Source organism: Schistocerca gregaria, chromosome 1 (assembly GCF_023897955.1).
Source record: "Schistocerca gregaria isolate iqSchGreg1 chromosome 1, iqSchGreg1.2, whole genome shotgun sequence".
Classification (NCBI taxonomy): Eukaryota; Metazoa; Arthropoda; class Insecta; order Orthoptera; family Acrididae; genus Schistocerca; species Schistocerca gregaria.
The window spans coordinates 790,399,444-790,687,801 of NC_064920.1; the positions used below are offsets into that span (position 1 = coordinate 790,399,444).

Consider the following 288,358-nt stretch of genomic DNA (forward strand, 5'->3'; position numbering starts at 1 on the left):
TAGTACATCGTCCACGCGAATAGTTCTTTCTTCTGCGTGAGCAGTGACCAGATTTCACGAAGAGTTTCTTCTCCTTCCTCTTCTTCGTTTCACAACAGTCTAATATATCGTGCCAGCCATCGTTATAGATAATATTCAAATACGTCTCAGCACTTTCACAACAGCTGTAGGACAAAGTAAGGCTATCTTTTAGTTGACATTAATTCCAGAATAGGAGTAACTCATACAGGTGTTGATACAGGGGTTGGACAAAAATATGGAAACCCGTGTGAAACGCTCACTTGAAAAAATGCAGATGCTAGCCAAGCCCTTCAATGATGGTTTTGTATTTGATGATTGCGGCACCTCTTCAATGACCTCAGTACATTATATGTGTCAGTTGTGGTGAGAAAATAAGAAAATACACTCCTGGAAATGGAAAAAAGAACACATTGACACCGGTGTGTCAGACCCACCATACTTGCTCCGGACACTGCGAGAGGGCTGTACAAGCAATGATCACACGCACGGCACAGCGGACACACCAGAAACCGCGGTGTTGGCCGTCGAATGGCGCTAGCTGCGCAGCATTTGTGCACCGCCGCCGTCAGTGTCAGCCAGTTTGCCGTGGCATACGGAGCTCCATCGCAGTCTTTAACACTGGTAGCATGCCGCGACAGCGTGGACGTGAACCGTATGTGCAGTTGACGAACTTTGAGCGAGGGCGTATAGTGGGCATGCGGGAGGCCGGGTGGACGTACCGCCGAATTGCTCAACACGTGGGGGGTGAGGTCTCCACAGTACATTGATTTTTTCGCCAGTGGTCGGCGGAAGGTGCACGTGCCCGTCGACCTGGGACCGGACCGCAGCGACGCACGGATGCACGCCAAGACCGTAGGATCCTACGCAGTGCCGTAGGGGACCGCACCGCCACTTCCCAGCAAATTAGGGACACTGTTGATCCTGGAGTATCGGCGAGGACCATTCTCCATGAAGCTGGGCTACGGTCCCGCACACCGTTGGGCCGTCTTCCGCTCACGCCCCAACATCGTGCAGCCCGCCTCCAGTGGTGTTGCGACAGGCGTGAATGGAAGGACGAATGGAGACGTGTCGTATTCAGCGATGAGCGTCGCTTCTGCCTTGGTGCCAATGATGGTCGTATGCGTGTTTGGCGCCGTGCAGGTGCTCAATAATGCATTGTCGCATCTGCACCACAATCACGAGATCTAAGTATTGTTGAGCCCCTGCAGTGTACTTTGAAGAGAAAGGTGCGTCATCGCTATCCAGTCCGTCAATCGTTACCTAATCTTGCTACTGTTTGCGGGACTAATGGGGTAAGATTCCCTTGAAAACCACGCAGTACCGTATTTATCTGTACCGAGACGGCTGAAAGCTGTTTGGAGTATCAACAGTCGTCTCAGACCATATTGGTTCAAAAAATGGCTCTGAGCACTATGCGACTTAACTTATGAGGTCATCAGTCGCCTAGAACTTAGAACTAATTAAACCTAACTAACCTAATGACATCACACACATCCATGCTCGAGGCAGGATTCGAACCTGCGACCGGAACGGTCGCTCGGTTCCAGACTGTAGCGCCTAGAACCGCACGTCCACTCCGACCGGCTAGACCATATTGGGCATGTAGTTTGTTGTTGTTGGTGTTTCCACATGTTTGGCCAACCACCATACCTGTCCCACAGATCTCCATCAATATGCTTTGCTTATTACAACTAATTACAGATTTTCTTTTCTCAGAACCTCTCAGTGACTCTAAACGGTTGCCTGCTCTTTATCTGAACCGCAGAGTACAAGTTATGGCCGAGCTGAGTGGCCGCGCGGTTATAGGCACCATGTGTGGCCGCTCCCGGCCATGGGTGTGTATGGTGTTCTTAGCATAAGTTAGTTTAAGTAGTGTGTGAGTCTAGGAACCGATGAACTCAGCAGTTTGGTCCCTTAGCAATTCACAGACATTTACAAGCTATGTCGAGAGGAAAGTTCTGTTAATTGGCTGTCATATTTTGTTAGGTGAACGGTATTAATGATACTCAGTTCTCTTGTGTAAATAAATGGCCTTGCTCTGAAATCTACCCAAGAAGCATATTTACATGAGTAGAACCTGCGGTACGGAAAGTGAACGTTAAAAGAAGTCAATTTGGCATTCAGATCGGTGAGTTTTTTTTGGTAGGACATATGCAACAAATAAGTGACTATCGTCTTGTTACTACACTACTGGTCATTAAAATTGCTACACCACGAAGATGACGTGCTACAGACGCGACATTTAACTGACAGGAAGAAGATGCTGTGATATCCAAATGATTAGCTTTTCAGAGCATTCACACAAGGTTGGCGCCGGTGGCGACACCTACAACGTTCTGACACGAGGAAAATTTCCAGTCGATTTCTCGTATACAAACAGCAGTTGACAGGCGTTGCCTGGTGAAACGTTGTTGTGATGCCTGGCGTAAGCAGGAGAAATGCGTACCATCACGTTTTCGGCTTTGATAAAGGCCGGATTGTAGCGTATCGTGATTGCGGTTTATTATATCGCGACATTGCTGCTCGCGTTGGTCGAGATCCGATGACTGTTAGCAGATTATGGAATCGGTGGGTTCAGGAGGGTAATACGGAACACCGTGCTGCATCCCAACGACCTCTTATCACTAGCAGTGGAGATGACAGGCATCTTATCCACATGGCTGTAGCGGATCGTGCAGCCACGTCTCGATCCCTGAGTCAAAAGATGGGGACGTTTGCAAGACAACAACCATCTGCACGAACAGTTCGACGACGTTTGCAGCAGCATGGACTATCAGCTCGGAGACCATGCCTACGGTTATCCTTGACGCTGCATCACAGACAGGAGCGCCTGCGATGGTGTACTCAACGACAAACCCGGGTGCACGAATGGCTAAACATCATTTTTTTCTGATGAATCCAGGTTCTGTTTACCGCATCATGATGGTCGCATCCGTGTTTGTCGACATCGCGTGTATTCGTCATTGCCATACTGGCTTATCAACCGGCGTGGTGGTGTGGGGTGCGATTGGTTACACGTCTCGGTCACCTCTTGTTTGCATTGACGGCACTTTGAACAGTGGAAGCTACATTTCAGATGTGTTACGACCCGTGGCTTTACCCTTCATTTGATCCCTCCGAAACCCTATATTTCAGCAGGATAATGCACGACCGCATGTTGCAAGCCCTGTACGGGCCTTTCTGGATACAGAAAATGTTCGACTCCTGCCCTGGCCAGCACATTCTCCAGATCTCTCACCAATCGAAAACGTCTGGTCAATGGTGTCCGAGCTCCTGGCTCGTCACAATACGCCAGTCATTAACTTGATGAACTGTGGTGTAGTGTTGAAGCTGCATGGGCAGCTGTACCTGTACACGCCATATAAGCTCTGTTTGACTCAATGCCCAGGCGTATCAAGGCCGTTATTACGGCCAGAGATGGTTGTTCTGGGTACTAATTTCTCAGGATCTATGCACCCAAATAGCGTGAAAATGTAATCACATGTCAGTTCTAGTATAATATATTTCTCCAATAAATACCCGTTTATCATCTGCATTTCTTCTTGTTGTATCAGTTTTAATGGCCAGTGTTGTAACTCCTTACCGTCAAATTTGCATGACTATACTTTGTTCCGAGCCTGAATTTGATGCTAATATGTTATGCCTGATGATAGACGAACCGCCTTTTGTTTTTCTTACTAGTTTTAGTTTTTATTTGTATCTTGTGTATCCCTATAGTATATTCCGTGCAAAGTTCCATTGAAGTTCTACTTTTCTTGAACCAGCCCTGAATTTAACTGACAGCTGCGAACCTTGTAATTAGCATTCTATCTGTTCTATCCGTAATTTTAATATGTTAAATTTGATCAATTATTTTGTTCTTAAACAGTGTTTTATAGACGTTGTGAATTTCAGCGTTAGTAATTCTTGGAAAATAAACTTACCTCCCTAATCCTTCTCGGAAACTGGAAGCATTATTAACAAAAGGTATTGTGGCAGATATGGAATTTTATTTACCACAGTTAAACAGTGGTGATGATAAATTGCTGTCAGGTCTTGCCCCCTTTAACATTTGCTTCCATGTAGCTTCGCTATTTTTGCCCACACTTCTTTTCGTGTATACTATGCTCCTCGGGGTGCCACCGAGCGAGGTGGCGCAGTGGTTAGACACTGGACTCGCATTCGGGAGGACGACTGTTCAATCCCGAGTCCGGCCATCCTGATTTAGGTTTTCCGTGATTTCCTTAAATCGCTCCAGGTAAAGGCCGGGATTGTTCCTTTGAAAGGGCACAGCCGACTTCCTTCCCCGTCCTTCCCTAATCCGATGAGACCGATGACCTCGCTGTCTGGTCTCCTTGCCCAAACAAACCCCCTCGGGGTGCCAACATAATTCGTTGATTGTACAGAATAATTTTATTACGGCCATTTATTTTTAAAATTATTTCCACTAGTAAACTAGCGTCATAATTAACATCTGTCAAGAAGTACTGTTTATTAAGTACGCAGTATTTAACGTCGTTAATCCTGTTTAACGTTAACTCTGAAACATTAAAAAAAGCCGGTAAATCGTGAGCACTCAGTTTCCTCGTACTCACTGGTGTTTCTAAGATTATAGTATAGTGTAGAAGTCAACGATACGTCTCGCTAAGGCTACTCCTGCGAAAAACTGTCCTGTGGTAACTTTGAGAATTTGCGAGCTGAGGTGTGAAAACAAATTTCAACAGTCCAGTCGATCAGCTGGCAATTTGCCAAAGACGACGTCGAAAATAATTTGTAATGCAGTGGAAAGATATAACTGTTATCAAGCTCTGTCCATGGAATGCTGTCAGGAATGCAACTATAATGATACCGCCCTCTTATACTTACCGCAGTTTACAGAACTTGAACCTGTGGCAAGGTGTTTTAGTAGCCGCACGTTACGAATCTGTTTAATGTAGTGGAGGATTTGTTACACTACCTAGTCACTGCAGCTAATTTTTAGTTGGTTGTTGTAAGTGACGTATTCAAACGCAACGTTTTCAAGCTATAAAATGAAAGCTGCAGAAATGTAATTAAGTTCTACAATTATTAGTTATTTTAGAGCTGACGTTAGTTTATGAGAGTTACGTTTCACAATATTACTTGATACTGTCAAAAGTTTACACCACCGGAACAAACATATTTCAACCACGTACGTGAGTTAAGCATCATAATATATCGCTTCAATAAATATCAATTCAGTGTATTACTTTAAGAGAAACGTAACATTGTTAAACAGTCTTTACTCTTAACAATATGTGGCCGATTAATTGGTGCTGGTTGACACTCTACTTTCACAATATGTGTATGACGGCAGTATTTGGTGGATTCTTGTGTTATTTGCACGTGACTACAGCCTGAATGGGTAGACAAGACCTTTAACAGCAAAACCTTATGCACTTCATATTTATACACGTGACGTAAGTCTTGACAAATGCCCGGTACAGGTTTAAGTGTGGGTAGAAACAACACAGGCCACAGTACCAGTACGTCGAAATATCTTCTTTTACCTGGCGATCTGCAAAAGTTCGCCCTGAGCGAATGCTCATTTTCGATTGGCCAGATCAGATTATTCGTCTCACAAGTGTAATCACTTGTTGGCCACTTTTGTTGCTCTTGAGTAACGTCCTCTTCTCAAGCTAAAAATACATACTGGCAAAATATTTTTCCGTCTAAAAGCATTCAATGGTGACACAAAATTTTCTTTCCAGACTATAAGTTCCAATGCGTCAAACTGATTCATTGTCCGAAATCAAAGCCTCTGCAAACCAAATGGAAGAACCTTTAAACTACAAAAGCATTATGGTATGCCTGCCTTAGACGCTGTTTTCTGGCGAAATACTTTCCAGTGTTTCGTTTTTCTCATATACTGAATAATTACATTTTCCTCAGGCCATAAATATTCTTACTGGTCTGGTGCAGCATGTCACGATTTCCTCTCCTGTGTCGAGCTCTTCGGCTCAGAGTAACACATCGTATGTCGTGAATTATATGCTGTGTTCATTTCACTCTGTTTGCCTGCACAATTTTTGCCCTATGTAGCTCCCTCTACCACCATGAAAGTTAGTCCCTGACATCTTTCACAAAAGCCATTTCACTTTAGTTTTCTTGTACTTCTTATTATTTCATTTCCAACTGACATGTTGCTGCATTCCTTGATTTCTCTGGATTTTTTCTGTTTGATGCTTCCTGAATGAAATTCTGTTGCCTTCAGTTTCTTGAAAGTTATCTCTCTTGTGCCTCTGTATTTCTGTTCAGTTTCTGTGACTAACCTTTTTACACATGTCCACTGTACTCAAGTGAACAACAGTAGGTAACTCAGAAGCAGTGCCCATTAAATTTCGGTCGTGCAGCTGCATAAATTCTATTTCTTATTATATTTTGGATTTTCACCTTTCGGCCATCTTCAGCGTGAGCCGATAAAAAGTAAGTTACCAGTAGGCTTACGGGCTCATACCAATTTTGGGATCTATTTTGAAGACCATGATGTAACTCCATAGTCGTCAAATGAAAGAAAATTCGAGCGAAATCCCTATCAGCCAATAGGGCCAACTAGGATCAGCCATCTCCTGCACTCCAACCTGAGTGTGGAGGTTTCACTCTGCAGCTGAGCAGCGCAAGGACAGGGTCAGCTTGCGTCTACTTGTTGATAACAAATTACGTTACGACACGTCGCTTCAGTTGTACTCGTTACTAACAATTGAATGACATATTCGAGGCACCAAAACAGACCACGCCCTGGCATATATATATATACGTACTCTGATGCTTCCACGTATTACCTTTTAGTATTTTCATATTTTTCATATTTTCCCAATATTAAGTACGTTTCAGCCATTTTCGTATTTTTACAGATTTTTCACACATTTACGAATTTTGTCACATTTCTCGTATTTTAGGCAATTACGCAGTTTCGGACATCGGGCTAACGTCATGATGATTTCAGGCAACCACGATGCAGTATGTGCTTGAATTAGTTGTCACTGCTATTGAACCACCCTTCCCCAACTCCATCTCTTACAACTGGGGCACACTGAAGCTGGGCAGCACGAGGAGAGCGTTTAGGCTGTGTCTATTGTTAATTACAAATTGCGCTAAGTCATGTCACTCGAGGTCTATTTGTAGTACTCTCATTCTTTTCATATTTTCCATGGTTTTATGCATTTTACCCAATTACTTGTGTGCTGCCTCGACATCGCTTCAACATTGTATAGCGTCAACGTCATGACGACGTATCGCATCATCATGTCGCGTCACGACATTACGATGACGTCGCATGCTTAAATTACAACGTCACATCATATAAATGATGCCATAGCAAATTCTATAAGCACTATCAATTTCTAACCAAAGATGCTTTGTGTATAGGAAATACCACACTGTGATAGATCAAACGCTGCTAAACTACACTTACGTTAATAGATTTCGTGACATAGTAAAATTCTGGTGCTTCTAAACAAAGATACAGTATTTGTAGCACAGTGCTACAAATTACACTACAGCATTTGGAGCACAGTGCTACAAATTACACTCCTAGAGAGGTGACTAGTAACTACAAATCGTCCCCCTCCCCCCCCCCCCCTCCCCTCCCCCCAACTGAAAAGTATGTCGCCCGTAGGATAGCCTTCCCGTCGAACTCAGACGTGTAGTGTACAGTCACGAACATTGCCCCAGCAAGAGCCGAGAGAAGACGAGTAATTGTGGGTGTAGTCATCTCTGGCCTAGTGGCTGATGCAAACAGCACGGCTCTTATCAGTCCGGGCCGAGGGAGGCCCCTCCTCCTCCTCCTCCCCCTCCCGCCCCCCTCATCTCCCCTCCCCTCCCCTCCTGGCGGTAATAACGGTAATATTGGTGGAAATATCAAAGACTGCAACGTATACACACCTAGATTAGCGCGAGAGCTCTACATGTCAGCCCAGTGCTAAGTCACACCATCTCCCCACACGTCATAGAGAAATTTGCATTATTTAAACAATATGTAACTGTCTCCTATGCGACAGACCTGATGGCTGCCACAGGTGGCAGTCAGTAATTTAAGGTGGGAGTTTCCCACCACAGAAAAACTGCCTTGACTTGCCGACGCCTCTGCAAAAAAGCGTTTGCTAAAGTTAAAGGGCCAGGTATTCCCCTCGGCTTCCACCTATCTCCCTCGACCAAAACAAACTTCCCTCCTCCCCCAACCGTCATGCTTTTAAAATTAGCGCTCATGTATTGGAGAATGAATTTTCAGCCAGGCAGCATTCCCAGGTGGAAACAAACGTAATTTTAATTATCATATCTAATCAAAATAAACCCTGCTATATTGTAGGGGTATTTGACATTACTGTAAGTCCCATACATTGAGAAAATCAGAGAATGGCCATCGCTATTAATGTAATCTTTACTGATTCATAGCATTACAAAGGCACAAGGTGGACAGATAGCAAACTACTATACTAAAAAAATTATTACCACAAATACTTATCTGTACATTAATAACGAGTGGCATTGCACATACATGTACGATGTATGCTCTAATACTGGAAGGCCAAAGCATTACTACTAACCTACTACAACACGATATTTATACAAATAAACCATGCAATATTATTGAGTCGTGACGACGCTGTAAGAGTCATAAGTAGAAGCCAGCAAGAACACTGATTGTGGACGAGATCCGCCAGAGCTCTGAGGCAGAATATGAAGCCCTCTACCTCCTGTAATATTAGTGATGCAATGACACTAAAAGACTCATAAATAGATGTGAAATAATCTACAGTATGTACGTCCCTGCTGCGCACAGAGACTGAGCCATGGGCACTGACTTACACAACTCACAGCGCCTCTCACGCTATCTATTAAAAATCCAACCTTAGATAACTGTAGAGTTACTGTATTGTCTGCCGATAAACACACACACACACACACACACACACACACACACACACACACACACGATGAGTGCTGGAGAAGAACAGGCGCCACATATATTTGATAAACAGTACGAACACCACAATTTATGACGAGATGCTGCGCATCTCAGTTGAAGCTGCTGAGTCAAGAGCTGCGGCGCCAATGACCTCACTGCGAAACCGCAGCTAGCCCTGGAAATACTGACCGGAACGCAACCGTCACTCTGTTATCCGTGCATGCAGCATCCAGACCTAAGGCAGAGCCATCTCATTGGCTCCAAATAACCGTGGGAAAAACGGCCTATGCAGGCTGATAAATGGAGGCGGCATCCATGACCTGTGCGTGTCTAGCTGTAACAGCCAATACATTCCTTCCCCCCTGACCACGATCAGACCGTCCAGAAGACGGACCGCCACTGAGGCTGTTAAAAATGAAACAGTAGCCGAGCAGTGTCCAGACACAGCCAAAGGCGTCTAACAGCAAAACGTCTGTGCTGTATAAACTTTTTGTGAGCCAGTTATTGAAACAGCTCTGCAGCCAGCGTGAGCTGTATGAATGAAAACACCAAAATTATTTTTGTTACACGTCTGTGAGCTGTTGGATTTACCCATACGGACTTTAGAAAAATGACTTACGTAACACCCCTACATGTGGTCATTACAATAATATCAGATGTAAGATGTTGGGCGTAAATATTTTATCACGAATACATCTCTCTCCCTGCTCTCTCATACCGTTAGAGCTCCAAAAATGACCCTTCTATGACAGTTACTGATGACGAGGTGCAAATCAGGTAATATCGGAGTCAATTTCAAATACAGATGCTGCCGAGAGAAGCCTGTACGTAGGTTATTACTACATTTTTCATCGTTCTCTTCGAAGATGGTAACACGTGTCATGTTGGAAAAACTGTCCATAGTTCTTGTATGTGATATTTACCTAAGACAACACTCTGCAGTATAATTTGATTAAGGATCGTACGTTTAAGATAGGATGCGCGATAAAGAAGTACCTTTATGTTTGTGTGGGGTGTGTGTGTGTGTGTGTGTGTGTGTGTGTGTGTGTGTGTGTGTGTGTGGCTTTTTCAAACCATGTGGTGGTAGGTTAATTGTAACTTCGTCTATGGGGGGTGGGGGGGTGGGAGGGGGGGCGCCTGACAGAGACAGAGACAGAGACATCTTGACTGCGTGATCCTCTCATAGGCAATAAGCGACCTAGAGATCAGACAAGCATTTAAAAAAACACATTGAATCTGTATGTAATATTTGTTCAGAGACAAACGTATGGAAGCATTGGATTGTCAGTAAAACATGCTTCTTTGAAGTAGTTCATGTGATAATTACAACCCAAATCCATTAAACCAACCTGTTAAGTGTGAGACTGTTGATCAAATCTCAGATTTTCTTGTAATACTTTACAAAAACTCTAAACATGTCAAATATGTGATAAATAGAGATTGGAAATTCAATCTTAGATATTTATTTACAACACCGTGCTAACATAACTGTGTGGTGGAAGCGTATCACATCTGGAGAAACTGTTTCTGCCAGTCATAGCTGCGAGAGCATAATAAAGCAAGTTCCCCAATCTTGGGTCTTTGGAAAGTAACATGGGCAGACGTCACTTAAGAAATAATTGAAATTAATTGTAACTATATCGACAGAGCATAGCATTATATCCAGTAACTGGACCTGATTATATGGAGTACATGTGCATCCACGAAAGATAGTATTTACTTTGATTTTCCAAAAGATTCTGGTTTAGAGGACATGTCATTCTGATGTCCGGCGAAGTAACTTTGGATTCCACCATTAGATAGGCTACAAAAGAGCTGCTATTATCGATGTTCTTGAGTAATCTAGTCCCACAGTAAAATTATAGGCATAAAGCACGTACTTTATTAACTATTATAGGTCGTGATTGTTTTTTTTTTTTTTTTAAAAAAAATAGATCGCGGCATTGCATCCTACCGTTACCAAACAACCCACTAAAGCTACAGTCTTCCACAACAAGTACACGTGCAGCTAAAAACGTAATACTTATATTACCTTCTAATGTTAGAGTCAAACAGGAAAGAGGTCATGATGAAAGCAGTAAATTGCTCTCAACTGATACCACCAGAGAGAAATATCGAAATGAATTATAAACGCACGATAAATAGATTTGAAAATTAGACGAACGGCGGGTGAGATAAACAAAAAGAGTGGGTAGTGGTGGAATGACAATTTTGTCTTGTCTGTCTGTAGACTACAGCGTTGTACCATTAAGGCATATGTGGTTTCGCTCCTCTTCAGTTGCTACAGCTCTTCTCGACCGATTACCCCGTCTGTAAAATGATTTTGTTTTTCTGAGTGTATCTGTGCCGTCATATCGGTTCCTCCTTTTCTATAGAATCCTTTTTTATTCCGAAGGATCTACGGCGAAATCTCTCAACTTTCAACGTAGGTCTCCGTCAGTTTCTAGGCAGATGGTACTGCGATTCTAATAGAACACTCAACCTCGTACTTTTCTAGGAAATTACCCAAGAGATCTCTGAACACACTGATCTAGTGCTTATGTCACGTTTCGACTACACTTAGTATAAATGCGGGCACACAATGTGAGCATATCGTATAAGGATTTTTTACCAAATTTTTGACGTCATCCCACACTTTTCGAAATTTATGTACATTACATATGAAATTGGCAAGTGTGTATATTCAGGATGATTTTTATTGATGTTTAAAAAACCCAAAATAAATTAGATGACGCTGAGACAAGTAATTTGACATAGCACTGCTTATGTCGGGAAATATCCAAGAGGTGGATGACAAATATTGAACGTTTGACATCACCAGATAATGTACTTCGCTGCACATACGACAGTTGGGTTTGTCGATTCTAGCCTCGCTGGTAGGGGGCAGTACTGCACATCGCTCCACTAGGCTACTCTGTGTTCATACAAGTAAACCGATTAATCTTAGTATTGGATTACAACTTCGATGAGCACAACAGCATCACATCGGATAATTTAAGAACGAATACAGAGTACCTGGTGATAGTATGGACAGACGAAAAATTTGACAAATATTCCCCACTTATCAGTATGCTGGAGAGAAGGCAGCGCTGGAGCTTCATCAAGTCAGTTTCAGTTACAACGTTGGCTTAATTCTACACACAAATGTTTTTGAAACAGTGAGCACCATTCCACCCTAGATGTACTTGACTCAGTGCGGCATCTCTGTCACGTACATTCTTCTCACTTTAAGATCGTACATTTTCTGGTGGACATCACAGTACCTATAACCTCAGAACTTCAAATCATACCACCACCACTCTTTCAGTACTTGAGTACCTTGTTTCTTTGAATGTTAATTGTTTCTGACAGGACTCAAACTTCACCCTACATTAAACACTGAATTATCATCTGACTATGCATTTCCTCCTAGATACGCTTTACAGTCCAATATCAGATTACGCAATATGAATCACTGGCATGTTATTCAGCTGCTATCTTCATGGGCCCCTCGACTTTACCAAAGTCATGAGTGAGAGGTGGTAAATTTCGACCGTGTGTATTTGGTTAAGATCCAAAATTTATTTTAACTTAAGGAGCCTTTCTCTCTCACCCCTCTAGTTCTGTATCCACATTGTCCTGTAAATTTGCGTTGCCCCACTCAGATTTGTGACATTCCAAATTTACTTTCATAATGCTATACTTTCACTTTTTCTTGGATCGTTTCCTGACAGTCACCTATCATTTGGCTGCATTTTCCAGGATAAAAATATGGATACTTTCCTGAGATGTATGAACCATGTGAAGAAGCCTCAACTGTCTAGTCCAGTATCATCGAAAGAAATTGTAATTAAATGGTCATGTGTCCAATCGCAAGTTGTACATTGCACACATACTCCACAAGCCAACATGCGGTACACAGAGGGGTTTACCTTGTACCACCACCACCACCTTCCTTTCCTGTCCCAATCGCAAATACCCAGAGAGAGGAAAAAAACTATCTTTATGCCTCTTTACGAGCCCTAATTTCTCTTATGTTACACAAAACGTACGTTGACGGCAGGAGAACCGTTCTGCCGTCAGCTTCAAATGACGGTTCTCTAAATCTCAGTAGTGGTCCTCGAAAAGAACGCCGTCTTCAGTTCAGTGTTTCCAGTTTGAGTTCACGATGTATCGCCATAATGCTCGCGTGTTGATCGAACCCACCGATAACGAATCTAGTGACACTTCTCTGAATTGTTTTGATGTCTTCCTTTAATATGACTTTGTAGGGATCCGCATCATTTTAGCATCACTGAAGAATATATAGCGCTCGTGATATATGCAGTCTGCTTTACAGATGATCTACACTTTCCTCAAATTATCTCTATGAAACCTAATTGACCGCCGCCCCCCCCCCCCCCCCCCCACGTGCACTTTGCACTTTCTATTTCAAATGCTTTTGCAGCATTACGCCTAGACATTTAATAGACATGCTGTGTCAATTAGCACAGCACTAATACTGTATTCGAAGAGTACAGGATTGTCTTTTCTGCTGACCTGCATTAACTTCTATTTTTCTCGATTCATGCTTAATCACGATCAACGATAGCAATCACAGGCATAGTGCTTTATTACAAAGGCATTCATTAATTTATACATTAAAATGAATTTTCCTCAGCCATCGACAACTGCCGACGGCTTGCCTCGGTATAGGACCATCGACTGCTGGGAGTGGATTAATTATGTTCAGGTGGCTAAAATCAGTAGCAGTCTGCGGCCGTTGGATCGATATTTAGACACCAAACACGCCACTGCGTAGGAACACAAGTTCCTCCCCCGTCTGAGGTGTCAGGACAGGTCGCTCATCGCCAGGAGGGCAGGCCAACTCCCCGGCCAGAGCAGGAGGAACAAGGCTTCACACACTGTCCCAATGTTAGCTATAGGAATATTTTTCTCTCAGAGGAAGCACATCACGGTACTGCGTCAGAGTTCACAAAACTACGCAGGGAGACACTCCTATGCCCATTCCGTTGCAATTCTTAGTCTATATCACATCGTTACCAACAGTACTTCGTGAGTTACCGCCATCTTATCGTACATGTTTTGGCTTCCATCACTTAGAAGCAGCTATGTGCGGAGTCAGGTTTAGTTAGTGTGCTTTACTTTAAAATGCTTTTGGCTTCTGTCATTTTTATTCCACTGCGAAAATTTATAAAATAAAAAATTGCTTGCGTTCCCAGTAATTTTTCGTAATTTATTCCACGACTGGTTTTAGAAGCTCCAGGGTCGTGCTGTGCAGGCGTGCGCTATGGTTACTGATCCTAAGCTCCGATGCGTTTGAAGTGGGTGTGATCTCCAATGTGACAGGCCTGACCGCCACACATCTACATTCTCAAATGTATTTCGTGGCACCTGAAGATGAACCTTCAAAACCGGTGACGGAACAAATTAAGAAAACGGCAACTGTGTTTTGTAAACATGTTCTTTAGTTGCGGACGTTCCCCTGATCAAATATCTTCCACAGCAAACAGCCAGCACAGATTTCATCACTGTCTTTGTGCTCCTACCTAGCTTCTCATGGCTAACCACTGTTACGTGATATTCAACTCCGAGAGTTCGTCTGAATTCTCCAAATACCACTCTAGAGACCCCACGAGGTTTTTTTTTGTTTAAGGGTTTTCTGTGTATTTGTCCTATAGTATGACGGCTTCATGCCTAGAATTACTAAATCTTGGTTTGATTTCGTTCTGTTTATGTAACAAAACTACCCTGCGTTTACTTTTAAGTTATCTGTATAAATGTATTTTAAATTTGCTGTCTTGTTAGTTTGCAGCTCCTGCCATCTCCCGTTCATTCAGTACGAATTTTTTCCTGGCAACTGAAACACCAGCAGTATAAAATTTAGTCTGATGTCTCTACAGTCAGCGGACAAGACTGGCAAGTAATGTTACTTTATCTGCTAATAGAGAAACAGTGACAGGTAATAAGCCAGATTTCTTTAAGTTGGACTTCATGAAACCACAACCACAGCCAGCATCTATAACGGAGCTAATATAGAAACGTTTACCAGTGAGACAGTAACCTTTAAGATGAAGCAACATTTCCTGTGAGTACGCTTCCTCATCTAAAATTCAGTAGTTTCTTCAGCTGTTTTCTGCTTCTCCATCCCATCAGTCACTGCTGAGTCTTGTCTTAAGGACAGGAGGCCACTGGCAACTTACAGCTTTACTACTTTTACCAGGCATCAGTCACAAAATGATTTCGTTGGAATGTACTCTTCAAAAAATGCTTACAAATACAGGATGTACATTAAGTCAAAGCACACTATGAATTCTTTATTGCATAGGAACCAAATACTGTACATATGTCATTTTGAAGAGAAACCTTGCAAGTTTTTTCATGTGTACCGCCACAGCGTAGTTTGGTAATTTGCCGATAGTAGGCGCTAGTTGCGAACATGGTGAGTTCAGGTGCAGAGCGGGTTCGATTCCCGGCGGGGTAGGAATTTTCTCTGCCTGGTGATGGCTGTGTGTTGTCCTTAGGTTAGTTAGGTTTAAGTAGTTCTAAGTTCCAGGGGACTGATGACTGTAGATGTTAAGTCCCATAGTACTCAGAGCCATTTGAACCATCAGGTGCGGAGCGAGCTTTCTGTGTGTTGAAATTCGACAAAAACAAGTTTGCTACAGCTGTTCAACAGATGTTTAGAACCGAGTACGATGATAAGCCACCAAGAAGGAAGGTCATTTACCACTGGAACAACAAATTTGTTACGACGGGTCGCTCGTGCCCGGCAAAGAAGTGGACGTACCAGTGTGAGTGAAGTGAATGTGGAGCGCATAGCAGATCCATTCGATTCCCATATTGACGTCTGGGTCACTCATGGTTCGCATATCAAATGTGTGTGAAAATTTCAGAGTTTCTCTTGAAAATGCAGTATGTTTGACGTCTGTACCATGTTTAGTTCTTGCGCAATAAATAAAAGTGTTCCCAGACTGTGTACACCCAGTAATTTAATGCAGGCGAACATACCATTAGGCAAGTGACTTAGTCGTTAGGCTACACTCCTGTTTGTACTATTAAACTGTAATAATACGCATCAGAATTTTGCAATAATTTTATTCTTCCAAGCAGATACAGTTTCTATAAATATGTAAGAAAATCTACATAAAGCGATATATCTATTACAAGTTGAATGGAATCATGCTGAAGCAGTTTGGTTCCCTCGTTGCAGTACTAGCTAGCCAGAGCTGGCAGCCATCGCAGCGGCCACTGTCCCGCCGCCTTATTGTCGTGTTCTTGTGGTGGCGCCCTCCCGGCCAGATGGAGGGTCGAGTGTCTAGACGCTGTCGTAGTCGAGTGTGCCGTCCACGTAGGCGCTGCTGAAGCGCGCGTGCCGCTCCGTGTCCACGGCCTGCGCCTTCACCGCTGCCTCTTCCTTCATGGCGTCGCGCCACGCCAGCTGAAACCGTACCAAGTAATTAACTGGAGGTACTTGCAGAATCGACTACTACGAGTTATCGGCAACTGTTGCTGCAAATGAGATTCTAAAAGCTAAGCATTATGGACGATGAAATATTGTGTTGTGTGTTACGTAATTCTAATCGTTGAAGATAATCCTGAGAGAAGATACAGAATTTAACCTAGTGAATCAAATGCTATTTTAGTTCATTTTTTAAAATCTGCTAGGCATTCTCAAAATCACTAACTAATGCAAAATATACGAGCTGTGTTGGGTAAGTACCGCAACAAATTTTTTCTCTGCCAATTTCGTTTGAAAAACTTCGGTATTTGCTGTGGGACATTACTTGCTTCAGCCCTTATAGTTTTATGAAGTTCCGATAGCTGGCGGCGCTATATGTAACCTTCAAAATGGCGTCTATTACGGTGGTGCGTTCGAAGCAGAAGACTATCATTGTGTTCCTTTTGGTGGAAAACCAGAGCTTCACAGATATTCAGTGGCAGTTGCTAAATGTTTCCGGAGATCAGACAATGAGTCGTTGAACAAGGCGTCTCTTCATCGCAAAACAAGGTCGCACAAACTTGTCCCATGTCCTGTGTGCCGGCCGGCCGCACACAGGTGTGACTCCTGCAGAGATGGAACGAGCGGACCCCCTCATTTGAGGTGATAGGCCGATCATTAACGCCTCTCTCCTCGACTGGAGGTCTGTTGGTAGTGCTAACACGTCCACTTGTTAGGGTACTCAGAGGTGTGTGCCTTCTGGGTTTGGTTCAAATGGCTCTGAGCACAATGGGGCTCAACTTCTGATGTCATTTGTCCCCTAGGACTTTGATCTTAGGTTAGTTAGGTTTAACTAGTTCTCACACATCCATGCCTGAGGCCTTCTGGGTTTCTCGCCGCCTAACGAAAGAGCGTAAAGAGCAACGTGGGATCATTTGTGCGGAATAATTGAAACATGGGTTCACCACTTCGATTCGGAAAGGATGGCAACCCATGGAGCGGCGCAACACCGTCTCTCCTCTGAAGAAAAAAATTAAAAGCCACAGTCCCAGCCGCTAAAGTCATGGCGACGATCTTCTGATTCTCTGAAGGGATTGTTCTGTTTGATGCCCCCCTCATACTGCAACGATCAATTAGCCCAGTGTACTAACCTCGGGAAACTGGAGGAACGACTTCAGTTCGCCATAACAACACACACGAACGTGTCTCTCTCCATTAGTACGCAAGGCCTCACAGAAGTCTGCATACCCGAGAGCAGCCCACGAAACCTCATTGGACTCTTGTTCCTCATCCACTCTGCAGCCCGGATCTCGCACCTTCAGACTTCCACCTGCTTGGCACATTGAAGGATGCTCTCCATGGGAAGCAATACGTGGATGATGTGGAGGTTATTGATGCAGCCAGGCGTTGGTTCCGCCGTCGAGTAGTGGAGTGGTAAGACGCGGCGATGAAGGCCCTCCAGTAACATGTGGTGAAACTGTCACATTTACCGGAGATTGCATTGAAAAATAGAATTTCGTAGTGAAAAGAGGGGAAGGGCAAATTGTATATTGGAGTCCTGAATAAAACCTGCTTTCGGAAAAAATTTTTGCATTACTTGTGGAACACCCTTTTTAGTTACAGACAAAGTACGTGTACTAGGCAGTGAGGCAGTATTGCATGCATGCAGTCAGTGGCTGATAACGTAGTCAAGTGCTACGGGAGAGGTGGTGTCATATGCCATAGAATCAGGCTTTGAACTTATCGCATAGATAAGTCATTCCACACAACTAAAAAATGGCTCCAAGCACTATGGGACTTAACTTCTGAGGTCATCAGTCCCCTAGAACTTAGAACTACTTGAACCTAACTAAGGACATCACACGCATCCATGCCCGAGGCAAGATTCGAACCTGCGACCGTAGCAGCAGCGCGGTTCCAGACTCAAGCGCCTACAGCCGCTCGGTCACAGTGGCCGGCCACACAACTATTTGGGAGACAAATGTTTGGGGCTTCTTTGCGTTTGTTAAATGTTAGTGCACAGCACGTAAGGCTGCGATAGACCGCCCGGTTAGCCCGGCATTCTAACGCGCTGCTTTCTGGGAGGTAAGGCGTGCCGGTCCTCGGCACGAATCCGCCCGGCAGATTAGCGTCGAGGGCCGGTGTGCCGGCAAGTCTGTGGATGGTTTTTAAGGCGGTTTTCCATCTGCCTCGGCGAATGCGGGCTAGTTCCGCTTATTCCGCCTCAGTAACACTAAGTCGGCGATTACTGCGGAAACACATTCTCCACGTACGCGTACGCCATAATTACTCTACCAGGCAAACGCTGGGGCTACACTCGTTTGCTGTGAAACGTTCCCAAGGGGTCCACTGGGGGCCACGCCGCGCAATAACCCTGGGTTCGGTGTTGGGCGGCGGTGGGGTGAGTGGACTGTTATAGCCTGTTGTGGAGTTGTGGACCGCTGAGGGCTACGGCGGGGGCGTAGCCTCTCAGTTTCTGGGTCCCCAGTTCCATTCCATACAATGCAGTACAAGGCTGTGATGATTCGCGTTGGCCTGTTTTTCATTCGATCCATATTGCCAGCACGTACGACCTGAGATGGACTCTGTACCAGAGCAGTATTCTATCACATATCGTACAAGCGCAATAGCTTTCCAAGGAACCTCGTTCGCAAACAAAGTACAGCAAACCAGTGTCATACAAACAACCTGAAGTCTTGCATTTGTGTTGTATTCGAACTCTACCTAATCCTTATCACTTAAAATTTCCGAATTAATAGACTATGAAGATGTCTCCAGCAGTCGGAGAGGAAGCGTCGGGAGAATGTTTTGAACATCGGCCTGGAGGTCTTAAGTGACGTCAGTACCAGCCGTGATAGATTACGTTGTACGATCTATCTAATCTACACTAAACTTTCTATAACTGTTGTTTTCATAACGTGTCCATCTCTAGTTGCGTTTCAATCATGCCTTTTAAGTCACCGACATATCTGTGTCTCACGGGAAGTTTTACTTCATACTTCTGCAACAGACACAAAAGTACTTGCTAATGTACAGGAGATCTGTCGGTATCCGACTCGATATTATTGAAATACTCCACAGATAACTCACACACATGCGAGAGTTATGAAATTACAACTAACAGTATCTGTTAAGCCACGAACAAATCAGCAGCAGAAAGTCTTATCACAGCTAACTGGGGGTATACTTTCATTTTTTTCTTATGAATGTGCCTTCGCCCATGGAAACGTTCGGTGATCCGCCTATTAAACCCCTCAAACAAGTTGGAAACCTGGCTATATATCACGTAAATCCCTTCATTAATGAGCCTCCACGCAAACACTGTATTGCCCTGTTAGAATATCATATTAGAAAAGGTAACTATACACTGCCCTAATTAGTCGATAATAAACTTTCTTCCACATCTACACACTCACAATGAGAGCGGGGATCCACCTCATTCTCCCCCTCCCTCATTTTGTTGCTACGATTATCGCCTGCCACACTGTTCATGCACATCTCAGGTACTAGGTAGAAATGCATAATGAAAAACAGCTAAGTTAGGATGTTCAAATGACGACGGCAAGGATTCTCAAGAGAATTTACTACAAGGTAGCATCACTATACAAACTCAGTTCTTATATTATCTAAAAAATTCCATTTTGGCAGAGTATCATCTTCTCTCAGAAGTTTTAACTAGTCTGTAGCTAACGTAGAATTTTAAAAATTTTTAGGTGTGTCCATTGATGAGAGGTTAAACTAAAAGCAACACATTGATGGTCTGCTGAAACGTCAGAGTTCAGCTACGTATGCTATTAGGATTATTGCAAATTTTGGTGACAATCTCAGTAAATTAGCTTACTATGCCTACTTTCATTCACTGCTTTCATATGGCATCATATTCTGGGGTAATTCATCGTTGAGTAGAAAAGTATTCATTGCTCAAAAACGTGTAATCAGAATAATTGATGGAGCCCACCCACGGTCATCCTGCAGACATCTATTTAAGGATCTAGGGATCCTCACAGTAACCTAACAGTATATATATTCACTTATGAAATTTGTTGTTAATAATCCTACCCAGTTCAAAAGTAATAACAGTGTGCATAGCCTTAACTCCAGGAGAAAGGATGATCTTCACTACGCAGCGTTAAATCTGACTTTGGCACAGAAAGGGGTAAATTATGCTGCCACAAAAGTCTTTGGTCACCTACCAAACAGCATCAAAAGCCTGACAGTCAACCAACATTTAAAAATAAATTAAAAGAATTTCTAGATGACAACTCCTACACACTGACTGAATTTTTAGATATAAATTAAGAGAGGAAAGGAAAAAACTAGCTTAAACAGTTGTGTCATGCAATATTCACGAATGGATTGAATGGTGCAGAAGCACGACTATTGCGGAAATTAGTACTGAAGTTAATTAAAATTGGTGAGTATTCGTGAAACTCCTATCCCGTTTGTCTGCTTAAACGGATGAGATGTCAGTAGCTTTCTTACGCAGTAACATACGTTATTAGAATCTGACGAAGTATGTAAGGGACTAGAGAATATACTATGTCACAAAAGTCATGTAATACATGCTGGTTACTCATCTTTCGAGAGTCGTAGAATCGATCACAGCTGGAAAGATTGCAAAGTTACGTTATTTACAATAGTTCGAGGAAGTGGACAAACGGCAACAGAGCATGCCATGAGTAAGTGAAAAGAAAATATGTAATATTTCAAGTATTCATCTGCTGGTTTAACATGTTGTACCACTTACCCGATTTACAGCTTGCAGAAAACACTAACAGCTTTCTAGATGAGAGCTGCTTGCAGATAACGACTAAGGCGCAGTGGCCACTGGTTTGCTGCATGATTTACAGAGGAGGCTCGAGGTTTCTGCATACAGGATAAACTGATTGAAGCAGTGTCATTGCGCAAGCTGTGCAGACCTTCAGTTCAATGAGAATTTTGTGTTAGTGTTTAACAGGGAGCGAGGGTACGGCAAGTTGAGGCCAACAAAGTTTATTAGATTCAGCCGCTTTACGTGCTGATAGGGTAGGGCAGGGCAGGGCAGATGGGGCCCTGGCCCTCTTCTCCCCCTAACCCGTCTGTCACTTAGGGTCGCGCGTCTGTTCACGAAACAGTTTCGTGTTTCAGCGCGGCGCTGCAATATCCTCTTTAATTCTGCTTCCCTCATTTTCTAACATACAGTCTATGTATATAGCGACGATGTTTTGGTCCAACGTTACCAATAGTTGAAACCTTTCATAAAATTAACTGTAGTCCAATGACTTGTTGCTTCCGTAAACTGCAATTGCAAAAGCGTTTCCTCGAGTCTGCCGAATGGCATACCGAAGCTTCCATCTGCTGACATTTCGGTCATACTTCGCGGAGCTATGAAATGGTTATGAAACCTGCTCTCTATGGAGCACATTAAGCCTCTCGAGACTTAACAGAAGCGTACCATTTTACTTTAAATATGTAACACACAAGTTGCTCTTATTAAGTATAATACTCATGTCAGAATTACCTTTTATTACTAAGAAAAAATATGAGCATTTGTTACAGGCCGTTACTGGGTTCTCCAGTATTGTCACGCCGCTGTTTTAAATACTTTTACATCAACGTACATACTGGTTAGAAGGTACCAAGACTTACAGAAACTGGTAAACGGTAGAAGATAACACTACAGCAACATAAAGTGGGATTTCAGTGCGAAAGAGGAGCGAAAATTAAAGAAATATTCTGTCGTGGAAGACTTTGTATATAGTGAAAATGTCATAAAGTAGTGAAGTTTGCCGTGAATAACGACTTATCTGTGCCATATTCTTTCAGAAGAGTATATACAGAAAATGACTGGCTTAAATGTAGATAAACGACGAACGAAAGAACTAAACGGAGGAAGCTTGAAAGTCTATTGAATATCATTCTAATCAGACTATGTTCCATGAATACACAGAATAGAAAATAGTAGAAATTAGCAGTGAAGTCATGAAAACAGCTGAATGAAATGGTGATACAAGAAATAATATCCGCTACAAACTTTCAGGTTGCCTACATAATACAGATTATATATATGAGTAAAATTGAGTTTCTGTATTTACAGTAATTCAGAAGAAACAATAAACTAAAAAGTTTAAATATCTATTGACAATATTTCTGAAAAGAAACTTTCCGAAGGGTCTGATGGTTTACTATCACTTTGTTACTGGTCAAGGCTTATGAAATTCAGAAGCCAACCTCAACATCTGAGGGCTCACCTGACAGTACGAGAGCAGAAGGTGATGACGGAAAATACCTTCCTCTAGGGCCGCGACAGTAACTTTTCCTACAAGGGGTTGGATAAAACTATGGAACCACCATGAACACCACACATTAGCATGCCTAATACGATTAAGGAACAATATTCAAATCAATTTCAAGTAGTATTGGAATGGATAAATACAGTACCTATACTATTTTCTACAGTATTTCATACCATTCTTCCTCCAAATTAGGTCAAGTTCAGGTAACGATGAAAGTGGATATCTATCACTCACTCTTGCCTCTGGCGTAAATCGTAAAGTCACAATAGTACTGAGATATGTTGACTACTGTGACCAGGGCAGATTTGACGATTCATTCTCTTGCCCACAAAACAAGACCTGGGCGATACGAAATGTATCAGGGGCTGTCGTCTTCGAATACAACCTCATAATTTGAGAGCAAATGATGTTCATAGGATGGCCCTGATCAGCCAAAACTGACAGTAATACAGCCTTATAAAGTAGCCATGGGTTCCGTGGTATATCATAATATGACTGCCCAAATCACAAACACGAGCCATCTTGTACTCTGAACGTAAACTCTGCCATAAGGTGTAATCAGTGTAAAACAGGACACATCCAACTGCAACACGTCCCTCCATTACTCCTTAGACCTGGTTTTCTGGCTTCAGGACCACTTCCTTCGTATTTTGGTGTTGACAGGGTTTTGCGAGTGCGACATTCAGTTTGTAGTGACTTCTGCAGCTATTGTCATTTTTTGTCACAGTTCTCTTTAGTGTATGGCAATCACTAAACAAGAAACACTTGGACTATCTTTGTTCCAAAATTACGTAAATGAGCACGAATTTTTGCCACGATCGATTTCAGTTGGCTCCGACATAGGGCGCTCACGACCACGCGGAACACTGCTTTGACCATGACTGACACTTGCGACGTATTGAGAACATCGCAAACGTGCCGTTCGTGGTCAAATACAACAGTCTGACATGGAGGTTTCGCTAGCATCTGTTTCGTTGGTTGAGTGGGGGAGGAGGTCCAAACACTGAGGTCAGCGGTCCTACGAACTAAGGTAGCAGAAACCAAGCGAGGAACACCACTCAGTCCAGTCAAGGTGTAGGATAAACAGGCAAACAAAATTGTAAAAGGAACATTGGGGCAGCAGGAAGAGGAAAGGAGAGAATGGGTGGTTAATAAGGAGAGCAGGGACATTCCAAAAACGCTGCAGATGTCGTGCCACCAGCACCGATCCTTCCTGATAACACGCACTACACGCCTGTGGAGACAACACCAGGGGAAGACAAGAAAAGGGAAAACAAATAGACACAAAAGACTCAACAAAACGTAATGGAAAAAGGGAGAAGGAAGAACCCAGCTGGTGTGGAGGCAAGACCAAGGCCTCCGCCAGGAGAGGCGCAGAGAAGGGCACCATGTGGTAGGAGTCTCCCTGATTATCTTACATGAGGCTATCCTCCCCACAGGCGGCTCACAATTGAGCAAAGGGGGTTTTACATAGAGTCGAACATCCACATGTGGAGGGGTCACAGAACATTGGGGTAGGTGTCGGCCCACCACCAAGATAATCATTAACTGGGATACTTTCGTGGCTGAGAACCCAAAGGAAATGAAACAAGTACCATTGACAAGATCATAAAGAAGCTCGTAGATGGCACAGACCAAGAGGTAGGACAGACAGTGTTAGCCTGAGGGCCACCTATTAAGTCCATATGTAATACAACTTGGGCGAGGGAGGCCTATTTAATAAGCAGAGGCCTCTGCTGCGCGCCCCTCGCTGTTGTGCGTCGTCGAAGGAGAGAAGGAAGCGAAACCAAGGGGAAAAAAAAGAAAAGAGAACAAGCAAAAGATGGCAGACCAGGCGGCTACGAACGAGACTGCCGCGGCACCCGCCGCCACCGGCACTACGAAGAAGGCCAAGTCTGCGTCGTCTGCGAAGAAGCCGCGCGCCAAGCCTGCGCACCCGCGCACCTCTGAGATGGTGACGGCCGCCATCAAGAGTCTGAAGGAGCGCGGCGGGTCGTCGCTGCAGGCGATCAAGAAGTACATTGCCGCGCACTACAAGCTGGACGCGGAGAAGCTGGCGCCCTTTATCAAGAAGTACCTCAAGTCGGCCGTCGTGGCTGGCGAGCTGGTGCAGACGAAGGGGAAGGGCGCGTCGGGCTCTTTCAAGCTTGCCGGCGCCGGCGGCGGGGCGGCCGAGGGCGGCAAGGCTCGTGGTGGCGGCGGTGGTGCGAAGAAGAAGCGCGCCGCTCCGGCCAGCAAGGAGAAGAAGGGGGCCCGTGCGGCCGGCGCAAAGAAGGCTGGCGGCGTGAAGGCGGCGACCAGTCGGAAGGCGGGCGCCGCCAAGAAGGCGTCTGCGGCGTCGGCCGCTCCCGCGGGTGCGAAGAAGGCGGCTGCGGCCAAGCCGGCCAAGGCCAAGTCGCCGTCGAAGGCGAAGAAGGCCGCCAAGGTTCCGACGAAGAAGCCGAAGGCGCCGCGCCCGAAGAAGGCGACGGCGACGCCGTCTAAGGCGAAGGCTTCGCCCAAGAAGAAGAAGTAAAAAGGGCAGGGAAGGGTTGGCGGTTGACACCGTCGCCTGGTGGCCGGCGCGCAACCAGAGGCTGTCGCGCGGTCCCGGACAAAAACAAAAAGCAGAGGCAGCAGAGGCACATGTGGAGGGGTCACAGAACATTGGGGTAGGTGTCGGCCCACCACCAAGATAATCATTAACTGGGATACTTTCGTGGCTGAGAACCCAAAGGAAATGAAACAAGTACCATTGACAAGATCATAAAGAAGCTCGTAGATGGCACAGACCAAGAGGTAGGACAGACAGTGTTAGCCTGAGGGCCACCTATTAAGTCCATATGTAATACAACTTGGGCGAGGGAGGCCTATTTAATAAGCAGAGGCCCAATAGATGACCAATTCTTTAGTAAACACCCACACATGGCAGGCAACAGACAGTGTTTTGTGCCAACAGAAGTGACAGTGTGAGTGTGAGTGTGAGTGTGTGTGTGTGTGTGTGTATGCGCGCGCGCGCGCCCCAAGGAAGGTTAGGGATGGTTAGGTTAGCCTTAGCACTACCTCCTGCTTTATCATTTTGCTCGACACAAGAACGCCTAATTAGGCTGTCGACCGGTTTTAGTATGTAATATTACAACTTGCTTCTGTGCTGGGAGAACGCCTGTTCCTGACCCACATGTTTACTTTTAGTTATACTCTGCTGGAGTGTTTCGGAAACTAATCCCAGTTTTATTATTCTGTTTCCATTTGGTTATATCACGGTCACAACTTTCAAAAATTCCTTGCAGATGTAAAACGTTAGCAACGATTGCCATTTAAGATGGTCGGTGGTAGCGTTACACACTCACATGCACTACAACTAATTAGGAGGGAAGAGAGGTAATGAAATTAAAACACGGAAAACAAGACACACAAGAACTAAAACAAAAGCACAGGGAAATGTGACTTGCTGATCACTTATAAAAATCTAGGGTGAGCCAACCACGCTTTCACGCATTAAGAATATTACCCTAAAATCTGGTTGAAAACGTTGGACAATTCACAAAACTTTAAAACCCTAACCACATTCGTTTGATCATTACATAAATTAGATTGCAAATACAACGCATTCTGCTGCTCGGCAAATAAAATGCAGCCCAATAAAATGAGGCGCACCGTGATCTCCACGCCACAAGCACCATGCATCAAATGCCTCTCGCCGGCGTAAGAATTCATTTGCGGTAGGGCTGTGGCTATGCGAAGAAGAGTAAGAAGGACGTCGTCCCACCAACGTGGCTGGAAGTAAGAGCTCCACTGCCGAGTTGTGGGCTTAATGACACAGCTTGTTATTGGTCACTGCCAGCCACTCGTCTTCCAATCGACACATGACTGTACCTCAAGAGCGAGGTGACCGCATGCAGGCGGACAGCACACAGAAATACCAGAGGATCACGACACGCCTCCTTGGCTGCTCGATCCGCCCTTTCATTCCCCGCTATTCCAATGTGCCCAGGTACCCAGCAGAAAGACACCACCTTCCCCATTCGTTTTGGTTGGAGGGCATCCTGGATATTCTGGGTTACTTTATCTGCTGGGTACAAACGGTGGAGACAGTAAAGGGTGCTCAGAGAATCTGAGCAGACGAGAAATCTGGCACCGGGACAAAGTCATCTGCTCCAGTGCTCGCAAGATCACATGTAATTCTGCGTCAAACGTGGTAAACTCTGAAGACAGTTTTACCTTGAGGACAATCCAGGAAAACGATAGAGCAACCAACAGAGTCCACCTGCTTGGACCCAATCGTAAAAACAGCTACGTGATTGTGGTACTAATAAAATGTCAGAACATCGCATTAAAAATGGAAGCAGGAGTGCTACCTTTCCTCCACTACACCAAATCACTCTGGGCTTCTCCAGCAACCAGGGCGGCAGGCAGTTAAAACCCTGGATTTGGGGTCGTATTGGCTCCACACCGAGTGACTCCAGCACACACTGCACGTGAATCCCAAATGGCAGCGCGGGTCGTGGACAATTGGAAAAAAAAGACTTTCCAGACGTGGACGAGCAACAGTATGGTTTGCGGGTGAAGATGCAGCTGTGATGAACTTACATGCCTGACGCACCAAGAGGAGCTGGCACCGGATGGTAAGAGGCGGTTCCCCACCTCAGCACAGATGCTAGGTGAGAGATTTGCCCGATAAGCAACGGTGGCCACCCGAATCCTCACGATGGACACCGCCAATGATACGCTAGTAAGACGGCTTCGCTGACCCATACACTGTGCAACTACCAGGTGCATTCAAGTTCTAAAGCCTCCCATTTTTTCTAATTAACTACTCACCCGAAATTGTTGAAACTGGTGTTAATTCTCGACGTAATCGCCCTGCAGACTTACACATTTTTCACTACGCTGACACCATGATTCCATGGCAGCGGGGAAGGCTTCTTTAGTAGTCTGTTTTGACTACTGGAAAATCGCTGGGGCAATAGCAGCACGGCTGGTGAATGTGCGGTCACGGAGAGTGTCGTCGTTGGAAAAAGCCGAAAGTCACTAGGAGCCAGGTCAGGTGAGTAGCGAGCATGAGGAATCACTTCAAAGTTGTTATCACGAAGAAACTGTTGCAAGACGTTAGCTCGATGTGCGGGTGCATTGTCTTTGTGAAACAGCACACGCGCAGCCCTTCCCGCACGTTTTTGTTGCAGTGCAGGAAGAAATTTGTTCTTCAAAATATTTTCGTAGGATGCACCTGTTACCGTAGTGCCCTTTGGAACGCAATGGGTAAGGATTACGCCCTCGCTGTCCCAGAACGTGGACACCATTTTTTCAGCACTGGCGGTTACCCGAAATTTTTTTGGTGGCGGTGAATGTGTGCTTCCATTGAGCTGACTGGCCCTTTGTTTCTGGATTGAAAAATGGCATCCACGTCTCATCCATTGTCACAACCGACGAAAAGAAAGTCCCATTCATGCTGTCATTGCGTGTCAACATTGCTTGGCAACATGCTACACGGGCAGCCATGTGGTCGTCCGTCAGCATTCATGGCACCCACCTGGATGACACTTTTCGCATTTTCAGGTCGCCATGCATGATTGTGTGCACAGAACCCACTGAAGTGACAATTCTGGAGGCGATCTGTACTACAGTCACTGGGCGATCTCCCAAAACAATTCTCTCTACTTTCTCGATCATGTCGTCAGACCGGCTTGTGAGAGCCCGAGGTTGTTTCGGTTTGTTGTCACAGGATGTTCTGCCTTCATTAAACTGTCGCGCCCACGACCGCACTTTCGACACATCCATAACTCCATCACCACATGTCTCCAACTGTCGAATTTCAATTGGTTTCACACCAAGCAAATTCAGAAAACGAATGATTGCACGCTGTTCAAATAAGGAAAACGTCGCCATTTTAAGTATTTAAAACAGTTATCATTCTCGCCGCTGGCGCTAAAATTCCATCTACCGTACGGTGCTGCCATCTCAGGGACGTATTGACAATGAACGTGGCCTTATTTTAAAACAATGAGCATGTTTAATATCCGTCTCTAGGAGGGTCAGATTGTCGGCAACGGGCCGAAATCTTCGGAATCCACACTTACAACGATTAAGGATTTACCTGTTCTAACGACCAGGCCAGACCAGGGTTAAACATCCGCTCCAGGGTCTTTCCTACACTGTTCGTTAAGGCAATACTCGTAACTGCTGGTACATGCTGTCCTTTCCTGGTCTAAAGAGAGGAATCAGAATTGCCTCCCTCCACGAGTTGGGGTAGTTACCTGTCTGCCATATTAGATTAAAACATTCGAAGAGAATTGTCTTTGATGACACTGTCAAATGTCTGCAGTACCGGTTTTGGTCGTGACTGGTTGCAATGTCACGAATCTCAATCAGTGTCGATTCGAGCTCCCAAATGGAGCACTGTTGGACCTTAAGTCCAAATTTTCCCTCTCTACAGTCGCATGATGGCGACGAAATGCTAGCTTCTGTGCAATGTCTGTGGGTTGTTTGCAGGCACCCCTGTTTCAGCACTGCTGCTATCGATAAACGGCTGTGTTTACTGGAAATCCTCCAGATCGCTTTTCGTACTTTTATAGAAGTGGAAAGATTGATGGGGTCGAGGAGCGCTCTTTTCTTACTCTCCCTACTGACACGTCAAGACTTGGCCCTCACGACTAAGCCCTAGGATTGTCTGCTGTCGGTCGGCATTTAAAATGTCTAAGAGGTGCACGCCTCTCCCAGATTGCAGAATGGCACTCATCTGTCCACCAAGGTACTGGTCACCTCCTAGGATGACCTGGGGACTGTGGGATGGAGAAGTCAGCGGCATGATGTAGTTCACCCATCCTTGGACGCTGTTGCAGTGTTCGAACAGAGCCAGCTGGCTGAAACACATCCAGTTAGCCCTGCTGAACATCCATTTTGGGGGCTTAACTCCAGGTGCTGAGCCATATACTAGGTGAAGGAGTATTGGGAAATGGACACTGGAATGAATAATCTTGCACAGAACAGAGTTGGCGAGGGTGGGAGAACAGAAAGAGGTTGATGGCTGAGAATGACCTAGTGGCAGTAGAGAAATGAGTACCCATGTTGAGGATGCACCCCTCGTGAGACGTCACAGTGCCCTCCAAAACACGACCCTGAGGGCAAGTATTGATCAAGCCCCACAGGACATGATGGGCATTGAAGTCTCCCAAGAGGAGGAATGATCATAGGAGTTGAGAGCCTCGTAGTACATCTTGGAGAAGTAGATACAGTGAGCAAACATATCCTTCGACACACATGAATTTGAACTGCAAATGCTCTGAAGATAGTAGCCAATGGGAGAAAATGGAGTAGTGCTTAGTAGTGCATAGTAATGTGAAACGCTGTGACACCTCCCTTGGTCCATTCCTCGGTAGGTCATCCTTGTATAGGGTATATCCCTGTAGCGCAGGGACATCTGTGTCTTTAAAACACGTTTTTTGTAAAGAATATAGCAAGAGACATGCCTGTGCTAGGAGTTTCAGTTCCTCCACTTGAGTCCTGAACCTACTCATCTTCCACTGTAGTACTGGAGCCATGTCACCGGTGCAGTTTTAATTTACCTGTATCTTTGCACTGGGGACATGAAGCACTTTGAGAGCAAGGGGGAGTGGAGGGGCTACCTGGATCTAAGGCATCTAACTCCATGATATCATCAGACAGGAAGGAATGACGCCTGACAGCGCTCAGGACAGCTTTTGACCTGAATGTTTTAAGCCTTTCCCTGCACCCTGTCCTTTAGAGGATGAGGGGCGAGAGGGTGCTGAGAAGCACTCCGCTGTTCTTATACCTTCTGGATGCTCGCTGTGGAACTGTTGTTGGTCTTTCCTGGTGCAGCTGCTTTGATTGCTCTGTCCTTACTATTTTTCCCTTGACATGTACATGTGCAAATACAGGTGCCTGTGGTGAATACAGTCACACTAGGCTTCGTCTGTGTTTAAGTGTCCGCCTTGGGAATAGGTTTATGCACCATGGAAGAATATGAGGTGGCGAAAACAGGGTATTTCGTCGCCTTATATTCTTTTTGGCTTCAGCATAGGGGATCCTCCTGGTAGCTTTTATCTCTTGTATTTTGCATTTGTCAGCAAAAACAAGGCAGTCTTGGCTCCAGACTGGGTGGTTCCAGAGCAGTTGATGCAGGTCAACTGAGATGGGGAATGAATCCCAGCGTCTTGAGCAGCTTTTACGCAGTTCCCGCATATTGTTTCTCCTACACAATGCATGGTTGTATGGCCGAAACGCTTGCATTTATATCACCACATAGGGTTTGGAATGTAAGGCCGAAAATTAAATCGAAGGAGCCCGATCTTAAGATACTCTAGGAGAATTGAATGTGACAATGGAAGGTGCAGTCTTTTCAGTTGCTCCATTATTCCTGCACGTTTGTTGCTTCACATCGACTATTCCCTGGGATGCTCATTCTTGCTTCATTTCTGGTATGTCCATGTCCATGATATCTCGGCATGTGACAATGCCCTTAGCGGAGTTGAGGTGTGCATCTCAACAATGATACCATAGTCACTCAATTTCTGGGATTTCTGAAGGTGTACCTGCTTTGACATGTTAGTTTCTACCAACAATGAGCCTTTATACAATCGCTTTATAGATTTTAATGTTCCAACAGGACATTCCAAACCCTTATGGATATACGAAGGATACTTTTTCAAATGTCCCCTCCTTCCTCTTTATTATCAGAAATACATTATTGTTCTTCGTGACTCCTTGACCCCTGTTACTGCAGTATTATGAGGAGGACTAGCCCCTCTCTCTTTGGATGAATGTGTGTGAGGTGGTCACTGGCAATGAAATCCGCGACCCCTGTGTTAATAGCCAAGGACGCTAACAACTACAACACTTGGTCAGTTGACAAATCTTATTGCAATAGTAGCTCTTACTACTGTGACATTAGGTCCGTCCTCTTTTAGAATACTGCTGCGCGGTGTGGGATCCTTACCAGACAGGACTGACGGAGTACATCAAAAAAGTTCAAAGAAGGGCAGCACGTTTTGTATTATCGCGAAATATTAGAGAAAGAAGCGCTGAAATAATACTGGATTTGAGCTGGCTATCATTAAAAGAAAGGCATTTTTCGTTGCGATTGAATCTTCTCACAAAATTCCAGTCACCAACTTTCTCCTCCGAATGCGAAAATATTTTGTTTACACCTACCTACATATGGGAAAACGATCACCACTATAAAGTAAGGGAAATCAAAGCTCGTACGGAAAGATATAGGAGTCCGTTCTTTCTGCGTGCTATACAAGATTGGAATAATAGAGAATTGTAATGGTGGTTCGATGAACCCTGTGCCAGGCACTTTAGTATTATTTGCAGAGTAGATGTAGAAGAGACCAGAAGTGCCGTATGTCACACCAAAACATACGTGAAGACTACTGGAGGAGAGATACTTTGACAACGAGTAAACTGTAAATACAACAAAGTCAATCAACGTAGCTTTCAATAAAGACACTATCATCATGGCAAATGGGTGCTACCAGTGAATCGTCTTTAATAGCCGATGTGAGTTTTACCATACTTTTTTTTGTCGTAAATGGACATCCGCTCACGTATGAAAACTAAGATAGCTGAACAGATGTCGCTTTTGTCAGGATTCTCTAAATGTCATACAGCTTAAAAGCTGTTATTCTCAATGCCACCAGACATATGCCCAACTTTATGGGTTCTTAATGGTTTGTCAGATATTGAAATGTAATATCAAGGACAGTGTACCGTATCTATCCAAATCTTACATATCTTCCATGAGAAGGTAACTGTCGGTCGAGCGGTTCTAGGCGCTTCAATCGGGACTGATGACCTCAGATGTTGAGTCCCATACTGCTTAGAGCCATTCGAATTTGACAAGGTTACTGGCTGGTGGTTTGCTGCAGCAGGCATTTGATGTTAGATACTCACGAGTTTTGGGAACTTGTCCTTGGGGAAGTTCATCTCGTGCTTGTTTATGATGCTGGGCACCTTGGCACGCTCAGCCCACGGCCAGATCATGTAATCCAACATACCAGGCCGGGTACCTGCAATGAAAATCATTGTTTCTCTTTCATCACCATACGATGTCTAACACAAAGTAACTTCAGACTCATGCTACTTACACAAGGAAAACAGGAACAAGCTATAAAATCCGAACAGAGACTACATCGAGGCAAGCTGTTTAAAAAATATCAATAAATCCAATTTTTATGTCCACCAATTGTAACTGCATTACAGATACACAAAACAAAATCCATAGCTTACGCACATGACAAAGAAACGAAGAAATACAGATGGCCCTTCTGCAACAATTAGAGGGGATGAAGGAAGTCTTCACCATCCTATCTATTCGGTTGCGTTAATCATTTCAAAAATCCTTTCACTAAGTGATGAAGAGAGCGTGTACTGACCTCCGAAGAAGGTGTTACCGCCAGCAACCAGCTCGTCTTCGAAGGGCTGCAGAGCAGCCACGATCTCCTCCAGGTATTCACCCAGCGGCCGCTTCTCCTTGCCATAAACTGCCTCGTAGAAGATCTTCGTTACCTGCAAATAGAAGTCTACATTATAACAAGCAGAGGATCCAACAGAAAATGTCTAGAGCACTGGCACCTATATGTAATTACAGATTTTGCACGAATCATCATACAAGCGCTTTTTCAGGTTTGGAAAATAGCTTTTGTCGTGCACTTCACAGTGGTTTACAGAGAACAGGTATAGATGTCACGAGAAATTTTGATTTATAAGATCTGTTTTTAATATATGTGGTGCAAATAAACGAGGCATTAAAGAAAGTTTCTATTGGTTGGTGGGTTAAGAGACTTAACAGCGAGATAGTCAGTCCCTTCAGCCAAGGGTTCATCTGAAGACGTCTGATCGAATTATGAAAGCACGTGGTGATAGGATCGAGGCACTGAAAGCAATAGCAGTACCAGAGCTGAGGATTGGATTGCTGCAGTTATGGGGACTAAACTATGAAGTCATCAGTCCATTCTAGATGTGTCAACCCCTGGAGAGTCATCAGAGTAAGGACACAGGAGACAAATTCTGACGAACCCTGTTGTAACAATCAAAATCAAGAGAGAGAGAACCAAGTAGAAGTGAGAGAGGGATAATAGGGTGAAGGTGGGCGAGTTGTTTTGCTCAGAGAGCAGCTGGAGGCTCTGGGGGGACACGTGACGGAAGATGCACGCACTCCATCCGACCAATGTTCCCTCACACTAGTATTAGATGAACTAGTAATGTACGAAACTTTGTAAAATCTCAGCAAACAAACCAACGACGATGTGAGTGTAGGCTAACAGACATAAAAGAGTAATTATAGTTAAAGAAGATGGGAAGGATGCGTGCCAAGCCAGACCACCGAACAAGAGCAGCCTTGGCCTCCTGAGTTGGATCAGGTGAGAGTGCACCCCTCTAGTCCCTCAAGTGGCTGATGAGGCCAATGTGCCCTACCTCGTGAGTAAAACGTAAAACCAGATCAGCTGTTCTGCCACCTTCCACTATCAGCAGGGCAGCGAAGCGAGTCGGCCAGTTCTAGTTTTTGCTACAGGATGGCCGAAATAGGGCACTCCAGTGGGATGTGGGCCTGTCAGACTGGTACCAAACCAACACTGGAATGGATCCTCACATAATAGAATGTGGCCATAGGTTAGACTTAAGTGGCCATTGTGGAGTCAGCAGAGAACGGTAGCTTCCCTTTGAGAAGCAGGGAGGGCAGAGTGGTACATGGGTGATGCGGCCTTTATTGCTCACATTTTCTTTGAAGAAACCAGGGCACACCAATATGTGTTCCAAGCCTCCAACAAGCAATGGCATAAAGCTGTCAAACATCTGGTTCTGGTACCCCCACCTCCAAAGTCACAATCCGGGTAGCCACTTTGCTAACCAGGCAGTTGGGATCTCAATGTGACCTTGTGTCGAGACGAAGACAGGCAATCCTCCAGATACATGGAAGTCAGAATGGAGCACTTGGACAGTCATGACCAAGGATCTCAAGGGTAGTACTGGTCGATGGACTAAAGACTACTATTGATTAACAGCGTCTTTCTGCTGCAATGATGAACATGATTGAGGGCTCTACTGATGGCCACCAGTTCTGCAGTGATTTTATTGTATACATTCGGTAGTGAACATTGTTCGTTGCATTCTGCATATGTGTAGACATAACTGGTTCGTCCATTGACTGAAGAGTCATAAGTGTGTATCACTTCCAAACCCAGAAATGCATCAGTGATGGTCAGAAACAAGCGGCGAAAAACAGTTACATGAAAAGAATCTTAGTCCAAAGGACACATTGAGACAGATCTGAGGAAGGGGTATATAGCATAGAAGCATACACGAGTGATTCCTGACTCGGTAAGTTTTAGTTCAGAGCAAATACACTGCATCTGAGCTGTGATTGTGACTCACAATTCTGGGCTGCTGTTCCAGGAAAAAATTGCCCAGAAGGGGAGCGATGGGGTGGGAGTGGCAGCAACTGTGTATCACCGAATTCAGCACCATTTGCTGGCATCCTATCAGTAATGATTGGAACTCAGCCTCTGAGTTGTTCACAGGGTTGGCGTGAGAGCTATCTGTTGCAAGCCAGACCCCAGAAGTATGGAGTCCATTGATGAACTATGTGCCAGAGTATCATCATCAAAACTGGACAGAATCAAAGCTTTTTATAGCTTCAGATATGTAGAGTGGTCTGCACACCAGCTGCTGTTACTGAGGCAGTGGAGAGTATTAAGATGTAACCAGCACATTCATGTAAGCTGGCCATAAAGGGAAAGCCTGGTGAACTAGGCATAGATGACTGATTCCAGAAAGCGATAAGGCGCCACCACATTGAGGAACTGGTCATCAAGATGGAGTTATGGCTGTTGACAGTACAAAAGCAACAGAAATACATTATGCATGTCTTGGTGGCTGGAAACAGTAAGTCATGGGTGAGAGCCTAAGACTGCACATTTCATATAGCGCCTTGCCGTCAGTATTCAGTAACATCCACGCTGGCAGAGCAATAGCAAATGCAAAAATCACCAGCATACAGGTAAGGTGACACTGTAGACCTGCAGTTGCAGCTATACCACTGACAGCCATTAGAGAAAGGGGCACAATCAATAGAGCCCTGGAGGACCCCATTCTCTTGTATGCAGATGAGTATTGTTGAAAGTACTAAATCTGAAAGTATGGTGTAAGTTCCACACAATTGGGAGTGGGATCCAGAGACCCTAATCTCATAGGGTAACGAGAATCTTATGATGCCACAAGGTGTCGTAAGCCTTTTGCCGGTCAAAGCTGACTGGGTAGTAGATTCCAGGCACACCAAGTTGTCAGTAGTGGAACGATCCTGGGACAGACAATGACAATGTTGGTAATACACTTTTAGGTGTTTGAGAATTTGTCTGTGGATGCAATCTGGCGCTGGGGTAACATCAGTGCAAAGGGTTAGAACCACTGAGGAATTCCCACTCACTAAATGGTTGACCATATGGCTCTAAGTGATGTGTAGTGAAAGGTAAGTGAATTCACTCCACTCTCTTTTTGAGGACATGAAATGTAGGCTGACAGTTCTCAGACACACAGTCTAGAGCAAAATGCAGAGAAAAGCATTTGGTGAGAACATCTGGGTCAATGTAGACAATTCCATTCAGGGAAACACCAGTAAGACCTCTGGGGGACTTGTGCCCTTAGAGGCATCGAACCTTTGCCCAAACCAAGAAAATAGGGGGTACAAAATGAAATGGTAGCAGCACACTGTTCATAATGTTATTGTTTTTGTCATTTTATTAGGGTGCAAACCTTGGCACACAGTCATTAAAAGGAAATAAGGTGATCCATTGATGGATGTGATTTACAGCAATGGTGAGCCCATCTCTAATGCCCACAGTGATTTCTGATCAAGTTGATGTTTTCCAATGGAGGTTTCCCAAGGAATACAGAATCGCTAAGTCTGCTGCAATTGTACTCTGTGGAGCTACAATGTTACTTGCTCACGGCAGAAGGCTAACGGCGATGGCAGAGGCAAAGGCTTCCTTGTCAGCAATGTTGAGAGGCCATCCAGGTTGACACCCAGGTGACTGATGCTGAGGAAGGGCAGGAATATAGGAAAATTAATGCCAGACAGGTCGTCACGGACTCTCCAGATGGTATAGGAATACGACCAGGACTGCAAATGTGAAGACCAATGGTCAAGTAATACTAATACGCACATTCAACTGTGTGGGCCCCAGTATTCAACAGAAAAGATCAAGCTCTCTTAGCACATTTTCAATAGCGTTACTATGGCCAGTGGTCGTAGTACCACCCCAGAAAGGATTGTGGGCATTTACATCACCCTAACTGGGGAAGGTTGGGCGAGCTGAGAGATCCATGCAGAAAATGCTGAGTGAAACTTCACTGTCAGGAGGGACACACACATTACAAACCGTAAAATCCAGAAACATTTTCACACAGACGGACTCAGTCTCCAAAGTCATACAAAGTGGCGTGTGTTCACTGTAAACAGAGTCCAAAATGTATGTATAAATTCTGCCTAACGCTTTGTCAGTGTCAACACGATTATTAAAATAGTCTGAATAGCTGTGGATGAGGGTAAGAGGTTCGCAATGCTGGGAACCAGGTTTTCTTTAGAGCAATGTAGGAGTCAGGGGAAACTTAAGAGGATGTAGCTCAGCCAGACGATGGAAAAAACCTACAGTTCCACTGGAAGATCATGCTATCACTATCCTGTGGGAATATGAAGGGACCAAGAAGGTGGGTCATAAAGTAGGGTCTTCCAGTTTCAAGGGTATAACATCAATACACATCAGTCCTGCATAACGTCGTGTGGGTCGATCTGGTGCCACAGGGGCCACTGACAGCTCTACCTGAGGTAGTGAGGCAGAATGTGTGGGGGTACAGTATCACTGGGATCACCAGCACCGTCTGAAGTATCTGTTCCTTGGATATTTTGATGTTTGTGATTGTCTACCCTAGTTTGAGGGACAGGAGGAGGAAAATGAAGCTCTATGAACAGCAACCTGTGGCTTCTTCAGTCAGTATCTAGTATCTGATTTCAGGTCAACCAAATCCTGGTAGGTGAGCTTCCTGAATTAACCCTCTGTCGTGACAGATGCTGGAAGAGGGGTTGCATCGCTGGTGGCGAGTTGGGCTAGACATCCTTAGCCGTCAGCAGGTGGGAAGTTAATGCTCCCAAAGTGGGTGTCAGGGAAACAGTAGAAGGGGCTCCCCAAGCAACAGTTGAGTGGATGTAGTCAACTGGTCCCAAGAGAACAATGTGGAAGGCATGAAGGGCGAGGGTAGCACTACTGGTGAGGGTGACATATCCATAGTGAATGTCATTGTCATATATAAATGATCATTTTTCTTCTTAGCCTCCTGAAACACGAGTTACTCAAGGGACTTGTATAGAGGGACTGAAGGTGTGTTGGTGTGCGACTGACATACTTAACCCCTACAGATGGGGCTTGTGTTACAATATGAATACATGTTCTCAGACCTCGTGCGTTTGAAGCATCTCATGGGAGGGGGTAACATAAGGTTTCAGAACGTATTGATGCGCCATCACCTTGATCTTTTCAAGCAACAAGTCGCCTTCGAAGACCAGAATGAAGACACCGGTTTCAACCCTTTTGTCATCTGGTCTACACTGGACACAGAGTGCACATCCCTATGCTTCAGACTGACACTATAAGAAGAGGTTTTACTGGAATATGGTACCCTGTACAATGCTGAGACTTATGGGGGAGGGGGTGATAGTTCCAGAGTCGTCCCACAGCTTGTTACAGGCGAGTAACAGCAGCTGAGCATATGGTGCCGTTCTAATCAGAACTGCACCACTTTATTTCAAAAATAGCTGCTCACACTGCTCCAAACCCGTCCCCAAGGTGCTCAACAAAGAATGACTTTGGTGAAAGAGGAGCATCCGTGAGTCCTAGAGCAAACTAAGTATTGTGGGAAGTATTTTACTCCTTGCCTCCTAGCTCAACATTCCTTCCAAGGCATTGTCGCGGAAGGAAATTTTATGGGGTCATATCCCTCCATATTACAGTTTTGCTTTACTTAAGAAGAGACTGCTCAGCTTCATTTGCCTTTCATCTGCCTTGCTGCCACCTACTCCAATTAGCTGTTCTCCCCACAGGTGCCACCCACCCACAGCAAACACGATCTGCCTGGTCATATGTTGACTGTGTCCATATGCCCAAGCCACGATGGGCATATGCTCCTTGGCATATGTGAAGAGTTTCCAGCTCAGGAACCAATAATGCGATCCCTGCGTGGTCATGGGGTTACAACCCTGCAGGTACTTTACGACACGCACACTCAAACCGAGAGTGCAAAGATAGAAAGACACTACATGAACGAACACGGTGTTAGGCGATCTTCCTTGCACGATCTGTACTTCTGTGAAACTTGTAAATTAGGTCAGACAACAATGGGGATCATATCGCTGATTTCTTCGGCAGTGCAGCCTGCAGGCATTCTCCGTACAGTTCCAATCTCCATGCTATTTCCGTATTTTTGGAGCTCTGGACATTCGTGGCCATCCATTTGCTTCCAACGAAAAGGCTCACGCCTGGTTATCATCATGGTTACGTTAGCCAAGTGCAAACGTTTTTTCCAAAAGCATATCTTGCCTCAAAGTGGGATCGCATGTTAACCGTTATGGCGATTACTTCTGAAATAAACAGTTTACTTTTCTTTACGTGTGTCGTTTGCATTTAACGGTCCCTTATACAGTGTAATTTATGTTATAGCAGTTGGAAGAACGACACTGCACACTTACTGGAAACGCCTCTACAAACAGTATGCCACCATGACAGACTTTGATAATTTAGGATGAAAAGGAGAAATTAGAGTTTAGAGTCCCGTCGGGAACTTATTAAATGGAGACTGCGCAAACTCCTGAGACAAGCGTAGAGAAGGGTAGCAGCCCTGTGTCTCTCACAGGAACCACCCTCGATTTTGTCTGCAGCTATTGAGGGAACCTACAGAAAATCCAGAATCTGCATGGACAGAACCGGCCCTCACTCTTCTCCTCATACTCCTCCTCCTCCTTATGTACCTTAGTCTAGTATTTTAGCCTTTTCACCAACGCGGCCGATCGTGTCAAAGGATGCCCTTGCTATTTCGTCTCCAGCGTAGAGGAATACATTTTGCAACAGCGCTACCACAATTTTCGATGGCAATAGCTTGCAAAAGCTGGGAATATGAACATGTTTGTTATTTAAGATTCGACGGCTCAAAATATGGCTAACTCTACGAAGGCTCAGCAGCGACAGCATTCTGAGTTGAGTGAAATATAGCTACATTTACTGTTTACAGTGTATATTTCGCCACCAGCGACGCGTTAAGGTGAATGCAAACTAATTTCGCTCGCAGTATTGCGTGATATGAAGTTCCACCACCAAGCGAAAACTTCAAATGAGTAAACTTTGCTTGTCATACGCGCAGTTCTTAACTGAAACAAGCTCGTTAAATAGCTTCGAAGTTTTTAGCTTCTTATGGAAAAGCTATACTATCTCATGAAAACTTCTCCAGCGAAGTATTACCGTTAATCAACACTTACATCGTCACGCATTGGCACCAAGCACCTAGAGTAAAGAGAAGTATCTACGTGCTGCACACTTTAGGAACATGCTGCATCCTTAACGCATTCTACGACGCCTAAACGAAACGTGGAACCTCCAATGACGTGAAATCATAAAATCGTTTCATTAACACGTGTGTTTTCCGATATTCAAAGTACGAATGTGTATTTGAATTACCACAGAAGTCTGAAAAGCATTTACTCTGCCTTAAGGTTTGTTTCTGGATTATATACACTACTGGCCGTTAAAATTGCTACACCACCAAGATGTGTTACAGACGTGAAATTTAACCGACAGGAAGTTGCTGTGATGTGTAAATGATTAGCTTTTCAGAACATTCACACAAGGTTGGCGCCGGTGGCGACACCTACAACGTGCTGACATCAGGGAAGTTTCCAACCGATTTCTCATACACAAACAGCATTTGACCGGCGTTGCCTGGTGAAACGTTGATGTGATACCTCGTGTAAGGAGGAGAAATGCGTACCATCACGTTTCCGACTTTGATAAAGGTCAGATTGCTGTTTATCATATCGCGACATTGCTGTTCGTGTTGGTCGAGATTCAATGACGTAACAGAATATGAAATCTGAGTTCAGGAGGGTAATACGGAACGCCGTGCTGGATCCCAACGGCCTCATCACTAGCAGTCGAGATGACAGGCATCTTATCCGCATGGCTGTAACGGGTGGTGCAGCCACGTCTCGATCCCTGAGTCAACAAATGGGGCCGTTTGCAAGACGACAACCATCCGCACGAACAGTTCGACGACGTTTGCAGCAGCATGGACTATCAGCTCGGAGACCATGGCTGCGGTTACACTTTACGCTGCATCACAGATAGGAGCGCCTGCGATGGTGTACTCAACGACGAAGCTCCGTGCACGAATGGCAAAACATTTTTTCGTGTGTATACTGGTTCTGTTTATAGAATCATGATGGCCGCATCCGTGTTGGCGACATCGCGGTGACCGCACATTGGAAGTGTATATTCGTCACCGCCATACTGGCGTATCACCCGGCGCGATGGTATGGGGTGCCATTGGTTACACGCCTGTCACCTCTTGTTCGCATTGACGGCACTTTGAACAGTGGACGTTACATTTCAGATGTGTTACGACCCGCGGCTCTACCCTTCATTCGATCCCCGCGAAACCCTACATTTCAGCAGGATAATGCAGGACCGCATGTTGCAGGTCCTGCACGGGCCTTTCTGGATATAGGAAATGTTCGATTGCTGTCCTGGCCAGCATATTCTCCAGATCTCTCACCAATTGAAAACGTCTGGTCAATGGTGGCCGAGCAACTGGCTCGTTACAATACGGCAATCTCTACTCTTGATGAACTGCGGTATCGTGTTGAAGCTGCATGGGCAGCTGTACCCGTACACGTCATCCCAGCTCTGTTGGACTATGCCCAGGCGTATCAATGCCGTTATTACGGCAAGAGGTGGTGGTTCTAGGTACTGATTTCTCAGGATTAATGCACCCAAACTGCGTGAAAATGTAATCACGTCTCAGTTCTAGTATAATATATTAGTCCAATGAATATCCGTTTATTACCTGCATTTCTTCTTGGTGTAGCAATTTTAATGGCCAGTAGTGTATATCATGTAAAGATGAACACCGGTTTGTTAGAACAAGCCAGTGAATTTTTATTCTGGCTCAGAGCGAACAGAGTGAAAATGACCGAATAACAGACGGTAACATTATGTATCTCTAAGCTATTCTGCATTGCGCAAGGCGCTGGGGTAACAGGTGCCGTTTCAATTGTCAGAAAGATTTGGTAGCTACATGGTGAAATACTTTTCCCGCAGATATCATTAAGGTTACTGCATTCTACTACTTTCGGCTAGTAGCGTTACAGAAGCCCATAAGATAAAAGTGAGAAGACTAAACCATTATCGTTCCCCAGAACTCCCTGTCCTCCGAATTTAAATCTGCCCGACGCGCCTTTCCTGAGTTCATAAAACACAATGATTGCACCAATTGAGTGATAGGACGAAAACTCATTGCTATTACTCTTAACATTAAAAGTGCTATATTTTCACTTGTGTCTTAGTATTATTGAGAAAGCTAAGGTCTGGCGCTCAACCCGTGAACGGGTTCTTGGCCTGACTGCAGGCTTCCATACAATCTTTCGTTGGCGGTGGCACTGGGAGGGGGAAATTAGCGAGCCCATTGCCCTGACCATGATTTAGCCTGCGAAACATCCGAGTTACTCAGTTTTATAGTACGTCGAGTGGACATGAGGCTGTCTTGGAGACACTGACGAGAAGTGGTAAAACATGAGCAGGAGTGCGCTGATTCGTTTGTTTCTGCATTCCTTCAAGGGATTTTAGCTGGCAGGATACAACAGCGTACTGCCTATTCTTCCGCGCGACCGAATACACGCAGGCGAGGGAGAATGGGGGAACACTTGCTTTCAGTAGTGCCAGATCGATGCAGTGCGGTTAATTAGAGCAAAGCCACCCAAGACGTCACTCTGTTCGATACCTCGATTGTCCGGAACGTTAGTTACGCGGCTAGAAATGCCAGCGTCAGAATAATGGAGAAGATTTGTGCATTACAAAGTCTGGACTAACGCAAGGCAAATCAGAAATAGCCTACCACAGTTCGACAACAGATGTTATGACAAATTTCGGTGGTGAGTTGGTAAATAAAGAAAAACGTCTCTGCTCAATAGCCATCTGACGACTATGCAACACTAATGTTGCCATGGCGAACACATTTGTCTCCGAAAAAGCTTTACAGGCCAACATTTTTGATATTGTATTTCACTAGGCCGCAGCAGTAGTAAAACAGTTTATTCCAGAGTATACCCTATGACGGTGGCCAACTTAGATTATTTGAGAAAGAATGGTTTTATGAACATGTAGATGCAATCCATCACTCTCCACCAAATCAGCAGGTCCGAAATTTATGGAGCATGTGTCACAAGTAACACAGTTAAAGATGAATTTTTTTCAGCTTCCTAATAGGGTATGCTCTCGAAATGGACATTTTTTTCTCTGTACTGTGACCGTGACATGGTTCAGTTCTTTATAAAAGTTATCGAAATTTAAAGCTACAGTCAGCATTCTTATTTAACAGCACCTGATTGTACAAAAAACTGTATAAAAGCTGGAAAATTTAGTGAATTTAGTTTACAATTACTGCATAAGGATGCTGATTATGTGTATGAGAAGAAGTACGGTAGGAGTCCATCAGATAGCTCCTATTAGTGACGTAACGTTTGTTTATTCAAAAACTGGTACGGTGGAAGTTAGGGAACTTCCTTATTCAAGTGAGCGAGGAGCTGTTCTCGCAAAACCTGTCATTTTGATCGTTCGCTTCTCACGAGGGACAATAGGACGAACAACACACGCAATTACCTTCCTCTGTATTCTACAGGAGCATGAAGAGTCAGTTCCAGACAATACACGCGGAGGTGACAAAATCCAAGGCATAGCGACATGCACATATACGGATGGAGGTAATATGGTGTACGTAAGGGGTAAAAGGACAATTCTTTGTATGAGGTGTAGTTTGTACTCAGGTGGTTCATGCGGAAAGGTGTCTGACGTGGTTATGGCTGCACGACGGGAATTAGCAGACTTTGAACGCGGAATAGTGGTTGGAGCTAGACGCATGGGACACTTTGGAAATCGTTAGGGAATTCAATATTGTGCGAGCCACAATGTCAATAGTATGCTACGAATACTACATATCAAGCATTATCTCTCACCACGGACAACGCAGTGGTCAAAAGCTTTCACTTGAACACCGAGAGCAGCGGCGTTTTCCTGTTGTCAGTACTACAAACACGCGAAACTGCGTGAAATAACCGCAGAAATCAATGTGGGACGTACGACGTACGTATCCGTTAGGGAATTTATAATTTAATACATATATATATATATATAGTTAAGAGGCAAAATAATTTATTTCCAACGACTGGTCGCCAATTGTTTCGCTTCAGTTTTCCTGGAAATCTTGCAACTTGTTCTTCCCAGTTTGAGTTTATGCCAAATTCAGAGTACATGTGGTTTTGTTTGATGGTAATATCAAAAATTATCTGTGGCATCTTTCAGTGTGCCACAGCCCCTTACGTAGTCGGTATTTGTAACATTTCCCAGATATATTTTTATTTCGAATACAGGCAAATCGTTTCCGGGCTTAAGAGCAAACATTCAGAAGATGTGAAATAGCCATTAATTTTTTAAATTAAAGTTTTATGGGGGAGTCCCCCTTTAAAATGGAAAGTAGCTGTTTTTTAAGGGATGAAAAGTAGCATGATGGTTGGGTTAGGAACTTCAAAGCGCTCAGACACATGAACATGAACGTTTCAGTGCGATGGTGTCTCGATACGCTTGGTGTTCTATTAATGTGCTTCAAAACCTTTACCACAAAGAAAAGACTGTCACCAACATTACAATAGATTCCATGTAAAAGAAAATGGACACAGTTACACTTTGCAGGAAGGTGTAAAGCCGATGTAAAAGTAATCATATGAGAGCAGAGGAATAATGTCTATAATTTTCGAAACATTTTCAATATAAAAATTAATTTTTGTTTCCAGGAGGAAAACTCTAGCTTGTCTTCGAATTAGAATACTTGGAAAGTGGCGCCAGACATTCATTATTTAGTGAAAAAGAGAATGTTCATTCACATTCATTCTTTGTTTTTATGTTTAATGACTGAATAAAAGGGTCTTTCCAGCACCAAAATATTAAGAGATGATTAATTTCATTGTCAGTTCTCACACACACACACACATATACACACACACACACACACACACACACACACACACATATATATATATATATATATATATATATATATATATATATATATATATATATATATATATATATATATATATATATATATATATATATATATATATATATATGGCAGGGGCACTATGAGTCTAGTGCGGGACAATAAAGTTGTCAATGTGGGTCTCACGGGAGACGTGCTAGAGGCAAGTTCCTGCAGTCGCACTATGCTGTATGTCCTCGGTAGATCTGATTGATAGAGCGTCTGCCATGGAAGCAGGAGATCCCGTGTTGGAGTCCCGGTCAGGGCACACATTTTCCACTGTCCCGTTTGACATATCAACGCCTGTATGCAGCTAGGGGTATTCATTTCATTAGTTGTCATTACATAGAATTTTTTAGTCGGTTGTCACTAATAGAACAGTCCTAAGAATAAATTTGCCACAAAACGTATTAAAGAGCCACACTGAAGCGATACGTGCTTGCTCAAAGCTGTGGGATGGGCACGAGCCATCTCTGAAGAGCAGCTGTGCCGAACTGCTCGACTACTTAGTTTCCCTGAAGCTGGCAAGCCCGGTTATTCCGGCAAGAGCCTCAGGACACGTGCAAATGCCACTCCATGCAAGTTTCCCAACCCCATCAACGTGGCACTGTTGAAGCTGGTGGTGATAATTGACTATTTATATGGAATCGACTGAGTCCACTTGTCCATGTGAACCGACATGGACTGGAAATAGTTATTTTAGGCTAGTTAGAGCATTTGCAGCCACAAACGAACTTCATGCTCCCAAACGACGATGCCATGAAACAGGCCACAGTTGTTTGTGATTGGTTTGAAGGACATTATGGATGGTTCGAGCGAATGTTTTGGTCACCCAGATTGCCCGACATGAATCGCATCGAACGGTTAAGGACGTAATCTAGACATTTGTTCGGGCATAAAATCTTGCTCGGGCAACACTTTCGCAATTAAAGTGTGACTTAATATTTCTGCAGGGGATTTTCAACGACTTGTTGAGTCCACGCCACGTCGAGCTGCTGCACACCGCTGGGCAAAAGAAGGTCCCACAGCATTTTAAGTAATATCCCGTGACTTAACCTCAGTGTAATTCTACTGCTAAGGAATAAACTACAGCTGTCTACTTTATCGCAAATGAAATTAAAATTGTGAGTGTGTGGAACTACTATGAAAGTTACGAAAGGTATGCATCAATTTATTGTTCCGTGCTTGGACTGTCAATCCAGGTTAGCTGCGTCAAACGGTAACTACACGAGTCGCGTTGTAGCTTTTCGAATTTTAAAGACTTTTGCTCGTGCACGTATCCGTAAGAAAGATTGTTAGAAGTATTGGAATATGGTCCTTGCGCGCAATATCTGTACAGCAGGATATCTTTGAGCATGTGAATGGAAAGAGCTTACCTTGCCAAAGTCATCGATGAGCTTCTTGTGGCGCGCCTTGGTGTCTGCGTCGGCCGGCCAGAGTGGTGGCTCGGGGAACTTTCCGTCCAGGAAGTCGGCGATGTCCAGCGACTCGATGACGATCTGGCCGCCGCCGGCGTCGAGCGCGGGCACCTTGCCCTGCGGCTGCACCGAGGTGAGCCAGTCCGGCTTGTCCAGCAGGTTGATGTTGACGATGTCGAAGGGCACGCCCTTGGCCGCAAGCGCCAGCCTCGCGCGGTGGGAGTACGGGCAGAACGCCATCGAGTACAGCCGCAGCTTCCCGCCTTCCGGGGGCGCCGGCTGCGCGTCACCTGTCGACGAGTCTCACGTCACATACAGGTCTGCCACTGAAGCCTTTTACTACATCTAGTAGCGTTTCTGTTAATCTTTTTTACCTATCACAGTTCAGGATACAACTGCTCCACGTTTCTTTTTACAGACTTTCGTAAAACCCGAACAAAAGCGTAACTCCATTTCTCACTCTCCACTATGAACTACCATTCTGCTGGGCCGGCCGAAGTGGTCGAGCGGCTCTAGGCGCTACGGTCTGGAACCGCGCGACCACTACGGTCGAAGGTTCGAATCCTGCCTCGGGCATGGATGTGTGTGATGTCCTTAGGTTAGTTAGGTTTAATTAGTTCTAAGTTCTATGGGACTGATGACATGAGCAGGTAAGTCCCATAGTGCTCAGAGCCATTTGAACCATTTTTGAACCATTCTGCTCGTCGACCCTTAAAATCTTAGATCATACTTTTACTCCTTGTGGGAAATACCAAATGACAATGCACAATTTCTGACGTTATACAAATTGTGATTACAGAAACATTTCCACGAACAACAATTCTATATAACGAAAATGAATTCTTAAGGAATTCACATCTGTCCGAAAACAAATATCCCTACAAATACGAAAAGTTACCAGAATTAGATTTTCACTCTGCAGCGGAGTGTGCGCTGATGTGAAACTTCCTGGCAGATTAAAACTGTGCGCCCCACCGAGACTCGATCTCGGGAGCTTTGCCTTTCGCGGGCAAATGCTCTACCATCTGAGCTACCGAAGCACGACTCACACCCGGTCCCCACAGCTTTACTTCTGCCAGTATCTCGTATCCTACCTTCCAAAGGTAGTTTCTGCAACGTTCGCAGGAGAGCTTCTGTAGAGTTTGGAAGGTAGGAGACGAGGTACTGGCAGAAGTACAGCTGTGAGTACCAGGCGTGAGTCGTGCTTCGGTAGCTCAGTTGGTAGAGCACTTGCCCACGAAAGGCAAAGGTCCCAAGTTCGAGTCTCGGTCGGGCACACAGTTTTAATCTGCCAGGAAGTTTCACGTAAAGTTACACTCGAAATAAAGAACGGTTGGTGAATCACAATGACGTCTAGCGAGTAGATAATTACGTATTACCTGCTCCTGGTAAGGTACAACTGGCCAGATCTCTCAACTTTTGACAAGGTCGTGTAGCACACCTGTTGCCATTATACCATTAAGTGACCACGACCTGAACGTCGATTCAGGTCTCGAAGTAACAAATATCCAATTGTTAGAAAACTGATGCCTTTCGGGCATCTCCTGTCGTGAGACTACCAGTGAAACTACATTATAAATATAAAAAGACCGCTGCTTCAATTTCTTCACTTTAATCAGTCTGTTCCGGCTTTAATTGTTATTATCAAGGTCTAATTGTTTTTGACTTATTTCAAACAGGTGGATACTGTCGCTTACCGTACCGTTTACTATCATTTTAGGGTGTATCTCGATTATTGAATTAGTTTCTGTGACTGACTATTTTAGAGAATTTGTGTCACTTTGTTGGTCCTCCTCACATCACTGGATGATGTCTAACGTGCTGTCAGAAATTCGTTGCCATACGAGTATAAACCCAAATATGTTGGACAGCATCAGCTGATGTGAGAAAGGACCAACAAGATATCGCAAGCTCGCTAAAATACAAACAGACAGCAATTTAATAAGCGACAGTAGCCACCGAAGAGACATGGACGCAAAGTAGAAGACTCACAACGACAATTATAGACGAAATAGGCTTTTTGCGATAAAGAAATTCAATTGAAGCACCGGACATTGTTTCATATTTATATCATTTCAAGACATCACGATGCGGGTCCAGAAAAACTTAAATTCACAGAAGTTATACTTTTGTATTCAGGTAGTTTCTGTTATTCTGACGAAGAGCCTTGCCCGAAATGCATTAATGAAGTTTTACAACAAGTGGGTCTTTGCTGTCTAGTGTCCTGAAGCGTGCTCCGTTAACTTTTGCTCTTAATTGCAAGTACGTTCAGTTCCAGCTTCCACAGTCTGAATTTGAGAGAAACTGCCTATTCTACTGTTTGAAAGCAATGATTTCCAGCATATTTATTTTCATTTCCTTAACTTTTCTAATGGTGTTATTCTCGCTAAATCAGTTACTCAGATTTATTGATTACTTGTTTAATACACATTCCTGTATAGCGAGTAAGTTAATATTTTTTTCTAGTCTTCAACCCGATCATACAATCTTTTAGACAGTATCTCAGCGGTCCATCTTACTACCATTTTCAGGTGAAAACGCTGTGCAATAATATCGCCGGAACTGATTCGCACCGCGGATGACCAATAGCGCGTGCCCCGTAACTATTCGTAGGTAACTAAGACGACATTATTACAATGGAGTCCTCACATCTGCTTTCAGGAAGGAGCCTTTATTTCATTAGCATACTGCCATTGCATTTGCAACACGTTTTCACTTTTCTTGTTACATTTGAAGCTTTTCGAAACAAATTCTGTTTTTTCCATTTCACGTGAACATCAGATCTGTGCTGTCAGTTAATAGACAATCATATCCAGGTACGCAGCTGATACTATTTGATAATTTCCTTCGGAACACCTACCAGCTCCAGCTTCCTCCGTTAGACTACTCTTACAGTCAAGCTGTTGCCTGCCATTGTAAATACGACACTTTTCGATTAAAACGGATATATGTGCTGTTATAGGCGCTGTTTCTCACTTAAATATCCCTTTACTACTCCCAGTGAAAGGTAGTTAATTGTTCACAGTATCTTTCAGCCCTTTCGACACATGTTAAACTTGTGTGTTGATAAAGCAACTACTATGCCGCCGCCACCTACTCTCACTACGTATCTCTCGCTACCTGAAGACTTGTGAAGATGGACAATGAAGGCTACCTGCTGTCACTCAGCTACGTTAATACTAAAGTATCATGGGAGTAGAGTGGTGGGGGGTGGCAGGAGCAGTTCTTAATGTAAAGTATATCTTCTGTCACAGATGTGCCGAGTAATCATTTAATCTCTTACTTCACTGAAAATACGTATAATATGGCGTTATTAGATCATTTCCAATGAGCCTATTTGCCTTCATGTACTCTATTCTTAATTTTATAAATTAGAGCGTTGATTTTTTATCTTTTGCTTACCAGAAATAATTAAGAATGGCCGATAGTAGAGGTCGGCAACGTAATTACCACCCAAAAGGGGCAGCGAAAAAAAAAAGCAAACAATTACGGTACTTAGATCACTTTGGGGTATAATCACATGTCTCAACTGGCAATTTTTGAGAACATTTTTCTTTGAGAGCAGTGGGTTTTTCCATTACTTGAAAATGAACATGAACAGCCACAACCGCAAGTAACTTGTTTATGAGGTTATCGGTTTCGGTCTGATTTAGATTATCTCCAGACCTCACACTATGTTCGTAGACGGTGGCGGTGAAAGGAGCATTCGCTAACTACTCAATTAGTGTTCGTGGAGTCGTAGCGCCTGCTCCGTCCACTGCCACCATCTACCAACATGTTGTGAGGTCTGAAGATGGTCACAATCAGACCGAATCCGGTGACCTAAAAAAGGTTTCTTCCATTTGTGACTGCATGTTCAACTGGCAATGTCATAATATAGTTATTAGTTAATATTTCGCTTCCAGCAAAATTCATTGTTTTTCGCCTGTCTCTGCTATTCAAGTTACACACGGTAATATGATTGCGAAGATACATACTACTTCACCTACGCAATACTCGTTTTATAGGGCGCACAGTAAATTTTACGAAATTATGTTTCTCGAAACCAAACGCGTCCACGCTGAAGACTCAAATATACCTCCATTCTGCTGTGGGACGAAGTAGAGTTGGTCCCATCAGTTCCTACAGAGTATTTTTAAAAATAACGCTGCACCTCCGCCACGAGATCAGACATCTGTCTCTTTCACGGAACGCCGGAAATTAAGTGCCACGGCCGCGACAAACGTCAAGTCGATACGGCTGCTGGGATACCACTGCGAGCGAAACTACAGCACGCTGCAAGAAAGGTGTTCGTGGCACGAGAATTTACACTGACGCAAATGGATACCCTTACAACACCGACAACTAACAGAAGTCTAGGCGATGGAGTATGTTGATTAAATTTTCTTTGTTGTGTGAGCTTATATTCAGTACAGAATGAAGTCATTTCTACGGATGAGTGGTGTGAGTACGTGATGACTAGTCTAAACTTACTGGAACTTTTCAGCTACAGATAGGAACGTAGCATGTTCAGAAGATTTGCACCAGTTCCGAAGGATAGGAGATGCTGTCAAACGTCAGGTCTATTTTAGGGTACGATTTCTTTTCAATCAATCACCTGGCGAGCTGGTAGAGTGGTTTAAACATTTCGGTAGTAGACTCGCGACTATGTGTTACGAAATTAGACATTTTCCCCCCCACGCTGTCTGTTGGCAGGAATCTCGTTTCGGTATCTGGAAAGTATTATGAAACACCGGGATATCTACGTTAAATTGGACGTCTTACACGCAAAACTCATTCACCCCTAAAAAACATCTGTATGTCTCTAGTACTAGCACCAACGTGACAATAGAGATGCCGTGCGCTTGACATCTAGTTCCCAGACACTCCTACGTTCTCCTGTGGCTAATCTTTGTTTAGATTACATGCACAGCCACTAACCAATTCGCAGTGCATGTCCGAGGATACTTTCTGTACCATGTATCACGGTTTCTATGGGTTCCAGATTGTCGCGTCCCAAGCGTGGGTTTTGCGAGGGATTGAGCGACACGGTTCGTAAACGGGAATTAGCCGGTTGACCTAATTGAGAGGGAGACTTTTGATCTGGCTAAGATGTTAAATTCCCTGGTGTGAAGGTACAAGGCTAGGATGTTGGTAGAAGTAAACTCTTATGGACGTTATAAAAGTTCTAATTTATTCATAAAAAATACAGATCACCCTAACTGCGTAGTGATTGTACCTACAGAATAGCCAAGCCCATTACAGAGACGGTGACTGACTTCCACCGTTCTGGCTGCCTGATAGAACTTTCCAGCACTTTGCTGCCCACACTAGCACCCTACGTCAGAGTCCCGCGGTAGCTGCCTAAACGCTCATCGGCGACTATCTCCAACTGTCTGCCTGCAGCCCGCCCTCAGCCCAAGTCGGCTGCTACTCACGCTGACTACCGTCGCTGCCTAAACCCGAGAGAGAGAGAGAGAGAGAGAGAGAGAGAGAGAGAGAGAGAGAGAGAGATATCCCCGGAGCGGCGTGCCTCCGAGTTTTGTTAGCTCTTCCCCTTCGACCCCGCCAGCGCTTGGCATGACGTAGCGTCGAGTGCAACTTTTCCTTATTGGGGATTGTTTTAGTATTAACTTCAGTACTTTTCTTCAGAAGCTGGGTGGAGGGGTAGAGGGGCCTCTCCCTATATGGTCACGCACTGCGTCCTGAGCCCTTCATTGGCTCCTCATGACGTAGTGCGGTCCCCACCTAGGGCCTTCTTTCTTTCTCTCTCCGCTCCCAGACTTCTCCCTCTAGCCAAGAGTGTTGATACTGTAAGTTATTGCTTATTAAGGGACCTGCCCAGAGCGCCCTTTTTATCTTAATAGCTGAGTCTGCTTCCTTGCTTATCACGCGCAGCTGCCTGGCCGCTTTGACCGCCGCCTCGGCTATCTGGCTGCGACGTTATCTTTTGTGACCCCTCTGACACGCCTGGCGTCCCCTGTTAACTATCTCCCCGTATGATTTCTGGTGTATCGTCGGAGAACAACTGCATTTAGACTTGGCTTTTCTGCGGTTACAACAAGATGCGGACGAACGTCAGCTGAAACACTAGTGTGTGCACTGTAATTAGCAAAATCTTGTCTTTGCGGGCCCTACGGGAGCGATACGTGGCTGGTTTTTCTCATGACTGATTTGATCTACTCATCTACCTCGCAAATATTTAAGTTATAAAAGTTTTATCATATTTTCAAACAATTTACAACCAACAAAACTTTAGAAACTTTTCCCTGTAAAGAATGACAAAACAAAATGATACAGGAAAACCTAGAACATATCTTTGAATTTTTCAGACCTTGACAAAGATCCAATCACTTGTACGAGGAACGTAAGAGCATTGTACCAACAGATCAGAAGGACAGTCGGGCGCCGTGCAAATGGTTATAGTCTTGACGAGAAGGACTCAAAGCCAAACTATACCAAGAACAGTAGGTATGGGTCCTTCCTGAACCACACGATGGGAACAGCGTAGGATTTTAGACGAGATCTCCCAAAAGACGGATGATAGCTGAAAGCGGAATGTCAACACGTATCTTTGGGAACACAACTAGATTCTTACCTGAACTCTCAAGTTTCCATGCTTCTAATCGCTGACACGATACCATACACAATAGAACTGCATGGTGTTGGGAGAATTAACTGTGATATCTGGAATGGGAACTATTGGATATAACAACTAGAGTGACTGTTCAAGGAAGGGTGAATGCGCCACGGTATGTGGAAAGAATGGTAAACTGTCATACTATAGGTCAAGCATACCCCAAAGCATATTCCATAACAAAAACGCTAGACCCGATACTGCATTTTACATCACATACGCCTTTAAGATCCTTGACTGACCACCTCAGTCCCCTGATTTGGTTGGTTGATTGATGGGGGAGGTGGCGGGGAGGAGAAGGATCACCCAACGTGGTCATCAGTTACAGCCAAGAGAGCCAACTATTCAACAGAGTGCGACACCCAAAATAGAAAATTAGGAGTGGCAGAAAGGAGGCAAGTGATTAAAACAGAGTACAGAAAGAAGAAAAATTAGCGTGGTCAAGGAGGTAGGGTAGGGAATTCCCAGACTTAGCGTATGGTGGGAGATTCTGCAACTTCAAACAGTATGCCCATGGTATGTAGGTATATTAGAAATTTGTGGCTGAGAATAAAAACCACTTCACAGAGGAAGCTGAGAACCAGTTCAATCACCCAAGAATCGACACCGAGCGAGGTGGCGCAATGGTTAGCACACTGGACTCGCATTCGGGAGGACGACGTTTCAATCCAGTCTCCAGCCATCCTGATTTAGGTTTTCCGTGATTTCCCTAAATCGTTTCAGGCAAATGCCGGGATGGTTCCTTTGAAAGGGCATGGTCGATTTCCTTCCGCATCCTTCCCTAAACCGAACTTGTGCTCCGTCTCTAACGACCTCGTTGTCGACGGGACGTTGAAAAAAACACTAACCTAACCTAACCAAGAATCATCCAGCAATATTAAAGGCAATGAGACTGGAAGTCTATACTTAGCATTAAGGGCCAAAAGGAGGGAGCATTCCACCAAGGTACGAGCAACTGTAACATATGACAACCCCAATGTGGAGGTGGCTCGTTACACAAAAGTAAACTGTGGGTTAATCTAGTATGAATGATGCACATACGACAGTGTGGATTCCCTCCACAAGAACAAGGAAGAGAAGCACCATGCCGCAGTAGTCTTCTTGATTGCGCAGAGTTTATTAGGTGGGGCAGTAACTCATCAGATGTCATTCCATTTCCGAGCGAGCACTGATCTCACACAAGCTCGGAAATCTGCACATTCAGTCAACAAAGTTAACAGGGAGTGAATAAGTGCTGCTGTAGCCAAATGGCTAGCCAGTTCATTTCTGGGATACTCACACGTCTTGGGACCCAGATAAAGACAATGAAGCAGGGAATACATCGAAGGCTAGCAAGAAGATCGTGAGAAATCACAGAGTGTCAAGAATAGCATTGGTTGTTAACCTGGAGCCTGCTCGCTGACTCGCTACATACTACAACACGGTCAATGGAGGCCCACTTAATAAAGTGGACGATTCTGCAAACAGCTCTGAACCCTGCTGTAAACACGCTATATGTACCCAGCAGCGAGTAGCGTTCCGTCTCAGCAGGAAATGTGAAAGTATGTCTTGTCTGATCCACAGTTTTAGAGCCATTACTGTAGAGTATGGTAGCATTCTGTAACTAATTGGACATACCAGACGCCAAAAGGTCAATGGGAGAAATATACTTTAGGACCTTGAGGAGTCTGGGACCATGGAAATGAGTGGTCCCTGGCCTAGGCACCATCTAAGGGAGAGTGCATGAGAAAACATAGGAGCATGGTCCGCAGAGAGATGGTGATCTTGGCAGAGGAAAGCAAGGCACATGCCAACTGGTAATCCAATCTGGTATCAGGAAGACAATACCTTTCATAGGCAAAGAGAATGGAATATCAGGAACGACCAGGGAACTGTCCAATGGCGATTGCATAGGAGACCAAGAGTTGATATTAAATATGAAGAGGGAAGCTCCCTAGTTGGGCAAGGAGGCTGTCTACAGGACTATTCCAGGAAACACCAGTGGCTAGATGCACACCACGATGGAGGACTGGATCTAACAATTTAGAGCTTAAGGAGCCACCAAGCCATAAACCTGGAAACTAGTGCAATTGGGACAAAACCAGGATTCACTGAATCATTACGCTTGTGCATGCAGATGATTGCTCCATATTTGCCAGTTAAGACAGCTTTTATCAAAAAGGGGTCAAAAGGAAGGGGCTGTGCTACAACATCCTGGTGCTGGATACCTAAGAGTTCCAGATCAAAATGAACTACGGTAAAATGCATGCCCCACGTTTTTTATATGAGAGAGTCAAACCATGGGGAACAGGCCAAGCAGAGGCACAACACATGGCACATTAGAGCTAGTGTTCTGCAGAGGCTACCAAGTGGCAGTTGTACCAAATGCAAAAATCGACAACATACCATGCAGGGGTGATCAGTGCCTCAGCAGTCACTAGACCATTGATGGTGATTGAGAGTGTGACATTCAACCTAGAGCACAGTGAGACACTGTTTACTAGGCCCTATTGGGAGGTGAGAATTGCCAACTGACCCAGAACAACCAGCAGTATACAAACTGATGAATAGTAAATAGTAGAGGTCCTCTATAACCACAGTCATAGAGGGTGAGTAAAATGTGATGACACTAAGTTGTGTCATATGCCTTATGGAGGTTAAGAAGATAGACAAGAAGTCATCCCTTTGAAATAGCCAATCAGATGCTGTTTCCGGCCTAAATAATCGGTTGTGCACTGTCCCTCCCTGCTGGGGAATCATGATGCACAGGTGTGGCATGAAACCCCACGTCCCACCGCCTATGATGCACTTCAGATGTTCACACTTCACGAATATGTCATCATGTTATGTTGCAGACCCAAGATGCAGCAACTGTCGATCACTCTGCGAAGGTAGTCTGTGTGAACATTCAGCTTTTTGTTTATAACTGCATGAATCAGCACCTCCATGGTTTTCAAGAAAGAACAGAAGATCCAGTAATACAAATCTATTGACTATGTTGTATACTGAGGCATGGATAAAAAATGAACACATGTCCTGTGTATATGATTGACAATTACACTAACATCTCGACCATTGCCCCTTCTACCTTAATCCTACCTTCCTCCCCCATGGTTCCTGTGATATGTTCTGTAGGATCTACTTCCCACACCCAGAGAGAAAAATGTTCAGTGTCCACCAGTGACAGGGCTATCCCAAAATTACTCCACCAGCAACCCCCCCCCCCTTCCCTAATAGCCCCACACTCAACCGGATGCCTGACACTAGTCTCTGAAGGAGTGACAGCCTTTGGATCCCAGTACTCAGTGCAGATTGCTCTTGATTGAATGAATCTTGCCTGCCAAAGGTTGAGGTGGGAAGAACAGGGAAGAGGTGGGAGGAGGCAGGAGGTGGACAGGATGATAATCAAGAATTGGGTTACAGCTCCTCTGGTGCCCCTAAAGGAGCCAGATCTCCGCATGCAGTCAGATTCTGAGCCAATATTTGTGGTTCTGTCCCCACTTGTGACATGCAGTGATCTTGTGGCCTGACCAACACTTATGGCCCGTTTACAGACAACCAAACCACACATCACATGAGCATTCATCCTCAACTACAATACCTTCTTTCCTCTTTCACACTTTGCATTGCTCTCCAAAAACCACGCTTCACTAATGACCTTTCTCCAATACTCTGGTTATTTCGCGTTCTGTCAATCATGCTGGTTCTGAAGGAGCATCTGGTGGGATCCATACAATGGTTCATAAAGACATCTTTAGGGAATGGATTTCCCTTCATACATCATTGAAGGCAATAGCAGTGCTAGTTTTCCCATCTGCGAATACTGTTTGCAGCATTTACCTACCTGCTATTTGACATGCTTCTCACAGACCATTATCTGTCTTCTCAATTATGGTTCTCCTACCCATTTAATTTCCTCCTAAGGCACCTTTCCAGTTAGTCAAGTAATTCTTTCTTCCCCCATTCTTTTGGCTTTGCTACATTGATCACCACATTAAAATCTTCGCATTAGTGACCACATTCTGGAGATCCTGTCGTTTTCTTCCCGCCACCAAACAGACAGCCAACTGGCCTTTATTGCCTCTGCTGTTTCATTCCCCACTGGAAATACGATTCCCTTTCTACCATTCCCTCTGTGGCTGGTGCTTTGGTGGACCAAAGACAACACAACAGCTATTTGCGATTGCCAGTGAGCGCTGCAACAATTGCATCGACATCCTTCACAGATCAACCTTATCACTTAAGCGAATTGATACTAAGTCGCTCTTTTTAATCAAGCGTATTAGGAAGGGAAACTGGGAGCGCCATGTCCCTTTCTCTGGTGATTTATGCCTCAAAACCAAACTGCTGAGGTCATCGGTACCTAGACTTACACACTACTTAAACTAAATTAACACTAAGGTCAACGCTCACACCCATACCCAAGGGAGGACTAACCTCCTGAGGGAGGGGCCGCATGATTAGTGACATGGCACCTCAAACTGTGTAGCGATGTCTGCCTCTTCATATCAATTGTAGACCAAGCTCAGTGGTCTAATGGGCTGCCAATGGTCAACAGCTAGCGTAGGTCTTGTCCTGCAGGGTAGTCTTAGTATAGATTGTTGAAGACATGTTGTGATTCACTTGTAAGTAGGCTGTTTAGGTTTTCTTATTGGTAACGCCGCTTAGCTGTTGTTGTTGTTGTTGTTGTTGTTGGGATGTTTAAGGGGGACTAAACAGCTAAGGTCATCAGTCCCCCATTCCAAAAAACCGGCGAAACAAAATTTACGGAACAGGTAAAACCCCAAGGGGGGAGGAGACGCCCCTCCCCCCAGTCACTGAAAGAACACCAATGCGGCAGCGAACACTAGAGACAAGAAGAGTACAGACGAACACTTGACAGAAAGAAACGGAAGAAAATAAGAGGGTCGGAGACTGGTTGACTGACCATGGTAACAAAAATTGGGAAAGAGTCAACCACCCGAATACACACATTAAAATCTGCGACCAATGAGACACTCGAGGACAAGATACACAGAAAGGGAAAGGGACAGGTCCCCCCAAATGGAACCATAAAAAGGACTACCACGGATAAAATTTAAAACGTCGTCAGCCATGGAGGCATCGTCGCATAAAACCAAAGGCAACGTGCCCGGGAGATTAAAAGTCTGCCGAAGGATGCGCAGGCGGGGACACTCCAACAAAATATGGGCGACCGTCAACCGGGACCCACACTGACACAGGGGGGATCCTCCTAATGCAAAAGATGTCCGTGCGTCAGGTAGGTATGGCCGATGCGGAGCCGACACAGGATGACAGAGTCCCTGCGAGAAGCCCGCAGGGAGGACTGCCACACATCGGTCGTGTCCTTAACAGCCCGCAGTTTATTCGGAGAAGTCAGGCTACGCCACTCGTCACGCCACATCTGAAGCACCTTACGGCGCAACGCCAGCTGCAAATCACGAGCTTGGAGGCCGATCGCCAAAGTGGGGGCGTCGACCGCCCCTTTGGCCAGCCTGTCGACACGTTCATTCCCCGGGATGCCAACGTGACCTGGCGTCCAAACAAAGACCACCGAACGACCAGAGCGGGTAATGGCAAAAACAGACTCCTGAATAAAGGATACCAGAGGAGAAGAGGTATAGCAGCGGTCGATAGCCTGGAGGCTGCTCAGGGAGTCACTGCAGATGACGATGGACGTACCTGAGCAGGAACGCATATGCTCAAGAGCGCGCAATATGGCCACCAGCTCTGCAGTAAAAATACTGCAGCCAGCCGGCAAGGAGCGCTGTTCAACATGGGCAGCGTGAGCAAAAGCGTAGGCAGGACGACCATCCACCAGGGAACCATCAGTGTAGACAGGCTCACAGCCTGAAAATGAGGCGACGAGCGCAAGAAAACGGTGACGGGGGGCCACATGCGGAACCGAATCCTTGGGTTCCCGTGCCAAGTCCAGGCGGACGGACGGACGGGTCATACACCAGGGAGGCGTGGGTGCACAGGCCCGGAAGGGCGGCAGAAGAGGGAACGACCCCAGTTCAGACAGCAGGGACTGGACGCGGACAGCAATGGAAAGCCCAGACCTAGGTCGCCGGTCGGGCAGAGGGAGAACCCTGGCAGGGAAAGCAGGCGACGATTGGGATGGCCCAGTGAGCAATGCACGTGGACAGCATAGTCGGCGAGCAGTCGGTGGCGGCGAATCCGCAACGGGGGAACCCCGGCCTCCACCAGCAGACTATCCACGGGGCTCGTACGGAAAGCGCCAGTTGCAAGCCAAACCCCACAGTGGTGTATGGGGTTCAACAACGTCAACACTGAGGGCGATGCAGACCCATAGGCCAGGCTCCCATAATCAAGCCTGGACTGCACAAGGGCTCTGTACAATCTCAACAGCATGCTGCGATCTGCACCCCAAGACGCATGGCTCAGGCAGCGGAGGGCGTTGAGGTGCTGCCAGCACTTTTGCTTCAGCTGAGTAATATGAGGAACCCACGTGAGCCGGGCATCAAAGACGAGTCCTAAGAAGCGGCTAGTGTCCACCACTTCAAGTAGGTGACCGTCGAGGTAAAGTTCCGGATGAGGGTGGACCGTCCGACGCCTGCAGAAGTGCATAACTCGAGTCTTGGCCGCAGAGAACTGAAATCCATGAGTCAGAGCCCATGATGCTGCCTTGCGAACGGCTGCTTGCAGCCTGCGTTCGGCGACTCCCGTAGTCGTTGAGCTAAATGAGATGCAGAAGTCGTCGGCATACAAAGGAGACACCGACGACCCCACGGCTGCAGCCAGACCATTAATGGCCACTAGAAATAAGGAAACGCTCAACACCGAGCCCTGCGGGACCCCATTTTCCTGTATATAAGATGAACTAGAGGCGGCACCGACTTGCACCCGGAAAGAGCGGCGCAATAAAAAGTTTTGAAGAAAAGCTGGGAGCTGACCATGAAGACCCCACTCGTGGAACGTAGCAAGGATGTGATGCCTCCATGTTGTGTCATATGCCTTCCGCAGATCAGAAAATACAGCAACGAGATGCTGACGGCGGGAAAAGGCCGTACGGATAGCAGATTCCAGCCGCACCAAATTGTCCGCAGCAGACCGGCCCTGACGGAAGCCACCCTGGGATGGAGCGAGGAGACCGCGCGACTCAAGGACCCAACACAAACGCCGCCCCACCATACGTTCGAGCAATTTGCACAAAACGTTGGTTAGTGTAATGGGACGATAGCCGTCCACCGCCAGAGGGTCCGCACCGGGCTTCAAGATGGGAACGATAACACCCTCTCGCCATTGCGACGGGAACACGCCCTCGCTCCAAATGCGGTTAAAGATGGTGAGGATGTGTCTCTGGCAGTCCCTGGAGAGATGCTTCAGCATCTGCGCGTGGATGCAGTCCGGTCCTGGCGCTGTATCAGGGCAATTGGCGAGGGCAGCGAGGAATTCCCTCTCGCTGAAAGGAGCATTGTATGTTTCAGAACGACGTGTGTGGAACGGTAACGGCGTCCGCTCGGCGCGCTCCTTTAGAGAGCGAAAGGCAGGAGGGTAAGTTGCAGTCGCAGAGCTCGTAGCAAAGTGCGTGGCAAGGTGGTCAGCAATGGTGGCGGCGTCCGTGCAGACAGCGCCGTCCAGGGAGATTCCAGGGACACCCATAGGGGCCTGGTATCCATAAATCCGCCGGATGCGGGACCACACGAGCGACGGGGAGACGCGGGAGCCCAAGGATGAAATGTACCTCTCCCAGCATTCCTGCTTACGCCGTGCAATAAGACGACGGGTCAAGGCACGGAGCTTCTTAAAGGCGATGAGGGTCTCCAGAGACGGGTGCCGCTTATGACGCTGGAGAGCCCGCCTACGGTCGCGAATAGCCTCAGCAATCTCCGGCGACCACCAGGGGACAGACTTCCTCCGAGGGAGTCCAGAAGAGCGAGGGATCGCAGTCTCGGCCGCAGAAATAATTGACGAGGTCAAGACACGGAGAGAAGCAATGGTGGCAGCGGAAGTAAAAGCCGGCCAGTCAGCCCTGTTGAGAGCCCAGCGGGGCAGGCGCCCAGAAGAATGACACTGGGGCAGTGACAAATAGATGGGAAAATGGTCACTACCACACAGATCAGGATGCACTCTCCAGTGAAGGGATGGGACAAGTCCGGGGCTGCAAAGAGAGAGATCGATGGCCGAGAACGAGCCATGGGCCACACTGAAATGCGTGGGAGCACCAGTGTTCAAGAGGCTAAGGTCGAGCTGAGCCAACACATGCTCCACAGCGCGACCGCGGTCATCGGAGACAGTCCCACCCCATAGAGGGTTGTGGGCATTGAAATCGCCCAGAAGCAGCAATGGCGGCGGGAGTTGAGCCAGCAGCGCAGCCAAGACATGTCGGGGGAGTTGCCCATACGGAGGAACGTAAACACACCAAACAGTAATAGCCGGCGAGAGCTCAATCCTGACAGCGACTGCCTCTAAAGGCGTCAGAAGGGGTACTGGTGAGCTACAGACAGAGTGGTGAACAAAGAGGCAAACTCCACCTGAAGCTCGTTGACAGTCAGCGCGGTTCTTATAGTATCCCCGATAACCGCGAAGGGCAGGGGTCCGCATTGCTGGAAACCAAGTTTCCTGAAGAGCAATGCACAGAACAGGGGAAACACTCAGAAGCATCCGGAGCTCAGGCAGGTGGCGGAAATCACCGCCGCAATTCCACTGGAGAATGGAAGCAGGAAGGGACTGGGAGGGCGTGAAGGCGACTAAGAGGCAGACGGCGCCGCAGAGTCAACGGCCGCCACTGAGCGAGAGTCAGCTGTGTCCATAGGAGAGGTCCCCGAGGGTTCCGTGAGGGCGAGATCCGCGGCAGAGGCGAGGATCTCCACCGCATCCCCAGAGCCAGAGCAATTAACAGCAGGCGGTACTGAAACTGCCGGAGCGTCCTTCTTCTTGGACACGTTCCGGTCCTTCTTCTCGCGTCTGTCCTTTGGCTTAGAGGGCTGGGAGAGTTTCTCTGAAGGAGCGTCGGAGGCTGACGACGACGCAGAAGCCCTACGACCAGCAGGTGGATGAACCTTCAGCCACTGGCTGACATCCGGCGGGGTAGCAGAAGAAACGGAAGAAGGCGGAGACGACGACGACGCCGGCGGAGAAGGGGGAGGGATCGAGCCCCCTGGTTTTGGAGCGGGGGGAGTGACAGAAGGGGGTTTGCCAGGCGGCACAGAGGAGGCGGCACAGAGGAGGCGGCACAGAGGAGGCGGCACAGAGGAGGCGGCACAGAGGAGGCGGCACAGAGGAGGCGGCACAGAGGAGGCGGCACAGAGGAGGCGGCACAGAGGAGGCGGCACAGAGGAGGCGGCACAGAGGAGGCGGCACAGAGGAGGCGGCACAGAGGAGGCGGCACAGAGGAGGCGGCACAGAGGAGGCGGCACAGAGGAGGCGGCACAGAGGAGGCGGCACAGAGGAGGCGGCACAGAGGAGGCGGCACAGAGGAGGCGGCACAGAGGAGGCGGCACAGAGGAGGCGGCACAGAGGAGGCGGCACAGAGGAGGCGGCACAGAGGAGGCGGCACAGAGGAGGCGGCACAGAGGAGGCGGCACAGAGGAGGCGGCACAGAGGAGGCGGCACAGAGGAGGCGGCACAGAGGAGGCGGCACAGAGGAGGCGGCACAGAGGAGGCGGCACAGAGGAGGCGGCACAGAGGAGGCGGCACAGAGGAGGCGGCACAGAGGAGGCGGCACAGAGGAGGCGGCACAGAGGAGGCGGCACAGAGGAGGCGGCACAGAGGAGGCGGCACAGAGGAGGCGGCACAGAGGAGGCGGCACAGAGGAGGCGGCACAGAGGAGGCGGCACAGAGGAGGCGGCACAGAGGAGGCGGCACAGAGGAGGCGGCACAGAGGAGGCGGCACAGAGGAGGCGGCACAGAGGAGGCGGCACAGAGGAGGCGGCACAGAGGAGGCGGCACAGAGGAGGCGGCACAGAGGAGGCGGCACAGAGGAGGCGGCACAGAGGAGGCGGCACAGAGGAGGCGGCACAGAGGAGGCGGCACAGAGGAGGCGGCACAGAGGAGGCGGCACAGAGGAGGCGGCACAGAGGAGGCGGCACAGAGGAGGCGGCACAGAGGAGGCGGCACAGAGGAGGCGGCACAGAGGAGGCGGCACAGAGGAGGCGGCACAGAGGAGGCGGCACAGAGGAGGCGGCACAGAGGAGGCGGCACAGAGGAGGCGGCACAGAGGAGGCGGCACAGAGGAGGCGGCACAGAGGAGGCGGCACAGAGGAGGCGGCACAGAGGAGGCGGCACAGAGGAGGCGGCACAGAGGAGGCGGCACAGAGGAGGCGGCACAGAGGAGGCGGCACAGAGGAGGCGGCACAGAGGAGGCGGCACAGAGGAGGCGGCACAGAGGAGGCGGCACAGAGGAGGCGGCACAGAGGAGGCGGCACAGAGGAGGCGGCACAGAGGAGGCGGCACAGAGGAGGCGGCACAGAGGAGGCGGCACAGAGGAGGCGGCACAGAGGAGGCGGCACAGAGGAGGCGGCACAGAGGAGGCGGCACAGAGGAGGCGGCACAGAGGAGGCGGCACAGAGGAGGCGGCACAGAGGAGGCGGCACAGAGGAGGCGGCACAGAGGAGGCGGCACAGAGGAGGCGGCACAGAGGAGGCGGCACAGAGGAGGCGGCACAGAGGAGGCGGCACAGAGGAGGCGGCACAGAGGAGGCGGCACAGAGGAGGCGGCACAGAGGAGGCGGCACAGAGGAGGCGGCACAGAGGAGGCGGCACAGAGGAGGCGGCACAGAGGAGGCGGCACAGAGGAGGCGGCACAGAGGAGGCGGCACAGAGGAGGCGGCACAGAGGAGGCGGCACAGAGGAGGCGGCACAGAGGAGGCGGCACAGAGGAGGCGGCACAGAGGAGGCGGCACAGAGGAGGCGGCACAGAGGAGGCGGCACAGAGGAGGCGGCACAGAGGAGGCGGCACAGAGGAGGCGGCACAGAGGAGGCGGCACAGAGGAGGCGGCACAGAGGAGGCGGCACAGAGGAGGCGGCACAGAGGAGGCGGCACAGAGGAGGCGGCACAGAGGAGGCGGCACAGAGGAGGCGGCACAGAGGAGGCGGCACAGAGGAGGCGGCACAGAGGAGGCGGCACAGAGGAGGCGGCACAGAGGAGGCGGCACAGAGGAGGCGGCACAGAGGAGGCGGCACAGAGGAGGCGGCACAGAGGAGGCGGCACAGAGGAGGCGGCACAGAGGAGGCGGCACAGAGGAGGCGGCACAGAGGAGGCGGCACAGAGGAGGCGGCACAGAGGAGGCGTCAACTGCCGCCCGCGAGGGCGACGATAACGTAGCTGCAGCATAAGAAGTTTGAAGAGGGACAGGATGCAACCTTTCAAATTTCAGTTTTGCCTCGCGATAAGTAAGCCGGTCCAGGGTCTTAAATTCCATAATCTTCCGCTCCTTATGAAGAACAGGGCAGTCCGGCGAGCATGGAGATTGGTGTTCCCCACAGTTGACACAGACAGGCGGAGGCGCACACGGAGAATCGGGATGAGAGGGGCGTCCGCAATCTCGACATGTGGCGCTGGATGGGCAACGGGAGGACATATGCCCAAACTTCCAGCACTGGAAGCACCGCATCAGTGGAGGGACGTATGGCTTGACGTCACAACGGTAAACCATTACCTTGACCTTCTCAGGCAATACAGCACCCTCAAAGGCCAAGATAAAGGCACCGGTGGCCACCCTGTTGGTCTTGGGTCCTCTGTGCACACGACGGACAAAATGCACACCACGTCGTTCCAAGTCCGCTCTCAGCTCGTCATCGGACTGTAACAAGAGGTCGCGACGGTAAATAATCCCCTGGACCATATTTAAGCTACTGTGGGGAGTGACGGTAACAGGGATGTCTCCCAGCTTATCACACAAGAGCAACACCCGTGACTGGGCTGGGGAGGACGTCTTGAGGATGGACCCATTCCTCATTTTAGACAAACCCGCCACTTCCCCAAACTTATCCTCCAGGTGTTCCACAAAAAACATAGGCTTTGTTGAAAGAAAGGAGTCACCATCAGTCCTGCTGCAGACAAGGTATGATGGTACATAAGGCTCCTGCTTGGCACTAGATCTGCGTCCCTCCCATGGCGCAGCCAACGAGGGGAACGACTGAGGATCATATTGTGCAGCATCGAATTCAATTTTGCCTCGCTTAGAGACGCTGGTGGCAGTGCGACCACCAGCTTGGTGAGATTTATTGCGCTTCATTGCGCCACATCCGCCCAGATGCCACCTACTCCGAACGAGGGCTCTCCCCAAGGGCGCCACCCAGCCAAAGCAACGGGTACCTGGCCGATATCCCATTGCCCGGAGTCCCCGTGCCCCAGACAAGATGGGCACATACTCCTTGGCATGCATGGGGAGGAAACAGCTCTGGCATCTGTAGTACGATCCCTGCGTGGTCAGGGGGCTACCAGCAAGAGGGTACATGACGACCCCACCACAACGGACTGGCTACCGTGCTGGATTTTAGGTGTTGAAAGGGTCCACAGTTGCCGTGGGCGCTAAGAAGGGGATTGCACACAAGACGAGGAGGCAACCCAGGAGACATGGGGTGTAAATCCCTCCACACGACAATAGATAGCATGCAAGATGGAGGTGCACGATGGACCAATAGAAAAACACCACGTAAGGCGTCCTTCCCCAAATGGCACGCACTAACAACGGAAATTTTGAAAATGGCAGGTCAAACCCAAGTGGGGACCATCACATAAGGCCGAAACTTTGAAGACTCCTTTTAGTCGCCTCTTACGACAGGCAGGAATACCGCGGGCCTATTCGTACCCCCGAACCCGCTTAGCGCTCAGTATGAAAAATCACTGGCTGTGCTGTGTGCAAGGTGTGTTTAGTTTGCATTGTTGTCTGCCATTGTAGTGTTGAGCAGAGGCAGCTGGATGCTAACAGCGCGTAGCGTTGCACAGTTGGAGGTGAGCCGCCAGCAGTGGTGGACGCGGGGGGGGAGAGATGGCCGAGCTTTGAAATTTGTAAGAATTGGTGTCATGAACTGATATATATAATATGACTATAAAGGTAAATACATTGTTTGTTCTCTATTAAAATCTTTCATTTGCTAACTGTGCCTATCAGTAGTTAGTGACTTCCATAGTTTGAATCTTTTAGTTAGCTGGCAGTAGTGGCGCTCGCTGTATTGCAGCAGTTCGAGTAACGAAGATTTTTGATGAGGTAAGTGATTTGTGAAAGGTATAGGTTACACACACACACACACACACACACACACACACAAAGAGACACACACACACACAAAGAGACACACACACACACAAAGAGACACACACACACACAAAGAGACACACACACACACACAAAGAGACACACACACACACACAAAGAGACACACACACACACACAAAGAGACACACACACACACAAAGAGACACACACACACACACACAAAGAGACACACACACACACAAAGAGACACACACACACACACACAAAGAGACACACACACACACAAAGAGACACACACACACACACACAAAGAGACACACACACACACAAAGAGACACACACACACACAAAGAGACACACACACACACACACAAAGAGACACACACACACACAAAGAGACACACACACACACAAAGAGACACACACACACACAAAGAGACACACACACACACAAAGAGACACACACACACACAAAGAGACACACACACACACAAAGAGACACACACACACACAAAGAGACACACACACACAAAGACACACACACACAAAGACACACACACACAAAGACACACACACACAAAGACACACACACACAAAGACACACACACACAAAGAGACACACACACACACACACAAAGACACACACACACAAACACACACACACACAAAGAGACACACACACACACACAAAGAGACACACACACACACACAAAGAGACACACACACACACACAAAGAGACACACACACACACACACAAAGAGACACACACACACACACACACAAAGAGACACACACACACACACACACAAAGAGACACACACACACACACACAAAGAGACACACACACACACACAAAGAGACACACACACACACACACACACAAAGAGACACACACACACACACACACACAAAGAGACACACACACACACACACACACAAAGAGACACACACACACACAAAGAGACACACACACACACAAAGAGACACACACACACACAAAGAGACACACACACACACAAAGAGACACACACACACAAAGAGACACACACACACAAAGAGACACACACACACAAAGAGACACACACACACACAAAGAGACACACACACACACAAAGAGACACACACACACACAAAGAGACACACACACACACAAAGAGACACACACACACACAAAGAGACACACACACACACAAAGAGACACACACACACACAAAGAGACACACACACACACAAAGAGACACACACACACACACACACAAAGAGACACACACACACACACACACAAAGAGACACACACACACACACACACAAAGAGACACACACACACACACACACAAAGAGACACACACACACACACACACAAAGAGACACACACACACACACACACACAAAGAGACACACACACACACACACACACAAAGAGACACACACACACACACACACAAAGAGACACACACACACACACAAAGAGACACACACACACACACACAAAGAGACACACACACACACACACACAAAGAGACACACACACACACACACACAAAGAGACACACACACACACACACAAAGAGACACACACACACACACACACAAAGAGACACACACACACACACACACAAAGAGACACACACACACACACACACAAAGAGACACACACACACACACACACAAAGAGACACACACACACACACACACAAAGAGACACACACACACACACACACAAAGAGACACACACACACACACACACACAAAGAGACACACACAAAGAGACACACACACACACACAAAGAGACACACACACACACACAAAGAGACACACACACACACACAAAGAGAGACACACACACACACACACACAAAGAGAGACACACACACACACACACACAAAGAGAGACACACACACACACACACACAAAGAGAGACACACACACACACACACAAAGAGAGACACACACACACACACACAAAGAGAGACACACACACACACACACAAAGAGAGACACACACACACACACACAAAGAGAGACACACACACACACACACAAAGAGAGACACACACACACACACACAAAGAGACACACACACACACACACACACAAAGAGACACACACACACACACACACACAAAGAGACACACACACACACACACACACACAAAGAGACACACACACACACACACACACAAAGAGACACACACACACACACACACACAAAGAGACACACACACACACACACACACAAAGAGACACACACACACACACACACACAAAGAGACACACACACACACACACACACAAAGAGACACACACACACACACACACACAAAGAGACACACACACACACACACACACAAAGAGACACACACACACACACACAAAGAGACACACACACACACACACAAAGAGACACACACACAAAGAGACACACACACAAAGAGACACACACACAAAGAGACACACACACAAAGAGACACACACACACAAAGAGACACACACACACAAAGAGACACACACACACAAAGAGACACACACACACAAAGAGACACACACACACAAAGAGACACACACACACAAAGAGACACACACACACAAAGAGACACACACACACAAAGAGACACACACACACAAAGAGACACACACACACAAAGAGACACACACACACAAAGAGACACACACACACAAAGAGACACACACACACAAAGAGACACACACACACAAAGAGACACACACACACAAAGAGACACACACACACAAAGAGACACACACACAAAGAGACACACACACAAAGAGACACACACACACAAAGAGACACACACACACAAAGAGACACACACACACAAAGAGACACACACAAAGAGACACACACAAAGAGACACACACAAAGAGACACACACAAAGAGACACACACAAAGAGACACACACACACACACAAAGAGACACACACACACACACAAAGAGACACACACACACACACAAAGAGACACACACACACACACAAAGAGACACACACAGCAAGAAACGAAGGGTGCAAAGAGAGGAAAGCACAAGAGATGGAATATACGCAACCTTCTCTGCAAAGCAGGAAGCTGAAAGCTGACTTATCTGATACGCTGCTGGAAGAACATACGCCGGCCGGTGGGATCGAGCGGTTCTAGACGCTTGTCTGGAACCGCGCAACCGCTACGATCGCAGGTTTGAATCCTGCCTCGGGCATGGATGTGTGTAATGTCCTTAGGTTAGTTAGTGTTAACTAGTTCTAAGTTCTAGGGGACTGATGACCTTCGATGTCAAGTCCCATAGTGCTCAGAGCCATTTGAACCATTTGAAGAACATATGGTACTTAAAGCGAAGTTGCTGAGATACTTTTTTGGAAAACGTTTTACTTTAGGCATAAAAATAAAACAACACATGCTTTAGATTGGGATCTTTTTCGCTAGGCAGTTATTCTGGAACTATATGAATCAGTTGTCACTTAGGTGACCTGCATGTCCCTAACCAGTTACTAAAACGGTAAAAAGGGGGCTGCTGTCTGACGTTGAAATAAAGCCACGCTTCATTTCTGGTGAATCTGATCACCTGAGAGGTGAATGCTAGGTTAAAAGGCAGACTGAAAAAAGAGACTTGTGCGTGATACGATCCTGGAGCTTTTCGGTTCCAAGGCAAATGCCCTACTAGTTGACCACAAATCACGTAGTATGTTAACGTTTTCTGATTAGGCACTGTTGTTCGGTAGGTGGCAATGGGATCGTTTCCACAACTTTGATTCATCGCAATACAGACAATTTGTACGAAACTGTTTCTAAATTATATACAAAAACCTTCCTCGCGGATCATTGACTCCATTAGTGACAACCGGATCGAAATGCTTACAGTAATTCCTAAGATTTGCCTGCACTTACCGACGGACGTTAGGTGGTAAAAAGAACCCTCTGCCAAATGCTTAAATGTTGATTGTGGAGTAGTGATGTAGACGTATAATTGAGAAAACTAAGTTTTACATCACATGAAGTATTATCGGCACGATCTTTGTGTGTCTCAAGTCAGTTACTTCCTTTAGGTTCTTCGCATACTCAATTCTTATTGTGATAGATGCTAACACAATAGGGTCGTTTTAATTACAATGGCAAGTTGCAAGTTTCTCGGCGCGATAAGGAGTATCAGTGTTAATAAACTTTGGTTTTTCATTGTATTGGTCCAAGTTGGAGTATAACCTAAGTGTAAATTTAATCTTGCGTCTTACAGTTACGTGAAGTAGTAGTGTTGTGCGTGTCATTCGAATGGATAAGCAGAATGTCGTGCCGTGATAAAATCATTTATTCTGGACCGTCTGTCACGAACGAAAACTCAAAACCGAGAATTGTTTATGGAGGGCCCATTTTGAATAGTTAAGTTGCCTGCTGAATTCAAACGTCACTGCATTTATCTTTATATGAGTCTACGTGATAGCATCTCAAACCTGCATCTGCATGTAGCATCGACGAAGTCTAGATTACAGTTCTGTACAATTAAGATGTATAAAATAACTGAAGTCTAGGCCATCAGATAAAACAAAATGGTTCACTTTTCGTGAAGAATTGGCTATGGGAAGGCTTTCTGCAAGACAATTACTGGCCAAAAACAAGTACAGTTAAGAATTTGGAAAGTGTATTATGATCTGTTAACTTTTCACTGCCTGGCACTTTAAGCGAAACAGACAAAACTCAATGAAAATTCCCACGAGGACTATTTTCAACGATAAAGCAAATAGATTGAAGCAGAATTGCCGGAATATCAATATCATTTGCTAGATTTGGGGCCCTACTTTCGCCTGTTCCTTCATATCAAGGAATGTTGAGACTGCCACAGCTGGGTATTTTGCATATCATCCGTATCCACACTTCCGAATTGGAAATTACTCACTGAAACTTAGGTACATATATTTTTGACCGACATAGGAGTACGTGATGGTAAGTTATGCGTTCATCGAAGTTGCTATTCGGAAAGATTCCTGAAAATCAAACAAAAACTCAGAGCGAAGAAATTGCACAGCTTTAAGGACTATAGTTCATATTTGGACAAACACTAATATATAACAACTTCAAAACCAGACGTATGCTTTGATTACACTGTAAGAAATACTGCACCAGCCACACGTTCTTCTGTAATGGTATTATTGTACGATTTAAGGTTTCAGGCTTGAGTCCATCGTCAGACATTAGCATTGACTTATCTATAAGTTTCGCATTTGTGTCCTATCTTGTGATTACATAGTTCTACACTCATATATGCTCTGTTGTTGTGGTCTTCAGTCCTGCGACTGGTTTGGTGCAGCTCGCCATGCTACTCTATCCTGTGCAAGCTTCTTCATCTCCCAGTACTCACTGCAGCCTACATCCTTCTGAATCTGCTTAGTGTATTCAGCTCTGTCTCCCTCTACGATTTTTACCCTCCAAGCTGCCCTCCAATACTAAATTGGTGATCCCTCGATGTCTCTTAACATGTCCTACCAACCGATCCCTTCCTCTAGTCAAGTTGTGCCACTAGCTTCTCTTCTCTATGCATTTTATTCAAAAGCCCTCTTTTACATATTTTAAGACAGGGGATTAAATTTCTTTTACGATTCATACTGATCAATGAACTGAACGAAATACAAGATGGCGGATGAATTTGTTTACGTCGACTGCAGCTGCTGATTCAGTGTGCCAAAGAACGTGATGTATGCATATATACGACGCTTCTTAGTTCAGATAATTTGCTACAGTTAGACATTTAATTATTTAGGTCTGAAAGATGCTATTTCTATCGTTTCAAATTATAGAAGTTCTATGAAATTTTGCAGGTGCATTTTTTTTTTTAAATTCCATTTGATCATTCACTATGCAGTCAAGTTTTTGTGAATGTGGCTATATATTTGTAATTCCTCTGACAAATTTATCTGCACTAGTTTTGCGGAAAAATCTAGTACCTTTAAGTTTCCTCCGATGTTTACTTCTTTGTCAAAAAATGTTCAAATATGTGTGAAATCTTATGGGACTTAACTGCTAAGGTCATCAGTCCCTAAGCTTACACACTACTTAACCTAAATTATCCTAAGGACAAAGACACACACCCATGCCCGAGGGATGACTAACCTCCGCCGGGACCTTACTTCTTTGTGTGTGTCTACTCAATTAAGAAACGAAAGTTGCCTTATTTAGATTGTTGAGCCAAAGAGTATCAAGGTGTCCACAGTATCTACCAGTTTGACCAGTGTAAAATTTGGTGCGCACACAAAAATTAAGTTTATAAAAGCCCGATCTGTGGTCCACTTCAGTTTTAAATGTAAGTGGTGAACAATTTTGTTTTTCATTTCATTGTTACTAGAAAAACCACCTGATATTTTTGGCATGGCATAAGTTTCATTCTGATATGACATTTTACTAATATGATTGCACACGTATTTCCGAGTTTTGAGGAAGTATTTGTTCTGAAGTGCAGTTTGATTTGTATTTGGAGCGTCCTTTGTTACTGTATTTGTTTTTAACTCTATTCGGAGGTTTAGTGATGGTGTCAGGTGTAACCATTACTGTGGGCTATTCGTCTGTCTTTAGTTCTTTTAGTTTATTTTCACTGTCGAAAGGGATTTTTTTCATTCTGTTGACTAATGCCATACGATATGCTATGGTGACGGAGCTGTTAATTGTGATGTCCACTGTAGTGAGTTTTCTATATACTTTAAATTCATTTTTACCATTGCATTTGCTAATTTTCGGATCGAAGAAATTCACGCCATTATCAGTTTCATGCTCAACAGTAAATTTTATGTTTTAGTGGAGTCTTAAGTTTCTTTTGCGAACTGAAATTTCTCCTACTGTTCGATGAAACAAGGTAAGTCGTATCCACATAGCATTTGCAACATATGATTATTTTCTTTATCATATTGGTATTGAGAAAAGATGTTTCTAAATAATTGATCTAAATGTTGGCTAGCAGGCTAGCTGCTCAGCTGTCCATTGCAAGATCATCTTCCTGTTCATAAAATTTGTTATTACTCTTAGTACTGTAGTTATGTGATACCACTAAGACGAAGTTCAATGAGCTCAGATTTCTAGTAGACATTTTTATATTTAAGTTATTTTTAATTGCGGAGACCTTCACTGGTATATTTGTGCCCAGGATGTTAATCTGGCTGTGGTTGGTACAGGGATAACTGATGTCTTCTAAAAGGTCATAGGTTTCGTTTACACAAAAGCTATCTTCAAATGTGAAGGATTCAGTTATGATCTGTAAGTTTTTTTACTTATTTTGCAGAAAGGGTTTTCCTGCGAGTTCACTTTCGGACATGGCAATGTTCTTTGCAAGTCTCTGAATGTGATGAAAGTTCTTTGATTGAAAGGTTGATTATTGTGCACGCATATTTGACAGTTGATGTTACGAAGAAGTCGCACTCAGAACTTTTTGAGCTTAGCCTGTAATTTTATGGTCTGATCGAAATTCATTTCGTTTCTATTGTTATTTCTGAAAAAATGAGTGACATTTACATAACCATTTTAATACATTACTACTGCAACGCTTATTTTGTCTGCTGTAACTAGAAGTGCTTTATTCTCCTTGAGTAATATTTTTCTGGGATCATTTGACTCTTGTGAAAATTTGCATTGTGTCTGGTTTGTGTGTTTCTCGATTAGTCTATTTTATTACCTATCACTTTTATTGCAATTATTTATCCATGCCATGTCCAATTTTAGTTTTAACAATTCCTTATTTACTGTTATTTTCTTTAGGTGCAATGTCACGTTTTAGGCCCTTGTTTAGAAGGTTTTGCTCAGTATCATTGAAAATTATATAGATGCTGAATTGGTAACTATCAAAGAAACCATCTTTACGAGATGGAGTTTAAAAAACCAAATGCATCTCCAAAATTTCATAGTAATAATTAAAAGAGAAAATTTGCCATTAACAACATATTTAGACCTGAATAATTAAATATCTAACAGTATAAAATTATTTGTCCTGTGAAGTATCTTTGTACAGTAACTCCAGAAGTTTGTTAATCTGTATACACATCGACTCAGCAACCAATGTAAACAAATGTATCCATCATCTTTTAGTTAGTTCAGTCCAGAATAGAGTATCGATTGTAGAAGAAGCTCAAACATTTATCTCATGTGGCGAAGGGCTTCTTATTAAGTAAGCACAATGTATAGAGAACATGTAAGTATGAAAATATATTACAAGAATTTTGTTATATTTTAGGACACAAATGCGAAACTCGCAGAAAAGTCAACGCTACCATCTGATGATGGTATCAAGCCTGAAACTTTAAATGGTACACTATATCAAAAGAACTTATGGCCTCTGCATCATTTATCGTCGTATTCTCTAACCAAAATGTGTGGAATATGTACCTTTGATTCATTTGTACTGTTTTCGCAGAGAAATGATTTTGGCTGACAGTTACCCCATATAAACCATGCAGTACCTCTAAAGGTTCCTTTTCTGTTTCCTCATCTACTGAAGCCAGTAATGGAATAATAAAAGAAACATACACACGATCTTAAACTAGTCATTTTGTATCTTTGAAAAATTATGACAAAACTTTTTAGGAATTGTTTAGTATCATCCCTGACATCTCCTGGGTGAAATAAACTTTTTTCACTGAAGCCACAACGAGGGAGAGGGAGAGGGAGAGGGAGAGGGAGAGGGAGAGGGAGAGGGAGAGGGAGAGGGAGAGGGAGAGGGAGAGGGAGAGGGAGAGGGAGAGGGAGAGGGAGAGGGAGAGGGAGAGGGAGAGGGAGAGGGAGAGGGAGAGGGAGAGGGAGAGGGAGAGGGAGAGGGAGAGGGAGAGGGAGAGGGAGAGGGAGAGGGAGAGGGAGAGGGAGAGGGAGAGGGAGAGGGAGAGGGAGAGGGAGAGGGAGAGGGAGAGGGAGAGGGAGAGGGAGAGGGAGAGGGAGAGGGAGAGGGAGAGGGAGAGGGAGAGGGAGAGGGAGAGGGAGAGGGAGAGGGAGAGGGAGAGGGAGAGGGAGAGGGAGAGGGAGAGGGAGAGGGAGAGGGAGAGGGAGAGGGAGAGGGAGAGGGAGAGGGAGAGGGAGAGGGAGAGGGAGAGGGAGAGGGAGAGGGAGAGGGAGAGGGAGAGGGAGAGGGAGAGGGAGAGGGAGAGGGAGAGGGAGAGGGAGAGGGAGAGGGAGAGGGAGAGGGAGAGGGAGAGGGAGAGGGAGAGGGAGAGGGAGAGGGAGAGGGAGAGGGAGAGGGAGAGGGAGAGGGAGAGGGAGAGGGAGAGGGAGAGGGAGAGGGAGAGGGAGAGGGAGAGGGAGAGGGAGAGGGAGAGGGAGAGGGAGAGGGAGAGGGAGAGGGAGAGGGAGAGGGAGAGGGAGAGGGAGAGGGAGAGGGAGAGGGAGAGGGAGAGGGAGAGGGAGAGGGAGAGGGAGAGGGAGAGGGAGAGGGAGAGGGAGAGGGAGAGGGAGAGGGAGAGGGAGAGGGAGAGGGAGAGGGAGAGGGAGAGGGAGAGGGAGAGGGAGAGGGAGAGGGGGGGGTGAAGGGGAGGTGAAGGGGAGGGGGGGGTGAAGGGGAGGTGAAGGGGAGGGGGGAACATGGCAGGACTGACACCCGCTAGTGCGACAACTCTTATTCTTTAACAAATGTTTCCTTGGACTGGCTGCCTGAGATTCACTTTAGAAGAAGGAGACGCATTATTTCTCCAAGCCGCAAATTAATTTTAATGTTTATCTGATCAAAAAGCGAGGACTAAACAGTAAGTTAACCGTCATCAAAAACACTGACTTTCTCTCCTACGTGGAAGAGCTTTCCCCTGGAGGTAAGCACTGGAGGCAACTAATATACGTTCGCCTGTTATTCCTCAATTACTTCCTGCCTTATATTGTGCCTCCGTGCCCTCTTAGAAAATGTAATACAAATAAATTTGCCTCTATGTTAGCATACGCAACGATGGAAGTCAGTCGCTTTGTTACTTAAGCAGTTTAAAGCAGAGTAACTGAAGTTATTAAGATCGCTTGAAATATTTTAGGGATTTAGTTTCTCAATTTCACCCAAGTTTGGCATCGTTACCAGTTTCCCATACTGATCGGTTCGCCAGCTTGATCTGCAGTTTTCCAATGGTATCCCACGTTCTAGCGTTCTTCCTTGAAAGCAGGCAAGAGAAGGTCGCTTGGCTCCATAGGATGCTCTTTCCCCTCCTCAGAACTTACACGCTTCTCAGAGTACGAGATGAGAGTCAGTGCAGCTCGCAACGACGTGAATTACTTTTAAAGCAGAGAACAACATTCTGACCTCTTACAAGACCTTTACAATTCAGAAGCGCACAAGGTAATTCCTGTAATATGTTCATTGTGGTTTTGACGTTTTAACTGCTTTATTTCCACTGATGGACGTTTTAAATTAACAACTACTTACAATATTATTAACTTCTTTATGTTTCTAATGGTAGTTGCTATATTCTGCTTCTAATACCTTGCTAGAGTTTTATCAGAAGTTTCTACGATCGGCTGCCGCGGCTGTGATTGAAAGCAGGTCGCACGTGCCGTCCTTTATCAACAGGTGGTGTCGCGGAGTACTTCATTCCAAGCTCCGATGGAAAGCCCCAAAGCGATGCTTGTACGCATTAACTATAGAAGGTTTATTAACTGTTCCTGATACTCCGTGCTTCCACACGAGCTTTTGATCAGCATCTGTACGAAATTTTATGGGGGGGGGGGGGGGGGGGGGGCGGGGCGGCGATTTATTTAGAATCATAACTGCACCAAGAAGTCGTTTCTATTATTTGCACCAATCGCTTTCTCCCCATCAAGAAGTGGTTCTCTTAAAAATGTATCTCCAAGTAACTTTTAAGTGAATGAACCGTCCTTGCCGCCGTGTATGGTCGATAGTATTTCTTTCTCTAAACTCCGTCAACATTGCAGCATTTTACAATTTCCACTGTATTTCCTCTATATTTCTGCACAAAAAATTCTGCAATTTTCCCCTGGTCCAGATTTGACGAACATATACTGATCAGCCAAAATATTGTTACCACTGCCCGTTGCGAAATTGAATGCCACCTAATGCACATGGCCAGAAATGCGTTGCAAAAGACGTACATTAACTTTAAAATGGAAATAAAAGATCTCTAATGCAAGTTTCACTTATTGGAAGCACCTATAATAACATCAGGCACTATTTTATTGCACAGGTATGTCTAATTACTCGTAAATATCCTGTCCATAACGGACAGCGGAGCAAGGGCCGCCGTGAGTGCTCTGGAGCACAGCACATAAGGGGTTCCCTCCAACCCCACAGGTGATCAATGAGGACAAAGTGTCCCACCTCACAGGAATAAGAAGTACCCACCTTTGGCGTCATCCACTAGAACCAGAGGTAGCATATCAGGAAGTTTAAGATAACGCCACAAAGCAGCCAAATTTGGGCAGTCTAGTAGGGTGTGAGCCACCTTTAGGCAGGCACCACATTGGCATTAAGGTGGATTCTCATGTCAGAATGCGGTCGTGGGTCAGCCAGTTATGTCGAGTGGATAGACAACAAAGAACAGTGAACTCCCTGCAACAAGCGCAAAGGGATTTTTGCCACACGGTTGAGGTGGTCTTTATTGCCTTCAGAGTTAGTTTGGGAAATTCACGGTGGGCCCGCCCAAGTTCCAGATCTCCAGAAAATTGATGGCGTAGACTCAACTGAAGATATAATTTTGGGACCCCCATGTAAAACTAGCATCCTTGTAACCAATTGCACCAACAGATTTGCACCTTAATTCCCTGAGATCCCTACATGTTCAGTGGTCTAAACAAGGATGACCAGCTTTCCAGCTTGATGGCTGTCAGAAAAATTCCTGGAGAGTCGTGAGTAATGCGTGACGAGAGTAGCATGGTCTATAACTGAAGGCTGTTCAGGGAGTCACTGCATGGCTAAGGCCTTGTTTGATGGTCAATTCTACAGTGAAGATACCACCCATTCAGCAACGAGAGTTTAGTTTACTGTACCGCGTGCGCGTGTGCGTGTGGTGGGCATATCTGATTGCTCCTTGAGCAAGAGATGACAGTGGTGAAGTGTGAGTTCAGAGTAGACACTTTAGTAAACCTGGAATTGTGATCCCTGTTCTTTGTCTCTGATGTGGAAAGTGTCTCAATGTAAGGAGAAAAGGCACAGTAGTCATGATGTAAAAATGCCTTTAACCATGTTTGGACTATGGTGAGGAGTTAGTCACCGGAATACTGCCAGATTTACACAAGCAAGCAATGCCCATGAATGGTCCAGGGATGCTCTTTTAATCAAAATTGATCCACTCTTAGTTTTGGAGATGGCTGCAGCTTCCCTAAACTTGTCTTCTGTATACTCTACAAAGAATAAAGTGTGTGACCAAAAAGGCATACCCATCTGTCCATGTATTCCTCCCACTTCATAGCCATGGAAGGGAACATGTTCGAGTAGTATTTCCTTCTGAAGGGACAGCTGAGGCCGTATGACTAGCTAGAGGAAGCATCCGCCATGGTGCCACTCATTCTGAACAGGAGCTCTCCCCATGGGCGCCACCCAGTCTCAGGAAAAGTTATCTGGCAAATAGTACATTGCTCAGATTTAGCGTGCCCCAGTCACAAGGGGTATGTACTCCTCAGCATACATGAGGCGGTTTCATCTGAGTCACCAACAGTGCGATCCCTGTGTGGTTAGGTAACTACCACAATGCTGGAACTTAAAGTAGGGAAGTAGTGTTGCGAAGGGTGGGGCCCCGTGGTAGCAAGAAAATACAGCAGAGTGGTTAGCCTTCTGGGCGCTATGAAAGTCCTGAAAGGAATAACTGCTCTAAGATCTAGCACAGGTTCAGAAACGTGTTGAAGTGTTTTTTATGTATGCTATCGTATATGCAAAGAGTAGGGCAAGTCAATGGATTCGTTCATCCTTATTTATTGAAAGACTCACTGTAACATACTCTGTACTGATGATCACAATAATTTCGAACACATTCAGAAATAGTTTTTTTACAGATACGACCCTGCAAGTTGTCCTTGGCGGCGAATTTCCAACAAAAACCTAGCAACATCTACGATTGTGACAGTACCAATAATGTTTTCAGCATTCATGAAAATTATCTAAAAATAAAATGACAGTTTATTGAATATGTCAATGGCGTGGAAAGAAAGACTATTTTGTGAACATTCAAAGCACGTCGACAGTGAGACGTTTAACTTACAAGAAGGCTGCCGCAAGGCACGCACGCCATAAAGCGCCCTTCCTGCCATCTTCTGCAGGAGGCGATGCCACCTGTCCGGAAGCCTTCGCCGTGCGTCTCATAAATCATACAACGTAAATCGTTTTGTGGCCCGGTCATGACCATCTCCGACTTCTTATTTCTACAACTCAAGCAGTAGTGTTACATACAAAGATCTATAGTGTTAGATGCATATACAACCCCAGTGTGTTAGGTTTTAAGATCTGTCGACGAGCAGCTGAAAGCTCTCGTCTGGACCAAACACTGCAATTTCCATTTTTTCAGCGGCAATAGCGTCATCTTCACGTAAGTCAAATATATTCCACCATGTCGCCATTAAATATTGGTCTTTCGTCGTATATATGTCTTAGACCTGGACATGGGAAACCTCCAACGGGGTCAAATCCTCGGGCAACTTTGGCCTTACAAATCATTCAGGAGGGAAATCTGTCTAGGCGTGTTTCCAGTTTTCCTCTGATAGTGCCAGCATTTTCTTTGTTATGAACGCGACTTCACATCGCTGTAGAAGCCTTTTTCTTCTTCTCCCAGCACTCCGCCAGATTTCAGGGAAGCGGGACAACTGCATTCCAAATTATGTGTGACGCACATTCCACTGAAACATAAAACTAGCTGTCAGCAGGGTAAGATTAAGATTCCAATGTTCCGAGATATATATATATATATATATTCCCCACTTTTATGGGGGTGATTGTGTTTCAATGGAAGTTAATACACAGTTACAGCACCTCTGACAAACTGAGCAAGGATAGGTCACACGAGGTTTTGTTTTGCTTTTTAACCTGGTGTTTGAGCTATGCTCGTAAGACTTAGTAAAATACTGAGAATTTACAACAATATTACAAAAATTACTGTTAAAATAATTTTAGTGTCAATGAGAAGAAAGATAGAGTTTAACATCCCCTAGAAAGCGCAGTCGCTGGAGACTGAGCACAAGCTCGTATTTCGAAAGGATACGAAAGGAATCCGGCCGTGCTCTTTCCGAAGAGAACTGCTCTGCACTGCCTTCACGGAAAGTATTGAGCTGGTGCACAATTTAATGGCTTTTTCGTAAGTTTAATAAACAAGTGATACGCATAACAGAGCCTATAGTCATCAATAATATATTTTCCTTCACTATTTACAACATTCTGACAATGATGGATAACTTAGATATCACGAGTATAGGTGAACTCTTCGAATCATGTACGGAGAGCATTTTCATCCAGAAGGTAAGGTGCTTGAAGGTTATTCAATAGAGAGCGAAGAAGGTGAAAATCTGAGGGCACTAAATCAGGCGAGTAAGGTGGGTGCGGGATGACTTCACAAACTAACTCCTATATAGTGCTTTTTGTCTGTCTAGCAGAATGCGCGCGGGCGTTATCGTGGAGTAACATTTCATGCAGTGTTCCTGGTCGTTGACCTTTGACTGCGTCTGCAAGACGTCTCACTCATTGAGAACAAACGTCAACCAACAGTGGTGGTTATATCCGGGAGAAAATTCTTAGTACATCACACCGTCGCTATTCCACCAGATGCGCAACATTACTTCTAGTTAATATGTGCAGGTCTTTGTATTGGAAACTGCTGCTTTGTTTACGCTCAGCCATTTCTCTTCATTATATTACTGTAAAGCCACCATTTCTTGTTATCAGAAAGGATACAAGAGACGAAAGGTCGGTGTTGTTCACGAGCCAGTTGATGACGAGCAAGCAGAGATGCGCGTATGGACACCAGCTGATTTTTGTAACTTTGGCTTAGAGCTTGCGACACCCAAACAGCAGATTCTTGAACCCGTCCCATTGCATGCTAATTCCGTACGATGGTGGAATGGTCCCAGTTCATTACAGCTGCCAGTTCTCGAGTACACTGACTTTGATCATTGTGGTGTAATGCGTTTAAACGCATCAATCAAACCCCGAAGACCTTCCTGAAGGTGGAGAGTAATTAATATCTATCAAAACCACCGTCCTCAAAACAAGGATGTTTTGATTGTGGGGCGCTCAACTGCGTTATCAGGGCCCGTACAAATTCCCAACCTTTTCTCAGTCCAATCTTGCCACTTGCATGAATGATGGTTAAATGATGAGGGCAACACAAACACCTCGTCGCCTTGAGGCAGGTGAAAATCTGACCTGGCCGGGAATCGAACCCGGCCAAAACGAGGAAACCATTTCCTTATTTCCTTGACGTGCCCTGTCCAATGGTACATGTTTCTGCTTGCCTCCGCTGCTCTCACCTCTTTATTGGACTTAAACGCAAGACTACGTCGGTAATGTTCCATTTTTTTGTTTGGCACACCGTTTCTAGCGTCCAAAGCTCTACTGACTATCTCCATGTGGCAAAATGACAGTACGTACACTCACATAGCAACAGTGAAAACAAGCAAAAAATGACAATCGATAAATAAATCCATAGCAACTGGAATACCAACATGCAAAACAAAAACGCAACGAAATTAGGTAGCAACCTAATATAAGATTTGAATAATCTGTCCTGGGTCTCGTTACATGCTTGATATGTTCGCAGCGATGACCGTCCAACCTTACCTAGCAAATTGGTAAAATTCATATCGTGAAAGGCTCATCTATTCAATCCGCTATAGTCTGGTGTTAACTGGACTGTTGTACACGGCAATCGTTGACATGGTCTCAAGGAAAATGTAGGGGTATTAATTCAGGCGAAAGCGCTCACAGCACGAAGTCCTGTTTCACTTATCCAATGTTCCTGAAAGTCGACAGCTGTGTCACGCTTCCTTCTCCTTCACCCCTCTTGCTACAGCGATGATAACTCTTTGGTGAGCACGTGATTAACAACGTACACTTCCTCGACTTCTGTGTCGCTAGTCCTGTGTGTATGACACGTGGACCACCTCAGGGTCGCAGCCATTACAGAGTTCCGCTCTTCGTACTGGCCAGCGCCGTCAGTCTTATTACTGCAACCTCTGGGCACGCTTGGGTGACCACTGTTGAGGGCCACTGGAACGTTGCTTAACGGAGGGAACGGAAATTTTAGCGTAACCGCCAGAGGTGCGAGAAAGTACAAATATCAACGTTTAAAGACTTGAAACAAGAGTAAAAATCTCAATATTACGAGCCGACGGAGAAAGACGCCTATTAAGAAAGTCACTAGCGGTCATCTCTAGCGAACCTGCCGCATCTCGGGTGTATAAAGCTTACCAGCAAGTGGGGGCACTGTCTAGGTAGACCTTTAAATGTCTAGCAGTTCTTAGTATCAACGCGGTCCCAGATCTGAAAATACTTCCATCCGAATAGATGTACAGATAAGCGGGAAAAATAACTGTCACGGAGTTTGAATATTTATTTTACTTTGTTAGGAATTCCTCTGATGTAACAGAACACTACCTGAAACGTACAACGGTTCACGAATCGTAAATTTTTTCATTAATTATTCTATTTAAACAAAGGTACATAATCTTTCACAAGTGAAACCCGTTAAGCGACTAAGAAATGGCAATGAAACTTAATGTAAAGCATAAAGCTGTAAGTGTTGACCTTCAGAATTGAGCTGCACTTAATACGTAATTCAAGTGAGGGCATGACGACGTGAAAATTCATACAATAAAGGCACAGCCTCAACAGAACTGCTGAAAGAATGAGAACGAGAAGGAATTACCTTGGTGTGTGATAAAGAGCTTGCTAGAATGAACTGGCGAATGTGTGTTGCCTTTAAATATGCCATTGTTACCAAAGTATCTGAAGACAGGTTTCGTTCGACGTAAAGTAGTGCTTCTTATACCAAACTGTCCAAGGTTCTTTAAATTCCAGAGGCTTGGCCCTACTACCTTGCCATATAAAGGGGGTGAAAAGCAGATGAAAAACCTCTGATGAGTCAGAAATTATATGATTGCTACCATCACGGTGCCTTAAGCGCACAGGTAAGCATCCAGTCTGTAGCTTGAATTGCCGTAAGTCCACTGAAGAAAAGAAATCCCTTAAAATTATATAATTATATAATTATATAATTATATAATTATATAATTATATAATTATATATATTATATATATTATATATATTATATATATTATATACCTTTAAAACCTCATGCGTCCGCACTTATGAACCAGCTACAGTGCAAAATCTAGTGCTGGCACCATCGGCTGTAAGCAAAAGTGCATGGCAAGGTTACATCTGTAGAGTTCCGCACTTAACGCCAATTCGATTAAGGCGACTAAAGGTACCCCAACATTCGCTCACTGCTGGAAAATAAGCGAGAGAAAATAGCGTCACTCAAGTTGCAACTATACCGCTCACCACTGCAGTCTGGAGTTAACGAAGGTTTACGAAAGAACGACAGCTACGTAAGTATGAAACTCAAACAGATTCCGAAATCTGTCGTAGATGTGCCAGTAACAGAACCCTCCATTCCTCCTACTGATTCCTTGCCAGACGTAGCAAGAAAACCTCTTTGAAAGATGGCATTTATTTCATTGCAGTTTGGGTACATGACTTACGGAGGAGCTACACAACGAACAAAACTTGTTTGTATGTATACAAGAGACCCACTTCAAGCTCTCAGATTCCAACATGTTACGAGTTTTATAGGAAGGATGACCTTATTGGTCAAACGGTCAAGGATGCAATTGCTGTTTCTTAGTGACTCATGCCAGTTCTCGCTTGTCTCCCATAGCACCCCATCTACAAGCTCCGACCATCAACAGGTTCCGCGTGTAATCAGCGTGCTGTATCTGTTCCCCCTCACAGAAACGTTCTTGCAACCTATGTTCAAAAAATCCCCCTGACTCATCTTGTTGACGCCAAATTACTCCATTAGCTTTCGGGCTCGTCCGGCACCTGGGCTAGAGGTGCAGTTTCAGATAATTTACTTCTATCTGAACACGCTGACAAAATATATCAGCATCACTTTGGGGTCTTTGTCAGACCTATCCTTCTTAGCAGTGTCTTAACGATGGCAGCCAAAAAGCTTGCTTCGTAAGGTGAACTGGACTATGTAAAGCCAACCGACTGGCACAGATTTCAGAAGTGGGTGGTCCACATGCCAGAGGTCATTCACAAAACCGTTGTTTCATCCATTCCGAAAGCAGCTGCGGTGTGAATAATCTGAAGCAGTATCTGGAAAAAAACCTAGGAGGGCTTCAGATAGAGCTAAAGCCAGGGATTTTTCAAGTGCAGCAAAAATGGATTATGGCACGAGTTCCTGTGCTGTACAAACCGTTTCACATCTACAAAAGCAGAGGAATAATTTGCAGGAATTCAGAGACGTCTAATTGCGGCACCATTCCCCCTTTCAATTATCGAACAAACGCAAGGAAGGCTGACAGTGTTTAGTGTATCTGGGATTGTAAAACAGTTGAGATCCTTAGATACCAGGAAAGTATCTGCCCAAGACGGTATCCCTGTAAGAATATATGTTGACTACGTTACAAATATAGTACCTTTCTTATCCATCATGTATCAGATCATTGGAACAGCGGGTAGTTCCACGGGATTAAAAAGGGTAGAAAATCGGGTGACATCGATTTAATGTGGAATCATGGAACATTTTGTGTTTTCAGACATGACATTTCTAGACTCAGAAGCTCTCCTGAGAAACCAGCACAGTCTTAGGAAACAGCGGTCATACGAGACACAGCTGGCCCTCTTCCTGCATGATATAGAAAAGACACTAGATACCGGCTCCCAGGTTGATGCCATATTTCTCGACTTTCGAAAAGCGTTGGACTCAGTTCCGCACTGTCGCTTGCTCCAAGAAGTGCGCGCTTACAGTCTATCCGTAACATATGCGATTTGATAGAACATTTTCTAACAGACAGCAGTATGTCGTGGCGAATTGGGGTAACCAACAGAAACAAGCTTAACTTCAGGTGTGCCCAGGGCAGCGTAATAGGTCCGCTGCTTTTAACGATTTACATAAACGATCTGGTTAATGGTATTGACAGCAGCATTAGACTGTTTGCCGATGATGCTTTAGTCTACAGGATAGTAGTATCACACTGAAGTTGTTAACAAATCAATGAGGTTTTGTAGAAAAATGCGTAATATTAATACTTGCAACCTACAGCATACAACAAGGCGAAAATACCATTAATGGACAAGTTCAAAATATATGACCAGTCTGTGGAAGCGGTAGCATTCGTCAAGTATCTGGGGTGTGACTATTCGAAATGATATCAAATGGAATGATCAGATTACACAAGTAACGTGTAAGGGGAATTCCAGATTGCGGTTTATTGGTAAACTCCTGAAGCGATACAGTCCTTCAAAAAAGGAAATTGCTTACAATACGTTAGTTCGTCCAGTCAGAGTATTTTTCGTCTGTATGGGACGCTTACCAGTAGGGTCTGACTCAACAGATTGAGAAGGGCCAAAGAAGAGCAGCACGTTTCGTGACTGGTACATTTAGCCATCGCGAGAGCGTTGCAGATCTCATAGAAAGTTTGAAGTGGGAAACACTTGCAGATGACGCGCTAAACGGAAGGGGCTGCTCACTTAATTCCAAAATCCGATCTTCGCCGAGGATGTAGAGCATATATTATTACCACCAACTTTCAAATCGCGCAATAATGATCATTGAAAGATTGAAAGATAAGGGAAATTAGAGTCGTTCAGACAGTCTTTACCCTGGTGTGATCCGCGAGTGGAACGGAGGAGGGGAGGGGGGGGGGGGGATGTGACTGGCGCGAATTGTGCCCCTCCACTACACACAGGTTGGGGGCTAGCGGAGTATATATGTAGATGTAATATTGCTGTAGCTAATAATGGTATTTATTCCAGAGCGCGCAGCCCAGAAAAATCGCAGTAAATTCTTCCACGTAATCTCAGCCAGCCAACATTTCATTTTCTGACTACATTGTGAAGCCGCAAAGATGATGCTCTATTTTATTCCAACCAGAAATGTTTACAGATGTTTATTAAAATTGTACGGCTGGAAGTAAGTCTGCTCATCTGGGACACTATAGCATGCTACATCCCAGTTCGTGACCAGAAGAAAATCGCCTGAGGTTGTCAACGGGATTTCGACTTAGAGTTGCTACGCCTACACGCGGGAGGAAACCATGTAAGTACCATATTTAAAATGCATTACGCTTCCCAGATGGGAAGAGTAACGAACCGTTAACCGTCGTCTTGTCTGGGTTCTGGAGTCAAGTTGAGTAGGCGATCCAGTCCACCTACATGCTCTTATTTCACCGACCGAAAGAAACGTTATGAAAATGGGAAGAACCAGTAGTTAAACAGGAAGCAGCGATCACTAAAGGCCAGCATTCGACCCTGGGGTACGTTCTCCCAAAGAGAGAGAGAGAGAGAAGAATCTTACACTAGGTCACTGACTTATGAGTCACACCCAATTTCTTAGAGGACTCAGTACTTGCCATGTAACTGTCCATACACCATAGTTATTAAGTGCGTTTATTTCTTAACAATACTGTAACCACTATACAGGGTGTTACAAAAAGGTACGGCCAGACTTTCAGGAGACATTCCTCACACACAACTAAAGAAAAGATGTTATGTGGACATGTGTCCGGAAGCGTTTAATTTCCATGTTAGAGCTCATCTTAGTTTCGTCAGTATGTACGGTACTTCCTCGATTCACCGCCAGTTGGCCCAATGGAATGAAGGTAATGTTGACTTCGGTGCTTGTGTTGACATGCGAATCATTGCTCTACAGTACTACCATCAAGCACATCAGTACGTAGCATCAACAGGTTAGTGTTCATCACGAATGTGGTTTTGCAGACACTGCAATGTTTATAAATGCGGAGTTGGCAGATGCCCATTTGATGTATGGATTAGCACGGGGCAATAGCAGTGGCGCTCTATGTTTGTATCGAGACAAATTTCCAGAACGAAGGTGTCCCGACAGGAAGATGTTAGAAGCAATTGATCGACGTCTTAGGGAGCACGGAACATTCCAATCTATGACTCGCGACTGGGAAAGACCTAGAACGACGAGTACACCTGCAATGGACAAGGCAATTCTTCGTGCAGTTGACGATAACCCTAATGGCAGCGTCAGAAGTAGTTGCTGTACAAGGTAACGTTGACCCTGTCACTGTATGTAGAGTGCTACGGGAGAACCAGTTGTTTGCGTACCATGTAGAGCGTGTGCAGGCACTATCAGCAGCTGATTGGCCTCAACGGGTACACTTTTGCGAATGGTTCATCCAACATTGTGTCAATCATTTCAGTGCAAATGTTCTCTTTACGGATGAGGCTTCATTCCAACGTGATCAAATTGTAAATTTTCACAGTCAACGTGTGTGGCCTGACGAGAATCCGCACGCAATTGTGCAATCACGTCATCAACAGATTTTCTGTGAACGTTTGGGCAGGCATTGTTGGTGATATCTTGATTGGGCCCCATGTTCTTCCGCCTACGCTCAATGGAGCACGTTATCATGATTTCATACGGGATACTCTGCCTGTGCTGCTATAACATGTGCCTTTATAAGTACGACACAACATGGGGTTCATGCACGATGGAGCTCCTGCACATTTTAGTCTAAGTGTTCGTACGCTCCTCAACAACAGATTCGGTGACCGATGGATTGGTAGAGGCGGACCAATTCCATGGCCTCCACGCTCTCCTGACCTCAACCCTACTGACTCATTCATGGGGGCATTTGAAAGGTCGTGTCTACGCAACCCCGGTACCAAATGTAGAGACTCTTCGTGCTCGTATTGTGGACGGCTGTGACAATACGCCATTCTCCAGGGCTGCATCAGCGCATCAAGAATTCCATGCGACGGAGGGTGAAAGCATGTATCTTCCCCAACGGAGGACATTTTGAACATTTCCTGTAACAAAGTGTTTGAAGTCACGCTGGTACGTTCTGTTGCTCCGTGTTTCCATTCCATGATTAATGTGATTTGAAGAGAAGTAATAAAGTGAGCTCTAACATGGGAAGTAAGCGTTTCCTAACACTTGTCCACATAACATTTTCTTTCTTTGTGTGTGAGGAATATTTCCTGAAAGTTTGGCCGTACCTTTTTGTAACACCCTGCAGTTGCCTAGTATGCATCTCAAATACTCGTATTTACCTGGAAGATCTAGAATTGCCGGAGTTTAAAAATGTTTAGCAGAGCCTCTTAATTTGTTAAGGGGGCTATTTTTGAGTGGAACAGTTGCTGATTCATCTATTTCTTATCAGGCGATCAGATAATATGCACCCTGTACGTGACCCGTAACTAGACATTCAGGTTTCGGAGTACTCATTACATATATTGTGTGTGAGTGATCGTGGTAAGCAGGAGATAGCTTTTACAGTGTCCAGCATGTAAACCGATATTTTGATTTTTCGGCCCAAATACGGTGTTTCCCAACGCTCAATACGAGAGGAACCATCATTCGATGCAAACAATCAAGTAAACATGGGCTCTAAAATGCATACTTTCAGAACTGTGAATACTTTTTTCGGTAGAATTTGGGTTTCACGGTAGTGAAAAACAAGTATTCATAGTTCTAAGGTATGCATTTTAGTGCTTGTGTTTACTAGACTTCGTATGATCGTTCTTGTAGTATCCCTGTTCTGTTAATGCCTTTACCATTCAATGCACATAGTAGATCAAGGAGCAACGGTGAAAAGTAGAGATCTGTGGAATAAAATAGAATGCTGCTCTTTTGCAGTCCTCCGTTATTATTCCTGAGACATTAACACTTCCTCTGAGGGATAGAAAGTTAAGGAGAGTCGGAAAGGACTTTACAAATACAATAAGAATCTTGGTAGCGGCTGAGTTTAGTGTAGCCGTTGACCTATGAAAGCGCGAGGGGTGCCCCATTTTCACACGATGGGTCAATATTCTTTGGATGGAGTGGTAGTGTTCCCAGGAACTAAGGCTGTCTAACACATGCCAGACAGTCCCTCACTGGGATGAACTTTGTCCTCATCAACGGTACGATCTGCCAGAGCTTTAAAAAATTTATTTCCTAAAATGAACACGTTTTGAAACCAGTATTCATCTTCAGGTACACAAAACTTGAGCACTTAAAAATCGGAACAGAGGTTAAAATAGTTCCTCCTCGAACCGTAACTAGAAGGTGCTCTTCGGTGAGCCCATGGATTGACAATTCACACGCTGTTTAAAGCTGTGAAGACACGCGAGGTACTGCTACTGATTGCCTGATAAATTGCAAACGTAATCTGTTTGTAGTATTCTAGATATTCCTTCTTAGAAATTAAAATAGGTTACGGATAATCTCTTCAACATGTGACCATTTGGAACTACATCAGCCGTAGAAAAAACAAAAAAGAATTTCATATGCGCCTTTGTAAAGAGCATATATATATATATATTTATGATGATTCAGGATACCCTAAGGAAACAAATATAATCTCTTCCTCAAGAACGGAAGTACGATGTCTTATCTATGTCGCCATATCCCTTTCCCGAGCATATTTATTCTAGGTGGGTATCTCGTAAAACTGTGACTATTTCAGACATCGCATCTAAGTATACCACATGAATAGATTCTCCTGTCAGAGAAAGCAAGCTAGTGCCATTTTCAACTGGAGCTGGACCTTTTATTCTCAGATGGCTAATAGCTCTCATTAAGACACACAAAATCTGCACATCAACTGGCCCTCCGAAGTCGCCGACATACTGCGGAATATGACAAACGTTCGAGATGAAAGGTTTGCCTTAGTAATAGGTGATGGACGACGTGACGGTGCTACACTTCATCTCTTTGCCATTTATGGACGAGTTCCTCAGTGAAACAGACTGATGGGTAGTAGAAAGTGACTGGGCGTGGCACATTCATTATCTTAACGGGTCCATATTGATTACGTTAGACAGGTTTGACGTACGTCGTAAAATGCTGAAATGGGAAATGGAAGCCGTAGTGAATTAATTTAACAGGGAGGCAGTACACACAGACGCAGTGCTATTTAAGTATAAAATCACTGAATTTAACATCTGAAACATTTTTGGGGAGATACGTCATATTTCGTTAGTCAGTGAATATAAAAGACTGAAGAAAGGAACTTCAACCTGCCGTGGCGTGAAGGCTGTTATGTTTTAAAACATAACGTGAACTCCGTGTGCTAGAACGCTATTAATTCTGACGACCCTTGTGTGTGATCGTCATTAGTCTCGCTGAGCTGCGTGGTAGCGTGCTGAGATCTTAAGACTAGAGCTTTCATATTTACACAGATTTGGCGCAATAGAGACAGAATTTGGCCTGACGATACATCTGTTTCTATTTGAAGGAAAAATTGTTATTGTTCCAGTTTTCATTCATAGGAATGGTTTGATAGAGCACTTCTTGCTATTGTATTCCGTGGGAGTATCTTCATATCTTCATAACTACTACAACCTACAAGCGTTTCAACTTTCTTATCGTATTCATGCCTTTTTCTGCAATTTTTACCCCCACGCTTCCTTTCATTGCCAAATGCGTCAGGAAAGTTAAGGCCTCAGGAGGCTCTTTGGCACGTAACACCATTCGTAGCCCAAAGTCTTTGACAAGAAAACCGCAAGAACCTTAAAAACCATCGAGTTGCAATAATTCGCATTAGGACCTAAGGCATTCATTACCTATCAGCAGCGACATTCCTTTCTGCCCTTAAGACGCTGCAATATATAATTAGCGTTCCACGCGGTAATATTTGAAAATGTTTCGTAACATTTTTCGTAATGCCATGACAGTTACCGATGTATTCTGGTTTGCTGTCTATAAAACAGCGAAAATAGTTTACAGTGAAAAATCATTAAGCCACGTCCAGGACGGTTTACGTATTGCAGATGTGACAAAACATATTACAGTATGAAACTGTGCAATTCAAAGTGTTGTATAATGATGGATTTTGGCAAAGAAACTGGCTTGCACGATTCCGTACCGAAATAGCACAGCCATCTTTTTTCGGAAAATTTGGGTTAACCAAGAATAATTTAAGTATTTGAAGAATACTTGCGAGCTGTGGAATCCTCACCAGACAGGACTCACGGAGTACATCGAGAAAGTTCAAAGAAAGGCAGCACGTTTTGTATTATCGCGAAATATGGGAGAGAGTGTCACAGAAATGCAGGATTTGGGCTGGACATCATTAAAAGAAAGTCTTTTTTCGTTGCGACGGAATCTTCTCAGGAAATTCCAATCACCAACTTTCTCCTCCAAATGCGAAAATATTTTGTTGATACCGACCTACATAGGGAGGAACCATCACCACTATGAAATAAGAGCTCGTACGGAAAGATAAGTGTGCCTTCTTTCCGCACGCTATAAGAGATTGGAACAATACAGTATGGTGAAGACGGTTCGATGAGCCCTCTGCCAGGCACTTACATGTGACTTTCAGAGTATCCATGTAGATTTAGATACGAGTGTAATCGGATGCAACTAGAGGACACTAACCCAGATAAATGTAAGGGATCATTTTTCAGGTAACTAAAATTTTGTCTTTAGGACCACCTTAGAAATGACTTATTTAGAAATAGCAGCGCTAATTTTAAGCGTTATATGGAGCTGGATTATTTATTGCTGCCAGTTTTAAGTTATGCGCACGTAAACGTCTAATACATCTTTTTCCTCCTTTTTCTGAGAGACCGAGGAGCCATTCACTAAAGGCACTGCAGTTCTCACGCACGAAGGGCGACTACATGTCCGGGTGTAGTCGCTGGCAGTTGGCGTTAACTCCAACGCCATGGGCGTGCACAGCAGCGCGGCGCGGCACGGCTCTAGTATAAGCTCAATCGCCGCTGACGTCACACAGTGGTCGGGCAACAAGTGTCGTCCAGCACAACGAGAGGCAAAAAAATAAAAAGCTGTGCGAACTGGGTCGTCGGCGCCGGCGCCCGCAAAGGCTCCGCTCTAGTCCCACGGCCTGCCTCAGGCGCCTTCAGCACAAACACCAGCTCGCGACCAGCTGCCACTGGCGGACTCTCATTTCTTTCTCCGACTTCGTGCTCTGAGCTCACCGAGACCTACACCAGGGGGCTAGTTATACATTGTTGTGTATACTCCGCAAGTCACTTTATACTGACAGGCGAAGCATACGTCGTACTAATAAGCAGACGCTTTTAGTCATTTAATTTCAATACGGAGCGAAGGAATTTGCACTGTTTAGATGAGCATTTATCTGTTACTTTTTTAATCCTTCAACGATATCGATGAGATCAGTGGATGTATGGCGTGTCTAGCACTTGCTGTTTACGCATGAAATTTTCATAGCTCTGCTTCCTTCAAGACAATGCCGGTACCGACAAAGTTCGTTAAACATCTCAATTTCTCAAGGGCTAGCGCGACCTATCACGATCCTATAACCGCGGCTCTGGTTTCGTTCGATGTCTGCTTTGTCACTGTTCGATAAGGCCCCCAGACAATGGAGCATTACTCACGAACACCTGATGCTGGCGTCTTGTCTATGGTTTCCTCCTCTTCCATAATCCTCCAAAAAACCGTTGTTCCATTCTCGTATCTACTACTGATTAGGCCTACATCTGTTCATTTTATTTCATATCTACTCTTAATACTACCCTATATACTTAAGCGATGAGATGAACTCCATAAGTGCACAACTGAAATATTAAGCTGATTTTATTGGCGCTTTTAACAATATTGTTTTAATTTATCAACATTTAGAGAGATGAAATGCCTAACACGGTTAAAATGGTTTGTCCTTCTGCATGTCATGAGAATCAACTACCGTCAATACTTTCTTGCATACAATATGGTACTGTCACTGTTGGTCAGTACTGTTGACTGTAAGCCAACTCTACAGATGGCGTAACCACTTAAACATGTTTCCAGCTAAACGATTCTTAAGTTGTGCGTGTAGTCGAAAGGTACCGAATCTTTATGGGCAAATTTCTAAATCCAATTCTCCTATAAGCAAAGCAACTTTGGGGGAAGAACACTTCTGGTTTAGGACTAGTTTCCATGTAGTTCAGAATACTAGCGTGCTATTGTTCAGTTACTACTAGTAATTTTAGGGAAATCAATAATATTTTCAAGATAACTCTGATCGTAACATTTACAGCAGATTAACCGACTTTGCTGACAGTCCTAAATAAGGAAAGTACGCTCAGATACTGAGATTCCGGTTTTGCTACTGGCGTGCAAAAGTTAAATCATACTTTCACACTTTAATACGCTCGTCCAAAACGATTGTCTGCTGTTTTTGGAGGTTTTCATCTTTGGTTGTGGATCAGACCTATTTCACATGAATCGCATTCAGTTAAAGTCCGAACACATTTGAGTTTACGTGCCTATTTGTTAACAGCTGAAAACTATAGCTGTCTTATGAAGCTTCCCCAACAGTGGATGAATTTCCTACTTTACACAGCCGTGTAAATGTAAGACTATAAATGTGAACAATATTATTCGCAAAAACAAAAATTTTGTTGATATGAAAACCATATCCTTCGTCTGAGATTGTTTCAGGGGTTTTACGACCACAAGATAAAACAAACAAATAGATGCTCATTTACAATTTCATGAAAGGAATTGATTAGGAATCGGCACTCAGCCACAACGTTAACTTTTTATTACATTAGAATAATACCTTTTCCCGTTTTCAATTCCAGAAGTTATTCCTTCACATAGTGTCCTTGAAAATAGATGCTCAGCATGACCCAATTTTAATGTCAGTTGGGGACAGTGGAACTATTTTTCGTTTGCTTATCGTTCCATGCAGTGGGTATTAGAAGTAGTTTGAAGAAAATACTGCGAACCAATCGCTCCAACTTTGGCAAGTACGTGTATTGCATTATTTTATGTACGCCACAGTGGACACAACCAGCGAACAGTTAATGCAACTAACCGCTCCAAAACTACAGCTATGTGTTGTACTAACGTACAACGCGAAGGTATCCATACACAGGACAACCAGGTGATTGAAAGATACACCGAGACTGCGCAATAGGCAAAAATACATATAGCAGAACTGCACTGCTGGCCATTCGAACTTCAAAGAGTCACGTATAAACGTTACCTTGGCATGAAAGCTGTTACAAGGGCCGTTCAATGATGAACCATTTTTTTCGGCCAGTTTCGGTTGAGAAAATGCGGAATTTGCTCTGGAACATCAAGTATTACGATTTCAGGCCCTATTGTTTCATGAAGTTCCGGTAGGTGGCGACGCTATACGTAGCCTTCAAAAGGGATGTACGTTCCAAGCAGAGAGCTGTCTAGTTTATTTTGGCGCAAAAATCAGATCGCAGATATTCGTAGGCGCTTGCAGAATGCCTACGGAGACTTGGCACTGAACAAAACCACTTAGTCGATAGGCGAAGCAACAAGGTCGCGCAAACCTGTCCGATCTCCTGTGTGCCACCCGGCTGCACACAGCTGCGATTCCTGCCGTGTTGGAACGTGAAGACACCCATTCGCATTGATCGACGTATCACACACACCTCGCTGCTCAATTTGACGACTCGTGATAGTACTGACTCTTCCACCAGCTGGAGTACTCCAATGTGTGTCCGGTGAGTACCTTGCCGCCTAATGAGACCATGAAGAGCAACGAATGGCCATCTGTGCAGAGTTTCTTCCGGGTTACGAGGCTTATCGGGGCAATTTTTTGTATAACATCGTCACAGGTGATGTGGGTTCATCACTTCGAACCGGAAACGAAACGGCAATCCATGGCGTGGCGCCACACCACCTCTCCTCCGAAGAGAAAGCTGAAAGCAGCAAGCAGCAGTTTCAGCCGGTAAAGTCACGGCGACCGTCTTCTGGGACTCTGAACGGGTTGTTGTGTTTGAAGTAGTCTTTCATGGATCAACGATGAACTCCGAAGTGTATTGTGATACGCTTCGGAAATTGCAGAAACGGTTTCTCCATATAAATGAAAACGAACTTCATGACAACGCAACGCGTCACAAGCCTGGACACCCCAGAAGAGTCCATAAAACTATTGGACTGTTGTTCGCCATCCATCCTACAGCTCTCGCATCTTCCAACTTCCATCCGTTTGGCCAAAGGAAGAATGCACTCCACTGGAGGCAATATGTGCATGATGGGGAGGTTATTGCTGCAGTAAGACGATGGCTCAGACGTCTAACAGTCTGAAATGCGCATACAGGCCCTCCCAGTGAGGTTACTTAAGGCCGTCACATTGAATCGAGATTATCTTTAATAAAACGAACCAGCTCGGAGAAAATAAAACCTGTTGCATTAATTGCCAAACGCCCCCTCATACATGCTTGCATATGTACATGATTAGCTTTTCAGTGCAACACGAATTAGGTACGAGTAATGCCATATGCATTCTGTATGTAAGTAAATATTACACAGTAAGCTTCTGATTCAGAAATCGTGTTATGAATCGTGTGAGAAGCAACTTCGACCAACATGTTCCAGGATTCGTCAGTGACTGATCCTATCAAGACCGGTTAACTAGTGGGCGACGTTCCTGCTCCCATTGGTCGGGATCCCACGACTGACTTGCGAATATGGAGGAATAGATTAAGGGGGGGGGGGGGGGGGGTAGCATGGAGATTCTGAACGGCCCCCAACGCCTAGTGCCCGAGAGGACTGTCTGCTAGACAGAGCAGTGTAACACAGCCACGTGACATACCTTGGGTCATGAAATGAGCTTGTTTGCAGCAAGATATACACAAGGACAGTGCGACGTCGTCTGGAGCATCAGAGACTCAACATCGAAATTCGTTGCGGCTTACCTCAACGTGACAGCAGAGATATGCGTTGATGACAGACATAAGAGGGTCGCTACGTTCTCTTTTCAGGCGAGCTCCCGTTCTGTGTAGAGCATCACGATGGATGCATCCCTGTGGAGACTTCGAGGAGAATGTACTTTGCCAGACTGCATTCGTCAGCATCAATATATCCAGTACCTGGCGTGATGAAATGGCGTGTCATTAGGTATACAGATCAGTGGTTGGCACAGCAGGCGCAACATTTCTGACGTATTTCTATCTTCAAGACCTCCGTGTAATTTCACAACAAGATACCACAAGAGCGCATATTGCCCACAGCAAAGATGTTCGACTGTTACAGTGGACAGAACGTTCTCCAGATATCTCGCCTATAGAAGACCTCTGGCCATATGTTGCCGAGAGTCTGGCACGCCACCACTCACCAGCCAGTACGAGTGAACTATGCGAGACAGCTGAAGCAGCATTAAATAACATACCTGCATCTCTCATACAGGCTCAGATCGATTCCGTGCTTAGACGGGTTAGAGTCAACTGTTGCTGCCTGAGGTAGCAGCTCTATGTTCTAAATGTCGTGGCCTGTATTTCCTTAGATCACCTACAAATTTTAATCATTTACTCTTTCTATTCAATTACATACGCATAATGAGATATTTCGATATTTACTGTCTTTCCTGGTTCTCTGCTTTTAATGTACAGCAGTCCGCTACGTTTAAACTATTTCCATATACATCTATATCTTCATTATAGTCTGCAGGCCACCTTAAAGTGTGCTAACACTATGTAGGTACGTCTCTAATTATACATAGTTCTGTTACAGTTAATTTTAATTTAAATACTCCGCCGTGCGGTACATAAGTCAACACAAAAGAGACCATATTTAACAATGCAACCACTGTTCAGTATTTAAACTGATTCAAAATGCACTTCCCAGGAGAACCCATTGTCTTTTCTTTGTGTCATTCACAACCTACATCGCCAAGGCGAAAAGCATTCTTTCGTTTCACCCTACTTTGGGGTACGTGAAAATTCAATTTTTGATGTTCTTTGCCATTCTATTGACCTAGTAACGTTCTATTCTTTCTGATATTCCTTTCCTTCCTTCTTCAGAGATTTGGATTGTTCGTTGAGTTTTCATTTTGACTTGGAACCTCTTTATTTTTAAGTCTATGAGCATATTTTCTGTGATTTGGGGCTCTTAAGTCCTTTTGTAAACTGGATTATTCTGAGGCATGTTCATAAAATCAATTCTTTTCCTCAATGGTTCAGAGTTTTTTTTTATAGTTTGGTAAAGGATTGCATTTTTTATGTGAATTAGTGTATTTTGGAATCTGCGACAAAGGATTTTTCTTAGGATCTTCCTTTCTTTGACCTCCAGCCTTTTAATCTGGCTGAGATTGGCGATGGAGAATGTTTCGGCTGCATGCAGGGCTTCTCGTGTGATTACTCTATTGCAACTTATTTTTTGTACTCCATGACAGTAACTTCTTGCTATGTATGTATTTGTTGAGTTAGAATGCCACTTCCAGTTCATTTCTTCTAGTCTATTACCTTTTTCTCCAGAGTATTCCAGCTGATCCAGTCTCCAAGATATTTGAATTCTCTGGCGATCAATTTTTTTCCTCTCGCAATTTTTGAAACGAATTTTGAGACCTATTTTTTCAGCTTATTTTTGTAGTTCGAGGGTCTATTCTTTGGCTTCTCCACAGGTGTGAGTTCGGAGGCCCATATCAACTGAAAAGGCCAGACAATTGGCTTTGATGACTGTTTCTAGTCTGATCCCACAACGGACCTTTGTGTTCCACTGTCAGGTGGAGTTAAATAGTTTGAGGGATTATGTTCTTGCCGTACACCAGTTTTTATCTCAAAAGGGTCAGAGCTCTCCCATGAGACATTGGAGCATGTATCCGTAAGGTCTTCTCTGATTTAGTTGGTGGTTATGTTGTCTATATTTAATTCGTTTAGTATAGAGATAGATATACCTAGTCTATTTAATCATATGCTTTCAAATCAGTGAAAGCGATAACATACGATTTTGCTCTTGATTTTTGTTGTGACATAAGCTTTTTGAGGTTTAGGATATGTTCTGGACATGATCTTCCTTTCCTATAACCGACTTGGTCTTCTCCAAGTTGGTGGTCTAACTGAGGTTTACTAGAAGTTTAGAGAATAATCTTATGTTATTTCTCACAGTGAGATCTCTCTGTAGTGGTTGGGGATCTGTTTTGGACCATTTATTATGGAGTCTGTGGATGAGAGCCGTTTTCCGTTCAACTGGAAATCTTCAATTTGTCCAGGTTTGTTCCAAGAGGTTTTGGAGAGAGTCATTGGTATTTATGTTGACATTTTTCTAAAGTTCTGCTGTGAGTAGGTTATCTCCCAAGGTTTTATAGGTTTTGAGATTTGAAATGACCGACTAGTTCCGCAGCGTACGATGGGTCAGAGTTAATGTGGGCTATTGTTCAGTTCTTAAAGTCAATTTTTCCATAGTTGAGAAAGTTCCTGAAATATTCTGCTGATTTTTGCAATTATCCCTGTTTTGCTAGTATTTCTGTTTTTATCTTGGAGCTGTAGTCTGTGGTCCGTATTTGGTTCCTTTGTGTTTTTGATGTTTTCACTGATCTGCAAGATGAATTGGCCTTGTCGGGCTTTTTATTCTTTCATTAATTTTCTTATGGTTAAGAAGTTGTCATGTTCATTTGAGTGCCCAGACTGGGAAGCAGAGGAAATATAAAAAAAGTTGGGAACTAACCTGCACTTAACCGAACTAACTAAAATGACAGATTGATAGAATTATATTAAGTACACAACATGGACCTTAATTCGAAACCCTTTAAGAAGCTATCTCTAACATGGAAAACATGGGTCTCACTAAAGCCGGCTCTAAATGAAATCCAACTTTATCACTTGGCAATCGAACTTAAGTTCCACAAAGAAATACAAAATATCAACGTTCTCAGAGGAGACAACCTAGATTCTGATCACTAGCTTTCTAAAATAAAAATCCCAAAAAGGGAAAACGGGACCAACAACCCCAAAAGAAGAAACCAGGAATGTTTTTTGGCTTTGGTTATCGGAGATAATTGTTCGTATTTCCTTATTAGGCTCTCTTGTTTAAACTAGTTTTGGTTTTGCATGGCATCAGTTGCAATGTGAAACCCTGGATTAGGAAAGATAACCTCGAAGGAGTTTCCCATCACAACTGAGGCCATGCAAAACCAAAACTAGGGTAAATAAGAGAAAGCCCAATAAGTAAATCCGAACAATTAGCTCAGATATCAAAAGCTAAAAACATGCCTGGTAGACAAAGAATGTGAGACTAAACTAAGGAAAGTACGGCAGCAGTTGCAGTTACAGAAAAATGAAATTTGCAGAAACAGCGTCTCCTACGTGAACTCTCTCAGCGCCGCCTGGTTCCACAAGAGGAATGACTAGTTACTTGCCAACAGTTCGTAATAGCCCAGATAACCCCTCTTCGTGCCCAGTAGAAGTGCGTGGTGAAGCACTTGAGAAACGTCTCTCCCGTACGACCCCTGCCACTTAACACTGCTGGCAGAAACGGGGCGTGCCGCCGCCACCTGCAGTACGCAGCGTCTAACGTCTGGCTACCGCTCTGCTGAATGCTAATGGCAGGCCACGAAGGCGGCAGGCACCTGGCCGCCGTTGTCGCCGCCGCCGCCACCGCCACCGCCACCACCACCACGGGAAGCCATACGGCTTGTCTTATGACGGCTGTCTTCGCACAAATCGCGTTCCTTGCGACTGACTGGCAGAACGCATCGGCGACGACCACAAGGAATCGCTAAGCAGTTGCGAAAATACTTTGTATTAATTTTGAAGTTTTGCAGAGCATCCAGGAGCAAGTTGATATGTTGAGTGTCAATGAGTCCCACTCAGGATGCACCAGAACACACACACACACACACACACACACACACACACACACACACACACACACACACACACACACACAGTCAATAGCTCAAAAACGCTACTATCTTTTCTGTAGCTGGACTCCACAAATCACTTTATGGTGTGCGGTATAATGTACTTTGTGTACCAATGTCACTTCATTTTCCCTTTCCAATCGCGAATGGTGCTTGGAAAAATGACTGCCAGTAATCTCTCTAATTTTCCCTTTGTCTTTGCGTGAAATATACTTGCAAGGAAGAAATATTAGTTGACACTTTTAGGTACATACGCTCTCTGAACTTTAATTAAGGCACTTAGTAATGCTCTATGCTCTATGCTCCTCTGCCACTGGAGTTATGTGACGCTTTCTCGCTCATTGAACGAAACTGACGAAACATGCTGCTCCTCTGAAGATTCTTCGTGTGTCGGTCCTATTTGCTAAAATACCCAGACTAACGAGTAACACTTCATTACCCGTCTGACGAAGGTTCTCTAAGTTACCTCCTTCGTGGATTGACTACATATTTCAATGAATCTAGTCTCTGCGGAAGTTTCGCAATGTGAACAGAAATGTTCGATTCCGTGTAGATTAAGGCAGAGTCTGGTTCATTTTCTTGCTTAAACTATATATTTCCTCATCCTTAGATATTTCTTAACATTTTTGACTACCAAAAAGCCATTTCTCTGTCAATTTTTTTGTTTATTCATATAAACATAGTTTATAGTATCAATGTTGTACCATGAAACAAATGATCTGAAAACCAATTTTCGTTGAGTATTATATTGTTGAGCTTTAGTTTTTAAATGTACAAATTTTCTGTCTGCATTAATAATTTCTCTAATTCTACTATCGATAATGAAACCGATTTTATAAAAGAACAAGCTTCTATTCTTCGTATTGTCGAAATTTGCACCTCTTTATTAATCATTAAGCTTATAAATGCTCTATTTTCAGAAAATGACATACATATTAAATCTGAAAAACAGTTTCACTTGAGCCATGTTAGCATTAATTTGGACTTGCTGTGTTCTAGAAGGTCCTCGACACTGGAATCTTAATATGTATTGTATTTTTGGCGTCAAGCGCATCGGAGTTGCGCAAGAGTTGGATGAGACTGTCAGGTAGCGTTAGAGCATTTGTAGAGTGTTATAAATGTTAGACTGACCGATCATTTTCTTTGTATGGCGCAAGCACGTTCGACAGTGTACTTTTGAATAACAGTTTATTATGTAATTATAAAATGTGTTTCAATAACATTGAAATATTAGAAGAAATGAAACTTCCTGGCAGACAAAGTGTGTGCCGGGCCGATACTCGGAATCGGGATCTTTGCCTTTCGCGGGAAAGTACTCTACCATCTGAGCTACACAAGCACGACTCACGCCCCGTCCTCACAGCTTTACTTCCGCCAGTACCTCGTCTCCTACCTCCTATTAGAATAAATGGTTAACAGCAACAATGTTCCAGCGACTTGTCACTTAAGTGGACCCTGGACGAACTCTTTTCAGTAGGTTCTACATGAACAAAGGAAGCAGCCCTGAGAGGCCCACTTTCGAAAATAGAACTATTTATCTACAAATATAATGCACTTTCTCTTACAAGTAATGTAAACGTTGTCTGAACTGTGAAATAGTTCCACAACGTAAGAATAAAGATTCTAAATGTTCGTAATAGTTACCGCGTAATGCCGTGTAACACCGCAATTAGCATTGATTACGTCTTCAGCTCAGCGAGTAATAAATTCCACAAATTTCTTCAGGTACTCCATTTTCACCTGTAACTAAATACTGAAGGTTACATGCCGTACAACTATCAAATTTCGGGGATGCTGACTGCTAGATTTCACTCGTTTTTTTCAGACAGTTCAGACACTAACAGATAGTCAAGCGCTTTACCTCTCCACTGCAAGTGCCTGAATGTTCATCAGATCAGGAAGGTCTTCGGGCAGCTCCATGAACATATTTTGAAAGAGTAGTGTCCGCAGCCTACTACTCATGAATCTGCAGAAGAAAGGTCAACACTTCGTCGCAGAGAAAGTTTAAATATTGTTATTTGACATGGTCAAAATGGATATAAGTAGTTTGTGTTTACTGGACGCCCTGACGCACGGCATCGGTTGGCCTTGTGCCTTCTACGTTCGCAGATACCGTGTGTCGTGAGCAATCTATGTCGTTTACGTTTACATGTGGAACTTAATAAGTAATTGACTTACATAGTGAATTCGAAAGTCTCTTAAAGCTGGGTCAACATTATACATTGTTCTGGTGGTACATCTGTAGAACAATAGTGTCAGTTGTCTTCTCCCAATGTGATTCTGTTATACATGGCGGCAACTGTCTCGTGACATTTGGTAAGGACTGTACTCTCAACCTATACTTTCTAGTTCTGTATTCATGCACTAGCTGATTACCGCTTCGTTGCCCGGTTATTTATTTATAGCTGTACCCGAAACTTCGTACGAATACAATTTTTTTTTAAATTACGAGGGTTCTTTGTATACAACATTTGAAGTAGTACGATTGGGAACATGAACGAAGAGCTTGTTTGCATCACTGACATTGGAGGCTCTAAGCACTATGGTACTTAGCTTCTAAGCTCATCAGTCCCCTAGAACTTAGGACTACTTAAACCTAACTAACCTAAGGACATCACACACATCCATGCCCGATGCAGGATTCGGACCTGCGATAGTAGGAGCAACGCGGTTGCGGATTGGAGCGCCTAAAACCGCTCGGCCACAGTGGCCGCCCTAACATGGGAGGGAGCCACATAATGCTGACCATGCGAAAAGCAACTGACACCAGGGTTTACGCCTGCAACACAAGGTATGTGGACTTGTGCTTTATGGCCATGCCATAACGTAAGCCCACCGGAAATTTCAGACCTTTAAAGAGAAATGGTAAATTGTTAGAAATAACTGGGATCTGGGGGGTACAAAATCTGGCTCATCTACACCACTTCCCGTCAAAATTTCCGATTCTATGAGACGTTAAAGAAAAGTCACTTCAAGACACTACGAGTGAAGGGTTCTGAGGAACGATATACTGCATGATGCTGTCCATCAGACTTCCGTTGCGCCTCGCTTTCGGAAGGAGTTTCTACAGAACGAGTTAAGGCCTGCTGTTCTCTAGCCACATCAAGTCACCTTATAATTTTCATTGGACTTTAAACCACATAGACCTGATTACTTCACCTCAGCAATGAGAAATTCTACAGCTTTATAACGACTTTTATTTGTAAGCAAATCGAAATCGTAATGTAAAACACTGGAACCACCTCTGGCCTGCCCTGCACGCTCCACACAGTAGGTTGACCGCATAGTCGGGTCGTCCGTGCGCTACCCGTTGCAGCATTCGAAAAGAGGCAAAACTGGGATTAATCGGGCCATGCTACACGCATCCGTTCAGTTACTGCCCAGACGTGGTTCCTGGAACAGCGTGAAATGCATCCTACATTTCCATCCTCTGTTTTTACCGATGAAGCAACGTTCGGGCGTGATGGAGTCCAACATGCACAATTCCCAAGTTTGGAGTGAGGCCAACACACATGCCACAGTTACGAGCGCTCATCAAGTGCGGTTCTTCATTGATGTGTGGGTCGGTGTTGTTGGGGCCTTTAATTGGGCCGTATGTGCTACCGAGGCTATTAAATGGCAGGCTATTACAATTTTCTCGCCACACCATAGCCAGTATTGCTGGAAGACGTCCCGCTCCCTACGAGACAACACGTGTGGTTTCAACATGACGGGGCGCCGGCACATTTCAGTCGTCGTGTGTGTCGATTCCTGGACCGACGGTTCCCAGAAAAGTGGATTGGCAGAGGTGGTCCTGTACCACGGCCTGCTCGATTGCCAGATATGTCCCCTCTGGACTTTTTTGTGTGGGGAGAGATGCATAACATTGTGTACGCAACTCCTGTTGCATCGGAAGAGGATCTGGTTGCCCAGATGATAGCAGCAGCAGCACCAGGAACAATTCAGGATAGTCCTGGGGTTTTTGCCCGTGTCAGACAGAACATGATCCGACCGTGTAGCCTTGTTTACATGTCAGTGGAGGCATTTTTGAAAATCTACTGTAATTGAAATTGGGTTGTGTTAATGTGTTGTGTCTTGGTCATAAAAAATGGAAAAGTGTTTGTTGGTTTAATTTGCCACCAGAGAAATCTTCCTGTACGGGTTTAAATACTCCTCATAGGAGAAAATGACATTGGGGGAAAATATTTGTTTTGATGTCCCCCTACAACGTCCCAGAGTTTGTCGGTTTAAATACTTTTCACCCTGTATAATTCAACAAGACAGCTATGATGCTGACAGTTCCTTCTGTCGACTAATCAAGCACTTACTTCCACACAGTCAGGCATTTACTTGCATGTACCTGTGCAGTTCGAGGAGACTGTGTGTACTACAATTTTGTCAGCTCTTGTGCTGTACTGAATATAAGGAAAAGTGATTTAAGTCACCACCCCCCTCCCCCCTGATATTGGCATCTGGTCACTTCGCTGATACTCCTGTGGCTGGAAAAGCTGTCTTTTTGAACGCGCGTCCTTATGATAGATGTTTTCCGTACAACGCATTTAGTTTCAATTAACAATTCAAGCCTCACTGGGAGAGAACCTTTTACATGCCAGTTCTCTGGATTGATCTTGGCTTGGCAATTTTAAAATATTTGCAACTCTTCATACTCAACAAATTTTGATATTTTTTCCATTAAAGCAGTTTCTCAGATTGGCTACGGACATCGAAGGATTCACAACACATTTCAGAGCACTCTACGGTGACAATTTCAATGCTATCAACTTAATACATCAATAATAAAGTTTCGACTTTAGGAGGACACTCCTATGCATATGCTGGAGTGACCCCCTCCCCGCCCTCTCACGCCCCGAAACGATAGATTTTGGTCAAGAAGCTAGTTACTTAAAGTGGAACTACCACAAAACTGATCGCATGTGAGGCGGATGTCAAACAGATCCGGAGGAAGAATCTTCGGCGAATGTAGACCACCCATGAAGGAAGTAGCATACAAAACCCTCGTTCTACTACTACTTTAATACTGCTTGGCGGTATGGGGTCCGGTATTGATAGAGGACATATAGGAGATCCAAAGAAGAGCAGCGCGTTTCTTTACATTTTCATTCAGTAAGCGCGAATTGTCACAGGGACACTAGTCATCTCCAGTGGCAGACGGTGCGAGACGTTCTGCATCATATCGGTATTTACTATCAAAGTCTCGAGGGCATACTTTCCTAAAAGAATCAACTGATGTATTGCTTCCTCCTACATATATCTCGCGGAAAGACCATGAAGATAATATTAGAGGGACTTACACGAAGGCTTACCGGCAATCTTTCGGCCAGCGAACCAAACGTGACTGGTACAGGAACAGGGGCTGTGGCACACAAAGTACCTTCCGCCGAACACTGTAGATGTGACATTCCTAATATGGCTCAGCGACCGACCACAACTGCAGAAGGCAAACAGCAACGCTATTTCCTTCAGTCAACTTTTTGATTCTGATTTGGTAAGTAGGCCCATGTCGATTGTGACAGTCATCTGTGATTACTTAGTAAAGCATGTATTGCCATTTTGATGTCTATTAAGATCAGGTACTTTCAGTGCAGCCTCAATAGGTCATGCTTGAGAATGAACCAGTTGGTTCGAAACGAGTCTCAACAAGTACTGCAACTATGATAGATTCGTTAATAAATGCATCATGAAATAGAAAAAATTGCTGGTCCTGCATGAATACAACTTAGAAACTAAAAAAGGAATATAAAGAACACCTCGGTTAATAGTGCAAAGAGTTTTCAGTCACTAACATGGTATGATCTACAGTAAAACATTTGCTTATCTCGTGATACAGCAACTCTTCTGAGTAAGCATTCATCATGCGATTGTCGAACAGCAAAGCTTCATCCCCAGTTAGGAAATGAAGTAACATCACAGCTGCACACAGCAAACACTTTGGTGCGGGACTTAAACTACTTTACTACTACTTTCTTCCCCATGCCCCATTTTTGAAAACTCCCGTTGTCAGATTATTTTCCGTAGGCGCCAACATCAATTCCTGAATTTACAATCTATATCCACAATAGACAAAAATTGAAAATCTTTAAAACTAACGAAATAGCGATCCACCCCCCTTTGGTGCTCTTATGCGAACGTGTTTCCCATAGCTTCGTGGCTGGTATATTCCAATACATCTGAAATCTGATTCAGTAGATGATGGTTTCAATACAGAAAACCATCTTACTGTTAAGATCTTCAGTATGTTTCACAATTGATACGTAAGATGGTGATATAGGATAATCAAACTTCTTTACCGGCAGCTTCACCAGTGTACACCCATGACATTCCGCATATATTTAACATATTCCACACATATTCGTATGCATATTTCGCTTGTTTGTCTAGCGGCCTTCGCAGCATACATATATATATATATATATATATATATATATATATATATATATATACATATATATATATATATATATATATATATATATAAATTAATCTTTGTTCCACAGATCATGAATACGACATTTCGTAATGATGTGGAACGTGTCACAAACAAGATTTTTTTTACAGAAAATAAATATTTTTTCTTTATTACGGTTAGTAGTTCATATTTCTTCATAGCTCAATGTGTGTCTTCTCCTGAAGTGTGTCGTACAATGATGTGAGTTTGTAGGTACATTCAGCGACATGTGGTTGTTGGCCGCAATACATGTCTTCAATAGTTAGCAGTAGAGAACTAATAAATTAGGACGACATGTCTGATGCGGCAGTTTTAGTGCATGAACAGCGGAATGTTACTGAGTGGTAAACTACTTTCACCATTTTCTGAGGAGTGTCACAGGTAGAAAATTCCAGACCTTTACAAAACTATCAAAGTGTTTTAGGTGCCTGCTCTCATTCTCAAATTTTGGATGAATAAGGTTTTTAGTATTTGCTTGTTGTTGGCTACACTACTTTTTCCCCTTCATCCCCATCCCTTTTGCAGTTAGCCGGTTCTTACTGCCACAGCGCTTCTTTCGGACAGAAAGTGATAAGGAAGGTGTGACAAAGTCAAGTACGGGACCCAGCGACCATTTTAGTAAATATGCGTAGATCTGTAGTTAAGCTGGCTAGGTCGCATAAAACGTCGTGCAACTGGTGAAGAATGACTATCCATCACAAAGTATGAATGACGCGTTTCGAAATTATTTCAATCTTCAGAAATACAAGTGCAAAAGTAGCACAAGGACAAGAGCGTTACTAGTTTACGTAATATTAAATTACGCTACTCGTGATTTGTATACCAAGTTTACTTCAGACTGATCGTCGAGTTTAGGAAGAGATGTGGAATTTACATTTTAGAACATATATAGATAGAAGTATTCCCAGCTTTTGTCTTATTTGTATATAACAATAAAACAACTTCCTCTTCTCGTAACGACATAATCCCGGTAGAGCTACCGGACATAGGTCGCGTAGTTCTTACAAGCGAATGCATTGCTAATGTGTCGCTGCGTACATCAGTGCATCGACAGCGTTGCCGCCTGTCTTCTGGATTTGTGATCGGTCGCTGTCGCCGTGTTCGAAATCGCACCGCACCTTGCATATGTCTTGCACAGTACAGATGGAGATGGCCGCGGCCCTACACGGTGGGCAGGGCTGCCCAGCTGCCCTGTGGCTGACAGCTCGGTGCGAGTCGTCAATTAATGCCCGACCTCCGCAACCGCTGGCGGCGCTAACGCGACAGCCACAGAGGACGTCTCAACCGCTTCGCCCAGCTAAATGCCGCTCAAGGACGGGGACAGACGGATCACCAAAAATTCCTCGACGAATGAATCATAAGCTTCGGTGAGATCCACTCGTTTACTCGTTTGTCACTTAGTAATGATTGTTAATATAAATTTTGGAAAGTTAAGTAACGAACAGATTTGTCTAAAGTGATGAGTGACCGAACTGCCAGGTACTGTCCCTCCACTGACCTGACAATACTAATTTAACAGCGGACTGCATTGTATTAAGTTAATTCACACCTAATGCTTCGCTAAAAAACTTCGATCCTCTTCTGAACGCAATTTGCTCTTATCCTAGCAAAATTGCTCACACTATGGCGTCAGACTGAAGATATTTTTCAAACACTGCGTATGGTCGCACGATTCTCCCAATATTTCTACTGTAAATGTTTCGATAAAAATCAAACTTCATAAACCTTGAGACAGCATCATAGTGGCAGGAAAAATCCAGTTATCAATTTCTATGTTCGTCCATCCATCATACGTATACTGATGTGCATAAATAAGACTTCAGCCTGCAAATTAGAGATCTGGCTAGAGTCCGACTCTAGCACATTACGTATATTTCAAGTGCAAATGAAACGTACGAACTTTTTCGCTGGTATGCTACATAAATACTACGGTATTAGTTTTTTCGTCATATTTGTTTCTTTTGTAACATCCAGTAATCAGCGAGGCTAGTCAAAATAAATATATTAATGTTTGCGTTGCTTTTTATTTAACGTATTGGACTGTAACTCCATTCTAAGAATTGTGTCGAAATTCATTCAGCAAACTTCAATGAGTATACTTCATTTCATCAGCACATATTGGTAAAATTTTGATAGTTTAGTACTCTTGTGTACGCTCTGGAACAAGAATCAGTCTAAAAGTAGGAACAGCACTGAAGATTAAATGAAATTTCAAATAAAGTCAAGTGACGCTAAGCACTCAAAGACTTCGTATAAATTAAAGAAATTATAAGCCTCGATAGCCATTCACAATTGCAAAACTGTTGCCTGTTTAGCATTCTTTGCGTGAACTGGCCTATTATGCACTACGGCGAATACAACTCTTCAATGTTTGCTTTGCTCCTGTGGAAAACTCAAAGCTAGCTGAGGAAGGAGAACTTTCTAATGCAAGACTGGTCATTCGCAAAATTCCAAATTTCAATAGCTAAATAACTATTTTCACACCAGGCTAAGTCGAAAGTTATCATCGAATTTTAGCTATGCACTTACGGTCTTATTCGTTAGTAAATTAGAGCAATCCAGTCGAAAACAACCTAGTTTCCGCCCTTGTCAGGTTTCCTCCAAGTGCACGAAACTCGCATCTCGCGCAATCCTACCTGCTGCTGCGGTAAATACCCAGCTTCCAGACAACAGCTGCACAACCTACAGCCGATGGCCACCTGACTTTCAGGACTCTTACTTCATTACCTCAAGAGCTGTCCACGAGAAACTAGCGTCGGCGTTGATGCTTCCACCTTGTGCGTATTGCGCGCGATACTTAAAAGGTGTCAAAGAATGAACTATCCGCAAGTTTCCCGAACTGAAAAATTTCTAGAAGTTTGGATTATCTGAGCGAGTCAAGCTAAATCTACATGTTTCATGATGACTATGTCAGTTTACAACATTTCGTTCTCTATATCTAGGAAAAAGAACACAGACAACGAAAATAAATTGGAAAATAAGCAGTTACGTTCCTGCCAGAAACCAGCTTCACCCTAGTAACTACATAAATAAGTCTATGGTATTATTGTAAGAAATCGCACAACTTATTTCTGCCGAAAGCGTACTGTGAATTCACGCCACCTTAGAAACACTGACAGGTGAAAGGAAAAAAAATTTGTTTTGCGATGTAGTTCCCATCAGAAGCCACGTAATCAGACGGAAAACTTCGGCGGCCAGAGTACTCACCCTTCTTCAGGTGCTTGGTGCTCATGCTCGGTGCGTCCGCGTCGGCCAGGTGCGTCGGACGATCTGCAGTGGGGTCCGCTCGCAGCTGCCACTAGGTCCGCGCCACGCCGCCGCCTTCCGTTGTTATCGACCTTGGGCCGACCGGAGCGCCACTAGCGGCAAACTGGCGACGCACGGCAAGCGGGCCGGCGGAGGCCTGCCACGAGAAAATCCGCCGTGTTCCGGCGGTACCGATTTCCGTTCGCATTCAGCGACTACGCGCCGCTGCTGCCAGTGTTGCTTCACGTCACACTTTCTAGCGGCTCAACAGTACGACGACCTAACAGAGACGTGCAATACGCCTGCAGCGAGAGGCTACACCATGGAGAGGAAACTGGTCTTTCTTTTTTTTTTTTCCTTTTTCACCTTGCTCTCTTTGTATTCGCAGCCTCCGAACACAGAATCACACTGTCTTGCGTGTACGTGCGTATTACATACTCATGCAGCCTCACAGCAGTGATTTTCTGTTGTCGGTGAACACGTATCTGTTCTTCGGCATTTGCATTTCTCATGTAGCTTTTCATATACGTTACGAATACGAAAAATATCTTTATTTTTTTCAGGGCAGCAATGTTTTCATTAGCCATTTGATGATGTGAACATTATCAGACATACCTGAGGTACTCTGCTGTGGCAGTTAAGAAAAATAAAAGCTTATAGCATTGTTAGCTGGGATACCCGGAGAGGTAGATTCACCCGCCCAATAGGATAGGGTTTTCTTCTTCCACGCAGAGTCGCCCTTCCTACGCGGTATTGAGAGTCTTTTTTTTTTTAGTGTATCTATTAAGTGTAGATAATGGGTGTCAGTGTAAGAGCGTACCGAAGATCTGAGATGGGAAGGACGGGCGTAAGGCAACAATATATCGCGGTGATTAAGACGGCGGAAGCATTCGATTGCGTTGCTCTTAGTTTTACCACTATCGAACTTTTAAAATGTACATAGGAGTAATATCTGGACAAACGTCCAGATCATATTCTTTAGCTGAAAAATCAAATGCCACTTGAACCCCATTTTTGAATTCTTCAAGATGTGTGGGCGTGTTGTGCCCAGCTGCTTGTCAAGAATGTTGAAGCTTAGGCTTATACGATGGTTATGAATAACACAACTCATTTTCAATGTGAAAATTCTATTTCTTAATTTAATGTCGAAGTCACTGCGAAGACTCCATATCATCTCTTATTCCTCATGCACATATATTTTATATTGCCAGAAGAAATATACATCCAAAGGCTATATACATTTGGTGTTTTTGGTGGAATGATCATGCATTCAGTGTCTTTACCAGCAAATGCATCATTTACTATTGTTGTATCCTTGTGAGCACTCCATGAATAACAAAGTATTTTATACCCCTGGTTATTTGCGACATTGTCATTAACTACTTTCACGAAAATGAATTTTAAATGGCTTTTTGACATTTTTCCGCTTTTTCTAGCCTTCAAATTTACCTATGGTGGAAGATTGTCTTCAATCGCCTATTTAACCTTCAGGCCTAAAGTTTTTCCCTGAAGACAGTTCCTTTGTTAGGTGTCCATTCACTGAAAGTCACATGTATTGTGTACAGACTGGACCAAGGCAATTGTTTATTTTTAACTTTTTTTTTTTTTTTTAGACAGTATCGCACCAGAAGTTAGTTGATAATCAAATCCACTCTGATCAGTGTTTCAAATGCAATGTGGCTGTGTCTGGAAACTTATAGATTTCTGATTTAGTTCTTTGTCAATACTGGCCTCAGACTGGTGAATATCTTGGACTTTCCACATCTTTGGCTCTGATGAAAGCAGTGATGTGTCTACGCCACATTCTGTTTTCTTTCTTGAAACGTGCTATCGGAGCTGCAGGGCATTAAACGGTGTGTGCCCAATTTCTATTGCTTTCTACAATGCCTATAATCTCAGGTGCCAGTAATGGATAAATTTTCTTTCATTCTTTGCTATGTGAAACTGGGAGGAATGTGTTGTTTTATCTCGTGTTGTTTGATTGCTTTCTTCCTTTGAAATGGATAATCATTACGCCTTTTTCTTCACATAATCAAATGTTACTTTGATGTTCAATGTGCTTTTTGTAGTTAAATGTCTCTCTACTTACGAGATGCACGTTCTAATTTTGCTTAGAGATGGACGACAATCATTATAAATACGTTTCAAGACGTTCTCCCGAAAATTTTGTTAAAATACTAATATTACTGGATTTATTTTCTGCTGAAGGTTTACAATCAGCAAAACTCTTAGCTTCTCTTTCAGGAGTACCATTTCCGCTACTGCTATTGGCTCTAGAATATTCAACACTTTTAATCGGGTTATTGTCTATAGAGTCGTTTTCTTCATCCGCTATCCTACCTAAAACAGCTTCAGTTAATCATTCAAATGAATATTAGTGTTCTGAATAATAAGCTCCAACAAAATCATTGCGAAAGTGTCATTATCCTGTCCTATACCGTCTTCCGTTAGATAACGCCTTAACTTGGATGTCACAATATTTAAGGCGTTACAAACGTTAATGGTTTCATGTAAACGTAGGCTTCCGCGGACATTGTCACTGTAAATAAAAAATTTTCTGGGATTGTGACCGCATTGTCAAACGTAAACTACCGACTCTTCGGTCACTGTTGCAAGTGACCTCCTTCAGCGTGTTTTGCAGTGACCGAAATGTCGGCACTTTTACATATTGACAATGCGCTCACAAACCCAGAAAAATTTTATTGACTGCTAACAGTTTCATTCGTTTTTTGGTGTATGAATGACAGTACTGGCACACGTATACTAAACACGTCACCTAGATTCTGAAGTAACTGAAAGACTGGCGAGTTAAACCCCCCCACTTCCCCCCTCTCCAAGAGTCCAAGTGCTGTTGTGTACAAACCAAGAGCAACACTGTCACGCGATGTCGCAGGCGTGGCTAGAAATTTGAGATCGTTCTGTGTACAAATATTTAACTACAAATTCCTATTCGAGCCAGGAGACGTCCCTTGTTAGTAGAGGATACATAGAAACACTTTCACACTATTCCTTGACCGTTGCAATGTTTAGTGGCACTTGAGAAGCAAGAGCACCTAAATTTTTCCGTACGTGTTCTGATTTGTCGTGTACTATTACGATTTCGCATCGAAGGAGCAACTTGCTGAATGAAATTTCGTAAAATGATCTCGCCGCAAAGAAAAACACCCTTGTTTCAATTACTGCTACCCCGACTCGCTTAATAGTCCAGTCAACCAAGGAAAATTAGAGGAAAAAATTCGTATACTCGCAGACATTTGTACAGTGGTGGGAGGGAAGAGGGAGGGAAGTGTCATGAACAACATACTAAAAATCACCAATTGCAGGTTGTGAGCGCTGGGGTGAGGGGCTTCACTTATGTTGAAATATCTGAAGTTCCATAACTTTTGGGTGACCCTACTGCACAGGGAGACAACTTAGGCCTCTTCAGATGCTGTGAAAGCCGAGTCTGGTTTAACGCATTTGATATCCCTCATGCTGCGAAAAATACTCCACCTAGTGATAGCGGAGACAATGACGTCGCTATTTCCGCATAAATATTGGCAGCATGTTACACTTGGGGCTGTCTCTTCAGAGTGGTAAATAATTGACAGCTTTAGTTGTTGAACGTTTGTAAGCAATAGCTAACTCAACAAAGGCAAACACGTACTCATTTAACTAATTCAAAATAACTCTACCGTACAAACACCTGCTCAGTGAAACAATTTTTTCTGCTGACATAAGAGAACTAGAAAGAAAAAGAAAGGTGATATAGTCTGTCCGTAACCTAAAAAGTGAACAATGCTCGTTGTGAGATAGGCAGCCTTTCTGAGAATAACACTACATTCCCTGTACAGGATGACTAATAATCAGTTTTCTTCCAGCAGGATGCAAAGATTTACATAGGTTCTGTTCATATGCATTTCTTACGTTAGTATTGTTAGTAACTTACATCTATACTCCATGCAGTATTAAGACATTTTGTGGAAAATAAACATCCCCCATAGCACGTCTGCGCACTGCGTCGCCAGTAATTCATAGGCTGGTCAGCAGAGGATTGGTCTAACTTTGTGAAACACCCTGTAGTTGCTTCTCGTGACGTAGTGGAGTACATAGCGGCGAATTATCTGTTCCCTCGGTAGTTGCAGACCTATGAAGGAGGGAATTGCATGACCACATTCCTTCGATCTACCTTCCTTCGCTCTTCTATCCGCCATCCTAGCACCCCTTCATCCAGTTATACCCCCAGAACACAAATTATTCCTTAATATGGCATTACTACACTCATTTCAACTAAAAAATAAACACGAATTCTACACAATTAAGACAGTATTTCAAAAATCTGCGATAATCCCATCCTTTGCAACTAGGAAACTATTAGTTCTAGAGAAAAAGGGCCTTTTTTATTGGAAATTTAGTGTTGTTTTACTGGGAAACATTTTACTAGAAGCCGCAGTTTTCGAATTCTTCAAGAAAAACGTAAGAAAGTGACCTTTAAGTAGCCCCCCTCCCCTCATTGCTCCGCCACGACAACGATCAGACCGCATAGGAGGGTATTTTTAGTATGTCGTTCATGGTACTCCCCCCTACCACTATACAAAAATTTGTGAATAAACGAATACAACCCCCGCCGTTCGCCTTTTTTTGGTTTTCTTTGTATGGGCTATATTATATCCATCACATTCTGTCCCTACTTTCGCTACAATACAAAACGAATTTGCTCTTCCTTTAACATTTTCGATGTCTTTCGTCAATCCTATCAGACGAGGATCTCACACAACAATACTGCAGAAACTTTTACGGTGGCAGGGAGATGGGGAGAGGGGGGGAAGAATCTAAAAATTCCCATGCTTTATGTAAATAAGTTGGTGAGAACAGTGACGGGTCAAGCTATAAGAACGAAATTTTATAAGGGCCACGGATGGTTATTCGCTCAAAATAATGAATAAGAGCTCAGTACTCCAGATTGTAAGACGTGGAGGGGGGGGGGGGAGAGGCAGGGCAGGGGGCGGTGAAAGTGCCCCCTCTCGTCCTACTTAGGGACGCCAGTGCGGTAAGCAGAATGCGGATAGGAGTAGTGTAGGTAGCCTCGTAGTAGATTTGTTGCACCTTCTAAGTGCTCAGCCGACAAAACGCAAGCTTTCGTTCGCCTTCTCCAGTTTCAGTTGCTAATAAATGTAATGACTACGTATTTAGTATAATGGATAACCTTTAAATTCGTATGACTGATCGTGCAACCAAAATTTAACGGAATTTTTTTTGGTGTTCGTGTGGAGGACCTCACATTTTTTATTGTTCAGGGTAAATTGCCACTCCTCGGTGTAACTGTATGCTTTTCAAAATTTCTGAGTTTTTTGTATTTTTTGTCGACCCACTTTACAGTTGATGATGGCGGAAGTTAAATAGCATGCTAGAAAGGTCCCACCCTTTCTTTCTCCATTTGCAGATCATAGGTGAAGGGGAATGGGAGGAGGAGGAGGGAGGAGATTAACGTTTAACGTCCCGTCTATAACGATTCGGGAAAGATGAGAAAGGGAACCGGCCGTGCCCTTTCAAAGGAACCATCCTGGCAGTTTCCTGAAGCGATTTAAGAAAATAATGGAAAACCTAAGCCAGGATGGCCGGACACGGGTTTGAACCGTCGTGCTCCCGAATTCGAGTCAAGTGCGGAAAGGGAAGAGACAGAGAGAGAGAGAGAGAGAGAGAGAGAGAGAGAGAACGATTATTGCTGTCAATACGCGTAAGACGTTACTTCTCGTATCTTACCGTCATGGTTGTTACGCTCAAAGAACAAGCGAGAAAATTATACGTTTCTTGGTTTACATCTCAAGGTTGTCCGCCTATTTTAAGTAGTATTACTCCCCAGAAGTGTTTGTTGATTTGTGACTCTCTCGGTAACAAATCGAACCACTAATGAATGACGAAGCTCTGCTGGTATCTTCTCCATCCAATGTGTTAATCCGACTTGGTGACAGTACCGTATCAAAGAACAATACTCAACAATAGATCGGTCAATTGCTCTTTTTTACTTTTATTCCAGTGAGGCATAGTCCGACGTCTGCTTTCCTCACGTCTAAATTTGTGGAGCCGTCACAAATGAAACTGCTCCTGATGGACACTCACAGATATAGTACCGTTATGGCTTGTTGTGTGATTAATCGACAGTTTAGTGAAAGTTCCTCGATTTTTTTCGTCTGTTTACTACCTTGACGTGTTCGTTATGTACCCTGAAGGTAAGCTGCTAACCTTCGCATGAGCTGCTCATCATTTGTCAGTGCCTCTGCTTTTCGTGGCAACTCCCTAACTTCGTCGCCTTACTGTATACAACTACGTCAATTCCGTAGAAAGCAAGAGAACCAGTCATTATACGTCAGCTTATTTTTACTGAGAAATAAGTTGCTAAAATTTGTTCCGAAGATCCGCAAAAATATTCTGTGAACGTATTTCTATCTGAATATCTAACTCTGACGCCGGCCGCGGTGGACGTGCGGTTCTAGGCGCTCCAGTCCGGAGCCGCGCTGCTGCTACGGTCGCAGGTTCGAATCCTGCCTCGGGCATGGGTGTGTGTGATGTACTTAGGTTAGTTAGGTTTAAGTAGTTCTAAGTTCTAGGGGACTGATGACCACAGCAGTTGAGTCCCATAGTGCTCAGAGCCATTTGAACCATTTGAATCTAACTCTGACGCATTTGTGTTCCATAGCATAAAAATGTTGCTGAAACTCAGTTGGTGTTGCGCTACATTAGCAATTTTTTTTAACAAACTCACCACTCAAATTCTTAGAATGTGTCCTTTTACCTGCTGTTTCCTTCTGTGATATTAATGACTGTTAATGAAAAAAAGTCTCATAGTGATCAACCTACCGTCCATATACAAATGAAACGAGATCAGTCATATTGAAACCAAATGCTAGCCTTTTCTTTTTTCTCATACGACGTGAAGGAGCTACTTCATGCTTAGAAGTTCCGCAGCGAAAGTTGCCGAGTCACATTGAGGCCGTTATCGGGTTTATTCCTGTCCCGGAATGCCACAAGGGGTGCAATGAAAAACAAGCCGACGCAACAAAAATACACCAGTCGAGAAATTACGTTTCTTTCAGTTTGTCGCTTCACTGCTCCTTGCAGCAGGCTGTGAAGTTGTCGTTCCAGGCGTTTCTCGCTTCCGTAGAATGCTAAATAACTGGCTTGTGTGTTTTACTTCATCTTGTACAGTAAGCACGCTTGATTTTTCCACTTGCTCTGCTCCACCTTTGAGGTTCTCTAAAAGGTCTTCTATGTCTTAAATTTCCTTTAGAATACCGTGTTCCTTGTCCAGTGCACTTCTATCGACGAAATTCAACGTTTTCAGTTGCTTACTGCTACGTCAAAACAAATTACGAAGAGAACATTCATCAGCCCTCACGCTCACCTCCATAAATGGGTGGTCAGAGGGGTAGAATGCTATGCGGGAGACCTGGGTTCGATTCCCGGCGGGGTCGGATATTTTCTCCGCTCGGGGAATGGGTGTTGTGTTCATCATCATTGGCATGCAAATCGCAGAAACGGCGTCAACTATAAAGACCTGCACCAGGCGAGCGATCTATCTGTAAGGAGGACCGAGCCACACGCTCATTTCGTCAGACTCACATATGACATACAAAGTCTCCCAAGAGTACGTGTATCGTTTTTCCTTGGGTATTGTGCATTTCTTATCCTAATGGATTGGGTATCTGAGAACTGCTTGGACATATAGCGAAATTTAGCATGCATGGCACTCTGAACTTTGATACTTACCCCACTACTGCAGTGAGGCTGAGAACGAATCGCCAGTTACGGTTACGAAACTCCTTACGTGTCTGCTACAATGGGATGGAGAATGAGGCAACAGTTGCGGTTATTGAACATCTTTGGCTTTTCCAATAAATCAAGTACGCTGCACTGATCAGAAGAGGAGGTGAGCTTCTGAGTGACACAAATGTTGCACTGCATCCTTTATGCCTAGTACGATTTTCTGAAGATAATATGAATCATAAAGGACGTTCAGAGCGAAGATACACTCGTAAATTATTAGAACTAGTGCCAGACAAAGTTGGCTCATTAGCTATATTAAACTATAGTGTATGGAATTCTACCGAAGAACCGCTAGACTGATCAGAAATGTTTGTTGAGACGTTTGATGTGAAAACCTCATGCTACAATCGCCCAATATCAAATAACTTAGCACTGGTGTGCTAGACCTAGGCAACAACGACTGGCCGGATTTTGATATGAGGGTAATTTCACGTGCATAGCAATGTGTAGCCTGGAGATAATATAATGTAACAACCTTCAGGCAAATGGTATACATTTTTATCACAGTGTTGGTCTGTATTTAATCTGATACTACAAAGAAGGTTTCTTAAAGACGATAAAGTCAATTGCCATGATAACAGAGTATAGCAACACTTCTGTAGTTGGGATTCAGATACAAGCGACTGCCAACCAGGATCTCGAAAAACTAGCTTCTTCATATGATACAATATGAACTTCCTAACCTGCATCATATCTGGCGATTGAGCTGCTCATTTACATAATCAGCAAAATCGATCTAACGTTACTCAAACATTACGTCATCAGATGCAAAGTTTACAGACGCCACTTAACTTTTAGATGGTGAGTTCAGACAGCGAGTTCAGACGGTGAGTTCAGACGGTGAGTTCAGACGGCGAGTTCAGACGGCGAGTTCAGACGGCGAGTTCAGACGGCGAGTTCAGACGGCGAGTTCAGACGGCGAGTTCAGACGGCGAGTTCAGACGGCGAGTTCAGACGGCGAGTTCAGACGGCGAGTTCAGACGGCGAGTTCAGACGGCGAGTTCCGACGGCGAGGTCTACCGTCGGCTTTTGCGGCCGAGCGGTTCTAGGCACTTCAGTCTGGAACTGCGCAACCGCTACAGTCACAGGTTCGAATCCTGCCTCGGGCATGGATGTGTGTGATGCCCTTAGGTTACTTAGTTTTAAGTAGTTCTAAGTTCGATGGGACTGATGACCTCAGAAGTTAAGTCCCATAGTGCTCAGAGCCATTTGAACCATTTAAAGTCTACCATCTATTGGCGAAAACTCTTCCAAAATGTGTTGGAGGCCATGTGTAAGAATAGTTTTATGGTTGTCTTCCACCATTCTGTCAAAAATTACTACATGCATTGTGTTCTGTACATCAAACTTGGGTAACATAAACATCGAAGATGAAGTGTAGTGTATCACTTCCATCTAACAAGTGTTGTATGAGGAGTCACTGTGCCTATTCAACTTTAAAGCGCCCTGTGACATAATATTAAGGAACTTGAACGGATATAGCTGTATTATGTTGAAATTGAAGCTCTTGCAGTGCACATTGTTACTACAGCGATGTTTTTGTGAAAGATAAGGGCCTTGGAAGAACCGCAAAAATTGTAAAGGTGGCAAGGAATTAGGAGATGTAACTGTGTGTAGCGACAAAAGACCTTCCGCACCGTTTGGAGACACACTGCAGAAAGTGGTAAGACTGAGCATTCCTTCGTATATTACAATAGTTGAGTGGTTGAATGAGTTACTTTGTGCAGTATATTTCTCTCTCTAGAGAGGCTGGCTTCACTAATGGGTTCCTTAGTACTTACAGTCGCTTGCCGATCAGCAAAAAATTGAAAAATTTGATTAATCTCGTTTTCATTTATTCTACAGTGATGACTGAACAGTTGTGAGGCACTCTTAAGGCGTGAAAAAACGCCATTCTAAATTTCCCAGTGACATATTCAGATAAAGCACCTGATGTGATGCACTGGAACATCACTGCATGTTGTGAATATTTTAGTTAATGCAAATTAAGAGGAACCACTAGATCGTAAATTATGTGCTGTTGTTATTTTTATTTTGTAGTGATGTGCTGTATTTCAAAACAATATCACACATGGTAAGAAATGCTTGCTACTCCTTGGTACACATATGCCGATGCTCCACTTGGCACATGCTCCACTGATGAAGCCTGTGAGTTCTCTATCGTGACGCTCCTACTGTAACCAGTGCAAACGAACATTGAACTTGACAGAATTTGTCTGATATGCATTTCTCAGAGACAATTTTCGACGTGGTTGGTTTGATTGATGAGATGCATAGAGGCTTTATTGATACCATACAATTTAATACATCACTCTTTTTATACATGACATATTGTATTACCGCCCCATAAAGCGAGTTGGACTAAGTTACAATATTATTATTCTATCATTCCGCCATTATGTAACTTTCATGGAAGTTCTATATTTCTGTGAGAGTGAATATTTGACAGAATTACAAATCTAAAGGGATGAGACTCAATAATTGTTAATTATTATTATTCACTATCCGTTGGGAAGTTCCCAGGAGTGGGACCAAATTGTCGACCTTCTGTGAAGACATTTGAAAAGGAATGTGATAAGTCTCAATCACTCAGAAGATTTTATCTTCAGTTATTAACTTACTTAAGGAACATATATTATATTGGATGGATAACTCCTTATGGGAAAAAATGCAGGGCAGTTAGTGTACCTCTTTGGAAGATGTGGTGAAATGACATCCAATCCCATACACTTCCTAATTGATCCCTTATGGCTTCAAGAAATGAATTATTTGAAATGAATTGAAATTGGTTATTGAGCGATGCCACAAAAGCCGATATTGGGCAGTGTTTTTGTGCTAATAGTAAATACATTTTTGCTCAAACACTGGTTTTAAATATTTGAGTAGTAAATCAATGACAGTTTTGGTGAACCTTCAAAAATCGGTTAAAATATTGAATTTTAACAGTTAATTTTTAGGTTCTTAACACTTTCCAGAAATCGGTTAAAATATTAAATTAAAACAGTTATATTTTAGGTTCTTGACAAAAGATTGTTTAAAAGTTCATTCTGAAAATGTAGTAAAAATTTTAAATTTAATAGCTTCCTGATATAGTCTACTGGCTATTTTAACAGTCATTTGGATCAAAGATTTATACTAATGAAACAAATATGTTGTAGAATTTCCATTTCAAGTTTAATAAATTTATTCAGAAGTTTTTAATTATTTTATTTTACAATCACCATGTGTAAACTACTTAATACATCTTGTAATATACATCTTTTATTATCATCAGTACTTTAAACAGTCTTCTTACATTCAGTAGTATATAATTCATATTTGAAAGATCTAATAAAATTCATTTTTCTATATTATTTTATTTTGTCATTTCAACAATTTTTATGACTCTTGATAGTAATTTCATTCTATATTACAGATTTCATAGTTACTTTACATTTTTTATTTTCCTTACTGTCGACTCTGTAAGCATACACTGTTGAGCATAAACTAACATTTTATAACATAATTTTTCCACTATATTCATGTTTCATTTTCCTTAAAAAATTTTAGTGTATTTGTGGAATTTCATAAATACTGTTTTTTGTATATCACTTGTCTCAAATTGGTTTATTAACGATTTCATGACTTCATCAAAATTTTCAGTTCTTATATCATAAACAAAAGAATCTGTTCCCATCTCACATAAAACAATATTTCCCACCTATTTTGGTTTCACAGTATTATAATGATAATTCTACACTTTCGAAATATCTAAAATATTCACTTCAATATAAACTGGTTTATTGGATTGTGTTGCTGTTGTTTTCAAATGAATGTCCAGAAAACGTCATTTTATATTCATAATTTGGTGTATTATTCTGAATCTGTTATTGTTTTACTATTCTATTTCTAATATTTTCAATGGTTTTACCGAAAACGGAATTGTTTTTTTAGAATTGTCAATATCTTCAGCTACATTTTTCTTGCTTCTGTATTAAAATCAGTGTATTTTTTACCCAATCTGATTTGTAAATGCTAAAATTCTACAGACTTTTTTTAAATTTAATCCTAGATTTAGAAACCGTTTAAGATTCCTATAATCTAAAACATACTTTTCTTTGTTATAAAACCACCTTTGTGTGGTTGGATAAATCCTTGTGTAAATTGTGCAGTTCAGTTGGGTATTTTAAATCAACCTCTAAAATAAATACATATTTATAATCATCTGTTGTTTTGAGAATTTTTCACTATTGTAGTTTTCCAGATCTAGCCATTTGAAACATTTATTCAATAAAAATTGAGAAATATGCCAATTATATAAATATTCTCATTTAAATTTGTTACATGTTGTGGTTCATTTTCTGAAAGAATATTTATCATATATTCATTATTAGTTTCAGTGTACCTTTTGATACTTTGAGATTTCCCTTGAATTCATTTTTCAATAAATAAAATCATGTCATGATCGTTTAATCAACCTTATTCAGTTTTAGTTATTTTGAACATGGTAAACCAAGAAAAACCTGGGACAGAAAAATTCCAAGGTGGATCAAGTTTGTAAGATTTAATGCAACTATCTCTAAAATTTTCGAAAAGATGAAGAAATATTAAAAACAGATACATTATACAGTTTTGATTATTCTTCTAAATTTTCCCAAAACTAATTTTGCACAGTTATAATCTTCATCAGAAATATTCGATTTGTTAAGTCTCAGATAAAAATACTCTTTTTTTAGGTAATTTTGTTCCTTTTAATATTTCTTTAGAATCCATAAATTTATAAGCATTAACACGTTTTTTTAATTATTAAATCTAATGGCTTACTTTAGAAACAATTTGATGTTTCCTTAATTTTTTTATTATTAGTTGAAAATGTATCAAAACTTGAAGCCATAAATTTGAAAGTATCTAAAAATGATATAGTTCATCTATCTTGAACTGTTTTACTAGAGAAAATATATATTTGCTCTCTGTTTAGAATAAAATTAACTTCTTTATAATCTATTGCAAACACTTTGATAAACAAATGACCGATATAATTTGTTAAATTATGAATACAAACTGGACTAAAAAGGATTTATGTAATGAAGATTACAATCTTCATGAACTCTGTGTCAGTGTTTTGCTGTAAAGTGATAGTGATCGATTACTATTTCTTTGACAATGGTAAATTTTTCTTCAGAAACAAAACAGGTTTCTGAATTTTTATTATTTATTTCATTTTCTTTAGTAATTATTACAGGTACATTTTGTTCATATCATGATTTATTTCACTCAAGTCTCTTTTTAACGTTACAACAAATTTTTACAGCAAAATCTTTGTCAACAAACACAACACATAGTTCATAATTATCATTAGAACATTTTATATAATAACTGAAAAAATGGTAAATGCTTTTGATGTTTATTTATGTCTTTTCACGATTTTGTTGACAAGTACTAGCTTAAAATACATAAGGTACATATAATGACTGATTATAATTTTTAAATTTCACTTTTTACCCTTTTTTAAGCATGTTGATATTAACTTCATATGTTGTACAATCATATTCTAATTTGTGCGAATAAAAAAATCTTATACCTCTTGTTTATAAACTAATTAAACTAAATACATTTTTCTTCCAACCATAATGTGAAGGTTAATATTTTTCCTTTTTTGTTTTGTGTGATAAAGATAATATGGAATAAATTTTTCACCATAACCATACAAAATAATGGAAACATTTGCTTTTTTTGGAATATCTATTAATAGAACAAGAAAATTAATTGTTTCCCTTTCAGAAATTTCATCTAGATCTCAGAATAACTTTTCATTTAAACTTTGTGAATCACATTTTACTGGATATTAAGCTAATTTTACTAAATATAGAAAACGTTTTTGATTGGTATTTCTAATATTAGTTAAAACATTTTGTCCTTAATTTCTTTTAGTAAACTGATATAAGAAGAACCAGAAATTGGATATTGTCTATTAACACTTAATTCTAAATTATTGTTAAAAGGTAAAGATCAACCAGATTTTTTCCTTTCTATTTCTTCTATTTCAGTTAATAGTTTATTTGTTGATCATTGACAATAATCTTCTCAGCCTGTTGGTCTTAATAAAACTTTGTGTGTTATTTCAATTGCAAATTCTTGAAATTTATTTTGTCTTTTAAAACTACAATGAAATTTAAACGATCTTCTTCATATTAAAATAATCTTAATTTAGTGATTACTTCTTCTTTAATGTGATTACAAATTCCTGTGAGTCAAAAAATATTGCCTGTATTATTAAGTTTATATATTATTATTCTTCACTGAATAATGGTTAATTTGTTTAGTTGTTTCAAATTCGTCATCATCAAAATTTAGAAAGTCATGACCTGAATTTTTTTGTTAAATCATCTGATATTATCCACTATAAGTTTGGTGTCATTTTATTTTTCAGTCCATTATCATTGTTATTAGTATTATCTTCAGCATTTACCATTAATCAATCCCCAGTTTTTTCAATGCAGTCCATTAACCCTGGTTTACTGAGGTTAGAAAACTTCTTTAAATTTCTCATTTTAAAAATGTTTCAAACTTCTTTTACAGTTTTAGTTTTCAATCCATTTTCTTACCCTCTAACTCTGGGTCTGAAATCACTATTTTCTGTTTTATGTGTATAACTCAATTAGTTTTAAAAAAATTAAAACATTAACAGTTGAAATGTACATTTGAATTTTTTCCTATGATTTATACATAAAAAAATTGATTTCAAAAAATTAAAACATTTATGTTGAAATGTAACTTTGAGTTCATATTTAAAAATGAATAAATGTAACGTAATTAAATGTTCACACTGAATATTCTGCATTCTGAATTGTAAGTTAAACTGTTTTTAACATACATAATTATATATGCAAGTGCACCATTCGGTATGTTTTCAATAAGAGTGGCACATAATTTCATCATTGCCTTTTATGTAGTTAAAACGTTCATTCATCCAGTCATATTTGTTACATAGGCAGGAAAATTTTCAATAAGACTGAAAGAGATTACATTAGCATCCTTATTTAATTGTCTTATTGTTTTAAAATTTCTCAAAGCATCAGTAGCTTTTAAAAAGTTATTTTGTGGAGCAAGAATCCACAGTTGATGAGGAAAAACTGAGTTTCTTCCATTTTTAATTGAGATTTATTATAATTTAATATGATCGAATAAAGAAGAACCAAGTAACCATTTTTTCAAATACTTATAATTAATAATTGTAATAATGAAGCATATACTTGTGAAAATTTTAAGAAAGTACCTTACAAACATTCAAAATATACTCACAACTATTCTAAAAAAAGGACAAAAATGTGTCAATCAATTAAACACAAAATACAATTGAAAAAGTTGAATGTTTTTGTGGAAAACTTGTTTGTAAAACATATTTGAAAACACATCAAAAATTAGGTTACCATGAAAAAAATACTAAAATATACTGAATACATTGTAACCCATTTTCAAAAACAGTCTCTTGAGTCAAATGCCAATTAAACCAGTCTTTAGATTGTGTAAAGAACCGTTAAAATTTAATATTTTATTTAATTTAATATTTTATATTTAATATATTTAATATTTTATATTTAATATATTTAATATTTTAAATAATATTTTTAATATTTTAAATTTTAATATTTTATTTTTAATATTCTATTTTAATATTTTAACCGATTTTTGGAACGAACTGTAAGACAATCTTTTGTCTAGAATCTAAAATTTAACTTTAAACAGTTAATATTTTAAACAATTTTTGAAAACTCTCAAGAGCCTAATAACGGTTGAAATTTAATATTTGAACCGACTTTTAAATGTCTTCCAGAACTATTATTCGCTTTATTTGTGAGGCTGCTAGTATGAAAATATAGTTTCCACCATTCTCTTGCTTGTTGAAAATTTGCTAGTAAGAAGTTCAGTGTTTCTAGGGAAGTATCGGCAACAACTGACTGCACAGTGGGGTGAAATAAGCAGAAGATAAACTAGTGGCTTTGAGAGATGCAATAGTGAGGAAAGCAGATGATCAGATAGGCAAAAGGAAGCTCCTATTGGTAATCTTTGAATATCAGTGGAGATATTGAATTTAATTGACAGAAACAGAAAACATAAAATTGCAGCCAATGAGGCAATCGAAGGGTAATACTAATGTCCGAGAATAGAGACTGAGTGAAAGTACAAAATATTCAAACAGAAATTGTTAGAGTACAAATATCTTAGGTAAGGGTAGATACTGAAAATTTCAAAATTTTACCAGCGAATTGACTGTTCAAACATAATTTGGGCTTGCAGTTTGTCGTTGTTCAATACCTCACACGGTATTTCAACTGGGCACCTGCCAGTCATCTTCAAGTGAGCCATCGCAGACTGGCGAAAACGCCCTCTGTTCTGCAATATATAGCACACTGTAATTATGCTGCGCATGCGTCACAAACTTGATAGATGGACCACACTGCCCAATGGCAGCGCCCTCCCTGGTGGAATAGCAGAACTCAGTTGCCCTCTGCTTTGCTGTTTTCCGTGGCCGTCGGTGCACTCTGTCGTCTTCGATTTGAGCAAATCATGAAGATGATTAGATTCCTTGCATTTTTCAGCTGGTAGCCGCTGTCACGGGATCAACAGATTTTCCGCCAGGCGTATTTCTGTGCATTCTTTAATGATGAAGTCCCAGGAAGATGTTGCTGTGGACAAAATCATTGTTTTTTCATACTCCTTTGAATGTCCAGTGGAAATACAATGATCAGCAACAGCGGACTTGATTGGCTGCAAAAGACGGATGTAACGTTGATGTTCAGTGCAGCATTCTTTAACGGTGTGTGTGGTTTGACCTATATAAGCCATACCGCATTGGCATGGTATCTTGTAAATTCTGGCCTTTCGTAGTAACGGATTGTACTTTAATGAGCCCACAAGGTCCTTAATCTTCGATGGCGGGTAGAAAACCACTTTTACCTTAAATTTTCTTGCTACTTTAAACAAAGTGTTGCCAACGAAAGTAAGGAAACCTAAAGATTGTCCCGGCATGTTCTTCTCTTTATCCATTTCCTGCTTCTTAGTTTTAACTGTTAGTGCCCTGTTAATCTGCCGCATATAATACCCATTTTCGCTGTATACTATCTTTATATGGGCGAGTTCTTGAGGTAAACTATCTAGATCTGAGGCAGTATGAGCTCTATGAACAAGTGTCTTAAGCACTCTCATGGATTGCGACAGGTGATGGCCATGCGATGCTTGAAGGTACAAATCAGTATGAGTGGGCTTCCAATACACTGAATGCACTAGAGAACCATCATTCTTCCTTCGAACCAGGACATCTGTGACAAACTCTCAGAAATTCATAGAAAACCTAAATGCATTATTGAGCTATGCCACACTTGAGAAAATTGTTAGTAGTTTGTCGAGATTTAAATGTAAATCTCTTAAAAGATATGGACAGGAACAATGAACTAAACTCTTTATTTGGACACATCAGACTAAGTGCAATAGTCAGTTTTCCACATACCATGAGCAGTAAGATAGTAGGTCGCTGATTGGCAACATTTTTATATACAGTGCTCAGGCTGAACAACCTTCTCTATTTCCATTGTGAACCGGATGTTGCTATGAATGGAGTTGACGTGATGTAGAAACTCCATTAAATTTATCTTCTCTATGAGGCTACACATGTATCATCCACATACCTCAGGGCAGCTGAGTCAAGTGCTCTCTCCTCAAAATCCTCCATAAAAAGGTTGGCCACCAAGGGAGACAGGGGGTACTCATGGTGACACCGTCAGTCTGTTCGAAATATTCTTGATTAAACATAAAATAAGTCGAGGAAAGAGCGTGCCTAAACAAAGTAGTGACATCAACAGGAAAGATGTCACTAATCAGTGTCGAAGAATCCGCAAGAGGAAGGTTTGTAAAAAGTGAGACCACAGCAAAAATTTACTAGGTCTACACTGGTAAGACGAAGAGCCCCCAGTCTATTGATAAAATCAGCTGAGTTTCGTATGTGATGTGAGCACTTGCCGACGAAAAGTCTCAGCAAAGAAGCGAGATGTTTTGCTAAATCATATGTAGGATCTCCATTGTTGCTCACTATTGGATGCAGAGGAAGACCCTCTTTATGAACCTTTGGAAGACCATACGGTCTTGGAGGTACACAACCATTGGGTCTTAACCTCTTGATGGTCTCTTGCGGTAAGGATGAGGAATCTGATAGTGCTGAAGTTTCCCATTGTACACTTCCTGTAGCATCGTAATCAATCCTCCTATAGGTAGAGTCACTTAGCTGACCACACATCTTTATACATGACATGAAGTAACAAAAAAATTATATTACCTTTGTCAGTTTTCACATTTCATTTTTCGGTTAGCAATCATTTTGACTTCATACCTGAAAATAGAGAATAGCCTCAACCATTTTTTAACAAAGCAGAGTGCAGAAGATTCGTAGGTACGACTGTAAGACTAGGTCGATAGAAAAGTCGACTAGAAAGAAAAGAATTCTGCTTCTAGTGATAGATGTCAGAAGAGGGGTGTAGACCAAATGCTTCAGGAAGAGCTAGGGGTAGAATACCAGGTTATAAGCATTACGAAACCTAGCGCCAAGCTTAGCCAACTGATAGAGAACATAGGGGCTTCATGCAGAGATTTTGATGGACCAGATCAGGTACTTCCAGTAGGAGGAGCGAGAAACAGCCGGGCTTACAGCTTTAAATGTAGCATTAAAGGTGACCTGGAGGAAATAGGAGCAGCAGCAGCACACACGCATGTGGGTATGTCAAGGTTTTACAGTGCTATGACCAGCTCTGGGTCAACACAGCTTGTTTGTCCTGTTAACAAAGAGCTGAGAGGATTATTTTTGACCAAAACAAAGTACCATGCGTGCTACTGAAATTTGGATGTCGGATACACCAATCAAGGTCTGTACCTGAATATGAGGAGGAAGGGAAGATTAGCTCTGCATCTTACAGGAAGTGTAACGGGAACCAAAAGCACACAAGACAAAATCCCTGCATTCAATACAGTCGAAGGGGCATATTTTTTAAGTTGGAGTCAGGTTACAGACAATACCGAAAGAAATTAAAGCAGAACAGGACCGTAAGATAAGTGACAGTTTTCAGAAACATTAAATTAGTTTGCTTCATGAGAGCATTAGGGGATTGAAAAACAAGATAGTTAGATTCTAGTATGCCTTGAATATGTAATTAGTTTGCTTCATCAGTATGCCTAGTATGCCTCGAATATGTGGAAAATTCTTAATTGATAGACACTATGTGCCTCTCTCAACACCCTGTAACCACAGGGGTGGAGGAGATAAATATCAGACCAGCATCATTTTCGTGTAAAGATGTAGAAAGAAGTAGTTGCAAAACATATGTGAAATTTGGACAAGAAGTCAAAAATATTGAAACATATATTTTTTGTTGATCAGAGCCTAGCAGCATGTTTGTGAGTTGCTGCAGAATATTTCTGTTCTGTGGCAAACTTTCAGAAATTCATAGAAAACCTAAATGCATTATTGAGCTATGTCATATTTGAGAAAATGTTTAATAGTTTATGGAGATTTAAATGTAAATCTCTTAAAAGATATGGACAGGAATAATGAACTAAAATCTTTATTTGGACACATCAGTCTAAGTGCAATAGTCAGTTTTCTTCATACCATGTGCGGTAAGATAGTAGGATGCTGATTGACATTTTTATATACAGTGCTCAGGCCGAAATAATTTGCACTCAACTTTTAATACACTACTCGATCATAATACACACTTAATGGAAATGAACTATATAGCACCTTACAGCTCCAAGGCAGGTTCACACAAACTAGTATAGGTTACTAACGAGAACAAGATATAATGTTCTAAGAGTAAGGTAAAAGAGGTGGTAGCATGTGGGAGAAATATAGAAAGAGACATTATCGTCAAATTAAATTTATTTTACAGTAAATTTATGTCAAAATTCGAAAGTGAGCCATTACAACAAAAAAACAACATTTAAGCTGTGCTTAACTAAAGGAATTAAAATAACATGTAAGGAAAGAAGAGAAATTTTGGTGAAGGCCATAATAAGTCACGATCTGACATTACTTGCAAACTACAGAAAATATTGTTATGTTAAGGAAGATCTTTAAAATATCAACAATCCTGACAATAATTAAACTGTGGATAGTAAATTTAAAACTATATAGAATATTATCAGAGGGGACATGTGGCAGCCAGTCAGTATTCAATAGGCCATAACAGTTCAAGTAAATGACAATGTTGTGACTGATAATTCACGAGTTATGATTAGTTGTGACAATTACTTTCTAAAAGCAGCAGCAACAATAGGATTAAGTGGTTCAATTAAAGATACAAGAGAATATATTTAAAACCTCATTCCTCAAAACTTCAAGTAACTAGAACAGCCTTGCCACAGTGGAAAGACCATTTCCTGTCAGATCACCTAAGTTAAGCACTGTCGGGCTTGGCTAGCACTTGGATGGGTTACCGTCTGGGCATGCCGAGTGCTGTTGACAGGTGGGGTGGGCTCAGCCTGCTGAGGCAAAATTGAGGACCTACTTGATCGAGAAGTAGTGGCACCACTCAATAGTGGTGTGCCACCCAGTGATACCTAAGGGTTGAGGATGACATGGTGGCCAGTCAGTACTGTAGGGCCTTCAAGACCTGTTGGGACAGTGGAAAGGAGAAGTAGCATCAACATCTTTCACTGAAATTAACACAGTTACAAAAATTGTAAAAAACAAAAGCTCATGTGGGGTTGGCCGAATTTCAAACAGAATTCTGGAAAGTTGTTCCAACTTAATAAGTAATGCCTTCAGTGATAGTCCATCACTGGCACAGAGTATATTTCCATGTAATTAAATATATACAACTCTTAAGTCTCTTTATAAGAAAGGTGACAAGAAAGACTTAAACAATTATCGTCACGTTTTCTTACTGCCACCTTTCTCCAAAACGTTGGAAAAAGCAGTGTACTCAGGAGTAGTCACACTTAAGAAGAAACGATTTACTTAGCATATTAGAGTTTGTATTTCTGAAATTTTGGTAATCTAAGAACGCTATTTATACATTCACTCATCAAACAGTAAAAGCTCTATGTAATATATCACCAGCTGATATTTTTTTGCGATCTTTCCAACGCAATTATTGGATAGGTCACTTTATGATCTAAGAAAAGCTCACATTTTATGAAACTGATGGCTTTATGCACAGCTATTTTGAATCATACTTGGCAAACAGAATGCAAAACGTTTTGTTGAACAATTCAAACAATGTTGGGGAGGGGGGTGGGGGTAAAAAACTTTAAAGACTGTGGAGAAACTACAAAAGGACTCCTATCGGCTTCCATTTTGGGTCTACTCCTATTTATTATAAATATGAATGACTTTCGACATTCGACAAGGAGAGTTGATATTATGTGATAGAAGTGTTATAATAATGAATAAATGAATGAATAATTGTAGTATTATAATAAATCCCATTAGAGAGAAAGCGACAGAAAATTTGTAAATGATGTTTTACAATAAATTATTAATCGGTATCATAAAATGGACTATCCCCAAATTTAAAAAAAAAGCAGAAAATCACTATACTCAAGTATAAAGGCTAAAGCAGATAGAGAAAATTAGTACAAAGGCTGGGAATGGAACCCAAGTTTCCTACTTTTTGAGCAGTTGCTTTAACCAATAAGCCACTTGGGCACAGCTGTTTATGCTACTGTACAGATTATTGTACCATGCATTTCTCCATGATCCTGATTCCCCTTTACACACAAACAGAAATGCAGAGGCTCTTCAAGTCCTTGAATATCACCTTAGCATCGAAAGTAAATGGAGGACCCTGCCTGAAACCCAGGTGCTGGAAGATACACAAATTGTGTCCTTTTATTTGTGTAAGTACGCATACCTGGGTTCCAGGCTGGATCCCCCATTTATGTTTAACACCGAGGTGCTATTCCAGAACAGGGAGAGCCACGGCAATTCTGTTAATGTGTAAGTCGGAACTTAAAGTAGACTGGGGCGGCAGTGAGAATTTGGATCGAAGAGGGAGGTGGGAGGCGTGCTAGGGTAGTCCGTGCAGTTGTGTGAATCGCTGTAACACGGCGGCTCAGTGGCTAACACACCTGACTAGAAGCGGGAGTCCCAGGTTCGGTTCCTGGCTTTGGCACAAATTTTCGCTTGCAGCTTCAATCTATACATACATAAATAAAATCATATGAGACAAGTCTCTGAAATTGTGTCATTTCATTTGTACAAGTACCTGCACCAGGATTTCAGACTGGATCTCCCATTTACGTTCCTTGCTCAGGTGCTATTCCACAACCGCTGTGCCAAAGTGGCTTAGTGCCTAAAGCACCTGCATTGTAAGCAGGAGATCCAAGTTCGATTCCCGGTCTTGGTACAAGTTTTCACTTGTCCCTTCAGGCTGTATACATAAAATCATATCTGTATGAGACCAGTAAAGTCTCTGAAACCGTGCCATTTCACGTTATATTCAGTTATGTAAACAAATAGCGACATCAACACCAACAACTGATGAGCACATGATCACGGGTCAGTAAACACAGTAGAGTACTCCAAATTTTTGGGTGTACACTTGATGAAAGCTTGAACTGGAAGCACCTTCCAGTTCAAGCTAGAGAGTTACATTTTCTCTGTGTCTAAGGAATTCCTCACAGGACTCACCAAACCAGTGCGAAGACTGATGACACAAAAATATGCTTATCTTGAAAACAAATGAAATAACCTACTGACATATTATGAATGTTTCCACTCAATAACGTCTTATATAATATTTTCCTGGATAAACTCATCACTTAGAAACTGTTGATTGCACAAAAGACAGCAGTAAGAATAATATCTGCTGTTCACCCATGGAGGTCTTCAAGAAGTTAGCCAGTTTAACTGCGCCATCGCAGTACATATATACGCTAACGAAATTTGTCATAAGCAATCCATCACAATTTAAGAACAACAATGAGTCAATACCTGAAAAACTACAAGGAAAATCACCTTTATTACCCAGTAGCTCAGACAGGAGTTCAATATGCAGCAACAGAAACTCATAATCATTTGCTCAATAACGTAAAATATCTGTCAGATAAGAAAGCAAATTTTAAATCTAACTTTAGGTCGTTTCTCCTAGACACCACTTCCTGTTTCATGGAATAATTTCTGTTTAAAAACCGGTGGCTTGGAAATAGCGCACATTTCTTTTCAAATGTAGTCACACAAGCAGGACCAAAAAAGTGTATATTCATTAATTATAAGACTAATCATTTATACATAACCTGTAAACTAACAACATTTCGATAAAAGAATCGTTCGTATGATCTATAGAACGTGTAAGAAACTAACTAACTAAGGAGGAAGTAATAATTTCAGTTCAACGACAACAACGAAAAACAAGTGCTGACAGATGTCCATGTTACCGAACTATCGTTCAGTAACTATGATTGCAAAATACTGACTCGAATTATTTACAGAAGATTAGAAAACTGATAGATTCCGATCTCGGGGAAGGTAAGAACTTTTGGGCTCTGGACAAATGTTTGAAGACGTGAAGTTGACACTAAGACTTATATTAGAAGACAAGGTAAAAAAGGTAAGCCTACGTTTATAGCTTTTATGGCCTTACATGAAGCTTCTGGCAATGTTGATGGGAGTGCAGTCTTTTAAATTCTGAAGCGAGCAGTGGTCTTGTACAGTACAGGTAGCGAAAGGTTATTGTACAGAATCCAGACTGTAGTTATAACAGGCGAAGGGCATGAAAGTGAAGCAACGGTTGAGAGGGGCGGGAGACAGGGTAGTAGCCTATTCTTAAAGTTATTCAATCTGCACGCTGAGCAAGCAGTAAAGGAAGGCGAATAAAAATTTGGAGAAGGAATTAAAGTTCAAGGACAAGAAATAAAAACATTGAGGTCGACATTGTAATTCTGTCGGACAGAGCAAAGGGCTTCTAAGAGTAGCTGAACAGAATGGACACTGTCTTCAAAGGAGGATATAAGATGATCATCAACAAAAGCAAAACAAGGGTACTGCAATGTGGTGGAATTAGATCACCCGACGCTGGGGAAATTAGAATAGGAGACGATGCAATAAAAGTAGTTGACGAGTTTTGGTATGTGGGCAGTAAAATAACTGATCATTCGCGAAGCAGAGAGGATATAAAATGTGTGAGTGGCAATGACAAGAAACCATTTTGGAGGAAGAGAAATCTGTTAATATCGAGTATTAAGTCTTAGGAAGTCTTTTCTGAAGGCATTTGTCTGGAATGTAGCCATGTATGGCAGTGAAAGATGGGCAATAAGACGTTCAGACAAGAAGCGAATAGCAGCGTTTGAAATGTAGTGCCACAGAAGAATGCTGAGAACTCGATGGGTACATCGCTCAAATATTGACAAATTACTGAATAGAAATGAGGACAAAAGAAATTTGACCGAAGGAACGGACCAGCTGATAGGACACATTCTGAGGCATCAAGAAATCATCATTTTAGTATTACAGAGAAATGTGTTTGGGAGTGGGGGGGAGGGGATAAAAATTGTGGAGGGATACTAAGAGATTGACACAGTAAATGAGTTCCAATAGCTGGGGGCTGCAGTAGTTATTCGGTGATGAGTAGCGTGGAGAGCAGCGTTAAACAAGTCTTCAGACTGAAGACATTAATTACAACAACAATTTACCATCATAAATGCAGAAACTGCGTAATGATTATGACAGGTACACCACAAGAATGATGTAACTCATATCACAGACGTAGTTTTGAATATGTGTACGGAAAATTAACCTCGCGCATGTACCACGGTTTGTCGGAAATCTCCGGGTACTCTGTTGTGTTGTTTTGCATTTCTCTATATTTAATAGGTTATAGTCCCATGTAAAATACGTTTTTTAAACGATGTCGGCTATACCATTCTGTGCTCTCACTCTGAGATTAATGAACATTTATCTGCAGTTGTAACGGCTAAACACTTGTCCTAAGACTGTCATAACAACTCGTTGAAGAGTTTACATTTCATACCGAAGCGTATTTGTTAGGTGTCCAGAAGAAGTTAAACAGAAATAAACAGTCTGAAAGCATTTTTTGTCTCAGCGACATTTACAGTACATGCATTTCCTTCGACAATAAGTTTAAATATTTCTGTTTAATATTAATACGGGGACAAGAGAAAATTTCTGGGTCTCGTACGTCATAGGTCTCCTTGAGGAAGATTGCAGCATATCGGTCGAAGCTCCGAGTTCTGGAGCAGAAGTTTGGCGTGGATTATAATGTGGTCTAATCATATAGAAGATTTTACCGTCAGGAATCGAATATGAAAGCCTCATATTATTGAACCTCGTACATTTGTTACCTACATTTTCGCCATAGTTTCCCCTTACGTCATTTCCTTTTATCCAAAGTGTTTCCAATGAATAGATTGGACTCGAACCGTTTTCCAGTGACAAATTTCTTTAGAAGTGGAAGGATTGGAATATCAGATCGTATCTCCTGTGGTGAATAGTGTGGATGTTCCGACATTTCTCCAATTGGCAAAGCACCTTTGTTAGCAGGTGCATTGTCCTCATGAAAGATGGAAGGATATTGATTTTTTATAGCGCCGTATAGTTCTGATGGTCAGTAAGAAGCATTTTCTAAGTATTTCTTTTTTTTAATTTGCTGGAAATTAATGGGATTCTATTGTATTCAGGGGACGCATGCCATAAAATTTGCGGTGTAACGATTCGACTTCGCTTTGGTAGGCGCACAGTCGCGGACTTTTTTTAAAAAAAATCTCATTTTGTTCGTTATTGGTCGTTGTATTTGTTCGGGGCGGACGTCTCATGATGATTGTTCAGGATTATCGTTGATTCATTCAGTCAGTTTTATTTTATTTTATTTTTATTTTATTTTTTTATTACAGAGAGCAGCTATCCCTCTGACCCAACACATTGTGCTAGCCTTCCATTCACTGCTTTGACTGGAGTTCCGTTTCTAGGTTGAAGTGATGGACCCGCCACATATCCGCCATAAGAAAGGGGCGCACAAAGTGAGTAGACTTTTTTACGTTTCCAATATTGCTCAATAATCGTGTTCGCAATTTCTTCCAAGTAGAATCACCAAACACGGTAACCATTTTTTTGTCTTAGTTCTTCATATAAAAACTATTGTGATGTTTTTCCCTAGAAGCCAACTACCTTAGCTATGTCACTAATCTTTAATCACCTACATCACATTATCGAAAACTGCGCAACCGTGTTTTAAGTATTCGATAGGAGCAGAGCCGCGTTTGAATTCCCCGGATCATTTATTAACTGTTGAAACTGAAGTATAGGAGTACTTACAAAGCTTCACAATTTTAGGATGGAAGTCTGTCGGTGATGAACAGTCTCATACAAAAATTTAAGACGACACGGTACTCCTGTTTATCAATCTGAACGAAACATACACTCGATCTCTATTTAAAAAAAAAAATCAGGTTCATGCTTGCGTTATATTACTCCACAAGATGACACAGTGGAATAACAAAGATTTTTATTAATATCAACTTTCCTACCACATTGACAAATTATTTCTTACTTCTCACTTTATTTTGTTATTTTGACTTTATGATATTCGAAATGAAGTTTTGTGCCACACTGTATATGTTTCACTGTATACGTTTGTGTAGATCCGTAGCCGGTATTTTTGGGATGGTTAACTGGGTGAATGTGTAGACGACAGTTGAAGCTGTGCAAGCCAATTGGGTAGAGTAGTCAGAAGTCTGTAACAGCACTAGTTGAGTGGCTGGAGTGTCTCAATAGATTGTATGAAGGTCCCTTGTACGTAGAACGAGATGATGAATGGACCGCAGGCGCAGACTAAGAGATGCCCCTGCTTGCACGTTTAGGGTCCATCAGTCCTCGTCCCAGATGACCTGCAAGTGCATTGAGTACGTGCCCCCTTCACGCAATAGCCAGCCACGTGCAGTTTCAATAGTGTACTCACAATAAGGTCCAAGGTCTCGGACAAATATACCGCGGAAATTTCATTTTTTGGTATTTCACACACCATACAGAAAAGAGAGAAACTGAAAACAAAAAAGAGATAAGCGGAAGACAGAGGCTGTAGAGAGAACAATACACAAAAAATAGAAAGAAATAAAAATAGGCAGCCAATAAAGTACCGACAAATCGTGTAGCAAAATGCACAGTGATAATGTACCTCAAAATTAGAAACTCAGCTCTATGACAATATGCGTAGTATCAAAAAATTACACAGTTATTTGTTACAGTAGCTCCTCGTTCAATTGAGAATGACATTGCTACATTTACTCACTAAATATACAAGCTTTAGACAAATTTAATAGTGCTTGTGATCTTTCTACAGAATATTATTATTGTAGATGTTATATATCCCAGGAGAGCTTAATTTTTTACAAAAAGCTGGTTTAAGTATGATTTAACAAAAAGAATGGTGTATAATTCAGACGAAACGGGCAGGAAATAAAATTACTGTAACTGGGGATATATCACAAAGGAAGCTTTATTGACTTAAATTTTGGATCCACTGATATCTTCTTGTGTATAAAAACAAGCTTACATTTAACAAGAAGATTAAGTGCATTTTGCTGATAACATGTCATATTAAAGAGACAACAGAAGAAATTTTCAGAGAATTGCAAAGTGTGTATCTGAAAATGGATTCCCATTAATTCTGCAAAAAGTAAATAATCCTTGCTGATTTGTTCACAACGAATAACGTCAATTGTTGTAGTGATGAACAGGTACGATAACGTGTAATGAAGAATTCCACAGGCAGATAGAGCTAATAACAGCACCCGTTACAAGAAGAATGCTACTGTTCTAACTTATACATACAGAATGGACAACAAAAGGTTTTGGACCCTTACAACCATAAAGAAACTACAACCGATATTAATGCACAAAACATCTCCGACAAGTGGATTTACATTAAACTTAATCGGGAAGATGGATAAATTCAGACAGATGCTACTTAATAATTATGAATGCATAGTTAAACGAAGATATATAAAACAGAGATATCCTCTGTTGGAGGAAAGAAAGAACCCATTGATCAAGAGATCCTAAAGAAGTTGTAGGAGCCGGAAGGAGATTTAGCTCTAAGGAAGAAAAAGATTTTCATTGTTTAATACATAATCCAACTATACCACATGCACAGTAGTCAGTGAAGAGTGAAGAAGGTACAAAAACTTCAAAGTACATATTGATGAAAATTTAAGCTAGAAGAAATATATTAAAATGAACTTCTCACACGGTATCATGTAAATCTTAATTTCAGGAACAAACAAATCAATACAGTATTATATTTATTATACCCTAATAATCGTAACAACTGTACGCGAATTATGTTTCATTGCACACTTGTTCAGCTAAATTTACAACAGGTTTCTGAACTGTCTTCTCGAAGCCTTATTTCTTGATATCCCGCAGATGTGACCAACTCTGTTTCGCATAGAAAGACTCTTTTCGTTTGGTGAAACGCATCATGGGACAGACTACTATCTCAGACCTAATAGCAACTGGTGTACAGTACACCAAAAGACTGAGACACATGGCGAAATATAAGCTGGACTACAACACAGTTATTGAAGGATTTACAAATCCAATCCTGTACTTATAATTTACTCAGGTGCACACACAAGCCATAAGCTAGTAGTGGTAATAACAATAAAAATAATAATACAAATAAAATACACTACCAACCATAAAAATTGCTACACCACGAAGATGACGTGCTACAGAGGCGAAATTTAACCGACAGGAAGAAGACGCTGTGATATGCAAATGATTAGCTTTTCAGAGCATTCACACAAGGTTGGCGCCGGTGGCGACACCTACAACGTGTTGACATGAGGAAAGTTTCCAACCAATTTCTCATACAAATAGCAGTTGATCGGCGTTGCCTCCTGAAACGTTGTTGTGATACCTCGTGTAAGGAGGAGAAATGCGTACCATCACGTTTCCGACTTAGATAAAGGTCGGACTTTAACCTGTCGCGATTGCGGTTTATCGTATCGCGACACTGCTGTTCGCGTTGCTCGAGATCCAAAGACTGTTAGCAGAATATGGAATCAGTGGGACCAGGAGGGTAATATGGAACGCCGTGCTGGATCACAACAGCCTCGTATCACTAGCAGTCGAGATGGCTGTAACGGGTCGTGCAGTCACGTATCGATCCCTTGAGTCAACAGATGGCGACGTTTGCAAGACAACAACCATCTGCACGAACAGCTCGACGACGTTTGCAGCAGCATGGACTATCAGCTCGGATACCATGGCTGCAGTTAACATTGCCGCCGCATCACAGACAGGAGCGCCTGCGATGGTGTACTCAACGACGAACCTGGGTGCACGAATGGCAAAACGTCATTTTTTTCGGATGAGTCCAGGTTCTGTTTACAGCATCATGATGGTCGCATCCGTGATTGGTGACATCGCGGTGAACGCACATTGTAGACGTTACATTTCAGATGTGTTACGACCCGAGGCTCTACCCTTCATTTGATCCTTGTGAAACCCTACATTTCAGTAGGATAATGCACGACCGTATGTTGGAAGTCCTGTACGGGCCTTTCTGGATACAGAAAATGTTCGACTGCTGCCCTGGCCAGCACATTCTCCAGATCTCTCACCAACTGAAAAAGGCTGGTCAATGGTGGCCTAGCAACTGGCTCGTCACAATACGCCAGTCACTTCTCTTGAAGAACTGTGGTATCGTGTTGAAGCTGCATGGGCAGCTGTACGTGTACACGCCATCCAAGCTCTGTTTGACTCAATGTCCAGGTGTATCAAGGCCGTTCTTACGGCCAGAGGTGGTTGTTCTGGGTACTGATTTCTCAGGATCTATGCTCCCAAATTGCTTGAAAATGTAATCACATGTCAGTTCTAGTATAATCTATTTGTCCAATGAATACCCGTTTGTCATCAGCATTTCTTCTTGGTGTAGCAATTTTAATGGCTAGTAGTGTAATAGTTGTAGTCAAACAAAAAACATGCCGAATTACTAGACGATGAAACAGAATATTGCAAATTATCTTAGGTAGCGACCAACTACTTGACTAAAATCGTCGATGCCAGTTAATAGGACACCACAGATACAGTGAACTCAGAAGCAAAAACACCGTAGACTCCGGAAACAAACGACATTATGGACTGAATGCAAAGGACATAAGCATCTGAAGAACGAGCAGGAAGGCAACAGTGTAAGTTGCCTAGGAATGATATTTACTGGAAGTGCGGACATGCTAAATCCGAATTGACGAGAGAAACATGCGAAGGTATTAAGAAAGATATAACTGTAGGAAAATGTCACAGGATCGATATGACTGTTATACATAACTTTCGAGATTGCACTTCAAGATTTGTGTGGAATGAGATTCGGCTAAGGACTGAGCAAGCATGGTCTTCTCTTAAATATCCTTCTAATGAAGAAAATATCATCCGTGGATAAATGCTCCTGTCGGAGTACAAGAAATGTGAACATGTTCCTCTGTAAAAAAAAGAAAAAAAAAACCACGGACAGAGAAGTGATAAACCAACTAACTCAATCCTCATTCGGCCTTCTTCATCAAAAATTTTTGCGTGAGAATATGTTCACGCTCTTTTAACACAGAACATTCTAAATCCATTTACGCAGTCTCTCTTTGTAGTTAAGCCTTCATGCACAGCATCTCCCTCTCACTTCCACTGTCTACATACGCCTCTCTCCCACTGTGTCCTTTTTCACCCATTGGTTTGAAATACATCTCACTGCCACTTTATTCTCTCTTACTTACACTTTTCCCTTTTGTCTTTCTTTCCCACTGCCAGTCTCCACCATGCTTCGGCAGCTCAAAAATTAATGAATTCCCCCTCTCCCTAACCAAATGTATGCTCTCCACTCATCTGTATTTTCCATTTCTACTGACTCTTCTCCCCTTATCTCCTCCTGCTTCTGTCTCCATCTATCTTTCTTTCTCTTTTAGTGCCACTGCCTCTCCCTGAATACCAATATCTCCTCTCTGTTTGCCTCCCTCTCCCACTGTCTTCATCGATCTCTCTTTCTCTTTCGCTGTCACTTTCTCCCTCCCACCATCACTGTCTCCTTTCTCTTTCTCTCCCGTCGGCACAATCTCGTCTCTCTTCCAACGTCTCTGTCTCCCTGATACTCTCTTGCAGCACAAAAGAGCCCGAATATGTTCACATCAAAAAAATTTGCTGAGGAAGGCGGAAGAAAGATTGAGCCAGTTGATTCACCAGTTTTCTGTCCGAGTCTTTCAAGGGGTAACATGTTCGTCTTTTTTCCGCTGATTCCCTACTTTTCCCTGCTGCAGAACGGTGCGATTAACGTATAAAACAAAATCTGTAGGTCAGTGAAATGTTGACACTTTATTTGTATACTTATACACATTTATATACTTTGGCAAATATAAAAAAACAAATAAACGCGCATAATATAAAGTTAACCCAAAATCATTTGGTCTATATTTTATTTGGGTACTTCGCTCATCGATCGTGATACATCGAAAACGCCTAGCTTATGATTTGTATCTTAAGAGAGTAAACATGTTATTATAATTATTTTACTTAGTTTGCAGTTTCCCCAGTATACCATAAATTTTGCCAGTCATTTTAAGTTCTCTTCAGGCAGGTTAACACTCCTTTTATCCCATTTTTGTCAGTGCAGTATCAGTTTGGTCAGATTCCTACAGACATGAAATGACCATTACACAGAGACAACGGCGCGTAAGACTATATTGGTTAAAAACTTCTGGCTGCAAACACAGTTTGATGATCTCAGCACTCTTCTGATGACCCTATAACCTTTTGTACATGTTCCCTACGTCAGCTAAAACTAAATTTACTCCTAATACCGGAAATTACGTGCACATTTTACCTACATAAGTACGGCAACTTTGAACCTCTGGTTCTCGGTAATGGAGCGTGAAACGAAAAAAATGAAAAGTTCCCGAGAAAATCATTTTAATAAAATATGGTAAAAATTTCGTCAGTTTGCCATGAGTAGAAATTATAGAAGTGGCCATTCCCACAACTGGTGTTTTTGTACACAAAAACCATTGTTTCAGGGGAATATCTTGATAACGGATATATTTTTTCAAAAATTGGAAAATGGTTTTTTGCATGAATGTCTAAAGAACGTACAGTTAAAATTTGAGCCTTTAGCACTGGTTATTTATTTAGATATAATTACGACCCACGGTGCGAAAACTGCTAAAAATCGGTCTTTGTAGTTTCTTGCGTAAGTGCGGTAAACTTGAATGTCTGGATCACGGTAACGACTAATGATATCGAAAAAAGTTCCAGTGTTCCCCGAGAATATGAAGAACATAAAGTAAAAATTTCGACAATATGCCATGAATGCAAGTGATGGAAATGGCCATCCCCACAATTGGTACTTTTTGTACCCGGAAATCATTGCTATTTGGGACTTTGCGAGGAACTGCCCACGAACAGATGGTGCTTTCGTAAGTCCCCTTAAGTCCACCCTGGATCACACGTAATGCAAAAGAAATAACTAATTTGCTAAATTTGCCTAGACTGGAGGAACTGTGTAATTTAATGTTGACCCTCTACTGCAGGACGGCTACAGTGTGCCCGCTCTTCTGATAGGTATAAAAATGGTGCTAGGCAAAGGCTATCCAAAACATTTCACCCATTGTGTCTGTGGTCAATAGAACCCTATATATGGCCACCTAAAAAATCGCATTTTCGAGAGAGTTTTTTGGAACATAAATGTTGGTACCGCAAAGTGGAGTTGATGAGCCGATAACGTGGGACGCGTTACAAAATTGAAACCATTCCGATTCGTGAGAGAAATAATATTATCGAAAACTGTCAATATCAGAATACACGATAACCCTTCTAGATACAGAAATAATAATTCTTACTTTGAATGGCCAACAATTTTTATGAAAGAATGAGATTTTCACTCTGCATCGGAGTGTGCGCTGATATGAAACTTCCTGGCAGATTAAAACTGTGGGCCGAGACTCGAACTCGGAACCTTTGCCTTTCGCGGTGAATTGCTCTACCAACTGAGATACCCAAGCACGATTCACGCCCCGTCCTCACAGCTTTACTTCTACCAGTACCTCGTCTCCTACCTTCCAAACTTTACAGAAGCTCCTTTCTTTCAGGAGTGCTAGTTCTGCAAGGCTCGCAGGACAGCTTCTGTAAAGTTTGGGAGGTAGGAGACGAGGTACTGACAGAAGTCAAGCTGTAAGGACGAGGCGTGAGTCGTGCTTGGGTAGCTCAGTTGGGAGAGCACTTGCCCGCGAGGGGCAAAGGTCCCGAGTTCGAGTCTGAGCCCGCACAAAGTTTTAATCTGCCAGGAAGCTTCAATCTTTACAAAAATTCAGCCTGCGTATGTTTGTGTTCGCAAAAGACGAAAAGTTATTCGCAAAACACGAAAAGTAGTTGGTTGGCTGATTTGAAATTTGAACACAACTCTGCATTCACATATGCACTTGTTTTTATATACCTATTTTAATATGTGTAATATATAAATAAATATGTAATATATAAAGAGGAAACGTTATTATCAAAAGTCTTGAAATGTTGATGACCGATGTACTTCAAATTCTTACACATACTCTAATGAAAATTTGGATGGGCGTAGGCTACCTACACTCCTGGAAATTGAAATAAGAACACCGTGAATTCATTGTCCCAGGAAGGGGAAACTTTATTGACACATTCCTGGGGTCAGATACGTCACATGATCACACTGATAGAACCACAGGCACATAGACACAGGCAACAGAGCATGCACAATGTCGGCACTAGTACAGTGTATATCCACCTTTCGCAGCAATGCAGGCTACTATCCTCCCATGGAGACAATCGTAGAGATGCTGGATGTAGCCTGTGGAAAGGCTTGCCATGCCATTTCCACCTGGCGCCTCAGTTGGACCAGCGTTCGTGCTGGACGTGCAGACCGCGTGAGACGACGCTTCATCCAGTCCCAAACATGCTCAATGGGGGACAGATCCGGAGATCTTGCTGGCCAGGGTAGTTGACTTACACCTTCAAGAGCACGTTGGGTGGCACGGGATACATGCGAACGTGCATTGTCCTGTTGGAACAGCAAGTTCCCTTGCCGGTCTAGGAATGGTAGAACGATGGGTTCGATGACGGTTTGGATGTACCGTGCACTATTCAGTGTCCCCTCGACGATCACCAGAGGTGTACGGCCAGTGCAGGAGATCGCTCCCCACACCATGATGCCGGGTGTTGGCCCTGTGTGCCTCGGTCGTATGCAGTCCTGATTGTGGCGCTTACCTGCACGGCGCCAAACACGCATACGACCATCATTGGCACCAAGGCAGAAGCGACTCTCATCGCTGAAGACGACACGTCACCATTCGTCCCTCCATTCACGCCTGTCGCGACACCACTGGAGGCGGGCTGCACGATGAAGGGGCGTGAGCGGAAGACGGCCTAACGGTGTGCGGGACCGTAGCCCAGCTCCATGGAGACAGTTGTGAATGGTCCTCGTCGATACCCCAGGAGCAACAGTGTCCCTAATTTGCTGGGAAGTGGCGGTGCGGTCCCCTACGGCACTGCGTAGGATCCTACGGTCTTGGCGTGCATCCGTGCGTCGCTGCGGTCCGGTCCCAGGTCGACGGGCACGTGCGCCTTCCGCCGACCACTGGCGACAATATCGATGTACTGTGGAGACCTCACGCCCCACGTGTTGAGCAATTCGGCGGTACGTCCACCCGGCCTCCCGCATGCCCACTATACGCCCTCGCTCAAAGTCCGTCGACTGCACATACGGTTCACGTCCACGCTGTCGCGGCATGCTACTAGAGTTAAAGACTGCGATGGAGCTCCGTATGCCACGGCAAATTGGCTGACACTGACGGCGGCGGTGCACAAATGGTGCGCAGCTAGCGCCATTCGACGGCCAACACCGCGGTTCCTGGTGTGTCCGCTGTGCCGTGCGTGTGATCATTGCTTGTACAGCCCTCTCGCAGTGTCCGGAGCAAGTATGGTGGGTCTGACACACCGGTGTCAATGTGTTCTTTTTTCCATTTCCAGGAGTGTATTTTTAATGTATGTAATATATAACTATGTTGTTGTTGTCGTGTTCGATCCAAAGACTGATTTGATTCAGCTTTCCATTCTACTCTGTCCTGTGGGGACACATTGTTACCAAAATTCTCGAAATGTTCTTCACAGATTTACTTAAAATTTTACACGAAACTTTGAAGAACATTCAGACGAGCACAGGCTATGAATTTTAATATACGTGGTACGTCAATTTATATGTAATATATAAAGGGGAAATACTGTTACCAAAAATTTCAAAAAGTACTCAACCGATGTTCTTCAAATTTTTAGAAAAAAATGGTTCAAATGGCACTGAACACTATGAGACTTAACATCTGAGGTCATCAGTCCCCTAGAACTTAGAACTACCTAAACCTAAGTAACCTAAGGTCATCACACATATCCATGCCTGAGGCAGGATTCAAACCTGCGACTGTAGTGGTCGCTCGGTTCAAGACTGAAGCGCCTAGAACCACTCGGTCACACCGGCCGGCAGATTTTTACACTTCACTGTAATAAACGTTTGAATGTAAACAGTTTACACGTTTTTTAAATATATACAACATATAAATTTATATTAAAAATACAATAGTGGAACTTAAGAAATCAGAAATTCGTATTTATGGGGTATGGGCTTATGATTAGAATAGTAGTACAGAATCTGAATTTGCTGTAACAATAAACAAGGTTTTAGGTTAGAGGCAGTGGGACAGGAGACGGGCAGCGGAGTGGGAGGAAATGGATATAGAGAGATGAAGAGAGAGAGATCAAGAGAGAAAAGGGGGAGGGGGGAGGGAGGAGAAGATAGACAGAAAACAGAGAAAAAGGAGCAGGTATTTGACAGAGGGAAAAAATTTAATCAGACTGAATCACGGCAACACTTGGCAGAGTACCACGAGTAATATATTAAAATGGAAACGTTTCCTTATAAATGGCCACCAACGAACATGACGACTAGTATCATCGCACAATAAACTTTACGCACGTGCACACAGAATCACATGTTGTTGTTGTTGTGGGAGAAGGGAGGAGAAGATTAGAGGGAGAAATGATGGACTCGGGAGAGGGAAGTAGGGCGAGATGTATAGACACGGGAGGAGGAAGTTAGGACGCATACCCACTTCCCACATATATTTAGTAATTTTTGATTTAATCAGACTGAATCACGGCAACACTTGGCAGAGTACCACGAGTAATATATTAAAATGGAAACGTTTCCTTATAAATGGCCACCAACGAACATGACGACTAGTATCATCGCACAATAAACTTTACGGACGTGCACACAGAATCACATGTTGTTGTTGTTGTGGGAGACAGAATCACATGTTGTTGTTGTTGTGGGAGATGGGAGGAGAATATTAGAGGGAGAAGTGATGGACTGAGGAAAGGGAAGTAGGGCGAGATGTATAGACATGGGAAGAGGAAGTTAGGACGCATACCCACTTCCCACATATATTTAGCAATTTTTGATTTAATCAGACTGAATCACGGCAACACTTGGCAGAGTACCACGAGTAATATATTAAAATGGAAACGTTTCCTTATAAATGGCCACCAACGAAGATGACGACTAGTATCATCGCACAATAAACTTTACGGACGTGCACACAGAATCACATGTTGTTGTTGTTGTGGGAGATGGGAGGAGAAGATTAGAGGGAGAAGTGATGGACTGAGGAGAGGGAAGTAGGGCGAGATGTATAGACACGGGAGGAGGAAGTTAGGACGCATACCCACTTCCCACATATATTTAGTAATTTTTGATTTAATCAGACTGAATCACGGCAACACTTGGCAGAGTACCACGAGTAATATATTTGAAAGGAAACGTTTCCTTATAAATGGCCACCAACGAAGATGACGACTAGTATCATCGCACAATAAACTTTACGGACATGCACACAGAATCACATGTTGTTGTTGTGGTCTTCAGTACTGAGACTGGTTTGATGCAGCTCTCCATGCTACTCTATCCTGTGCAAGCTTCTTCATCTCCCAGTACTTACTGCAACCTACATCCTTCTGAATCTGCTTAGTGTATTCATCTCTTGGTTTCCCTCTACGATTTTTACCCTCCACTCTGCCCTCCAATGCTTAATTTGTGATCCCTTGATGCCTCAGAACATGTCCTACCAACCGTTCCCTTCTTCTTGTCAAGTTGTGCAACAAACTCCTCTTCGCACCATTTCTATTCAATACCTCCTCATTAGTTATGTGATCTACCCATCTAATCTTCAGCATTCTTCTGTAGCACCACATTTCCAAAGCTTCTATGCTCTTCTTGTCCGAACTATCTATCGTCCATGTTTCACTTGTATACATGGCTACACTCCATACAAATACTTTCAGAAACGACTTCCTGATACATAAATCTATACTCGATGTTAACAAATTTCTCTTCTTCAGAAACGCTTTCCTTGCCATTGCCAGTCTACATTTTATATCCTCTTTACTTCGACCATCATCAGTTATTTTGCTCCCCAAATAGCAAAACTCCTTTACTACTTTAAGTGTTTCATTTCCTAATCTAATTCCCTCAGCATCACCCGACTTAATTCGACTACATTACATTATCCTCGTTATGCTTTTGTTGATGTTCATCTTATATCCTCCTTTCAAGACACTGTCCATTCCGTTCAACTGCTCTTCCAAGTCCTTTGCTGTCTCTGACAGAATTACAATGTCATCGGCGAACCTCAAAGTTTGTATTTCTATACATAGAATAACTAAAACAGAAGGGCGTCTCTGTAAAATATCTACACTCTACTACTATTGCCATTCACCCTCAAGTAAATTAATCCCAAAGGACAACACAGCTACAAAATACTGACTACTATATAGACATAGAAAATTCTGCACAGCACACATTATCTTATCATTAATAAACAATGATGGAATCACGTCTCTCCATGTACAGTAAAACATAATTCCCTTATACACCACGGCCCTGCCATGTAATCGATTATCCTTTTTCGTTCAAAGTAAATCCATCTTTTACTTGGTCTTCCTATAGATCTTGTACCGAAAGCTCTGAAATTCAAGGCTTTAAAACTAACAAACGAAGACATATGATCAGAGATTGGGATATATGCTACAAATCAGAAGATGAAGTGTAATCGTTAAGGTGGCTCATACATCTGCAAAGAAAGACGGATTTGAGACCACGAAAACCAGATTTAATGCGGTAATTCATTTGACAAAAAGCCCTCATAGCTTCACTATGCTCCAACTCCACCATAACAGACCAAGCCGACATCAGCTATATAGGTGCACACTGCACCAGTGTAATTTACTCGGCCAAATACTGGCAATGCGTCCAGCTAATATAGTTTGCTCAGAAAAGCACACTTTGTGCTTGGGACTGTTTCGTGGTAAATAGCTTTTCCACTGTTCCTCCTCCCTGGCTGTGAACTGCCATGTTTGTTTTGGTGTTAGACTACCGGATCTTATCATTCGCACCTTTGTACCTTTTCATATTTATGGTGTGTAATTTAACGATTATATCACGGGTACTAGACTTAATAATTAAATTTCCTCAGGTTACCAGCGTTTGCCTAATCCTGTGGTAAAAGAAATTGTAAAATTTTTCTGCAGGGCATGGACTCAGTAGCTTACCATTCCCAGATCCCTGCATCCTATCTCAACGGTAACAGAACGAGGCTCTTTGGTAGGCGGGTAGTTTGCACACATTGTTAAAGAGCAAGTGTGTTTTTTGGTAAAGTTTTGCTCGTTTTACAGAGTATATGCTCATGTGAACAACAAGTATTCTGCGACTGATGCGTCTGAGATAAGTCTTTACTTTTCGAGTGAAATATTTGTTGTGAATCGGATGACGGCAGTGTCGATGAGTTACGTCAGTACTTACGTTCTGCATTAAGTCGTTCTGCAAACACAACTGTGGGGATGGTTGGGGATGTAAGTGACGCCTACTTGCTTTCTGGACATTGTTTTCTAATGTATAGTAACATGTTACACTGTTAGATGCACCTCTCTATCCGACAGTGCTCTTAAATCGTGTCTCAAACAGGGTTTGTGATGTGCGTCTGGTAAATGTGGATCAAAAGTTGTTGCTGGACATTCAGGCAGTGCAAGAGGAAGTACCGTTATTCTAACAATAAATTATTTTTTTCAGTTGGTAACCAGAGAACCAAGCAATTAACACTGGTTGTGAACAAAATCTAAATAAGATTGAGGGGCCGAATAAGAACATTGCTGCGTGGAAGGAATTTAGTGAACTAATACATCCATTGATCACAGTCTTTCAGAATATTAAGCGGTTATCTATTGAACACACTAGCCAAATTTTGGAATTACTGTGGTTAACTGTTAGATTGCAAAAGCTGGCTGATGTATCACAAATTAATCATGGCATAGTATTCCAAGTAGACTCCTTAGGTAGATCCTACAAGAAAATTCTCTTAAAAAATCTAAGGATTCATAGACAAACGAAACTCTTTGACCACAGTTTTTACAGGTTTCAGGTGGTGAGTACGTCTTTAGGGGATTATATTGATAGATTGTTTGGCAACTATGGCTCTCTACTTGGACATTTATTGAGACGAGACTGCCGTTGACATTGTAGAAGGGACTGCGAATAGAAGAATGATCGGAGGTGTTGTTTAGGTCTAAGACACTCATAGTTTCCGAGTTAGATTCAAATGGTTCAAATGGCTCTGAGCACTATGGGACTTAACATCTGTGGTCATCAGTCCCCTAGAACTTAGAACTACTTAAACCTAACTAACCTAAGGACATCACACACATCCATGCCCGAGGCAGGATTCGAACCTGCGACCGTAGCAGTCACGCGCTTCCGGACTGAGCGCCTTAACCGCGAGACCACCGCGGCCGGCTCTGAGTTCGATAAAATGGTTGTTGGCACTGAGAAAGCCGGCCGCTGTGGCCGCGTGGTTCTAGGCGCTGCAGTCCGGAACCGCGCTGCTGCTACAGTCGCAGGTTCGAATCCTGCCTCGGCCATGGATGTGTCTGATGTCGTTAGGTTAGTTAGGTTTAATTAGTTTTAAGTCTGGGGGACTGATGACCTCAAATGTTAATTTCTTTAGTGCTCAGAGCCATTTGAATGTGGCACTGAGATTTTCCGATTCAGTGATGAAAAGTGGGGTGTTGGGAGGGGGGGAGGGAGTGGTGGGAGGGGGGGAAGCACAAATCCGTATAGAACGAGGAGCTTTCCTCAGGGTAGATGTTTTCGCTATTGTAATGTGGGTCATTTTGTTAAGGATTGTATGGAGTCGCGAGACTGACGCCTAAGATGTTGGTGTCACCGAGTTGTGCCGAGGCGTGTTAGCTGCATTTTTCCGCCGAATGGTTGTCGCAGGGTATACTAAACTAAACGCCGACCGAACAGCCACCGTGTCATCCAACCAATGACCAACTATAAAACAAGTAAATATAAGCTTTACGTAAAGCAGAGATATATCATTCCAATACTCAAAAGAAGGCTATGGCTGTCTTTTTTTTTTTTTTAAATGGAATTTAAATAGAATGAAAATCTTGCATGCTAGTTCTCTAAAAGTGTGTACAAATAAAAACTAAACAATAGCTTCAAATAATACAAGTAGTAGACTTGAACTTAGATTTGTCATGATTACAAATAAATTGCACAAAACCAGCACAAACAGTATTCATGAATCAACAGCCGAGCTGAAACCTACCAGTCAAGAATAACTGTGATATAAACAGGTAATCTTTTGGTTGGGCAAGTTGGAACCAGGAAACTTTTTAGATAAAATCGAGATTAACCCGAAGCTACGAAAAACAGGATAAAGTGTCCTTAGGTGGAAGGCATAGCTCTTAATAACTGTTCGTACACTCTGTCCACTAAGATACTCGCCGAAATGGTCCAACAAGATTCCAAGGACGTCTTGCACCGCTGGCGTTTAATTTGATAGAACAGCGACTCACTCAGTATTCAGTTTTGGCAGATGCTCATAACGTCTATGTCCTACATGACTCTCAGCACTTTGCACTTTTCTTAGATGGTCATCCTTCAGTTATCCGTGGTAGACTGAGGCTGAGCACCGCGCATCAATCACAGACTCGGCGAGGTAGAGTCTGCGCATTCCCCCTGGCGGAATGCGAAGCAGGTGGTTCATTACCTATAAGGTAAAGAAATTACAACACATTTTCAAATGTACCTAAAAATAACGTAATTTCTCCCAGCTCCAAACAGATTCCCAACCATATACAGCTATTCCTTAAAATTTGTGATAATATCTTTTTAATAGCAATGAAAGTACTTGTAACATTTAAAACGAAAAACTTGTGGCATGTGCAATACTGATCATTGCCTCAATAGCTCACCTCCTTACTATTATTTTCCCCACACGTTTTTCGAGCTAAATTTTACTAGTATTTTCATAGCTATTAGAAAGTCACAGTTAAAACTTCTTGGGAATGTGTATATGGGGTCAGGAATCTGTAAGGGTCTAGGATAAATTATTTTATACTTTTTAGTCTGATGTATAAACGTCTTATATTACACATTTACTTTTAATTAAGTGATTATTTCTGGCATCCATAGTGGTTAACGTCTTTACCTTGGCTTTTTGAGAGAAACAGATCCTCAACTAATCCATATTTAACGTGCTGGTATGCACTCTGAATTCGCATAAACTCTGTTTTACATTTAACTACCCATTCTTTATATCCAGATATCGAAAACCATCTTTATATTACACGATGTGGTTAGAATATTTCGACTTGAACCGGTAAGACAATGCCAGACAAAGATATGTGACAGTTCGATAACCCTAACTTCGGTTTGACTCAGATTCCATGAATATATTTCCATTTCGAAAATATTAAACTTTCTTGGGACTGAGAAGCTTATGTCCACGAATCACCATGATTTTAAAAAGCTTTATCTTTTCTCACAGGATGTATTGCGAACTGTGAATGAAAGGCAACAGGCAGCTTCCATATTTCTACATTTCCGGAAAGCATTTGACACGGTGCCCCACTGCACACAGTTAACGAAGGTACGAACATATGGAATAAATTCGAAGATGTGCGAGTGGCTCGAAGACTTCATCAGTAACAGAACCCACTACGTTGTTCCCAACGGCGAGTGTTCATCAGAGACAAGTTATCGTCAGGAGTGCCCCAGTGAAGTGTAATAGGACCGCTGTTGTACTCTGTATACATAGATAACTTGGTGGACAGTGTGAGCAGCAATCTGCGGTTGTTTGCTGATGATTCTGTGATGTACGGTAAGATGTTGAGGTTGACTGACTGTAGGAAGATACAAGACGACTTAGACAAAATTTGTGGCTGGTGTGATGAATAGCAGCTAACACTAAATGTGGAAAAATGTAAGTTAATGCGGATGAGTAGGAAAAACAAACCTGTAATTTTAGGACAGAGTATTACTAGTGTCCTGCTGGACACAGCCAAGTCATTTAAATACCTTGGCATAACGTGGCAAAGCGATATGAAATGGAACGAGAGTGTGGTAACTGTGGTAGAGAAGGCGAATGGTCGACTCCGGTTAATTGCGACGATTTTAGGAAAGAGTGATTCACCTGTAAGTGTGACTGTATATAGGACACTGGTGCGACCTGTTCTTGAGTACTGGTCGAGTGTTTGGGATCCGTACCAGGTCGGATCGAAGAAAGACATTGGAGCAACGTAGATGTGGGCTGCTAGATTTGTCACAGGTACGTCTGAACAACACGTTTTACGGAGAAGCTTCGGGAACTCAAACGGGAAGGCGAAGTTCTTTTCGGGAAACACTACTGAGAAAATTTAGAGAACCGGCATTTGAAGCTCACTGCCAAACTATTTTACGGCCGCCAACATACATTGGGAAGAAGGACTGAGAAGATAAGGTACAAGAAATTAGGGTCCATATGGAGGCATGTAGACAGTCGTTTTTCCCTCGCTCTATTTGTGAGCTGAAGAGGAAAGGAAATGAATAGTAGTAGTACAGGGTATCCTACGCCGCTCACCGTACGATGCCTTGCGAAATATCGATGTAGATGCAGATGTATATGATGATGTAGAAGGGCAATCTAGTTAGTGGCATGGAAGTTACTGAGTTATTATATGGGAGCCTGCTCAAAGAGGACGTGCTGTTGACTTTGTGACGGTATTCGTCATTTATTATTAAATGGGCATGTTCAAAGGGAGCGTATTTCGGTAAGTTTGTGATGATGAGAGCTTGATTTATTATGTGGGCCTGTTCAAAGGGAGCTTGTACCTCATACTAACGTTATTAGTAGTAATGCAGCAGATAATGTTTATGTCTAGGAGTTCTATAGATCTTCCAGTATCAAAGGGTGTACTTCTTGGTGAATATGGCGCTAATGTTGAACGAGTTAGTGAAATGGCAAATAATTATTGTAATGGAAGTGTTAGTAATGAAATTTGCCGTGAGGTAAACATGCATTCTGAAGGTGGAAATCAGTAGTATTTGGATAGATAAGAGGCAGAGTAGGAAAAGTAAATGTATCAGTGATGTAATGTGTATTATTTACTTTTTATGCGTACAATTGTAAGGATGGATTATTATGTACCTTGGATAAATGTAACTGTTGTTTTGGGGGTTTGTTCAGTGAAACAAAGGAGCTATATATATGCTGAATAACAGATTTTTTGTACACAAGAGGATTCTGATGATTGTATTGATTGAGCGAGTATACTTGGATGTATGAACGAAGCTTATGTGGGGAAATGTATTGTTCTTAGAATGGCAAGGAAAGTTGCACCCTGGCTTGAGGCAGGTTTATGCTGGTGGTGGTGGTTTCAAAGTGGCCAAAATTCAAGTGTTGTCTTAATAATAAAAAATATTTGTGTAATTTGATAAAAAAAGAATAAAAACTTATGAGTTTAAGAAAAATGTGTCCAGTGACCTGGGGCTTTGGGTATATACTGAAAAAATCGCAGATAATTTATGTGTTTAAATAAAATATTTATCGGTTGTGAAGTCTGTGGATGTAATTAGAGTCTAAGACTGATTCATGATGAATCTGCATTTCTTTGAAGTTTGTCTGTGCACTTTGCCCTGTGCTTTAAGATCTTTCACTTGTGAATCGATGCAGTGGGCACATGGTACACCAGGAGGGTTTTTAGGAGCCTGTTCATTGGGAAGTCATGGGGCCACAGTTACAGGCAACTGTTGACTTGGTCATTTGTTTGACGGTTGTCAGGACATGGCTTGGCTGATGAGGAGTACAACGCACTGGTAGCTGTACTTCAGTGTGAGAGACGTGATCTGCTCATGCACACATGGAGCTGGGACTCAAGGAGGAGGCCTATGCTGTGGAAGCAACCGTAAGACTGCAGTGAGGGCAAGACCAGTGAAGTGATATGTAAAGACACAGAGGATTGAAGATAAGTAATTCTGTTTAAACTGATTTGATTTATGCACAGAAAGACCAGTTACCACTGAAAATTATAGACATGTTTATAATGTAGATATCACTTATAGTCTTGTTGTATAATTACTTCGTATTTCAATGCCGAGTTGTTCACCACATGAAGTCCTATTCACGTTGCGGCAGAGTTTGGCTTGAATTCACATTTGTTTATGTAGTAATGTAGTACTACGGGCATGGAAGTCTTGGTGCTGCTTCGTGCAGCAATTACTGAGATAATGTGTTCATCAAATGGGGGTTTTGTAAGATATCAGGGGGGCAATGTCACATGATAATACATATCACAGTTGTGGTACCATCTTCTGGAACATGTGAATTGTGGAAAATTTTGCCAATAATTTTCTGATGACAAAGATAAGTGATTTAGAAAAAATAGGTGCCAAGACAAGAGTTCCACAACGAAACAACTCTACTTTAATCCATATAAGATTTGGCTGCATTTTGAAAGAGAAGTTACAAACTGATATTAAAAACAAAAAATAAAATTTAAATAACGCAGTGTCGGATCGGAAACTGTAAATACAGTAAGACACTTGACTAGTGTACGTGGATTAAGGCGATTAACGATTTAAAAAGAGTGATTATTATAACAGTTATGAATGAAAGAATATTTTTAATATTGTGGTCAATAATTTTAATGAATATGATTTAAATGTGAACATAAATAATTGCAACCAAATGTGATTGGCCGCAGATATAACTTTGACCATAGTAGTTGTATGTGACTCGCGAAGCTGGGAGCAAGCAAGCATGTTTCCGGGGTCTTTTGCTGGTGTATGCTGGTCGTGTAAAGGCGTTTAGGTGGCAAAGTGCCGCTTGGATACATCAGCTGAGTACGTCATTTTGGAAGTTGTTTTGGCATTAGGACAGAAATACACTGAAGAGCCAAAGAAACTGGTTCACACGCCTAATATCGTGTAGGCTCTCGGGAGCACACAGAAGTGCCTCAACACGACGTGGCATGGACTCGACTAATGTCTGAAGTAGTGCTGGAGGAAACTGACACCGTGAGTCCTGCAAGACCGTCCATAAATCCCTAAGAGTACAAGGGCGTGGAGATCCATTCTGAACAGCGCGTTGGAAGGCATCCCAGATATGCTCAATAACGATCCAGCACGGTGCAAGGCATCCCTGATACGCTCAACAGTGTTCATGCCTGGGGATTTTGGAGGGCAGAAGACGTGCGGTTGTCCCAGTCGGAGGTTAGAGTCCTCCCTCGGGCATGGGTGTGTGTGCTGTCCATAGCGTAAGTTAGATTAAGTAGTGTGTAGGCTTAGGGACCTCAGCAGTCTGGTGCCATAAGTCCTTACCACAAATTTCCAAACTCAGAGGAGTGTTCTAGAAGGCACTCAGCAGTTATTTTGGAAATGTGGGGTGTCGCAGTGTCCTGTTGGAATTTCCCAAGTCCATCGGAATACACATGGACATGAATGGATGCAGGTGATTAGACAGGATGCTTACGTACATCTCACCTGTCAGAGTCGTGTCTAGACGTATCATGGGACCCATAACACTCCAACTGCACATGCCCCACTACAGAGCCTCCACTAGCTTGAACAGTCCCCTGCTGACGTAGAGGGTCAATGGATTAATGAAGTTATCTCAAAAATACCCGTACACGTCCATCCGCTCGATACAACGTGAAATGAGTCATAAACAGTGCAGTGTCGGTGTTGACGGCTCAGGCGAGGCTTTACGCTTTGTGTCGTGCAGTCATCAAGCGTACACGAGTAGGCCTTCAGCTCCGAAAGCCCATGTCGATGATGTTTCGTCGAATGGTTCGCACGCTGATACCTGCTGATGGCGCAATATTGAAATCTCCAGCAATCTGCGGAAAGGTTGCACTTCTGTCACGTTGAACGATTCTCTTCAGTCGTCGTTGGACCCGTTCTCGCAGCATCTTTCTCCGGCCGCAGCGATGTCGGAGATTTGATGTTCTACCGCGTTCCTGACATTCACGGTACCCTCGTGAAATGGTCATTGGCGAAAATCCCAACTTCATCACTACCTAAGAGATTCTGTGTCCCATCGCTCGTGAGCCAACTATAACAACACAAGCAGCAGTAACATCTAAAAACTGCGCCAGACACTTATTATCTTATATAGGCGTTGCCGACCGCAGCGCCGTATCCTGCCTGTTTAGCTGTCTCCGTATTGGAATACGCATGCCTATACCAGTTTCTTTGCTGGTTCAGTGTACTTCAGTGCTAGTAAAATATCAGTAGCGGGTTGTCTTTTGAGAAATACGTAACGTCTCTTTGGATTCGCATGTACGTAATGTGTCAGCAAATTGCTTTCCATGCAGTAGCACGCACGTGACCTATTCAGTTTGTACTTGGAATAATAATGTATTGACAAATCTTCGAATGTGAACTTTTGTGATTAAATCAAGTTTTCGAAAGTGTTAATGTTTTTGGTTTCGTAATTCATTCGTCACTTCACAAATTTATAATGTGCACATAAGGGCGTAGATGCAACCGTTCCCCTCAGTAGGCATCTGCTAATTTTAGGTTGTTCACTTGCCCTTCGGTGAGAAAGAAGCATTGATTCTTATTATTGGTGCTTGATAGGCACGACAGGTGGTTATTAGTGTACGGTACTTCCCCGGTACGTTGTAATCTGTGTATTTGTGTGTAAATAACACATCTCTGTATACTCTGGCGTTGCCATAATGTTCTCCTCCTCGTACAGCTTCCTCGCACACCGCTTAAGCGGAGATAGGGTAAACTCAGAACACAAGTGATGTCAGGAATAATTCCGCCAACAACTGGTAAACTGTTGTTTACTCAAACACAATTGGTTTCGCGGCACAGAGCCGCATCATCAGGTGAAACCTGAGTAGTAAATAACAATGTACAGTGTCACCACAAAGTGCATATTAAAATTGAAAACGATGTCTAAAAAAATACTCACAACATTAAAATGTCATAAGCAAACCATCGCTGACAGACAAAATTTACTATTCAGTGAGCACTATGGCGAACAAAGATAACGAAGACGTGCTCCATTCATTTAGGACAAGATGCTGATAGGTTGAACTTACAGTTACATAGCACTGTTTCACAATCTGCCTGCATCTAAAAAGAAACAAGAAAAGTATTTTATAGTGAGAGGATGATAATTTTTTTTTAAAAGGACTGGATTGGCGATAAAATATTATCGCCACTAACATCATTAGTTGTGGCTCTGTGCCAGTTACTGTAGGGGATGCATCAGGTGGCAGTGTCTTACCGGTGCGACGGCAGGGTAAACCGATGTTGGGAAACGTAAAAGCGGCCAGCACGAGCGATTAAGAAAGACTAGCTGGCTGGTGGAATGGAAGCTATCCATGTGGACCGAGTGTGACGTCATAACCTTATGACTAGCAGCGCTGGGTCACTACTTCTAATAGCAAGAACAATGCAGTATTTTACTACGTACTAATACCTATAACCCTGGGTTCGGCGTGGGGCGGTGGACGGGTGAAGTGGACTTCGGTAGTCTTCGTGGGGTTGCGGACCACTACGGCTGAGGCGGGGACGGAGCCTCTCCGTCGTTTCTAGGTCCCCGGTTAACATACAATACAATACAATACGTACTAATACGTAATCGTACTAACAATAAAAATTAGGCAGAATGCTATGGTACTTTAATTCTAATTAACAGCACACGCACACGATGAGGGCACAGCATCACAAGCCCTTCAAAAACATAAAAAAGAAAAAAGCTATATTTTGATTATACTAGGGGAAGTAGAAATTTTTGAAAAAGGAAAACGAACATTTCGCGTTAAATTATCAGTAAACAGCTATAATAAGTGATCGTCAAAGATGAGATTTTTTTGGACCGAAACTGGCAAGCGAAAGATGCGTTTTTAAACGAAATGATATATTGATAAAACAGTAGGTTATGTGAAATGGCCTCGTAGTGGTTACCATAATTCTACGAGACCATCCCAAAGCAGACGATTCAGTTCCTCAAATACAAGGAAATAAACAAATAAAACGGTTGGAGAAAGATAACTCTCCCGCAGGCAGACATCTCCACTATTGTGGCACGAGCAGCCGCCGTCCCACGGCTCCACTTCATTGAAATCATTTCAACCGTCACCATACACCTGTCGCAGTGTGGGTGGCCTCCAGCTTAAAGTCCTGCGCTATCGCCAGTCAGTGACTAAAGATCAGTCGATCCTGAAAGAGTTTCCGAGCACCCATAACGGGCTCGAGTGCGTAACCGCCGCACTGAGTGGCGGCCGACAGTTAACGCAGAGACAGGGAGGGCACAGAGCACCGCAATTACGGCGGCCGCGGTGCAGGCCGGCGCCCCCTGGTCGATAGTGGCGCATTCTGTCGGCAGTACCGGCGGTGGCCTCTCGCTCTTTCCCCACAGCTGCTGGCGGCATGTGTTTCACTGAGGAAGCCCAAAGTCTCGTTTTAGTTTTATTTAGTCTGTATCAGGAGCAGAATTGTGATACTCAAGCCAGGCAAAAGGATGTGAAACCTGAATTCAGTCTTAAGTCGTGGATAAATATGATTCAGTACGTCTCATGATGAATGTTCTTCAGTTTCCAACAACATTTCTACTGTTGCGTGACAGCTTTCAATTAGCCTTGAAATGCATCTTTGGCTGATTTCTTCTCAGTCGTTATTATTTCCTTCCGCACATTTCTCATGAGAACCAGTTCCGGGAGAGCATTAAAGTTTCAGAAATAGCTGCTCTTCATACGCGGCCCAACGTTGCCTTTTACTTATCGTTGTTAGTTAGTTGAATGTTCGTTAGTCACTCGATGGTTCAGGATCTGACCAACCAACTCTCAGGGACGCTACCCACACGCAGACGGTATTTCTCTTTTAAACCAGTTGTTTGAGCCATGCATTTGGGACGTCCGTTCTTTTCTTGGAATGAATAGCATCTATTGTACATAAATTACATTAAGTTCAGTTACTTGGTTGCGTCTTCCATTGATCAATCGCACGGTACGGTAGCCGTTATGATGTGGAACGTGTCAAGTGCACAAGAAATGCACATATGAAACAAGGTTTTTTTTAATACATATATATTATAATACAGAGTTAAAGCTTAATATTTCTGTTATTTATCCCATTCCCTTAAATGGCACACAATGCATATACTATATTTAAAGATTTATTTATTCCTATTCAAGAATTCATCTATGGTATAGAAGAAGTTGTCAAGGAGATATGATTTCAATTTATTTTTGAAGCTATTACTGCTGTCTGTCAGACATTTTATTTCATCTGGTAATTTGTCGAAAATTTTTATAGTAGCATATTTTACCCCTCTCTGTGCCAAACATAGGTTGAGTAAAGGATAGTGTAAGTCTTTCATTTTTCTGGTACTATAATCATAAATGTCACTGTTCTTTTCAAACTGGTCCATGTTGTTGAGAACAAAATTCATTAGTGAGTAAATGTACTGTGAGGCTGTTGTAAGAATTCCCCATCTTTTGATAAATTAGCAACAGATATTCAAACAGTCTGAGCTCATGCTCTCAACATGCTCGGTGTTAGGGCTTAGATCAGCGTCCAACATTCTCGAGCATACCAGGATTCTGTACCATAAATGGTCAAATGTACATCATACACTTCACATGCCCCGCAATTCAAGGAAAATCAATATTGGTGGGCTCAAGTACAGTCGCATATCCGTGAACGTTGTGAGTAGCAGCCGAGGAGGGGGCTACGGTCAGTTCAATTTCCGCTGCGGTTGTAGCATTCCATAAGCTACACGTGACAGCTGGAGGATGTTAAATGACGATTTACTCAAGGAGGTCAGTATTTGTGCTGTGGGCCACTACCGTTTTGGCAAACCGAAGTTTTCTGAGTTGGGTACTGCTCAGCACTTTGATAAAAGCAATGTCTGGGCACGCTTCAAAAACCACCGGTGTGCTTGGTGGTTGAGCGTTGGCTGTTGTAAGCAACTGGGTTCTATCCTCGTTACGCGGGACGACGGGGGGCATCTGTAGTGAGATAGTTACTTCAGGGTTTTACAGGCTGGAGGTCTGTATGGATGGAATTTTATTTCACTAGCTTCTCGGGGAAACGAAAGAAATCTCATCAACTCAAAAACATTGCCTGACAAAAAATGTGAAGCACCCAAGAAGCCATGGTGAGATGTCAATGTGACGTGTGGCTTTTTAAATGATTTCAAGTGTAATATGCTGCAAATACATAGAAAGGGAGATCCTTTATCATTTATCTACAATATAGCAGGTCAGCAACTGGAAGCAGTTAATTCCATAAATTATCTGGGAGTACGCATTAGGAGTGATTTAAAATGGAATGATCATATAAAGTTGATCGTCGGTAAAGCAGATGTCAGACTGAGATTCATTGGAAGAATCCTAAGAAAATGCAATCCGAAAACAACAGAAGTAGGTTACAGTACACTTGTTCGCGCACTGCTTGAATATTGCTCACCATTGTGGGATCCGTACCAGATAGGTTTGATATAAGAGATAGAGAAGATCCAATGGAGAGCAGCGCCCTTCGTTACAGGATAATTTAGTAATAGCGAAAGCATTACGGAGATGATAGATAAGCTCCAGTGGAAGACTCTGCAGGAGAGACGATCAGTAGCTCGGTACCGTCTTTTGTTGAAGTTTAGAGAACATACCTTCACCGAGGAGTCAAGCAGTATATTGCTCCCTCCTACGTATATCTCGCGAAGAGACCATGAGGATGAAATCAGGGAGATTAGAGCCCACACAGAGGCATACCGACAATCTTTCTTTCCGCGAACAATACGAGACTGGAATAGAAGAGAGAACCGATAGAGGTACTCAAAGTTCCCTCCGCCACACACCGTCAGGTGGCTTGCGGAGTATGGATGAAGATGTAGATGTAGATTCTTTATGACAGTCTCCAGAGAGCATTACTGTTGTTCATGTTTAATGCTCTGTCAGACCTGGTAGATACACAGAGGGCATAAACAGCATCAGATATTAGGTGATCACTGTCAAGGACACGGCTATGCTGCGTGCTCGTGCGAACAGCATAAATCAGCACATGGCAGAGAAAAGGGTCTCCATTTAGCAGGCAGGCCCGATAGTGCTGTACTTGGGTTTGTGGGGTATTCAGTTATGACAATGGCCCGATACTGGATAGTGCAGGAACCTGAGGTCAGGCCTACTCATCATCAAGCTTTCGGCCGACCACACCTCACCACCATAACAGGGGATCGCCGTTTATTCGTTAAGCACGCTGAAATCCTGTCCCATCGGACCTACCATTCTAGAGCAGCTAATGGATTCCCTGCAAGATTCTGTGTCGTCCCGTATCATTAGACTAGCAGCAGCTGGACTAGGGAATTATCGTCCAGTCTATAAACTGCCGTTAACATCACAACACAAGCGGCTACGCTTGGAACGGTGCTCGGAATGGGAAGCATAGACGCCTCATGAATGACCTCGCGTTTTGTTCAGCGATGAATCGCAGTTCTGAACTACCTCAGATGACCATTGAGGACAAGTGTAGTGGTGGCACGGGGAGAGAATACCATTCATCCAATGTTTTGGAGAGGCGCAGAGCTGTTATTCCTAGCATCTTCGTGTGGCAATCCATCAGATATGAATTTGGATCGCCAAGATAATGATTGACGGAACTCTGATGCTACAATGGTACAGGGAGGGAGTCCTTCGTCTACATATGTTACACCTCATGCGATGATACTGCGACACCATTTTTAAGCAGGAAAGTGCTCGTCCACATATAGCATATGTCTTTATGAAGTGTTTGCGTGATGCTGAGATAGTCTCATGGTCAGAAAGATCCACAGACCTGTCACCAATAGAAAACGTGTAGGGCCAGCTCTGACGTGCACCATGATCCCAGTATCCTGGATATCAAGGAGTACTTACAACAGTTGTAGACCTGCTTGCCTCACAAGAGTTTGCAACGGCTGTAGGGCACTCTTACCAACGGAATCGGTGCATGCATCGATGCCAGAGGTGGTACAATGTCGTACTGATGAATGGGGTCATACTTTTAAGCTAGCTATAAATTTGACTCGATTTTGTAATGACTCCAATAACATCACATACCCAGTCAATCTGTGTAGTTTCATTTACTTTCCTCCTTCCATTATGGGTGATTCATTTTCTGTGTCAGGCAGTGTAAGTCAGGTACAGTTAGCTTCGACATGTTATCGGCTCTCTTGCAACACAGAGGCCAGGCATGTACAGAGCAAAACGCGTCCAGCTCTTCAGAACGTGTTTATAACTGTTATGGAACTGAAGGTTTATCTCAGATATTCTGTTCACTTTGTACTCAGAGTTGTTTGAGAGTATTGCTAGATTAAATACGCTGCCAAATGAAAACTCATTGAAACAGTGGCAGTTCATAAATAAACTTACTTACTGTTAATACCCAAAGTGATATACATAATTCTTAGAAGCACAGTGTTTTGAACATGTAATCACAAGTCTTGATGTATATTGAAATGACAAAAGTCATTGAATACTTCATAATATCGTCTCAGACCTTCTTTTGTCCAAGGTAGTGCACTAGCTCGACATGGCATAGACTCAACGATTCATTGGAAGTCCCCTGCAGCAATACTGAGCCACGCTGCCTCTATACCCGACCATAATTGCCAATGTGTTGCTGGTGCTAGATATTGTCCCATAAATGTTTCATGCGATTCATGCCGGTCGATATGAATGGCCAAATTACTCGCTCGTATTGTCCAGAATGTTCTTCAAACCAATTGTGAACAATTGTGGGATGGTGACATGACGCATTGTCATCCATACAAATTAGCATCGTTGTTTGGGAACATGTAGCCCATGAATGGCTGCAAATAGTCTCTAACTAGCCCATCTTAACCATTCCCCGTCAATTATCGGTTCAGTTAGATAGAGCACACAGTCTATTCCATTAAACGCAGCCCGCACCATTGTAGAGCCACCACAAGATTGCGCAGTGCCTTGTTCACAAAGCCATGGTTTCGTGAGGTCTGCGCCACACTCGAACCATACCATCAGCTCTTGCCAACCGAAATCGGGACTCATCAGACCAGATCACGGTTTTCCAGTCGCCCAGGATCCAACCGATATGATCACGAGACCAGGAGAGGGGCTGCGGGCTATGTTATATTGCTATCAAAGGCACTCGCGTCGGTTGTCTGGAGCAGTAGCCCATTAATGCCATATTTTGCCGCCCTGTCCTAACGGATACGTTCGTCGTACGTCCAACATTGATTTCTGCGGTTATTTCACACACTTTGCTCGTCTGCCAGCACTGACAACTCTGCGCAAACACAGTTGTTCTCGGTCGTTTAGTGAAGGCTGTCGTCCACTGCGTTGTCCATGGTGCGAAGTAATGCCTGAAACTTGTACTTTCGTTACATTCTTGATACTGTCGATCTTGCAATACTGAATTCCCTAACGATTTCCGAATTGAATGTCCAATGCATCTAGCAATCAGTCTGTTAATTACCGTCGTGCGCCCGTAATCACTTCGGAAACTTTTTTCGCGAATCACATGAGTACAAACGACTGCCTAGGAGAATATTCTACCATTTTATACATTGTGTATGCGATACTACGGCCATCTGTATATGTGCATATCACTGCCCCATTACTTTTGTCACCCCAGTGTTCAAATGGTTCAAAAGGCTCTGAGCACTATGGGACTTAACATCTGTGGTCATCAGTCCCCTAGAACTTAGAACTACTTAAACCTAACTTACCTAAGGACATCACACACATCCATGCCCGAGGCAGGATTTGAACCTGCGACCGTAGCAGTCTCGCGGTTCCGGACCACCGCGGCCGGCCACTCCAGTGTAACGTCAGTCACTGTCAATTCAATGGAGGATGACAATGTGAAGTTGTAATTGATCTAAGTAACATAAGTAATCCGAGATAGTGTCTCAATTTAAACACAGCGAAGTGACTCGACAGCAGACGCAGGTAAATATATGAGGGTATGTCAATAAGTATATGCAACTTTACTGTGTCTTTATGTTACTGAGTGAGGTGGCGCAGTGATTAGCGCACTAGACTCCCATTCGGGAGAACGATTGTTCAAACCCGCGTCCTCCCATCTAGATTTAGGTTTGCCGTAATTTCCCTAAATCGCTTAAGGCAAATTCCGGGATGGTTCCTTTGAAAGGGCATGGCCGATTTCCTTGCCCATCCCTGACAGAATCAGAACTTGCCCTCCGTCACTAATGACCTCGATGTCTTCCCTGCTTCCTTTAGTCTTTGTGTTTGCTCTGCTGCTTTGCGTGCTCACCAGCCGCTAGATGACGCCGTTGTCTTCGACTCTGGTAAGCTGCAGTATTGTCTTATCAGTCCATTTTGCACTGTTGCGAGTTAAGGTGGTCACACCACTCTCTGCACTATAGAAAACCGCCGTTCCGTATATCGTTTCTTGTGGATTGAAAGACGTACCTGGAGCAGCAATTTATAGAAGGTTCTCAGCACAATACGGGAACAGTGTTTTACCGGAGCGAAGTATTTACCAGTGAACTGAACAGTTCAGAAATGGTCAGACGATTGTGATGGATGAGGAAAGAATGGGGCGTCTACCTACTGCCACAACTGATGACAATACTGAACAAGTCCGTGTCCTGCATCTGAATAACAAACAAGTGTCTATTGATAATAGTATGAAATCATGTGAAAATTACACATATACGCATGGAGGTATTACCGCGTCGAAAGGTATAAAATGGCAGTGAATTGGCGGAGCTGTCATTTGCACTCAGTTGAGTCATATGAAAAAGTTTACGGCTTAATTACGGCCGCAAGACTTGATTTAACAACTGTAAACGCGGAATGGTAACTGGGGTTAGACGCGTGGGTCATTCCATTTCGGAAATTGTTGGTTTCCGAGTTCCACAGTGTCAAGAGTGCCCCGGGAACACCAAATCACATGCATTACCTCTCACCAAAGACAACTTAGTGGCCGACAGCAGCTGTGTTTGCGTAGAGTTGTCGGTGCTATCAGACAAGAAACACTGCAATAACTGCAGAAATCAATGTGGGAAATACGACGAATGTATCGATTAGGACAGCGCAGCGAAATGTGGCGTAAATTGGCTACAGCAGCTGACGACCGGCGCGAGAACCTTTGCTAACAGCACGACGTTGCCTGCAGCACCTCTCCTGGGATCGTGACCATATGGATTGGACCCTAAACGACTGAAAAACCGTGGTCTGGTCACATAAATTCCGATTTCAGTTGGTAACCGCTAAAGATAAGGTTCGAGTGTGGAGCAGACCCCATTAAGCCAAGAATCCAAGTTGTCAACAAGGCACTGTGCTAGCTGGTGGTGGCTCCATTACGGTTTTGACTGTGTTTACGTAGATCACTGAGTGCAAATGGTATTGTTAGACATTTGGAGACCATTTTCAGCCATTCTTGAACTTCATGTTCCCAAACGACGATAGAGTTTTTATGGGTGACCGTGCGCCATGTCACCAGGTCACAATTGTTTGCGATTGGTTTGAAGAACATTCTGGATAGTTCGAGCAAATGATATGGCCACCCATCTCGCCCAATTACAACACCGTTGAACATTTTTGGAATATGATGCAGAGGTCAGTTTGTGCACAAAAACCCTACACCAGTAATAGTTTCGCAATTATGGACGGCTATAGAGGCAGCATGCCTCAGTATTTCTGCAGAGGGCTTCCGACGACTTCTTGAGTCCATTGCCATGCCTAGTTGCTGCATTTCGCCAGACAAAAGGAGGTCCGTCACGTTATTAGGAGGTATCCCATGACTTTTTCCACATCATTGTATGTACGGTCTACAGCATGGAAAGGAAGCACCCCGTATTTCCAGTCAAAAAGCAATTTAAGAGACAACTTTCTACAGGAAAAGTGTTGGTCACAGTTTTTTGGGACTCACAAGAACGAATTCTGGAATATTCCCCGGGAAAGACGTCGACAGTAAGCAGCGAAGGTGTCATACATGTACGCCGTTAACAAGTTGAAGCCTGCAGTTCGCCGTAAACGCAGAGTTCCATTGTCAGAAGCCGTTCTTTTGTTACGTGACAATTTGCGTCCACATACCGCCACCCATCTCGTTCAAACAATTCATACGCTGAGTTCCGAGATGTTGGAGCATCCTGCATGCAATGCTTCGTCGGATTACCATCTGTTTGTTTCACTTAAAGATGCTTTAAGAGGCTGTCGATTCAGCTCCTATCAACTGGTGAAGGAAGCAGTGCATACGTGGCTTGCAGCGCAATCCAATTTTTTTTTCACAGGGTATCGGCAAGCTTGCGCAACGATAGATCAAATGGATTGAAAAGTATTGTGACTATCTTAAAAAATGATAAAAATAAAAATTATATGCTCTTATAACCTCTTTAAACATTGATGAGCCAAAGGAACTGGTACAGCTGCCTAGTATCCTGTAGGGCCCCCGCAAGCAAGGAGAAGTACCGCAACACGACGTGCCATGGGTTCGACTAATGTCTCAAGTAGTACTGGAGGGAACTGACATCATGAATTCTGCAGGGCTGTCCATAAAACCGTACGAGTACGAAGGGGTGAAGATCTTCACTCCCTTCGCTCCCAGCTTCTGGCAGTGTTGGCTTCGGTCACACAGCTTGAGGCTGTTGCCAAGGGGCATCTCTGTGGGGGTCCGGACGGGGGTTTGTCGGGGACGGCCAGCTCGTCCCACGTATCCCCCGATCGGACTACGACTGTGGTTGCCCGGGATACTGCCCGCATTGAGGCTGATCCCTCACCTGTGGTAGAGTGGGAGGTCGTCTCAAGGTGTGGCAGGGGGTGAAAGTCATTCCGGAGGGCTGAACGGAAGGCCTCTCCAGGTTGTCTGACGAAACGGTTTCAGGCTCTGTCTCAGGCTGATACTGATCTTCGGCCTGGCATGGCTGCTTGTCCTGTTCGAGAGGTTGCCTCCTCAGTCTGCAAGATCCGGGCGGTCGTAGAGGGTGGGCTTTCTGGTAGTTGGGAGCTCCAACGTCAGGCGCGTAATGGGTCCCCTTAGGGATATGGCAGCAAGAGAGGGGAAGAAAACCAATGTGCACTCCGTGTGCATACCGGGGGGAGTCATTCCAGATGTAGAAAGGGTGCTTCCGGATGCCATGAGGGGTACAGGGTGCATCCATCTGCAGGTGGTCGCTCATGTCGGCACCAATGATGTGTGTCGCTATGGATCGGAGGAAATCCGCTCTGGCTTCCGGCGGCTATCTGATTTGGTGAAGACTGCCAGTCTCGCTAGCGGGATGAAAGCAGAGTTCACCATCTGCAGCATCGTCGACAGGACTGACTGCGGACCTTTGGTACAGAGCCGAGTGGAGGGTCTGAATCAGAGGCTTAGGCGGTTCTGCGACTGTGTGGGCTGCAGATTCCTCGTCTTGCGCCATCGGGTGATGGGGTTTCGGGTTCCGCCGGATAGATCAGGAGTCCACTACACGCAGCAAGTGGCTATACGGGTAGCATGGGTTGTGTGGCGTGGGCTCGGAGGTTTTTTAGGTTAGATGGCCTCGGGCAAGTACAGAAACGGCAACAGCCTCAAAGGGTGCGGGGCAACGTCAGGACATGCGGGGACCAAGCAGCAATCGGTATTGTAATTGTAAACTCTCGAAGCTGCATTGGTAAAGTACCGGAACTTGAAACACTGGTAGAAAGCATCGAAGCTGAAATCGTTGTAGGTACAGAAAGCTGGCTGAAGCCAGAGATAAATTCTGCCGAAATTTTTACAAAGGTGCAGACGGTGTTTAGAAAGGATATATTTGCATGCAACCTGTGGTGGAGTGTTCGTCGCTGTTAGTAGTAGTTTATCCTGTATTGAAGTAGAAGTGGATAGTTCCTGTGAATTATTATGGGTGGAGGTTACACTCAACAACCGAGCTAGGTTAATAATTGGCTCCTTTTATCGGCGTCCCGACTCAGCAGCATTAGTGGCAGAACAACTGAGATAAAATTTGGAATACATTTCACATAAATTTCCTCAGCATCTCTCTTAGGTGGAGATTTCAATTTACCAGATATAGACTGGGACAATCAGATGTTTAGGACGGGTGGTAGGGACAAAGCATCGAGTGACATTATACTGAGTGCATTATCCGAAAATTACTTCTAGCAATTGAACAGAGACCCGACTCGTGGAGATAACATCTTGGACCTACTGATAACAATCAGACCCGAACTTTTCGACTCTGTATGTGCAGAACAGGGAATAAGTGATCATAAGGCCGTTGCAGCATCCCTGAATATGGAAGTTAATAGGAATATAAAAAAAAGGAGGAAGGTTTACCTGTTTAGCAAGAGTAATGGAAGGCAGATTTCAGACTACCTAACAGATCAAAACGAAGATTTCTGTTCCGACACTGACAATGTTGAGTGTTTATGGAAAAAGTTCAAGGCAATCGTAAAATGCGTTTTAGAGAGGTACGTGCAGAGTAAAACTGTGAGGGCCGGATAAACCCACCGTGGTACAACAACATAGTTAGGAAACTACTGAGAAAGCAAAGAGAGCCTCACTCCAAGTTTAAACGCACCCAAAACCTCTTAGAAAAACAGAAGTTAAACGATGTCAAAGTTAGCGTAAGGAGGGCTATGCGTGAAGCGTTCAGTGGATTCGAAAGTAAAATTCTATGTACCGACTTGACAGAAAATCCTAGGAAGTTCTGGTCTTACGTTAAATCAGTAAGTGGCTCAAAACAGCATATCCAGACACTCCGGGATAATGATGGCATTGAAACAGAGGATGACACGCGTAAAGCTGAAATACTAAACACCTTTTTCCAAAGCTGTTTCACAGAGGAAGACCACACTGTAGTTCCTTCTCTAAATCCTCGCACAAACGAAGAAATGGCTTACATCGAAATAACTGTCCAAGGAATAGAAAAGCAACTCGAATCACTCAACAGAGGAAAGTCCACTGGACCTGACGGGATACCAATTCGATTATACACAGAGTACGCGAAAGAACAAGCCCCCCTAGTAACAGCCGTGTACCGCAAGTCTCTAGAGGAACGGAAGGTTACAAATGATTGGAAAAGAGCACAGGTAGTCCCAGTCTTCAAGAAGGGTCGTCGAGCAGATGCGCAAAACTATAGCCCTATATCTCTGACGTCGATATGTTGTAGAATTTTAGAACATGTTTCTTCCTCGAGTATCATGTCGTTATTGGAAACCCGGAATCTACTCTGTAGGAATCAGCATGGATTCTGGAAACAGCGATCGTGTGAGACCCAACTCGCTTTATTTGTTCATGAGACCCAGAAAATATTAGATACAGGCTCCCAGGTAGATGTTTTTTTCCTTGACTTCCGGAAGGCGTTCGATACAGTTCCGCACTGTCGCCTGATAAACAAAGTAAGAGCCTACAGAATACCAGGACAGCTGTGTGGCTGGATTGAATAGTTTTTAGTAAACAGAACACAGCATGTTGTTATCAATGGAGAGACGTCTACAGACGTTAAAGTAGCCTCTGGCGTGCCACAAGGGAGTGTTATGGGACCATTGCTTTTCACAGTATATATAACTGACCTAGTAGATCGTGTCGGAAGTTCCATGCGGCTTTTCGCGGATGATGCTGCAGTATACAGAGAAGTTGCAGCATTAGAAAACTGTAGCGAAATGCAGGAAGATCTGCAGCGGATAGGCAGTTGGTGCAGGGAGTGGCAACTGACCCTTAACATAGACAAATGTAATGTATTGCGAATACATAGAAAGAAGGATTCTTTATTGTATGATTATGTGATAGCGGAACAAACACTGGTAGAAGTTAGTTCTGTAAAATATCTGGGAAAATGCGTGCGGAACGATTTGAAGTGGAATGATCATATAAAATTAATTGTTGGTAAGGCGGGTACCAGATTGAGATTCATTGGGAGAGTCCTTAGAAAATGTAGTCCATCAACAAAGGAGGTGGCTTACAAAACACTCGTTCGACCTATACTTGAGTATTGCTCATCAGTGTGGGATCCGTACCAGGTCGGGTTGACGGAGGAGATAGACAAGATCCAAAGAAGAGCGGCGCGTGTCGTCACAGGGTTATTTGGTAACCGTGATAGCGTTACGGAGATATTTAGCAAACTCAAGTGGCAGACTCTGCAAGAGAGGCGCTCTGCATCGCGGTGTAGCTTGCTCGCCAGGTTTCGAGAGGGTGCGTTTCCGGATGACGTATCGAATATATTGCTTCCCCCTACTTATACCTCCCGAGGAGATCACGAATGTAAAACTAGAGAGATTCGAGCGCGCACGGAGGCTTTCAGACAGTCGTTCTTCCCGCGAACCATACGCAACTGGAACAGGAAAGGGAGGTGATGACAGTAGCACATAAAGTGCCCTCCGCCACACACCGTTGGGTGGCTTGCGGAGTATAAATATAATTGTAGATGTAGATCTTTTCTGAACAGCACGTTGCAAGACATCCCAGATATGCTAAATAACATACATGTCTTGAGAGTTAGGTGGCCACCGAAAGTTCGTAACTCAGAAGAGTGTTCCTGGAGCCACTCTGTAGCAATTCTGGACGTGTAGGGTGTCGCATTGTCCTTCTGGAATTGCCCAAGTCCGTAAAATGCACGATGGACATGCATGGATGCAAGTGATCAGACAGGATGCTTACGTACGAATCACCTATCAGAGTCGTATCTAGATGCATCAGGGGTCCCTTATCACTCCAAATCCGCACGCCCCGCAACATTACAGAGCCACCACCAGCTTGAACAGTCCCCTGCTGGCATGCAAGGTCAATGGATTCATGAAGTTGTCTCCGTACCCGTACACCTCTATCTGCTAAATACAATATGAAACGAGACTCGTCCGACTAGGCAACGCGTTTCCTGTCATCAACAGACCTATGTCAGTGCTGACAAGCCCAGGCGAGGGGTAAAGATTTGTGTTGTGCAGTCATCAAGGTTGCACGAGTGGAGCTTCGGCTCTGAAAGCCCATGTCTATAATGTTTCGGTGAATGATTCGCACACTGACACTTGCTGAAGGTCCAACATTGAAATCTGCAACAATCTGTGGAAGGGTTGCACTTCCGTCTTGTTGAATGACTAACTTCAGCCGTCGCTGATCCCGTTCATGCAGGATCTTTTTCCGGCCGCACTCATGTCAGAGATTTAATATTTTACCGGATTCCTGGTATTCACGATACATTCGTGAAATGGTCGTACGAGAAAATTCCCACTTCATCGCTACCTCGGAAATGCTGTGTCGCATCGCTCGTGTGCCGACTAAAACAACACGTTCGAACTCACTTAAATCTTGATAACCTGCCACTGTAGCAAATTTGGAAATTTGTGGTAAGTTCCTATGGGACCAAACTGCTGAGATCATCGGTCCCTAGGCTTACAAACAACTTAATCTAACTTCAGCTAACTTACGCTAAGGACAAAACACACACACACACACACACATGCACCTTTGTCCGAGGGAGGACTCGAACCTCCGGTGGGAGTAGCCATGCGTACCGTCCCAAGGCGCCTCGACCACGAGGCTACCTTGCGCGGTGCCATTAGTTTTTTTTTTCTTTTATTGAATTTAGATTCCCCACTAGAGGGAGGGAGGGCTGACAGAAGCTTCCTATGCCGCTCTACAGCGTACAGAAGAGTTAAGAAACTTAATGAGAAGATAATAAACCATAGAAAACGGGCGATTAAATGGTGACTTTTAAAAACCTATAAAATGGCGGAAAGTTGTGGAAGTTAAAATAGAAAAACAAGGGGCTGACGATGCTAATGAAGACACACAGTAAGTAGACAGGAACCATTCAAAAAGCACGGCGACAGACTGGTTTCTGTTTGCAAAAGATAAAAAACACACCTAGCGACAGTATGGTTTCCGTTCGCAACACTTAATAAAAAAAATGGTTCAAATGGCTCTGAGCACTATGGGACTTCGCATCTTAGGTCATCAGTCCCCTAGAACTTAGAACTACTTAAACCTAACTAACCTAAGGACATCACACAACACCCAGCCATCACGAGGCAGAGAAAATCCCTGACCCCGCCGGGAATCGAACCCGGAAACCCGGGCGTGGGAAGCGAGAACGCTACCGCACGACCACGAGATGTGGCCAACACTTAATCAAGTGGACGCACAACACTGAACACTCACTAAGGGGGGGTGGGGGGGTGGGGAGGGGGTGAAAGCCCGGACAGATGAGGGGAAAAAAAGAGGGTGATAAAAGCAAAAAGGGGGGGGGAAGCCGATGGAGGGAGAGGACACATGAAAAAGGGGGACAGCACGGAATCGAGAAGGAATGTGAATGGCAGAGGAGAGGAAAGCAAAAGAACTCGGGGGAGAGAATGGAGTCAAAGAAATGGTAGGCGGGGGCGCCACACTTGTTGTTTTATATAGGTGTTGCCGACCGCAGCACCATATTCTGCCTGTTTACAAATCTCTGTATACGAATAGGCATGCAGTTTCTTTGACGTTTCAGTGTATGAAAGGCAATGTCCTGACTGACGGACTGACTTATCATTTCCCAGCTTAAACCACTTGGATAGAAGCTTGAAATTTGGAAGAAGTATGGATCTTACACTGTAGGCATCGTTTAAGGAGGAGTTTTTCGAAATTCCAAACCTACGGGGGTGAAACAGAAGATGAAGGGTCTTTCTTTTTAATGTCTCTATTAAGGCAATTTTAAAGATAAACTTATGAAAATTGGCATTTGTTTCTCGGCGAGAAATAAGGAAATAAATGTTTCAGGATTTTTGAAAATTCAGCCCAAATTGGGGTGAAGTGGGAGATGAAATTTTTACGGAAATATTTCACTGTGCAAGCATTTTGAAGCTTAATCTATGAAAATTCCTGTTTGATTTCTCTGTTAGAAATAAAACATACATATGTCATGGATTTGGAAATTCAACTCCTAAGGGGATGCAATAGGGGGTAAAATGTTTTATAAAAATATTACATAGCGTAAGCATTTTTAAAGTTAAATCTTTGAAAACTGGTGTTTGGATTCTCGGTTAGAGATGAAAAAATACTGCTTTCAGTGTTTCTAGAAATTCAGTCCCTAACGGATTGCAATAAGGTATGAAATTTTTTATGAAAATAGTTCGTTACATTAAAAAAAATTAAATCTTAAATTATGAAAATTGGTATTTTGCCTCTCGGTTAGATGCAAAGAAATATTTGTTGGTGGAAGAAAGTTGCTATGGAAATATCTCCACAAGAACGCAAAAGATATGATTAACAAAAAATTTGGACTCCAGCTTCCAGAATCGCCTTAATTAGCATGAAAGGCTTAGAAGGTGATGCAATTTGTGAACAACATAAAAATTCGATTAAATGAAAAAAAAAAGAATAATCTCTGCAGGCCATACAGTCTATGCGAGCGAAACAGCGGCCGCTAAGCTATTGAATTATAAAAACCGATTGTAGATACTTATTGACTAACCTCGTACGTGCAGCCGCAAAAGGCAAAACTAACACAGAGTCATTAGTTGCCTCCAATCAATTGTCTAAGTTACTTGAAGTGCGAGCTATGTGGACATACGCATTGTGGCCTGGAAGCCCAGCTGCTACAACTTTTCCAATAAAAACCAAATTTCATTAAGAAGCAACAGCAAAACCAAGGTTCAAATCCATCAGAGCATATTACATTGCTCGCGCCCGATGGGTTTAGGTGAGCACCTTCTAGTATAAACTACAGAAGTTTCCATGAAGGCACCAGGAAGTCCCCTTTCCACCTTTCTAATAAGCATAGCGAGTTCTCTAACTCCGTGTTGTTAGAGATCAGCAAGCAATTTCAGCCTCAGTTTATATGTCATACAACAATATACTTCCACAAACCGCTGCCAGAGGCTTAAACCTAAGTAAATCCTCCAGGCCGGTAGCTTCATGCAGACGGCACTATGGGGCTCATTGTGACTCGCATTACGGGTCGTTTTATCAATATCTTCAAATATCTTCATGGTGGCTCGAGCGCTACGTATCCTCAACAATGGTGGCAACACACACTTGACCATTACTTCAAAATCAGCCTCTGCCACAGATCTCTCGATCTACTCTGCAGATACTGAGGATTTTCATTTCAGTGATCAGTTTTCAGTGCAGATACATCCACTAGACAGGGCAGTCGCAGAAACAAAGCCACTAATCTGGACGATCAGCAGAGATAAATGGATGAAAATCAGTGAGGCTTTTTCTCACCGTCAAGACAGCGACCAATTAAGTTGTTCACATCACAACTGTAATCCATTGTGCTCTTCTCTCATCTAGCCAAAATTCCTTTGGTTATTTTAGGAAGTAATACACTGGTGTACAGAACGAAAGTAACTTTCACATGATGTATCATTGCCAAGTAACATGGCTCAAAGAAATTTGGACTATACATCGAAAGAACTGTTGTAGTTTAGCACAGAAAAAATACGCAATGAGACGCATGCAAATGACACTTTTATTCGAAGACAATAATTGGCGCGATTTATTATGGTCCTCTGCAACGTGTTCATATGTTGGCCATAAGGCTAGTAAGGAGTTACTACTGTAGTGCCTTCCATTCCCCCACAAAAGCTGTTGACAACTGTTGGATGTTCGTTGTTCATTGGTGGCTGCAATATGTCACCGCAACGCAAGTCGGGGCAACGGGCGGGCCATTCCATTCTCCAAATATCTTCTCGTTCCAAGAGCTCTTTCACTTGTGCCGTTCGATATGGTCGTGAATTGTCATCCACAAAAATGAAGTCAGACCCAAATTTACCTCTGAAAACAAGCACTTGGACTGTCACTATAACATTGATCCTTCTGTGTACCGTATTCAAAGATTTCGACGTCAGTTCACCCATGCAACGTTAGTTTTCCCCACACCATAGCATGTGGAATATCAAAACCATCATGTTCGACAACGGTCCTGCATGCATTACGCACCCCCATGTAGCGAGAGGTGGGAACACGCGATACCTAAATCATTGTGGTATTTGTGGCTCATAGGAATTAACAAGGTGACTAAATATCTGTGATTGAATAACATGGCAAAAAAGAACTTTTCTGACAGTTTCACATGGTTGTATGAAGATCCTCTGCGCTGTGCTCAAGTGGAGGGAGACTGTGTGGAGCACCTGAAGAAGTATATCGCCATATTTGCGTTTCTCTATTTCCTATTCATCCCATCTCGAAACTTCTTGCACTGAGAGGGCAAGAAGTTCAATTTCTCTGACAATTCGAGTCCGGATCTGCTACGACATTTTTTTTTCTTTTCTTCTAGGAGCCACACCAGAACAGAACAGAACTTGGTGAATTTCGTGATTCATATAACGTACATAAAATTACAGTGGAAGCTAAATTTAAAGCTGATTTTACAGCCACCCCGACCGATCTAATATCGAAAAGCAATACGAATGTAACGCTAAAAATTGTGTCCATATCGAAATGTGTAGCAAATGTTTCGAATCAGTGTTTAAAAAAATAATTTAACATCTTACGCATTTTCAGTAGCAAGTTATTATGGCGCTAAATCTGTCATTTTTTTTCGAAAGCCGTGAACTAGTTATCATAAACAGTTTGACGTCGCGGCTCCAAACATTTTGCATCAGTTTGCTGCTTGCGGCAGACTCGCTAGGGAGACTGTTTGGTGTGCCGGCGACTTCAGAGGGGCGTGTGTTTGTTGACACTTCAGCTCCCGCAGCCGTCCTTGCGGTACGAGAGGAGGAGAGCCGAATTCCCAAAGGACGCCACCGCACCGACATCAAACTGAGAGGCCTGCCGAGTTTAATACTTCAAACAAAGAATGCTGAAAGCACGAGTCAGGGATAAGTTTTGTGGGGCTGGAAATGATTTTAAAATCTTCCACGTCACAAAAACAAAACAAAATGTGTGTGAGTCTGTACCTTTTCATCAGCAAAGATTCCGTTTGAATGTAAAGACAAAACCCTTTAATCGGAAAATTGTCGAGAAATGATGTAGCAATTGTCAAAGTAATTGCAGACTAACTGAAAAAAAATAGCAAACATAAAACCAAAGAATCATCACCACTCTAAGTAACGTGTGCGCTTACTAATTTAAATCCTCTACTGGCTCGGTACCATCCTCTATAGTCAGCCTCGCCCTGTAGTTAGATGGTTTGAATCGAAGTGTATTTGCGCAAGAGGGACGATGCACAAAAACCCTGACGGCAAAACTTTGTGTTAATGTCTAAACATCACTACGCCGATGTATAAAGGTAATAGTTATTTTTCTCTGTAAGTCCTATATTCTCGTACAATTATTATGCATATTTTTGGAATTACAAACACCACATAACAACCATTCAACCTGTAGACGTACTTTGCTATATTTGTTACGATTTTTCCTGCTTCATGTCAGAAGTCGTGGCCTTTCTTTTTTTTTCTTCCTTGAAGACACGTAAAACAAAGAGCACGACATAGTCTCGACGCCGGCCGGTGTGGCCGAGCAGTTCTACGTGCTTCAGTCTGGAACCGTGCGATCGCTACGGTCGCAGGTCCGAATCCTGGCTCGCGCATAGATGTGAGTGATGTCCTTAGGTTAGTTAGGTTTAAGTAGTTCTAAGTTCTAGGGGACTGATGACCTTAGATGTTAAGTCCCACAGTGCTCAGGGCCATATTCTCGGCATCAACGTTGCAGATTTTGTGAGGGTAACAGGAACCTACTGCCACTCGCATAATGAAGTATTATTCGCAAAACGTAAGAATGGAAGGGGACAGTCAGGTGATGTAGGCTGATAAGTGATAATAGCTAATTAATAGAATTAAGTAGCGCTGAGCTGGAGTCGTCACTATGGTGGATCCAAACGACTGTAATTTGCGACGTCCGATACTCTCATAATAGCAGCGTCGCAAATTCTAAGACAAAACATAGGTACTAATAATAGTCACATTTTGTGTAACTATCTGTCTCTCGACAACTCAGATCGATATTACCTAGACTTCGATGGTCAGGGCTTGTTCGGTGTAAACCACAAGAGGTTACGAATACTTCATGCGAAGTACGCTCATTACAGCTAGCTAACAGCGCTTTCTGCAATGAAGCACAGTTAAATGGAAACAACTTGCTCCTTTCATATATGCAGGGTACCGCGGTCATGGAATTCAGCGTAGCCACCTTCTAACTCAATCGTTGACTCTTTTTCTCTGCAAGCAAATAAGATTTTAAGATGCAAATATATGTACGCTTCCTATACGGAATGGTTCAGGAAATACATAGTGGTCATTGATAGTTCTGTGAGGTCGCGTGATCCGTTACACCTGAACTTGGGCTTCACCGGCTTTATATTCAGTCTACCGGTGCATTCTCACTTCTATACTGGCGTTAACTACCGTATTTTAGGCATTGGTTGGGCATATCACAGAAATGCTATCAGTCTCTCATTACAATATTACCGTACCTTAAAGTGCACTGAAATGACAAAGAGTCATCGGATAGCGATGTGCACAAATACAGACAGCGGTAGTACTGGTACACAAGGTATGAAAGCGCAGTGCATCGGGCGAGCTGTCATTTGTACGCAGGTGATCCATGTGAAAAGATTTCCGACGTGATTGTGGCTGTTCGATTGTAATTAACAGACTTTGAACGCGGAATGGAGGTTGGAACTAGATGCATGGGTTATCCCATTATGGAAACCGTTAGGGAATTCAATATTCCGAGATCCACAGTGTCAAAGGTGTGCCGAGAGTATTACATTTTAGACATTACCTCTCACCACGGACAACGCAGTGGCCGGCGACCTTCGCTTAACGATCGTGACTAGCGGTGTCTGCGTAAAGTTGTCAGTGCTAACAGACATGCAACATCGCGTAAAATAATTGCAGAAATCAATGTGGGACGTATGACGAACGTATCCGCTAGGACAGGGTAGCAAAATTTGGCGTTAATGGACTATGGCTGCAGACGACCTAGGCGAGTGTCATTGCTAACGGCGCGACATCACCCGCAATGACCCTCCTGCACACGTGTCCATATCAGTTGGGTCCTCGATTCTGGAAAACCGTGAACTGATGAGATGATCCCCGTTTTCAGTTGGTAAGAGCTGGTGGTGAGACTCGAGTGTGTCGCAGACCCCACGAAGCCATGGAGCCATGGTGTAGACAAGGTACTGAGCAAGCTGATGCTGGCTCCAAAATGGTGTGTGCTCTATTTACATGGAATGGACTGAGTCTTCTGGTCCAAGTGAACAAATCATTAACTGGAAACTGTAATGTTAGGCTACTTGGAGAGCATTTGCAGCAAACAACGATGGAATTTTTGTAGATGACAATGATCTGTGTCATCGAGCCACAGTTGTTTGAAGAGCATTCTGGTCAGTTCGAGAGAAGGATTTGGCTACCCAGATCGCCCGACACTAACCCCATCACATATTTATGGAACTTAATCGAGAGGTCAATTCATACACAACACCTGGCACCGGCAACATTTTCAAAAGTTATGAATGGCTTTAGAGACAGTGTGGCTCAATATTTCTGCAGGGGACATCCAGCGACTTGTTGTCTCCATGCCACGTCGATTTCCTGCACTATGCCGAGCAAAAGGAGGTCCGCACGATATTAGGAGTCATTTCACGACGTTTGTCATCCCTGTATATACGCTAAGTGAACAGAAATCCTACACAATATTAGCTTGAAGATCGTAATTCAGTGATCCATTGGTTTATCCCTTAATATAACACTGGCAGTAACCCAATCAGAAATATTTGTTTTACGCAAACGAAGTCGTTATATACTCAGAACTCTTTCTTTTTTCCCTAGCGTTCATCCCGTTCAGTACGGAGTCTTCTTTTTCTGTATTTGTCGAATCATATTGTTATTTAACGTTCTGCCCGGATGCCCTTCTTGACACCACAGTCGTCAAGGAAACCTAACGAAGGGTAGTCGTGTGCGCTATTTGTCTGCGAACCGCGTAAACTTTGTTACATGTGTTATCGAACTTTTAATCGTTTTTGTGTTATAATCTCTGAAGTGCAATTTGGGGTCCGGCCCTGCATTTGCCTAGACGAGCTTGGGTAACCTCTTGAAAACCACAATGCCAGTGCTCGGGCCCACCGTTGTTAATCTGTCGCGCTGATTCTTCTGGCAGTTGTGATGACCGCTGCGTCCCTATGGCGTAGTGATCAGGGCATCTGCCTATTAAACAGGAGACCCAGGTTCGAATCTCGGTCCGACACAAAATTTCAACTTTCCCCATTGATGTAAATCAGTGCCTACTGACAGCTAATTTCTTCAATACCTGTGTGTCTTGATTCACTGTGGCTGCAGGATCACGATGGTGTCTGCCCTTTCGGACATGTCCGAAGGAACAGACACCACGTACACAGAATTATACGATTCCTTCGCCCTAAATTTCAAGAACCTCCCGAGACGTCGAGAAAAACCCTGACGAAAAATTGGATTCTACATCTATTAAATCCCTGGATTGAAGTCGTCTGTCTAGGTCCTCTTTGACTGTGTTTGCGCTAGAACGCTATGTCATACAGTTCTGATACAAAAAATAACAAAAATATTCATTCCAAACTGTTTCGAGAGCAGATTAATTTAAAGAAAAGAAAAACCTTAAAATGGCGGTTTCGGTGTTTCACATAATCTCCGTCTACTTGAGTATAGAGCACAGAAAGTTCATACAACCATGTGAAACTGTCAGAAAAGTCTTTCTTTAGGACGTTGTTCAGCTCACGTGTCACAGTGTCTCGAGTGTCAGCTACGTCGTCAAAGCGCTGACTCATCATGGATGTCCTGCACTTAATTGTTTTGTGAAAGGTTCGTATTGGTGTCAAGTCTCGTCAGCCGTGACGATTTTTTTCAACAAAAGAATTGTCCGCCTCTTGTATTTTAATCAAGTCAGGGCAGGCGTTTCGCGTCATTGTTTTTGTTCTGGGGTCAAGGTGTTTGGGATAAACTTGGCACACTTCTCTACTTCAAAAAGTTCTGGTAAATATCTTGAAATTGGATTTAGAGACGTTGCTCCATTGCGATTTCAAAATGGCTCTGAGCACTGTGGGACTTAACATCTGAGGTTATCAGTACCCTAGAACATAGAACTACTTAAACCTAACTAACCTAAGGACATCACACACATCCATGCCCGAGGCAGGATTCGAACGTCCGACCGTTGCGCTCGCGCGGCTCCAGACTGAAGCGCCTAGAACCGCTCGGCCACACCGGCTGGCTAATACTTAACACTGCCTGCTTACAGCTGGCTCGAATGCACATCTGTTGTTTGTAGTTGTTAGTACAAGCTGCCACTGTAGTCACTGCGCTGACGTCGCTTATATGCCAGGATTAAAATCAGTGTCGGAACTTTTTGGACACAAACTGTAAAAGCAAGTGAGAGTATAACTGAAAATGAAATGAATACAACTGATAAATACACTTGATCAGTAAGTGGAGGAACTAGCCTCAATTGCAGCCATACTTTGCCGGGAGACGATGAATCAACGGAACATTCGTCGTCATTGGTAAAGGACATGTGTCAATAACGTTTTTAACAAGGATCATAGGACAAAAGATCATTAAAAGAAGTTTTCTTTGGAAATTGGAACCTTATTTTCCACTTGAATTTGAAGACTTCTTTGGCGACCGAAAAACTCCTCTGCAGAAATCAGAATGCGTTTAAAATGTGGCTTATCTTCCTCGTTCTCGAGATGCAGAAGAGAGTAGTTAGTAGAGTTGATGTCAGTGCCAGGTTTTCTTAGTCAGATGTTCAAATGTGTGTCAGATCTTATAGGACTTAACTGCTAAGGTCATCAGTGCCTATGCTTACACACTACTTAACCTAAATTATACTAAGGACAAACACACACACCCAAGCCCGAGGGCGGACTCGAACCTCCACCGGGACCAGCCGCACAGTCCATGACTGCAGCGCCTGAAACCGTCCGGCTAATCCCGGGCGGGTTTTCTTAGTCCCAGGAAGACTTCCATACTCTTCTACACCCTGAGGTAATAAACAAAATACATGATTAAGAAATATCGGAACAGGCGTGAGCTGGATCGTAGACTTTCTAGCAAACAAAAATTCAGTATGTAATTTCAGTCGTTAGATGTGCAAGTACATCGCAGCGACTACACAGAAGACTCTGTGATAAGCTGATAGCCTCATGTCGAGAATCGTGATCTGTAACACACCGTTTCGCTTGACGAGGTGCGTAGTTGTGCACAACATATATCATTCCACTATACTGACAAATGCAGTCAAATGGTATCGCATTTCACGACAGTAGTACAGTCTACAACAAGACATCAACCATTCAGATTGTAGAGGGTAGAACTCAGTATAAAGGCAATTGGCTCCGTGTGATGTTAGTGTGCGCGTATGTGCCTTTACTGCAGATAGGAAACAGACAGCATTAGTGAAAATGCGACTTAATGCAACGCAGAAAAAATCATGAGATGAAAAAGCAAAAAGCGGTGCGTGCAGGAAAATGGGACACACTAATTACCAAGAAATTGAACCGTTCAAGTACTGCGATTGAGAATTTTGTTACATTGTGTGCACGACGTGGACAGAACGAAAAATACAGGCTACGTAGAAAATTAATTGAGCAATCGAAACGGTCCCTTTTGCGCAAAGCAAGGGCAATAAACCTTTATTTTTCTTAACATGTAGCTAATTTATAGTTGTCAGTAACTGGTAGAAGTGTATGACCGTTTTTGTCAAATAACAAACATCTTGCATACATGAAGTGAAAAGAAGTTTAATTAAGATGGGCTGGATGGATTTCATATTATTGGCATGATCTAAGAAAAGAGCAGCATGTAAATATGAGCAGAAATTTTGGTGGTGGAAGCGTTATGATTTGGGTAAGTTTCTCTGCTACAATTTAATAACGCTTTTCTTGGCTGAGCACTAGAATGCATTCTAACATGTACCTATATGGAGACGCTATGGACAGAATTGATTAGAATGTACAGGGTGGTCCATCTGAAGTTTCGGATGAGCTTATCTCGAAAACTATACATCAGGTAAAAATAATGGGTGAGACAAGTACGTAGTCTCAAATGATACTACACCCCCTTGGGCAGGGCCGGGGGCAACTTTTAAATCTTAAATGGAAACACCCATTTTAATTGCAGATTCGGAATCTCCATAAAAAAATCAATCAAGTTTTGTCTGAAACAGTTTTGTAAAATCATTGACAGATAGCGCTGAAATAGAGAAAAATTAAAATTGGGGAACAACTCCGATTTATTTAGAGTTATTATCCTACCCGCCCCAGTTTTTGATGGAGGGAGGCAGAATGATATTAAAATCTTGTTAGGGAACTCTTCACAATTGCATTACTCAACCGAGTATGGCACCACCGTGGCCAGACTTCGAACTGTAACTTAGTAGAAAGGTCGGTGCAATGGGCTCAGACAACTCTTCACTTTCAGATTGTGAACCGTAAACATCAAGTGACGAAAGTAAATTACTGTTTAGCGAAACATGGTTCTCTATCCTCCTACAGAGATTGTTGATATGATGTTAATTTTAGGTGAATGCGATAAAAATTACGCCGCAGTTGCGCAATTGTATGCAGATCGTTTCCCAAACAGACGACATCCAGGCGAAAACATTTTTCTAAATTGCACTCAATGAGCTCGAAATGGATACATGCACCGTCCACCTCGCCATCACCAATACATGAAAATGACACACGTCCTCTTACCGCTCTCGCCTGTGTTCGACTGGATCCCGAAATTAGTAGTCGTGCTATTCAGAGACAAACGAGAATACCGAAATCAACTGATTTTGAAGGCACATAAATATCATGCGTATCATATCACACTGACACAGCCATTAACGGCGAAAGATATGCAAACACGCGTGCATTTCTCCCAATAGGGGTTGGAAATGACAAGAGGTGACAATGACTTTTTGGATACGTTATGTTAACCGATGAAGCCACATTCAAAAACAATGGCGAATTAAATCGTCATGCTTGTCATTATTGGTCCCCTGTCAATCCACACTGATAGAGACCGGTTGACAATCAATACAAATGGTCGTTATGCCCTGGTGTGGAATTTTAAACAGTTACTTGATAGAATCGTATTTTTTTGAGCGAAATGTTACTGGCGAATCTTATTTACAGCTTCTCCGCGATGATGTTGGAGCTAATGGAAGATGTTGATTTAGAAACTAGGTAACGAATGTGGTTCCAACAGGACGGAGCAACACCTCATTATGCTAAATATATGCGGAACGTTTTAAATTTACGGTACCCTGGTCGGCGGATAGGACCCGGCAGACCATTTCAGTGGCTTCCACGTTCACCAGACCTAACACTTCCTGATTTTCTCTTGTGGAGTTATTTAAAAAATATTGTTTATGAAAGACAGCCCACAAACCGAAACGATATGGAGCAATGCATTCGAAGTGCGTGTGCAGCCATACCACGGGATGCGCTGCTCAAAACTGTGGACAACTTTCGCAGATGATTGACTTTATGCATTAAAGCACATGGCGATAATTTTGAACAATTTCTTCGTGGTTAATTTCGTTAATTAAGCACTCCAAATTGTGAGAGGCAAGCGGACTCACACTAATGAAGCACCCCATGAGAACATCATTCTACTACGTCCTTGTCGTTGATCCTAGGTAACGCTGAAAGTAGGATACAGTAAATTTTGTACAAAAATAGCTTAAATCGGCGCAACGAAAGAACTGGTGCACATTTTTTATCGATTTGATGCGTCTTTCTCGGATAATTCTAAATAAATCAGAGTCCTTTCTCAATTTTACTTTTTTCTCGATTTCAGAGCCATCTGTCAATGGTTTAAAAAATGTTTCCGACAAAACTTGATAACTTTTTCATGGAGAATCCGAATCTGCAATTAAAAAAATGGGTGTTTCCATTTAAGATTTAAAAGTTTTCCCCGGCCCCGCCCAAGGGGGCGTGGGCTGGCGGTCAAGTGTACTATCATTTGATGTCCCCTTTTGAGCTTGCGAACTTGTCTTGCCCACTATTTTTACCCGATGTATAGTTTTCGAGATAATCTAATCTGAAACTTCAGATGGATCACCCTATATGAGGACCTAGGGAAAGAAAGCATAATATTTCAACAAGATAATTCATCTCTACGCGTTTCTGCTGGCCTGCACATATCCCGGAGAAGAACTCCATCGAAAACTTTTGGGGAATACTTGCAAGGTGTGTTTGTCGCAATGGAAAACAATTTGAGACCGTATGAGTGCTGAAAAGGGCGATACGAGAGAAATAGATGACAATTTCACTGGCGGTACTACAAACCCTAATAAAATCAATGCCTAAGAGTATTTTTGAGGTAATTAGGAAGATCGGAGATTGTATGAAGTAATGACATTGCAGAAACACAACACAATGAATGCCTTTACACCAATTCCCATCCAGGAAATGCCACCGCCTTATTTCGTTACTCGTGTTATGAAAGAACCTATGTATTTCCGTGATGATTGTTTATATCTTACATGTATCTACTATTTTCGTAATAAATTCGATATAGTATGCTACAGACATTGTACTGTTATTTTCGTAGGAATCCTGCCTTTACACTGATTTTCACTACTGTAATCAGCGACATTCTCAGAGTTAACTACGGTGCTGAGTACGATGAGAGTACGATGCTGTTGCCATTGTGGATGGAATAATTCAGCGTGTCGCCATACCTTTTTGTAACAGGACTGCTACAAATAGGTTCTCTATCTGCATCAATTCAATTACATTTTATTTCATATACGAAGTGCGCAAGTGGGCAGTACTGGCTGCTGGGTGGTGGCTGAAATGGTTCTCACGCTGAACTGCGGATTCCGGGGTATCCCGTGTCAACTGTGGATTTGCAGCACGGAGACTTTATTCAAGTTGGCTGACAATTCTAGGATGGTTCCTGTTCGGGGTATTCCGAAGCTGCGGTTAATCCCAGACGCATCGCTGCAATGTTACGTTAGCCCCCAAGTACTAAAATGTCACTCTTAAATGTGTGAGGGGAATGAAACATTTTAATTTTCACTGGCTCTTAGTGAGAGTAAAATATATAATTTCTTTAGTTCTATCTATAATTGGGCAGTGGTACTAGTGAATTCTCAATCATACTATAGAAGCATTAACACACTCCTGGAAATGGAAAAAAGAACACATTGACACCGGTGTGTGAGACCCACCATACTTGCTCCGGACACTGCGAGAGGGCTGGACAAGCAATGATCACACGCACGGCACAGCGGACACACCAGGAACCGCGGTGTTGGCCGTCGAATGGCGCTAGCTGCGCAGCATTTGCGCACCGCCGCCGTCAGTGTCAGCCAGTTTGCCGTGGCATACGGAGCTCCATCGCAGTCTTTAACACTGGTAGCATGCCGCGACAGCGTGGACGTGAACCGTATGTGCAGTTGACGGACTTTGAGCGAGGGCGTATAGTGGGCATGCGGGAGGCCGGGTGGACGTACCGCCGAATTGCTCAACACGTGGGGCGTGAGGTCTCCACAGTACATCGATGTTGTCGCCAGTGGTCGGCGGAAGGTGCACGTGCCCGTCGACCTGGGACCGGACCGCAGCGACGCACGGATGCACGCCAAGACCGTAGGATCCTACGCAGTGCCGTAGGGGACCGCACCGCCACTTCCCAGCAAATTAGGGACACTGTTGCTCCTGGGGTATCGGCGAGGACCATTCGCAACCGTCTCCATGAAGCTGGGCTACGGTCCCGCACACCGTTAGGCCGTCTTCCGCTCACGCCCCAACATCGTGCAGCCCGCCTCCAGTGGTGTCGCGACAGGCGTGAATGGAGGGACGAATGGAGACGTGTCGTCTTCAGCGATGACAGTCGCTTCTGCCTTGGTGCCAATGATGGTCGTATCCGTGTTTGGCGCCATGCAGGTGAGCGCCACAATCAGGACTGCATACGACCGAGGCACACAGGGCCAACACCCGGCATCATGGTGTGGGGAGCGATCTCCTACACTGGCCGTACACCTCTGGTGATCGTCGAGAGGACACTGAATAGTGCACGGTACTTCCAAACCGTCATCGAACCCATCGTTTTACCATTCCTAGACCGGCAAGGGAACTTGCTGTTCCAACAGGACAATGCACGTCCGCATGTATCCCGTGCCACCCAACGTGCTTTAGAAGGTGTAAGTCAACTACCCTGGCCAGCAAGATCTCCGGATCTGTCCCCCATTGAGCACGTTTGGGACTGGATGAAGCGTCGTCTCACGCGGTCTGCACGTCCAGCACGAACGCTAGTCCAACTGAGGCGCCAGGTGGAAATGGCATGGCAAGCCGTTCCACAGGACGACATCCAGCATCTCTACGATCGTCTCCATGGGAGAATAGCAGCCTGCATTGCTGTGAAAGGTGGATATACACTGTACTAGTGCCGACATTGTGCATGCTCTGTTGCCTGTGTCTATATGCCTGTGGTTCTGTCAGTGTGATCATGTGATGTATCTGACCCCAGGAATGTGTCAATAAAGTTTCCCCTTCCTGGGACAATGAATTCACGGTGTTCTTATTTCAATTTCCAGGAGTGTAGTTAGGGCCCCACTATTCATAAGATGAGTGAAAACTAGAAATATCAATCAGGGTTAGTTAAAGTTCACATAATAACTTAGCTGCTCCACATGATGAGATATTCAACTTTGATATCCTCAGGGGTTGTTGCTTCAGAAGGTCCCAGCGTTCGACGTTGATGACGTACGAATTTTTAAATAAAACACAGAGTATATCACTTTTCTTGTTTTGTATTATGCCCGATTAGCAGAGCTACCATTTTAAACAATCATAATAAATAAAGCTCGTAGCTTTCCAGAAATAGGGGAGAAGTAAATGTTCAAGAGTATGTGGTGCATCATGGCTCCACAGTTCACATCACGAACTTTAAAAATTGGATTGTTAAAAAATAGCTTATTCCTCTTAGTTGCTTATTTAAATCAGGTAATATATAGATGTGAAATTGGATCTGAGATAGTGAACTCACTTGAACTAATTTTTTAAAGGGCAGTTTACTACTGGAGCTGGGTATATACATAATAGTATAAAGTACAGAAAGTTAGAAATTCGAGCTAAATTGACCTCTTCAGAGAATGTTAACATGAGGAAGGAATTTCAAGTACGGATGTGAAGGTAGTCCCATTTCCCGAAGGTGATATCCCGACCAATAAATGCCATACGATCGTTTCATGCCTCTGAAGAGATTTTGCTAACCAAACGTTAGTGAGATGCTCTTCAACTATACTGAAGGTGCAATGCAGACAATTTCGAAAAAGTATTACATTTCGGTACCCAGACGTAAACTATCAGATATAGTTGTAAATATCAAAAATAGTGAAACACAAATGCTGTGAAGCACCAGAACGTTAAATCATTAAATTATATAAGAGAAATCATGGGTAATGTGTGTAACACCAAAACGTATAAAATCATAAAATTATAATTAATAGTGTGTAACACTTTACAGACAAACAATCTGAAATACAAAAATTTACAGTGGTATGAGGTATCAACTACCACAAAACATCCCAAAAGCTCATATAAGGTTCTCCTAAGGTATGAATCAAAACAAAATCCAAAACATATACCATAAGTTTCTTGTGAGTAAGAAAAGATTCGTTTTTACGTTCATCTTGAAATTTCAATTTTCTTTGTAAGCTACTCGTATTTCTTCTCGTGGGATCTTCACCCTCTACAGTCCAATGTCGCACTTCGGGCAACACTGTCTTTTCAGTACCTGAAACCACATACTGTGTAAGCTTCCGTCCTAATGGATGACGTCACATGCAATACGCAAAATTTTCTGTCATTTGTGTACATTTTGATATCGATCTACTATTTCACTCATCATTCACTTCAGAAAGTAGTTCTTGAAATAGGTCATTTCTCCACAATACTAGACAAAACATGTAGTAAAATAACATACACTGAAGAGCCAAACAAACTGGTACACCTGCCTAATATCGTGTAGGGCCCCAGCGAGCACGCAGGAGTGCCCCGACACGAAGAGGCGTGGACACGACTAACGTCTGAAGTAGTGCTGGAGGGACTGACACCATGATTCCTACAGCGCTGTCCATAAATCCGCTTGAGTGCGAGGGGGTGGAAATCTCTTCTGAAGAGCACCTTGCAAGGCTTCTCAGATATGCTCAATAACGTTCCTGTCTTGGGAGTTTGGTTGAGAGCGGAAGTGTTCAAACTCAGAAGAGTGTTCCTGGAGCCACTCTGTAGCTATTATGGAATTGTACAAGTTCGTTGGAATGCACAATGGACATGAATGGATGCACGTGATCAGACAGGATGCTTACGTAGATGTCACCTGTCAGAGTCTTGTCTAGACGTATCGTGGGTCCCATATCACTCCAACTCAGCACGCCCTACCACACTGCAGAGCCTCCACCAGCTTGAACATTCCGCTGGTGATATGCAGGATACATGGTATAATGAGGTTGCCTTCATTCCCGTACATATTCATCCGCTCGACACAATTTGAAACGAGACTCCTCAGACCAGGCAACATGTTTCCAGTCATCAACAGTCCAATGTCGGTGTTGACAGGCCCAGGCGAGGAGTAAAGCTTTGTGTCGTGCTGTCATAAACATAAAGGGTACAAGGGTGGTCCTTCATCTCCGAAATCCCATATCGATCATGTTTCGTTGAATGGTTCTAAATTACATATCTACATATATACTCCGCCAGCCACCAAGCGGTGTGTGGTGAAGGACACAATTCCCCCTCTGTTCCACTCGCGGATGCAGAGAGGAAGAAACAACTGTCTGAACGCCTCAGTACATGCTCTTATCACCCTTATCTTTGAATGGTGATCATTGCGTGATTTGAAAGTTGGTGGTAATAACATATGGTCTACATCCTCGGTGAAGATCGGATTTCGGAATTTAGTGGGCAGCCCCTTCCATTTAACCGAGCGAGGTGGCACAGTGGCTAGCACACTGGACTCGCATTCGGGCCATCCTGATTTAGGTTTTCCGTGATTTCCCTAAATCGCTCCAGGCAAATGCCGGGATGGTTCCTTTGAAAGGGCATGGCCGGCTTTCTTCCCCGTCCTTCCCTAATCCGATGAGACCGATGACCTCGCTGTCTGGTCTCCTTCCCCAAAACAACACAATCCCAACCCTTCCATTTAGCGCGCCGTCTATCTGCAAGTATGTCCCACTTCAAACTTTCTATGAGATTTGTAACGCTCTCGCGATGGCTAAATGCACCAGTCACGAATCTTGCCACTCTTCTTTGGAACTTCTCAATCTCTTGAATCAGACCCAACTGGCAAGAGTCCCATACAGACGAACAATACTCTAATACTGGACGAACTACAGTATTTTAAGCGATTTCCTTTGTTGAAGGACTGCATCGCTTCAGGATTCTACCAATAAACCGCAATCTAGTGTTCTCCTTACCCGTTACTTGTGTAATCTGATCATTCGATTTGAGATCATTTCGAATAGTCACACCCAGATACTTGACGGATGTTACCGCTTCCAGAGACTGGGCATTTATTTTGTACTTGTACATTAATGGGATTTTTCGCCTTGTTATACTCAGTAGGTTACACTTACTAATATTGAGAGATTACTGCCAGTCATTACACCACCCATTTATTTTCTGCAAATCCTCATTGATTTGTTCACAACTTTCGTGTGATACTACTTTCCTGTAGACTACAGCATTATCGGCAAACAGTCTAATGCCGCTGTCAATACCATCAACCAGGTCATTCAGAAGCATGTATTCATGTATGTGAAAAGCATGAAGGCATATTAGTGAAAAAGCATAATAAGCCTGCGTCAGTCATAAAGAGGAGGGGAAGTGAACGAAAGATCAATGGCAGTGAAAGTGCCAAAGTGGCACTAAAATGGGTAGGAAAACCATCATTAAGAATGCAAATGATATTGTCGGCAGAAGACTGGTCTATTAGGAAAGCCCAGCTAGAAAAGTCACTGCTAGACAAGAGGCTATGTGCATTAAAATCCCCAAGAAGGAGAAAGGGAGAATGACACAAGCTGCGGAGTGAAAGGACATAAAGGAAGTTCCAGAAGGTGAAGGTGTATCCACTGCAGTTCCACTGAATAAGCACAAATGGAGATTCAAATGGGAGACGAATGGGCCAAAGCCAGTGTCACTCCTGGATCACCGTCCATCACCAACAAAGAAAGGGTGACATCCACAAATAAAAGGTCAAGGCGAGCACAGCTTGGAGAGAGAGTAGACTTCAGCGACATTTGGAGCTGAGAAAGAGCAGATGATTTTTGTGCACATGAACTGTATGTCATATGACGAACTTGTGTCAGCAGACCTCCAGTCTGGGAAACACTGAAGGGAGCGGTCACAGTGGGGACCCCGTCACTGGAGGACACTGAAGAAGGGGGACACTTCTCTGACCAGGGAGGGAGAGGAGAACCCAGAGAGGAGGGCGTGGGAACTGTAGGGGAGAGGAAGGAAGAGGTGAGGGTTGACCCAGAGTAAGGATAAGGGAGAAGGGAGAAAGTACATAACAGAGCCAAAGTTAGATGTCAAAGACACATGGTGAAGATGTCATATTTCTGATAAGCCTCGGTGTAAGATAAACGATCAAGGGTCTTTAACTACTGTACCTTGTTTCCCTTCCTATAAACCTAGCAGTCCGTGGAGCATGAAGAGTGATGGTCATGTCAGTTAACACACACATGAGGGCTCGACCACTGGGGCGCCCCATATGGGGCTGGTTCAAGTGGTTCAAATGGCTCTGAGCACTATGGGACGTACCTGCTGAGGTCATCAGTCTCCTAGAACTTAGAACTACTTCAACCTAACCAACCTAAGGACATCACACACATCCATGGCCGAAGCAGGATTCGAACCTGCGACCGTAGCGGTCGCGCGGTTCCAGACTGTAGCGCCTAGAACCGCTCATATGGAGTGGGTGTCCACATTCACTGCTTAGTGGGTCCTCTGGACAGCAGGAAGATGTGCCTGAAATCCAAACAACGAAGACACCTCATGGGTAGTGAGATGCATGGCTTCACTTCACACCGATAAACCATTACCTTGACCAGTCTCTTAAATGTCAGAATAAAGGCGCTGGCATCGATCTGATTGTTCTTACAGCCTTTCTGGACACCAAAATAAAATAAACGCCCCACTGTTCCTGATTGGGCCAGTGTTCCTCATCGGTTGAAGAACGAGGGCACTATGAAAGATGACTCCCTGAACAACATTCGAGAACTGGTATGAGTAATGGACAGTGGGATGTCATTAAGATTATCACTGGCACGAAGGGCTGCAGATCGGATAGCAGAAGAAGTTTTAATCAACAATGAATCCAAATGAATCTTACTCAGAGAGTCCACTTCATCAAACCTGTTTTCAGAGGCTTCCCCTAAAAATAACGGCTTGGTGGTGGTAAAAGTGTCTGCATCAGTCCTGGTACAGATCAGTCCTGGTACACACCAGGTGATGGGGAAGGGTTTTACCCCATGCCAGGGAACCTGGCCCTCCTCCTAATGTATAGCCGAGGAAGGGAAGGCTGTAGGGTCAAAAGCAGCAGCATTAATAAGAAGATGCCCATAGAAGAATGGGCAGATTCTTGAAGGTTAACGCATCTCATAAGAAAGCGTCTCCCCTGATGCTACCCTCTCACATCAAAAGATTTCCTGTGGTTGCTATACAGCCACAGAAACGGCCATCTGGCACAGTGGCTGTTGCTGGGAGTTCTGTTGCTCCAATATGACAAGCAACCAATCCTTGGCATACACGGGGAGGCAACAGTTCAGATATGAGGAGTGTGATCGCTGTGTTGTCAGGGGTCTCAACCTAAAGGGTACATAATGACCCCACCGCATGGACTGGATAATGTGCTGGTTACGTAGTGTTAAATGACAACAGCTTCAAGGAAAAGATGGAAGAGACGGTAAGGCCACACGCTGAAGATACAAAGTAAGGTGTTCTTCCCCAGTTCGCTCACACTAGGGAAAGAACTTTCAGAAGACGAGTTCAATCCCTAAAGGGGGATCAAAGACGCCGAAAAGAAAATTTTTAAAAAAAGCAACAGAAAAAAACGGAAGGTATACCAGAAGCATAGCCAGGCCGATAAATCATAGCCAGGCCGACGTAAGCAAGGACATTGACAGATTGGTAGGAGGGGGACGAGAGGAAGGACCTGGAGGGAGAGGCACGGGAAATGAAATGTAGCTTGGAGAGTAAGAAAAGGCCACACTATCTCTGGGATCCACGTGCGCCAAGCACAAACTCTCGAAAGAGCGGTGAGCCTCTTGGTGCAGGGACATTGTTCGTAAAAGTTGACTCTTTGGAGAACATTACTCCATTACTCGACAAAAGAACTGTCGGTCTCTTCGTAACTGCATGAGAATCCCATTTACAAAACAACATTCGATTTTGTAAATAATCCCCATGAAGTTCTGGATGCATTAAGATATGGTACTAACGGTATTTGTGAAATGCTTCAGTCGCCCAAACACTTGAGTGAACAATTCGAGACTGGTGAAATATTTATCGGAAATTTGTATGTGGATTATGGGCCCCTCCAACTAGTACCACAATATCATGACTGCAGTTCCCAGTTGCTCTACGTGTTCTCTGGTCTACGCTTTCTTTTTTCAGGCATCATACTTTCTTTGGTAATAAATTGTTTTACCATACGATAAGTAGTCATAACAGATTGTGGCCTGTAGGCGACATAAAGAGCAACACCAGTGTCCAAATTTCTTGCAGCCTCGTTATTAATTTAAACTCTACATGGTGGTCCATTGATCGTGACCGGGCCAAATATCTCATGAAATATGCGTCAAACGAAAAAACTACAAAGAACGACACTTGTCTGGCTTGAAGGGGGAAACCAGATGGCGCTATGGTTGTTCCGCTAAATGGCGCTGCCATAGCGAAAAAAGTGGATCCAACTAAAACATTCATATTTCTTTACGTACTACACGAATATGTAATAAAAATGGGGCTTCCTATTTTAAAAAACGCAGTTGATATCCGTTTGACCTATGGCAGCGCCATCTAGAGCACCTACGATAGCGCCATCTGGTTTCCCCCTTCAAGCTAGACGAGTTTCGTTCTTTGTAGTTTTTTCGTTTGACGCTTATTTCGTGAGATATTTGGCCCGGTCACTATCAACGGACCACCCTGTATATTTCTTCTATAGGCAAAACATCCATTTCTTCAAAATAATGTGACAGAAAATGCTCGCAAAATAGAAAATCAAATAAATATCCTAAACAATGGAAAGGCATCTAGACCCCATGAAATACCTGTGAAAGAGTACAAGCATTGTACAATAGAACTTGATCCTTTTCTAGCAGTTTATCGTAGGTGTCTAGGGCACCAAAGGGTAACTAACGATTGACAAAAAAGCACAGGTGAATCTAGTTTTGAAGAGGAGCCATTATCGGACAAATGTGCATAATTATAAGCCTGTTACCATTGAAATATACTTATTGCAGAATTATCCGACACGTTTTATGCTCGCACTTTATGACCTGTTTAGAGAATGAAAATCTCCTTTGCAGAAATCGACACATGTGTCACAAACAGAGAGTTTATACAGCGAGGAGAAAAGTTGTGTCACGAAAGTTTAACCTGGATAGCTGATTCCAAAATTACTAGTGTCGTGCAGGCCGACAACGCACCATTTTTAAACTACGGAAACTTGGCACCACGCTCTCCGATTGGCCGTGAGATTGCCCTGTTGCCATTCGTCAATTGAAGGGCAACGCTATGGTTGTCGGTTCACACATACAAATGTCTCTCGCCCCGTCACTGCCCCAACGTGATACGCATATGTGTCGAATAGGTCTTGCTGTTTGTCTCCTCATCACATCAGAGGCCTTCACACGTAAGCTTCGCTTCGGAGCACACACACGTCACCTGAAATTTATTCATACAGTAACCATGACGGCACAGAATTCGTTTGAAGAACAACGAGATATGGTTTTTGTTTATTAACTAACCGATGGTAATGGGCGTGTAGCTCGACGGGTGTATGAGGAACGGTACCCAGCAAGACGGTACCCACACCCACAAACGTTTAGAGCAATTCGCCGGCGACTTGGCGAAACAGGCTCGTTATCGGGATATCGTGGTGATGCTAGAAGACCCCGAACACGACTGGATGCTTCATTTGAAGAGACTGTTCTCGAGCGATTCGAGGAAGCACCAATGACAAGTAATCGAGCGACTGGACACGACATGAGAGCCACTCATCGGTTAGTCTGGGAGGTTTTGAGCGATGACGGCCAGCATCCATTTAGTTTCTACCCTGTCCAACATATAAATTTTGTGGCGCACTATGAAGACAAGCTAGGGTTTTGCCGGTGGTTTCTGTGACATGTTGCACGAGATCACTACTTCCCCGCCATTGTGTTGTTTACCGACGACTGCACCTTCTATCGGGATGGCCTTTACAACACTCGAAACGTTCATTACTGGGCAAGGGGAAATCCTCACGTCACGTTCGCTCAACATTTGGGCAGGCATTGTAGATGACCATCTGACTGGGCCGTCTGCCTCCAAGACTTACCGATGCAAATTACCTTAACTTTTTGCAAGGAGCTCTACACGACCAGCTGGAAAATGTTCCCCTGGACGCAGCGCTACGCATGTGGTTGCAGCATGATGGAGCCCCCGCACATAACAGTCGTGCTGTGTGCGAATATTTAAATGAACTCTTCTACGGCCGGGTAATTGGCAGAGGTGCTCGTATGACACGGCCCCCGCGATCATCAGACCTCACGCCACCGTACTTCTTCTTGTGGGGACTCCTTAACGTTCTAGTTCACCCACCTAGACGCGAACCACCTAGAAACGAAGAGGAATTAGTGGATCGCATTCAACATGCCAAAAATCACATCAGGGCAATGCCAGGAATATTTGAAAGAATTCGACAAAACATCGTTCGGCGTTACCAAGCTTATTTTGCGTCAGAGGGTCGCCAGTTCGAGCACCTGCTTTAAGTAAACAATGTCCTAGCTACAAAAAAGGCCCTTTTCAGGGCCGACACAATTTGTAAAATTTCTGCACTTGAAGTAACAGCTGTTGATGGATTTGCTCCCAGTACGTCTTATCATGAAACTGCACTGGATGTGTCGCGACCCCAGCGGATTCGACTCCAGCTCTCCAGAGTGGAAGGCTGGCGCCCTACCGCCGAGCGTGCGGGCAGCCTTGGATACAACGCGATCTCCGGCAGGCAAAGCATTCGCGTGCGTTGTCCAGAGCATCAGGCAACAGGACAATCCTGCGGCCAATAGAAGCGCGTGGCGCCAAGTTTCCGTAATTTAAAAACTGTACGTTGTCGACATTAGTAATTTTGGTTCCTAATGACATCAGCTATCCGGGGTTAAAATTTCGTGGCACAATTTTTCTCCACTCTGTGTAACTCAGCTCGCTCTGTTCATCTACGAGATACAAAACGCCGTAGGTAACGGCGCCTAGATTGATGCGCGTTTCCTTGGTTTTCAGGACGCAATTGATGCAGTTCCTCATTCACTTTTAGTGAACAAAATACGACACTAAAGAGTACAGGACCAGATATGTGTCTGCATTCAGTGCCTCCTTGCAGAGAGAACTCAACACGTTGTTCCGAACAGGATAATATCGATAGACGTGTAGGCTATTTCGGTGTCAGCCCAAGGCGGGTAAGGTCGCTGTTGTGTACTTTATATATATAAGTGATCTAGTCGATAATGTCGTACGCTCCGTGAGGCTTTTCGTCCAGGATTTTGTTATCTGCTGGGAACTTGCAACTCTAGAAACTCTATTGAAATGGGGGAAAACCTATAGAGGATCGACGTTTGGTCAAGGTACTGTCTATTTACCATAAATTTCAATAAAAATATAATGCATTGCCCATATATAGCAGAAGAGACCTATTATTGTTCGATTACACTATTACAGATATATCACTAGAAAAGTAAAACCCGTAGAATATTTAAGAGCAAGCATCCGAAATGCGCTTATGTGGCTGACATTCAATGAGAGATTCTTAAGAAAAAAACTGACTTTCAAAACTTTTGAGTACTACTCATCCATCTGTGATCTGCATCAGGTCGGACTAGTGGAAGAGATAGAGAGAATCCACGAAGAACGGCGAATACCTTTTGGTTAGTGCGAGGTCGTAACGTAGATGCTCAACAAACTTCAGTGACAGGTGTTACTGTTGAAATACCGAGAGCGTGCGATGGAGCAAGAGACAAGCAACATATTTCCTGTAAGACATATCGCGAGAGAGGACTTAGTCGAGTAAATGAGAAAATTTAGAACCCATATTCAGACTTACTGACAGCCGTTCGGCTCGCACGCCTTTTGCGAATGGAACCGGGAAAGGCGGAACCGATAGCGGTGCCGGAAGAAACGACGCGGCTTGCGGTGTACAGAGGAATCTGTAGATGTCTGTACTTCAGTACATATTTTCTTTACTTTAAAATAAATAAACTTTATACGTACGGATAAACGGACTAGACTTCGCTGATTAACGCTTGTTATGTATAGCTGCATACATCTGGACTTGGTTGTCTCTAGGGTAGCATTTGCTCGGCGTGCAACACCTAACAGTGACTTGGGCTCCATATATTCCTTTACCGAGGAATTCTAATTGTATATTTACTCTGAGACTATATGTGAATATATACAACAATTTTTCAATTCTAGTCGAATTACATGACAGTGAAAGACAATTTTTTATACTGAGTGTGACTCTACTTTTATTCTAACGTTTTGCGTTTATATTATTACCTACAGAGTTTCCTTGATAGCATTAAAAACTGTCGGGTATTATACGGAACGGAAAGAGTATCAGTTTGAGAGACGGTCCCTTGTCCGGATAGTAAAATTTCAAGTAGGCAAACTTTTTGCAGTAATTTTATTATATTGTTTAGCTTGCATAAGCTCTTGCATTCACAACAGTTGTTCGAGGTGGTGCCTCTCCAACTGCTGTAGTACATGACACCGTAGCAAAACCCTTTGTGGCACCTGTTCGTAAAATTCCACGTTGTTTTAGCAATGTAACACAAAGCAAGAAACTTGCCCAGGAGATTCCTTCCTGTCTCGGTAGATATCTCGTGGACATTACTTTTCATGTGACCCCACAAGAAGAAATCAAGTTGGTCAGTCCAGATCAACGTACTGGCTGCAAAACAGAGCCTTCTCAACGCATCCACCTTTCTAGAAAGTCTGACGTAGGTATCTACGAGAAAGTAGTGCAAATTGAGCTTGTGCGTCATCACGTTCGAACCACATACGTCCACTGGGATTTTCCGACAATGTTGTGATTATGTCTCTCAAAGGCACAATGTACACTGACGCATAATACAGCTACAAATTTGATGATGGATCACCACTGTAGCTTGTAAATTCTTTATGAATTATTTCCCACATACATGGTGAAGAAAATTTCCTTCTCTCCAGCTTCACAGAGCGATTCCTTGCATTCTAGCATTGGGAAAATCTGTGTAATAAAATTTATTCCTGTGAATATATTTGTCAGAAAATAGCATTATTGGAGTCATACGTAGGGCCTGCATATTCACTTAAAACTTTAGCCAGTTAACGGAGTGGATATAATGTGGAGGTTATAAGCCTTTGGTTTCAGTTACAGACATATTTGCTACAGTTTGCTAATTTTAATCTATGTGATGTGGTACACGGTTTCTTAACCATTATACAGAAATTACAGCAGGTCTCGCACAAAACATGCGCCATCACTAAACACTTACGCAGAAATAAGTGTATTCTCCTTTTTATTATTCCATGTTTGAATACGTATTTAACTTAAAGCTTTTACTCTTTTCCGTTATCACGCACCATACTTTCCAAATTTTCCGATTCATTGTTAACATTGCTTCGCCGATTCCCGAAAGTAAAGATCTCCAACACCAGCACCCACATTTTCTTTGTTTTCCCAGACGTTTCTCCTGCAAGTATGGCTCCTTGTTTAATGAAGTCTGCTACATCGGCTAGCTAATATCAGAAGGTCCCGCTGGACGACGAAAGAACCTTGAGAATTGGCAAAACGGCGAATACTTTCAGGAAGTTGCGCACGGTAGCCACAAAAATACTCATCTACGAAGCACATGCGCTGTGAACCCTCTTTTATAGTGCTGAGACTGAGCATCATACGCTATACCAGAACGCAAGCTCAACACCTTTTATGTGCGGCGCCTACGAAACATTCTAGGCGTAATACGGAAGGAACAATGTGATGAGATGGCCCTGAATACTGTGCAGATACCGACTGTCGGTGCCACTTTAAATAACATCAGCTGCGGTGCCTACAATACTTACATAGTGTTGACCGCTCCCGTCTTCACCGAGGCATAGTACTTAGTGAAAAACTGCTTGCTAAGACACACACTGGAAGACCTGCATTGAGTTTTAAAGCCTGCGCCAAGTGGGATATGAAGTGTGAGAGAAAAGTGACGGGACTGATCTTTTATTTATCAAAGTATTTACTTTTTTTCTTATCAACGATATTGTCCCCTTCAAAGTAGCTCCCTTCGGCGCCTGCACACCGACAGAGTCGTTGTTCCCAGTCTTGGTGGCAGAGCTGAAGGGCTTGAACTGGTACGGCCTTAAACGTAAGAGGTCCTTGACTAAGGAATTTATTGCTAGCGCACTCGAGCAGATGTAACTTCGATGGGTTGCTCACACGCTGCCTGCAAGCTACAATAGAGTCCCAGACCAGGGAGCAGTGTCGGCTTCAGTAGCAGTAATAGCTCGCAGTCGGGCGGTTGGGTCAAGTCGCTCGTAGAGAGCAGTTGTCGAGTTGTATAGCTCACAGAGAGCACTTGTGATCTGGAGTTTGGACAATGCAGTCTAATAGTGATGTTTTGTAGCTCGAGAAGAGCAATAGAGTTATGGAATTACCAACGCAAGCCATGCAGAACGGTGGCGGTGCCTGAGCGATGTAGTATATCGTCGAGTGCATATGCTAATTTCTACAACTGATTTTTGTACTGTTGTTATATCAAAGTCCGATGTAAATGTTTTTAAAAATCTTTCAATAATAATCATTCTTATAAAGATAACTTTTAACAGTCATTCATCTGAATTTAAAGTTTTTACTAATTTCTCATATCCATAGCCATGCAGATTATCGTAAAGAAAATCAGTTATTTTTCATAGATAACAAAATATAGTGGCCAGCATTGCACTGGGCTGTGTCAGAAAAATTTCTTATAGGAGCTGATATACACGCGTTAACCGGCGACGCCATTAAGGAAAGAATTTTCAGTTTATTCAGAATGATTTTTCAGGGCCATGGCGCAGCACTTCTGACGTCCAGATTTACCAGTTTAGATTCACAGTCAGTTAATTATTCAAAGGTTACATTACGAGATTTATTTTGAAAGGTTATATATAAGTCACATTTTTATTGTGAGGTTACGGAACAAATTTATCTGTAGCGAGGCTACAAACTTGTCGGTCTCATTCTTTTGAATGTACTCCGGCATTCAAAATTACGTCCTTCTAAGACATTTTTCAATTTCTGGAAAAGAAAAAACTCAAAAGAACTCATATCAAGTGAACAGGGTGGCAGTGGAAAAACTGGAATGCCTTTTGAGGTCAAAAATTCCGCGGCGGACGTGGCCGCGACGTGCGGTGAAAGTGTTTAACAGGTCACCCATGATCCTTATTACTAAACACCGGTCTGATGTCACAGGAGAGCACACATGTTCGACGTTTTCGTCGGTTTTTGAAGCTGAAGGTCTTCCTATGCGAAACCCATCTTCAGTGTGTTCTCTGCCTTCCCCAAAATCATTTATGTCAGCGAAAAACTTATGTTCTTCAGAAAGAATGCGCCCTTCAGGCCTGTTTCGACTTTTCAAAGGTGACACCCAGGGATTCCCCAAGTTTAACACAAAACTTGATGGCCTAACATTGCTCTAAAATCGGCTATTCCATTTTCGTAACACACAACAAATACACGCCTTCGCCAATACGCTCTCAAAAATCACGCGATGGCTGTGCGGAGGTGAAATTCGGACCGAGCATGTGGAAAGGATGAACACACTGGGCAACGCAAGTAGAACAACTCAGCGTTGCCAGATCGCTCGCTCTCATTACTTTTCTCGCACACCTCATATGAAAGCATTTACTATTGTATACGACAAATGGGGGGAGCTAGCCGAAGACCGCAGGAGATGGAGGAAACTCATCAAGGATGGCAGCAAGTTCCACGACAGCACCTGCTTCAACAACATAACTGCGAAACAAGCGTGTAGACAAACGCCTACGACGAATTCCTCATTCGGTTTGTCCACATATTCTTTTCCCACATATGGACGCCAAGCGGGATATCGCATTGAATTCCTGTACCACCATCTTGAATCTTAAATTAGAAAGTGTAGGTCATTGATTAATTGATTGGTTGACAGATTCACACTGCTTCATCTGCTGTGTTCAAATTCATATTCTGAAATATCTTGAACGAAATTAGTTACCATCCTTATAATTACTGTGTTCAGCGTTGCCAAATCACCAATTTTACGTCCATTTGATACAGAAAATATGCATAATATGAACTTTCATCTCTGACAATTTTGTACTGCTAGTATGAAAGGATTCGTGCAGTGAATTTTTCTTAAGGATAGTGTAAGTATTGCGACGACTGAGCTTTCTGCCTCTGGCGAAACAAGCTTCATGCGAGAGAAATACGTGCCTTAGGAGAGTCACGATCTGCCATGCAGCCCTGCAACACGCTCGGAAAGTTTATATCGCCACCATGAAAACACCGTGTCTTAACTGACACGCAAAAATGTTGCTGTAATGTACAGCTTAACTTTTTTTATTACTTTTTTTAGGATGCACCAGGGAGGAATTATCCGAATCGGACGAAAATCGGTAGATGTGAAGCACATCTACAGACAAACAAATGATTACAGTTTTAGAAACATTGAATGATTTATTCAAGAGAACGAGCTTCAGAAATTGAGCAAGTCAATAACGTGACGCAAGCAGTTACTGTGGTTGGCATTAATTAATAGAGTTATTGGATGTCCTCCTAATGAGATATCGTGCCAAATTCTGTCCAACTGACGTGGTACTTTGTCAAAATCCCGAGCTGGTTGGAAGGCCCTGAACGTTCTCAGTCTGGCAGAGACTCTCGCTGTGCGCGCCCGGGCATTATCTTGCTGAAGTGCAAGTCCAGGATAACTTTACAGGAATGGCTAAGAAACGGGGCATAGAATGTCGTCGACATACCGCTTTGCTGTAAAGGTTCCGCGGATGACAAGCAAAGGGGTTTTCGGATGAATTGAAATGGCACCCCAGACCATCATTCCTAGCTGTCGGACTGTATGGCAGTGGGCAGTCAGCTTGGTGTCTGACCGCTGTCAGGGGCGGCTCCAGAGACGTCTGAGGCCAGTAATCTCATTAAATGAACTATCACTGTCTTCAGCGACGAATCCTACTTCGAAATGAGCCCCGCTGAACCCAGTGACCTCAACTACCAGAGAAAATATGTCTCTCCTGGGGAGTTTCTTCCCATTGTCTTCGTGCTTGCGAAACCCTGTCTTGGCCAGCAGTGTCGCCGTATCTCTCCATAACTGAGAACGTTTGCAGCATTTTGGGCAGGGCACTCCAAGCAGCTCGGGCATTTTAAGTATCCATCTCGCCAATTGGACAGAATTTGGCACGATATCCCACACGAGGGCATCCAACAATTGTATCAATCAATACCAAGCCAACCAATGCGTTATTGACTTGCTCGGTTTGCAGAGCCCTTTCTCCCGAATAAATCATCCAATTTCTCTGAAATTGTCCTCATTTGTCTGTAGAATTCTTTCTTGGTGCGTCTTTCTTCTCCTTTTTTTTTCTAGTGAGATTTGTGATGTCAAATGATCAAACTAAATTGCGTTATGAGAGGTAGATACTATTTCAATTTTAAACCGTTTAGCATGATCCCTCCGAAACGCAAGGCTCCACTACCATTTCAGTTGCCCATTATTCCCAGACGCGAACGGGTCCGGCGTACCTCTGCAGGAGGCTGGCTCTTGTCTCGTGCAGCGGGGCCCGTTATCGGCTGCAAGTTGCAGAGAAGCTGCCTGTGGCTGCAGGCCGCACTGCCGATCTCTGGGCAGTCCGGCGCCTCGTCTCTACTAGCCGGGTGCGTGGCTGAGCAGATAAGCTGCCGGCCGCGGTTCTGTCAGCAGAGCTGCGGAAGCCAGGAGAGCCACACCACTAATGCAGCAACGTCACCACCACAATTACGCATTTTACAGAATTAAAATCTATACTGCGTCATTTTCGACTCTTGAATGCTTTTCTCAAAATCGGACGAGGTAGAGGATACAGGACAATGAATGCGGCGATTGTTGTCTTCCAAGAAATGTTCAGATAATTATATATTTTTCTTGCTCACCAATTTATTTTTTTAACTTATCTTGACACGTTTCAGTTACCCATCACCAAAAGTTTAATACCGATATACAGAATCTTAAAATTTATAACCATTTCATTGGAACGTCAGTGTCTAAAATGTTTTGGCACTGGAATGGAAGACCTCATATGTATGCTATTTTATGCAGATTACATCGTATTGGTGACGTTGTTGAAGCTCTGATCCTAAGAAAAGAGATAGAAATGAATGTTTCAATGTTGAGGAACCTGTGACAAGTGAATTATTAGAATTATTATCATGCTTGCCTTTGTACTTCTTCCATTACGATAACTGTACGGGTAGAAATGTTTTAAAATAAAAGTTGGCCAGGTGCGAGTAGGATCTGTGTACTGAGGTTTCAACACAAACTTACGTACACTACTGGCCATTAAAATAGCTACACCAAGAAGAAATGCAGATGGTGAACAGGTATTCATTGGACAAATATATTTTAGTAGAACTGACATGTATTACATTTTCAAGCAATTTGGGTGCATAGATCCTGAGAAATCAGTACTCAGAACAACCACCGCTGGCCGTAATAACGGCCTTGATACGCCTGGGCATTAAGTCAAACAGAGCTTGGATGGCGTGTACAGGTACAGCTGCCCATGCAGCTTCAACACGATACCAAAGTTCATCAAGAGTAGTGACTGGCGTATTGTGACGAGCCAGTTGCTCGGCCACCATTGGCCAGACGTTTTCAGTTGGTGAGAGATCTGGAGAATGTGCTGGTCAGGGCAGCAGTCGAACATTTTCTGTCTCCAGAAAGGTTCGTACAGGACATGCAACATGCGGTCGTGTATTATCCTGCTGAAATGTAGGGTTTCGCAGGGATCGAATGAAGTGTAGAGCCACGGGTCGTAACACATCTGAAATGTTATGTCCACTGTCCAAAGTGCCGTCAATGCGAACAAGAGGTGACTGAGACGTATAACCAAAGGCACCCCATACCATCGCGCCGGGTGATATGCCAGTATGGCGATGACGAATACATGCTTCCAATGTGCGTTCACCGCAAAGTCGCCAAACACGGATGCGACCATCATGATACTGTAAACAGAACCTGGATTCATCCGGAAACATGACGTTTTGCCATTCGTGCACCCAGGTTCGTCGTTGAGTACACCATAGCAGGCGCTCCTGTCTGTGATGCAGCGTCAAGGGTAACCGCAGCAATCGTCTCCGAGTTGATAGTCCATGCTGCTGCAAACGTCGTCGAACTGTTGGTGCAGATGGTTGTTGTCTTTCAAACGTCCCCATCTGTTGACTCAGGCATCGAGACGTGGCTGTACAGTCAGTTACAGCTATGCGGATAGGATGCCTGCCGCCGTTGGATAAGCAGCTGCAGCAGCAAGTCGTATAACCCTAGCTTACTTATTTGTTAGATAGTTCAATTAATTTCTTTGCGTGTTTTTGGGTACTTGCATTGTTTAATTCATGTATTTCGGGCGTATTATAGTATTTGACAGTTGTAGCATCGCGCTTTAGTGTTTACTTGGTAGATTCTTATTTAAATTGCGTGTGAGTTTCGTATAGGAGGTGCAATTTCGAGTTTTAGTTACTGTAATCGTAAATTCAGCAGATTGTAGCGCAGTCGTTAGGCATTTGTACAGGTTAGCGTGTTTCGCTTGCGTTATCTAGGCACGGACTCGAGTTTCAGTAACTGTTGTTCAACATCGATTAGAATGGACAGGGACTGCGATTGCTGTGTTCGGATGAGGGCTGACTTGACATCCCTTCGCTCACAGCTGCAATCGGCGCTGACTTCGGTCGCGCAGCTTGAGGCTGTTGCCAATGGGCACCACTGTGGGGAGCCGGACTTGGGTATCACGGGGATGTCAACCTCGTCCCGTCTGTCCCCAGATCGGTCTGCCGCTGTGGTTGCCCCGGTTGCTGCCCGCAGTGGGGCTGAGCCCTCGCCTGTGGATGATTGGGAGGTCGTTCCAAGGCGTGGCAGGCAGCGAAAGGCGTCCCCGGAGGCTGATCAGAAAGCCTCCCCGGTGCGTCTGACAAACCGGTTTCAGGCACTGTCTCTGGTTGAGCCAGATGCAGCTGCCTGCCCTGTTTCAAAAGATCATTCTCAGCCTTCAAGGTCTGGGCAATCGCAGAGGGTGAGCTTACTGGTAGTTGGGAGCTCCAATGTTAGGCGCGTAATGGGGCCCCTTAGGGATACGGCGGCTAAGGAGGGGAAGAAATCCAGTGAGCACTCCGTGTGCATTCCGGGAGGAGTCATTCCTGATGTGGAAAGGGTTTTTCCGGATGCCATGAAGAGCACAGGGTGCAGCCAGCTGCAGGTGGTGGCACATGTCGGCACTAATGACGTGTGTCGCTTTGGATCTGAGGAAATTCTCTCTGGATTCCAGCGGCTATCTGATTTGGTGAAGGCTGCCGGTCTTGCTTACGACATGAAGGCAGAGCTCACCATCTGCAGCATCGTTGACAGAACCGACTGTGGACCTTTGGTGCAGAGCCGGGTGGAGGGTCTGAATCAGAGGCTCAGACGGTTTTGCGACCGTGTTGGCTGCAGATTCCTTGACTTGCGCCATAGGGTGGTGGGGTTTCGGGTTCCGCTAAATAGGTCAGGAGTTCACTACACTCAGCTGGCGGCTACACGGGTAGCGGAAACTGTGTGGCGTGGACTGGGCGGTTTTTTAGGTTAGAAGGCCTCGGGAAAGTACGGGGTGGGCTGCAATGTCAAAGGGTGCATGGAAATTACAAGACGTGCTTGGATCAAGGAACAGTCGGAATTATAGTTGTAAATTGTTGTAGTTGTGCTGGAAAAGTCTCTGAGCTTCAAGCGCTAATAGAAAGCACAGAAGCTGATATCGTTATAGGTACAGAAAGCTGGCTAAAGCCTGAAATAAGTTCTGCAGAAATTTTTACGAAGTCTCATACGGTGTTCAGGAAAGATAGATTAGACAGAATTGGTGTTGGAGTGTTTGTGTCTGTCAGTAGTGGTTTATCTTGTAGTGAAGTCGAAGTAGATACTCCGTGCGAATTGGTATGGGTGGAGGTTATACTTAACACCCGAATTAAGTTGATTCCGTATTTCTAGATTTCCGGAAACCTTTTGACACCGTTCCTCACAAGCGACTTCTAATCAAGCTGCGAAGCTATGGGGTATCGTCTCAGTTGTGCGACTGGATTCGTGATTTCCTGTCAGGAAGGTCGCAGTTCGTAGTAAAAGACGGCAAATCATCGAGTAAAACTGAAGTGATATCAGGTGTTCCCCAGGGAAGCGTCCTGGGACCTCTGCTGTTCCTGATCTATATAAATGACCTGGGTGACAATCTGAGCAGTTCTCTTAGATTGTTCGCAGATGATGCTGTAATTTAACGTCTAGTAAGGTCATCCGAAGACCAGTATCAGTTGCAAAGCGATTTAGAAAAGATTGCTGTATGGTGTGTCAGGTGGCAGTTGACGCTAAATAACGAAAAGTGTGAGATGATCCACATGAGTTCCAAAAGAAATCCGTTGGAATTCGATTACTCGATAAATAGTACAATTCTCAAGGCTGTCAATTCAACTAAGTACCTGGGTGTTAAAGTTACGAACAACTTAGTTGGAAGGACCACATAGATAATATTGTCGGGAAGGCGAGCCAAAGGTTGCGTTTCATTGGCAGGACACTTAGAAGATGCAACAAGTCCACTAAAGAGACAGCTTGCACTACACTCGTTCGTCCTCTGTTAGAATATTGCTGCGCGGTGTGGGATCCTCACCAGGTGGGATTGACGGAGGACATCGAAAGGGTGCAAAAAAGGGCAGCTCGTTTTGTATTATCACGTAATAGGGGAGAGAGTGTGGCAGATATGATACACGAGTTGTGATGGAAGTCATTACAGCATAGAAGTTTTTCGTCGTGGCGAGACTTTTTTACGAAATTTCAGCCACCAACTTTCTCTTCCGAATGCGAAAATATTTTGTTGAGCCCAACCTACATAGGTAGGAATGATCATCAAAATAAAATAAGAGAAATCAGAGCTCGAACAGAAAGGTTTAGGTGTTCGTTTTTCCCACTCGCTGTTCGGGAGTGAAATAGTAGAGAGATAGTATGATTGTGGTTCGATGAACCCTCTGCCAAGCACTTAAATGCGTATTCCAGAGTAGTCATGTAGATGTAGATCTCGACTGATAGTGATACGAGGCCGTTGGGATCCAGCACTGCGTTCCGCATTACCCTCCTGAAACCAGCGATTCCATATTCTGCTAACAGTCATTGGATCTCGACCAACGCTAGTAGCAATGTCGCGATAATATAAACCACAATCGCGATAGGCTACAATCCGACCTTTATCAAAGTTGGAAACGTGATGGTACGCATTTCTCCTCCTTACACGGGGCATTACAACAACGTTTCAGCAGGCAACGCCGGTCAACTGCTGTTTGAGTATGAGAAATTGGTTGGAAACTTTCCTCATTTCAGCACGTTGTAGGTGTCGCCACCGGTGACAACCTTGTGTGAATACTCTGAAAAGCAAAGCATTTGCATATCGTAGCATCTTCTTCCTGTCGGTTAAATTTCGCGTCTGCAGCACGTCATCTTCGTGGTGTAGCAATTTTAGTGGCCAGTAGTGTATATTGACTAATAATCCATTCCGGAAATCAAGAACATAGACTACTTTTGCCTGTTATCAACTTTTATACTGGCAAGATATGGTTCTCAGGGATTCTAAGAGTTTCGAGAATGTTTCAATTTTAAATCTGATAACAAAGGGAAAAAAAGAAATATTTTTTAGTGTAATACAATCCCAAATTAACAATTTTAGGATTTTTTTCCTTTCCTTGTACTGTCAAACCTCCCCAAATTTCATGATTCTCGACCACGGATTGTATCCTACAGGTTTTGATGATTGAGTTTGGAGTATCAAAACATGCCACATAAATGGCCGTATCATTTGAATGCATTGACGTCGAGCCTTAAATTTATTACACCGCCAAAGGACCATAGACATTTGTATGTGACATATTTGAACTAGATACGTCTAACCGTTCCGGAGAGAAGGGGGTCCTAACAGGCGGACGGGCGGCAGTCCGATAACAAATCTCAAAAATATTTTTTTTGTTGTGTGATGTAATTACAAATGTAAAGTTTTCAGTTTTTTTTCCCTTTGGTTTTACTGTGAACCCTTGCTTCTTGCCAAATTTCGTGATTCTAAACCAACGGCAAGTATCCTATAGGTTCTGATGAGTGAGTTTGTGAGTCTCAAAACACGTGACACAAATGGCCGTATCGCTTGATTACATAGAATTAGAAGCTTCAATCTTTTACACCGACAATCTTTAATATGTGACATAAATTTCAACTTCATACCTTTACCCGTTCCTGAGGAAAAGGAATTTTAACAGTCGGACAGACAGACAGAAGGGCAGACAGAAGACCACTAAGCGATTCTATAATGATTCAGTGTTTACCGACTGAGGTACGGAACGCCAAAAATAAAATAAAAGTCATGCTGAGTATGATGGTACCTAACTAATCTGCTGCAGACATACTATAAAATAAAACAGTATCTGCATTCCTAACGAGGGAAACTCTCCATCGCTCCGCCCTTAGATTTAGTGATAGGATGGCCCAATGCATAGCCCGTCAAAAACTGGAACAGATCAAGCGTGAAAACGGGAAAAAAGTTTACTGAAGTTTTTTTAATTAAAAAAGCAAAATAGAAACAGTGAACGGTCCAAAGTTAATTAGTACGCTGTGTAAGGCCTACGCGTCGTGGTTAAGTTGTCACAGTATTCATTGACTACAGAATATGAGTCATGTCTTTAGAATATATTACACTCGCAACTAAACGTGATGAATAGTGAGAACAAGCGAGTACCACATAGACGTCTCATAGAAATGACAACAAGAAATACACGGATGTGAAGTTATTACAACAAAGGAACTGAAGAGTTAAAACGTTCAAAACGAAACGAAACTTCAAAAACGTTAAAAACATATATTTTACAGAGCAGATGGAAAAATATGTGACTGTGAAAGTTTTGCGTTCATTTGTTCCTTGGAAGTGGTCACATTCACATACATACGAACACCTAAATTGGGCAAGGAGGCATATCTCACTCACTCACCAGGCGTACATGTTAGGTGCGTCGATAAGAGATTCCTACACGTACTGTCACTAATACCGTGTATGGCACACCGGACATGTTTTCCGGTGGATGATTCGGTTGACTTGTCGCCTTCTCATCAAACGTTTGCGGTTCCCTTTCGAAAGCCACTTCCTTTCGGCTGCTAATAGAGGAGTTGTGCAGAATCAGCTTTCATCATAGGTCCCTTCCTTACACATGACTTTTGCAAACGGACGTTACACTACGACACAGACACAAAATTGAATGTAGCGCGACGACAAGGGAGCGTGAACACGGCTCGCCTGCTTTACACTCCACTACCGTTGCCACTTAACCATGACACGGTTTATCTTCCACACTGCTCGATGTTGCACTTGTTGACCTTGGACCATTCACTGTTTCTATTTTGCCTTTTTTTACAGTTCAGTACACCTTCCTTTTTTCATGCTTGATGTGTGTTCAGTTTCTGACGGTGTGTAAACTCGGTCCTCTTACCACTAAACCTTTCCCTTGTAAGTGTAGTTGCTGAATGGCTGTCTAGATCCTACACAGCAACACAAAAAACGACAGAGGAATGGGAAGTTACTTTCAGTTGCGGGAAAAACGAATGCAGATGTTTGTGGTCTCAAAAGGGCTGTACTTTTCATGGTCGTCCGCAGAAATTTACCCAGGAGGAGGAGGTAAGTTCCTAGAATTGCCACTTCTATATAAATGTGTTGGTCAGTTTCGAGACGTCTCACTTCGTAAGAACAACTAGCTAAACGAACGGTTTAGCAGAACCGCAGGAAATCACTTCTAGAAGTCTATGAGAATTTTATGATGTATAAAATCTCTGTACTCCGGAGTCCAGACCCCTATGGACACCTATGCTGCTTTCAGGCGACCAACACAAATATCACGTGTTTTCTAAATACACTAATTTACAGCATCAGTCTCATTGCTCTTCTACCAGACCTCGTACACGTCATACTGAAGAGGCCGTCGTTGATTTAATCACCACACTTTCACCTCAAATTTAAAAACATTCTAATCCACATTCTGGAAACTGTCTATTTACTCGGTCAACTATCAGCTATCTGTGGCTCATGCGGTCCCAGGGGACCTGGTAGATAAGGAAATAAATATTATTTTCTCATTTCTTAACAGGATATTTCCCACAATGATCTCCAGTTTTTCGTGTTACTCTCATGATTGATATCACATATTTCTTTTCTCCTTCGGCACAGCAAGTCAGTATGAAGGCTATGGTATTAACTATTAGTGAGACAGAACGCCCCATTGTAATTAGTATTAATTTTTGGAATGAATCCTGAAGCTATATTTGTGAATTAGCGTTCTCTCTTCCCCATTATTTTTGCTCAAAATTATGCAATGTCTAGGTGCAAAGCAATACATTTCTCAAATATAAGTTGTTTTGTAGACTAGTTACAGTTACAAAACTGTGAATACAAAACTCTAGAATGTGACCGTCAGTTCTTTATCTTCTGGCCAAAAGCTCACTGAATTACGGAAGTCAAGATAACGCCAACAGTGGAAGGACAGTGTAGTAACACGAAGAGGCAAGACATTAGAGAAACTTTAGGTTCTCAAAGAGTTGTTTATTAGAATGATATTGTATGTTTTTATGCACTGGTGTCCAAACTTAAAACAACAAACCGAAATTTTGCAAGATAGCATTTATTTTGCCACAAGGCATTATAATCAGGTGATAGTAAAGTAGAAACAATATAAAGAATACAGAACGTGAGCAACTGCAACATGCATAACGGTAGACAAAAATGTTCTTCGTTTTCTCCAACTTAACAGATTTACACACGCGTTCCGACAACTGATTAATGCACTCAGTATGGGGTGTGGCCACCTCTGGCAGCCGTTAAATAGAGCAAGATTTCAGCTACATCTCGTAATTTTTACACATAGTCACCACCATTCGCTTTACACTTCTGCGAGCGATGAACAAGAACATCTGACGACAACTTGCGAAGCCGGCCGGTGTGGCCGAGCGGTAGTAGGCGCTTCATTCTGGAACCGCGCGACCGATATGGTCGCAGGTTCGAATCCTGCCTCGGGCATGAATGTGTGTGCTGTCCTTAGGTTAGTTAGGCTTAAGTAGTTCTAAGTTCTAGGGGACTGATGACCTCAGATGTTAAGTCCCATAGTGCTCAGAGCCATTTAACAACCTGCGAGTCTGGAATATGTTAACCACGTTGTCCTTTTTCTTTGATCCCTAAGCATGGCAGTCTACTCGAGCTTAGTGAGAACTGTATGATGGACAAGTGGACAGACCAGTCAAATCTGGTAACGAGTTGCATGGTCGCAAAACTGTTATGGGGCCTCGCATTGTCGTGTTGTAGGTGGATGTTTGACTTCTTCCTTAGCCTGACTTTGGAAAATAGGGGTTTCAGCTTAGATAGTTTCATGTCGTAGTGATATGAATTTACAGTTGCTTTAGACAGTCAAAAGTAACACGCCTGCGTATCCCAGAAGACTGTGTACATCACTTTTCCTGCACATTTCTGTGTGCTGCACTCCCCCTTCGTAGGAGAATTCACGCCACTGAGTGAACTGTCTTCTGGACCCCAGCTCATAGCACTGACACGTCTCATTTTCAGAGACGATGATGTCCAGAAAATTGTCGTCTTCAGCCGCGTTTTGGTCAAGTGGGTTTAGACAAACCTCCACTGCACGATTATTTTTGTCTTGTGTATTTGCGAGACAAATCTCGCACGCATTTTGCCATAAGCAAGCTTGCGTAACATTTTGTCTATGGCATTACAGTCAACATTCAGCTACGCAACACAATTTCTTTCTCTAAATGCCACGATCGTCACGAATGAGTTGATCAAGACACTTTTCATTATTAGACATGACAGCTAAGCAGTGTCGACTGGGGTGTAGCCTGCCGCGCACATCCGTTTCACCACTAGACCCACTGAAACACAGTATCCATGCACGTCACATTACTTACGTCTACTGAATCTTCTTCAGACACCTTTAGCAGGGATCATCTGGATTTCAGTTGGGGCACTTTGTTCGGTAGTGAGGAATTCAGTGACACATTTTTGTTTTACACATACTTTGAGGTCAGACGAAAATTTTGTAAAATTTCGCTGCTACTGTTCTTTGCACATCAACGGAAATACATTGGGTGACAATTGCTAAGGAACAGAGATATTCTTGGACATGAATAATCGAAGGCAATAATGTACGACGTGAAATACATTACATACGCTACAGAGGTGGACTGATTTATAACGAAAAATGGTACATATTTCATCACATGCGGAAGTAGTGTAACAGATATAAATAACGGTTATCAGACTAGGGCTGTTGATAATATATCGATATTTCCATTAGTAAATATCAATATATTTCGGCAATTTTTCTCGTTCAATAAAATGGTTCAAATGGCTCTGAGCACTATGGGACTTAACAGCGGAGGTCTACAGTCCCCTAGAACTTAGAACTACTTAAACCTAACTAACCTAAGGACATCACACACATCCCTGTACTAGGCAGGACTCGAACCTGCGACCGTAGCGGTCTCGCGGTTCCATACTGTAGCGCCTAGAACCGCACGGCCACTTCGGCCGGCTCTGGCTCAATATTACGTAAAAATCAACAGCTATTTCTTTCAGGCACTGTTAATAATATATATGTTTCACAGACTTTTTGTTGATACCGGGTAATTGAAAACCCCTTTTAAACAAATTAGTAGTATTTTGAATGTTTTTAAACCTGCTTATGGTTATTTAAAAAATTACAAAGAAATTGATGCAATTTTTTTCCAAAATGCTTCCTAAAATTGCGGTATCATTTAATCCAATGTTATACAGTTGAAGGAGACCAAATTTTTATCAAATATGAATGACACGATGGCTGAGGTACCAGACCTATTTAATTCCATATATTATGTATATTACAAGGATAAAAAATATCACATCTTACATTTCAATTTTTATAATCTTTTTCCTAATACAAATGTTATTTTTTCTATAATTTAGTTGATACTGCAATAAAGCTTAGGTCTACTACATAAGTATGGACTACTACAAGTTACAGAAAAAAAATTAGAGATATACTTTATACACTTAAGGAAACATTTGTACCTGAATTCTGAAAAATACAACTTGCAGGAAACTGCGAATGAAGATATGAGTCCAATTAAACGGTGCCTCAGAACATTCCTAAAGCATAGTCTTCATCCTGCAGCATTTATTCATCTTCAAGCATCCTCTTGGCATTCCCTTCAGCACTTCTTGCTTCTTTGGTAACTTGAAGAGCGAGTCTTTCAGCTTCATACACCTGTTGTCTGTAACACACAAGCAGTTGATCTTCCGTATTAAAGCCACATTGTAAGCCCAAATTTCTCAGGAATTGCAACCACCATATCACTCCATCATTGACACACATTTAATGTATTCAGTCCTACGAAAACATTCTTGGGTAATCTTTCCTCTATGCAATGGTTAAAACTTTCATTTGTATTCTGAGTGCCCCCATGAAGACATTTACTAAGCAAAACAGGGCCACTCAGGTCTCTAAAAATTGGTTTTATTTCATTGACAACAGGCTAAGGAAGAGAATGCTTATGACGGTATATTTGACTACTTCCTTTTGTTTTTTGGTTACCACACCAAGAATGTGGTCCTTTGGAGCACACTCCATGAACAGGGTGGTCATCTGTGGACAACTTACCCATACAGTTTTTCTTATTCAGCGGTGCAGTTCGTCTCATGACCAGTCCATAATAACTCTGAAGAAGATCTATTTCAATCTGCCTCGTCCAAACAGAGATTTTCCATCCGACAGCACTTTTCCTTTCATTTCTCTTTGTAGCTTCCTCAATCTAGCACCCATCCTCTTTTGCATGTGCCCACAACACTCCAGTTTTGTTACCAAGGTATCGCCATAAACATTGAACTCATTAATTTTATTGAAAGCTTTAGAGTCCCCATCGCCTAGGTACTTCGTATATCTAACGCTATAAATGGGCACCAACCTCTGAAATATTTTTAAAGCTCCATCACTCTCCATACCACCACAGTATCCATCACTATTCTTCCAATACTGATGTTCAATAAGTCATTCAGTGTTATACCATGGCAGGTGTGGCAGTAATTAGATAAGCACTCAACATCAACAACTTTTCCATTCTCCAGAGAAGTAGCATTTACAGCACCATTCAAGGAATGATGTCGTCAACGTTGCCTTGTCCCACCCAGTGCAACAGTAATGTCCCTGGTTCCACTAATATTTACAGTTTCTTCTACTCCGAGTTTTATAGATGGTTTAGACAGAACCGTCGAGGCACCTCAAAGTATTTTTATGTACTTGCTGAACCTACTGGGAGAACGAGGAAGGTCCATCAAACCACGAAACGTTTGAACAGCCTTTCTTCCTTTCCCAATTGCGCACATTGCATGCACTAACTTCAAACTCACATTGTATGAATTATGCACAATGTTCGAAGTCATTTTCGAGGTAGATTTATTGCACGATCTACACAGAATAACTAATTTTGACGCTAAACCCGTTCTGTATTGTTCAGTTATTTCCAGACAGCCTACACCAACACATTGTTTACATTTCGCCAGGTCCTTTATCAAAGACGATAAGATGCCCACATCAACAGCAACAAATCCACTATAAACAGCGTCATTGCTAAAACGAGCATTTGAATCACCAGGAGGTGTGCCATGTGGAGTTTCTTCACTGAAGAACTAATAGATAGGGTACTTTCAACAGTTGGGCTTGCTTTGTTTGTGAACTGGTAACCACAGAATTTCCTTTTATTTAATTTCTTGATGTGTGGCATAGTTTGTATTTATTGCACACTAAAGGATATGTACTTCCACAAATAATGTGGCACTTGGGCAACAAACATTCAGTAACACATGACCAAACTGCTTCAGGAAAACAAAAGTAAATACTAGCAAAGATAATCATTTACAGACACTAGAAACCTGCACTGTTACCAACATACACAATGTATCGCATGTATAATCGCTGGAAACAGAAAGGTCACAGTTCTTTTGGAAATAATACTGGTTTCTGTAACAGAAATAAAGGGGGCGTGGCGGCATACATGACTGTAACTTTAAAATTTGGTATATATAGGTCATTTTTCATTTGAAACTCTATAATGTATATTTCAATGTAATCAGGAAAGAATATAGTATTTAATAAAGTCATTAAAAATTTGGATTTTTCCACCATTTATAAGTACCCTGTATCCTTAAAAACAGATTTTAATGCAAGTAGTGTGCTATTTCTTCACACTGGCATTCTTCAAAAACAGGTACTGAAATGTATGAACAAAAATTTAAATGAGAAGACTGGTTTTTGCGACGCGTGGAAACGTGTGAGGGGAAATGCTGCGTTACCAACAGAAACTACATCATTTATCTTCATCACTCAATTTTCCTACATCAGTATGAAAAAGAGGTTTATTTCGACATTTAGCCAATGGCAAACTAAGAAAATAAAGTATGGGAGACTAACTGGAATTAAATATTGCATGACAACGTACAATGTACACACTTATTAATTAACAAGACGACAGGCGACGAAAAAAGTATTGTAATACAAGCTTTTCATCTGCACAAAGCCCTATTATTAATTTACAGATTTTCAGATTAACTGATTTTCTTTCAAATTCTTGCACTAAAGAGAATAGACAGGCTGCTACCTTGTTGATGTACACAATATCTAATAGTAAATCAATACTTAAATATGCAAATCTAAAACAGCCAGTGTATTGAAAATGTGCAGCCGATATTTGAAAGGCCGATATGTTGAACCGTTCTCTTCGATATATCGATACCTTCCATCGACGTCTGGGGTGCCGCTGATAATACTTTTTTAAATATCGATTTATCGGATTACAGATACTTTTAAAAATATCATGTCCTGGGTCGAACTCCTAACATAAAGGTCAATATCGGACTCTCAATGATGAATATGCCCTCCTCGGACACTAATGTACATTTTGCACCTGTGATTCACGCTGGTTACCACACTAGTGAGGAATCCTTGGGGGATATTGTCCCACTGCTCCTTCAACACGGTTTTCAGTTCTACCACTGGTGGGGAGTGGATGTTCTTGTTTTTACTTCTGTCAAGAGCATCCTAGACATGCTTTATAGGGTTTAGGTCCGGAGAGTACGCAGGTCATTCCATATATTCAATTCTTCACTTTGCAGTATGTCCGACACCTCAGTAGTCCTACGTGGGCGGGCGTTGTCTATCAATAGGATGTCGGGCCTTACTGCATCCCTAAACAGACGGACATGGTCCAGAATAATCTCCGCGCAATTCTGGTGTGATGTAACGGTACATCTTGCAAAGATGCGCAGTGGTGTTTGTCCATTGTCCATAATGCCTGCCCACGCCATAACTCCCAGGCCATAACATGACATTCTTGAACATTCCGTGGTGTGTAACATGTTATCCTCTCGCTCCACACTAAGTGGTGACCTGAATCACTCGCCATACTAAAGAGGGATTCGCCTGAGAATATCACTATGACTAGTTTTGCTGACCCCAATCAACTTGCTTCCTGCACCAACGAGTCCTTCTTCGACGATGATGTGGTTGAAGTGGGATGCATTTAACAGGCTTCCAAGCATACAAACCGTCCTGATTCAAATGCCGTGAAATGGTTCTGACACAGACACGTGCACTGGTAGCAGTTGCAGGGTTTGCAGATATCTGCCTTGGAGTGAGCTGTCTGATTCTTTTCGCCACTAGGCCTCCATGTCGATCCTCTTGTAGTGTTGCAGTCCATCTAAAACTATTGGCATGCTTCGGCATAGGATTTCCATCTTCAGTTGCCGTTTTTAATCGCAAGCTGACACTTTTTGACACAACCATTACTGTGGACATAATAGTGACACTTTGACCTGCTTCAACCCATTCAGCTGCTCGTCCCGATCGTAAGCTCCCAGATGATGTCTTGCATACATGTTGCCGTACGACACGGTATGTCACACTAATCAGTTCCTTAATAACTTTTTTCAAACACCATACTGAATGAACTGTCGAATGCATACGGAGCATTCCTGCAAAAGCTACGCTGTGGTAACATATCCCCTCCTCTATATTTCCTTTTATTGACACTAGTCTGGTATTCTGTAGCAACTGTAGGTTGTTCCGTAGCACTTGTCTGTTGTTCTTTAGTAAGTGCACTAAGTGATCAGAAGTATTCGGACACCCCCAAAAATATACGTTTTTCATATTAGGTGCATTGTGCTGTCACCTACTGCCAGGTATTCCACATCAGCGACCTCAGTAGTCATTAGACATCGTGAGAGAGCAGAATAGGGTGCTGCGCGGAACTCACGGACTTTGAATGTGATCAGGTGATTGGGTGTCACTTTTGTCATACGGCTGTACATGAGATTTCCACACTCATAAAGATCCCTAGGTTCACTGTTTTCGATGTGATAGTGAAGTGGATACGTGAAGAGACACGTACAGGGCAAAAGCGTTCAGGCCGACCTCGTCTGTTGACTAACAGAGACCACCGGCAGTTGAAGAAGGTCCTAGTGTGTATTAGGCAGACATCTATCCAGACCATCACAAAGGAATTCCAATCTGCATCAGTATCCACTGCAAGTACTATGACAATTAGGTGGTAGGTGAGAAAACTTTGATTCCATGGTCGAGTGGCTGCTCTTAAGCCAGACATAACGCTGGTAAATGCCAAACGATGCCTCGCTTGGTGTAAGGAGTGTAAACATTAAACGATTGAACAGTGGAAAAACGTTGTGTGAAGTGACGAATCACGGTACACAATTCAGCGATCCGATGCCAGGGTGTAGGTATGGCGAATGCCCGGTGAACGTTGTCTGCCAGCGTGTATAGTGTCAACACTAAAATTAGGAGGCGGTGGTGTTATGGTGTGCCGTGGTTTTCATGGACGGGAGTTGCACCTCTTGTTGTTTTGCGTGGCAGTATCACAGCACAGGCCTATATTGATGTTTTACGCACCTTCTTGCTTCCCACTGTTGAAGAGCAATTCAGGGATGGAGATTACATGTTTCAACACGTTCGAGCTCCTGTTCATAATGAACGCCCTGTGGTGGAGTGCTTACACTACAATAACAGACCTGTAAGACGGATCTGCACAGAGTCCCCGACTTCATGCCAGACCGACATCGATACCTCTCCTCAGTCCAGCACTTCGTGAAGAATAGGTTGCCATTCGCCAAGAAACCTTCCAGCACCTGACTGGATGTATGCCTGCGAGAGTGGAAGCTGTCATCAAGGCTAAAAGTGGGCCAACACCATATTGAATACCAGCATTACCGATGGAGGGCGCCACGAACTTTTACATCATTTTCAGCCAGGTGTCCGGATACTTTTGATCACATAGTGCATCAGTTGTTCCTTAGCAATTGTCAAGTGCTGAGCAGTCTGGTTCGTAGATTCATCGTCAACACAAAGAAACAGGGTGCCGTTTCTGAATGATCCTCACACTACAAATGTAGCAGACTCTGTTTTTTGTACTTGTTTATTTCTCTTCTTCGTTTCTTGTGTACTGTTTAGACTGCCAAGCCTGAAAAGCCATTTGAATAAATGACTGGAAGAAAAATCAGGACATGCTAAAACAGGTAAAAATGGAGGAAGTTACTTAAGCACTAAGTAATTCATAAAAATAAAAATACATAAAGATTATTCTAAAATTATTATCCTCCACAATTATATGGGCAAATTCTCGATGTTTTTCTTCAGTTTTTTTTTCTAATTTCACGTTCTAGTGGAGGTATTGACTTGTTCCTAATATTTTTCATGCGTGTTTCTGCAGTCTGTCTCAAAATAGCTGCAGAGACGGATTTCTTTTTAGGTGTCTCTTTAACTAACCACAGTGGGCTGCGTACCGCTTGACATTAAACTGGTAGGCCACCTTTGCTGCAAGAATCGTGTTACGAATAGGTGCCTATTTCCCAGATAAATGCGTCATCATTTGGGTCACTGAGGGACATCAGCAGCTGTAGTGACGGCACGGCACCCAATTCACATTTGCGCCACAGGCTGCCGCTGCGTCCATCCCAATCACAGGTATGCTCATGCTGGCAGTCTGTGTCACTCATGACACCAGTTAGAGCGCTTGACCGGGAGAAACAGACTTCTGCTTTTCTGGCCGAGTTAGGCTACCGAATGCGAGTATAGAAGCTTAATCGAGGCTGTTTATGGCTCATTCCTCTGGAGAAGCTGTTTTCGAATGCTGGAAACGCTCCGCCCGATATTCGTCAATAAACACCAGTCGGAAAAGAGTAGACTAAAGCAACATAAGAAGCTCATTTTTTGTTTGGTTACCAGCCAGTACACTCACAAGTGAAGTAGACAATGAGTTTCCTTAAGACAGCCGAGGAACTCACTGCATCATCACTGCAAATGAGATTAGAATGTTAGTAATAAACATGTATATGACAATTTATTTACAGACACTGATTTGGATGCGAGAGACGCTCTCAGGTCGTGTAATTTGTCCATCAAGCTGACAGAAATTGCTTAACATAGACGTCTTTTCTTTGGAGTTTCAAGTCTCTCAATTTCTTGCTCCAGTGACGGTTCGAAATAACGAGGACATTCTGCAGTGATCAGAAATTTTCGCAGAAAAATAGTGGAAGTTCTTTTTCCCAACTTTATACACGATGGACTTGCAGTCCGATCATTTGTAATGGACGGCGGTGCACTTCTTTGGAAGACGCAAAATAATAATAAGATGTGAATTATATCCTGCAGTCAAATGTAAAAACTATATCTATTTTGCTCATAAAACTAAAAGAAAATGGACTGCGCCTATTTTGTGGAAAGAAGATATTTATTATCGTCATGATTGTGTTTTCCTTTTTAATAGATGTTCAGTTACACTAGTTAACAAATTTAAAGTTTTTTCTGCATCTGGTTTGTAAATGCGTGGATTCAAGTAATTTTGGGGTGCTGAATACACTGCTAAAATTGTAAGATCAGTTTTTCTCTATGATGTCACACTTCGTCGATACAAAGGAGAATAAAAAATGGTAATAGAAAAAATTGACACAATTAAGTCAAACAAACATACACATTCAGAACGTTTGAAATCAATACTATTTTATATGTATAAGTGGGCATGATGTCAATAAAAATGGCTTTGAGCACTATGCGACTTAACTTCTGAGGTCATCAGTCACCTAGAACTTAGAACTAATTAAACCTAACTAACCTAAGGACATCACACACATCCATGCCCGAGGCAGGATTCGAACCTGCGACCGTAGCGGTCGCTCGGCTCCAGACTGCAGCGCCTAGAACCGCACTGCCACTCCGGCCGGCTGATGTCAATAAAAAACACAAATTTGGTCAGAAGATATTTTCACCTTTAATTGTCTTTGGTTTTTGAAAAATGCGAGACGGAGCTCTTCTTTTGTTTGCCGTTTCATATCTCTCCCTAACAAGTCTCCAGCAGTAGTCACCCATCATCTAAAGGTTCCAATGGCCTTGGTAAAGGTGTTCCATGGTAAGAATGTCTTGGTGAAAGCGTTCACCTTGCTCATCGTTTATGGCTCCCAAATTTTCTGGGAAGAAATCAAGGTGAAAATGTAAAACGTGAATTTTAAGCGACATACTACACCCCATGTTCTTATAGTTGTCCAACAAATCATTCACAATGGTAACATAGTTTTCGTCCTTTCTGTTACCCAAAAAGCCCTTCACAATTGCTTTAAAAGAAGACCACGCAGTTAATTGGATATCTGTGAGTTTTGTATCAATGGTTGAATCTTCCAGCAATTTTCTTATTTGTGGTCCAACATACACTCCTGGAAATGGAAAAAAGAACACATTGTTACCGGTGTGTCAGACCCACCATACTTGCTCCGGACACTGCGAGAGGGCTGTACAAGCAATGATCACACGCACGGCACAGCGGACAAACCAGGAACCGCGGTGTTGGCCGTCGAACGGCGCTAGCTGCGCAGCATTTGTGCACCGCCGCCGTCAGTGTCAGCCAGTTTGCCGTGGCATACGGAGTTCCACCGCAGTCTTTAACACTGGTAGCATGCCGCGACAACGTGGACGTGAACCGTATGTGCAGTTGACGGACTTTGAGCGAGGGCGTATAGTGGGCATGCGGGAGGCCGGGTGGACGTACCGCCGAATTGCTCAACACGTGGGGCGTGAGGTCTCCACAGTACATCGATGTTGTCGCCAGTGGTCGGCGGAAGGTGCACGTGCCCGTCGACCTGGGACCGGACCGCAGCGTCGCACGGATGCACGCCAAGACCGTAGGATCCTACGCAGTGCCGTAGGGGACCGCACCGCCACTTCCCAGCAAATTAGGGACACTGTTGCTCCTGGGGTATCGGCGAGGACCATTCGCAACCGTCTCCATGAAGCTGGGCTACGGTCCCGCACACCGTTAGGCCGTTTTCCGCTCACGCCCCAACATCGTGCAGCCCGCCTCCAGTGGCGTCGCGACAGGCGTGAATGGAGGGACGAATGGAGACGTGTCGTCTTCAGCGATGAGAGTCGCTTCTGCCTTGGTGCCAATGATGGTCGTATGCGTGTTTGGCGCCGTGCAGGTGAGCGCCACAATCAGGACTGCATACGACCGAGGCACACAGGGCCAACACCCGGCATCATGGTGTGGGGAGCGATCTCCTACACTGGCCGTACACCTCTGGTGATCGTCGAGGGGACTCTGAATAGTGCACGGTACATCCAAACCGTCACCGAACCCATAGTTCTACCATTCCTACACCGGCAAGGGAACTTGCTGTTCCAACAGGACAATGCACGTCCGCATGTATCCCGTGCCACCCAACGTGCTCTAGAAGGTGTAAGTCAACTACCCTGGCCAGCAAGATCTCCGGATCTGTCCCGCATTGAGCATGTTTGGGACTGGATGAAGCGTCGTCTCACGCGGTCTGCACGTCCAGCACGAACGCTGGTCCAACTGAGGCGCCAGGTGGAAATGGCATTGCAAGCCGTTCCACAGGACTACATCCAGCATCTCTACGATCGTCTCCATGAGAGAATAGCAGCCTGCATTGCTGCGAAAGGTGGATATACACTGTACTAGTGCCGACATTGTGCATGCTCTGTTGCCTGTGTCTATGTGCCTGTGGTTCTGTCAGTGTGATCATGTGATGTATCTGACCCCAGGAATGTGTCAATAAAGTTTCCCCTTCCTGGGACAATGAATTCACGGTGTTCTTATTTCAATTTCCAGGAGTGTATATAAACTCTTTCGGCTTTGCGTCATGTCATTTGGGAAACTGTACTTTTAAGTGATTGAAGGCCTCCCCTTCTTTATCCAGAGCTTTTACAAAGGTCTTGATAAGGCCCAACTTAATATGAAAAGAAGGCAAAATGATTTTATCGTGCTCAACCAATGGGTTATTGTTTATATTTACGTTTCCAGGAACATATGACTTCCTTACAGGCCATTCCTTGACTGTATAGTGGTTCTTGGTGTCACGGCTGTCCCAAAGCACAAAAGGCAGCAGTATTTCGTGAATTAAACCTGTAAGGAGTCCAAAAACTTTTAAATCACAGCAAAGCTGCCGCTCATGATCCTTATTTTTAATTGCCTCTAGCAGAAAAACCATGGTTTCATAAGTTTTTTCATGCCTACTGCGTAAGCCAAAGGTACCGATGGAAATACATTGCCATAAGGCAGCAGTACTGCTTTCAAGCGCCCGCATCTCGTGGTCGTGCGGTAGCGTTCTCGCTTTCCACGCCCGGGTTCCCGGGTTCGATTCCCGGCGGGGTCAGGGATTTTCTCTGCCTCGTGATGGCTGGGTGTTGTGTGATGTCCTTAGGTTAGTTAGGTTTAAGTAGTTCTAAGTTCTAGGGGACTGATGACCATAGATGTTAAGTCCCATAGTGCTCAGAGCCATTTGAACCATTGCTTTCAAGCCGGTTTTACTGGAGTCAACAAATAGTCGCCACTTCTGTGGATTATGTTGTACATCTAGCTGCATCATCAGACCATTAACATCTCTACATGCACACAATGAATTCTGCACATCGAAATATTGAGCGAAGGAAGCACCTCTTGATCTGAAACAGGAAATTTTTTTCCCTGGAGCTAGAAGGTTCCGTTGTTGCAGTCTCGCCCCCCAAGAGGTCAGCTTACTGTTTTGTAATTTTTAGATCTCGAACCAAATCGTTCAAGTCCTTTTGATTAAAGAGATGAGACGAAGTGTCATGATATTGAGGGCAGTACTCTTCTATGTGTTCAATACTTTCTGATTCACTTGACATGGTGTCTGGTTCCGCGGATTTCAAATTACAGACGGAAATAGGCAACCCCCCATCATGGGGCACAGGGAAATTCACTGAAGATAAATTTGGATACTTTACTTTATGTCTAGTTTTGCTCTAATAAAAAAAATGGTTCAAATGGCTCTGAGCACTATGGGACTTAACATCTATGGTCACCAGTCCCCTAGAACTTATAACTACATAAACCTAACTAACATAAGGACAACACACAACACGCAGCCATCACGAGGCAGAGAAAATCCCTGACCCCGCCGGGAATCGAACCCGGGATTGCCTTAATATCTCGAAATATTTGGAAGACAGAAGTAACAGTCTGAATAATGGTCATTAGGCACACGCCGCACTATCAGAACAGTGAATTTACATTTCAGCCACTCGGTTATGGTTGTAGTACAGGTTATGCAGGCAATATGAGCTGCAAAATTTTTATCTTTATCACCAACAGGACAATCAAAATACAATTTATATGTCTTCTTAACCAAATCAGTGATTGGTTTTCTTTGGGCTTTTGGAATGAATTTCCGACACACATAACAAAAGTTGTCAGAGTGGTTCAGACAGCAACGAGATTTACTTGTTGCCATTTTTCTTTGCGTAAGTTTTAAACTCAAAAAGTTTGCACTATCTTTCACAGGAAACCCTCAGTGAAGATCTATTTCACACCACTGGATTACCACACCAACCATTTACTGACGGTTTGTAGATCTTCTAGCTCTCCTCTGCAAATCAAAAACAAACAATTAAACATCAAAATAGAAGAACAGCAAAAAGCGAAATACTGAAAACGAAAAATAAAAAAACCTTTAAGAACTCAAAAATGGTACGTGCTAGAACATTTTGAAAGGTATATTAGGATTCTACATACCAAAATACATACTAGATGATGTATCACAAAATACAAAATGGCTGTTGACTAGTGTTACAAGAGATGCATTGACGTCAAATAAAACTGTCGTAATGAATTGTTTTCCCACCTCAGAATGGCGATCACTTGCACAGGCGGTGTGGGGACGGTCCAGTGTCTGTGGTCACCAGACACAGATGCACTCCAACATGGGGGCGGCGTGTGGGGTGGTGCGGCCTTCATTTGTCTCCTATTGTTTAGTTGGGTTTACATGGTTTTGTGTTGGGGAAGGACCGTCGCCTCTAGGTGGGTCGGGTGTCGCCTATCCCTCGGCAGAATGGTGATAGGCTGCGAAAAAACCTTGAGGCGTTCAGCGGTCGCATCTGGCCATTTGAAAAACACTGTTTCCCCAGTAGGTGGAGGGAGAGAGGGAGTGAGGGGGAGGGATGAGGGGAGGTAAGAGGGCCTATAATTTTCAGCATTTTGTGATGGTACATTGAGGAGAATGCATGTTCAACTACCGCTCCCCCCCCCCCCTCCCCCATTGCAATATTTTGGGGAGACGGTTTTCTCCAGTACATATGTCGTAGCATTATGACCTGTTCAATACAAGTGCTGCTTTTCTCACAACAATTTCGACGAGTAATTAGGACAGTGATTCATTTTTCCGTCAGTTGTGGTAGCGTGTATTGGTTTCGATTAGCTGGACTGCAGAGTCACTGTCGAGCAGACGCCTGTAGCGAACTCTGGCATCAAACAGCGATAGATAGAATCCTCAGGTGTAGGCTTACAGGTAATACTCTTATTAAACCCCTCTCTCTCCAACACCAGCATCTCGTCAGTTGAATATATTTCCTATCAAAAGAATAGAGACAGTACCATACACCCCAGCTTTTTTCCCAGCAGCTTATAGGTGAAGAGTAGAGTTTGAATGAATCTGCCACTAGTTTTGAGTGGTATTTGAAATTTTTTCCGAGCTGGATGAAACCGGTTGTATGGCATAGACAATTTTTTAGCTGGAATGAGATTTTCACTCTGCAGCGGAGTGTGCGTTGATATGAAACTTCGTGGCAGATTAAAACTGTGTGCTGGATCGACACTCGAACTCAGGACATTTGCCTTTCGCGAGGAAGTGCTCTACCATCTGAGCTACCCAAGCACGACTCACGCCCCCTCCTCAAAGCTTTACTGCTGCCAGTATCTCGTTTCCTACCTTCCAAACTATACAGAAGCTCTCCTGCGAAACTTGCAGAACTAGCACTCCTGAAAGAAAGGATATTGCGGAGACATGGCTTAGCCACAGCCTGGGGGATGTTTCGAGAATTTGAAAGGTAGGAGACGAGATACTGGCAGAAGTAAACCTGTGAGGACGCGGCCTGAGTCGTGCTTGGGTAGCTCAGATGGGCAGTCTGTCGCCGGCAGTGCTGCGAGGCGGTCGCGCGCCAGAGCGCTGCGGGCTAGGCGCGCACCCTGTGTTTGTGTTAACTTCTAGACCAACATGGCGCACAACTATCGGAAGAAGACATTACGTTTCAACTTTTGTTCCAACCCAAGGCCCTGGAGGTAGAACGATTTATTCGCGATGAAGTTAAAATACCACCAACGGATCTAATTGGTATCCACCTGTCCGTAGTTAGCAGTACCTTCTACGTCAAAATGATCAACGATGCGGCATGCGACAAGGTGCTTCAAGAGGCAAAACGTGGACTGCGCTTCTGTCATTCCGACGGCAACGTCGGACCCGTTACCGTCGGTCACACAGGTCTCGGCACACAAACGATAAGGATCTTCGAACTGCCGTTCGAACTACCTGCAGACGTCGTCATCGAGGCGCTCCGTTCCTATGGCGACGTTCTGGAACATGTTGCCGAACGATGAGTACAATTTCAAACCTATCCCGTTTTAAACGGTGTTAGACAGGTCCGCATCGAGTTGCAGAAACACGTGCCTTCCTGTCTACGTATCGGAGGCTTCCGTGCCATTATAATGTACGACGGCCAACCTCGGACCTGTTCCGGTTGCGGAAAAGAAGGTCATCTACGGTCTGAATGTATTCAACGACGTGTCGCGCAGCTCCCGTTGTCGGAAGCGTCCGTCACACCCTCGATGACCGCCCTACCGGTCACTTACGCAGCGGCTCTTGCCACGTCTACAGCTTCGTCCAGTCCGTCGCCTGGTCCTTCCGGTCGGCACGTCCCACCGTCCCAGTCACCTACGGACGGTGCAGACGCCCCACCTGACAACCTTGCCGGCGAACAGGCTCCCGCACCGGACGCTGAGGAGACCAGAACTTCTTCACAGCACCTGTTTGACAATTTCATTGTACCCAACGACGCCTTCGAACCAGGTCGACGCTCCTCCTTGCCGTCGTCCGACACTGAGGAACACGTGCGCAAACAACGCTCGCCACGTCGGCGCAGACGCCGCCGCCGTTCACCCACGGGCTCTCAAAGCCTGGCCACTCGCGACGACGAATACTACACCCAACCAGCCGACATTTCCACGCAGAAGTCGGCGGACAACTTTCACGATGAACAAGACGTTTGGCAGGACGGGACCACCATGGAGGTCGCTACGCACAATGTAACGATAGGTTACAGGTTGAGACGCCTCTCCCCCCGCCGACAACTCCAGATCTCTCTCACCCCGACCCACGGCATAGGAGCATGGGCTGACGACATTGAGGAAGATACGCCCTCTCCGAATGAATTGCCTCCCGCCGAACGAGGCTGGCTGTTGACATCAAAAGCGAGGCACTACAGCTGATGGGACGGGACTTCCTGTCGGTGCCCTCCTCATACTTGCCTTGGTGATGGTAGATGCGCCACCACCACTGAAACAAACGTACCGGTTCGCCACACTGAACATCAAACATGATCGGCACTGTACCCAAGCTGTAACTCCTATGTTACATGCTTCGGGCCTCTGACGTCGACGTCGCCCTTCTTCAGGAAGTACGCGTTGCCACACTACCACCAATCTACGGCTACGACTCATACACGTCCACATGTGATCAATCAGGTCGTGTAGTGGCTTTCTACATACGCGAAGGAATCCCACTCAAGGACACGACAATCCTTCCCTGTGGAAGAGGCATGGCTGTTACCATCTTCGACACGCGCGTCATCAATATCTACGCTCCGTCTGGCTCCACGAACAGTCGGCAGCGGTCCACTTTCTTCGGACATAACGTGGTGCCTGTTTTCTGGACGTTATGATCGCCTTATCATGGGAGGCGATTCCAACTGCGTCCTCCATCCGCAGGACCAAATGCCTGGTTATTCGCCATGCCCGGCGCTGCTCACCTTAATCGAAGATTATGTAGTGGAGGTTTGGGAGAAAATTCACGGCAATACCCCCTGTTGTACCCATTATACAGCACATTCTGCGAGAAGACTGGACCGGTTTTATGTATCTGCCCACCTTGGCAGTGAAGTCGCCCAAGCTGAACGATGGCCCCTTGCATTTTCGGACCACTGCGCCGTCATTTGCTCCCTGCCACCTCAATCAGTGTGGCACAGCAGAGGTTACTGGAAGCTTAATACCTACCTCCTTAATGATCCACACTGCCGACAATTTAATGCCACTACATGGGCGTCTTGCGAAAGACACCTCTCGCTGTACACATCCACGTTCCATTGGTGGCTCAAATGTGCCAAACCTGCGATCAGAAAGGTCTTCATGCAATGTGGCAAGGAAGCAGCAGCATGGCATCGAGGCACCACAAGTTTTCACTACGCCGTCCTCCGTGAGTTCGATGCACTCCCTCCATCACCTGACACCCATAGGGAACGACAGCGTACTAAAGCTCGTCTCCTCTCTCTCCAACATGCACGACTGCATGGTGTCGCGGTGCGTTCACGACGACAAGACCTCCTCCAAGACCAAACACCATCCACAATCCATGCCGCATCCGACCATAGTCGTCGACGTCGATTTTTCGTCCCCAATATCACGACCTCCGACGGTGTTCACCACACAACACAGGCGACAGTGGTGTCTGCCTTTGCTGAACATTATCGCCAATTTTATGATGATGAACTGATGGCAACGCCAATTGCTGATGATCTCCGTCCTTCCCCTGATCGGACCCTCACCGTAGCGGAGTCAACGCCCATGATGTCTGCAATCACCGCAGAAGAGGTGGTAGATGCGATAAACAAAGGGGCCAAGAACAAATCACCAGGACCAGATAGTCTCCCAGTGGAGAATGCCGTGACCTCATCGCACTGGCGTTGGTTTGTCGCCTTCGTGCAGCACTGGTATCCATCGATTTCACGAGTGCCTTTGATCGCGTTCGACACCCATTCCTCCTCATGGTGGCGACACGTATGGGGTTCCTATAATTTTTTGTCGATGCCATTCGCCGGTTACTACTTCCCGCGGTCTCGATGGTACAAGTCAATGGGAGGCTTGTAGGACCGATTCCTACACGGCGCTCTGTGCGTCAAGGATGCCCTAGGTCTACTTTACTATATGCCATTACACAGAGGCCCCTCATCACTGGTCTTACCTCTAGACTGCAGGGCCTCACTTTGCGTGACTACACCTTTCACTGCAGGGCTTATGCGGACGATCTCCTCTTCCTCACCTGCTCCTCCACGGAACTCGATGACGCCATCCAATGGATCCACCAGTATGGACGTCTTTCTGGTAGCATTCTTAATGTCCGCAAATCGACTATGATGCACATTGGGCGCGGCCTCCCGGCTATGGTGCCGACCCCACTCCCAGTCAGTGCCACCCTTCGTTACTTGGGTATCGAATTTACGAGCTCCACACACCGCACAGTGGCCCTCGCTTACCGGCGACTTTTGCAGTCGATTCGGCACCATGTCCGCGGTCAAGTGCACCGTAACTTAAACCAACTCCAACGTGTGTCCTATGTCAACATGTACGTCGCCCCTAAACTGGTACACGTCGCCCAGACCCTCCCAATGCCATTAGTCCTTGGCCGCCGCATCCAATCAGCCTTTGGATATTTCGTGTTAGCAGGAGCACTTTTCAGAGTCCGCTACGACGCTCTGACACTGCCTCTTGCAAAAGGTGGCCTCGGACTCATCAACGTGCGGGCACTATCTTCTGCACTTTTTGTCCAAACTACGTTGCGGCACTGGCGGGGGCCGGTCCCGTCCTTAACACGCAGTCTCTTAGATGTCCTCCTGTCCTCCGACCAGCTTCTCTCGATCCACCGATCAATGTGGCACCTATTTCTCCATTATTGTACCACGGCGCAAATTGTTTCATAGAACTCAGCTACGTTCGGGACGATCTCCCAGTCACCCGTCCTCCTCGTACAAAAGATTATTATCGTTTGTTTATGCTGTCCAGCCCTTGCGACCCCATGGTGCTACAGCATCCTGACATTAACTGGCGAACGATTTGGGGGTGTGTGCATGCACCTTTTTTACCGTCGTCTGTGTCTGCACTCTGGTATGTTTTAGTCTATGGAAAATTCCCGACTAATAGTCGGCTTTATGGCATAGGACTGGCCACCTCCCCACTCTGCCCTGACTGTCAGCTCGAAGACACCGACGAGCACCGTCTTACGTGCCCCCTGAAACGAAACGTATGGCTCCTCATCTAACGAATCGTGGGCTTTTACCTCCGTGCCCCATCAACGACGGTAACTTCGGATTTTCTGATGTTGCCCCAGACATTTCACTACCCTCTTGCTAAGCACCATACCCTAATCTGGTTTCGAGGACAGGCTTTAGAATACCTCTTTTGGAGTGGTCCGCATACAGTTCCTGGCTTCTGGTGCAAAGTTGTGACCGCACATAGCACCCTCACCCAGAAACCATCTTACCGACAAACTTTTGCCGGTTATCTCCGCAGCGTCTTCCTTCACCCCCCTCAAAGTTGGGGTGTGCCATGCCTACATGTCACATGATGCAAATCCACGTTCTCATGTATCGACAAAAGAACAAATAGAAAAAGGAAGAAGGCAGAATATGTTATATTTCGTTGTATTTAATGTTTTTCTAATATTTTTTGTTTAACTAACAGTCATTTGTACATGTTTAAATGGTACCTTGAAGAACTCTTGCATAGTGTATATATGTGTACTTTTAGTTTGTTCAACAGAGGTTATTTAAAAAAAACGGAAGAAGACAGAAAAAAAGATGGTAGAGCACTTGCCTGCGAATGGCAAAGGTCCCGAGTTCGAGTCTCGGTCTGGCACACAGTTTTAATCTGCCAGGAAGTTTCAATTTTTGAGCTGATTTGCGATTTTAGTCACTCCTTATGTAGTGCTACGCAGGCCCAATCTTTATGATTAATTATCTAATTAGGACCGATCTTTACTTCAGGTTCCTAACCAAAATAAATAAAGTACACTAACCTAACCTTCCTCTCCTGCATCTGGGCAGTTTCAATGTGTTGGGGGTGCACTTGGCCTTTCCATCCAGAAGGGCCAGGGTTCGAGTCCCGGAAATAGACCTCCATTTCGAATTTCCCGCCAATACCCGAATGTTGGTGGGGTGGGACGACAGCACAGCATCTGTGACAGATAAATTCCCAGCAAAATTAGAAAATCCAGCCAAAATGCGAAATTCCTGTCAAATTCGAAATTTCTGCCAGTAGAGTGGGGAAAGGTTGGGAATGGTTATGGGGTGGAGAACCTACATGTAAGCTGAAGAAAACACATGACGTCATTCGGGGGTGGGGGTGAGGGGGGCGTTTGTGGGGTAAATAATTGATCAATTTAATTAATCTGCATATCAATTTGATTCCAAAATTGCACCGGAAGCCCCATCTCCCTGCTGCTCAAGTATACAGAAGACTTCAGCAGAGTGGCCTTCATTGTTGGAAATCTGCTGTATGTGTACCTCTGATTCGTCTTCACAGAAGGGAACATCTAGAGCGTAGTTGACAACATGTCACCTGGGTGGTCGAACAGAGGGCCAATGTTCTTTTCACAGATGAGTGCCGATTTGGTCTGGAGAGTGATTCCTGATGCATTTTCATCTGGAGGGAATGTGGAACATAATTTCGGAAGCCAAACATCATGGAAAGAGACCGACATCGAGGAGGATCCCTAATGGTGTGGGCAAGGATAATGTCAACCACATGAACACCTACTCATGGAATTGTGTGGGTGAATCATCATTGTTTAATGGCTGTCAGGTATCATGATGAGATCTTGGAACCTCATGTGTAGTTGTTGCCAGATGGTATGCGCCCAGGCTTCATACTGATGGATAATAATGATCGGCCTCGTAGAGTAACAGCAGTTTATGTTTTCTTGGGAGAGGAAGGTATTTGCACGCATGGCGTAGCCTGCTCACTCTCCCAATTTGAATCCCGTAGAGATGCCTGGGTTGCACTAAGGAGACTGGTTGCATCATGTTAGCATCCACCAACCACTCTCCAAAACTTGAGAGCAGCTCTCCATGAAGAATGGGCGTTATTGATTATCATGAGACTGACGATATTATTCACAGTATGCCCCATCATTGTCAGGTCGATATTGCTGCCAGAGGTGGACACACCCCATACTGAGCACATTATCCAGTTGTAGGAATGTGTGTACAAATCTGTTCAGTTGTAAAAAACAAAGAACATTTTTGTCTACCATTATGCAGGTTGCAGTTGTTTAACTTCTGTTTTCTTTACATTGTTTCTACTTTACCACCATTTGTTTATACTGTTTCGTGGCAAAATAAACTCAACCTTACAAAATTTCAGTTTGTTGCTTTAATTTTGACACCAGTGCATAATAACTCGCCTGCACGTCTGTGCTGATTTACTTCAGATTTTTACATGATATTCTAATGAACAATCGGACTGAAATAGACCATATATTTTTAATGTATGTGGTATTAATCAGGCAGGTAGGTTAGAAAATTTAAAAAGGGAAATGGATAGGTTAAAGTTAGATATAGTGGGAATTAGTGAAGTTCGGTGGCAGGAGAAACAAGACTTCTGGTCAGGTGACTACTGGCTTATAAACACAAAATCAAATAGGGGTAATGCAGGAGTAGGTTTAATAATGAATAGGAAAATAAAAATGCAGGTAAGCTACTACCAACAGCATAGTGAACGCATTATTGTGGCCAAGATAGATACGAAACCCACACCTACTACAGTAGTACAAGTTTATATGCCAACTAGCTCTGCAGATGACGAACAAATTGAAGAAATGTATGACGAAATAAAAGAAATTATTCAGATAGTGAAGAGAGATGAAAATTTAATAGTCATGGATGACTGGAATTCGAGTGTGGGAAAAGGGAGAGAAGGAAACTTAGTAGGTGAATATGGATTAGGGCTAAGAAATGAAAGAGGAAGCCGCCTGGTAGTATGCAACTTAATCATAGCTAACACTTGGTTTAAGAATTATGAAAGAAGGTTGTATATATGGAAGAACCCTGGAGATACTAAAAGGTACCAGACAGATTATATAATGGTAAGACAAAGATTTAGGAACCAGGTTTTAAATTGTAAGACATTTCCAGGGACAGATGTGGACTCTGACCACAATCTATTGGTTATGAGCTGTAGATTAAAACTGCAAAAAGGTAGGAATTTAAGGAGATGGGACCTGGATAAACTGAAAGAACCAGAGGTTGTACAGAGTTTCAGGGAGAGCGTAAGGGAACAAATGGCAGGAATGGGGGAAAGAAATACAGTAGAAGACGAATGGGTAGCTTTGACGGATGAAGTAGTGAAGGCAGCAGAGGATCAAGTAAGTAAAAAGACGAGGGCTAGTAGAATTCCTCGGGTAACAGAAGAAATATTGAATTTAATTGATGAAAGAAGAAAATATGAAAATGCAGTAAATGAAGTAGGCAAAAAGGAATACAAACATCTCAAAAATGAGATCGACAGGAAGTGCAAAATGGTTAAGCAGGGATGGCTAGAGGACAAATGTAAGGATGTAGAGGCTTATTTCACTAGGGGTCAGATAGATACTGCATACAGGAAAATTAAAGAGACCTTTGGAAAAAAGAGTACCACTTGTATGAATATCAAGAGCTCAGATGGAAACCCAGTTCTAAGCAAAGAAGGGAAAGCAGAAAGGTGGAAGGAGTATATAGAGGGTCTATACAAGGGTGATGTACTTGAGGACAATGTTATGGAAATGGAAGAGGATGTAGATGAAGGCGAAATGGGAGATGAGATACTGCGTGAAGAGTTTAACAGAGCACTGAAAGACCTGAGTCGAAACAAGGCCCCAGGAGTAGACAACATTCCATTAGAACTACTGACGGCCTTGGGAGAGCCAGTCTTGACAAAACTCTACCATCTGGTGAACAAGATGTATGAGACAGGCGAAATACCCTCAGACTTAAAGAAGAATATAATAATTTCAATCCCAAAGAAAGCAGGTGTTGACAGATGTGAAAATTACTGAACAATCAGTTTAATAAGCCACAGCTGCAAAATACTAACACAAATTCTTTACAGACGAATGGAAAAACTAGTAGAAGCTGACCTCGGGGAAGATCAGTTTGGATTCTGTAGAAATACTGGAACGCGTGAGGCAATACTGACCCCACGACTTATCTTAGAGGAAAGATTAAGGAAGGCAAACCTACGTTTCTAGCATTTGTAGACTTAGAGAAAGCTTTTGACAATGTTGACTGGAATACTCTCTTTCAAATTCTGGAGGTGGCAGGGGTAAAATACAGGGAGTGAAAGGCTATTTACAATTTGTACAGAAACCAGACAGCAGTTATAAGAGTCGAGGAAAATGAAAGGGAAGCAGTGGTTGGGAAGGGAGTAAGACAGGGTTGTAGCCTCTCCCCGGTGTTATTCAATCTGTATATTGAGCAAGCAGTAAAGGAAACAAAAGAAAAGTTCGGAGTAAGTATTAAAATCCATGGACAAGAAATAAAAATGTTAAGGTTCACTGATGACAGTGTAATTCTGTCAGAGACAGCAAAGGACTTAGAAGAGCAGTTGAATGGAATGGACAGTGTCTTGAAAGGAGGATATAAGATGAACATCAACAAGAGCAAAACAAGGATAATGGAATGTAGTCTAATTAAGTCGGGTTATGCAGAGGGAATTAGATTAGGAAATGAGACACTTAAAGTAGTAAAGGAGTTTTGCTATTTGGGGAGCAAAATAACTGATGATGGTCGAAGTAGAGAGGATATAAAATGTAGACTGGCAATGGCAAGGAAAGCGTTTCTGAAGAAGAGAAATTTGTTAACGTCCAGTATAGGTTTAAGTTTCAGGAAGTCATTGCTGAAAGTATTTGCATAGAGTGTAGGCATGTATGGAAGTGAAACGAGGATGATAAATAATTTGGACAAGAAGAGAATAGAAGCTTTTGAAATGTGGTGCTACAGAAGAATGGTGAAAATTAGATGGGTAGATCACATAACTAATGAGGAAGTATTGAATAGGATAGTTTGTGGCACAACTTGACAAGAAGAAGGTATCAGTTGGTAGGACGTGTTCTGAGGCATCAAGGGATCACCAATTTAGTATTGGAGGGCAGCGGGGAGGGTAAAAACCGTAGAGGGAGACCAAGAGATGAATACACTAAGCAGACTCAGAAGGATGTAGGTTGCAGTAGGTACTCGGAGATGAAGAAGCTTGCACAGGATAGAGTAGCATGGAGAGCTGCATCAAACCAGTCTCAGGACTGAAGTCAACAACAACATGGTATTTAAAAGTTAACTGAGGTGACAAAAGTCATGAAACAGCGATATGCACATTTATAGATGGCGATAATATAGTGTACACAGGGTATAAAAGGGCAGTGCATTGGCAGAGCTGTCATTTCTACTGAGATGATTGATGTGAAAAGGTTTCCAACAAGTTTATGGCCGCATGATGGGAATTAACAGATTTTCGTCGTAGAATGGTAGTTGGAGCTAGATGTATAGAACTTCCCATTTTGGAAATCGCTAGTGCATTCAATACTCTGAGACCCACAGTGTTAAGAGTTAAGAGAGTGCAGAGAATACCAAATTTCAGGCATTATCTCCCCCCCACCCCTTCCAGACAACACAGTGACCAACGCCCTTCGCTTAACAAGCGAGAGCAGCAGCGTCTGTGTAGAGTTGTCAGTGCTAACAAACCAGCCGCACTGCACGAAGCAATGTGAGACAGTGCAGTGAAATTTGGCCTGCGTAGGCTATGGCAGCAGATGATCTATGCGAGTGCCTTTGCTATCATCACATCAGCTGCAGTACCCTACATTGGGCTCGTGACCATATTGACTGAACCCTAAAAGACTGGAAATCTGTGGCCTGCTTGTATGAGTCCTGATTTCATTTTATAAGAGGTGATGATTTGGTTCTAGTGTGGTGTAGATCCCACACAGCTATGTGCGTAAGATGTCAACAAGGCACTGTGCAAGGACATGTAAAGGACTGGTTCCTCCGGTCTATCTGAACTGATCATAGACTAGGTATGGTTGTGTTCTGCTAATTGCCATATTTTTTTACTTTGTGATTGATGTGTTGTTTTTTTTATGATAATATGAGTGACCACAGTTTCCATTTGAACAAGGTTTCCTTTTGTCTTGGTGCATACAGCATCAAAATTAATAAGGGCAAGTGTATATCTCCCAAGGACAAAGTACAGTTCTTGGGTTACCTTGTATCAGGAGACAGTATTTCTCCAACTCATTGGGGGCCTCACATATTTTGTAGATACCCCTTCTCATCACATTCAAAGATTTATGCAGGTTTGTAGATATGGTCCGTTATTACCGGCAAAGCTTGCCGAAGTTTGCAGAAATTGCATAACCTATCACTGACAGCTGAAGGGGAAACATGCTTCTGGTGTCAGAAAAGCCCCTGGTTGGATCTGTCTGAGGAGGCTCCCAGGTCCTTGGAATTGTGTTTCCAGTGCACAGACAGCTCTTTTTGTTAATGATAGCCAGACACTGCAGCGTTAGTAATACTCTAGTAATTAGTATTAAGAGTGTAGCCTCCACTGACATTCTTTTCAAAAGTACTGTCTACACAGCAAAAAAACTGGCGTGAATTTGTCATAGAGCTCCTTGCCATATACCGTTCTATCAAACATTTTCAACAGTAGAATGAAATTTGCACTCTGCAGTGGAGTATGTGCTGATATGAAACTTTCTGGCAGATTAAAACTGTGTGCCGGACTGAGACTCGAACTCAGGACCTTTGCCTTTTGCAAGGCAAGTGCTCGACCATCTGAGCTACCCAAGACCGACTCACGACCCATCTTCACAGCTGCAGAGTGAAAATTTCATTCTGGAAACATCCCCCATCTGCAATATCATTTCTCCACGAGTGCTAGTTCTGCAAGGTTCACAGGGGAGAGCTTCTGTGTGGAGTTTGGAAGGTAGGAGACGAGGTACTGGCAGAATTAGTGCTGTGAGGACGGTTTGTGAGTTGTGCTTGGGTAGCTCAAATGGTAGAGCACTTGCCCACAAAAGGCAAAGCTCCCGAGTTCGAGTCTCAGTCTGGCACACAGTTTTAACCTGTCTGGAAGTTTCATTTTCAACAGTACCTGGAAGGTGTGGAATTCAAAATTTACACAGGCCACAAACCCCTTAACTTGACTTTTTAAGTGAGTGATGGAATTGAGCTCCAAACATGAATACTGTTATATGGAATTTATCGCTCAATACTCTACTGATGTCAGCCACATCTCTGGTTTTGGGAACATTGCTGTGGATTGCTTATCATGCACTTATGCACCTTTGATTTGTATCGATCGGACAGCTATCACAAAATATAAAGATTCTGATGCATTTTCACAACATGGTCAGCTTGATCCTGCATCCACTAGTCTGAAACTTGAATGTATGCCAATACAGGCCTTCCTAATCCCACCAATGTTGTGACACTTCTCAGAATGTTTTGCACCCGTTTATTCCATTACATTGGCAGCACACCATCTTTAATGTTTTGCACACCCTGTCACATCCTGGTGTCAATGCTTCTGTTAAGTTTATGGCCCTGGTGCTGGGAATCTAATAGCATACCATGACAGAAAAACAGAGTTGGTCAGCACATGACCTCTCTCATGGAAGCATTCCCCACACCCACAGATCATTTTTCCCATGTTCATGTTGATTCCATAGGACACTTCCTAGCTTGGAGGGGTTTCATTATGTTGTCACCTTAACTGAAAGGTTTATAAAGTGACCAGAGGCGTTCCCAGTGTCTGACATTTCCACTTTCATTGTTGCCTGAGATATCGTATTTACATGGTTGCTAGGATTGGTATACCTACAGAAATTACATCTAACAGAGGCCATCAAATTAATTCTCAATATATGACAGGTTGCAACCACCTGCAAACTACGAGCTATCATCTCTGTAGCAATGGGATGGTAGAACACATACACTGTACTGTGAAGGGTACCATGGCAAGCCATGGAGGGGCATGGACAGCTGCTTTGCCTGTGGTTTTCTTGGGATTCAGTAGCATGTTAAAGGAGGATACTGGGGGTTCTGCAGCACAATTAGTCAACAATGAAGCATTGAAGGTGCCCAGTTAATTTTTTGCTTCATCCCCTTTGAGTGACTGGGGAATGGGTGAGTATGGCCAGTTTCTGTGGCAGTTGCAAATCGCCATGTGTTTACTACACCTTCCTCCCCCAGTGCAACATGGTTCTCGACCATTCTTTTTCCCCAAAGACCTCTTCAGTTTTCCTCAGGTATGGATTAGGGATGACACTGTGAGGCTACTATTGGCTCCTATTTATTTAGGACTATTCATCATGATTTCTCGTAACACAAAGGTCTCCATACTTGATAAAAATGGAAAACATGTCACAGTCTCAGTTGACTTCTTGGAATCAGCATTTACTTAGTTACCACATACCCCTCTGGCCAATCCTCCTCAGTCCCCTGTGCATCCCTCCCCTCCAGCCTCTCAGACCCATTCTGTCAGGTATATCAAATGCATTTACCCTGAGGTTTGGGGTGCTCCAGGTTTGCACAGTCACAGTGTCTAATCTGTTCATGAATTGCTCTCCAAAATGGGGGGAGGGGGGTCAAGGAAGGGAGAGGAGGGGTGGAGGCTGGCAGCAAATGTGGTGAGTGCAGTAGTCAATGACCAAGAAGTGAAATACTATATTGTGTGTTGTATCTTTTGTTTATCTTGTTACCTTCTTTGTACTACTGTCAAGCTGTAGAAATGTGCCAATGCTATGATGTTTTGTTGGGAGGTAAATTGCAATAAATAAAGATGGGTTCACTAAAGTGTACACTTTTCATCTGTTTGATCATGACCCCAATTTGGCTCCAGAAAATATGCTCATCCCAGGCTAAGAGTGTTGAAACAAAGCAAAGATTCAGATGTGGCCACTGTTTAAAGTTCTACTCTTGTTAGCATGAAACAGCATATAATTGATTTAGTCAATCATAAAGTATCAGAAAAGACTGAATAACTTCTGGTATACTTCATTCTAATTTCAGAAACAGAGAAAATGGAGAATGAATTACTGAACTTACATACAAATAAAATACTCTATTAAGGAGCTAAACAACTTGAAATTGCACATATATAATGATTTAAGGAAAGAAGTTTGTGGTAACACAGACATAGGTAGAAATTAATTTCTGTTTTCAAGCAGGTATATGAGACTGTATGATGATTGGAAGCCTGATTACAATAGATGTTTGATCTCTAATGAATACTTAGATAGATATTTTAATTTTGCACACATAGCTAATAATGAATATACTGAGATGCATGTTGGTTTTGAGAATTGTTGTGATGGATATCTGCACCTGAATGAGTAATCAACTGTGTATATAAGCCAGTAAGTCTGTGGCGACAGTCGCAGAGGGCCCTGTCTTTGACTCTTATTCCTTTGAACTGCTTTTGTTCTATGCCTTCTCTTGGCACACAAAGTGTGTTCTGCCATGTTGTTCTTGCTGTCTCAGTGTTCAATAAATGTATATGCAATACTTAGTGTGTGTTATTACCAACCAGCTATATGTGATTACCAAAGTGGTGACCCCGACATCATCGCCGTGTGTTTGTGAGTTATTTTGTGCTTGTTTTCACCATTTACAAACTTTGTGTGTCAGCCCACATTGTTTCTGCCACAATGGATCTACCAGTGTCTTTCTGTGGGCCTCGTTAACTTTGCATGTGATCACGAGTGGACAAGTGTGCGTACTCCGAATTTGGTTAAAAGTGAACAATTATTTACACCCAGCCACGCTGGCAGCCACCAAACTGTACTCGGCAGAACATGGTTACTGCCTAGTGTGGCAGCATGACAACAGCCACAACATGGATAGTTTACACTGCCTAACGACAATGCTGACGACCTTCCAGTTAAGGACTTTGTGGTTTATCCTTCATCTGCATCATTACCTTAGGGACAATTCCAGAACTGTGAATTGAACATTTCTATGCATTGGGTAGCACATTCTAATTTACATAGTGTTGCAGCACCAACCCTCCCCCCCCCCCCCCCACATTGTTTCGGTGACGCCGGTCGCCTCAACTGCACTGGTTTCCACAACCCTCGCATCATGGTTGCACCATGACTGGCTTCCGCCCACTTTTGTAATGGTGCTAGAAATTCCATCTGCACTGGCTACTGAGTCCGCTGCCCCATGGCTCCACCATAGTGTCACAGCACTCCCTTTTACACGCCATTTCGACGTCACCTCGACTGCACCGGTTCCTTTACGACCGCCACACCGGGGTTGTACCACAGCCGACTTCCACTTGCTTTTGTCATAAAGGTGCTGGGTGTTCCACCCATGCTGGTTACTGGGCCAGACCCCTGTGGCTGTGCCATGACTCCTTCCGCCTGCTGTTGCAAAGACACCGTCCATTACACACGTGCTGTGTTCATTGTCAGGCATGCAGTTTGGACACACTATGCCAACTTTTGCACCTGCACACTCCACACTGTGTGCTGCACGTGGCCACCTCCCACGCAGACCTTAGGTGGTGCACTGTTCACTGCTACTGCACTTCCAGTGTCGGAGACATCGTGCTCAGCTCGCACAGATCTCCATCTGCCAATGCTGCTTCAACATGTGTTATTCATTAGGTTTCCTAAGCTAATTTCTTTGTTAGAAGATAACCCAAATACTTGGTTTGCTTTCGTGGATCATCTCCTGGACATCCCTGGCATTTCTGACAACATGGTTATAGGGGGTTGGACAGGTAATAGAAGTGACAGAGATCCTGGGTACAGTATACAGTGTAAACTGGCAAAGATTGCATCAGCATTGAGGCATACTAGTGTTGAAATTGTATCTGTTCTTGGGCGCCATGACCGACCTCATTTTAACTGTTCTACCAAGAGAGTTAATTTGGAGTTGGAGTGACTGCTTATATTGGGTGCAGAGTCACACATTGGTGTGATTCCTGTTGATTTTATCAATAGGTGGGATTATACTAGGCATGGCCTTCACCTCAACAGGTAAGGGAAGGGAAAATAGCAGGAAATTTCAGGGGGGAGACACTGTCATGAGTGATAAAATACCAGTGGTTATAGGGTTCAGAAAAGACCCTTTTTTAGGGTAGGGAGGACAGAAAGAAACCAATTTTCAAGAGAGCTTAGGATTGAGACAAACCTTCAGTTTGAGAAAGAGACCTTATTACATCAGCATAAACAGCCGTTGGTTAAGAATTTTCAACAATCAGCCAAAATTTCAACTCTACCCAATTTTAACTCAGTCAATGTGAAATGCAAGCTATCTTTATTGCATAAAAATATTTGATGACTGAGAAATAAAGTTAAAAGAATTAACTGTCTGCATAGATGAATTAAAGTCCTCAACCCAGCTGACATAATCTGCCTATCTGAGCATCATGTGACCACTGGTACAGAACTTTTAAGTGTTACAGGGTTTAGGTTAGCATCTTACTTTTGTAGAGCAGAAATAGAGAAAGGACGAGTAGCCACATTCATCAGTCACTGTCATAAATTTAAGAACACAGACATTCATAAATTTTGCCTAGAACAGCATATGGAATCATGTGCAACAGAAGTAGAATTTCACAAAAAAATCCTTCATAATATTAAGTGTATATCAAGCACCTGCAGGTAACTTTAATCTGTTCATAAACCACCTTGAGGCTGTACTGGCCCATTTAACAACCAAAAACAAAGAAATAGTGGTTGCTGGTGACTTCAATGTAGATTGCCTTAAAAACTCTCCCAATATGAACTTATTTGAGATAGTAACACTATCATTCAACTTAATTCCCACTTTGAAGTTCCCCACTAGAATAGCCAATTGCTTACAAACAGCCATTGATAATATCTTAATAGAAAAGTCCAATGTACAAAATTATATTACAAAACTAATAGTCAATGGCCTCTCAGACCATGACATGCAGTTCCTTCTGTTAAATGTTAATGCTGAACAGGATATAAAATCTGTTAAATCTGAGCTCAAGAGGGTAATCAATAAGCCAAAAATTGATTATTTTAGGACACTCCTCAGAGACAATCACTGGAGTGATGTTTACAGTGCTCATGGCATGAATGAAAAATATAACACTTTTGTTAATAAAGTGCTTACTTGACTCGAACACTGTTTCCCCCCAAAACTAACCAAGGTTAGAGCAAAGTATACAAAGAAGCCACGGATTACTCAAGGAATAGAGGTGTCTTGTAAAACAAAAAGAAAACTGTATGTGTCAATCCAAAACAGTTCTGATGTTGATGCTATATCACATTACCAGAAATACTGCAAACCATTAAAGACTTTAATCATTAAAACTGTAATATGGTACATCAATGTAAAAATATTACAAGGAAAAGATAGTCATATCAGATAACAAAATAAAGACAATATGGGATATAGTAAATGAGGAGACCAGTAGTACCAGACATGAAGAGGGACAAATAGCATTAACAGTAAATGATACATTGGTGACAGATGTGTATAGTGTTGCAGACCTTTTTAACAAACGTTTTATAACTATTACGAAAAACATGGGGTTGTCAAGTTCTGTAGATGCTGTTATGGAATACCTCCAACCAGACATTTCAAGTAACTTCCATAATATGAATTGACCCTCACTACCCCAGCAGAAATAACGTCCATCATGAAATCTTTAAAATTAAAAATATCTAGTGGGTATGATGAAAGATTAACAACATTAAGTAAAGAATGTCATTCTGAGTTAAGTAACATATTAAGCTATCTGTGTAACCAGTTGTTTATCAGTGGAATATTTTCTGAATGGTAGAAATATGCTGAAGTTAAGCCACTGTTTAAGAAGGGAGATAAAGAAATAGCATCAAATTTCCATCCAATTTCACTTTTGCCATCATTCTCAAAAATTTTAGAAAAGGTAATGTACAATCAGCTTTATAACCATGTTATCCCAAATAACTACCAAAGTCACAGTTTGGATTTCTGATATTGAGAAGGCTATCTACACTTACAGTGAAAATGTGCTTCATTCGTTAGACAAAAAATTGCAGGCGACTAATATGTTTTGTGATCAGTCAAAGGCATTTGACTGTCTAAATCACAATATTCTTTTACATAAATTAGAATATTATGGTGAAACAGGAAATGCTGCAAAATGGTTCAAATCTTATATCTCTGGCAGGAAACAAATGTGTTATTAGGAAAGAGACAATACAACTTTTGCATTGTTTCTGTAAATAAGTATTTTAGTAGTTCTGTTATATGTTCATTACCTTATAAATAAATAAAACATATTTTTTAATTTTAAATTCAGTGCATTAATGTGATCTTAGCAAATGAGTGTTTGTAAAATGATTCTTTCATATAGTTTTCATTCAGTGATCATTCCACTTGGGGCCTGTGTAAGGTACGTTAGCTTATTTGTTTCAGTTGTAAATATTTGTCATGTATTATTATTTTTATGACATGTTCTACATCCTGGAGGACTTCTGCATTATGAACCAATTGGAATGAAAGTAATTCTAACCTAATCTAATCCGACAACAGCATTCGTTTTATCTGCCTGATGAGCCATCTCCATGCACGTTGGACCTCATCAGCAACTTGCTTCTCTCACCATCTACCTTGGACAAATATTTGACGGCCATATCATTGCTTATCAAGTGCCTTTCCCACTCTCCAACAGAGGCTATCCATCAAATTATTCATGAAGAGCATCTTGATGATCGCACCCCTTTGCAACTTTGGAGGTGCCTACATGTATTAATCGACGATTAAGCATTACTTGACAACACGCTTTGGACATTTCGGATGGTCGAAAATGCCTTCACATTTGTAACTTCATCTTCTATCTCATGTCGCCAACCCACTAGAGGTTCGTTTATGCATGGCAGATCAGGCTTACACTAGCATTCATCAGCAACATCACCTGTGATGAACGACATCCACATCACTCTCAGTTGGCACCCTGCACCTTCAGTTCTGCACCCTGCTGACAGAGGCCAGTGCATTCGCCTAGGTGCCTTAGCCACTACTCAGGAGCTGTCACCTAGCAGTCTGAAGGAGGTACTGCCAGCGGGATCCCAGCAGCTGCTGACCTCACCCACGCAGCAACCTGATCAACTACTGGCCCCAACGCAATCAGCTGTGGCCCCATTCCACACTGCACTGCCCCGCCAACCAGCGTACTCCCTATGTTGGTTCCATGCTACCTATGGGGATGGTGCCTGCAACTGCCGCATGCCTTGTGCCTACCCAAATGAGACTGGCAGGCCATGTTTAGGTGTCATGTCCCACCATATTCCTTTATGGGGCCTGTTGTCTGACACTGCACCACTTGCTTCAGTGACATGACACCTCTGTGCCACGGACATATCAACAGGTACCTGCTTTCTTGCCGACACTGGTGCCAATGTTATCATAATCCCAGCCAAGCATGCTGCCAATTCACTATCACCTTCTACCTTCACCTTGACCACCACTAATTGTTCTCCTATTGTGGTTCATGGCTACATCAAGATGTCACCTCACCTATCACCGGTTCACACCTACCCTTGGACCTACCACATTGGCAGCGTGGATGAACCTGTGATCAAGCTGGATTTTCTACACCATTATGAACTTTCACCAGACCTGCAGGCCGCCGCACTCTGCCACGCATCTGGCTCTATTGTTCCATGCCCACACGAGTTCAACACAACTCTACTCTCCACCTCCTTGGCTACACTTTTCACATGTGTGTCCCTGGCCGAGCACATTACTACATGTTTCGCTGACCTGTCGGACTTGTGTTCACAAATCGAAAAACTCCGTGCCCAGAATGATGCCTTACACACCCACATCGCCTCTGCCTCCACTGAGTTGTCACATGCATGGTGTACCATGCATCACCTATCTGCAGAAGCACAACAAGGCGGTCCATCACAAGCCTCTACAGCATCTTTTCATCAGTCTGCTCCTGTGTCAAGCTTTTCACTTGCTCTGTTGTTTCCTCACCACTGCGGAGGAATCTACAAGATGCATCTGCATCCTCTACTCCTGCACTGCATCTCCTGTCACTGACTTCAGCCGATGCCCCGCCTACACTGCCCCAGTTCACCAATGTCAGTGAACTGACTTTGCTTGCAGATGGCTTCTTGACACCTATTGTCGACCCTTCTACCCGGGAGTATCAACCATCACTAATGGCACTTATCACAGGATTCACACCATTGATAGCTCACCTGTTGATTATAAGGCCAGTTGCCTTAACACTTCCTAACTTCTGTGCGCGAAGGAGGTTGTTCAGGATCTGTCAGCTTCAGCCACCCTCCCCCCCTCCAATAGCAACTGGTCTTCACCTATTCACCTTGTTCCTAAAAAGGATGGCACCTTATGCATATGTGGGGACTACAGGTCCCTTAACGTTTGCACCATTATCGATAACTACCCCATTCCTCATACCCAGGATTTCACGCAATTACTACATGGTTCTAAGTTTGTTTCTGTTTTAGATTGTTCCAAGTCATGCCATCAAATTCCTATGCATTCACCGAATATTCTAAAGACAGCCATCATCACACCCTTCGACCTATTTGAATACTGTTACATGCCTCATGGATTGAAAAATTTTGCGCAGACATGGCAGCGGTTCAGTGATTCCATTTTGCTCCCTGTGCCATATGCTTATGCTTACTTAGATGATATACTGATCTTTTCCTCCTCCACTGAGGCACATCTAGCTCACCTAGATGCAGTCCATTCGGCCCTTGCTGCCAACAGCATAGTGATCAACCATGATCAAACTCAACTGTGTTCCACATCAGTTACCATTCTAGGCCATAATGCCTCCACCGACGACCTCTGACCGATGAGTTCTCACATTGTAAGTATACTTGATCTTCCTCTCTCTGAGGATTACACTCAGCTCCATCGTTTTCTGCACATGGCGAACTTTTACTGCTACCACATGCCTCAAGCTGCCTCAATCTAAATGGCCCTAACTGACACCCTTTCCAGCAAAAATACCATGGCGAAATGGAAGTTGGAGTGGACCAAACCCATGCTCGATACCTTCAGTAACCTTAGAACTGCCCTTGCCAAAGCCCTCACACTCACCCACTTTGACCCTTTGACCCGTATTTCAATCATGACTGATGCCAGTGACTCAGCTGTAGGCACTGTTTTACAATAGCACACTGCTGACTGAACCCAACCTCTCCACTTCTTTTCCAGGAAACTGATTAAGAGCCAGTGTAAGTGGTCAGCTTTTGACAGTGAGCTTCTCACGGTGTACGAGGTGATTAAACATTTTTGCAGTGTCCTCAAGGGGTGACCTTCCACGACCTACACAGATCACAAGCCACTCTGGATGCTATTCATGACCCGGCTAAGGACCTTCCACCGAGACGTTTCCACCATATGGACTACATCTGTCAGCAATCTTCCGATGTGTGCTATATCAGTGTTGTGGAGAATGTCATGGCAGACTATATTTCCCACATCTGTGTGCTAACCATGTCACTGAATCTGGAAGCGCTCACCCGATTTCAGGCCAAAGACGACGATATAAAGCAAATAATATCAGACAGTGAGTCATCGCTCACTGTCTAACCCCATATCCTACACAGGTTGATGATCCCTGTCCTTTGCGACACCTCTACAGGCGCTCCCCACACCCTGGTTCCTACTGACCTCATCACGGGGTCTCTACTGCTTTGCACAGCTTGGCCCACCCAGGAACATGAGCAATGACGTGGCTGCTTACTTAGCGCTTTATGTAGCCCAGCGTGTAGCACGACTGCCATATGGCTTGGCCCACCCTCGAACGCAAGCCATGACGTGGGTGCTCACTGAGTGCTCTGTCTGGCCTGGTGTGAAGCATGACTGCTGCACTTGGACCCGTGCATGCATCCCATGACAGTGCAGCAAGGTCGGCAGGCACGCTCAACCTCCATTGGGCTAGTTCGACATTTCAAAGGGACATATTCAGCATATCCACATCAACATTGTTGGCCCCCTCTCCACTTCTGAGGGTTAGAGATACATCTTATCGATCATCAACCACATGACCTGCTGGGTCAAGACAGTCCGTCTTATTGACATCATGGTCACAGGGTTATTTGGTAACCGTGATAGCATTACGGAGATGTTTAGCAAACTCAAGTAGCAGACTCTGCAAGAGAGGTGCTCTGCATTGCGGTGTAGCTTCCTCACCAGGTTTCGAGAGGGTGCGTTTCTGGATGAGGTATCGAATATATTGCTTCCCCCTACTTATACCTCCCGAGGAGATCACGAATGTAAAATTAGAGAGATTCGAGCGTGCATGGAGGCTTTCAGGCAGTCGTTCTTCCCGCGTACCATATGCGACTGGAACAGAAAAGGGAGGTAATGACAGTGGCACGTAAAGTGCCCTCTGCCACACACCGATGGGTGGCTTGCGGAGTATAAATGTAGATGTAGATGTAGATGTAGATGAAGACCATCACTCGTTCTTTTGTCTCAGTGTGAGTTGCTCTGTTGTGGGAGACACATTTTAAAGACATTGAATGACAAACAAAAAAGTTTATTGGGTGGCACACCAATAAGAAAACGCAGAAGGAAAACTGATGTTACTGCAGGGGAAACTATAACACCATAAGACATTGTACAGCCCTGTCATAGCAGAGATGTAGCTGATAGCATCAAAAGAGAAAGGGGAAGACCGTGCAGGACTTTTTTCGACTCGGATTCTTCAGAAAATGAGGATGCAATCTTGTTACAATCTGATGCTGATTCTGAAACTTTATCACATTTGAAAAGTGATGTCCAGCAACAAACAATTTTGAAGGGAAAATTATCAGTTGGGGAATATGTTATAGTTTTGTACAATCATGAAGAACATCCTGGAATTGTGTCAGAGGTGAGTGAGGTAGGAGCTAATGTAAATTGCATGGAAAAGACAAAATCATATTACAAGTGGCCAGAATAAAAAGATGGACTAATTTATCCATGGGAAGATTTAGTGAGTATTATCAATCCATCATGATCAATCAAATGTGGCTACTTTCAGACGTCAGAGCTTTAGTTACTTATTTAATGAGTCTCAACTGCATACCGTACTGTAGCTTAAATGTATGATAATCTCTTTGTAAACACTAGTAAACACTGGAAAACATTTTCTAACCTTGGCAGGGACTGTAAAAATGCTAAAATATTGTATGCCGTCATATTTACTGTAAATTTATTATATTTCATTATGAATTAAGTTCTGTATTTCCAGTTTTTCTCTTCAAAATTAAGTGTTTTGTTTGTCCACCATTCTCATCTTTGTCTTCTCTAGAAATATTTATTAAGGTTACTTTTATCCAATAACGTTTAACCCTTTTTTTTTTTTTTTTTTTTTTTTTTTTTTTTTTTTTTTTTTTAAGAAATGATTGAATGGGTCAAAGTAACCCCGAGTGCAGATAACATTAGCCCACATTTTTTTATGGTACCACAGCTACAGATGTGAGACATTTCATTTAATATTTGTATTAAATAATAGCTCAAGTCTTTGACAATACTAGAAAAAAGTATTTGAAATTTTCTCAAAGTTACTATCCTCCGTTTTCTTGCCACATACGAAAAGACAAGCAAAAATTGAGCCAAAGTAACCCCAGTTTACGGTAACATTAAAGGGGAAATTCCTTGTGTGAAGCCAGTAAATCAGATAAAGGTCTCTTGGCCGACAGGAAAGTTTCATTTGCAGTGTAAGTCAATAGGGTACTCGTCTTGCACACAGGCAGTCAAGACAAGCAATTGCAAACAAAGAGCAAGCGATACTGAGAGGTCGCCATTCTCAGGGCTGCATGTAAGCCAGGCGCACGCAGCAAGGAGCTGCAACGCAGAATGCTCTCCTGGCAACTTAGTTGGTGCTGTCAATAAATATCAAACATAAATGTCTCACTTAATTACACACAATTGAAAGTTATTGTTGAAACACGACTGCACATATCGAACCTTTCCAATAAGGTCATATGTCCTAGGAGAAAAATGGTTCAAATGGCTCTGAGCACTATGGGACTTAACTTCTGAGGTCATCAGTCCCCTATAACTTAGAACTACTTAAACCTAACTAACCTAAGGACATGACACACATCCATGCCCGAGGCAGGATTCGAACCTGCGAGCGTAGCGGTCGCGCGGCTCCAGACTGTAGCGCCTAGAACTGCTCGGCCACTCTGGCTGGTGTCCTAGGAGATAGCATCACTAAAAGTATAAGGTGTAAAAGAGAATTACTCAAAGGGAGCCATAAATTCTTACAGGAAGGAATATAAATAACTACTTGCTAAGGTCTTACCATTAGCACCATTAGCTACAACAGGCAGTAGACGTTCTTTGTTGGTGCTACAAACTTTATGATTTGCTCTAGGTAAACTTGCACTGAAGTATTGTTCTTCACCACACCAGTGTAGAACTGTGCACAGAATTAGCTAAGTGAAAAATCGGTGCAATTTGCACTTTTATTTATATATATAAATCAACTTAGGAATTTTCCCTTGCATGAGACTGCTTGTACAAGATTGTGTGTCAATTTAAAGTTCTATACTCCCATATTTTACTGTTCTCATGGCTTCTTCTGCATAATCTTTCACTGATTGTATAAATACCCATTTGTATTGTGATATATTGTGAAATTGCAAACATTCGCGAATACCGCTATAAACTAGTATTGTTACTGTCAATTGTAAGCTTAAACTAAGTTGTGCTCTTTTATAATTTTAAGGGCAGTAGGTCTATCCTCGTTCAGAACAATCTTTCTGTAATTTTATTGTACAATTATGTTAGCAATACGTTAGTTTCAGAATTTTTGGGTGCTCAGAAAAGTATATTTTATTAAGTTATGGTACGAGTGTTTCGGATACATAATGTAATTCATAGCAAATCGACAATTGTGTTTCACAATTCATCCAAAGTATATTGTACCTCTGAACTTCGTTGTATAGTAACGAAATTAAATTTGTGTTTTTGAGAATTTTCGGAAGCTGCCATCATCCTTTGTATAATCTACGAGCAATTTGTAACAAATCAAGGTTTGTGATTTAGTTACTGTAGCGCATTTTGTAACTAACATTTTGTGTTACATCTAATTTCCCCTTAATAGGAGTAGCCCTATATATTATTTGTATTTATAATCAATTAAATCTGTTTCAGAATTTGCTAACAACTATAATAAACATGAAACTTCATTAGGAAACTAGTAATTTTTACCACAGGTTTTTTGTTACATTGACAGAAATCTCAGTTTATGTAATTGCTTCAATTATTGTAGGGAATTAACAACTTTTTAGCTCTACAGATTAAAAGATAATCATCAGGTTTAATTTAAAGTTATTTGTTCACTTCCTTAATCCAGCCCCACTATGAATGCTATTCTCCAACACAGGATGAGTTAGTTGACATTTGTAAGCATCTGGAAATCACCCTGACTACTGTCAAATGATTGACAGCTGCTGCGAATCAGTGTTGTTTTTCAAGGGTTCCCAAAAGTTGTTTACCTGTGATAGCTGTACTGGAGATACCATATGTACTGTCCTCTCCTGTGGATTCTGTCTCCTCTGCAGAAAATATAAGATCTGTCATCACCCACCCACTTGACTGCAAGTGGTGTGTCAGCAGTAGATCTAGGTGTCCTGTACTTGGTGGATGGGGACCAGGGAGGACTGAGGGTGTTGTACCGCTCCCTCCCTAACCAACAAGTTTGAGGTACTGGCTTACACTAAAACTGAAACTGAACCAGTGGGACTCACTTCACATGTTGTTGGGAAAACTGTTTTGTCGGCAGTTCAAACATATGGCGAATGATGGTACCCGTTAGGAAAATGGCAAAAAGGGACAGGAAAGGACACCAAGCGCACTAAGTGTGTATGCCTGTGGGTCTCATTCAACATATTGAAGAGGATATTCTGGCAGCCATTGATGGAAAAAGCTGCAACTAACTGCAGATTGTGGTGCACATTAGAACAAGTGATGCCTGTCATCTGGGCTCCGAAGTCATTCTTGGGTCATTCCAGTGACTGGCAGAGAAGGTTGGGGAGAGAACTTGCAGGTGGAATTCCAATAAAGCTCACATTTGCAGCATTGTTCGCAGCAACGATCATGGCCCTTTTGTTCTGAGTCGAGTGGAAGGACCAAACCAGAGACTTCAAAAGTTCTGTGACAAGCTGGGTTGTAACTTCCTAGATTTGGGCCACTGGGTTGAGAACTATAGGGTCCCCCTAAGTAGGTCAGGTGTGCACTACACATCAGAGGTTAGTTACTTAGATAGCTAACAGTTTTTAGATTAGGCACTGTCCATCCAATCCAGATAACAATAGCTGTAGGAAACTCAGAGGTTGTTGTTGTTGTGGTCTTCAGTCCTGAGACTGGTTTGATGCAGCTCTCCATGCTACTCTATCTTGTGCAAGCTTCTTCATCTCCCAGTACTTACTGCAACCTACATCCTTCTGAATCTGCTTAGTGTAGTCATCTCTTGGTCTCCCTCTACAATTTTTTCCCTCCACACTGCCCTCTAATACTAAATTGGTGATTCCTTGGTGCCTCAGAACATGTCCTACCAACCGATCCCTTCTTCTTGTCACATTGTGCCACAAACTTCTCTTCTCCCCAATCCTGTTCAATACTTCCTCATTAGTTATGTGATCTACCCATCTAATATTCAGCATTCTTCTGTAGCACCACATTTCGAAAGCTTCTATTCTCTTCTTGTCCAAACTAGTTATCGTCCATGTTTCACATCCATACATGGCTACACTCCATACAAATACTTTCAGAAATGACTTCCTGACACTTAAATCTATACTCGATGTTAACAAATTTCTCTTCTTCAGAAACGCTTTCCTTGTCATTGCCAGTCTACATTTTATATCCTCTCTACTTCAACCATCATCAGTTATTTTGCTCCCCAAACAGCAAAACTCCTTTACTACTTTAATTGTCTCATTTCCTAATATGATTCCCTCAGCATCACCCTATTTAATTTGACTACATTCCATTATCCTAGTTTTGCTTTTGTTGATGCTCATCTTATATCCTCCTTTCAAGACACTATCCATTCCGTTCAACTGCTCTTCCAAGTCCTTTGCTGTCTCTGACAGAATCACAATGTCATCAGCGAACCTCAAAGTTTTTATTTCTTCTCCATGGATTTTAATACCCACTCCAAATTTTTCTTTTGTTACCTTCACTACCTGCTCAATATACAGACTGAATAACATCAGGAAGAGACTGCAACACTGTCTCACTCCCTTCCCAACCACTGCTTCCCTTTCATGTCCCTCGATTCTTATAACTGCCATTTGGTTTCTGTACAAACTGCAAATAGCCTTTCACTCCCTGTATTTTACCCCTGCTACCTTCAGAATTTGAAAGAGAGTATTCCAATCAACATTGTCAAACGCTTTGTCTAAATCTACAAATGCTAGAAACGTAGGTTTGCCCTTCCTTAATCTAGCTTCTAAGATAAGTCGTAAGGTTAGTATTGCCTCACGTGTTCCAACATTTCTGCGGAATCTAAACTGATCTTCCCCAAGGTATGCTTCTAGCAGTTTTTCCATTCATCTGTAAAGAATTCGCGTTAGTATTTTGCAGCTGTAACTTATTAAACTGATAGTTTGGTAATTTTCACATCTGTCAACACCTGCTTTCTTTGGGATTGGATTTATTATATTCTTCTTGAAGTCTGAGGGTATTTCACCTGTCTCCAACATCTTGCTCACCATATGGTAGAGTTTTATCAGGACTGGCTCTCCCAAGGCTGTCAGTAGTCTAATGGAATGTTGTCTACTCCTGGGGCCTTGTTTCGACATAAGTCTTTCAGTGCTCTGTCAAACTCTTCACACAGTATCTTATCTCCCATTTCATCTTCATCTACATCCTCTTCCATTTCCATAATATTGTCCTCAAGTATATCGCCCTTGTATAGAACCTCTATATACTCCTTCCACCTTTCTGCTTTCCCTTCTTTGCTTAGAACTGGGTTTCCATCTGAGCTCTTGATATTCATACAAGTGGTTCTCTTTTCTCCAAAGGTATCTTTAATTTTCCTGTAGGCAGTATCTATCTTACCCCTAGTGAGATAAGCCTCTACATCCTTACATTTGTCCTCTAGCCATCCCTGCTTAGCCATTTTTGATACTTTTGTATTCCTTTTTGCCTGCTTCATTTACTGCATTTTTATATTTTCTCCTTTCATAAATTAAATTCAATATTTCTTCTGTTACCCAGGGAATTCTGCTAGTCCTCATCTTTTTACCTACTTGATCCTGTGCTGCCTTCACTATTTCATCCCTCAAAGCTACCCATTCTTCTTCTACACTATTTCTTTCCCCCCATTCCTGACATTTGTTCCCTTATGCTCTCCCTTAAACTCCGTACAACCTCTGGTTCTTTCAGTTTATCCAGGTCCCATCTCCTTAAATTCCCACCTTTTTGCAGTTTCTTCAGTTTTAATCTACAGCTCATAACCAATAGATTGTGGTCAGAGTCCACATCTGCCCCTGGAAATGTCTTACAATTTAAAACCTGGTTCCTAAATATCTCTGTCTTACCATTATATAATCTATCTGATACCTTTTAGTATCTCCAGGGATCTTCCATGTATACAACCTCCTTTCATGATTCTTAAACCAAGTGTTAGCTATGACTATGTTGTGCTCTGTGCAAAATTCTACCAGGCGGCTTCCTCTTTCATTTCTTAGCCCCAATCCATATTCACCTACTACGTTTCCTTCTCTCCCTTTTCCTACACTTGAATTCCAGTCACCCATGACTATTCAATTTTCGTCTCCCTTCACTACCAGAATAAATTCTTTTATCTCATCATACATTTCCTCAATTTCTTCACCATCTGCAGAGCTAGTTGGCATATAAACTTGTACTACTGTAGTAGGCGTAAGCTTCATATCTATCTTGGCCACAATAATGCGTTCACTATGCTGTTTGTAGTAGCTTACCCACACTCCTATTTTTTTATTCATTATTAAACCTACTCCTGCATTATCCCTATTTTATTTTGTATTTATAAACCTGTATTCACCTGGCCAAAAGTCATGTTAGTCCTGCCACCGAACTTCACCAATTATCACTATACCTAGCTTTAACCTATCCATTTCCCTTTTAAATTTTTGCCTGATTAAGGGATCTGACATTCCACACTCTGATCCGTAGAACGTCAGTTTTCTTTTTCCTGATAACGACATCCTCTTGAGTAGACTCCACCCGGAGATCTGAATGGGGGACTATTTTACCTCCGGAATATTTTACCCAAGAGGACGCCATCATCATTTAACCACACAGAAAAAATGCATGCCCTCGGGAAAAATTACGGCTGTAGTTTCCCCTTGCTTTCAGCTGTTTGCAGTACCAGCACAGCAAGGCCGTTTTGATTAGTGTTACAAGGCCAGATCAGTAAATCATCCACACTGTTGCCCCTGCAATTACTGAAAAGGCTGCTGCCCCTCTTCAGGAACCACACGTTTGTCTGGCCTCTCAACAGATACCCCTCCATTGTGGTTGCACCTACGTTACGGCCATCTACACTCCTGGAAATGGAAAAAAGAACACATTGACACCGGTGTGTCAGACCCACCATACCTGCTCCGGACACTGCGAGAGGGCTGTACAAGCAATGATCACACGCACGGCACAGCGGAGACACCAGGAACCACGGTGTTGGCCGTCGAATGGCGCTAGCTGCGCAGCATTTGTGCACCGCCGCCGTCAGTGTCAGCCAGTTTGCCGTGGCATACGGAGCTCCATCGCAGTCTTTAACACTGGTAGCATGCCACGACAGCGTAGACGTGAACCGTATGTGCAGTTGACGGACTTTGAGCGAGGGCGTATAGTGGGCATGCGGGAGGCCGGGTGGACGTACTGCCGAATTGCTCAACACGTGGGGCGTGAGGTCTCCACAGTACATCGATGTTGTCGCCAGTGCTCGGCGGAAGGTTCACGTGCCCGGCGACCTGGGACTGGACCGCAGCGACGCACGGATGCACGCCAAGACCGTGGGATCCTACGCAGTGCCGTAGGGGACCGCACCGCCACTTCCCAGCAAATTAGGGACACTGTTGCTCCAGGGGTATCGGCGAGGACCATTCACAACCGTCTCCATGAAGCTGGGCTACGGTCCCGCACACCATTAGGCTGTCTTCCGCTCACGCCCCAACATCATGCAGCCAGCCTCCAGTGGTGTCGCGACAGGCGATGAGAGTCGCTTCTGCCTTGGTGCCAATGATGGTCGTATGCGTGTTTGGCGCCGTGCAGGTGAGCGCCACAATCAGGACTGCATACAATCGAGGCACACAGGGCCAACACCTGACATCATGGTGTGGGGAGCAATCTCCTACCCTGGCCGTACACCTCTGGTGATCGTCGAGGGGACACTGAATAGTGCACGGTATATCCAAACCGTCATCGAACCCATCGTTCTACCATTCCTAGACCGGCAAGGGAACTTGATGTTCCAACAGGACAATGCACGTCCGCATGTATCCCGTGCCACCCAACGTGCTCTAGAAGGTGTAAGTCAACTACCCTGGCCAGCAAGATCTCCGGATCTGTCCCCCATTGAGCATGTTTGGGACTGGATGAAGCGTCGTCTCACGCGGTCTGCACGTCCAGCACGAACGCTGGTCCAACTGAGGCACCAGGTGGAAATGGCATGGCAAGCCGTTCCACAGGACTACATCCAGCATCTCTACGATCGTCTCCATGGGAGAATAGCAGCCTGCATTGCTGCGAAAGGTGGATATACACTGTACTAGTGCCGACATTGTGCATGCTCTGTTGCCTGTGTCTATGTGCCTGTGGTTCTGTCAGTGTCATCATGTGATGTATCTGACCCCAGGAATGTGTCAATAAAGTTTCCCCTTCCTGGGACAATGAATTCACGGTGTTCTTATTTCAATTTCCAGGAGTGTATATTGCTGAGGCACGCAAGCCTCCCCACCAACGGCAAGGTCCATGGTTCATGAGGGGGGTACTATAAGGTAACAGAAGTGATCCATAAAACTACCGCCTAATGTCCTTGACATCGATTAGTTGTAGAATCTTAGAACAAATTCTGAGCTCAAACATAATGAGGAATCTTGAACAAAATGGCCTCCTCAATGCCAACCAGCATGGATTTTGAAAACATCAATCATGTGAAACTTAACTTGCACTTTTCTCACATGACATTCTGAAAGCTTGTGATCAAGGGAACCACGTAGATGCAGTGTTTCTTGATTCTGGAAAAGCATCTGATTAAGTAGTGCACCTGCACTTATTGTCGAAATTACGATCATATGAACTGCACCTGCACTTATTGTCGAATGTACGATCATATGAGATATCAAATGAAATTTGTGACTGGATTGAGGACTTTTTGGTAGGGAGGACACAGCATTTTATCTTGTTGGAGAGTCATTATCAGATGTAGATGCAACTTTGGGTGTGCCACAGGGAAGTGTGTTGGGACCCTTGCTGTTATGTTGTATATTAATGACCTTGCAGGCAATATTAACTGTAAAATCAGGCTTTTTTGCAAATGATTCAGTTATATATAATGAAGTAAGCCTGAGAGAATCTCAATAATATTCCGTCAGATCTTGATAAGATTTCAACATGATGCAGAGACTGGCAACTTGCTCTAAGTGTTCAGAAATGTAAAATGTTTCACAGAATGAAAAAAACGTAATATCTTATGACTATAATATCAATGAGACACTGTTGGAATTGGCCAACTCATGCAAGTAGGTGGGTGTAACACTTTTTGGAGGTATGAAATCGGATGATCACATAGGTTCAGTTGTGTGTGAAGCAGGTAGGCTTCAGTTTATTGGTAGAATATTGGGGAAGTGCAATCATTCTACAAAGGAGATTGGTTACAAATCACTTGTGTGACCCATTTAGAATATTGCTGAAGTGTGTGCGACCTGTACCAGATAGGACAAATGGATATTGAACATGTAATGAGAGGGGCAACACAAATGGTCACAGGTTTGTTTAATCCATTGGAGAGATACTAAAGGAACTGAACTGACAGATTCTTGAAGACAGATGTAAACTATCCTAAGAAAATCTAGGAATAAAGTTTGAAGAACCGGCTTTAAATGATTGCTCTAGGTAGTACAATCCCCTACACATTGTTCACATTAGGATCATGAATATAAGATTAGAATAATTATTACATGCACAGAGGCATTCAATCATTCTTCCCAAGCTCCATGCATGAATGGAACAGGAAGAAACCCTAATAACTGGTACAATGGGATGTACCCTCTGCCATGCTCCTCACTGTAGTTGGCAGAGTATAGATGTAGATGTAGCTGTGGCTGGAGATCATAACACACGAAACTAAAAATGCTGGATAATAACAATAATACCAGAATGACACCAGCTTCTAAAACATAATGAAAACAAATATTAAAATTCAGGAACAGTTTGTTCTCTTGCACTTAAAAACAAAAGAAAATTCATAGGCAATTTATATAATCATGCATGAAAACTGGGAACATTGCATAGCAGCACAATTTGCCACAAAACCAGATATTACAAAAGGCACTACATTTCCTTCACCACAAAGGAACAGCTGTAACTTTGAGCAAGCATGTCCACTCAACACAAATTAGGGCATAAACCCTGTAGCTTAAGACTGGGCCAAATATGATACCTAAGCATTACATGAATATGTCAACACAAGATTAATTAATCATGGCAATTTTTATAGAGAAAATCAAACAGAGCAGGCAGGGCAATAACTTTGTCCCAGAATCACATAGAGTCAAACAACAAAAGCATACATGATGAAGCAATAAATATAAATGTGAAACATTATCTCAAACAGCTTGCAGAGATGGAAACCAGTGCACAAAGGCAAAAGCCAGATGCACATGGCATAGGCACAACAAACCTTTTGCCTTCTATCCAATCCTAGCAAAGAAGAGTGAATGACAACGTGGAAAAGACACCTTGTTGATCCGAACCAAGTGTCCATTGCTCCAAGCACTGCTGCTAGCTCCAGCTCCACACTAAGCAAACACTACACATAAACTGCCTACAATTTGCTGTTCAAAGGCTTCTCCTAATGCTGCTCTAGTGGCCACTTTTGAAAACTAGCTGGGGCAATGATAACTGCCCAAGAGGGTAATACACGCCACCTGGTAAGATGCCAGATAGAAGCTATCAATAGTGGAAAAGTCAAATGAGCCACCACAGTTCATTTTCTAGGAAACATGCTTCAGATAAGTTCACATTCTGTGTAAACTTAATGGATTGACACCTGCTAGGTATCAAGATATCTGATGTATTTCTTCAGCTTAAATTTCTCTATAGCATCCTCATACCCTTTTCCTATTTTCTTTAAAATTGCAATTACTTTTAACCATCTGACACTTTATGAACAGCATGATAGAAAGCTAATGCACACACAGTTTGTCAGTTATATGAAATGAATGATGTAGGGTAACTTATATTTGGCAAAAAACAAAAAAACATCCAAATATGATGGCTTAAACACATAATAGGAGGTAATTCAGAGTTACAGTAGCATATAGGTATGTAACGAATGACTGTGTACAGAAGAGTACAGTGGATACATCATAGCCAAGCCAGGTATGAATATGGGATACAACAGGAATACGTTTTGTGTGTATGTGTATGTGTGTGAGTGTGTGTGTGTGTGTGTGTGTGTGTGTGTGTGTGTGTGTGTGTGTGTGTGTATACCATAAAGTGGGGCTACTTTGCTCCAATAGACACTTTTTAACAATACTTGAAAATTCCTAAGTTGAAATTAACAAATAAAACTGATAATTTCCAAGCAGTTAACTAAAGCACAAAGGAATAATGTCTTATTGAAGAGGTGTTTGGATTTTCATTTTATAATGAGCTGCACAATTTTTAATAGTTGCACAGGTTACTTTGTTCCATTTTCAAAATCAATTTAGTTCCAATGGAAAAATTATATGGAGGGTTCAGTTTTAACATTTATTAAACAGAAAAAAAATCCATACACAAAAATAGAGTTTTTATTTTTCAAAATTGCAAAATTATTTTTATAAAAAAACTTATTAGATTTTCTTGGATATACCACATTCACCAAAAATACAACATGTTTATATAATCTAGGTAGCATAACCTAATTACCACACAATCCAGCCATATCACTCAACACTACTCAGTTCAGGAATTTGGAAAAAGCCCCCTTTATTCACCATGTTTGGTGAATCTATTCCTCCTACAATATCTTTCCAGTCATAAAACAGTTCCTCTGGCTTTGATAGCCATTTCCATGATCTTTTTGGTTTAGTCATAGCACTTATTGTTGCCCAGTCTCATTAAAGTTTTGAATAACACATGTATACAGACGATCCTCATAACAAAAGATCACAAAAGCACTGACTTCTCTCTTTACCTTTTTGATTTGAGGTCCTTGAGAATTCTGTAAGTTTTGCTCTTCTTCTTCATGTTCTACTTCCAGAAGACATCTTTTCCTGTAAGACTGCCAGGATTCTTCATCAGAAGAGTCTTCTCTTAGAATGCCAAATTTGCATTTTCCTGGTTGGCCTCCAGGTGTTTGTGAAGCAGTTTCTGCTGCAACACCCACATTCTCCACCATTATACTGCTGGTACTAGTTTCACAAGAGACACTTTTTCCAGGTGAGACTGGCATCTTTTTCAGGTAAGACTGGAGCTTCAGCATTACAGGGAAATATTGCACACTTCCTAAAACCACTTTCAAGGTTACTTTTTACATTTGGCTACATCACATCAAGAGCCATTTTCTTCAGAGCACGAAACTGGTGTTTAGGAAGAACAGCACACTTCATTCCTTCAAGTGTTTGCTTCCACTCACACAGTACCTGCTGTGATGCAGTTTTTGTGGGATTAAAGAAGGCAACGCCTAAAAGTTGAGTGAGATAAGTTGAGTTGGATGGAAGACACACAAAATTTTCTCTACACATCTGCAAAATTTGGATGTTCAAATGTGTAGAGAGATTGTCACCAATCACAACTATTTTTTCCTTCCAATTTCTTCAGCTTGGGCAGGAGTATGGTCTCAAACCAGCCACAGCAAGTCATTGTGTCAAACCATCCTGTACTGTAATAATTGTACCTGCATCCCTTTGTATCTCACTTTGTGCATGTGTTCCAATGCTGACCCGACTTTTAGACAACATAGGGTGTCAAAAGTTCCCCTACTGCACTGCCACACATCATAATGGAGCAACTAGATTTAGAAAAGTTACAAATCCTTTCTGGGTATTTTGCACCTCGGTGACAGACACTCTGCTTTTACCAGGATCACCTGTGAGATTTGCCTCATATACATTTCAGATGTGTGATGGTGTTACATCTCTCATTACAATGAACAGATTTTTAATGTATTTGCACAACATGGTTTCATCAATAGCTGCCCTGCTGCAGTTGATGTTGGTGGCAAATGTTTCAGTCAAATAAGGATGTTGCTGAAGGAAATCTTTTGTCCAATCTTTCCCCAGTATATTGTTGGAAAATGCTTTCACATTACACCCTGTTATCTCCAGATAAGATTTTACTACATAACACAGGTCAGCAGAATTTAAGGGGAAACCATAATCACTAACCATTTCCGTATCCAAAGCAAATGCATTCTCCTACTCTCCATTAAAAAACAGGCTTCATTCACAGAGTATTTTTGTATTTTTGTTTAAGTTTGTTTAAAATCATTAATCTTGGCTTCTTCATGTCATCTGCGGACTTTCTGTGGTAAAATGTACTATTCCTGATACTTTACAGGCATTGTTCTGACTGTTGTGGTGCATAATCAATGTACTGACATGAGCCTGGTTTTCTTTTATATTCATGAACCATATCTATGAGAAATAATACAGAAATATAACTAAAATATATTTTGCAGAAATGAGTGGGGTTACTTTGCTCCATTTTATGGGTGGTGCAAAGTAGCCCCACAATTATTGAAAATGTAACCTCACTCATTTATTTTTGAATAAGAGGAAAACAAATGCAGGTAAAGTAAATTTTAGTTTAGCATTAAATTCTACAGAAAAATGTTATATATTTATCCTTTCAAAGTAGCAAAAAAGATGAGATTATTAAACTGTTTCATATACTAATTTAAAGAGGTAATAATCAAAAGGCAAGTGTCTCAAGTTTTGTCTGCTATTCCTGAGGACAGGAAAAGTAAGTAACAGATGCCCAACAACAAAGGCTTGTTGATTGTTCAAAACATGTGGCATGTGACTCCTCTGGTTTGGTGACAGTTTTATAGATGCTGAACATGTCTGATGAGGAAACTGGCCTCATAACAAGCAATGTCGTGTTTCCTATAACATGTTTCATGGGGCAGTATCCCATTATAGCTTTGTAAGTTTGAGAGTGTGTTTGTGTTTTGAGTGTGGTTAGTAAAGCCTGAGTCCTGGAAGAAATATAGTTGGATAAATGAAATATGGTCAACTGTGGTCCTGAGAAGGAACAAGATGATGTTTCTGGTGTGAAAGGATCAGCTGTCAGAGAAATATGATGGTCAGGGTATGCCCAATTGCAAGTCTTATCTTAGTCAGAAATCACTGCAATCTTCATGGAGGCTCCTTGCCCTTCAACATTTATACCAACGAACAGCCATTGACCCCGGGAATGAAGGATTCTTATATGCAGATGACTTAGGCCTTGCTATGCAGAGCTCATGCTTTGAAACATTGGAAAGAAACCTGAAAACTGAACTTGGAACACTGTCAAACTACTACAATCAGATCCAACTCAGACCAAACCCTTTGAAGACACAAGTGTGTGCCTTTCACCTAAGGAATTGGGAAGCTAATAGTGAGCTACATGTTGAATGGTCAGGCATCAAATTGCAGCATAATCATGCCCCTAAATAGTTGGGATCACTCACAATAGAACTCTGGCAATCATATTCCTTTGCTTCGTCACCACAACTATCATCAAGTTTCAGCACTTCATTATTTATTTCAATAAAAACATTGTCCTCGCCTTCTGGTTTGCTTACCATACTTTTCACATCAATAATACTAACATCATCACTACTATGGTATACTTTACTGCCAGTTTCATCTATTTCTCTCTGTTTCTCACTTTCTATGGTTGATTCTTTTTCCTGTTGCTTCGGTTTATCATCAGCTGACTCACTGTTACCTTCGTGTGTGAACAACCTCCCAATTCTGAACTGAAACATTTATTACTCTCTTCATTATTATCTTGCTCTCCCCTTTTTGCTCAGCTGTAAAAATTGCTTAACATCTCCTCATTCAGAATTGAATCAGAACTTTGATCTTTCCTATGTTTATTTTGTGGTGGTCTACTGTGCCACACAGCATCCCAATTTTTTTATCAAAACTTATATAATTCACTTGATGTTCCTGGTTTTTAACCTGTTTGTTAATGGTACAGTTATTTACACTATATGGTTTTATGTGAAAGTTAGTGGTCCTATTATGTTTAAATCCCCAAAGCTGTTGAGCTTCATTGAGGCAGTCTGCAGTTTTCCGGATGGCTAACTCTATCGTCACTCCTCCAATTTGTATTCATTCTGTTGTTACCTTCCCATCTGTTGTTCCTAGTTACACCATTGTTTTCCCAGTTTCTCCTTCTCCCATTACCATTGAACTCTCTTGTTCTATCATATTAGTGTTCATACCAAAAATCTCTATCGTCCCTTCTAGGGTTCTCCCCACAGTAATCAGAATTCCACCTCCCACTGTAATGGTTTTCATTACTAAACTGTTGCACATTTCTGTCCATTGCCCTGTCTAATTTGTCTATATATTTTAGAAACTGGTCTAAACAGTCATCAGGTCCATGCACTAATTCCCAATGCAACAGCCATTACTGAACTACTGCACACCGCCTACAAAGCAATAGCATCATGGAATGGTGACACCATACACTAAAGACTGCTTTAATGTGCCACTGAGATTACTGGACAGAAACATTGCCATGGGTGCTTCTAGGCATCTGCACTGGACACAAGAAAGAGCTAAAAACATAACTCACTGAACTCACACACGTTAAACTACTTGCCCTCCCCAGTGATTTCATGCTTCTAGTACCGGCAATGGATACCACTGAACTTCCTGTTTTCACTACAATAGTTAAAAACATATTGCTCACCTCAAACTTCATCCACACAACCTCACAGTGCCCTAAGATTTTCGTCTGCAAATGTCCAGATTGCATCCACATCATGCTACTAAATGATACAGTTCAACCCACTCTGCAACCCCATTACATGGGACTGCACAAGGTGTTAAAATGCAGCACACACACATCCAACATCCTGCTCAACAGAAAACCCAACACTGTGTCACTAAACCACTTGAAACCAGCATGGACACTTCCAGACAATCCATCCAGTGTTGACAAATCGAACCCCACTGATTCCTGTGGCAACAAGATCGTGTACACCACACCTGTCACTGACTTCATAGTCACAATGGACACCAATTATTTTCAATCCAATGACCTCAATGTCAAATTAATAAACAATCTTCTTGTCATTGAAAGCAATCACCCTGAATGTCACACTGAAAATGGGCCCGTCAGCTGCCGCTTCACCCGTTCCTATGTACTACCCACCTACACTGACATGGCAGCCATCTCATCACCCCTACCCTCCAACGGCTTCTTCACAATTATCATCCCTTGAACTGCATTACCAACTATTATAGCAATGACATTGAATGAGGAAGATTCACTGCAACTTGACCTCAACACAATGCCCACACCACCAATTGCTCCACAACAATCTTGCTTTGGCCACATACTGTGCCCACTCACATACCTTCAGGATTTCAAACTCCATGCAGTGTGATGAGAACATTATTTCTCGCCTCCAAATGCTGTGCATTAGATGGGGAGGGGGGGGGGGGGGGGAGGGGCTATGTGGGAACTCCACAGTATACATTCATGAATTAGCACCAATGCCAATGCCAGAATCTGCTGTGTTGACATCCGGTCATCCAGCCTTACAGACATAGCACTCCTACTAACACCATGGCTAAGGTGCTACTTCATGTGTTGCCTGTACCACTAGCCCAGGACAATACTGACTTCTCTCTCAAACACAACTTTTGGATCCCATGTAGAGTGCCAAAGGGAAGCAGCCATCTGCTGTCATTGTAGTGAGCCTTAGCTGCTCCATCTGTCCTGACCAGGATAGCTCGGTCACTGACTGCAGACAGCTCTGCACCTGGGAGGTCATGACTTTGCTCCCCAATACTGCCCCTGCAGATGGTAGCTTGCAGCCTGCAGGACGATGTCACCCAGAGAGCGGAAGCCAACAGCCCTCTTGCTCCTCATACCAGTGCAGCTCCAAGGTGCAGCCTTCCCCCATCCCCCCCCCCCCCCCCCCCCCACACACACACACACACCTGCTACAGCTATGTTGCATCCATGGAGCAGAGATTAGTGGTAGTTCCAGAAGGCTGGTTGTCCACTGCTATCCATCACCAGAGGTCATCATGGTTGGCCTGCAGCTAAAACAATCATATTTTTCTCTGGTTCTAGATATGGACAGAATGGTGACATGTCCACTGGTTTGAGCCTCTGCACTTGTTTATTTACATGTCTTTTCCCTACACCTTGTACATAGTTACTCTAGAGGGGACATGTGGAGTGCTCTTTAATAATTACATCATCAACTTTCCATTGTCCCCTACACACATATCACTGGGCACTGCTGTAACTGCAATGTATGGGTTCTCCACAGCATGTCAGTGCCTTGTGCTGCCCAGATAACTCCACACTTTCATGCAATGCCCATCGGGCCATGCCTTCTCATCTGCATGCAGTGTTGTAAAGTTATCTTGCAGAATCATTTGCTAAATATCAACACTGCCTGCACCTGCCATATGATGTATCAGTCAGTCCCTTAACTACTACCTTCCAGCCATAACTGCATGAAATTTGCAAGAATTCCCCAAATTCGCACCTGTACTTATTCATGGCACAGCATACCTCCTCCCTTCCTAGAAGATTCTTCCTGAATCATTAACATTGTACTCCTACTCAATTACCTTAACTTTAATAATTTACATATTGAGAACAAGAACAATCTCTTGGTTTCACCATACAGGACTTCCTCTCACTTTTTACTACTACCATAAGCCCCTTATCATAACCTTATACAGTAAACAAGACATTAAAACTAATTGCTTCCCTGAACACTGGTAATTGGTTTGTTGGCACATCCACAGTCTGTGACCTCTTGGATCTTGCTCAGAAATACAGTACACAAAAGTCTGCTAGAAACTGGTGGCCAATACACTCAACACAAATACATTAAATTTTGAACACGTAATACCCTCAGAGATCCTTCTGGCTAGAACAATGAATTCTGTGAAAATGTCATTGCAGTTGAGACTGTAAGCGTAGTAATTCAACCATACAGTTTCTGGCATGAATACACAGAACAACCAATGTGTAACCATCCTCTGGAAGTACATTCAGGCTGGCAGAAACTCCTTCCCACAACTCATCCCATTTACTTCCCCCAGAAACAAACACGCTTCACATGCCTACATACCAGTTCATACTTGGCCACCCAGGGAGATCACAACCTTCCCTTGTAAGTACCTTTCCAGCTCTACCCATGACATTATCACATGAGCCTGCCTGTCCTTTGAGACTAGCAATACTTCTCTTGTTTTCACCTGCACCCACTTCCTTCCTTCTGAAAATGTGCAATCCACAAAAAAACAATATCAGTAATAACTACATGAAAAACTAACAACTCCACAAAGAAAACAACAAATATCCCTATGGCAATAAAAATATGTGCTCCCTATATAGTAATAAATAAGCCACAACAAATTGCAATTACACGAATAACTTACACAACCTTGACCTGTATGACACATCATGCACCTTACATTGCTCACCAGTTCCATGTTACTTCTTTTTACCCTTTATAACTTCCATGTCCTGTTGGTTGCTGATTACTGTGGTATCCTCTCTTACCATTCCTTTAAAAGGTTTTATGTGGCTGACATGTATAACAGACATTTTTGTGGGGAACTGTATCTTCATGCTGGCTGGTGACATCATTTTCACAACCTTTTATGATCCTTGGTAATTTGTAAAAAATTTCTTCATTTTTCCCTTTGATGTATAGGGACTAGTAACCATTACTCATTGTCCCACATAGTACTGCAACAATTTGCCCCTGCATCTGTTCTGTTGTTCCTGGCATTCTAGTGCTTTCACGTTTGCCTTTGGCACATTCGTCCAAACTTCCCTATTCTTCTGACAAACTTTCTCATTAACTCACCATCTGGTCCTAATTTAGGAATAAATACGTCAAAGGAAGATGGCAGTTTCCTGGTTTACATTACCTCAAATGGTGACAGGTCCATTGCAGTATGAACCTTCAAATTATAGGCACAATGCACAAAAAAAATAGGAATCCCAATCATCATATCTGTAATGTATGTATCAGCTCAACATCATTTCAGTTGTCTTGTGCACTTGTTTTATTGTCTCATCAGTCTGCAAATGAGTCAGACTTGTCCATAACTTCCTTATACGCAACACACAGCTTAGTTGTTTCATTAAATCCGAGACAAAATTCATACCTCAGTCCATAATTATGATGTCAGTCATCCCAAACTTCAGTATTCAGTTGTTTATTAATGGCTGTACTACAGTACTAGCCCACCCATCTGGCATTGGTACCATTGCCTAAAACTGAGAAAAATGATCGAAGATTGTGAGAATGTACATGTTTCCTGCAGGTGTTTTATTAACTGGCCGGAGCACATCCAACCCTAACATAGAAAATGGAATGCATGCCTCTGGTAACCTTTGAAATGGCACTTCCTGATATGTAGTCAACCCCCTGCACACCTGGCACACAGTCCTTAACAATCTGCTCCACATCACACTTCATGCTCGTCCATCAAAACTATTCAGCTACATGTCTGTCCATTGTATGTCACCCACCATGATTTGACAATATATGGTTGTGAGCTTGCTATGGAACTTCCTTTTGAAAACTGTCTGGAACCACCACAAGTGATCCATACCTCATCTTTCTACACAAAAAACCCTTATGCATAACGAAATGTGACTGTGACGTAAATGCCTGACACACCTTATCACTTGCCTATGCCCACTGCCACTCTTCAATGCCCTTCTATAGTGTACTTAACATTGCTACCTGTGGCTTAAGGAAGTGAATTTGCATGTGATCTCCCTGGCTTATCGTTTACCTCATACTCAAATTCTCCCTGGCTTATCGTTTACCTCATACTCAAATTCACTAAGCTTAAGTGCCCACCGATTAATCTATTAGATGGATCATTCAAACAAAGTAACCATTTCAATGTGACATGGTCTGTCATGACTTTATCATAGAAATAACACTGAAAATATGAATACCATATATGACCTCAACATCTCTTTCTCTGTTGTTGAGTAGTTATGACTTGTTTAATTACCTTGAAGCATAAAGTACTGGATGTTCCTGACCATCTACCATCTGTCCCAAAACACAGCTAACTGCCTCATTTGAAGCATCATACTGAAGGTTAAAAGGATGAATTCTTTCTTGAAATCTGTAAAAACCAATATTGAATCTGAAACTATCATTTCTACCAATTTTTCAAATGCCTCCTGACATTCCTGTGTCCAATGGAATTTCATCTCCTTCTTCAGTAGCTTACTGAAGGATCCAGCCACTTTTGCAAAGTCCTTTAGGTACTGTCTGTAGTAATTGCAGATGCCAGTGAATGACTGTACTTGCTTCACTATTTGTGGTGGCAGATAATTTTGAACTGCATTTGTAAGGTGAGGATCGGTCTGTATGCCACAAACACTAATCATGTGCCCCAGATGGTTTACCTGAGTTTGTGCAAAATGGCTCTTGTCCAAACTTAATGTGCCAATGTAGTCTACTTATTGAGGTAGACCAAACAAGTTTTTGGCTTTAATCTTCACAGTAGTCCATCTAACAACCGCTGAAACATTGCCAGTGTGTTCTGTAGTCCAAGTGGAAAATTTATAATGAAAATGTCTTGTTAGGACAATAAACACTGTTTTCAGCCTATCTTCAAGTGCCACCTCCAATTGATGGTATCCATTCCTGAAGTCCATAGTTGTAAAGAACCAACACTGACCCTGATTATCCAAAATTTATGTGATGTTTGGAATTGGATAAACACCTGAGTTGGTTCACATGTTTAGATATCTATAGCCACAGCAAAGCCTGTATTTCTGTGCCCTGTCTGCCAATATCAGGATGACAATATTTGTGCACCAGACACTATCACTCAGTTTTATGATCCCATCCCATAGTTGTTGTTCAATAAATTCTTCTACCAACAGTTGCAGTCCCCTGTTGGTGTGTGAAGTTGCATCAGTGGGGTTGCCCACTGTTCACACAAAATAAATCACTAAACCTCAAAAACATGTTCTCCATAGCCATCCACTCACTGCCCTTCAAATGACCTGCTTTCCCTCATAACACTCCTGTATCAATGATTTGCTTGTGGCTTTCCTCTAGGTTTGGCATACCAAAAATACTCATCTTCCAAGACTTCCAGAGTGGCTATTATTGCACCTTTTGACAGCATCACCTCCCCTCTGTCACAGATATCTACACTAACCAGAATCATCTGTTCCCTATTAATGTCACTCACATGCACTGAATCCTGTGGATAAAACAACATGAAATATCCAATTCGTCTTTGCTTAAGAGCAGTTCAACCACATATAGTGTTTCCTTCAGCAAATTGGTATCCACTGAAACCCACACTATCTTTCCCATACTTGCTGGTATTTTATCCAGCTGATTGATGTTTACTGAAAACGTATGCAGTTTAGTTGGCCTCACCCCCACGACAGGTGAACCTTGTGCAATTTTCTCAGTGCAGATGTTTCCCCCAGCAGAAACAAAGTCCTACTGAGTTCTACTGAGTGTTGCATAAGACCAGTCTTAGCATGGGGTTTCTTGAGAAAATGTAGCCTGAGAAACACAGAATAACTTGCACCTATGCATGGCAACACTTCCACGCATTCACTGAACTTAGCTTTACTAATCATAAACTCCAGTACTGCCGTATCCAATGATTCCACCCTACTGTCACCAACCCCACAATACCTTTCCTGTGGTGGTCTCAGCCTCCTCTTTCCCACAAGGTCTAGGCTGAAAATGTGGACATTGACACTTGTGTCCACCAAAAATCTCTGTTTCCTGCCACCCACTAAGCCCACTAAACTACATTCCATTTGTGCACTAACTTGTGCTGTGCTATGGTCTGTTGGGACTGACTTCCAACAGTTGACACAATCCCCATTTGTGTTTAATGGCTGCTTCCTTTGCCGATGCGTCCACCCTTCCTACCTCTACACTCAAATACCCCATGGCCCAGTAAGCCACACACATACACCCTGGCTGCTTACACTTACCCCTCCTGACCATATCTATAAAACATGAACAGCAAACATGCAGTGGTCCATTCTCTGCTTTGTAGCCATATCCACCTCCTCTATAAGTGTTGTGTTCCTAAGAGCTGATCCTAAGTCCTCCAGATTCTCCATCCATACCTTCCATGACATTCTACATCTACGTGATTACTCTGCTATTCACAATGAAGTGCCTGGCAGAGGATTCAATGAACCATCTTCAAGCTGTCTATCTACTGTTCCACTCTCAAACAGTGCATGGGAAAAATGAGCACTTACATTTTTCTGTGTGAGCCCTGATTTCTCTTCTTTTATCATGATGATCATCACATGGGTGTCAACAGAATGTTTTTGCAATTGGAGGAGAAACCTGGTGATTGAAATTTCATGAGAAGATCCCTTTGTTTTAATGATTGCCACTCCAATTCACATACCCTGTCTGTTGCACTATCTCCCCTATTTCTCAATAATACAAAACAAGCTGCCCTTCTTTGTACTTTTTCAGTGTGATCCATCAGTCCCACCTGATGTGGATCCCACACCACACAGCAATACAACAGAACAGGGCGGACAAGTGTGGTGTAAGCAGTCTCTTTAGTGAACCCATTGCACCTTCTAAGTTTTCTGCCAATGAATCGCAATCTTTGGTTTGCTCTACCCACAACATTATCTATGTGATCATTCCAATATAGGTTATTTGTGATTGTAATCTTTAAGTATTTAGTTGAATTTAGAGCCTTTAGATTTGTGTGACTTATTGCATAATCGAAATTTAGTTGATTTCTTTTAGTACTCATGTGAATAACTTCACACTCGTGCACTGTTCTCCTTTTGGTACTGCAGGCATAATTGAGTGGCCCACTCCTCGAACATACGTGCTCTATTCAATTGTAGACAACATATGCTTTGGCGTCCCCTGCCAAAAGATATTAGCAACATACAGGGTTACTTCATCTGACCACCCATGTGCTTCCACAGTGTCCCTAACATCCTTAATGAAAATTGTCACATCATCAGTTGCCTTGCCTGAGAAGGGATTAATCAGTGCTACCACTGCTAGGTTATACAAAACAGAAGGCACTCCCAATCCAGCCTTGCTTTCCTGTGACTCTCATTGCAACTGATCATGACTCTCTTTATGAGCCTCTAACTCCTGATTAAGTTTGAAATATCTGTGGTTCATGCTCTCAGACTGCTCTGTTGATGCATGCACTCGCTGAGTTAAGGCAGAAACTGCATCTGAGGTAGTAGCACATTTCCACTATTTTGCATACTCTACCCCCACCTCCCCCTCCCCCTCCCAATCCCTGAGAACCATAGACCTTGCTGTTGGTGGGAAGGCTTGTGTGCCTCAGCAATACAGATAGCCATACCATAGGTGCAACCACAAAGGAGGGGTATCTGTTGAGAGCCTAGACAAACATGTGGTTTCTGAAGAGGGGCAGCAGTCTTTTCAGTAGTTGCTGGGGCAACAGTCTGGATGACTGACTGATCTGGCCTTGTAACATTAACCAAAACGGCCTTGCTGTGCTGGTACTGTGAATGGCTGAAAGCAAGGTGAAACTATAGGATGGCATGCAGCTATACTGTATGGTTAAATGATAATGGCATCTTCTTGGGTAAAATATTTCGGAGGTAAAATAGACCCACATTCAGCCCTCCAGGTGGAGACTACTCAGGAGGACATCGTTATCAGGAGAAACAAAACTGGCATTCTATGGATCTGAGTGTGGAATGTCAGATCCCTTAATTGAACAGGTAGGTCAGAAAACTTAAAAAGGGAAATGGATGGATTGAACTTAGATATAGTGAGAATTTGTGAAGTTTGGTGGCAGAAGGAACAAGCCTTCTGGTCACATGAATACAGGGTTATAAACACAAAATCAAATAGGGGAATGCAGGAGTAGAATTAATGATGAATAAAAAATAGGAGAGTGGGTAAGCTACTACAAACAGTATAGTGACTGCATTATTGTAGCCAAGATAGACATGAATCCCACACCTACCATAGCAGTACAAGTTTATATGCCAAATAGATCTGCAGATAATGAAGAGATTGAAGAAATTTATAATGATATAAAAGAAATTATTCAGATAGTGAAGAGAGATGGAAATTTAATAGTCATGAGGGACCGGAATTCGATAGTAGGAAAAGGAATGGAAGGAAAAGTAGCAGCTGAATGTGGAATAGGGGTAAGGAATGAAAGAGGAAGCTGCCTGGTAGAATTTTGCACAGACCATAACTTAATCATAGCTGACACTTGGTTTAAGAATCATGAAAGAAGGTTGTATGCATGGAAGAGGCCTGGAGGCACTGGAAGTTTTCAAATAGATTATGTAATTGTGAGACACAGATTTAGGAACCAGGTTTTTAATTGTAAGACATTTCCAGGTACATATGTGGACTCTAACCACTACCTATTGGTTATGAACTGTAGATTAAAGCTAAATAAAATGCAAAAAGGTGGGAATTTAAGGAGATGGAACCTGGATAAACTGAAAGAACCAGAGGTTGTAGAGAGTTTCAGAGAGAGCATTAGGGAATGATTGACAAGAACAGGGGAAAGAAATGCAGTAGAAAATGAATGGGTAACTTTGAGATATGAAATAGTGAAGGCAGCAGAGGATCAAGTAGGTAAAAAGAAGAGGGCTAGTAGAAATCTTTGGTTAACAGAAGAGATATTGAATTTAATTGATGAAAGAAGAAAATATAAAAATGCAGTAAATGAAGCAAGTAAAAAGGAAAACAAACGTCTCAAAAATGATATCGATAGGAAGTGCAAAATGGCTAATCAGAGATGGCTAGAGGACAAATGTAAGGATGCAGAGGCATATATCGCATGGGGTAAGATAAATTCTGTCTACAGGAAAATTATAGAGACCTTGGAAGAAAAGAGAACCACCTGTACGAATATCAAGAACCCAGTTGGAAAACCAGTTCCAAGCAGAGAAGGGAGGCAGAAAGGTGGAAGGAAAAACAGGAGATCTATACAAGGGTGATGAACTTGAGGGCAATATTATGGAAATGGAAGAGTACATAGATGAAGATAAAATGGGGAATATGATACTGAGTGAAGAGCTTGTCCAGGTGAGAAGAGAGATTAATGCTGTCTGATGGAGTGTTCAGGGACTAGCCTTCCAACAGGTGCAGTGCCAGGCTATATGGGAGGGACTTTTTGGTATGAAACGGCTTCTCAGGGATGGCATATTTGCAGTGGCAAAAACTCCCTTGCTCAGTATGATGAGAGTCTCACCAAGTTTTTTATTACAGAATCACTAATACTACACTCCTGGAAATGGAAAAAAGAACACATTGACACCGGTGTGTCAGACCCACCATACTTGCTCCGCACACTGCGAGAGGGCTGTACAAGCAATGATCACACGCACGGCACAGCGGACACACCAGGAGCCGCGGTGTTGGTCGTCGAATGGCGCTAGCTGCGCAGCATTTGTGCACCGCCGCCGTCAGTGTCAGCCAGTTTGCCGTGGCATATGGAGCTCCATCGTAGTCTTTAACACTGGTAGCATGCCGCGACAGCGTGGACGTGAACCGTATGTGCAGTTGACGGACTTTGAGGCCGGGTGGACGTACCGCCGAATTGCTCAACATGTGGGGCGTGAGGTCTCCACAGTACATCGATGTTGTCGCCAGTGGTCGGCGGAAGGTGCACGTGCCCATCGAGCTGGGACCGGGCCGCAGCGACATACGGATGCAGGCCAAGACCGTAGGATCCTACGCAGTGCCGTAGGGGAGTGCACTGCCACTTCCCAGCAAATCAGGGACACTGTTGCTCCTGGGGTATTGGCGAGGACCATTCGCAACCGTCTCCATGAAGCTGGGCTACGGTCCCGCACACCGTTAGGCTGTCTTCCGCTCACGCCCCAACATCGTGCAGCCCGCCTCCATTGGTGTCGCGACAGGCGTGAATGGAGGGACGAATGGTGATGTGTCATCTTCAGCGATGAGAGTCACTTCTGCCTTGGTGCCAATGATGGTCGTATGCGTGTTTGGCGCCGTGCAGGTGAGCGCCACAATCAGGACTGCATACGACCGAGGCACACAGGGCCAACACCCGGCATCATGGTGTGGGGAGTGATCTCCTACACTGGCTGTACACCTCTGGTGACTGACGAGGGGACACTGAATAGTGCACGGTACATCCAAACCGTCATCGAACCCATCGTTCTACCATTCCTAGACCGGCAAGGGAACTTGCTGTTCCAACAGGACACTGCACGTCCGCATGTATCCCGTGCCACCCAACGTGCTCTAGAAGGTGTAAGTCAACTACCCTGGCCAGCAAGATCTCTGGATCTGTCCCCCATTGAGCATGTTTGGGACTGGATGAAGCGTCGTCTCATGCGGTCTGCACGTCCAGCACTAACGCTGGTCCAACTGAGGCACCAGGTGGAAATGGCATGGCAAGCCGTTCCACAGGACTACATCCAGCATCTCTATGATTGTCCCCATGGGAGAATAGCAGCCTGCATTGCTGCGAAAGGTGGATATACACTGTACTAGTGCCGACATTGTGCTTGCTCTGTTGCCTGTGTCTATGTGCCTGTGGTTCTGTCAGTGTGATCATGTGATGTATCTGACCCCAGGAATGTGTCAATAAAGTTTCCCCTTCCTGGGACACTGAATTCACGGTGTTCTTATTTCAATTTCCAGGAGTGTATCTTCCCTGACTCACCTTGTATAACTAAATAACTTTGTATTCTGATTCAGAACTTAAATTACTAACTTCCATCCCCACTTTTCTGAACAGTCCTAGATTCTTCAAAATTCTTTTCCTCTTTACTACTTTCTTTAATAAATTTATTTTCTAAACCAATAGCTCCATGTTCCACTGCATCTACTCTGGAATGCACATCCCTTAAGCCACATTCCAAATGACATTTTAATTCTGTAATTTGATTAATGTTATCTAACATTTGTTGACTAACTACCTCTTTCAAAATTTTTCATTTCAAATTTCAGTTCATTCATGTGATCATTGCTTCCCACCTGTTTAGGTTCTATTCACTGGCAAAACTCTTTCATTTGTGCATTTATTTACAAAGAAAATTACCTTAAAACTTTTTCTAAATCTAAAGTCATTCTATCTTCTACATTGTTTACAAATTGATTCATATCTGATATAAAGCCTGTTTCACTAAGTAAATCTTCATTTTTTGTCATTTTTGTTGACATAATAAACCAAAGACACCCAAATAAAGTCATTTAATAGTTCTTGTAGTTATCTTTGTTATTGTTGAAGACTTCAATCCAAAGATTTTCTGTCATTTTCTTTACTTTCATTTACCAGCAATATTTCTGAAACCATTTAATCTATGAAAATGCTGTCCTTCAGAGTTATGTCCAGTATCTTGTTTCCTTCACAGTCCTCATCAAAAATAGTCCTTACATAATCATTTGCTTCTGAAAAATAGTCAAAATTAGTATTCCAGTCTTTTATTTTTTTACATCCCAGCTACAGATTTTTACTTATAACATCTCCCTCTGATATTCTGCTAGAATTTCATTCATGCATTTCTAGTGAGCATCACTACTGTTATAATTTCTGTTTTGATTTGCCAAGATAAGAAGTGTCTAGGTGTTGGAATCTAATAAAAGTCTCGATTAAAGTGCATATTATCCATTTTTTGAGCAGAGTAAGACTGAACCATAATGTTGACTTTTAAATCTGATATCTTTTAGTTTAATGTTTCCTCATTACACGATTGTTACCTTACATCATAGACCACACCACAAAACAAACAGTTTTGTCACAAATGGGAAGAATTTACATGTGCAATTTCTCATACGGTAATAACAAAACATAGACTATAAGTGCAGTATACAAGCAGTTTGACTGAGAGCCCACAATAAGTGACTCAACTGAAGTGTGACTTTATGACAAATCTCTAGGTAATATATAAAACACTGTTACTTCAAGAAGCTTTTAGAAGTTTTTTGTGTCAATTGGTAAATGGCGATAATTCCGATTTTAGAATAAAGACAAATTTAAACAAAATTATATTTTTATTGCTGGAAAACTCTCAGAAATATTCTAGAAACAAAGATATTTATATAGTTATAAAAATAATTTCAATAATTTTCAAAATATGCCACATTACAATGTTTTTTATAGTTAGCTCTTACATCATTGTTGTTGTTGTTGTTGTTGTTGTCTTCAGTCCTGAGACTGGTTTGATGCATCTCTCCATGCTACTCTATCCTGTGCAAGCTTCTTCATCTCCCAGTACCTACTGCAACCTACATCCTTCTGAATCTGCTTAGTGTATTCATCTCTTGGTCTCCGTCTACGATTTTTACCCTCCACACTGCCCTTCAAAGCTAAATTTGTGATCCCGTGATGCCTCAAAACATTTCCTACTAACTGATCCCTTCTTCTAGTCAAGTTGTGCCACAAACTTCTCTTCTCCCCAATCCTATTCAACACCTCCTCATTAGTTACGTGATCTATCCACCTTATCTTCAGCATTCTTCTGTAGCACCACATTTCGAAAGCTTCTATTCTCTTCTTGTCCAAACTAAGCTCTTACATCATCATAGTTTATTTCTAAAGTTAACTGTGACTTTGGAATATAAAAAATTTTATTTTTCTTACTGAGCAATAAAGTTCTTTTAAATTTGGAAAATAATCATATGCAAGTGACATTCGTTATGACTAGGCCATATGCTGGAGAGCCCTCTCATCGGAATCCTCGTTGACATCTTTGTAAATTCTCTGGAAAGTGCTTTCTTCAATTATAACTCAGAATTACAAAGAAACATATGCTTTTAAGCTCATTAGGTAGATGATATAATTATTGCCTTTGATTGCAATTACCAAGAATTAGAATAGTTTGCAGCATGCTCAGTAGTTACCAAAGAAACTCAGCATGAAAATGGGAAGCCTAAACTTATTGCATCTTATAACACCGATAACAGCATCAGCTTTAATGTTTATATTATTTGCATAATATTATGGTACATGATTCTTCTCATCCACAAGAACACCAGTTAACATTTTTAAATTCTCTGTAAAGTGCTTTCCTCAATTATAACTCAGAATTACAAAGAAACATACACTTTTATGCTCCATAACAATGCCCTTGTCTCATAGTAACATATAAAATGAAATTAATGTAATAAAAGCCATTGCTACTAACAATGGATATAAGCACAATGTAGTAGATAATACCCCCAGTAACAAAACTACCAAAATATTTTCACTCTACAAGGTAACAGACCCACTTACAGTAAGGAGGACAATTATAAATTCCTTTCCATTCCATTTTTAGGCAGTGTGTCCTATAGAATTAAAAGCTATATGATGAATAAGTATAAATGAAAGATAACTTTTTCTACTAATAATAACCTAAAGAAACATCTTGTGCATGCTACCAAAAATCCTGAGGATCTGTTCTCAAATTCTGGCATTTACAAAATGACCTGCAATAATTGTCCCAGTTACTGTACTGGACAAACTTTTAGAGCAATCAAGGTGAACATAAAGAACCTATCGTGCTCCCCTCCCCTTTTTTATTTTTAGAGTGTTTTCATTGTGCCTATAGCATTATGATCTGTAGGCAAATACATTGCTTAGTAAGGCTTCGTTTATTACTTTATTGGTCATTTAATAACCTCCTTCTAATATATTTTGTCATATAACATGATTTATCAGTACAACAACTCCTCTGCTCTCTTACTCCCCCCTTTCCTAATTGACATTTGTCTTTTAATATTAACAGTTCCTCCTTCACAATGCATCCTTTTACAGTCATCCAGCATGAATGGGGTCAGCTGGACATGTCTAGTTTTGGGCCTCTTATACAGTGATAGTGTTCCTTAAAACAGTTTTGGTTTGATATTCACACTTGTTACAGTTTTTTTTTCATGTGGCCTGCATATTTTGTAAAGAGTGTGCTCTGTTTACTTGAGCCTGCAAGTTCTCTATAAGCCACACTTCAACGACACACTCTTTGCCCCTCACTCCTCTCCCTCTTTCTGACTATTTAGTTAATATGCTAATTTTGTTAATAATATGTACTAGTGATATCACACACACTGCTCATTGTAGTTAAGTGCATATAAGATTCGCAGGTGACTTAAGGCTAGTGCCTCCACTCTTCAGCCAGTCAGTACACGTTGCTCGATATGAACATGACATAGTTAGGCTCTATAGGATCTAATGCTACATTTTATATTTAAATGTGTTTTGTACAAATCTTTCAGGTGGCATATTATATGATGTTGTATTCAGCAACAAATAGGTGATTTTTTTAAAAAAAGTTTAAGGCAAAGCCCTGAAAGTAGATGGCTTCTACTTTTATATAACATATTTTAGATGGTGATTAAGTGAATGATATATACTAGACAGAGTTGATGACTCCCAAATTGGCTACAGATACTATGAGTATGTATGTTTCACCAAAAATTATTTGTAAACACTTCCCATAATAGTTCTTATTGTAATGTTACTATCTTTGTTCCACACACATTGTCGTAACATTGTTAATAGGTACAATATCTTATGAGGGAGATGGTTTTAAAATTGTCAAAACCATGGTCAGGATTTAATGAACCTGTATTTTGCATTTAGTTGACTGTTATTTCTAAACCATTGAAGCTACTGCAAATCAAATTGCTGCCACAAAATCATATCAGAAGACCATTTCCAACCTTTGACTTCCATAATATAGTTTCTGCTAGTCAAAGACTGAACAGGAGTTATTAAGACAAGAATCCCTAAAAACAAGGTGTACAAAATCCAAAATTATTACTCTTACAAAACCACAATACAATCATCTCAATTTATCCCTCTTTATCCAACATACCATGGTCATGGAACCCAGTGACCCTTTGATCCAGGCTAGAACCAAGTAGTTGAACACCCTTTACAGCACCATTTACAGAAAAACAGAAATCTATCATTAATACAAAATAATGCTTCCATTCTGTTGCAGCATGCTCAGCTGCTGCCATTATTCTGTCCAATAGTTCAGCAGCATCAAATGTGTATACAGGACATGTTTTCCTTTTATAGAAGCAACACTACATGGAGATCATTGGCACAGACAATGCTCTCATGTATATGGAACTCACAAATTTCTTTCAGTAATATGCAACAAGCATTTGTTAAAACTGAAAGCAACATCATTTCCTCAGTTTAACAAATAATATGCCAGCAACTGTAATGAGGTCAGTAATGTCAGACTGCTACAAAAACCATTACAGAAATATCAGTCCATTACACTGGTGCCATATATGGATGCCTTTAGAGTTCCTTCTCAAAAAATCATTGACAAATTGCTAAGTACTGACATTTCACATTGTCACATGCTTCCCTCCCTTCCCACACCCCTCCCACCCCCCTTGATTTCAGTCATCACTGAAGCACCCATACTCGTCCTGAGGACCCAGTTTTAAATGGGAAAAGTGAGCTCTAATTTGTTTGTCAGTTCGAAGGTCCCTTCAGTTCACCACAACAGGTGGAAGAAATTCAGTGATTTCCCAAGGTCCCCTGAAAAGCAGCAGCAACCTTCTAATGATGCTCTTTCATGCCTTACTGACTCCTTGATAGTTCTTGATAAACACCTGGTCTCCAATTTGGTAAGTCTTCAGCTGCCTCCTTTGATTATAAAATTTACATTCTCTCTTGTTAACTTGCAAAATATTCCTTTTGGCTGACTCCCCTTTGCAATCACTTGATGAAAATAAGTGTTTTCAGGTAACAATTACTCAATGGATGCCAAACTGCAGAGAAAGGTGGCTAACTTATAACCCAACATGAGATTGGTGGAAGCAACCATATGGCTCTCATGCTGAGCAGTATTGAAGGCCATTGAGAGCCATGGCAACAAATGGTTCCATTGACCTCAGTATAATATTAATGCAGATTTTAAATCAAGAATATTTATCTGCACATATGAAGGGTTAGATTAATTTGGTGTTTATGTCAGGTGACAGATTCTCATACCAAGGCAAAACTGTCTGGACTTGATAGACATACGAGTGGTAGCATAATACACCAACAAGCACTGACATGTGCCAAATGTCCCAAAATACCTTGAAATTTATGAGTAACTATCTGAGTGTTAGTGGCTCTGGTACAAATAGCAGAAATGCATCTACACATATGAGAATAAATTTATCACTGCTAACTGATCAAGGCAGAGGACCCACATAGTCAATATACAATCATTGGAAAGATTTCTCCACTACCTATGATGCCATACATCCAATCTTACTGTTCTACATCTACATCCATACTCTGCAATCCACTATGAAGTGCATGACAGAGAGTACATCCCATTGCACCAGTTATTAGGGCTTTCCCCCCTTCCATTAACATATGGAGCATGAGAAAATGACTTTATTATTCTAATCTTATCCTCATGATCCCTTTTTGCATGATACAAAGAGTGTTGTAGCATTTTTGTAGAGTCATCATTGAAAGCTGGTTCTTGAAACTTTGTTAGTAGACTTAAGACTTTTTTGGCATAATTTACATCTGTCAGTTCAATTTCTTTAGTATCTCTGTGACACTCTCCCATGGATCAAACAAACCTGTGAACATTTGTGCTGCCCTTCTCTGTATACATTCAGTATCCCCTGATAGTCCTATGTGGTATGGGTCCCACACACTTGAACAATATTCGAGAAATATTCACATGGGTGATTTGTAAGCAATCTCCTTTGTAGACTGATTACACTTCCATAGTATTCTACCAATAAACTGAATTCTGCCATCTGCTTTATCCATGACTGAACCTATGTTATCATTCCATTTCATATCTCAACAAAGTGTTATACCCAGGTATTTGTATGAGTTGGCTGACTCCAACAGTGATTTATTGATGTCATGGTTATAGGATACTATTTTTTTTTTTTTTAATTTTGTGAAGTGCAAAATTTTACATTGATTAACAGTTAAAGCAGGTTGCCAATCATTGTGCCACTTAGAAATCTTATCAAGGTCTGACTGATTATTTATGCAGCTTCTTTGAGATAATACTTTATTAAAGGTAACTACATCATCTGCAAAAAGCCTAATTTTACTATGAATATTGCCTGTAAGGCCATTAACAGACAATATGATGAGCAAGGGTCCCAACAGACATCCCTGGGACACTCCTGAATATACTTCTACATTTGGCTGTGACTCTCCATCCATGATAACAAGCTGTGTCCTCCCTACCAAAATGTCCTCAATCCAGTCACACATTTCACTTGATGAACATACTTTTGACAATAATCATAGGTGCAGTACTGAGTCAAATGCTTTTTGGAAATCAATAAACACTGCATCTACCTCCCTGGCTTGATCCAAACCTTTCAGTATGTCATGTGAGAAAAGTACAAGCTGGGTATGACATAATCGATGTTTTAGAAATAAATGCTGGTTGTCATTGAGAAGGTCATTCTATTCAAGCTACCTGATTATGTTAAGCTCAGAATATGTCCTAAGATTCTACAATTAATCAATGTCAAGTATACTGGAAGGTAGTTTTGAGGATCACTTCTATTACTCTTCTTGTACACAGGTTTGACCTGTGCTTTTTTCCAAGAAGTGGGCCCAGTTTTCTGTTTGCTGAATCTATGGTTTAGAAGAGGGGCTAACTCAGCCACAAGTTCAATATAGAATCTGACAGGGATTCCACCAGACCCTGGAGCTTTGTTCAGTTGTAACATCTTCAGTTGTTTCTCAGCACCACTGATAGTAATACTTCACTCATATCTTCAGTGGTGTGAAGATTAAACTGGAGCTTTTCTCCTGTGTTTTCCTTTGTAAAGGAATATTTTAAAATTGAGTTAAACATTTCAACTTTTGCATTGCTACCCTCAGTTTCAGTACCTGTCTCATTTGCTAGGAACTTGACACTAACTTTGGTGCCATTCATAGCCTTTACATATGACCAGAATTTCCCAGTGTTTTGTGAGAGATCATTTGACAATATTCTGCTATTGTAGTCACTGAAGGTTCCACATATTGCACTCTTGACAGCCAAATGCATTTCATTCAGCATTTCTATATCAATAGCCCTACACTTTGTTCTACACCTATTATACTCCAATCTCAGTTTATGTAGAAGTTTCTCTGTAGTGACTGTATGCCATGGAGGGTCCCTCCCATTATGAACTGTTCTACTGGAAACATACCTACCACATGTGAGGTAAACTATTCTTTTAAACTTGAGCCATAGTTCCTTGTTTTACTTGTCCTTTGCAATTTAGTAATCATTGTTGCCACAACCATGTCATGGTCACTGATATCAGTTTTCACGTGAACATACTCAAAGAAGTCAGGTCGTTTTGTTGCCATCAGACCTGATATATTTCTGTCATGATGGGGTTATGACCTGTATGTTTTAGGTAGTTTTCAGAGAAGGCATTTATTAATATGTCACAGGATGTCTTATCACACCCACCACTAACAAAACTCTAATTTTCCCAACCAGCTGACGGATGATTAAAGTCTCCACTGATGACCAGAGCGTGATTGGCTACTTACTAACCTAACGTTTTCTCTAAGGTTTTTGATTACATCAGGAGATGAGTCTAGTGAGCAATAAAAGGACCCAATTATCATTTTATGCCTACCCCTGATACTGAGTCTTGCCCACACATTCTCACATGCAGCTTCAATTTCTACCCCAGTGGATTTGAGTTGCGTGTTCACTGTGACAAGTACATCACCTCCATTTCCAATCTTCCTATCCTTTAAATATTTGCATTTTCCCCAAAAATTTACTGATATCAATTTCAGGCTTCAACCAGCTTCCTGTACTTAGTATCATGTGAGCTTCACTAATTTCAGGATTACTTCAAACTCCGACACTTTGTTGTGAATGCTATGGCAGTTAACCACTAGGATTTTAATACTCTCACCTTTGTATCTTACATTGGCACTTCTGGGTTTCCTATGACAATAATTATCTGGATTGGAAGGAGAGTCACCTAATCTAAAAAAAACATTCTTTACATCCCACACATAGTCAGCTACCTGAGTAGCAGCCTCTGATGTGTGGTGCACACCTGCACAGTGTAGGAAGCCCTACAATTCTTAACACTAATGGCACATGGGCTGCTATTGCATTAATTATCTCCTTATCCATTCCATTCCTGATGAAATGCTGCCTGACCTTTTCCATGGTTTTCCAGATGCCCAAATGCACACCCATGGGTGAGACATGAAAAAAGATGGAAGAGCACTGGACGCAGCTACTTAGGAGTGACAAGCCTCAATTCTTTTGAGCCATGTTCTCTGCAACACACATCTCCATCCCTCAATACACATGATTTTACCACTTCACCCTTTCCATCTTTTCTTTGATTAGTTGTAGATCCTTGTACTGACCCTGAAATACTCTTAACATTCCACAAAAAGAGATGGAATCTGAGCCAAAATAAACATCAATAGCCAAACCCTGTTCATTCACTTCTTGTTCCCCTTCTTTCAGAAATATTCAGCTCAGGCCATCACTGATGATGTTTCCTAGCTCCTTAGTATTATGCACGTCAAATTTAAAACTCAGAGTCCCACTGATTTACCTCACAATACATCCAGTTTTCTGGAGCCTACCTAAGACCCAGATGAGGACTTGGTTGTTAGTTTCCAGTGAAAATTTGCTATGTTCAAGGTAACATTTAAAGCTTCCAGTCTGAAATTAAAGCACTAATGCCTCCAGGAGGCACAGGAAGTCACCTTTCTACCCCATTCCTGCTCTTGTAACAAAACTGCCCCTAGTTCCAGAGCTGATATATTTGTTTGTAATATAAGCTCTACATTAAAAACGGATAGTAACAGCACCAAAAAAGCTTTTAAGTCTTGCATCAAACTGACAAACACTACCTGCTGAGATAGCCTTCAGTAAAATTTATGCCCTGTTTTTTGAATCTCAGTCAATGTGGCAGCCTTCTCAGCAAATCCATCAATGAATTTCTGAAGAAAACTTATTATCCCAACAAATCAAGCTATTTCCTTTACATTGTGTGAAGTTGGGAATTCCTCAATTGCTTGTGCACTTTTGGGATCAATACATAAACCTTCTCCATTACAATATGTCCCAACAATTTCATAGACAATCTGGCAAATACTACCTTCATAGGATCAACTGTTAACATATCAATTCTCAAATGTTGAAATACCTCACATGGACATTGAATGTGTTCTTGTGTAGAATGGCTAAATGAAAAGATCATCCAGATACTGGAACACATATTCAAGCCTGATATCCAAAAATATCATACCTGAGAAAGTACATCCACATCTGTCACTAGGCTGAATAGGACTTGATTAAACTCAAATAAATTCCAGTCAGTCACACAAGCAGTTACTATGAAGCTTCATCTAACATTATGTGATCATAAGCCTGGTTAAGGTGGTGAATACATGAGTACTCTTAAACCATACAACTGCTGAATGAAAGTAAAGAAGAGGTACTGACCATAACATGGTCAACCACTGGCTGGTGCTCACCATTGGGCTTCAGCTCCCAAATTATAGGTGCAGCCTAAGGTGCTTTTGAGGAGTGGATGACAGCCTTCTCTAACATCTTATCCACTTGATTGCTGCTTTAAAAGCTTTGTCCTGTTGTTGTTGTTGTGGTCTTCAGTCCTGAGACTGGTTTGATGCAGCTCTCCATGCTACTCTATCCTTTGCAAGCTTCTTCATCTCCCAGTACCTACTACAGCCTACATCCTTCTGAATCTGCTTAGTGTATTCATCTCTTTGTCTCCCTCTACGATTTTTACCCTCTGCGCTACCCTCCAATAATAAATTAGTGATCCCTCAATGTCTCAGAACATGTCCTACCAACCGATCCCTTCTTCTCGTCAAGTTGTGCCACAAGCTACTCTTCTCCCCAATTCTGTTCAATACCTCCTCATTAGTTATGTGATATACCCATCTAATCTTCAGCATTCTCCTGTAGCACCACATTTCGAAAGCTTCTATTCTCTTCTTGTCTAAACTATTTATCATCCATGTTTCACTTCCATACATGGCTACACTCCATACAAATACTTTCAGAAACGACTTCCTGACATTTAAATCTATACTCTATGTTAACGAATTTTTCTTCTTCAGAAATGCTTTCCTTGTCATTGCCAGTCTACATTTTATATCCTCTCTACTTTGACCAGCATCAGTTATTCTGCTCCCCAAATAGCAAAACTCCTTTACTACTTAAAGTGTCTCATTTCCTAATCTAATTCCCTCAGCATCAACCGACTTAATTCGACTACATTCCATTATCCTCATTTTGCTTTTGTTGATGGTCATCCTATACCCTCCTTTCAAGACACTGTCATTCTGTTCAACTGCTCTATCAGGTCCTTTGCTGCCTCTGACAGAATTACAATGTCATCGGCAAACCTCAAAGTTTTTATTTCTTCTCCATAGATTTCAATTCCTACTACAAATTTTTCTTTTGTTTCCTTCACTGCTTGCTCAATATACAGATTGAATAACATTGGGTAGAGGCTACAACCCTGTCTCACTCCCTTCCCAATGACTGCTTCCCTTTCATGTCCCTTGACCCTTATAACTGTCATCTGGTTTCTGTAAAAATTGTAAATAGCCTTTTGCTCCCTGTATTTTACCCCTGCCACCTTCAGAATTTGAAAGAGAGTATTCCAGTCAACATTGTCAAAAGCTTTCTCTATGTCTACAAATGCTAGAAACATACGTTTGTCTTTCCTTAATCTTTCTTCTAAGATAAGTCGTAGGATCAGTATTGCCTCACGTGTTCCAACATTGCTACAGAATCCAAACTGATCTTCCCTGAGGTTGGCTTCTATCAGTTTTTCCATTCGAATTAGTATTTTGCAGCTGTGACTTATTAAACTGATAGTTCTGTAATTTTTACATCTGTCAACACCTGCTTTCTTTGGATTTGGAATTATTATATTCTTCTTTAAGTCTGAGGGTATTTCACCTGTCTCCAACATCTTGCTCGCCATATGGTAGAGTTTTATCAGGACTGGCTCTCCAAAGGCTGTCAGTAGTCTAATGGAATGTTGTCTACTCCGGGGGCCTTGTTTCGACTTAAGTCTTTCAGTGCTCTGTCAAACTCTTCACACAGTATCATATCTCCCATTTCATCTTCATCTACATCCTCTTCCATTTCCATAATATTGTCCTCAAGAACATCACCCTTGTATAGACCCTCTATATACTCCTTCCACCTTTCTGCTTTCCCTTCTTTGCTTAGAACTGGGCTGCCATCTGAGCTCTTGATATCCATACACGTGGTTCTCTTCTCTCCAAAGGTCTCTTTAATTTTCCTGTAGGCAGTATCTATCTTACCCCTAGTGAGATAAGCTTCTACATCCTTACATTTGTCCTCTAGCCACCCCTGCTTAGCCATTTTGCACTTCCTGTCTATCTCATTTTTGAGACGTTTGTATTCCTTTTTGCCTGCTTCATTTACTGCATTTTTATATTTTCTCCTTTCATCAATTAAATTCAAAATTTCTTCTGTTACCCAAGGTTTTCTACTACCCCTCATCTTTTTACCTATTTGATCCTCTGCTCCCTTCACAATTTCATTCCTCAAAGCTACCCATTCTTCTTCTACTGTATTTACTTCCCCAGTTCCTGTCAATTGTTCCCTTATGCTCTCCCTGAAACTCTGTACAACCTCTGGTTCTTTCAGTTTATCCAGGTCCCATCTCCTTAAATTCCCACCTTTTTGCACTTTCTTCAGTTTTAATCTACAGTTCATAACCAATAGATTGTGGTCAGAGTCCACATCTGCCCCTGGAAATTTCTTACAATTTAAAACCTGGTTCCTAAATCTCTGTCTTACCATTATATAATCTGTCTGATACCTGTTAGTATCTCCAGGGTTCTTCCATGTATACAACCTTCTTTCATGATTCTTGAACCAATTGTTAGCTATGATTAAGTTATGCTCCGCACAAAATTCTACCAGGCAGCTTCCTCTTTCATTTCTTAGCCCCAATCCATATTCACCCACTGTGTTTCCTTCTCTCCCTTTTCCTACTCTCGAATTCCAGTCACCCATGACTATTAAATTTTCATCTCCCTTCACTACCTGCAGAATTTCTTTTATCTCATAATACATTTCATCAATTCCTTCGTCATCTGCAGAGCTAGTTGGCATATAAACTTGTACTACTGTAGTAGGTGTGGGATTTGTGTCTATCTTGGCCACAATAATGTGTTCACTATGCTGTTTGTAGTAGCTTACCCATAGTCCTATTTTTTATTCATTATTAAACCTACTCCTGCATTACCCCTATTTTATTTTGTATTTATAACCCTGTATTCACCTGACCAAAAGTCTTGTTCCTCCTGCCACCGAACTTCGCTAATTCCCACTATATCTAACTTTAACCTATCCATTTCCCTTTTTAAATTTTCTAACGTACCTGCCCGATTAAGGGATCTGATATTCCACGCTCCAATCCGTAGAATGCCAGTTTTCTTTCTTCTGATAACGTCCTCTTGAGTAGTCCCCTCCTGGAGATCCGAATGGGGTACTGTTTTACCTCCGGAATATTTTACCCAAGAGGATGCGGTCATCATTTTATCATACAGTAAAGCTGCATGCCCTGGGGAAAAATTACAGCTGTAGTTTCCCCTTGCTTTCAGCCATTCACAGTATCAGCACAACAAGGCCATTTTGGTTAGTATTACAAGGCCAGATCAGTCAATCATCCAGACTGTTACCCCTGCAACTACTGAAAAGGCTGCTGCCCCTCTTCAGGAACCACAAATTTGTCTGGCCTCTCAACAGATACCCCTCCGTTGTGATTGCACCTACGGTACGGCTATCTGTATCGCTGAGGCACGCAAGCCTCCCCACCAATGGCATGGTCCATGGTTCGTGGTGGGAGGTGCTTTGTCCTAGGTGGAGATAATCTATAAGGTGTTTTCTTTGCCAGTACTTTGTCTGATAATTTAATATGGAACTCTAGTAATCCAGTAACCCCTAATTTGTCCTTGAGAGTATCTGAAAACTCGGCACACACTCCTTTGATTTGTTCTCTTAATACCTCATCCAAGTGTGCCAGTTGTTGTTCTGACAGTTCACCCTTATATTGATCCCCTTTTTCACCTTTCTGTACCCCACCTGTGGAAAACAAGGTGGTCTTCTGTTCATGAGGGCAAAAGGACAAAATTCTTTGAGGACAAAATTTAAAATAAAACTGAACTCTAGACCAATCTCGTCATAACAATCCAATTGTCTCCAAGGATGCAATTGGCAGCTAAATTTTCTGTCACCTTCATATTTACTTTTGGAATGTTACTACTAGTATTCATTGCTGGGCAGTACTTAACCAGTGTAACAATTCTGTGAATGTGATCTGTCAATTGTAATTTTTGTAATTATCTTTACTTTTGAATTTTCTCTTTTTGCACTCATGTTGCTCCTTGTAGTTGTGGTCCTGCTATGCAGTACCCTCATAGCTAGCTGTATTGAACTTCTCCACCATATGCAGGAAAGTACTGTGATAATGGAAGATTATGATTGCTACCCACTAGCTATGAAACCATGTAACTACTTGTTTTCAAAATCCTTCTGTATTTAACAGTCCCCGTAACACTTTCAAGATATCAATTAAACTTCACATTTAAGTACTTAACAAACAAACTCATTGACAGACAGATAATTAGAATCCAGAAGTCAAGAAGTAAGTAAGTAATTAAGTAATTCCATGAAATCTTCTTTTGTTTATCTTTTTCGAACAACAGCCATTGTCATCCTGAGTTCTTCGTATTCTTCTTTGGCATCCAAGTCATAACACCAAGATGTAAATGGGCCCTTCCCCACCACTCACCCACCATCACCTTGTGGCTTTTCTGTGCTTACATTTGTATTTTTTACCTGTGCACAGTATTTTGTCTTTCCTCTAGCACTAATATCGTAAATTAAGGGTTTTACATGACCATCTTTCATTGGCACAGTAGAAACACTGTGGGATATGCTGCTGTCCTGAATATCAGCATGAACCACTGAGCCTTCCAGGCAAATTCTCCAGCACTTACTTTAATCTTAGCACAACTCTTCACACTTCAATTGGTTTCATTTGCCATCCAATACTCTCTGGACTCTGCTCACAATCTTCTCTATTTGTGCATGTGCTTATAATTAACTGCCAAAATAACACTTTTTAAGTTCAATAATCTGCACACAGGTTTTCCATTAAGGGTGGCACATACAAGCAGCAACCACAGACCTGCCCTGTCACAAATCACACTTGTAATCATCGCCTGGAGTTTAATTAATTATTATACTGCTTACTGTTGCTTTTGCATCTCTGCACACTCACCATTTTGTGTACCTGCTTACCATAAACCCAGCAGACCACCTTAAAGCTCTCCTTGATCCTACTCATGCAAGTGTCAATTATTCTGGTAAGACCTTCCTTGCACTACCGTGTCACTCCATTTCATGTGCGTATTCCGATTCCCACTCAGTGTTTCATATGTACCCTGTGCGTCCCTTCAGCAGTACCACCTTCACCCTATAGAACTTTGATAATTTCCTCAAATGTGGCATCAAGGAGGCAGTGAGACTTACCTTCATTTGGTCTCAAATCTACTATATTGTCAGCATATGGGTTATTTTGATGTAATGTTCCTGAACAGTACCTTTCATTTGAATATTCGTTCCTTGCAGCTCATAGATGTTGATGAACCAGTGCTTGAGATCAGTTTTCTCAAGCAGTTTGGCCTATCTCTGGATCCACAGATGGTATCCTTACTGCACCATGCTACTGGCACTTGCATTTTGGGTTTGTTTGGTTGTTTGACCCCCATCACTTCACAAAATACTGACCCACTTCTGCTCATCGTTCTGAGTGCTCTTCATTGACTGCTTTCCTCGCTTCCTTGCTGATCAAAATCACACTCAAATACTCCGCCAGTGCCCTATGTGCCCACAATATTGAGCTGAAACAACTGGTTGACACTGTGTTGGAGAAACTGTCGCATGTTCATCACACACTTCACTGCCTCTCCAGCTCATGGCCAACATACATTAGCAACACAACTCCTGCAGCCAATGTGCCCCTGCTGGGGCATCATACAATCATGCTACCATTGCATGTGAGGACACATGTGTTCCTTCTGTGCACACAAAAGACGTCCAGTTAAGTGTGATCACTAACAGTACCCATCACAGGATACCATGACATAAGGCTCTCCAGAAGGCTCAACACACCATACCTGAAAAACTACGCCACATAAAAGTGGCCTTTTAAACATGGGTATTGTGCACCTATCAGACAGTAACTGATCATCACCCATTCACCTTGTGCCTAAGAAAGACGGTTTGTTTTGGTTGTGTGGTGACTATCAGAAATGAAGCGCTTGCATCATTATCAACAACTACCCCATCCCCGACACCCAGGACTTCACCCAACTGTGTAATGATTTT

At 43.0% G+C, this 288,358-nt stretch overlaps 1 protein-coding gene across 1 annotated transcript; it reads right to left on the bottom strand.

Annotated features, from left to right (window-relative positions):
• Positions 1–15,987: 15,987 nt before the first annotated feature.
• Positions 15,988–109,634, bottom strand: LOC126269667 (pyrimidodiazepine synthase-like). Its single transcript, XM_049974009.1, has 5 exons — positions 109,531–109,634; positions 46,342–46,673; positions 32,995–33,127; positions 32,513–32,628; positions 15,988–16,346 (listed from the first exon to the last, which is right to left on the bottom strand). The coding sequence occupies exons 1-5, from the start codon at positions 109,553–109,555 to the stop codon at positions 16,224–16,226; spliced, it is 729 nt and encodes a 242-aa protein (XP_049829966.1). The 5' UTR covers positions 109,556–109,634; the 3' UTR covers positions 15,988–16,223.
• Positions 109,635–288,358: the final 178,724 nt, after the last annotated feature.

What these genes read in the sequence shown, in the direction of transcription:
- LOC126269667 (XM_049974009.1), bottom strand. Translation starts at nt 109,555, where the DNA reads ATGAGCACCAAGCACCTGAAGAAGG. An exon ending in CACCAAGCACCTGAAGAAGG is followed by an intron (nt 46,674 to 109,530) that starts GTGAGTACTCTG and finishes ACTCGTCGACAG; the next exon opens with GTGACGCGCAGCCGGCGCCC. An exon ending in AGGACAAGTTCCCAAAACTC is followed by an intron (nt 16,347 to 32,512) that starts GTGAGTATCTAA and finishes GTACGGTTTCAG; the next exon opens with CTGGCGTGGCGCGACGCCAT.